Here is a 268,236-nt window from a genome sequence, read left to right on the forward strand (position 1 = left end):
AGGCTAGAAACTTCTTGAGGGCAGGTACTTGGTCTAATCTATGACACGGACCACAGGTGTGTTGCCTTGCTCACAGCTTGTCATTTCACCAACCCTTCCTCAAATCATCCTGGCGAGACTTATTAGCCAGGATTTTTCTGTTTGCGCTGGATCTCTCAGAAATCAGACCCAGAGAGGAGCGATCCCCTCGACAAAGTTGTGAGAAAGAGAGAGACCACGGTTCTTTCCCTCAACCTGGGGCTTGTTACAGACTTAAATGCCAGACCCAGCTCTCCAAAGGAAACCCAGGGAGCTATAACCAGTGATATTAATCATTCAGTCGGTAGTGGAGGTTTTTTTAACTTTAGGTGAAAGCAGTGGGTTATGAGGAACCATTCTTCAGCTGAGTCATAGAAACGAGTTCCTGCCCTCTTGCAGTTACAAAAGCATGAAGCATTTTCAAAAGCCTATTGAGAATGAAGCTTGTTTACATCCTTTCCCTTTCTTTCCTTAAATATTGTCCATATGATTATACCGTTGAGGTTTCCACTCTTAATGAATTGTAATCTGGTGTTTTCAAATGGGAAGCCTGGTCACCACTTAGTGAAACTAAAGAAACATATAATCATTATATGGAAGCCAGCAACAAAACAAAACATAAATGTCAGTGAGTTTTACTGTGCTTTGCTACAGGGTTGGCAGGCTTTGAAACTTGACATGCCAAGGTTGGCTCTCTCCCCAAGGTGGATAACTAAAACTGCTAACTTGAGGCTGGAAACATTTGTCAGCTACTGCGTTTTACTGTCCCATGTTGTTCCCTCAATCGGGAACAACATGTGGTTGTAGGGGTGGGGTGACATTTGATCCCTGACAATGAAAACTGGTTGGTGTCTCCTAATTGGCCCAAGTACCACAGATTGCCAGTGTCTGCATTGGTACCTCATAACTGGATTTCAAATATTAATTTTTGCAGCCATGGTTCTCTGAGATGCCATTGCTTTTGCTATTAGAAACAGAAAAAGACATCGGAATATTTCCCTTAGCTGAATATTGGAAGGAAGTCCAGGACCTTGGAGAACTTACTATTTCAGGACTGATGACGTCACATAATGTGCTGCCCTCTTGTAGTTAAAAATGCATGAAGCATTTCAAAAGGCTCTTGAGACACAGCACTAGATCTCCCTCCCCCAAGTTGCCCAGCTCCTTGACCCTGACCTCATAGAGCCTAACCTGTGGAGATGCTAACCTTGCCCGAGTCCCCCACACCCATGGAGAAGTTTAGTAAATCTATCTCTCTTTTTTTAATTTTTAAAATTGATTTCAGAGAGGAAGGGAGAGAGATAGAAAGATAAAAGCATCAATGATGAGAATCATTGATTGGGTGCCTCCTGCATTTCCCCCATTCAGGGGATGGAGCCTACAACTCAGGCATGGGTCCCTGGCCAGAATCGAATCCAGGACCCCCTCTAGTTCGCAGGCCAATGCTCTAGCCACTGAGCCAAACCGGGCCAGGGCTCTCTGGTCTCTTTTTGTGTGCAGTACTGACTCCTCCCTTCACAGCAGGCTCAGAAATGGTAAAAGGCAAATGTCAGGAATCTCCAGAAAATCTAGAATTGTCACTGAAATAATAGGAATAACAATGATGATGATGATGATGATGATGATGATGATGATGATGATACCATCTTTCTTCTCAGAAAGACAAGGATGCTTCTTTCCCAGAAGCCCTCAGAAACCATTTCAACTTTCATTAAACCAAGTCAATATAGACCTACCCTAGGGACAATAACTATGAGTAGGAGGTGGGACTGTGCTGATTTCTATAGGCCCCAGTCAGGTCTTACACCTCTGATTCAGAGGGATATTGAGCCAAGAGTGTGTAGAGCTTCACCCAAAGTATAAAGGCCTTGTAGGGTTGGGTATGCAAAACTAGACTAGAATGACATATTTCCAATAAGAGGATGAACGATGGCAAGATATTTGCAATGTCCACAGCAACTAACACTATTTATTTAGCACTCATTTTATCTTTTCACAGTTTTAAGAACTTTTTCACTTAATCCTCACACACACACATATACACACACACACACACACACACACACACACACAATGTAGAAAGAGGTTCCAGTTTTATGCGCCTTTTCAGTTAAGAAAATTTAAACTCAGAGAAGCTAAGTAACTTGGTACAGTCACACAGCCAGGAAGTGGCAGAGCTGATATTCAGATCTGCGTGGTCTGACTCCAAAGCTCAAACTTATCCATTCTGCACATCAGGAAGCGCTTCCAAGTTTAGGCAGAGCACCCCGAGGGAGGCAGGAGCCGTTCCAGGCCTAGGAGACCAACAAAGCTGTAGAGCCAGAGCCAGTTAATTAGCACAACTTCCTCTCCACCTGTGGTTCTGGCAATAGTCACCTCCCCAGGCATCCATCTACACCCTCCGCTGGCCCCTCTGCTTTGCTTTACACCTCCCCTGAGAGCAGAGGAAGGCCTTACTGGGGTGGTATAACTTCCTGTGAACAACATCCCTGTAGGGTGGGCCTAGCCTGCAGGGACTAGAGCAAATGAAAGAGAGGGTTAGAATGGATGCCCTGCCCTAGCAGTACGTTCCCCTCAGATGTGATAAGACAAGCTCTTGTGGCTACACCGAAATAGCTCTTGTTACCTCACAAATGATGAACTCTAATTTAAAAATGGGTAAAAGGATAATTTCTAGGAATTTTCCTATTAAAATAATGAATTAAAAGCATTTAAGATAGTCCTTTCTTATGACAGCTAATAAACAGCATTTGTAAGGTTAGCCCAAATGATAATAGGAGGCTCTGGAGGTGCTGACTAGGCCGGGCAAAATACCCCATTCACAACCGTTAGTAATATCTATTCTGTCAGTTTTGAGGGCTTAGTTCTCTGGATAGCTAGTCTTGGGTTTCTGTTTCTTCCCTGAAGAAGTGGGTGTTGGGACTCGGTAGCAGGACAATTGACATGTACCCAGTGAATACAGCTCCTCCTGACAGTGAGATCCTCTCGATTCATCTGGCCTAGCTCATGACATTTTATTTGGCAGGTTTAAAGGAATGAGATACAGAGAGCTGTCTGGGTGTAGCAGAAAAGTCTTGCCTCTTTATTGTTCCTGTGTTCTCAGGTGGTGTCATGATTCACAGTTCATTCTGAACTGAACAGTTGTGGCCCTTATCAAACGAACCATGTTCATTCCAGACAGTTGGATCAAAAGGATGAAAGGAAAAGATGGGAAGGAAATTTATTTGGAGGTATAAACCCATAAATGGTTAAAGAGAACTTCAGGAAATTATATATGCCAGTTAAAAGGCATCCGTATTGTTTTCTGGACTAAACCATTTTTATAAGTATTACAGTCATATGTTTTAATTGAGCTACATTTTTCAGGTTTGAATTAAAATTAAAAAATTAAATAAGCAATAAGATAAGCTGTTACCAGTATTTTTGAGAACCTTTGAGGCAAATTTAAGATGGTTATAAATAAGAAAGCTTTTGAGATTTCATTATTTATTTTAAACACTATCTACACATATTTGTTAATTTTCTCCTATTTGTCAAGTGCTATGTTAGTATTGGAAAAGCAGTGATGAATGTGGGTGTAGATGGTTGCCTTAGCACTTAATAAGAAAGAAGAAAAATCAGCATAATAAATAATTTCAAATTTGTAAAGTTCTATGAGGGTTGATAATAGAGTGCCAAGATATAGAATCACAATGTGGAAAGGAGGGACCAACTTATGCAGAGTAATTATGGAAGGCTTCTCTGAGGAGACACCAAAGTATGAGAAGAAACTAACCAGGCAGATAGAGAAGAAAACAGTATTCTAGGACGAGGAAACAGGATGTCAAGAGGCCATGCAGAGGGAAGACACCTTATCTGAGTTAGGGAGCCCGCATAGGGGGGATCCTGGAAACCAGTGTTTGAAGTATCTGTGAAACACTGAGATTTCAAGTAGGCAACTGAATAAGAAACCTGGAATAGTGATTTTCAACCTTTTCATTTCATGGCAACACATAAAGTAATTACTAAAACTCTGTGGCACACCAAAAAATAATTTTTTTGCTGATCTAACCAAAAAAAAATAGGTATAATTTGAATTAATTCATAACAGATGACTATTGTGTTGGTGCCATATATTTATTTTTATCTGACACTCTCAGGCAGTGGTTCTCAACCTTTCTAATGCCGCAACCCTTTAATACAGTTCCTCATGTTGTGATGACCCCCAACCATAAAATTATTTTCGTTGCTACTTCATAACTGTAATTTTGCTACTGTTAATGAATCGTAATGTAAATATCTGTGTTTTCCGATGTTCTTAGGTGACTCTGATAGTGGTTTTCAACCTGTGGGTCATGACCCACAGGTTGAGAACTGCTGCTGTAGAGCCTAAGACCAAGGATATTTTTCCATTGATTTTTATAGAGAGTGGAAGAGAGAAGGAAAGACAGAGAGGAATATTGATGTGAGAGAAACATATCGATTGGTTGCCTCCTGCACAAGTCCCAACCAGGGCCCAGACCAAGGAGGAGCCTGCAATCAAAGTTCATACCCATGAGTGGAATTAAAAATAGGACCCTTCACTCTGAAGGCCAATCAGAGCAATAGATTTTAATGTGTCAGAGTGTGAAGATGTCAGATTCCACACAGCAATCACCTTGTAATAAACTATTATTTGTCCTTTTTTGGTGAAATATTTTAAAAAATATTCACAATAGGAATTATTAGCTCTTCAGTGAACAATATTTACAAAATCACAATAATGTAAGCACTTTGTTGATTTTCAGTATTTAGAATCAGCTTATTGGCCTAATTATTGTTAGAGAACAGATGGTACAATAAATAGTATCAACCTTGTCGATTCAATAGAGCAAGTACAGAAGCCAGAAAGTGAGACGAACAACTGGGAAAAAGAGATAAAGAATAGGGCAGGAGCACTAGTCCCCTCTCTTACAAAAAGACCAAGATGTTGCATATAGTTGATGGAATAAGAATTTTATAGTGTTGGAATTTTATTAACTGCTGTAAGGAAACAACAACTAACAAAGCAAGTTAATTCTATTGAGAGAATGGGGAAATGAGGAGAGAAAGGAATAGAAATTATGCAATGAAACTAATCCTCATTTATTATCACAGAAGCAAAGAGATAACGTAAAAAAATCAAGAAATTTAAAAATATTACTTAGAAATATAGAACTAACTATCAGAAGAAGCAGCCTATAAAAATTAGGAAGTATTGCTCTGGCCGATGTGGCTCACTTAATTGATTGTCAGCCCACGCACAGAAGGGTCGCTGGTTTAATTCCCAGTCAGGGCACATACCTAAGTTGCAAGTTCAGTCTTCAACAGGGGTGTGTGCAGGAGGCAGCTGATCTATGTTTCTCTCTCACTTGTCTTTGTTCTTGTCAAAGACACCATTGTTCTTCACGTGCCAAATGCAATAGACATGCCTATAACCTCACCTAGTCACCCTCTCACTGGCACTGGACACTGTTGGTCTACCTTCACCCTCCTCCTTCTTTAAAAAATATTAAATCTAACATATGATTAAAAATGTTTCTCCCTCTTTAAAAATCAATAAAAACATATTTTAAAAAATTAGAAAGTATTGCTTCTGGGGAGCAGGACAAGGTATGGGACATGGTGGAATGGGTTAGACAAAATATAACCAGTTACATTTGAATTTCAGATTTAAAAAAAAAAAAGAATATCCTTTTAGTGTAAGGATGCACATATAATGCTTAAGACATACTAAGAAGTAATTGTTGTTTACCTAAAATTCAAATTTGACTTGGTGTCCTATAATTTTATTTGTTACATCTGATAACTTTCCGGATGGTGCTTTTGTTTTGTCTTGTTTTGTTCTAATGGCCCTTTTATAGGTTTACATTTTTAATCATATGTTAGATTTAATATTTTTTAAAGAAGGAGGAGGGTGAAGGTAGACCAACAGTGTCCAGTGCCAGTGAGAGAGTGACTAGGTGAGGTTATAGGCATGTCTATTGCATTTGGCACGTGAAGAACAATGGTGTCTTTGACAAGAACAATCTCAGTGCAGGGGCTGTACCGAGACTGTTTGGATTAAAAAGTGAATAAAAAGTCAGGAAGGGGTGGGGTGTTAATTATAAAATCAGAAAAGAGGAAAGTAAGGCACAGGCATGAGATTTGAAGAAAATCCTTGGATGACAAAGTAATGATACATTTTTCTTTCTATGTATCCCTCACATATTTTAATCTTTTTTTTTTTGAGCTCTCATATCAAATCTATGCAACATTATGAAAGACATGAAATTCTAAGAATAATTTGTGATATGTAAGGGTCTGACCTTCTGGTGGAGGATATTTGGAACAAAATGAACATTCTTTATAGAAAGGAGGAAGTAAGTAAAAATATAATAGGGTGATTTGCCAAATATTTCAGTCAGATATGGATCTGGGTGGGAATTTACAACCCCATTCTCATTGATAAAAGTCACCAAAGCAACCTAACTTCTCTCATGAGAACTTGGAAGTCTAACTCCCATGAAATTTAAATCTACCCAGTGCTTGTACTGAGCACATGATACATGCAAGGTCTTAGGGGCATACAAATATGCCGAAGACATGGAGCTTGCTTCTCAGGAAAAGAAGCTTTCAATACAGTGGCTGGACTAGTCCTCTGACTACAGATTGACTTGCTGGCTTGGTGCCAGATGGAAGACTACTCTTACTGAGCTCTGTCCCATACACTCTTACCCCCAACCAGTCACTGTGCTTCACTTCCCCCAAAGCTCCTCTCAGACCTGGATTTGACCTGGCTTTTTTACCAAAAGTTATAAAACCAACCTGACTCTCTTCAGCAGATTTTATTTAAAAAAAAAAAAAAAAAAAAAAAGTCTGAACACATTTTTTCTCTAGTTGAAACAATATGCAAGCCACCCTGACATCGTTTAAGCTTTCCAAGTACACTTTGTTCCCCATTCACTGTGTTGTGATTTTAAAAAGCCAGCTCATTTGTATTGCTGGAGTCACATATGTGTATGATGAGCCATGGATAGCTTTGAAATGAGAACTTATTAAAAACCCTTCAGTTGTGTTTCTCTAAGCAACACAGGAAGAGCAAAAAAAGAAATCCCTATCTTTTCATCTTTCCTGGCCAATGACTCATCATTTCCTCTCCTCCTTGGAGGTTACCCTCCTTGTGACCTCACCTCACTTCTCTATCACTTCTATGACCTTGAGACTCTGCCATCTTGAAAGCGGCAGAAAGAGGAGACAATAGCAGCAGGAGGTGATGACTTTCCTTTGTGTTGGAGCTGCTTCTTCCCGGAGTAATCAGGTTGTTGCTGAGGCCCTTGGGCCATGCTTCTTTCTCTCTGAGCACAGTGTTAGCACCCTTTCCCCTACCAAACCTGTAAGATGTGCAATGTATATGTTTGCTAATACTTTTGAGAGGAGGAGGAAATTATGTTGCTCATCATGTAGGGAAAGCTTCCTTTATGTCCTCACTGATCATCTCAGCCATCCCCTAAAATGTCTCCCTACAGCAGCATCCACTCTCCCAGCCTCATCTCCCGCTTAACTGCTCTCTTCTCAGCCCCTCCAGCAACCAGGCTCTCTCTGGTCTCTCCCTTAGGACCCAGAAAACCCCATTCAGATCGCGTAAACTACACACAAGGCAAACACTGGTTTAACAACAGCCCAAAAGAGAAGTAGGCTTTAGTAAGCAAACCATGGTCACCTTGTATCTTTCAAGCCTTCCAGCCAGTGGCTTCCTCTCAGCCACAGAGGTTATCAAGAGCAGTGTGGGTTCTAAGGATGGTTCTTTGACAGGATACAATTTTCAGTTCATGTGAAGCTTTTAGAAAAGTAGGTCATTAAATGGTAACATATATGGATGTGATCCTTATATCATGAAGGAGAATTCCTTTTCTCCTAAATTCATCTTTTATAAAAAAAAAAATAATGAATGGTTGAAAGTCTTTTGCAAGCCTACTTGCTTTGGAAAATATTATTAAAATTTGGAACATCTCTTCATTTATGAATTTATAATATAATTGAAATCCATGGGAAAGCTTGAAAATGTTCAAATAGCTATAAAATGGACCAACCTCAACCTTAAATTTTTGTCCTTTATAATAAAAAACGTAATATTGAAATACTGTATCGTCAGTAATACATAAGGCTTCCATACCTCATTCAGCTAGATGGTCTTCTGGTCAGAAATTGAATGACCTTTGGGATACCACTTCTGTTTCACACTGTTGGATAGAAATATCAGGTTACTACACTCTGGGGCTTTCAAAAATATTTTTAAGGAATTAAAAATAAAAAGTTAATATTATGTGACACATTGAGGCATTTTTTAATGGTTTTACTGATGTCATGTCATCCTAAGAGAAAGCTCTTCAGATTTGGTCAATATGGTGACACTACATCATTCTGAATTTTATATGAAAGACCACAGGATTATTTTCATTATAATGATCCTGCTATGATGATTCCATCAACCACTAACGTTTGCAGTTAAAATAGGTGCAGACTTTGTTCACTCTTATTTGTATATTCTCATAAAATATGTATGAAAACAATCAGAGAAAATGTCAAAATATCACCCTTTTTGAAACTTAGCAGGACTGACTCATGATGTTCAAAATGGAGTAACATATTGAATGGCTGAAAAAACAACAACAGTCAGTCTTAGAATAAAACATTTAAGCCTTTTTGAATGGACAATGAAATCTTTGTATAATGCCAACTAGTTGAAAGTGAAAGGTGTGATGTGACAGCTTACATTCTGTCATTATGTTATTAAATGTGTAAAACTATTTATAGGTAGTTGATTAATTGATCCCATTTATCGTTATGAAGTGATGTTCTTTATTTTAAGTAATATTCTAAGAAATCTCTCTTGATATTAATATAGCCATTCCAGATTTCTTTTTATTAGTGTGATATCATTTTCTATTCTTTTACTTTTAACCTGATTATGTGTTTGTTTTAAAGATTTGGTCTTCTTTTTTTATACAATCTAATAATCTCTAACTTTAATTGGTATATTATGTCATTTACATTTAATGTTAATATTGATATCTTTGGGTTTGTTCCTTATTTCTATTTGACCTATCTGTTCTGTACTCCTTTTCTTCTGTCATATCATGGATTAACTTAATATATATATTCCTCACTTGAAGATATGTTTTTATTTTATTAATATATTTTATTGATTTTTGACAGAGAGGAAGGGAGAGGGATAGAAAGCTAGAAACATCGATGAGAGAGAAACATCTATCAGCTGCCTCCTGCACACTCCCTACTGGGGATGTGCCTACAACCAAGATACATACCCTTGACTGGAATCGAACCTGGGACCCTTCAGTCCACAGGCCAATGGTCTATCTACTTAGCCAAACTGGTTAGGGCTGTTTTTATTAATTTTAGAGAAAAGAAGAAAGAGGAGGAGAAGGAGGAGGAAGGAGGGAGGGAGGGAGGGAGGGAGGGGGGGGAGAGAAGGAGGGAGAGAGAGAGAGAGAGAGAGAGAGAGAGAGAGAGGAAACTATCCATGTGAAAGAGAAATATTGACCAGTTGCCTCCTATAATATATATGCCCCAACTGGGGATGGAACACGCAACCTAGGTATCTCCTCTGACCAGAAATCGAAACCCTCCACCTTTTGGTATATGGGATGACATTCCAACCAACTGAGCCAGGGCTAATTGAATATATTTGTGGTTTAATTTTATCTTGTTTTTTTTTACTTATTAGATATAACTTTGTTGTTATTTTAATGGTTCTTTTAGGATTTATAGTATACATCTTTATTTTATCACAGTGTAACTTTAAATAGTATAGAATAAAAATCTTACAATAGGTTTTTCCCATTTTCCCCCTCCTGGCATTTATGCTATTATTGGCATACAACTTGTGCATATATTATAAACTCCACATTACATTTTTTTTTTTTGTTTCAAACAGCTGATTATTTTTAAAAGAGATTTAAATAATAAGAAAAATTTCAACCCACATAGTTTCCATTTCCAGGACTTTTCATTCCTTTGTATATAGATCCAGATTTCTATATGGTATCATTCTTCTGCCTTAGCATATTCTTTAACACTTCTTGTACTGCATATCTGCTGTTGATGGGTTCTTTCAGGATTTCTAAGTCTAAAAAGTATTTGGCCAAAACTGGTTTGGCTCAGTGGATAGAGCATCAGTCTGCAGACTGAAGGGTCCCAGGTTCAATTCCGGTCAAGGGCATGTACATTGGTTGTGGGCACATCCCCGGTGGGGGTTGTGCAGGAGGCAGCTGGTCGATGTCTCTCTCTCATCGATATTTCTAGCTCTCTGTCTCTCTCCCTTCCTCTCTGTGAAAAATCAATAATATATATATATTTTTAAAAAGTATTGGTTTCACCTTCTTTTTGTTCTCCCAATAATTCTTTACATTAATAGACCAACCATGCTTAGAACTGTTTAAAGTTACAGAAAATAAATAAGAAAATTCTCATTTATCTCCCCACAGAGTTTCCTCTATTATTGACATCTTACTTTAAAATGGCACATTTGTTGCAATTAGTGAAACAATATTATTACGTCATTATTAACTAAAATCCATAGTTTATTCAGATTTCCATATCTTTTATTGAATGTCCTCACTCAATCCCAGATACTACATAACGTCTAGATCTCAAGTTTCCTTAGAATCCTCTTAGCTATAATAGTTTCTCAGACTGACCTTGTTTTTGATGACCTAGACAGTTTTGAAGGATATTCATCAGGTATATTATAGGATGCTCCTCTATTGGATATTGGCAGAAACTTTTCTCATGATTAGACTAGGGTTATGAATTTTGGGGGTAAAAGAGCACAGAGGAAAAGTGCCATTTTTATTACATTATATTAAGGATATATACAGGGCATTCACCCAAAAATGTATAAATACTTTGAGTAGTTATTAATTTCAATAGTTTAAATCTAAAAAAGAAAGAAACATTAATTGAGTTATCAGCTGTTAAAGTGTGTATGCACTTTTTGGGACAATGTGTACAATAGATGAGTAGGATTGATCACTAGTGATGTCCTCCTGGACCGCCTGGCTGAGGTAGTGTTTGTTAGGTTTCTCCACTCTAACATTACTCTTTCCCTGCCACTTCCCATGCTGTTCTCTTTAGAAGGAAGTCATAATGCACGGAGCACACCTAAGGAATGAGGGCTTATGCTCTGTGGTCTTTAAGGTCGAGTATCAATATCCTTTATCATATGAGAGATTCTTCTGTTCTCCCTCATTTATTTATTTAACTCAGTATGAGCTCATGAATACCTACTTTATATTTTCTATTATAATCTAATATTATCTTCTTCCTTCCTCCCTCCCTCTCTTTCTTTCTTCCTTCCTTCTTTCCTTCCTCCCATCCTCCCTCTCTCCTTCCCTCCGTCCCTCCCTCCATCTCTCCCTCTGTCCCTCCCTCCCTCCCTCCCTTCCTTTCTTCCTTCTGTAGTTACTCTCTTGCACCCTCTATTGGCAAGGGAGAAACACTTATAGGAGCCAGCTCCAATATCCCTAGGGGACAATGAAGGGTAAATTTAGAGCTGGATTTAACTAATACAGATACAAATGATAAAATTCGGTGCTGCTAGCATATTAATGGAACACCAAAAATACCAAAATAGATTTAAATGCATTCTGGCACTTGGCATATGAAAAATTAGGCATTTCAAATAAGTACAGGGAAATGGGTTATTTAAAAATTGGTGTTGAAAATAGCAGAAGGGCTGTTTGCAAAAATAAATTGAGCTAGATCCTTATTTTGCTTACTAATTTAAGAGAGAAACATTGATTTATGGTTTCACTTATTTATGCATTCATTGATTGATTCTTGTATGTGCCCTGACCAGGAATCAAACCCACAACTTTGGCATTTCAGAAAAAAGCTCTAACCAACCTTATTTTACTTCTTATACAAAAATTCTAGGTAGATCACAATTTAAATATTCAAAAAAATTAAAAGATAAAAACACATGGGAATGATGCATATATAAAATATCAGAGTAAAAAAGTCTTTTTAAGTATAATAGAAAACTTTGAAGTCATTAACAAAAAAAAATGTCTACACTAAAAACATATATAGGGTAAAATATTTTGAAAAGTCAAAAGAGAAATGACAACCCTAGCAGTTTGGTTCAGTGAATAGAGTGTTGGCCTGTGCACTGAAGGGTCACAGATTCAATTATGTTCAAGGGCACATACCTTGGTTTTAGATTTTAGGCTTGATTCCCAGCCTAGTCAGTCGTGTGTGCAGGAGGCAACCAATCAATGTGTCTCACATTGATGTTTCTCTCTCTCTCTCTCTCTCTCTCTCTCTCTCTCTCTCTCTCTCTCCCTCCCTCCCTCCCTCCCTCCCTCCCTCTCTCTCTCTCTCTCTCCTCTCTCTCTCCCCTCCTCCTTCCCTTTCAGTCTCCCTAAAAGTCAATGGAAAAATATCCTCTGGTGAGGATTAACCAAAAGAAACAAAATGAGCGGGGGGGGGGGGGGGGGGGGGGGGGGGGCGCGGGGGGGTGATAACTGAGAAAAATGCTTGTAACTTATCACAGATCAGATGAGGACACGGATCTGTGTGGGCTCAAGAATGAACAGGGAGGGCAGACTTCATATGGGAAGAAGGCTCCTTGCCAAATTATGTTCCTTTAAATCCAACTAACAATGGAATCCAGTCATTGCAGCAGGAGCATAACCAGTAAGCTGTAATCTTTGAACATTTTTTAAAAATACTTACTTTTATATAGGCAATACATGTCTTATAGACAAAATTCAAAAAGTTATCTACTACTAAATATAGACACAGTTCAAGTATGCCTTACCCTTCACTCCTAACAATTCAATGCAAACCTCATTAGAGAAATCACAGACAAATCAGTAAGAGATAAACAAATTATTTGCAAAATTACATGAATAAATATTTCATAGAAAAAATGATATAAATGATCTGTGATATATAAAAATGTTCACTATAAAGGAAATATACATTTCACTCATAATAAGAAAATATAAATTAAAATCACAATGAAATATAAGTTCTTACCTCTTAATCTGAAGCACTGAGCAAAAAGTAGTGATAGTAGGGGTGTGGGAAAATAACTCATATATTGGGTTGCAGTATGACACTTACTTTCATCATAGGCAGTTTTGCAAAATTATTAAAATTACATGGAAACATATTGTTTCACTCAACACTTGTACTTCTACAAACTTTACTGCAGATATACTAGCACTCCTTGCACTATTGTTAGTGATAGCAAAAGATTGAAAACTACCTCAGTGTCTACTATGGTCTGTTTGTGTGTCACCCCCCGCGCCCCCATATGTTGAAATCCTAACCCCCAAAGAAGATGGTATTAGTAGGCAGGGTCTTTAGGAGGTGCTTAGGACTTGAGGGTGGAACCTTCACTAAGGGCACTAATGGGGTTATTTTATTCTTATAAAAGAGACCCCCCAGAGAAACCCTCACTCCGTGTACCACGAGAGGACACAACAAGAAGGTGCCAGCAATGAACAAGGAAGAGGGCCCTCACTCGATCATGCTGGCATGCTGGCCTTGGACTTCCAGCCTCCAGAACTATGAGAAATACATTTCTGTTGTTTCTAAACTGCCCAGTCTGAGCTCTTGTATTATAGCAGTCAATCCGAATGGACCAAGACAAGGTCCATGAAGGGGATTAGTTAAGTGCTTATGAGATCTCCACTCAGAGAATACAATGTGGCTCATTTTTAAAAATGAGGTGGCTTACTCCCATTTGGAATGTGGAATAATGCCCAACAAATATTTTTAAGTAAAGAAAATCAAAATGCAGAAAATATGCATAGCATTATACTACTGCCAGGAATATATATATATATATATATATATATATATATATATATATATATATATATATATATATATTTGCATGGGGGCCCTGGAAGGAGACACAAGAAATTGATAATGGTGGTTTTCTCAAAGGAGGTGAACATTGAATTGTTGGGAGTGGGGGTAAGTTATACTTGTACTGTGTCTACATAAATTTTGAATTTTGTACCATATTACATGTATCACCTATATTAAAAATAAGTATTTTTTTTAATGTTTGAAGATTACAATTTACTGGTTATGTTCCTGCTGCAATGACTAGATTCCATTGTTAGTTGGATTGAAAGGAACACAGTTTGGCAAGGCGCCTCCTCCCCATGCGAAGCTTGCCCTCCCTGTCCATTGGTGAGGCCTCGTGAGCCCACATAGATCCGTGTCCTCATCTGATCTGCAGGCTTCTTTGCGTCTCACTGAGTGTTGGCAGCACTCTGGGCTGTTAGCGTCTGTGGAGAGCATTCATCTTAGAAGGTGCTGCTTGAATTTCTGAGCTATGGAGTGACGCAGTGGTTATAATTTTGTAGTTATAATTTTAATTTAAGAGGCTATGTTTCATCATACATTTCATAAATAATGTTTTCTTCTTCATATGGCTGTCGTCTCTGCTTCTGCACAGTGTTTGATATGCAAGAGAGAGGCAAGCTTTTATTCACCCCACAGAATCACCAAATGCCTTAATTTTATAGGCAGTTGATGCAGTAAGGGATCCTCTTATGTCCTCCCAATCAGAAGGAACATGGAACACTTTTGCTCAGTACCTTTTTCTTTATTTGCTTCGGAAATATAAAGGATGCCTCTCACAATATATCAATTCCAGAGAAAAGGAATTGGTCTTCAAAATCCATTTTTTCACTTAGATTTGCTCTGATTCCAAAGACTATTTTCTGAGCTGATTTTGTTTTCTAGATTTTTTTTTTTCTTCTTTTTAAAACGGAACCCCATCCTGGTGTCCTGAAAATATTTTTGAGTTCAAGAGGATGAATACACATTGAAAGAAGGAGCAGCTTTTCCACCAGGTACCACGAGGCTATAAGGAAAGTCCTGCAGGCCCCAAGGCGTTCAACTAGAGAACACGTCCGTTAAGGTGCCAAGCTAAACATCATCTCCTCTGCGAAGCATCTACCCACTCACCCGAGCAGAGTTAACTCTCTCCTTCCTTTGAAATTTTAAAATATGCACATACCTAATAAAAACAGGCATCACATGTATTATAAGCATTTTTATACACATTTCTTCCCTCCCAGTTGGACCCTTCCCTCTAGCTAAACCAGCAACTAAGTATGTTGTTGAACATGATGCTTGGCCCGTTATCATCCTTCTTTAATTAATACATAAATGAGTGAGTGGATAAGTGAAATGGTACTGAGCCCCCTGAGAAGGAAGCATTTAAACAGGCGGACCCCTGGGTGAGTCAGGGAGCGGCCACTAAAAATGGGCTGCCTCATTTCTCTGGATCCAGCCAGCCAGCCAGCCTAGAGGATGTGCAGAACAAATACAGGAGAGATCTTCCACCTCCCCACAGGGTGGACAGGGCAGGAGGGAATACCTGCCCTCCCACAGGGTAATTGGTGCTCAAATCAAACCTGGAAATCCTATATTCACCCTCCCTTTCAGTGGGAAACACTGCCTGTCTAGCTAGAATTTCAACAGACATATTCCCAACTGCCTTTAATATCATGACCTAAATATAAATATCATGGCAGGAGCCCATGAGGTGGGAGCACGATTTATTCTAACTGGAAATAGAGGTGGAAAACATCAGCCTTAGTATCCTCGGTACTAGAGTGGGGTTGCCATAGCAACCAGCTGAGTCACTAATGAAAAACGAACAGTTGTGCTATGACTAGGCTGACATTCTGTGACATTCTCTTATTTTACTGTAGCTCTAATGATGTCTTCAGTAGGAACGAAAGAGAGAAAGTGTCTGACCTCTCTATTAAACCTGCAACTGCCAGCCTTGACACGCTCCGCCTTTAGCCTAATGCATGTGAATCTCTGTGTGCAAATTCTGCCTTGGAGAAAAGCACTTTAGGAACCTGTATGATTCATATATTAAACTTGTTGATACCATTGTTCCTTTAATGAGGTCCCTTCTCTTCCAAATTAAGATGGCAGTGCTGCCGATGAGCCTCAGAGCAACATGGGAAGGGAACAGGATCTTGAAAAGATGCAACAGGGGCATGCTAATCCATCACCGATGACATGAAACTGAGAAAAACAACCCAAAGCAGTGTCTGCCCCTTCTCCAAACAGGATGAGCCACAAGCAATTATGCAAGACATCTAGGATACTCTGCAAAGACAGAGGGCCTTGCTGGCTATGGTTAGAGAGCTTCCTGACCCACGCACTCACTGGTCGCACAGTCAGAGCCCTGAGCTAGGCACTATGGGTGTGCAAAGAACTGGTATCCTCAAGTCATTTGAAGTCTAAAGCCGAAGGAGCGGGTGAAGAGGATTAGTGACTTAAAGTGCAACCTACACGTGACCCCTACCACTGCCAGGAAACGTGTGCAGGAACCCACACATGTATAATGCTCAGTTTTCAACATCGAAGTTGATAAAAATAGAAAACGGCCACAACTTTGAGTATACCAGTGAAGTTTTAAAAATAAAACTCATCAAGACACTTTCGCTGAGATTGTAAAACAGTGAGAATGCTTTATTTATGCCCCCCCCCCATTGTACTTGTTTGCAAACATATGGATTTGTTTTAAGTCCAACATTGGGTTGCTTTCATCTGCACAAGAAGGGCAACAGGAGCTGGTGTCACATTGGCTGCATACCATGTGGGTGTGTCTGAATGTGTGTGTAGGCGCACTCACCCCTTCATGGGCAGGAAAGGAGAGAGCTCCTTCATTATTAAACAGCCTTCCAGCTACCCGCTCTCCCATCGGCATAGCAACGCCTGACAAATGTTCTTCATCTATGGCTTGAATCATGTGATTCTTCTCCTCAAGGTCTTACTTACCCTTTGTCATGCCACTCTCCCGGTTCAGAACAGATGGTGGTTCCCCTGCAAAACAGATCACGCCCAGTTCTGCTGCCTGATTTGGAATGCCCTCCACGGTTCTGCCCCAGCATATCCATCCACACATAGAGCTAGTCTTCCCCAGCACAATCTTCCTTCCTGCCATGCTGTCTGCTGCCGGACCACAAAACGGCATTGCCAATCCTCACCCCACAGCGTCCTCTCCGCCGATGCCGTGCTCACGTGTCCGGTGGGAAACAGCAAAGGCCGCTTCTGAGTTCTCGGAATGGCTGCTGCTTTTGTAAACAGGCCTTCGCTCTCCTGACAGCTCAGCGTTTTCCTAACATCTTCTCATTTTTTCTGTTGACTAAATTGTTTGCCCCTGGAGAGAAGGCCTCCCATCCTATCTTTCTTTTCATCTACATATTCTCCTAGTTCATATACAGTCAGTCACACCAGGATGCATTCATTCAATAAATGTCTACGAACATTAGGCCAGGGTAGCTCAGAAGACCTGTGGGCATCTTCAGGTGGGATAGTTAGACTTCCCAGCGTCTGGAATGTAGAGAAGGGATGATGCTGGAGGGGTACTTTGGGACTAGACAATGGAGAGGATTGGAGACACCTAAAGGTTTTGTTATTTAATCCGTCCTGCTTTGCTGGAGCATCAGGGTCTCATCCAGGGGAAGGGACAGCAAGAAGAGGTGACGTGCTTTTTTTCTTGATTTAACCAGAGCAGTTTTGCTTACATCTGTGGGTGTAGATGTCTTGTACTTGGAGCTAAATTTTCTTTTGCAGTAAGGGCCCTTTTTAACTAAACATTTGGAACCCTCTTTTCTGGGTACTGGAGAGCCGTTAGTGTTTGTGAGTGGGGAGGGAAGAGGTTTCGGCTCTGAGTCGAGACGGGATCCACAACAGAATTTAGTGCATCGCTGAGCCCTCTGGGGGCTTTCGTACCAGCAGCATCATGTATCTCTGACAGATGTTCTTTCGCTGTTTGTTTGCTGGTAAGACACAGAAGGTAAAGGTGGTTGAATTATCCCTTAAATCCTGAGAGGCTTTGGGAAAAAGTATTCTGTCGTTATATTTTGTCTTCGTTTGCCCAGAAATAAGGTGCTTCCTTCTCTAGTCTTTCCGTGCCTATTGCTTTTGTTTTCATAGGCGATGTTTACTTCCTTGGCTTGTCACACAAGGGAGTATTTTAAAGGACTGGTAGAGGACAAGTAAAACCGATCTCTATCAAAATGTGTAAGAACTAAATCTATATGTAGGTAGAATATAGTTAACAAAAGCCAAGCATACTAGCAAGGGACAGTGGAAGTGGCGTGGAAAGGGAATAATATATATGTGAGAAATCAGCACAGAATCAGCCTTTGCTATTGATATTGAGTCAGAGCCCAAAATAGAAGTGGCTGGTGCAACACGGCAGCCACCCTGCACAGGCCAGGCCTCTGATGCCGCACTCCAGCAACAAGCCTAAGGCTGCCACCTCCTCAGCTGCTGCTGTTACATGTTTTAGGCTAATGAGTGGAAGAAACTCCCTGAGGGTTTCTAGGTGCCAAACAATAGAAACACCCTTCATTTTATAGAACGTCTCTCTGCTGAAATAGACATTAAAAAAAAAAAAAATCCTAACACTTCAGCTCCTGAAAGAAAAGGCACAACGAGAGAGACCTCTCACTCACAGCTCTGTTTCTGTGACAAGAATGTGATATGTGTGGCAATCAAGAAAAAGCATCCCCTAACCGGTTTGGCAAAGTGAATAGAGTATCGGCCTGTGGACTAAAAGGTTCCAGGTTCGATTCTGGTCAAGGGCATGTACCTTGGTTGAGGGCACATCCCCAGCAGGAGGCAGCTGATTGATGTTTCTCTCTCATTGATGTTTCTAACTCTTTATCCCTCTCCTTCTCTGTGGAAAAAAAAAATCAATAAAATATATTTAAAAAAAAGAAAAAGAAAAAGAAAAAAGGAAGAAAGAAAATAAAAAGCATCATGTCAGAGTCAGAAGCATTCAGGCCTGGCAGTCAGACAGTGCTATGTTCAAATTCTGGCTTGGCCACTTGAAGACAGAAGAACAAAAATTAGGAATATTTGGGGCTTGCACACAGAAAGGAAAGTCCACAGAGAAACCCACTGAACACCGCGTCTGAGTCCTAGAGGCCACTCCCATCTTGCTGCCCTTGTAAGCCGCATCGCTCGGCACCTGTCACCCTGCTCCAAACATACCAGGCTCTGCATGTCTCCCTCCCCGAGCTCCCATAGCACACGGCTCATTACTGCATCAATCTTCAATTTCCTTTATTGTGATTCTTAACTTCTTGTTTCACTGCTAACTTAGGAATGATAGAATTTGGAGACTAAAAGTCTCAAAACAGCAATAAGCAAGTCATGAATATTGACAATACAATCACAGCTCCAGTCTGATATGCCGTGGTGCCTGTAAAAACACCCATGGAGATTGCATGCTTCATTTGGACACCCCTCAGCACTGTTTCACTGTTTGATCAGAACTGTTTGCTGCCTGCCTACCCTCTCCCATGTACCCAGAGAAAATTGCTCTTATGAGTCAGTAGACTGGACAATCTGATTAAGGCCCTGGCTTGACATTCTGCCTCACCTATTTCATTTGATGAACACGCATGGCACCTGGTTCTCAATCACATTTCTCCGTCTGAGACCTTCTCAGTCTAATTCCATCTGAATGACATCACAGGGACAGGTTGCATCCCCAGCTAGAACCAAAATAAATGTATATATAGCCGGACCTAAAATCGGTGGCTCACTTGGGAATCTTGAACAGCACTGTGGTTGAAAACCACAAGTTTATGAATTTGACTGCCTCACAAGACTGTGAAATCCTTCAGGGCCTTGAGAAAAGTGATTACGTCTTGTTCTGCACTGAATGTCATGTGCTGAGCAGATGTCCTGGTCTTCTCTTCCCTTTCCCCCTCCAACTGTAGCTGACCTGGGCATCAAAATAAGGTTTGCACGGATCCCTCGGCTGAAAATACAGCCTGCTTGCTGCTAGTCTCTGCACTTTGGACAGGCTTACTATTTCCTCCAGCGTGTGCCAGCCAGGAGAACAGCTGTGAGCCTGTCGGAGCTGAGAGGAGCTCTGTATTTGTCCACCAAGTGTCATACTCCTGGGGGGTATGGCTCATGGCACCATGCACAGCCTGGTGGGAGTTGGTGAGACAACAGGAAGAAAGGTTAAATGAGTAGAAGAGTTGGTGAGAGAACAGGAAGAAAGGTTAAATGAAACGCAAGTGTGTTCAGGACAAAATAGAAATAAACTGGGCAGGGAGTTGAGTGGTGACAGGAACAACTTACCTGATGACTAATTGGGAAGGAAAAAAAGCTGTGAAACTGAAGGACAAGTAGGAGCAATACTTGGTGTAGGTAACTGCTTTGGTTTCTGAATCTATCCACCAGGTAATTTTATTTTATTATGTTTTATGGTGTATGCCCTTGGATTGTGCACTGAGTGTGATGACTCAGATGGTTAAGAGCCAGATGGTCTTCTACCATATCTCCATGGGAGTCCCCAGAAGGGCAGACATTTGAATTTCAAGGCATTTTGTTACCATAAAACTTACTTTTTCTTGTTTTTTTATTTTGTCTATTTGTGCTTTTTACAAAATGACAAGCACAGATTGTAAATATAAATGTACGGGCTGATGAATGTTGACAACTGTGCCAACCCACGCATCCTGCACTGCAAACAAGATAGAAAACACTGACATCAACTTAGACAGTCCCCTTGTGCTCCTTCCCAGACAGTCCCACCCACTACTCCCTCGGGCAACCACTCTTCTGATCTTCATCATGGTAGGTTAGTTTAGCCTATACTAGTACGTCATAGAAATGTGATCATATAGCACATGTTCTTTGTTTCTGGCCTCTTTTGATCAGCATAATGCTTTGGGGATTTTTTTTCATGATTTATGTATTAGTTTTTCATAAAATACACATAATACATCTTTATTGCTGAGTAGTATTCTACTGCAAATATACAAAACTTGTTATCCAAACCCTCATGTATTTGCTCATTTTCTAATTGAATTGATTGGTTTGGTCCTCTTGGATTTTGACGGTTCTTTATGTAGCAATTATATATTGACTATGTGGCCCGTAGATGTGTTCTCCCATCATGTAGCTTAGCTTTTCAATAAGGGCTTTCACATAGCAATAGTTTTATTTTTATGAGGTCCAGTGTATCAGTGTCTCCTGTTATGGATTGAGCATTCTATGTCAAGTCTAAATACTCTTCGCCTCCCCCTAGATTCCTAAAATTTTATCCTGTTGGTGTTTGTTTTTTCTAAAAGTTTTATAATTTTACACTTTTCATTTATGTCCCTGCTCCATTTTATGGTTAATTTTTAATGAGGTATAAAGTTTATCTTTTTTGCCTATGAATGTTCAATTACTCCAGCACCTTTTGTTGAAAAAGCTATAATTTATATATTAAATTATTTTTGCCCCTTTGTCAAAAACTAGGTCAGCATATTTGTGTGGGTCTATTGCTGAGCTCTCTATTATGTTCTGTTGATAAATGTGTCTATTTCTCTCCCTTTGCCTTTTCAAATAAATTGTAGAAAAAGTTTGTCTATTAAGTAAATACATGTATATATACAAAATAAATAACCAGCCTTACTGGAATTTTGACAGAAATTGTATTAAACCTTTAGATCACTATTAGGAGACTTGGAGTTTTTATTGAGTCTTCCAAACCAGAAACACAGTAAATCCCTCCATTTACAGAGGTCTTTTTAAATGTTTTTCATCAGCATTTTGTAATTTTTAGCATGTAGATCCAGTACCTATTTTGTTAGGTGTATTCTCTAGCAGTTTATTCTCTGACATAATTATAATGGTATTGTATTTTTAATTGCAATTTCACATGATAGTCATATAAAAATGATTTTTATTTTTGTGTGTTGTTCTAATTGAACTCAGTTCTAGGAGGGTTGTCTGTTTTTGTGTATTTTGGGGGATTTTATACATAAACATTAAGACATCTACAAGCAGAAAAAAGTTTCATATATTCCTTTTCAATTTGTATGTTTTTATTTCTTTTTAAAAACTTATTGCAGTATTATGTTGAATAAGAGTAGTGAGTGAACATCCTAACCTTGTTCCTGATTTTTGCTGATGGTGTTTGGCTAGTTTCAGAGGGATTCCCCTTCAATCTGGGGGAGGAATGAGCCTACCTGGGCTACCTCCATTGCTAGCTTGGGAGCCAGGAAATACTAAGTCTGGGTTACCTTCTTCAGTTATGTCCATAAGGCCTGCATGATACCCTGCCATTGTGCTGTTTCTCTTGTCTGGACTCCCAAACCAATGTGCCTTCTTACCAGTTTTCAGAGTTTCCTTTGGTTATCTTCTGAGTTATTCCCAGGGTTTGTAGTTGTACTTTGTAGGGATGAGCAGGGAAAAACAGGTCTACATTATCTTCTTCACATTGGAAGTAAAATGTACCTTTAAAAGAGGAATTATTGATAAATTGATTCCATTCCGTTAAAAAAAAAAAGAGAGAGAGGAATTATTTTTGGTTCTCAACTGTGTTTAGTAATTCTAGGGCCAGAGCCATTGTTGCAGTATTCATTTCCAGACATTGCTGATTTGAGATTTAACACAACCCCCAACTTTCTTCTGGGACTGGATGCCTGGATCTAGTCCAGAAGCAGATGGTGAGGATGAGGGGTCAGCAGGTGGATATTTTGAAAAAAAGAAATGAACTCAACCATCACATGCATAAATACCTTCAGTTAAATATTGTATATTATTATCTTGCCCTCTTTCTCCTTCCCCTGAAGGCTTATTGTAATATTCATCTTAATTGGATTTAATATGTTCATAAGACAAAAGAAAGGGTAGAGGGAATTATCAAGAGCCTGACCATACCTCTTTAGTCAAAGTTCTAGATATATTTTCCCCAAAACTGAGTAATGAGAATCTCTATATAAAATCAAGATTCAATATTTAAAGAGCATATCATAAATAAAAATTATGGGTTGAAATGAATACAATGAAATTTATTGGGAATAAGGATAAAATCTTTTATTTAGGTACAAAGTGTTTATTAATAAATACATAAATAGGGAAATGGTTTAGCAATAGTTCATTTGAAAGCAGGATAAAGAACTTAGTTACTGTGGCTTAAAAACTATGGTAATCCTAATATAATAAAAGGCTAATATGCAAATCAACTGAACAGTGGAACTACTGGTCGCCATGGTGCGTACTAACCACCAGGGGGCAGACACTCAATGCGCTCACTGTGCTCCCACAGGGGGAATGCCTCTCAGCCAGAAGCTGGGCTCATGGCTGGTGAGCGCAGCAGCGGTGGCGGGAGCCTCTCCTGCCTCCGTGGCAGGGCTAGGGATGTCCAACTGACAGCTTAGGCCCGCTTCCCATGGGGAGTGGGGCTAAGCCATCAGTCAAACATCCCCGGAGAGCTCCAGGACTTCGAGAGGGCACAGGCCAGGTTGAGGAATCCCCCTGAGTGCATGAATTTCATGCACCAGGCCTCTACTCTTAATATAAATATCAGAGCCAGGGGCAAGAATTAAAGACCCTTCATGCTCTGTTAAAGTCTTTCTCAAGTCTTAGTATGCAGGCAGATTACCTGGGTACCTTGTAAAACTGAAGCTTTTGATTTAGAAGACCTAGAGTAGGGCTTGAGAGACTGCAGTCTAACAACTTTCAGGTGATGCTGGTCCTAGTCAGTGGACCACACTCTGAGGCCCTACTGTGCAGGTCACTTTTAGGAGATACTCACTTATGGGCCAGCAGCACATCTTATGAGAATCATTGAGAAGCAAACTTGTAAGGCAGAGTAGACGTTAAAACATAGTTCCATGAGTAACAGTAGAAAAGTCAACCCTTAATCCACTAAGAGCTCTTTCAAATTGGTAATATAAACCATCCAAAGACAACAGGTAAGCAATTGAAAAACAACAAATCACATAAAACCCAAATACAGATAACCAATTAACATTCAAAAAGATGTTTGACTTTAGTAGTGGTCATGGCATGCCAATTAAAACAACAATGTGATATCATTTTGCTCTGAAATAGGCAAAGTTTAAAAGCTTGGTAAAATCCACCCTACCTGGTGTGGCTCAGTGACTAGAGTATCGACCTGTGGATTGAAGGGTCTCAGGTTCAATTCCAGTCAAGGTCACATGCCCCAGTTGTGGGCTCAATCTGGGTTGTGGGCTTGATCCTTAGTAGGGGCCATGCAGGAGGCAGCTAATCAATGATTCTTATCATTGATGTTTCTGTCTCTATCTCTCTCTCTCCCTTCCTCTCTAAAATCAATAACAATATATTATTAAAAACAAAAAACTTGATAAAATCCAATGGGAAAAGAGGTATTGTCATACCCTATTGTCATGTTGGTGAAGCATGAAGTACCACAGTCTTTTTAAAAAGTAATCCAGCATTAGGTATTAAAATAAAAAGGGTGCACATATACTTTGACTCCATAATTCCACGTGGAGGAGTCTTTGCTGATGAAATAAACCTAGAATTATGGAAATACTCACAAAGCTGCTGATTGCCACATCATTGAGAAAAAACTCTGAATGTTCACCCACTAGTGATGGATTCTGTGCCCTGTGCAGTGTTAGAGAGAACTTGCTATAAATTTCTGCTCCCAAGGGTGGAATTATAAGATAGGAGGCTTCTTATAGATCAAACACCACCCAGAATGCTCAGTCAGAGGCCATTAGAAATGCTATTTAGAAAATCCTGTGGAGGCAAGGCATTGGTCTGCATGAGTTCCAAGTTTCCTTCTGACTGTAAAATGCTCTGATTCTATCCATGGGGCACAGTGATCCTTAATGAAAGAAAGAAGAGGAAGAGAGGTGCCTTGTCTGCCCCATTTTTGTCTGCTTCCCTCGTTGTATAATTGGGACTTTGGGAGAAGGTTTCAGAGCTGGAATATTTTCATTGGCATGTACAGAGGCCACAGACCAAAGCTGTTTCGTTTAGAGACATAATAAATGAAGAAGAAAACTGGGCATTGGTTTGTCTGTCCCTAATTGTTGAAATGAGATCCCTGTTTCAGGAATGCCTCCTTGATATTCACAGTCACTAACGGAAAGTGACTAATTGGTGACTGTGCAGAGACAGAGCGTCAAACACCCTGAGCATATGGGTAAGTGACTCTCTGTGTGTCTAAGATCAATGAAGCCTGACGCCTGCTGCTTTGCCTGCGCGTGGGCCAGCATAAATGCTCTCCGGAAAGGCAGCCGGCCTCCCATTTCACCCGGGGATGGGGTGACGCCTGCATTTCCCTCCTCACTGGTGTGCACAGTATGATACTTCCTCAGATGTGCTTCTGGGCCCAGCAAGTGTTTGTTTAAAATAAGTTTTAATTATTATTTTTTTAAACAATTTAAATAGTTATTTTTAAAACTGTAAATAAAAACTAACCAGCCAACACATTCAAATGTGATGGAAATATGCCAAATTTTAACATTTGATTGTCTGTTTAGAAAGTAAATATCAATGTCAATGCTTAAGATAAGTTCATGTAAAAAGTACTGTTTTGCTTGATCTATGGTACAATATAATATTTTGCTTGAAAAATAGAAAATTGCACTGCTATAATGTTTTATAATCACTGTCCCAAATGACAAGTTAGGGAAGATGGAAAAGTAAAAGTGGAATGAGTTAAGCCTGGAAATTACTATTAGAATAAATAATTCATACATATCTTGAATCTTTAAATAGTCCTCACCTCCTTCAGAACACCCCACCTGAACACAAAAAGCTCTTTTTTTTTTCACTTTAGGACACTCAAACCTATTTTGTTTCTTTTCAGAATCTGAGATAATGTTCTTCTTCCCTCATTCTTATGTTTTACGTCATTTTGAAGGAGTGGGAATTGGACTGGGAGTTGGAGCTGAATTGAATGTTGGTGATAAGGGTTAATGTGATGATTTGCATGACTGTTTCTATTCAAAGGAAGGGAGTTACTCTCAAAACATCCAATTCTTTTTCTATTGCAAACATATTTTGAAGATTAAATGAACCAGGAAACTTTCCAGAGCAGGTTCTGGAGTTGGAGCACCTAGGTTCAAATTCTAGGTTCCCCATCAGTAACATCCTTAGATGTGAAATAAAGAACTATCTGGAAGGTTTTATTAACCAAACTTTTATAATCTATTGTAATACTTTGATAATAATTAAATGTCTTTTCAAAAATAAAAACGGTAGCTAACATGGAAAACTTCTGTGTCAAGCACTACTTTAGGTACTTTACATACACTGTCTCATTTATGTCTCACTAGCTCCCTATAAAGTACATGCTTTTACTATTCCATTTTACAGATGAGGAAATTGAGGCTCTGTGAAGTTAATTATCTTCCCCAAGGTTACACAGCTTAAAGGTACCAACTAGCTCTTTGAGAACTAATAAGAAGACAGGTCAATAACTTCTTGAGAATTACCTTTCCATTTCCTCCGTGTCTAGAAATAACTTTTTAATATCTGGTTTTGATCATTTTAGATTATCAAGAAGGATTATAATATAATTTTAGATTATCAAGAAGGATTATAATTATCATTTAGTATAATGTAAATGAGTCAAAATTTGTTTTGCTTTAACAGAAATGTTATATCCATAGGTGGATGAGGAAGCCACATCTCCTAGCCTAGAAGTTGAATGTCATACGAAGCAAATCAGAGACAAAATCTTGCTGCAGCCACAGTGTGGTGATCAACAGCTCTTCTGGGTAAATTATTAATCCAGTAATCAACATGGCAGAAGGCTACAATTCATGAAAGCAACCATTTCCTGAAGACTCCCACTTCCATGATAGCTCTGACCCTGCAATCAGGATCAAAGTGAGGAAGGAAAAGCTGCTGATCTACACAGCACAGGCACATCTCCTGTGATTATACTTGGCTTTATTGCATTTCGTGTTTCTTTTTTTTTTTTTTAATTTATTTTATTTTATTTTTTAACAAATAGAAGGCAACACCCTTCACCAGCAAGAAAGATTACTGCTTGCTTTGTTGCGATACTGGCTTTATGATGGTGGTCTGGAACTGGAACCACAGTATCTCCACAAAGTATGCCTGTAAGTAGTTCCAGTATAAATTACTACAAGTTAACCAGGGGTAAATGCAGAAAAGATAGAGAAGAGGAATAAAAATCGCTCCTATTCATTGGGTATCTACGATGTGTTAGCCAGGCAGGCAGCATGTTGAGCCCTCTCTATAGGTTATCCCATAAAAACTCCAAGTGAACACCCTCAGGTATTTTTATCTCCATATTACAGATAAGGAAATAGAAGGTAAATTAGACTGCATAGCATGTTCAAGATCACTGAGGTAGGAAAACTGCCTTCAAACCGAGGTTTATTATGTTTTTGTGTGTGTTTTTTTTAATATATTTTATTGATTTTTCACAGAGAGGAAGGGAGATAGAGAGCTAGAAACATCGATGAGAGAGAGATATCGACCAGCTTCCTCCTGCACACCCCCTGCCGGGGATGTGCCCGCAACCAAGGTACATGCCCCTAACCGGAATCGAACCCAGGACCCCTCAGTCCTCAGGCCGACGCTCTATCTACTGAGCCAAACCGGTTTTGGCCAGGTTTATTAGGTTTAAAGACTATAGTCTTTCTACTGCTTCAGGCTGCCTCAGCTATTATTGGATGCTATTTGTTTCTATAATTGTTATGGTTATTTAAGCAATAGAGTTTTGTTTGCAGAAAATAAGACCCTCAATCTCAATTCACCACTTCTGCTAGGAAGGTTCTGTAAAGTAGCTCTTAGCTCTGAAAAACAAAATTGACCCATTAACAGCAACCTGTTACAGCTGCGGGAGCCATGGCCTCTAAAGCTCAGAAGGTCTATAGCAGGTGCCTGCAATCCTACACCGCAAGGCAATAATGCATTCAGTCATTCCAAGGGTGAAGAGCCAGGATTGAGAGGGGCTCACTGGGAGAATGGATGGAGACTTTACCATGGGGGGGGGGGGGGGGGAAGGGTAGTTATGTTGGTAAGAATAGGACAGGAAGGAACAATAAGAAATAGTATTTCTTGAATGGTTGCTACTCATTAAGTTGGTAAATATTTTGAGTGTCATCTGTGCGAGAAGTGAATTGTTAGGGCACAGAAGGAAAATGATGGTTTCTTTGTTTTTAAAAAGGCATGTGACTTAAGCAGAAAGAGGGGTAGAAAGAACATTCGACAAATTAATCATGATAAATAATACATTTACTGACAACTTCAGTGCCTCGAAGATGTTCCAAGGGCTTTTACTTGATGTCAGTTGTATTCAAGTCCAGTGGAAACGGCTGATTGGGAAATGTTCACGATCGTTAAATTCCCAAGACTGCCAAGGTAAGAGTATTCTTTATTTTGTTCTAATTGTGTGTGGTATTTAAATAGGGAACATTATGGAAGTTGTTTCAGAAGAGCTTTTATTTTTATGAAAAGTAGTCTTTCTTACGGGGAATAATTTTTATGAGAGCACATATGCAAAGTGCCTAGCACAGTGCTTACCCCGTGTAGCTCAGCTCTCTTTTCCTGATTGGAACTCGCTGTTCAGACTCATTTCAGGACCCTGCACCACCTGGGCTGGAATCACTTCGAAGAAAATAGCTTCTAGACCAGTGGTTCTCAACCTTCTTAATGCTGCGACCCTTTAATACAGTTCCTCATGTTGTGGTAACCCCCAACCATAAAATTATTTTTGTGGCTGCTTTCAAAACTGTCATTTTGCTACTGTTAATGAATCGTAATGTAAATATCTGTGTTTTCCCATGGTCTTAGGCTCTACAGCAGCGGTTCTCAACCTGTGGGTCGTTTCTTTCATTTACAAAAGCTTTACAATTAAATATTACAGCCCATGCTAACTTCACATTTTCTTCATAAAAATAAGGTATCAGTTCACCAGGTCTTGTCATTGAATAACCATAGTGGTCTAAGTCTAATTCTGTTGATGTAGATAAGGGGGGCGGGGGGGAAGGTTTTTTTACCCCACTGGATGAAATTACAGTGAGGTAGCTTGAAAAATGGTTTATGTTCAGATCCCAAGAGAGTAATCAATTTACACTCTGAAGCATGAAATCCGATTGCCCTTTTCTCTAATGTAAAACACCATGTACTACAATTTATTGACCATAAAACTACTCATCCATAGTCAAAGCGTTTCTTTTATAATTTCTCTATGCAATCTCAGGAGAAAGGATTGATGTAGGATTCATCAACTATTTTACTTCACCTGGAGAAAGCCCACCCACCCTTTTTTAGCTCTCCATAGAAGGGAGGGTCCAAAATTGGTAATGGAATTCTGCAGTTCAAATTCATAATTTATTTCATTCAAATGCATACTAAATTTTTAGGCCTCCAGAATAATTAGTTTTCCCACATAAATATTTTTTAATTACCTGAGTTAAAGTTTGACATTTTTCTTTTTCTGCTTTTTAAGGTTATTGCTACAACTCCCCTGCCTTCCAAAGACATTTTCATTCAGAAAACAATTATTTCACTTACATTACTTTAGTGAGAGTAGACTTCTAAATAATGTCAAATTCTTCCTATTAATAAATGTATACTTAAATATCTCAAATGATGCTTATATTACAAGGATTGATAGATTAAATTGCCAAATGATTAACAAACTTTTCAGAGAGATTGAAGGAAGATGTTTGGATTTTATATCAGTAAATATTTTCATAATTTTTTTCAAATTTTTTTATAGTTTGAATTTGAATAGGAACATAATTTATTTTAAATCTCATAGCATATCAATGCTTTCTCTTCAAAAACTGGTATGTATAAAATTAGAACATTTACATTTGTTATTTTCAAAATGCTAGAATTTTTGGAATTCCTTTCCTCTTTCAAAGAAATTATAATGCCGCTGAGCTTATCTTAAATGCCACTTTCCACTTTATCTAAAAGTCATTTTTACATTTGCCTTTAAATTTATTTCCATTTGGAAATGAAACATACCATTTATAGTCTCCAAATCTGCATTCATTGACAGCTGGACAGAAACAGTAACAGTTTCTAGAGCAAAAAATCTTAGTCACAATCTGAGGAAAAAAGGATATTTTAAGTTCAAGTGATTCTTTTAATAGTTTCTCTACATCAAAAGTTCAGAATAATATAATAATTTTAACATAATTATGCATTTCTTTGAGTACGTTCAACCTAGCAAAAACATCTTGATAAATAATCAGCTCTCACCTTTGTTTTGCAAAGGTCTTTCTTTGATTACAAACAAAAACAAAAACAAATTCAATAGTTTTCTGCATTCCAGACAAGTGTTCCTTATAAGAACTGTTCATAATAATGACTTTAAAATAGGTTTTAGAGTGTCACCAAGAACAACTTGAACCTTCTAACATATTGGATGTGCAAAACTGAACCAAGGCAGTTTTAGTCAAATACAAAGGTTGGACTTCACCTGCAATTCAAAAGAGGCTGTCTTACACTGTTTCTGGTTTGATATTCCGGTAACTAATATTAGAAGTCAGGACATTTTATGAGTTCTATAGGTTTTCTAAGTTATATTAATTTTTCTTTAATTTTGCAATGTTCCAGAGAAAGTTGTATTAATGAATCATCCAGCTCCTTGTTAACACCAAGTATGGTCCATGAACCACACTGGTGTCGCCTGGGAGCTTGTTATAAATGCCGGCTCTCAGACCTACTGAATCAGAATATGCGTTTTTTAATGAGATCCCAATGCACTGCATGAGCATATTAACATTTGAGAGGCACTGAGCTAGTTAACATTGAAACTTGGGAGGACTAAAGACTGTTACAGAGCTTCCTGCCTTACGTGCTGAGGCAAGATGCTGGGCTGCAAATGGGTTGCAGGTGCACTCAAGGAATGGCTCCCTCAGCCCTCAGCAGATGGGTAGGAACTGACACAGTCAGAACCTCCTACAGTTGCAAGTGTCCTTGCCCATTAGCCACTGCGTGCCATACAGATATTACCATTTTCTATGTGTGCTGCTGCATGAAAAAAGACAGTAGACCACTGCTCTGATGAATTCGATTTAAAGGGTAAATGTTTTGATGGAGAATAGTTTGATGTTTGGGGCCCAGACAGATCTAAAGTGAGGAAGCCAGGATGAGAATGGAAATTTGCTTCAATTCTCTGGCTCCTTGCATAATAAGTAGAACTTATGCAACAGCTAAACGATGTTGGAAGAACAGTTCCTGGCTCATAGATTTTATTTCCCCCCCTAGCTCTTGCTTTAAGATAAACCAGCATATTCAAAACCATGCTTAAAATTCTTCAGCAGTAAATCCTTGGTAATGGCAACAGGAGGATCACAGAATAATAGTAGGATATAGACCAAATTTTAAAACTAATATTTCTTTTAGTCATATTTGTTAAAGCATTTGTCCAGGGCTTTGAGGAGAGTGGCTTAGAAATTATATAAGAATCTAACTCTATACCAATTGTGGTTGCTATAAAAGACATTGTGTTTTAGTTCATATTTTCGCTTTCATTCCTCAATATGAATCTGCCTTTCTCAATGATTTTTTTAAAGGGACAAAATTAAAGAATCCCACAGTCTGAGCTTCTCTCTTATAGCACAGCATTGGCTTCAAATGGGTTTCTCTTGCTACACTTACCTCCTTCAAGCCCATCATTCACATAAAAAAAAAAATAAAAAAAAAAAAAGGCCCTTTGTAAATACAAATCATTTTATGTCACTTTTCTGCTTGTACTATCCAGTCACATTGCATACCTCTCTGGATCATTTAATCCCCCCATTTGGCACTCACATGCCTTTAAGACTCCTTAAAAGGATGGCACCATCTTTTACTTTTAGGGTCCAGGGCTGGTATTTACCATGGCTATGAGGGCCACATCAGGAACCATGATGAAAAATACTTCCAGAACACCGTTTCATTTCCAGGCTTAATTCGAATTCTAAATATCACAGTCGGACCAGGAATTTGCCCATTTGCCCTAAGAAAGAGAAGACAAGGTTAGATATGTCACCATTTCCCCAAGCACCTATTTGAAATGCTGTGTACAGAAAGTACAATAGAGAAAACACTGTCTTTTTGTAGAAGCCGTGCAGCTGGGGCCTGCTACCAGGAGATATTGATACAAACTGAAGTGCTCTCCAGCAGGCCACGTAGGTTACCATCCGGGCTCCATAAAGTGCCCTGGGAGCTCCTCTAATTAGTACGGACCCAGACTTAGTCTTGTGTCTCTTTCACGTAATGTCAGCAGCAGCCATGACAGCCTGCGCTTTCCAACATCACACTCCTTCATTAGTGTGCTCTGACTCACCCTCCTCATATCCGACCCAATAAACCTTTCACTGGGTGATTTATTTTTCCGTGTACTGAGTAGCACTGAAGCCACTGCCTTCTTTTTCCTTTTTTTTCTTTTTTTTTTTTTTCTTTGCAGCTGTCTTGTAACTCCTTCCCACAGATCTAACACACAGTTCTGTGAATAAAGGAAGCAACATATTTATTCTGAGTCATTTCCATATTTTTAAACTTTAAGTTGCAGTTGACATACATTTATTATATTAGTTTCAGGGGCATGTAGGCTATTTTATTTAGGCCTCACGGTAACCCTGTTGAGTAGACATCACCCTCTATAAATGGGAAAAGTGAGTATCAAAGCAGTTGTGTGGTTAGGCAACAGTCCTGAGTTATCCTGATGGGCATCCAGAGGGATGGGGAGTAGGGGGAGAGCGGGAAGGAAGAGGGAGAGACGGGTGGAGCGAAAAGGAGAGGGGCCAGCAATGTGCAGTACAGTTAGCTGAGCCCCGTCTCTGCCTTCCCTCCCGATCAACACAACTCCTCACATTCCCAGAGTTCTGTGCCCAGAGACTAATTTTATGGGAATTCATTGTAATAGAAACTTGAATAACCTACTTGATGAGAATTGTTTGGACTTTCTGTCCAGACAGAGCAAAACTGTAGTGCAATTTTATAAATAAGCAGGGACTCCCGTGCCTAATGAGAGCATACAGTCAGCCTGAGGGAAAACATACTCTATCTTTGCTGTCGATTTCTTTTTGCCCCAAATGCATTAGAAGTGACTTTTTTTTCCCCTCTGCCTTTTACTTTTCTCTATTCAAGTTGGGGTAGGGCCCCAAATCTGCCCAGAGCCCAGCCAGTTTCCCTGTTCCCAACCTACGCCCTGGGCAGGACCAAGAAGGACTGTCATGCCCCACCCACCCAAGCACCAGCTGAAACAAGCTCCTCCCCACCTGCCCTTTCTCTAGGGCAGCAGCCTTGATTTCTTCAGGAGAATAGGTAAGCAAAGGCCTGACTCTAACCTCTTCCTGCCTCTCTGTGGCTTCTAAGCTGGGCCACTGGGGCTGGTGCCACAGGACAAACCAATGAGAACAGCTCTGCTTCTGTTTTTCTATGAAAAAGGTGAGATCACTGTTGTGGACTTGAATGCTTGGGTCCTCCCAAAACTCATAGGTTGGAACCTTACGGTGTGATGGTATTAGGAAGTGATAGCATTAGGAGGTGGGACTTTTGAGAGGTAATTAGGATTAGATGAGGTCATGAGGATGGAATCCCCATTATGGGATTAATGCACTTCCTGGAGTCACCAGAGAGCTTGCTTCCCCTCTCTGCCATCTGCCACTTGAGGAGATAAGTCCACTGTCATAACCCAGAGGAGGGCCCTCACCAGAACCGCATGCTGGCACCTGACCTTGAATTTCTGGCTTTTGGTACCGTGGGAAACAAATTTTTGCTAATACCTACCTGTCTATGACATTTGTGTTACAACAGCCTGAGATGCTTAAGACTATCACTGAGCCACAACTTTGTGAGACTTTTAGCATTATGGTTATGTTTACAGAAAAATTTCAAAGTTGTCAGACAAATGCACCATGTAAACACCATTGCCTGATAATTTAGGGGATTGAAGAGAAGGAGGGCCTGGTGGCTGGTGGTGTCCCAATCTCCCCTCGGGCTGCTTGAATTCACTGTTGTCCCCAGTGCTCACATCAGTGCAGGTGGCATGGTCCCCTGTCTCTAATTATTTGGGGGATTCAAGAAATACCCAGTTCTATAAGTAAGGTGAGGTACAAGTTCAGGTGTACATTTAACCAAGTTATAAGGAAATTCATCAGAGGAAATATTGAGACTGGCTGCCTATTCAGTCTGATAAGAACCTGAAAATCTTACAGGGTATCCAGAAAACACTTCAGACCATCTGCCTTTCTGGGGTCTTTATTCCTTAATCCTGGACACCACTGACTAAGCTCACAGAGGTCCCTCAAAGTCTGGTAACTTAGGTCACACAGGAGGTACAGAAAGGTTTGCAAAGAGGTGGGTGCAAGGATACTCACTGCCCACAGACCTCTCTCCCTTTCTTGCCACAGGGAAATATTTTTGCTTTCTCTTCTCCCTCATAGAGCTTATTTAATTCCTCTATTTCTCATTCCCCTCTACACAAAACAGTTCTGCATTATTGCTTCATTGGGCTTGTTAAAAAAAAAAAAAAAAAAACCCTCAAAAGTTATTAACTTTCAATGGCAGGTTTTAAGTGTTTCATATCAGTTCTTCAGGATGTCGTGACTAACCTTGGCTTTGGGTTGGTGAGGGTACATGCAGTGCTTTAACTAGGCTGCAGGGGACTTTGGAAGCCATGTGCCGAAGAGGAAAAAAGGCAGATATGCCTGGTGTTTGAAAATGAAGCTATCCTAGATTAAAGCATCTCAAACTTCCTAACCCACTCTCCCTGCTCCTCCTCTTTCTCTGCGTTTCTTCCTGTTTGTCTTCTCTCTGTGCACCTACTTCCCATCCCTCCCCCCCCCCCCCACTACCATTTATCTGTGATAGGACTCCCTTCTTCTCCCCCTGCCTCCTCCCTTTCCTTTCTCTCTCTCTGGTCTCTTCCTTCTGTGTGAATGCCTCTCCCCCACTCTTTTTCGGTATCTCTCAGTCTCTTACTCTTCCTTTCATTCTCTTTTCCCTCTCTAGTTGCCTCTCCATCCACCTTCCTCCTATTACTTTCCCTCTTTAAAGATTACAAAATGGAAAGGAAATGTATTTATTAGTGCTTGTCATGTTTTGTGTTCTATTTTTTACTTAATCGCAGGTGAACATCTATGAAAGGAAATACCTAAACAAGCTACTCTTGCAAGTGTCCCTCAGCTGATTGTAGTCTTCAGTATTCTGTGGCTTTGAGAGAAAATAAAGGTTCTCCAAGTCTAGGCTCTGCTTAGAAGGTTACCAGGGAAACAATAGATTCTCTGATCAGTTTGTGTTGGGAAGAATTTTTAAAAATCTCCCTGCTGTTTAAATAAAAGAGAAAAGAAAGAGAAAAAACACAATCCGTTATTTACTAAATTAGATTGTCAATCCAAAAGGGACAGAGCTGTTATTGCAGTGAAAACAGTGATTTTAGCTTCATTATATAGAACTTATCTTTCTTGGTGGTACCCTGGAGCTGACATCAATCGTTCCACTAGGTTAGTTTTGTAATGCTCCCATGTTGCACATTTACTTTATGAATCTGAAAGTAAAGTTTCAGAATACATCTTACTCTTCGTAGACCAAGTCCAAAGCCTGTATCATAATTTTTATTATCCTGTCAAATGACTACAATCCCTTTTGGCCTTTAATGTCAACTGAGAAAGTTACCCAGCGTTTGGTACGCATTCTAATGCTAATTACTCCCTTTTGTAGCCAAGAGCATAGTCTCCTGCCACCTAGTGTCTTAATAAAAAATTGCAGTAAATGATCCATTCAGTCAAAGTCTCCTGGGCTCCCTCTGAACTCATTGGACTCCTAGGGTTTATGTTCAGATTCCTCTCTCTGTGAGAGGCTACTAGACCTGACTTCACTCTGAGCAGCAGAATCCCATGTCACAGTTGGGTGAAGTCCCTCTGGTCTATATGTGAGAATCCCTAAAGGAGTGCTCTTTCTCTGAACTTTATGGGAGAGCAAAGGATGGTTGAAAATAGCTGAAACATACCCAAAGTGTGACACTAAAAATACATAAAGTACATACACTGAATGTTATATTGTTATCTCAACAATAATTACATGTAGTGATTGCACTGACATTTTAATTTAACATTTCACAAATGTTTAAGTGTAATATGCCCTGGGCATCATGCCAGGAACTACGAATGAGGCAGTGAGTGTTGGATGAGGGTCCTGCCCTCACAAAACGTATGTTCTTTGGAGGAAGATGGATGACAAACAAAGCAAGATAAATCCATATTGTGATATTATTATAAAGGAAATAAATGGGACCATGAAATAAACTTATTGGAGAAGATGACTTGTTTAAGGTGGTCAGGGAAAGCATTTCCGAGCAAGTGGCATTGAGTGGGACTCAATAAGAAGATGCCATTTTAAAAGTGGCTGGGGAAAGTTGCAGAGGGGCCAGCAAGTGCAAAGGCCTGGAAGAAGAAAGGGGCATGATGTGTGCCAGGGCCAGTAGAAAGGGCACAATCATTCAAGTGTGATGAGTGGGGGGTAGAATGGTGTCTGTTCATAGACATTGCTGATTTAGGATGTGAAAACAATAAAGTTGTCCCCTGAGATTTAAATTTTGAAATCAATGCATAATGGACTATGTATTTATTGCGACACTTTAAACCAAACCAAATTAAGAGGAAACAACGTCATGTTGCAGGAGAAGGAAAAGAATTTATTGGTTTATGTACCCAGAAAGGATATTAAATATTGAGTGTTGAATTCAATCATTCCAGCAGGAGAATCATGGATTCTGGTAGCTCTGGGCTTACATATCCTAATCTAAAGCTTCTTTCCTCCCGACTCGGGGAAGAACTCTGGTTGCCCTGACTCTGTGCTCAATCCTTGGGTCCAGGGAAGTGAGGAACTATGCCTCCCATCCTGCACCACGTGCCCATCCCTGGAGCCAGGTCAGTTATTACAAATGGAAGGGAAGTGTGTGGTGACACAGATATGGCCCCTGGGATGCTGAGCTATTTTTGTTTTACACGAGATGAGAAGAAAGATATGCTAAATCGTATTAAGACTAGAATGCCAATAATATGAATATTTTTTTTGTTGTTTCTTTTTTAATCCTCACCATACGATATTTTTTCCATTGATTGTTTAGAGATTAGACACATCAATTGGTTTCCTCCTGCACATGCCCTGACTGGGACAGGGATGGAATCTGCAACCCAAGTATGTGCCCTTGACTGAGAATTGAACTTGTGACCCTTAGGTGCACAGGCAGATATCTAACCACTGAGAAAACTGGCCAGGGCAGTAATATGTTTCTTTAGGTTATAAATAAAAGGGGAAAACAAGGGTTTAGATGATGTTAATATTATCAAAACAGGAAGAAAAAAACTGTGTCCTTCTGAAGGAGTCTTGGTCAGCCATTAAAATACAGATAAGAGGAAAGCCATGAGATGAACTTTGGTGAGTCTCACCTAAATGCAGTCTTGGGGAGAAGAGGTTTTGGGCAGAGGCCCTTATGGTAAGGTGTATTGTTGAGCTAGCCAATCTCTCTGAGCCAGCCCCTTTGTGGGCTATTTCATTTTAACTCTACACGATCAGTACGTTTCTGATGTTAGTTTGAAGTACGTCCTCATTGAAGAACTTAAGAATCTTTACCATAGTCAGGATTGTCTTAATTATTTTCTTCTTGCATGATTCAGACTGTTGATATGCTTCTACGTCCCCATATCAGTTCAGATAAGATTTTGCTTTCTTATAATATTGTTAACAGGAAAATCTAAGGCTCTGCATCATCTATTGCTGTTAGCTCACAAAATTTGGCATCGTTTTTGCTAAGGACACTTTACTTCTCTCTAAAGGGCTCTACAAAATGCCCTCCTGCTAGTTACTTGCTGTAGGAAAATAGCTTCTCACTCAATTTTTACGGTCCTGCTGCTCAGCTGTGTGTGTGTGTGTGTGTGTGTGTGTGTGTGTGTGTGGTGTGTGTGTGTGTGTGTGTGTGTGTGTGTGTGTTTCCCTCTGGCTCTTAGCTGCCTTGTTAACAGTGTGATCAGCATTCCACCTTTGGAGAAGGTCTTATGTGGCATTACTTTGACATAAAAAGTAACATTTAACTCTTCTGAAAATAGATGTAATGCTGGACAAAATTATGAATGATAGTAAAGATCAAAACAAACAAACTCATAATTGAGTCACACAGATACCCATAAAGCAGTGACTCTCAATCCTGACAGCACATTTGAATCACCTGAAGAACTTTCCAAAATACTACAGCCCAGGGCCCCACCCTGAGATCCCAGTTTATAGACCTGGGTGGGGCCCAGGCACCACTGTGATGCTAATAGAAAGCCAACATGGACAACCAAGGACTCAAAGGGAGCAGGTCAGAGAAAGGAGAAGAGCTTTGGAGGCAGATAAACCTGAATGTGAGCTCTACTTTCCTACTTACTGGCTTTGTCACTTTTGGAAAATTAACTCTTCTGGGTCTCTGTTTTTCATCTGTACAATCAGAATAATACCTACTTCATGGGGTTATCCTAAGGTTTTGGCATAGGCTGTGCCAATGTAATAACTGTGGATGGAGTGGCTGAGAGCCATGAGGGCAAGGACAGAGGAAGGAACCAGAGGAGGATGAGAAGGCAGAGCAGAGAGGCAGACAAGGGAATCAACCAAGCTAACAAACCTGCCTCACCCTTATAACGATTCAGTTCCTGACGCATATTTTCTTGAAATCTCGGATACAGAAAGAGGTTAGGTCAGAAAGAACGAGGACTTTTACCCTGAGGAAGCCCTGCAGTGTGGAAAACCGATGCTCCCAGTCACCCTTCTCATGCTCTCTGACGTGGGAGGGTGTGACCCACCTGTGCACACCGCAGCACCCAGCTCCTGGGGTTTGACACTTGCTCTAGAACAGTGTTTCCCAAACTTTTGACAAATGTCTACCCCTTCTATAATTTTTGTAACGCTGAGTACCCCTCATACTCATGAGAATGTAGAATTAGGTGCAGCTAAGCACAGTGCAGTGCATATCCCCACCAAACTCTTCCTGTAACCCTGGGGGTACGCGTACCACACTTTGGGAAACACTGCTCTAGAACATCACACTCCCCTCGTGGTCCCAGACCAGCAGCAGCATGTGAAAATTTATTAGAAATGCTAAATTTTTAAGCCCCTTCTTAGATCACCGATTCTGAGATTGTATTAAAGTATTATAGCAGATGCCCTCAGCAATAACAATGGTTAGCAATAAGTAAACACCAGAGCACTTTTCATTTCATTCACTATCTCTATATATAAAAGCCTGAAGGACTGGAATGACCGGTTGCTTTGACATGCACTGTGGCCCTGATCAACCCCCTCCCCAACCCCAACTGGGGGCAGGGTTGGCTGGCCAGCTTCTTACGTCCCTCCCTTTGGCCAGCTGCCCTGATTGACCCCAATCAGGGCAGGCCGGCTGGACCCCACCTGTGCACAAATTCATGCACCAGGCCTCTAGCTGCTAAATAAACTCCTAATTTTTGCCTCCTTGGCTCAATACATTTAATAAATGAGGAGATATCCAAATCATTAAATTCTCTCTCAGAAAGAAATAGGCAATCATTCTTTAGACTTCACTTACTAAAACTGCCAGACAATACTTTTTTACATATTAACACCGGTATATTTACCTTTGTATGAATGTGTGTCCTTTCCTATGTTTAAAATATGTTTATTCATTTGTCCATCTTTGCAAGGATTTCTGTTCACTATCACGTTTCTAGATGTTTCAGGTTACTCTGCTGCTCTTTCTAATTGTCCAGGAAAGCAGGCTGTCTGCCCTGGTGAGCCTGCTATACGTCTAGGATGCTCTTCACAGCGCAGAGAGCCGCTGCCACCACAGGACGCATAGGCTTAGACTCTGCAGTCAGGGGGCATAGGTTTAATCCTGTCACCAGGTATAACCTACACAATGCCAGCTTATATTTTGGGATAAATTACTTAATCTCTCACAGTCTGTTTTCTTATCTATGGAAATGGAGTTAATGATATTACCCATGCCTACCTCATAGGGTTTTGGAGGGACATGTTAAATACTCAATAAAAAAGTACTTTTTGGTACTATGACTTTCAGAAGTCTCCTTTCTTGTAATGATGATATGAAATACTTGTAGATTTTTGAAATAGGAAGACATGATTGGAATCCTAGGGTGTTTGTAGAATTTGAGATGAAGTGTTCAGAGCAGTGCTTTTCGAACCTTAGCATGTGTGCGGACCACTGGAGGGTCCTGTGGCAATGCAGCTGTGGGTCCAGCATGTCTGAGGAGGGGGGGGGGGAGGTCTGACACTCTGCGTTTCCAGCAAGCTGGCAGGGGCACGGTGCTGCTTGTCCTGGCAGAAGGCACTGCACGTGTGCCCTCGCACGTGGCCAGCACTCAGTAAGCATTAGTTCGCGGTATTGTGACTTCCAGAAGCCTCTCTGCTTAGAATAACAATTTGAAATACTTGCAGAGTTTTGAAGTACATGGGCATTAAGTGGAATCTATATCTTCCCAAACCAGGAGATGTTTATAAGAGCTAGCTATAATTGCTTGGTTTAGGGAAAAGTGGGGAAGGGACTACTTTTTCCTCTTTTTAATAATAAGCTGCTCCTGCACACACCCCAGCAAGAGGGCTTTTCTACAAGTGCTTCCATCTCCCTCTATCTGAAATGCCCTCCCCCCTTCTCTTCCTTACCCTCTCAAATATTCTCCTGATCTCAAGGTCTGACTCTTGAGAAATCTAGCTCTCAGCAGGCTCTACTATACAACATTTCATCATGTGACTCTACAGGGATAACACTACCAACACATTTGAAGTAAAAAACCGCCCGCACCAACGTACTTGACGATGGATCTTGTTGTTCTCAGGACCATTTTAAGAGACTGGGTTCATGATGCTGCTGCCATTGCTTATAACAGCTTTGGGACTTGTGTGGGGGCAATTGCCTCTGTGTTAGAATGTGCTAGGCTGAGTTGCATGACAAAACAGGGCCCCAAATGTCATTAGCTTGATGCTGTAAAAGCTTATTTCTCTCTCATCGTATTCCATTGCAGCTCAGGGGGCTTTGGTGAAGGCTCTGCTCCAAATAGCGATTCAGGAAGCAAGGCTCCTCCCATGGTGTGATTCTGCCCTCTGTCTTAGGAAGCCTGGCTGCGGGCTGAGGAGGAAGAACTGGGCAGTTGCTCAGGAGGTCTGGGATCAGATTGAAAGGCGTTCCCACATTCCAAAACCCGGTCAGGTGATTCCAAGGTTGCTGCTAGCAGGATCCAGCCAATCCGTGTGCCTCCGCAGGGGAAACGGTACTGGAGAGTGGGCCAGGTTCTGCACACACTGAGGCGTTGTGCAGGTTTTGCAGGAAGGTGAGCTGCTCTGTGTTCCAGAGCTTTCCACCCAGGGTCTGAGGCCCGAGGTGCGCAGAGATGCTGCCTCCCTCCGCTCTCAGGGGGCTGGGCAGAGGGTTATGGCAGCGTGGAGGGGCCCAGCGCAGCCACCACGGTCATCAACAGCCTCATACAAGTATCATCTTGGCATGGAAAACAAAAGGAATCATTGTTATGTGGTCATGCGGAGTCATTGACCAAAAGTCATATTAACTAGTTTAACTCTTCTCCAAAATCAAACTCAGCTCCCAGATGTCTTTCTTATTCTAGAAACTCAAGCTAGAGTGCTATCTGCTCTAAACATTATTCCAAAGGGGGCTCCAAAATTATTTTATTTAGTTACTAATGATATCTCCGGGGTAAATGTTACAAATCGTGAGGGGCTACTTTGAAAGGGATCATCTGCATATCTACATGTGAAAGGGTGTGCTTGCTAAAATAGCAGTGTCGTTGCATCGCACAAGTAGGCTCCATCCTGCCTGGGATAATTATCTTTCTCTTCCTCCTCCTTCTCTTTCTCCTTCTTTCTTATTTCAAATATGCTAGCAGCCAGGTAGTCTGCTCCTGTATTCCCCTCACAGGAAGTAGCTTGCTGCCTGATAGGTGCCCAGAAAATAAATGATCCTGGTTGATTAATTTGCTCTGTAGACATGTTGATAGAAGAAAATAGATTTAACCTAAAGTATGTTTTAAATTTTCCTCCCTGATATAAATATTTAATACCAGAATTATTTATTTGGCAGGATATCAATCCTCTTTAATAATCACAAATGCATTTTAATATGTGCCATTCATTTTCTGTACATTATCTTTCTCTCTAAACTGTTGCAAGCATATAAAAGTTCCAGACAACGTTATAAAAAATGTATCTAAGCACTAACCTTAAATTATTAAACATAGCAGATCTTACCGAAACTCTGTATCCTTACTGGAATGCTATCATCTCTTCCTTTACACAAGTAGCTACTAACCTAAATTTAGTATTTATTATTCATATGCCTAAATGGTATTATATTGTTCATATATCTTCGACAATTGCCTTTTTTTGTTGTTGCATAACATGAGCTTCTGAGGTACGTGTTATGTGCAGCTCTAATTTGCTTGTTTGCTATATGGCATTTAGTTCCAAGAGAAAATATATTCACCCATTCAGCTGTGTGAATATACTTCTAAATTATTTCCAATTTGGGGCTTTTGCAAGAGCTTCAATAAAATCCTTGTGAATGCTTCCTTGGTGCCATACTAACACATTTCCAGGATAAATGCATAGAAGTGGGGTTGGTGGCTTTGTAAGTGTGTGTTTTTAATGTTATAAGGTCATGCCAAAGTGTCCTCCAGGGATGCTTGGTTGGTGTTCACTCCCCACCAACATTCCTGGAGAGTTCCTCCTGCTTCTTCACTTGGTATCATCAGACTCAAGCTGATGGTTATAAATTGCTATCTAATTTTTCTTTTCTTTTAAAAATAATTTTATTGAGATATAATTGACAATATTAGTTTTAGGCATACAACATTATATATATATATATATATATATATATATATATATACACACACACACACACACACACACATACACACACACACAAATAAAAGAGAGTAACATGCAAAATGACTGTACCTTCATGATACCCACCAGCCAATCAGGAGTGAGTATGCAAATTAGCCCAGCAATGATGGTGGGTTAATTTACATATGCAGGTACCAAGTGGCCTGGGGTGTTCCATGCTGCCCCGGCTGCTCAGGGCCTCTGGGCAGTGTGGGAAGGAGGAAAGGCAGCTCCAGCCAGAGCGAAGGTGGTGCCAGTAGTTAGGGAAAGGAAGGCCCATTCTTGCACAAATCTTTATGCATCAGGCCTCTCGACAGAGAGAGAGAGAGAGAGAGAGCGAGCGCTGATCACCACAATAAGTCTAGTTAACATCTGTCACAGTACATGGTCACAAACATATTTTTCTTCTGTGTTGAAGAATTTCAAGATCTACCCTCTTGGTAACTTTCAAATATGCAATAAGTATTATTAACTATAGTTACCAATCTGTTTATTATATTCCCATGACTTATCCTATATAATAAAACCCTAATATGCAAATCAACCGAATGGCAGAACCACTGAATGTAGGAGCTGCCCCCTGGTGGTCAGTGCACTCCCACGGGGGGGGTGCCACTCAGCCAGAAGCCAGTCTCATGGCTGGTGAGCACAGCAGTGGTGAGAGCAGCACTAAGGACCTCTAGGGGGATATCAGCCTGCTGGATTAGGCCCACTCCCCATGGGCATCAGCCGGCACGCAGGCATCCCCCGAGGGTCCCAGACTGTGAGAGGGCACATGCTGGGCTGAGGGACTCCCCTTCCCGCCCCCAGTGCATGAATGACATGCACCAGGCCTCTAGTTTATTTTATAACTGCAAGTTTGTACCTTTTGACCCCCTTCACACATTTCACTCATCCCCCATCCCCTGCCTCTGGCAACCACAAATCTGTTTTCTGTGTCTATGAATTTGGCTTGTTTTGGGATTTGGTTTTAAGGTGTGTTTTTTAGATTCCACATGTAAGTAAGATTAGATTGTATCTGTCTGACTTCAACTGGCAAGATTCCATTCTTTTTATGGCTAAATAATATTGTTTTATGTATCAATATATATTGGATTGTTTCTATATCTTGGCTATTATAAATACTGCTGCAATGAACACAGTGCATATCGCTTTTCAAGTTAGTGTTTTCATTTTCTTCAGACAAATATGCAGAAGTAGAACTGCTGAATCATATGGTAGTTCTACTTTTTGATATTTTATGCTACATTATTTTTCGGTTTGCATTTTTCTCTGTTAAGTGCTGAGACTGAGCCCTTTGTCTAACATACATTGATAAATATTCTTTTGTGAAGGGCACATTCACATTTTTTCTACATTTTCCCACTGAGTTATTGTTCTCTGTTTTTATTTATGTACTCTGATACAAATCCTTTGTCAAGGATGTATTGCAATATCTTCTCCCATTTGGTTTCTAGTCTTTTCATTTAATTTATGGTGTCTTTCCATGCACGAATTCTGCTTTTCAAAGTGTTCCTTAATTTAGGCACTCACAAATAGCTTTCAAAGTAATATTTACTTTTTTGCATAATTGCCCATCTTTTGTTAGATTTTATATTAGGCATCTTATGTTTTTTATTATTACTGCTCATGTTACCTACATTTCCTGTTTAAATCTTCACAAACCCATGAGTTAGATATTTTATAACTAAGGAAACTTGATTTAGAAGTATTAAGTAATCCACCAATGTCACAGGTAGGAAATGGCCAGGTAATACTAATTCCTCTGGTCCAAAGGACTCATTGGGAACCACTGCTCTGTAAATCTCTGTGATGACCTTTAATTAACAATGACTAAAGGCGAGCACTCCACCAGGTGGCAGCAGGAGCTCATCGTGTCATCTCGGTGCGTTTCCACTTCCCTCTGGGTGAGACCCCCATGGTTAGGCTATTTCCAGAAAATGAATCGGGTTCCCTTCACTCCTGCTGCTCCGTGACCTCCCATCTACTGCAGCTTATCAGTATTGACAGGGGACTTTCATCAAGAGCAGCCAGCTGGGTCAGGGTGTCGTGCCCACAGCTTCTTCCATAAAGCTTATTTCAAGAGGCTTGTAAAGGAGGATGAAAAATTGTTTTCCATCACTTGCTTTTTCATCACAATGAGTTCAATTTAGGCACTTAACCAAGAATGGCAGGCATTATTTGAAATGTTTGGCAGGATATGAAAGGAGGAAATGATTCATTCCCTGTGGGGGAAGGAAAAACGGTTCAGGCAAATAACCCCAAACAGAGTCCAAAGATCCAGGGGAAACCCAAGCCACAAGCCCGAGGACCATTAGCTTCACTCCAGATCCCAGGTTCAGCTTGTTCGGAGAGGCCTCTCCCCTTACTCAGTCCTTTGATTTCCTCTCAGAACCAGAAAATAATTTATTTTTTAACATGAAAAAGAGTCCATTATCTCCCAATGCCCCCTCTCCCCTCCCCAGCTTGGTAAAGTAGGAACCCTACGGCCTCATTAAGGAGGAAACTGACTATTGATTTTTAGTTGTTCAATAGCATGAGCTTGTGCCCTGCGGAGGCCCCTCCCCTGCATCCGCCTTCAGCACACTTCAGGACTCTGAGGTGTTTGGTGCCACTCAGTAGTCCTGGGGAGATCCCGCCTCCTCAGCTCTCCTCATCCTGTGGTGACCATTGATGCGGTCAGCACTCATCTTGCAGAGACTCCCACGGGTTTCAGATGACTTCATCCGTGGGGCTAGTGGGCACCTTGGAGAATTAAACAAATTGAAGGGGGGAGTGTGAGGCTGTTCTGGCTGGCACTAGCACTGATGGGACCCCTAACACGCTCCAGCCCTGGGGCCCCAGGGAGGCAGGGAGCCTGAGGGGGCAGCTGGGGTAGAGGACCAGATTGTCAGGGGCCCTACCTGCTTCAACACTGTCTTGAGGGGCGGGAAGGAGGACAGGGCTCTGCCATGGAGGCCCAGAAATGAAAGCGTAGAGAGGTGTGGCCACTTCTCTAGTCAGGTGGACTGCACAGAGTGGAGTTGAGCTGAGCTCCAGGCTCTGCTGAGTGGGCTCCAATACTCAGCAGAGGTCTGGTGAACTTATTTGTGAGAGAAGTTGCACTTCGTAACAAACAAACAAAAAAATACAGAAGAAAACACCAGACATAAAAAGCCAGTCATCTAGAGATGGTTAGTGGCAGAGAATAGGAAGGTTCTTGGCAATTGGCTGTGGACCGTGGACCCCATGGCTCTTTCCTCTGGGTCTCAGGATTCCAGTCTCACACGGGGCGTGGTGCTGTCAGCCACACTTCCCCACCACTTCCCTCACCACACCTTCCTTAAGGCTCTCGGATTTCTGCCTTTGATGCATTGAGGCTATAGCCTGAATCACAGGCTAATCCACTGGCATAAGTTGCTGCTGTGAATCATTTCATAAAACAAAGACACCTTTTGTAAAAAAATGTTTAAGTTGAGACATAAAATCCTATTGGTGTCATTTAGTAAGGAAGGAGCAAAAATAGGAAGGGATGAAATTGGAAGTTACTTTAAATTTGTACCTTTTTAGGCAGGCGTAAATAATAGTGCTCTTAAAACCCCATAAAAAGTATTCTAATGGGAACACTTGGAAGGTATTATAACTGTTTTAAGTGGCCACATTGGGTGGAGAGCAGGGAGAAGGATGTGGAGAACATTTCTGCCCTGTGGGACAAGGCCCCGGGCTCCGCTGCACGCAGGGCAAGGCTCTGCTCCGCGGCAGAACAGGGCTCTCCTGGGTGTGAGCCGCTGGGTGTGTGGAGCTGGGAGTCCCAGCTTCGATGGTAAGAGAGCACAGAGGACACTTTACTTCCATCACACAGTCCTGCTAGCTCTACCCCAGGGCCCTCCTCTAGAGATGGGAGCAGGTTTCCAGCCCAAAGGTGAATGTTGAACCATCTTAGGATGTTCTGAGGACATCTGTCTGAGCTCTGCACCTGTAGGAGTTTAAAGCTAAGATACACTGAGCATGATGCTCTCTAGGCCCCTCCATGCTGTCTCGGAGGGTAAGAGGTCCCTCTTTTTCATGGCCGCATGGTATCCCACTGTGTAAATGCATCACAGATTTTTTATCCACTCATCTGCTGATGGGCACGTGGGCTGTTTCCAGATCTTAGCGATAAAATTAATAAAGAAAAATAAAGATAAAATAGCACAGCTTTGTGGTCAGACAGCTAGACTGGCCAGGCACCCTGATTTTCCTGGTTCTCTGCTGGTAGTTCTGCATCTCAGAAAACCTCTCAGTTCTGGGCAAAAAGGCACAGTTGGTCACCGTACTTGAACCCTAGGAAGTGACCTTGGGCCAGATGCTTAATCTCTCTGAGCCTCCGTTTGCACTTCTGTAAAATAAGGCTCACCTCCTGTGTTCCAGGGGCTTGGATTAAAGACTAGATTAGGGACAGTGCAGGCCAATGCCCAGTGTCTGGTAGGCAGTCTTTTACTGTTGTTCTTTGTTGTTATTGTCCTCCTTGTCTTTGCCTGGAAGGCCAGGCTTTTGGGATTCCTTGGGGCTGCAAAAATACTTGCAGTTCCCTCATCCCTGTCCCCTGGGCCTCTGAGGCAGGTCATGAGGCCCCAAATCCAGGAAGGTTAGTAGAACAGGCCCAAGATGGGAATGTGATAGAGGCAAAGCATCTTTAACTCTCACTTTCCAAATCTTTCTGCCCACCCAGTTCCTCCTCAGACTCCCCACCTTGAGCTCCCTGTCTTCCACTTCCCCGTCTGCCTCAGGAAAGGAGCTGCACTTTAGGTTTAAAAGAACCTCTCGAAAAAAAAAAAAAAAAAAAAAAAGAACCTCTCGAGAGTGATAGCATGTTAAATCTCTTGTCTTAAAAATAAAAGTCTAATGTCTCCTTTTAAAGGAGATTCACAGGAGGATTTGACCCTTTGACAGCAGTGTCAGTTAGGCTAGGCTCAGCTACCAATTCCGAACGCATGAAATTACAGTAGCTTAAGCAAGACGGGAGTTGATGTCTCTCTGTAAAGGTCGGGAATGGCAGTTTTGCAGACATTCATGGACAAGGCATCTTCCATCTTCCTCCCCCTCCACCTCAGTGCTAGTTTCTAACTTAAAGGTCACTTCCTGCTCCCAGGAAGCTGCTGGAGCTCCAGTCCTTACAGGTCATTAAGGGCAAAGGAAAGAAAAAAAGCTAAAAGGGCAGAAAGGATACCTGCTGAGTCAGTCCCTTTAAGCAGCCTTCTTACCAAAAGTCCCACCTCCTTGGCCGGGGCTTAATCACGTAGGCACCACTAGTTGCAAAATATATTGGGAAATATGCAAAGGAAGAAAGGGAGAATGCACCTAAAAATGCGCCTCCTCCCCCCCCCCCCACCCCCTTTGGGGAGCTGCACTGGTGAAAGGTTTGGCCATTTCCCTGGTAGTGGTTTATCAGATTCACCATAGTGGTGATTAGTGGAAATTAGACACTTCTCAGTGACCAATAAGAGAAAGAACGAAGGGAATTACACTAATATTGGAGGGACTTGAGTTCAATGGCTGGTCACTAGGTCAGATTTTCAGGGAATGTTCTATCTCGGGATTTTAAAAAACTGTTTTAAAAATCTTTATCACATATGTGGAGGTTTAAGGGATTGTTCTATTCTCTTATGATCCTATTTATAGATTTATAGTTGTTTATCAACTATGTAATGAAATTAGCTTATAAAAGCAGTCAGGCCCTGGCCAGGTGGCTCCGTTTGTTGGAATGTCATCCGACACACCAAAAGGCTGCCAGTTAGATTCCCAGTCAGGGCACATACGTGGGTTGTGGGTTCGATCGCTGTGGCATGTGAGGGAGGCAACCGATCACTGTTTCTCTTTCACTTCAATGTTTCTCTCTCTCTCTCTCTCTCTCTCTCTCTCTCTCTCTCTCTCTCTCTCTCTTTCTCTCTCCCTCTCTCTTCCTCTTCCTACCCCTCTCTCTAAAATCAATAAAAACATATCCTCCAGTAAGGATTAAAAAATAATAAATAAAATCACTCAGAAACTCTTAAAAACAAAGACTATTTCTTTCCCAACATTTATTGACCATGACTCACATAGTATGGGATGACCAATGAACCTTCAGCCTGTGAGCTAAAATTGCTAATGTAGCATTGGTAATATAGTGGGGGCTGATTTCTGAGGAAAAACTTAATCCTGTGGGACAATTTCTAGCCTATCCAAGAAGGAGTAAATCATGTCAGCTTAGTTGCTATGTGCAAGCAGGAGCTGGGATTTCTCTCTAACATTACAAATGAATGACATCAGACGGATGCAATGCACATAGTGCTGAGCCTAATGCCAAAAACATTCTCCTGACTCTTTTTCTCTGGATACATGATTCTTTTAACATTCACATTTAAATCTCAGAAGTATGGGCAATAAACTAAATCACCCTTCCAGCTACAAAGCAATGAGTAATGAAATAGCCTAGGGTTGGCTGCACAGACAAGACAGCTATGATCCATGAGGAAAGCACCCCTCAATATGTAAGTCTGGTTGACCATAAAAAGAGTAGGAAACATTAAATGCCCTAAAGAGCATTAACTATTTAGGGAAAACATTGAACACAAAGTCAATCAGGAGGTATATTCATTTTAAACTGAAAAATAAGAAGCAACAGTCCTTTTCTTAAGGGAGAAACACAAGATTTGAAATGGACAGTCAATTGCATTTGTTGACCCTTTCTGTGTGGAATCTCTTGCAGCAGCGGCCTGAGCACATTGGTCCTGATGGAGAAAGAGTTCTTGGCCCTGTTTTCTGTATTCAAAGCGTTCATGTCCAATTTATCTTAGTGAAATGCCTCATTCCATGAGGAATATAAATCAATTTTCCTTCACAGATAGATTGTACCCCTGGCATTTCATAAATTACATCATATCCAGTGTGCTTCAATAATTGTTGTACCCCGTGCTCTTAACTGCCCTCTTCCGTGATTGTCTTAGTGACAGGTCACAGAATCTAACGTGCATTAATAGCATCTGTTTTCATCCGCTCCAAAACGGCAAGTGGAGTGACTATTACTATGAACGGACACTGCAAATTCATAGGATAGCACCTGGGCCTGAGATGGAATCCTTGGGTTAATTCTTTCAAAAATCAGTAATATTAATAACAGCAGCTGTCAAGAGGAGCACCCACTTTGAGCCAGGCAACTCTAAACATAGCTTTACATTCATGGTCTCATTTAATTCTCCTGACAACCTTCTGAGAAAGTATTTACATCTCCATTTTTTAAAAAGAGGAAAGTAAGGCTCAAGGTCTTATTGATATCAAATGGCAGAGTCGTCATTGAAATCATTGAAATCCAGGTCTGCCTGAACCCAAATCCATGCTATTTTCTACATTTAGCTGCCTCATGAAGGTTCAGATTTCCTTCTCCTCTGATTAATTTAGCATACCTTCTTGAAATAAAGGAGAGGAAAGTTAGGGCTTTTTTTTTTTTTTTTAGATTACTATAATTTTGTTAATGACACTCATGCCATATTATTTTAACTAGATCTAAGTCATACCCACAGCTTTCTGTACATTTTCCTAGATTAAAACTGGGCCTGTCTTTTACCATGTGCTCTGCTGGGGATTTCCACAAATGTTTGTGGGTATAGCGAGGAAATAACCACAACTAATTCAAGGGAACAGTGTTCTGATACCCATCCCATTGTGTGTGAGGGTATGTGTGTGTTCCTTGGAAGAAATTCTAGGCATAACTTTTCTTTGAGAAACAAACAGCTATTCTTAGCCAGACAATGAAGCACTGACTAAGCATATGACACTGAACAAGTTTAAAAGAGTCTGGGAAAATAGAATAGATAATGTGATTCCAATCTTGTAAACACACATGTCTAGTTCATTGTTTAATATATGGATATAATTATCTGGAAAGAATTATACCAGCATCATAACAACAGCTACTACTGAATGGTAGCATTAGTGATTTTTCTTTTTTCTTTTAGGTGTTTTATAACTGTCCTAAAACAAATGGGTATTACTAATATAATGCCCTCCTGAAGTAATATTTTTAATGGGCATAAAAATTCCCAAAACATCGAGTGAGTTGTGGGAGGCAGAGTCATGTTTCATTAGGTGTGTTAGTATGGCATTCATCTCTTTATTTATGGATGTAATCATTAATTATACGATCTTTGCTATTTCTTTGTCGCTTTTCCATTAACTGAAAAGAGAAACTTGTCTCAAAAAAAAAATGGCAAACTCAAAGCATCTACCATAGGTTTAATCTCTGTGAACCAGCATAATTTAAATAAGCAAATATTCTCATCCATTTATATATCTTTGTACTTGTGTTCCTTTTATATGAGAATTGTTTCTAAAGATAAGAAATCACTGCATCATTCTGGGTTATCTATTTCCATGGCAACACATGGATTCAGGGAAGAGTTCTTACTGTCTTGGCTATTTGTTATGTGCAATTTTTATAGACACTTGGTCCTTCTAAGTTAGTAAGGTTAATGCTGTGCAAGACTGCCTCAGTTGTCATTTTTCATGACAATTTCTCTTAAAAGCTCACAAAACAAAAATCTTTTTAGGATTACTAATTAGTATAGAGTATAATGATGATGGTGCTTCTAATTAAGGTTCTACTTTCTCTCAAATGCATACACACACACTCTTATAAATCAGAATATGACTTTTTCTTAATCTTTCATAAAAAAGAATAGAAAAAAATGTAGTCCAATATTCTCTCATTGAAATGTTTTTGGTGAATGCTTCAAGATAGTGATAAAATTGCAAAAGTTAGGAGGCAGAATTCTGATCATTTACCATAATCTTTGTAATCTTAGGCAATTTTTCTAACCTCTTTGTGCTTTCAATTTCTCAGTAAAGTAATATCTATATGTAAAAAAATCAGCGACCTTAACGACCAGAATGACCCATAGACCAGTTGCTATGAAGTGCACTGACCACCAGGGGGCAGACACTCAATGCAGGAGCTGACCCCTGGTGGTCAGTGTGCTCCCAAAGCAGGAGCACTGGTCCTGACCAACCAGCTCAGGGGGCCCCCAGCCTGGTGGCAGCCACTCACTCCCTCAGTAGTCCTGCAGGTTCAATCTCCTGAGGACGGGCCAGGCACCAATGGACCAGTGCCACTGGCACGTTCCCAATAGCACTGCTGGCCTCCTGGAACTCAGCCTCAGCACTGTGGCCGCTTCACCTCCCTACATGCTCCACAAGAAGGAAAAAATACCACCAGCAGTGCCAAGGGCGACCAGTGGTGACTGCTCTCCCGTGCTTCCTCCAGGTCACTCGAGCCGACTCCTCCCACCCTGCTCCAGATGAAGTGTGATCGCTGCACATGGAAGGAATGTAGTAAAAACAAAAACAAACAAACAAAAAAAACAACCATAAACCAATGACCAAGAGAATGCTGCAGTCCACGTCCAGAGTCCACCTCGGGAGAATGGAGAGAAGGGAGAATTCTGTAAGTTGGCCAATGCCAAGGTATTTCTGAGTGACTGCCTGGTGTGACAGTTGTGTGACCGCAGTGGAAGGAGTCCAAGTTTCTCAGCAGAATGCCAAGGACTTCTTCCGTGTTCTGAACCTTAATAAGAAATGTGATACCTCACAGCACAAGGTGCTGGCAGTGTCCGTGTGTCCTCAGTCCCTGCCTTATTTTGCTGCTAGATTCAGCCTCAGTGTCACCGATGCATCCAGAGGATCTGAGGCTTCTGGTGCATATAAGACTTGGTGTGCACTGTCTTTGACATGAATATAGCCGCAGACGTTAGCATCCTGGAGAGTCAGGAGGAATTTGTGTGTTGGTACTGCCAGCACTGGGAGGAAGAGCCCCGGCTACCATGCTGACCTCTGCCTACCCCGGCTGGGTCTAATATGCAGAGCACATGCTGGGTCACCCCATCACCCCCCACCTCTGCATGGCCAAGTCTCCCCAGCAGATCATGGACTCTCTGGTGAAGGATTACTTTGCCAGACAGCAGAACCTGTCCCCAGACAAGATTTTCAGTGTCATTGTGGCCCCCAGGTTATGACAAGAAGCTAGAGGCCCTTCAAGAAGATGTTCCCACAGCTTTGCATAGTTCCCAGGATGCTGTGTGTTAATTTCAGGTAAAATTGTCCAGATAATGGAGCAAAATGACCTTGCCTCGAATGACACCGCCCTGGACACTCTGTTTGGAGACATGAAGGAGAAGGAGGTGAGGCTCCACGATGGTGCCAGCTCCGACGGGTACCTGTCACACATCTTCAGGCACATGGCCAAGGAGCAGTTCAATGAGAATGTTGGAGTGCTCACCTACCGCACCGTAAGGAACAAAGACTGGCAGGAGGTCACTCTTGAAAGGGATGGAGAGGTTCTGCTATGCTTTGAGGCTGCTGTGGCTTTCGGAACATCCAGAAGTGGTCCTGAAGCTGTAGAGGGGCAAGTTCTCCTGCCACTTCGTGGAGGTCCTGGCCTGGGCTGGGGATGCCTAAGCGGCAGGGGCCAGGCCCAGGTGAGGATGGGTGTGCAGAAAGGGCACTGCTTTGGCAGATGGAAGGCATCTATGCTGCCATCCCGGTATGGCCGCCGGAGACCAGTGCCCATGTGCAGGAGCTGTACCAGGAGTGGCTGGGGCGGAGGGGAGGTGATTCCCCAGGGCCCAGGTGGCCCTGCACACTGCCTAGCAGGGCCCAGGGCAGCCTGCCAGGACATCAATGGTAAAGGTCCAGCAGATGCCCAGCCTGCAGGCCACCTGAGGAGGGGCATATGATGTGTGAAGGAAAGGCTTAGCATCTCTGTCATCGCTTTGGTTTTCAGAATTCCCTGCTCCCCTTCTGTCGGCTCCCTCCCTCTGAGGGGCCTTGTCATCATCATATGGGTGTATTTGGAATATTGTATCTCAAGAGGATTGCCTTAATGTATGTATCCTTTTATGCGAGAATGAAAAAATCCCAAAAAACAAGAATGGAGACAGACTACTGTCCTTTAGGCTTAAAAGAAAAAAAAAAAAGAAGAAAATAAAAAGAAAAAAGTGTCCTGCAAAGAGTGTCCTGCAAAGAGCTGAGACTTGGTTCTGTCCACACACCTCAGAGAGATTGAATGAAGAAATGGCCGGTTTGGCCCTGACTTTACCCACTTGTGTTACTCTTTAAGGTGTCTTTGCCACAATGTGAATAAACTGCCACCTTTTGGAACAGGGGCTCATAGGAAAGTCTGCATTCCCAACTTTTCTTGAAACAGATCTTTGTTCTGCATCTGTGGCCACTGTCCTGAAACCAAGTCCTGTAGCTGGGAATCAGGGGGCGCTGGAGTGGAGACCCACCCCCGTGCTCTTTCATATTCAGAATTGAGCTGAACTCACTTTGGGGGAGGCCTGGCAAGGGTGACAGGTGGCACAGATGCAAGAATGGAGGATGGAGAGGCAGACACCCTGCTCTGTTCCTCCTGGGTGGGTCAGGTAGATGCAGGCTGGCCGGCCCGCCCCACAGTTGGATGAGATAGTGTCCTCTGTGTCTACCTCTCACCCCGTGGGCCTGGCCTCTCCCCTCAGCTCCGGGCAGCCCCCCCACCCCCCCAAGCATGCTCTGCCCTCACATGCTGCTTGCCCTAAGTGAGAAGGAAGAGAGCAGCTGGCTCACAGACAACTACACAGACAGATACGCAGCCACCACAGAGCCCAGCACCCCATGCATGTTAGGGCTGTCCTGTGACGTGAGGCCTGGTGTTGGTTTCTAGAGCACTTAGATTTTGTTACCATGTGGGTGACATTCTTGAACCCCTCAGCCTGTTAGATTTCCCTCATTCCTGTGTTATTGTAACTGTGCACCTATCTGGGTCGATAACTGGGACATTGTGTGAAATTACCTATTTTCTGCTTTCAATCTATTTACAATGGGGTTTCATTCTCTATGGTAACATAGATACATTTCTGATTATGAAATAAACAGTTAAAGTGTCAAAAAATAAATAAATAAAGCAGTTGCCAGGTCGCTCCTGACAACTGGCGGGAATATCTGTGGGACGGATGCAGGTTCCAGGCCCACAAGGGAGTCACACTGCCTGCCCGGAGGGCCGATGGGGTCCTGGCTCCTCCCCACCCCCTTTGGAGCCCTACTCATGAGTGAATTCATGCACCAGGCCTCTAGTAAGCTAAAAAAGAGCTTTAAAAAGGAAAATAAACAAGGAGGATTTCCACTCCACATAATTTCTGTTCTTGTTTTCTCCATAAGTGCAGGGTTCACAGAAGGAAAGAAAGAATATAAGAGGACTCCCTGCTGCTGTCCAAGCGCACATAAACCTCCCAGGAAGTTTCAGTTTGTCATTTACTCCAGGCTCAAGCAATGTACTCCTGGCCCCAAAATTCATGCTGTTGGGGGTTTATCTAATAGCTCATTACCTAATGGCCCATTAAATCTGTACCTACCAAGACTAACTAGCAGTCAGGGATTTTCTTTCAGATTTTCGGGAGCCCTCCGTCTTCTTCTTTTACTCTTCTTAGTACTTTTTTTTTTTTTTTTTTTTTAAGGAATTTATTAAAGGATACTAGAGGGCTCATAGACTTTCCAACAGGGCCAGTCTCGGAGAACATATTTAAACCCAGCATAAGTGTTTCTCTGGGGACTGAAAAGCCAGAGAGAAATAATAGTCACAAGTCAGATTCTGCCGGCTGAGCAGACTGGTGGGTGGCTGTCACCTGGGGAATCCAGGAAGACACAGTGGCCTTGGGACGATCACTGTAACCCACAGGTGAGCCAAGAGAAGAGAATCGAACTAAACAAACTTTATCCAGCCCCTGGACCCCGTATTAAAACCCCAGGCCCTTGGGGCAAGCCGATAGCAATCTTTTTTTCTAGAGCTTTCAGGTATTACTAAAGTGTGCCGAGTTTTCCTAGCTGGTGAGTGGCTGGGCCAGGATTCCAGCCCCGGGTCTAGGTCCCTGATGCTCCACGTGTGGTGTGTGGGTGCACAGTGTCAGCACCACCAGAGCTCATCATGCCGCATCCCGTAGCCCACACTCCCTGACGGGTGACACGAGAGTGATTCCTGTTCACCTGCTGTAGAGGTTGGAGGGTTTTTGATGGAGTTTTTACTGCTTTTCAGAAGAATGAGAAAAGTCAGGATAATATAGTGAATGTTCCAAAAAGTCCATTGCGGGCAATTTGAAGGGCATTTTATATTAACTGACCGCCTTGCTCCTTTGCTATGACCGTTGCCTTTCTTTCATGAGTGATGGACATTGTATGTGACAACCTTTTTCTCTCAAAGATTGTTATTTGGGACAAAATACAAAGTTGGACACTCTCTGTTGCTATTCATTTTTTATTTTATTTTACTAGTCTGTGAAACCCAAAAATCTGCGATCCACCACATGAAAATGCTTAGAAAGTTGCAAAAATGTTTAAAAAATAAACATGAGGTGTTGCTATTTTCTTAATTAAGCACAGATTTCTTCCTGAGAAAGAAGTTTATACTCAGGGCACACAAATGTCAGTGTTTTACTGTCTCCTGGAAGGTGCAGCTGGTTCATGGAAAGAAAGGAAAGAAAGAGAAGGGCCTTCTGGGGTGACTTGCAGTGTGTGCCCTTAGCATACCACTAGAAGCTGTTGGGGACCCTCTTCAAGTCCATGCCTCAGGCACCCTGAGTTTGCATGTCCTAAGTAAACCCTGAAGATGAAATTTACCTACGTGCCAAACTTTCATTTTCATTTCACTGGGCACCTGCTTTATCCCACAGAGTGAAGAGGAAAAACTGGTTGTTTGCTTGGTTGCTATCAGTGACTTTATTGTAGGAGCAGAAAACGCCTATATTAAAAGTGTACATAAATATTACCCTTTACTGTACAAATATTTAGACAGGAAATACATTCTTTTCTTCATTGTTGATTTTTTTTAAGCATTCGTTTAAAGGGACCACTTCAGTGCACAATAACTTTTCTCCACTTATTTGTCTATTTCGCCTTCATCACACACAGGCCCCATATGGGCTGGTATGCCCCAAACAGTTTTGGCAGTTTACCTGGACTTGTTCAAATTGCTCTATAAAAAAAGACAGTTAATAAATAAATTACTCTCACCCAGTAGTTCTCAACTTTTCTAATGCCGTGACCTTTAATATAGATCCTAATGTTGTGGTGACCCCCAACCATAAAATTATTTTTGCTGCTACTTCATAACTATAATTTTGCTACTGTTATGAATTGTAATGTAAATATCTGTGTTTTGTGATGGCTCTACAGCAGCGGTTCTTAACCCATGGGTCGCAGGTTGAGAACTGCTAGCAGAGTCAGCTAAGATCATCGGAAAACACAGGTATTTACATTACGATTCATAACAGTAGCAAAATTACAGTTATGAAGTAGCAATGAACATAATTTTATGGTTGGGGGTCACCACAACATGAGGAACTGTATGAAAGGATCACGACATTAGAAAGGATGAGAACCACTTACCTAGCAGATCAGACACTCCCCATGGTTAACATGTTGGGAACTAAAAGGGTGTCACCTAACCTCTTGTTGCTCAGAAGAGACTTCCCCCAAAATGACAAGAATCAGTTTTGACCCTTCTATAAACATACGTTACAACTGTGGGTACAAACTGAGTAAGGTTTCTATTTCTATGTGATAAGTATTCCCTAATCATACATAGAGCATTAAAATATAAGGAAATTTAGAAACCATCCAGCCAACCTCCTTTAAGAATCCAGAAAGCTGAGTGAGACAGCTGAGATCATGCAGCCTTAGAGCCAGGCAGACAGATCTGCCCTGAGCCTGGCTCTGCTGCCAGCCAGCTGCAAAGATTTAGGATGTCATTCATCGCTCCTTATCTGTGAATTGAGGATGATAATATTCCAAGATCATCTACGTCACAGAGACCTGGGCAGGGACCTGGCTTTCTCAAAGTGACCCAATTAGTTTAACCTTCAGAACCCAAGTTAGAAAGTTGTTTGGGTGCTGTTTTCCCTGCATAACCAAAACATAGCCAGTGAACACAGAACTTACTCCTGAAGGGAGCTGTCACGTGATTACACAGCTTTATAGCACTTGACGGAGGGAAAAAAAAGTTTGCAAACACAGAACTTAACCACAGCCAAACCTTAGACCAGCTAAGCCTGGGATGTTGTGGACCAGGCTGGACAGAATCAGCTTCAGAACAAGGCAATGCCAGGTGCTCTGGGCTGGTAATCTAAGGAGGCTTGTCCTACCATCCCAGCTCTCTGCCTTCACAGCTAGTCATTCATTCAACTAAATTTTTATGGGTCACTGTCCTAGGCAGTGGGTATGTCACTGAAGAAAACAATCGTGTTCCCTGTCCTCAGAGTTAGATACAAAAATCCAACAAACAAATAAACAAGCAGAACTGCCTGAGTAGGATGCACTATGAGAATGCAGTGACGGAAGATAAAGGTGGACAGTGGGAATCTACCAGGTGGCAGGAACAGGGAAGGCCTCTCTAGAGAAAGACTTAAGTTGGGCCTGAAAGAGACACAGCATGAGCCCTGGAGAGCCGGGGGGGGGGGGGGGTGCATTGCAGGCAGAGAGATGACCCCCCCAAGCATTCTTTATTTATTGATCAACTAAGTTACTTCCAAGTTGAGGACCAAAATGAAAAAAGGAAGAAATCCATCTTTTAATCACACACAAAATTAGTGCTGTATTGACTTATTTTAAAAGTCTGTTTTTTGTGTTTTAGCCTATAACTGATTTTTTAAAAAATACATATTTTTATTGTTTTGTGTTTTCTTTTTTGTGTGGTTTTGTTTTTTAAAAAATATATATTTTATTGATTTTTTTACAGATAGAGAGTTAGAAACACCGATGAGAGAGAATCATTGATCAGCTATCTCCTGCACACCCCTTACTGGGGATGTGCCCGCAACCAAAGTACATGTCCTTGACCGGAATCGAACCCGGGACCCCTCAGTCTGAAGGCTGATGCTCTCTCTACTGAGCCAAACCGGTTTCGGCTGTTTGTTTGTTTTTTGAGAGAGAGGAAGGTAGAGGGAGAGAGAAATAGAAACATCAATGAGGAGAGAGAATCATTGATTGGCTGCCTCCTGCATGCCCCCAATTGGGGATTGAGCCCGCAGCCATGTGCCCTTGACTGGAATCGAACCCGGGACCCTTCAGTCTGTAGGCTGACACTCTACCAACTGAGCCAAACCAGCCAGGGAGGGAGTTCTGCTTTTATTGAGTCAAGTATAGAGGCCCAGTGTTTCCTGGGCTCACTATTGGGGAATCTAAAACATAAGAGTGGCTAATCAACATGCTTGTGTCTATGAGTTTTTTTGTTTGTTTTTTGCTTAATCCCTTAACCTTTTTCATCCAGCTCTGCAACCCCTCTCCCCACTGATAGCTATCAGCCTGGGTTCTCTCTATCTATGAGTCTATCTCTATGTTGTTTATTAGTTCATTTTGTTTGTGAGATTCCACATATGAGTAAAACCATATGGTATTTGTCTTTCTCTAACTGGCTTATTTAACTTAGCATATTGCTCCTCAGGTCCAGCCATGATGTCGTAGTATTCCATAAATGGGGGAAAAACCCACATAAGAACAGGAGTATAAAGCATGGAGAAGAGAAAACAATAAATGTACAGATAGTTACTGAAATCAACTTAGATCTTTAAAACAAACAGCCTGATATTGGAGGTGGCGGGGATCTTTACTCTTGTGGCTAGAAATGTGTTTATTCTGATATTGTTTTTGTTTGTTTATTTGTTTAAGTGGATGCCCCTCTGGATATCTCAGCAATCAAAGCTTAAGTCAGTCACTTGCATTACAAAAAATAAAAATAAAAATGTCAGGATTTATGCTACATGTATACACTGAGTTGCCAGATTATTAGTACCACCTGAGGTTTGTAGGCGAATTAGCCATATACTGCATTGTATGGGATATGGAAGCCAAAGGCCTGTTCAAACACCTTTGCTGTCTGCAGTTACAAACATAAAACGTCTCCAATTCGCACGGGAACACAAGGATTGGACAGTCGAGCATTGGAAAAAAGTCATGTGGTCCGATGAATCAGGTTTCCAGTTGCATCATGCAGATGGCAGAGTGAGAATTTCACGGAAACAGCAAGAAAGAATGCACCCCACATTGCATGAGTACAACCCTTCAAGCTGGTGGGGCAGTGTTATGGTTTGGGGCGTGTTTTCCTGGCATGATTTGGGCCCTTTGATTCATGTGGAACAACGTCTGAATAGCACAACCTACTAAGTATCGTTGCTGATCAAGTTCATCCTATCATGTTGATGGTGTATCCCAATGGAGATGGTTCCTTCCAACAAGGCAATGCGCCATGCCACGGTGCTCATATGGTGCAGGAGTGATTTCAAGAACATGAGGGAGACTTTACCTTGCTTAGGTGGCCCCACAATCTCCAGATCTCAATCCAATTGCGCATTTGTGGGACGAAGTTAAAAGAGCCATCAGGCAGCTGGTTCCGCAACCATCAAATCTTACAAAACTGGACAGTGCCATTCATCATGCATGGTGTCAGGTTCCTCACATCACCTTTCAACATCCCGTGGAGTCAATGCCAAGAAGAATTGCTGCAATATTAAAGGCAAGAGGTGGCCCAACGAAGTACTGATGGGGTGGTCAGAATAATCTGGCCACTCAGTGCATATTTTTAAAGTTTTTAAATAGTTGCTTGCAGAGTCCTGAACTGAATAACATATTGCTTCATGGCTCTATGCTTTTGTACCTTTGGTATTCTCTGCCTAGAATTTATTTCTCCACTGTCCACTCATAGGACCTTTCTTTGCTTATTCACAACTCACTTTAAGCATTTTTTAAAATATCATTTAAAAATTGAGATATACTTCATATGACATAAAATTTATCATTTTTAAATGTGTAATTTAGTGGTTTTTAGTGTATTAACTATGTGCTGCAATTGTTGCAGTCAATACTACTATCTAATTCCAGAACATTTTCATCACCCCAAAAAGAACTTGGTTAATTCTAGTGCTGCAACAGGGAATACATAAATAGGCCTGAAGCATCTTACAAGGCCAGAAAGAATGTTCAGAGATAAAATGATGGGGTATGTCAAAGGGAACAGAGCTGACCCAAAAGAGCTCCCAATGGCTCACGCTGGAACATCTCAGCAACACAATAAACAATGTAGCATAAACTATAACCCAAAGTATAAAATACATGTCCATGAGTCCGCACTGATATAAATAAATCAGTAGGGGAGAAGAGACAAATACTCCATACAGAACTGCAACATATACTTCCTCCTCAAGAAAGTAGAGCTTAACTTTCCACCTCTTGAATGTGGGCTGTCTAGTGGCTTGCTTCCTAAGAGTATAGACAAGTGTAAAAAGTAAATTTACAGTCAAAGAACCTGACAAACACTACAACAGCCAAGTGACCCAGATTAATATGGTCAGTGGAAAATCATGTTGAAAATATGTACCACTGATACAGTCTTATAACAAAGGGTTATGTTAGAATGACCCTATGTTTCCATGGTCCTGAAAGTCTGAGAAGCCTTTACAGCACAGGGAGCCTAATGAGACATGAGGAATGACTGTAATGTGTCCCAGATGGGGTTCTGGGACAGAAAAAGGACATCAGGGAAAAACTAAGGAAATTAGAATAAAGTCTGGTTTAGTTAACGGTAATGTACCGATGTTGGTTCATTGGGTGTGACAAATGTACCATGGTAATGTGCAATGTTAACAAAGGGGAAACTCTCTATACTATCTTTGCAACTTTTTTTTTTTTGTAAATCCGAAACTATTCTAAAATTTAAAAATTATTTTTTAAAAATTAGTAATATATTTTCATACAAATATATACTTGAATCAGAATTTCTATAGAGTAATAAATAACAGAGACAAACACCAAGGTGAGCATCAAAAGTCCCATTTGTTGGAGGCCATCATATTTTTACATAATAGGTAAGCCTTGTGGGGAAGCAGACAGCATAGTGGGGAAGCAGACAGCATAGTGGGAAAGCAGACAGCATAGTGGGTGAAGCATGTGACCTTTAGATCCACCCAGCTGTGTTCAAACCCCAGCTCGGCCACTTACTGACTGGCTAACCTTGAGCAAGTTACTTAATCACTTTGAACCTCAGTCCCTTTATCTGTTACCTGTGGATAATTAAGTTGGAATACCTACTTTCTAGGGTTATTCTGTATACTAGATGAGGCAATGTATTAAAGCACTTAGTACAGTGCCTCATGTATGATCATTGTGTACTACTGCTGGTTGCAATTATTGCATTACATTTATTATTGTAATAATAAATTGAAAAAATTTAAATTCCTGTAGCATCCCCACCCTGAGTTAATGGCATGCTCATATGGGCCTTCAGACCTGTGGCAACACTGAAAACTGAGTCACACAATGAAGTACTCTGGCTGGCAAGTGTATCTCTCACATTATGTTCTTGAAATCTGGCTATTTTCTTCCAACTTCCATTCCTCTCACAAACACCATTTTATTGAGTGAATTTCCTATACAAAAATGTTAGCAGCCCAATTCTCTCAAAGGGAAACAGCTTACTGCAGTGCTTAGCAAAACACAGTTTTCATTTGAATTATCTTATCCTTTCCATATATCCTAATCTACCCCTCCCACTCAAAGTATAGTCACCTCACTTGTCCTTCCTTGCCCTCATTTCTTCTTTCTGTATGCCTTTTACCCATTAATAAATATTTCTTGCAGTGTATCTAGAAGGTCTTTAACCTGGGCTGATATGCTGAGCAAACCATATTTCCTCACTATAGAGAAAAAGAAACCACAATTGGTCATCAACGTGACTCACCCAGGCTCTACCACCACACCCAAACCACATGTTACTGCAAATGCTTTGGTTAGATTTAACCAAGAAAAAAGTGCCATTAGCAGAGTAAGATTTTGTATATCAACATATGCCTAATGTCACATCTCTTTGGCGTTGATAATAATATTAATCTTTCTTATTTCCAATCACTTCACATTACATAAGTAATGGTGTTGGATTTATTTTTATTTCCCCCCTATATTTCTGTTGTTTCAAGCTCAGAGGACAATGTGCCCCTTCCAAGAGTCTCCTCAGTGGATTACACACCCATCCTATGTCCAGATTTATTTTTATTGAGAAAAAGTATCTCTTCAATTATATACTTCAATTATATACTCAAGGTCATTTTGGGCACTTGCATAATCTTGATTTTTACCTTATTTTATTGCAACACATCATTAGAGAGTTCCTAATTTTTTGAGAGAAAGGAGTTGAGAGCATGCACAGGACCATTTGGAGTATCCTCCCAGCATGTTTCAGTTCCTCCTCCTTTGGACTAGTTTCCTAGAGCTCATTATGGCCTCATCACAACACCCCCTTCCTCCCAACCCATACTTGATGGGACCCAGGGTATACCTGACTTGAAATGACCCAAACAAGGTTGCTTTCCTCATTGGAAGGTGGGCCTGGATAGAAAAATAAAGAAGACTGAGAAAAACGTTCTAAATGACAACAACTATAAGAAGGGTGTAGAACTGGTATTCGCTATGGGAAGTGACAACCCAGAAAGCCAGCCTGCAGAGAAAGAACAGAGTAGGTCCCTGAGGGAAGCAGAGAGATGGATGGAGGTAGAGAAGAATGAGCTTCCTTGTAGCCTTCCTGCCATGAGTTCCAATCTGAAGTGAGGCCGGTTGCATTTCAGCTCTTTCGTGTTGGCAAGTCCCTTATTTCCTGGAACTAATCTGCCCTCTTTTTTGTTTGAACTTATACAGTTGGCTTTTTCTGTTACTGAATAACAAAAGAGTTTCAATAAATACAGAATTAGAAAATCGCTCATCTCACTACTAAAAACTTCACATCCATGATTCTCTTTATGGGGAAAGACTGTGGGCTACACTCAAACCCATTCCTCCCTGTTTGGTTCTCAGAGAGGATAAATAATAGTTGCCCTGAACCCTTCCTTCTCCCAGCCCTACTCAGGGAGCCAACTGTCTCCCACTTCTCTGCAGTTTTTCACGTTGCACTGCCTGGAGAGTCTTATTCCTGATTATTTAAATCCTGCTTACGCTTCTGGGTCCAGCATGAGGCCTGGCTGATCACTTACCCCACAGTTCTCTCTGCTCTTTCTGATCGCTTCATAGACTTCTAATACATATTTATTGACACCAAAAAAAAAAAAAAAAATTCAATATCCTATTTTAGGTAAATAATGCAGTTACAAATATCTTTATCTACATCTCTGTTTGTAACAGAGATGTAGATAAAGATAAAATTATACATCAATAACTTAACTGTGTATTGGGGGTAATTTTATTTCAATTTTATTTTTCCTGTTTAGGTTTTATTAATAATAATTTCTTCAATAAACATAATAAAAGGAAAAGTCTAAGCTCCTTGACCTGGTTTTTAAGGACTTCCATAGTTTGCATTCTTCCAAAATTTTAATTCAATTTTATTTTTCCTGTTTAGATTGTATTAATAATAATTTCTACAATAAACATAATTAGAGGAAAAGTCTAAGCTCCTTGACCTGGTTTTTAAGGATTTCCATAGTTTGCATTCTTCCAAAATTTAGCACAAACCTATATTGTCTTCAATTGTTCTCATTTATTCAGGTTAGCTCCCACTTCCAAATATATTATAATATACTTAATATCTTTATTGATTTCAGAGATGGAGGGAGAGAGAGAGAGAAACATCAATGATGAGAGAGAAACATCGATTGGCTACCTCTTACATGCAACCATACTAGGGATCAAGCCACAATCTTGGGCATGTGACCTGATAGGGAATCAAACCAGCCATCTCCTGGTTCATAGGTTGATGGTCAACCACTGAGCGGCACTGGCCAGGGCTACTGTCCATTTTCTGCTTCCATAATTTTGATGTAACAATGAATTATTAATTTATATATTCTTGAAACTATGAGAAGTCACGCAGAAGCTCAAACTATGTGTAAACGTGTGAGCTCCTTCTGAAAGATGCAGTAGTCAGCCTTTCATTGTTGGCGTCCCTGTGACCACCATTTCTGTCACCAGCCTTTCTGTTTCTGGGAGACTTCAGGTCTTACATTTTGCATTGCATCATTTCAATATAGGCAAGATCATCCCATGTCCAAATAATACATGTTAAGTGTGAGTCTTACTAAGTAAATGGCACACACTCATTCCTTGAGCGGGCTTGGCCAAATGCTGCTCGTCAGGAGGTTCTCTGACACAGGGCGTTCAGTGGACGCTTCACAGAGGAATCACCTAAACACATATTTTCCACCTTGCAGGTGTGTCATGAGCTGATTGTGTCTACAGTTAAACTTATAATTAGGTGCTGTGGGTTACTCACCTCACTTTTCTGCTTCATATCTCTCCCTCTGGGTTTTAAGCACCACTTAATGCTTTAGCTAAAATGATATTAAATCAATTATCTTTGCTTAAAAATATCCTTGTGACAACATTTGCTTTGATTATCCAACATAATAAAGGCAAACAGAGTTGGAAGGAAACCTTAGGGTTGTCTTGAACTTGCATGACCTGTATCACGTGTCCTTCTAGGACCACCCCTGACAGTGGCCGCCTCGCCTCTGCCTAGGTGACTCCTGCAGGTAGGGTGTGTGCTGGTGAAAGGCTTGGGCTTTGGGCCCAGTTAAATATAGGTCTGAATCACAGCTCTAGTACTTAGCTGGGAGCTTTTAGGCAATTTACTAAACTTCTCTGAGACTCAGTATCTGCATCTGTAAAATGAGCCTACTAATCCACACTTTGCCAACAAAATCTTTGCATCAATTTATATTTCAACCAACAATGTGGAATACTAGCTTCTTCTTTACATTATTACCAGTGTTGTGTGCTGTTAATCCTTTTTGTGTTTTCTAATCTAATAGGATAAAAATGGTATCTGGTTGTGCTTTTATGTGTTTTTGCCTTATTTTGAATTAGATTGGAGAGAATTTTCACTGGCTAATAATCCATGTAATGCCCTTTTTCTGTGAAATTTTTACTTGAGTCTTTTACAATGTGATGTTTCTATTGAATTGTTGGTTCTATTATTGGTGAATAGTTATTTTTGTGTTATCTTTTTTATATACTTATTTTCTGTGAGAAAATTTTAATGTAATCAAATTTATTAATCTTTTCCTTTAGGGTTTCTAAGTTTTATGTTACATTATAGAGAGGGCTTTCCAATATAAGATTATGAAAAATATTCTCCCATTTTGTCCTCTGGACTAGTAAAGTTTGAGATACTTTTACTGTGTTTCCTCATTCATTCACATCTTAAAATTAAAAAATCATAATTTTAAAAGAATTATACATACTCGCATTTCATCTCTGGGAAAGTAAGAGTCACATCACACTGTCTTATAATTTAGAACATATTTCTTACCAAAGCACTAGAATCTAAAAAATTTAAAGTTTAGTATTAGATATTAAAGAAAAAGAGAATCCCAGGCAATTGTAATAAATTTTGAAATAATTTTTGAAATAATTGGTGAAATTCAAATAAGTCTGGAGTTTGGTTAATAGTACTATTCCAATGTTGGTTTCCTGGTTTTGACAAATGCATTTGAAAAATATGAAAGATAGTCATATTCAGGGAATCTGAAACTGGGAACCCTCTGTAAAAACGCAACTTTTCTGTAAACCTAAAATTATTATTTTTTAATTTATTAGAAAAAGCTTTATGTTTAACAAGAATTTTCAAAAAATAAACACCCCTAAAATATTTGAACTAAATTTTTATTTGTAATAACCATTTTTAAAGATTTAAAGATAATTTCCCAGCAATACATTTATTGCTTGAAGTAGCTGACCAACATGCAGTGTGAATCCTCCCAGCAGGAAAACTAGCCCTGCTGTGAGCATCTCTCTGAAATCCTTGGAGGAGCTGCACATGTAAATGGGTGAACAGAAGATTAGGTGATGGCCTTGTCCTGTAGATGGATCTTAAAGTGTTCTTGTGAAATTTGTTATCATGTTGAAGACAGGTTTGTAAGGAAGTATTTTTTTAATAACAACTTTATTTTACATACTATACATTTCACCCATTTAAAGTGTACAATTTGATGTGTTTAGTATATTTCTTCAATTTTATTTAGACACATAAATTGCCAGTTTTAGAACATTTTCATCACCTGAAAAACAAACAGCCCAGCCAGTGTGGTTCAATGGTTGAGCTTTGACCTATGAACTAGTAGGTCATGGTTTGATTCCTGGTTGGGTCACAAGCCCAAGTTGCAGGCTCAATCCCCAGTAGGGGGCATGCAGAAGGCAGCCAATCAATGCTTCTCTCTTATCAATGATGTTTCTATGTCTCCTCCTTTCCTCTCTGAAATCAATAAAAATATATTTAAACGAACAAACAAAACCCAATTCCCCAAGCCCTTTTCTTATCACATCCTCTGGTTGGTTTTGGAGAGTATAGAAGTTTCAGAGCATGAGGGAGTTAAAGGAAATAAGGTAAAAAGAGAAAGGATTAAAATGTTCGGCTGGGTATTCAGACTGTGTGCCCACTCAGGCATGTTCAATTGCAGTAAAAATTAAAATGCTTGCCCTGGTGGGTTTGGCTCAGTGGATAGAGCCTTGGCCTGTGGACTGAAGGATCTCGAGTTACATTCCAATCAAGGGCACATGCCCAGGTTTTGGGCTCGATCCCCAGTGACCTTCCCTCCATGCAGGAGGCAGCCAATCGATGAGTCTCTCTCATCACTGATGTTTCTCTCTCCCTCTCTGAAATCAATAAAAACATATATTGGGAACACATTAAAATGCTTTTAATTACCTTTGCAACGCTGGACCACTGTTGCTTTAAATATAATCTGCATTTAGGATTGAGCCATGCAGATTCTGGATCTTATTTGGGGTATAGACAGTTACAATATAATGAATGCCACGGAAAGTTGGAGAGAGCTTTGGGGATGGAAAGAGAGGAATATTTTAGGGGATGGGAAATGAACAAAGCCAAAGCATGCTCCAGGATCTGAAAGAGGAGAGCAAGGTGGATAAAGGCATGTGGTGGCTCCAGGTCAGATCTGGCAGCACCTGGGAGACCATATTAAGGGGTCTAACCTTCATCCAGAGAGAGGTATCTAGGAGCCATCAAGGGCTGTAAACATTGAAGAAGACGATTCTGCAGGGCTAGTTATTTGCTGGCTGCAGATTGTACTAATACCAAGAACTGTGCTCTTTTCCTAAACCTGGATCCCCAAGGATGGAAAGCTGCAAACCTGAGAGGGATTAGCAATGGAAACAGAAGACAGATGAAGGCTCTTAAAACTTCATGGCAAGCCGGGAGTGTCATACCTACCTCCTTGCTGCTGCCAAACCTATAAAGCAATCTTTTTTGTTTTAATGTTACAAGATAAAACAGAAAAACATGAAATTTTATTTCCCCTTTATTTCTAACCATTCTTAGTAATCACCACTGTAAAAACGTTGTTTCTCTGTATCCAGATAGTCATATTAACAGCTTGGCTGCTCTGTGAAACAAATTGCTCTTCAGTGACCCCTCTTAAAGGCAAATGTCATTATAAAAGGGGGAGAAATTTAATTGAATGGGTAACATTTTTAAACCTAATGTTCTGTTAAATAGCAATTTGACAACATGCTTTTGCAATATTTATTCCCTCCTCCATTCTATCTGCAAAATGGTATGATGTTATATAACACTGAAGAGTGTAATGGGTGTGATGAGCTACCTGAGTCCCCTTCGGAAATAAAAGAGCCCTTATCTGAGCCTCTGGGAGTGCCACCAACAGAGAGCCCTCATCTTCCAGTCCCCTTTGGGGGTTGCCCCAACTCAAGGCAGCTACCTTCCTCCCCTAAAGCCAGGTTCCCGCCCCCTCAGTCCTATCCAGGGACTGGTTGATTCCAGCTTCAAAGGCCCTTTCTTGCCAACACCAGCCATCTCTAAGGCATCTCTAAGGCATCCCATTTCATCCTTCTCTGCAGGTTATCTAAGGCTTCTCCTAGACCAGTATCCCAGCTCAACTTCTGCTTTGGCCCATCCTTGCCTCCCTTCCGCAAACATTTAATCCCAAGAGACTCGCTAATAAATCCCTGGTGGGGCAAAGGGGCGGGGGAGGGAGGATGTAATCTCAGTCCTCTCTGTCCACATAGACAAGAAGCAGGAAATTTTGTCATGCTGAAGAATAGGCCTGAAGGTATTTTTAGGTGTTTTACTATCTGGAGGGACATAAAGGATGAGACAGAAAACCTGAAGTTCTATTGGAAATGGAAAGAGAGGAATATTTTAGGGGATGTGACTGGAGTTCTTTTTTTTTTTAATTTCTTTATTGATTAAGGTATCACCTATTTGTCCTCACCCTCCCCATTCCAATCCCCCACTCCTTCCCACTAAGACTGGACTTCTTGTGTGGTAGTTCTTGTCTGATAGTGAAAATTTAAAGCTACTTCCTCTGCTGTTTATTTTTTTTCTCTTCTGCCTCTGTCTCTCCATCCTTCTATCTCCTCTCTTCCCCCTCCCACTTCTGCCATCCATGCACAAACCCATGTGATCTGAGAAGCACAGTGTCTTAGTCCATTTGGGATGCTATAAAAAACAAACAAACTGTGGACTAGGGAGCTTAGAGGGAACAGAAATGCATTTCTCACCGTTCTGGAGGCTGGACGTCCCACATCAGGGTGCAGCCGGTTTGAGTGAGGGCCCTCTTCTGAGGTGAGACTTCTTGTTTCTTCATATGGCAGAAGGGCCATGGGAACTCTCTTGGGCATTATTTTCAAGGGCATAAAACTCTGCCCTTATGACCTAATTGCCTCCCAGAAGCACCCCCACCTACTAATGCCATAGAGATGGGCATTGAAATTTTGACCTGAGAATTTGAAGGGCACACAAACATTCAGACCATAGTACATAGCAAGGCTCCGGTGGTCTATACATATTCTCCAACTGACTAGCACCTTCCTCTCCTTTGTTTTCATAAACCCATACCCCTAAGGATGGAAAGAACTTTACCACTGAGGCTGCATTCTACAGTCAGATGCATGCAGCTCCTACCCAGATCCTTGATGGTATAAGGTAGTGGTTGGCAAATTCATTAGTCAACAGAGCCAAATATCAACAGTACAACAATCGAAATTTCTTTTTTTTTAAATATATATTTTATTGATTTTTGTACAGAGTGGAAGGGAGAGAGATAGAGAGTTCGAAACATCAATGAGAGAGAGCCATTGATCAGCTGCCTCTTGCGCACCCCCTACTGGGGATATGCCCGCAACCAAGGTACATGCCCTTGACCGGAATTGAACCCGGGGCCCTTCAGTCCCCAAGCCGACGCTCTATCCATTGATCCAAACCGGTCCCGGCAACAATTGAAATTTCTTTTGAGAGCTAAATTATTTAAACTTCTAAAGCCACTTCTTCAAAATAGACTCACCCAGGGCGTGGTGTTTTGTGGAAGAGCCACTCCCGAGGCCAAAGAGCCTCATGTGGCTTATGAGCCACAGTTTGCCGACCATGGGTATAAGGGAAAGGAGGCTGAGAACCTTTGCATATTTGCTAATTAGTCTTTGTGTTTACAAGGATTCTTTTTTTTTTTTCTTTTCTTTCTGGTTTACTCAAGAAAATACTATGGAGTAGAGCAAAGTTGACCTAGAGTCTGGAGATGGCAGATAGGACAAGTATGTTTCAGTGGCATTGGAGGACACTGGGTGTCAGCCAGAAGCTCCAGGGTAACATCCCTTCCTCTGGGGTGCTTGGTGGTGTAGGAAAAAACACCACCCAATGTGAAGGGGACTGTCCAAACTGGGTACCTCAGAGAAACACAGTCTCCTCCTCAGTTTACCCACTGACTGTTACCAAAAACCTCTCAGCTGTCAGATCAAAAGGACACTCTTCAAACATTGTCCCACCCAACCTTTGAGTGACATTTTTTATTGTGGACCAGCCCTTCCTTTTAGAAGGCCCCTCCCCTGGCCTTTAGCCCCACGTCTCTGTTAGCTTCCTTCGCCCCCACAAATGCTCTTTCTTGGGCTCTATTGCCTTCTTCTCTGGATTCCACCCTGTCTTTTTCTCATTTTATATGCTTCCTGGTGAGAAGTGAGAAGTTCCTGAACAATTATAGGGATGAAGGAGAAGAGATAAAATGTGGAGCTTTCTTGGAGGGGATTACAACTCACTCAAGTCAAACCTGGGAGTTGGGAAAGAAGCTGCCTTTGAGCTCACCTACCCCTAGGTCAGCACGAAAAGCCCCTCCTAGGATCCTACAGCGCTCTTGAAATACAGCTTCTGGCCACTGTCCTCACCTGCGGTCACTTGTTTGTGGATTTATTTGTTTGTCTTTCCTTCTGGACTGTGATGTCCTTGAGTGTAGGAGGTCCCTGGTCCCTCCACAGAGCCTGACACACAGCAGGTATCCTGTTACTGAGTAAATACAAAAATAAAGTTCTTATAATATATACAAATAAAAATGTAGCAAAAGTTGCCATATACAGTATATTTAAAAGGAGCTTCCCCAAGATACTCAACCGCTGGTTCTGATATTAAAGTTTCAAATTCTATCAACCTCTTCTTCAACTTTTTTGAAATTTTTCTTTACTCACAGTCATCAAATCAATGCACTGGCTAGCCTGCAAATGTTCTGCTTATATGAATTCCACCTATCTCCTCCAGATTTTGGTATCAGCTATCTCATGAGCACAGTGTAGCTGCCTACTAAGTAAGTTGATAAATGGATGGATGGATTACTCCTGAACTTGGATTAGCAACATCAGCCAGGTGGATGGGCACTTTCTATTTCCTGAACTGCCTCAACCCTTTGTTTTTCAGTCCACATCCCGCCACCCAGCCCACTCAAGCCTCCTTTCTCTTCCTATAATCACTAAAATCCACAGAACTCCCAACTCCCATAACACATTTGTACTATTCGCACATTGTATGTCTCTCAGTGACACCCAAGCGATCACATTATAAATGCCACATGGCTTCAGCTAAAGTGCAAATCTCTAGAGGGCAGAAAATGTGTATTTAAATATTTATTATCTTTTTTTGTTGTTGTTGTTAATCCTCACCTAAGGATATTTTTTCCAGAGTACCTGCCCTTGACTGGAATGGAACCCACAACCCTTCAGTCCATTGCTCTAACCACTGAGCAAACCAGTGAGGGCTAAATCTTTATATCAGTCCCTCTACAATTCCCTTCACAGTGATATACATGGGAGCCTTTCGGGAAATATAAACCTAATTGGTTTAAATTCTATTTCAAATATTCCCTTAAAAACATCTCAAACCTGAATGAGAAACATTCTTCTTCCAGATCAATGTTCTCTGGGATCCAACACCAAATCTAGGGCCTCTGGGCTCCTGAGTTAGGAAATGGTTCCAGTTCCTAGGCCCGAGGTGGGCTGCCTTTCACCTCACCCCTATAGTTTTACCGCTCACTTAAATCACTGCCTTCGTTTGGTCACAATCAGAAAAGCAGTTTTTTCAGGCTTATGACACTTGCCCCAACTATGCATGTAACTGATGCCATCAATCACTTTTTCTTGAAATGACAATCATAGACCCCCATATCCAAGTTGTTTCTTTTTTTTATGTACAAATTCCTTTTATGTATAAATTCCAACAGACTGCAGCTTGCCTGTTGAAAATGCTACATACCTAGACAGTAAGGAGAACACCTTAAGAGGAAATGCATTTAAATCATCCCTCCTTCCTCCCCCCATTAAGAATGAGGCTAGCCAGTCTCTTGAGTAAAGGGAAATCAGAATCCCTAAAAGTGAGAAAAAGCAAGAAGCCCATGCTGCCAAAATCCCTATAGCATGACAAATCTTTCCGTACAATTTGGTCCCTCTCTCTCTTCAACCCATCTCAAACACAGCGCTGTGGAGAGTGGTGGCCCCGAGGCGGAGTGTCAATGCCATGAAAGGGCAACAGGTTTTGTTGTCGGATCTGATCACTAGCAGGCAGCCACCGCAGGCTGACATCTCTGCAGATGAGCGTTTTGTAGCCGGGCTGGTAACATTTCACTTCCACAAAAACCAGGAAGTGCTGTGCAAGATGAGCCAAAGACAAAAGCAATCAGCCTCCGAAAGAAAGCGCGCCGGGCTCCGGAAAGCCTTATAAAGGGTTTCAACTTGGGACTGCTGTTCTATTGGGATCGGGACTTGGCAGCTTCTCTTCCCCCCCCCCCCCCCAAATACATTATTACATTCTTTAAATTGCAACACCACTCCCCTCCTGAAAAAAAAAAAAAAAAAAAGTAAAATGACAGAAAACATACGCAGTCGCTGGCGCACGCACATTCTCAAACACACAGACCAGTTTGTGTTTTGTGATCCGCTTTCCCATCCCGGACCAGATTTGGGTCGGTAAATTCTTCCAGGGCAAGACTGCCAAAAAGGTGTCTCTTTCTCCAGATTCTAAGGGAGAAGCGTCCAGAAGTGCACGGCCACGCCCGGATCCCCGCTCTCCCGTTGCACAAAGTCTGGCCAAGCCTCAGAGGGAACCTCGGACCTCCCGCCCGCCTCGCTGTGACCCGCAGGGAGCCGGGCGGGCCCGGGGGCGCGGGGGCGAGGTCCCCGGTGGAGACGGGACCGAGAGCGTTAAGTCTCAGGCCGGGGCGGCTGCGGCCCGCAGCGGGCAGGAAGGGGAGGGCCCAGCGGGCCGGGGCAGCCCCCAGCACGGGCGCGGGGCAGGATCGGAAAAGCCGCCTCACGGGCGCGCCCGCCCGCCGGCCCCTCCCCGCCCCGGGCAGCAGCCTCCCTTCCAGTCTCCGCTGCGCCCTCCCGGAGGCAGCGCCCGCGGCCGCCTCGCCATGTCCCAGTCGGGCCCGAAGCCCGCCGCCTCCCCGCGGCCCCGGCGCTCGGCGGCGGCCCGCCGCGCCCAGGAGGTGAGTGGCGCGCCCCCCGGGGGCCGGGCACCGGGAGGACCCCAGCCCACCCAGCCGCAGGCCGCCGCCTCCTCTGGGCGTAGCCTGCCTGGCTTCCCACCCCCTGCGCCACCACCTCCGTCCTGGGAGGACTGTGTGCCCGCCGCGGGCAGGGCAGGGCAGGGCAGGGCAGGGCAGGGCAGGGCAGGTGGCGGGCGGCGGCGGGAGGCGGCCAGGGGTGCCCGGGCCTGGGCTAGGTGCGCTGGGCGTGGTGCGAGCCGCATCGGGGTCGGCCGGCGCCGGGAAAAGTTGGGTGGTGAGACGTGAGGGCAAAGGTGTGAGGATGAAAGGAACCAGCGTTCCTTCGGGGACCCCCTCCTGCGCCCCAGGGTGGGTGGGTGGGGCCGTTGCACTGCGCCGCTGGCTCGGATCTTCCGCGTAAAGTCGGGGCTGCAGGGCGTGGCCGCGGGAGCAATAACACCTCGCGCCTCCCAGCCCGGAGCCAGAGGGGGCGGGGCCAGCCCGTGGGGGCGGGGCTTGTGCCAGGCCCCGCCCAGGTGCCCGCCCCCCCCCCCCCCCCCCGGCCGCTGTGGGCTTCGCTGAGTTTGAGTGCCAGCCCGGCCCGGGGCAGGTGGAGTGGAGCCCAGCGCCTTGAGCACCGCACCCCGAGTTCTCGCTGGGTCCCGCGTCGAGTTGCTCAGAGCAAACCGGTTGTCACCATGGCATTCGCAAGCTGGTGGTACAAGACGGTAAATAGAAGCGAGCGTCCCTGGGCAGGACCGGGAAGGGAAGAGAAGGGAAGGGAATGTGTTCGTTTTGCCTTTCTGGGCGTGCAGAGGAGGTCTGGTCCGGGTTTTGGCGGGGAAGGGGTGGAGGCTCGGTGCGACCTCCTCTGTATCTGCAGGCTAGGCTCCCGGAAAGGCTGGGACTCACCCTGCCGTGGTATGTGGGAGCGCGCCCGGACGTGCAAGTCTGTGTGAGCAAATGCACCGGGCTCAGCCCGTGCTCAGAAGTTCAATGAAACAGGATTTTTTTTTTTTTTGCTGGAGGAATTTCGCCCCAGGACGGGGATTCCTGGATGAACTCGGACTCAGCTCTTGAGAACTAATATCTAGGGCTTGTTTTTAACCCATGAACAGAGCTTAAAACGGAGGCATTCTCCAATGCGAAGGAGAGGCAGCTGGGATGGAGGCATGGGGAGAAAACGCCAAAGGCCAAGGAGCAGAAGCAGCTGAGTGTGGTTAAGACCCTTGTGGGGAAAGAGGGAGGCAGCGCTGCTCTGTACTTTATTACTTTGGATGAGGAACAAAGATGTTCCATTTGTTTAGTGTTTTGAATGCCAGGCCAACCCACTAGGTGTGATAGCCAGTCAAGCTGGCATTTGTAATGTGTAGGAACTAGGAGGCAAGATTTAACATTAGATTACATTAGTTATGTATGCCAGTCTCTGCCAGCATGCGGTATTGTAAAAGAAATAAAAGGCAAGGATGTTGTCATCAGACCCTGTTTAGAAAGCAGTCTTGTGTTGGAATTAGTAACCCGTCTCTTACTAGCCAGTGACCATGTACTGAACATCTATGTGCCAGGCAAAGTGCTAGCCTCCAGGTACACAGTGGAAAACAGGACAGGGTTCTTGTTCTCAATGGGCAATGAATCTACTTTTTTGAATCTGTTTCCATATCTATAAAATGGGGGTGATAATAGGCACCACGTAAGGGACTCGTTAGATTCATGAATCAAAGTCCCATGGGTCTATACTTTTAGTACTGCGAATTCCAGTTTCCCTTGAGATATTTCTTCATGACTGTTTCCCATTATGTATTGTGGGCTTTTAAAAGTTTGCTTTGAGTCATTATTGTCCTAAGGTTATGAAAATGAAGTCTGCAAATATGGATGTCAGTGTTTCAGAGCTGGTATCAGAATCCTTCCAAACTGGTGATTCTCTAGAGCAGTGGTTCTCAACCTTTCTAATGCCTCGACCCTTTAAGACAGTTCCTCCTGTTGTGGTGACCCCCAACCATAACATTATTTTCATTGCTACTTCGGAACTGTAATTTTGCTACTGTTAATGAATCGTAATGTAAATATCTGTGTTTTCCGATATTAGACTTTACAGCAGCGGTTCTCAACAGGTTGAGAACCACTAGCAGGGTCGCCTAAGACCATCGGAAAACACAGATGGTCTGTGGACAGTACAGTTTAGGTTCTTAAACAGTTTTGTATGGTGATTGTGAGGGGGTGGGTGATCAGAGACCATTTGAGAATTAAATGCAAGTTAAGGGCCATTTTTCCACAAAAGGATATACACATACATGACCAAAAGCCCACCAATAAATCCCCTAAAGGTCCATGGAGCCAATTTATAACATATACACATATATGATATGTATGCATGCAGGTATATATCATATAACATATTGATATATAATAGCATGGCTTTTGGTAAATCTTATAACAAATATCTTTAGTGGGATCCTTTAAATACTGGAAAAAAAATTGTGACTGACCTAACTTTAAAAATTTAGGCAGAATATAATTAATTAATTAAAAGACATATCTGTGATGTGTTTGTTTAAATATATTTTATTGATTTTGTACAAAGAGGAAGGGAGAGAGATAGAGAGCTAGAAACATTGATGAGAGAGAGTCATCGATCAGCTGCCTCCTACATACCCCCCACTGGGGATATGCCCGCAACCAAGGTACATGCCCTTGACCGGAATCGAACCCGGGTCCCTTCAGTCCCCAAGCCGACGCTCTATCCATTGAGCCAAACCAGTCTCGGCGTGTGATGTGTTTGTTTAAAGGAATGCCACGTTCCCTTAAACATTGCAATGTATATTTCCACATTGAATAACATCAATATCATTGATCTTCTGAAGAATTATGTATAGAGTTGAAGAATATCTGATGAGCATCATCATGATGAAGAGTACAATTGGTTTACACCAGTCATTACATTCCTGAGTCCTAAGTTGACTTGATTAGTCCATATTAATTAAAGGTGTTCCTTAGCCTAATTAGGCCCGTGGGCCCAGTGGCAACATGATCAAGGAGCCAGTCATTTGGGAGGCCCATCCTCGCAGCCAGCCTGGGAAGAGTGTCTGTCACAAGCCTTCCATGGCTGGACAGACCACTTGGCCTCAGTGATGCTTAGGAGTAGGAATGCAAATTATAGTGTCTGCAAAAAGGGCACAGGCTTTAGGTGAAGAGAGAATGGAGGTCAGACACTTTAGTCTTTAGGTTGGCAATTTATGAGTGACTTTGCTTCCCATTGCAGATAAAGACTTTTAAACTGAGAGTGATATCTCATGATGGTGTTCTTTAATCAGTGTTGACACTTCCCAAAAAGTTAATTATATTCCACAAGTGCTTTTTAAAGAATGACAGAGCTTGCTGGGGGTGTAAAAGTGGGGTGTCATTTGAGATTCTTAGGTGACTGAGTAGATAATTAGTTCCGAGTAGGTTGTTTCCCTGGAATACAAGACTTCTCTAAGCAGCCCATTTCTATTCTATCTTTTCCTTGAGGTTTTTTGTTTTTGTTTTGTTCTTAATTGTGGTAAAATACACATACCATAGAATTTACAACTTTAGCCATTTTTAAGTGTAAAGTTCAGTGAAATGAAGTATATTCATAGTCTTATGAAGCTATCACCATCATCTATCTCCAGAACTCTTCTTATCTTGAAGATATTGAGACTCTATACCCATTAAACTACACATCCCAATTTGTTTTATAAACATGAATTCAAATATATAGCATTGTATTTAAGTATCTGTGTTCTTTGCCATTTTCCTTTTTTATTTTATTGTAAGGACATTTAAGATGATATTGATAGATAGATATATATGTGACATTTTGTTTATTCATTGATCTGAGAATGAACACGTAGGTTGCTTCCATTTTAGCCACTTTTAAAGGAACCACCTTACTGTTTTTCCAAAGTGGTTGTACCATTTACATTCCTACCATTAGTACCAGAGGGTCCAACTTCTTCACATGCTACCAATACTTGGCCCACTGCCTTCTGACTTCTAAGATTTGTGATCTTCTTGAATATGCCTTGCATGTGACAGTCAATTTTTCTTTCTGCTTTCAATATTCTGCCTTTGTCTTTCAACAGTTTGATTGTAATGTGGATTTATTTGAGTTCATCCTACTTGAAGTTTGTTGAGTTTCTTGTTTATATTCATATCTTTCATCAAATATGGGAAGTTTTAGGCCATTATTCTTTAAATAATCTACTGCCTCATTTTCTCTGCTTCTCCTTCTGAGACTCCCACCAAAGATCTGTTCACTTTTCTTTAATCATTTTTCTTTCTCTACCTCAGATTCAATAATTTCAATTGTCCTATCTGTAGGTTATTATTATTTTAAAAAAATATATTTTATTGATTTTTTACAGAGAGGAAGGGAGAGAGAGAGAGAGCTAGAAATGTCGATGAGAGAGAAATATCGACCAGCTGCCTCTTGCACATCCCCTTGGGGATGTGCCTGCAACCAAGGTACATGCCCCTGACCGGAATCGAACCTGGGACCTTTCAGTTCGCAGACCGACGCTCTACCACTGAGCCAAACTGGTTTTGGCTGTAGGTTATTATTATATTCTGCCTCCTCAAATCTTCCTTTGAAAATCCCTCTAGTGAATTTTTCATTTTAGTTATTGTATTTCTTTGCCCTAGAATTCCTTTTTACTTTCTTTTTATCTGTCTTTTTACTGATGTTGCTTTTTTTTTTTTTTTTTTTTTTTTTTACTTTCTCTACTCACTGATTTTTAAAAAATAAATATACCTCTCACATTAGCATTCTCAATGAATTTTTTTTTTAATGAAAGTAAAATGGGTGAGTAGGGAAATATATAGTATTGAGATAAGAGGACTCCAAATTTTTTTTTAATTTTATCACAGAAGAAGAGAGAATAACATAATGAATTCCTCATGTACCATCACCTGACTTCAATAATTATCAACATTGTAGCATTATGCCAATCTTGCTTTATTTATCAAACTTCCAGCCTCACCAACACACACACGCACACACACACACACACACACACACACACACCCTTCCAAAGTATTTTAAAGTGTGGGAATCAGTATGGGTTGTTTGGAAAATGAATTCTCTTTACCTGTCTACTTCATTTTCTTAGGTATAATATGGATCTGTGAGATTAATACACAGTCATGAGATAGACAAAGTCGTAAACATAAATTTATCAGATGAACCTAGTTCCTTTGTTCTTATAAAAAATAAAAATAAAATCTGTTCTAATATTTACAGCCTAAACTTTTGCTTGCATCTCATATTCATTTTACTGTCTCATAATTCCCTATAATCAGATTAGTGCCAGAGAAAAAGAAGGGAGTGGAATAGCTTTTATTGTAGTATTCTTAAAATGAGCCAGGCAATGGGCCAGGTTTCTCATTAACTCAACCAATTTCATAAATATCCCATAAATATCCCTGGGGGTAGGTACCATTGGCTCCATTTTACAAAGGAAAACACACACACACACGCACACACACACACACACACACAGGAAGGTTAAATTATTTGATCAAGGTCACATAGCCTTTCACTTCCATTCTCTTTCTGTCCTATTATTATTTGTCAGGAAATGGAATGCAGGGAATTGGTTACCCAGGTTATAGAAGAGTCTGGGAAGCCAACTGGGATGGGTGAGGCAACCCAGAGATTAGAAATTCCAGGAAGCTGCTACAGTTCCTAGGCTGGAAAGACAAAGGGAAGAGCTGGATTACCCTGCAGAACCTGGAACCACCTTTGGCTTGTCCTTCAGGAGACCCAGAGGCAGAGAGGAGGGGAAATACTGCCCACCACCACCTCCGGTCACTTGCTGGTGCCTCCCACTGGCCAAACCGAGCCTGAGGCCATCATCTTGGGAGCCAGCAAACATCCCTGCTACACCAACTGGCAGGCTCAGGGCGGCCCAGAACTGCACTAGGGAGACTGTTAAAGCAAAAGCAGTGTTACATCTTGGTCCTCCTTGTTTGCTGAACAATCCTGTTTTAGCAAGTGAAATACATAGAAGAATAGATTTGAAGGGATTTGGCAGGAAATATCAAATTTGCACAGTGTCAATATATATACAAGTTTTTTTTTGTTTTTTTGTTTTTTGTCTAGTTTTTGGACCTGAAAAGAGCAAAAGTGCTTCACAGGGAACATGTAGAGGTTTGTGGGAAGGTTCATTCAACCAAGATTTAGTTGTCATACCCCCATCATGGGAAAAAAAGGAATAGAATTTACCGTGCGGTTAGGAAGGCAAAATATACATTTATGAAGTAATCAGTGAGCAAGAGAGTCTACAATAAAGTGCTAATTAGTTTGCTTTACTAAGAAAATAGAGGCTTACATGCAGACATGAAGATATGATGTGCCATGAAGATGAATGATATGGACAAGGCTCAGAGACAGGAAACGCTGGTGTGAACACAAGGCCCTGAGCCATCAGCGCTCACCCGGGGGGCCCAGAGCTGCCCGGCCTGCCTGTCCAGGACAAGCCCCCCACAGAGGCTGACTCAGTCGGTGATTTGAGGAGCAGAAACCTCCACTTCCAGTCATGGTGCCACAAATCTCCCTGCAAAACCAGTGGTTCCCAATCCTAGGTGCATATTAGGAATTTTAGAAACCATATTCATGTCCAGGCCCCACCCTGAGCAAACCAGCTCCAAGTCCCTGGCTCCACTGTGAGTGTTTCCAAACGTGCCCCAGGTCCTTGTGGCCCCTCTGCGGGTGGAACCCCCTCCTGACCGAAGGCTTTCTGATCCTGAGGAGGCCCCGAGACAAGCCTTCCTCAGGAGGTGCAGTGGTGGTGCAGTGAGAGCTGAGCTTTGTGCACTGGGGAAGTCCAGAGGGCACCAAGATAACATTTTATTGCTTCATGGTTTTGGTACAGCAGGCCCTGGACATGCAAATACTGATCTCTGTGGCCTTGTCTCCAAGTTGAAGAAGGAAAGTTTTCAAATAACTTTTATAGTTTTTTAACACAACTTTAAAAAAATATAATTCACAAACTATAAATTCACCCATTAAAACATACAATTTAATATTTTTATGTACTCATAGGGTGGTATAACCATTGCCTCAATTTAATTTTTTACAGAGAGGAAGGGAAAGAGAGTTAGAAACATCGATGAGAGAGAAATATCGATCAGCTGCTCCTGCACACCTCCCACTGGGGATGTGCCCACAACACAGGTCCATGCCCTTGATCGGAATCGAACCCAGGACCTTTCAGTCTGCAGGCTGATGCTCTATTCACTGAGCCAAAAACGGTCAGGGCTCAATTTAACTTTAGAATGTTTTTGTCATCCCCTAAAAGAAACTATCTTTATTTTTTAATAAAGCGAAGGCATTTCAGTGTTGGCCTTTCACAGCTGGCCTTGGACTTGGAAAAGCTCATTAGTTTCTGCCTTCTCTCCTCGTTCACATGTGTAGAAGTTTGTTGATTGTCTCATTCTGTGCAAGGTATGCCCTTGTCTGTGTCTGGGTCATGGTGCATCTGGGTAACAATAGGGCAGGTGCCCAAATGCTGGAAGGTCCTCAGCTGGTGGGACCAAGGGCTCCAGTCTTACTGCGCCTGGCTCTCGTTATTTCCTGACAGGTTCAGGGTTTGGTTTGCTAGGGTAGAAGATTTTAGCATATAACTGCTATCAGTTGAATGAGGACAAAGACAGCTGTACTTCCCAAACCCGTGGTGATGTCAGGGGCTGGCCATCGTTTGGAAAATTTTTCCTTTTTGAGGGATGAAAGGAAAGCCCTCTATTTGATTTGTTTCCCTGCTTCTGAACTCCTGTCTTCGGTGTCTGGTCTTCCCAGTAAAATTTCCCTTGCTTTAGGGCTGGCCTCCTGCTCTTCCTTGTCTCTGGCCTCATCTCCAGCCGCTTCTACAGGATGAAATGTACAAGTACTGTGTGTCTGATGATTTTATAAAGCAAACCAGCCTTAGAAAAGAAGGATTTTGTTTTCTTTTTCTTTTTCCTTTTCTTTTTTTCTTTCTTTTGGGGGGGAGATCTTCATTTCAGAGCATTGGATTAAGACTTTTTTTTTTTGTTAATCCTCACCTGAGGATATTTTCTCACTGAATTTTAGAGAGAGTGGAAGGTGAAAGGTTTGGGGTTGGACCAGGGTCTCACAGAATGGACTCAAACTTCAGTGTAATCAAAATGATATTTATTCATGGCACCTGGGTGCAGGTGGACTGATTTTGAGAAAGAAACCAGTGGCAAATGGGGAGGGAGCAGGCTTTTTATGTGCTCAGGGAGAGCTGCAGACATATCAGGACCGTGCCTCTACCTCCACCTCCCCCCCCCCCCGCTCCCCACCCTGGTCGTAGTTTTACAGTCTTGCCCTATTATCCTTCTGCTGGTGGCAGAAGTCCTTCCTCCGGGGGTAGGGAGGGCTTGCAAGAATAGGGTCTTCAGGAACTTCTGTAAAATAACCACTCAAGGGGAGCATGTTTGTGCAAGGCTTAGGCTGCAGAATGAGCTTTCTTTTGTTAGCCCCTGCTGAGTTAGCTCTGTTTCTTGATTAACCCTTTCAGAAGGAAGGAGAAGCAACAGAGAGAAACATCGAGGTGAGAGAGACCCTTCGATTGGTTGCCTCCTGCATGCACCCCAACCGGCAACTGAGGTACATGCTCTTGACCTGAATTGAACCCGTGATCCTATGGTCTGGAGGACCTATGCTCTAACCACTGGGAAACACAGCTAGGGCTGCATTGAGATTTTTTGGATGTGAATCTCAAGATCTCAGCTAGCTTTTTACTACATGCAGCATAACCCAGCCTCTGACCATAGACTGTAATCCTGACATGTGGTGTGACCAGGGAAGACCTCACCTTTCAGATCCTCTACTTTCCCCCCATTTTATTTATTTTAATGCTTTATTGTTGGAAGTTTTACATATGTCTCCTTTTTCTCTCATTGACCTCTCCCTGCCTGCTTCAACCTCCCAGCACATGCCCCCAGCCCCCTATTGTCTGTGCCCATTAGTTATGCTCATATGCATGGATATAAATCCTTTGGTTGATCTCTTACCACCCCACACCTTTCCTTACCTTCCTTCTGAGGTTTGACAGTCTATTTGATGCTTCTATGTCTCTGGATCTATTTTTGTCCATCCGTTTATGTTGTTCGTTATATTCCACAAATGAGTGAGATCATGTGATATTTATCTTTCTCTGACTGGCTATTTTGCTTAGCATAATGCTCTCCAGTTCCATCATGCTGTTGCAAGTGGTAAGACTTCTTTCTTTTTACAGCAGCATAGTATTCCATTGTGTAGATGTACCACAGTTTTTTAATCCACTCATTTGCTGTTGGGCACTTAGGCTGTTTCCAAATCTTAGCTATGGTAAATTGTGCTGCTATAAACACAGGGGTGCATATATCCTTTCTGATTGGTGTTTCTGATTTCTTGGGATATAGTCTTAGAAGTGGGATCACTGTGTCAAATGGGAGTCCAGTTTTTAATTTTTTGAGGAAACACCATACTGTTTCCACAGTGGCTGCACCAGTCAGCATTCCCACCAGCAGTGCACGAGGGTTCCTTTTTCTCTGCAACATTGCCAGCACTTGTTGTTTATTGATTTGTTGATGATAGCCATTCTGACAGGTGTGAGATGGTACCTCATTGTCGTTTTGGTTTGCATCTCTTGGATAATTAGTGACTTTGAGCATGTTTTCATATTTCTCCTGGCCTTCTTTATTTCTACTTTCAAAAAAAAAATGTATATTTAGGGCATTTGCCCATTGTTTGATTGAATTGTTTATCTTTATTTTAAGTTGTATGAGTTCCCTATAAATTTTGGAAATTAAACTCTTACCGGAGATAACATTGGCAAATACGTTCTCCCATGCAGTTGATGGGTTTTTTTGTTTTGTTTTGTTTTGTTTTTTTTCTGTGAAGAAGCTTTTTATTTTAATGTAGTTGCATTTGTTTATTTTCTCCTTAGTTTACATTGCCCTAAAATCTGTATTAGTAAAGATATTACTACGACATATATCTGATATTTTGCTGCCTATGGACTCTTCAGAGATTTTTATGATTTCCCATCTTACATTTAAGTCTTGTATTCATTTGAGCTTATTATTTTGCATGTATCTGATCAAATTTACCAGCACCATTTATTAAAGAGACTGCTTTGCCTCCATCTGTCAAATATTAATTGAGTATAAAGGCTTGGGTTGATTTCTGTGTTCTCTGTTCCCTTTTATTGGTCTATATTTCTGTTCTTGTGCCAGTACCAGGCAGTTTTGAGGACAGTGGCTTTGTAATATAATATAGCTTAATGTCTGGTATTATAACCCTTTCAACTTTGTTCTTCTTTCTCAGAATTGCTATGGCTATTCCGGGTCTTTATTTATTCCATATAAATTTTTGATATAAAATACCAAAGGCATATTTCTAGCTCTGTGAAATATGCCCTTGGTATTTTAATGGGATTTCATTGAATCTATAGATTGCTTTGGGTAGTATATACATTTTAATGATGTTGATTCTACCAAATCCATGAGTATGATATATTCTTCTACTTGTTTATAGCTTCCTCTATCTCTTTTTTCAATGTTCTGTAGTTTTCTGCCTATGGGTCTTTTACCTCCTTAACATTAAAAAGATCACACACTCTGACCAAGTGGGATTTCTTACAGGGATACAAGGATGGTACAATATCTGCAAATCAGTAAATGTGATACTTCACATAAACAAATTTAGAGACAAAAATCACATAATCATATCATTCGATGCAGAAAAAGCATTTGACAAAATCCAACACCCTTTTTTGATAAAAACTCTTAGCAAAGTGAGAATAAAGGAACCATACCTTAACACAGGGGTCGTCAAACTTTTTAAAGTGGGGGCCAGATCACGGTCCCTCAGAGAGCTGGAGGGCCGGACTATATGAACTACTAATTCCTACTGTAACACCTCGGCTGCACTCACTGCCCAAAAAACCTGGCGGGCCGGATCAGACTCCTCTGCGGGCCGCATGTGGCCCGCGGGCCGTAGTTTGAAGACCCCTGCCTTAACATAATAAAAGCCTTTAAGACAAACCTATAGCCTACTACTCAATAGGCAAATGCAAAAACCATTTCCCCTAAGAACAGGAAAAAGACAGGCATGCCTACTTTCACTGTTCCTGTTCAACATAGTATTGGAAGTGCTAGCCATAGCAATCAGACAAGAAGAAATAAAATTTGAAAAGAAGAAAAAAAAACCTGTTATTATTTGTAGATGACGTGATATTATACATAGAAAACCCTAACGAGTCCATAAAAAGATTACTGGACTTAATAAAAAATTTGGCAATGTAGCATGATACAAAATTAACACTCAGAAATGTTTAGCATTTTTTTACACCAATAATGAGCTCACAGAAAGAGAAACTTAAAAAAAAAATCCCATTTACCATTGCGGCAAAAAAATTAAGATACCGAGGAATAAACAGATACTTTGTTCTTTTTAGTAGATGCTTAGCACGTGTTAATTTATTTTTTCTAATGGAAAACTGCTTGGATTTATTGGGATTGTGGTTTGATTCTCTTCCCTGATCTCTCTCCTTCCCTTCTCATGCTTATCACCTCTCCCCATCTCACAGCCTCACATAGTAGCAGACAAAGTTTTCTCTCTTTGTTCTTAGAAAGTCTTCCTGCAGATTTCTAAACTGGATAAAATTCGACATATTTCCCAAATATTTCATTTCATCCTCTCAACAATGTCAAAGTGCTCAATTATTCCTTGAGTTAAAACATTAGGCACTTTGACACTCAGTAAAATGATTTTATGTCATTAATTGAATTCTGAGTGTTGAATGAGCCCCATAAAAGGGTCAGGGCAATGGTTCATTCAGAAAGTTGCTATGTACTGGAAATTGAATGGCATTAATAATACTTGTTAATTCTCTTAAAGTGATGATGGTGGAATTATATGGGAAAAGTCCTCAATTTTAAGGAGATACATGGTGAAATATTTAGGGGTAAAGTTTCAGGATATTTCCAATTTACTTTCAAATATAGGTACATATACAAACATAGATAAATAGATTTATGTATCTGTCTATAATGACAGATTCATAGATTTGTATTAATAGTTGTTGGATCTAAGAGGTGGGAATATTGGCATTTAGTGTATTCTTACAACCTTTTGTATGTTACCAAAATCTATATATATAAAAGGCTAATATGCTAAGTCCTTCCAACCATCCAGCCGGTCACTATAACACGCACTGACCACCAGTGGGCATATGTTCAACACAGGAGCTGATGTGATGCACACTGGCCATTTACAAAGAAACGTCACTACAGACCTGGCGCCAACAAAGTAACATTCAGCTTTCCCCTAGTGGGACACAGGCCCCCACCATCCCAGAGCAACACCCCACCAAATCGCAGTCAATGCTGCTGAGACTCCATGGCGCAAAATGGGGCCCACAGCCCAGCCCATCTTGGAAATGGTTGCCTTCAGCACTGAAAAATGACATCACGTAGCAATGGCTGGCTTCCTCTCCCTAGCGACTAACCTCCTTGGAGTTTCTTCAGCCCAGGAATACGACTTGCTTTACAGCCAAGTGCAAAAATTTTACAGTTAAACCGAATGTCTGTTAAGCATTTTCCTGTGCCTCATCTCATTTGATCTTCACTGAAGTCCTGGAGTAGGTAGCTAGGAGACTCGGTAGAATCCGATTTTCTTTTCATTAGCTAGAAAATGGAGATTTAGAAAGTTTAGAAACTTGACCCAAATGAAAAGAAGTAAGAAATGATGGACCTTGAAAATGACTTCCGGTTTTCTCACTGTGCAGAATATAGTCAAACACTGCTGCAGTTAAATATTTCATCCTTTGTTCTCCCTGCATGATCTACAATAATAATTTGTTTTGTGTTGGTATTTATTGCTGTGTTGCTGACAATTACCTGAAAGAGAAGCTGGGGTGCTTCACTGGGCTGGAAAAAATCTAACTAAATCAGAAAGCAGATCTAATTAAGCAAGTTTATTCTCTATATATACAAGGCTAAGTTGACTCATGCACGCGCAATAAATGTAAAGCTCTCGCTGGTGTCAGTTGCATGTGTGTGTTTCGATCTGTCATTGTCAATGGTGAATTTGGTTGATACTTCTATTATAGAGAAAGGGCAAATAGTGATATAAAAATATTTCTTCTAATTAATTTCCTTTCAATGTGCATGAATCCATGCACTGGGCCTCTAGTTTTATAACAAAAAGCCATGTTAAAAAAGTAGAAAATGGAAAAATACAATACATACAGTTCCTAAAAATTTTGTCACTTTTGTCATCATGTGACTTTTGTCATTATGCTTTTGAATATTATAAAAAAGCTTCTTATTTGAGAGCAGATATTTCTTTTGAAATGACAAAATACCAATTCTTAAAATCCATGTTTTATAAGTTGTCATTATAACTTAAATATTTTAAAATATTATATATATATATATATATATATATATATATATATATTCCAAACTATTATTTAGAACCAACATTATTTTGAATAATTTTGAGCATTTCAATGAAAACATGTAACTGATATTGTTGCTTAATCTGGAGAATTACTTGAAATACTATCAGGAAACAACTTTTAAAAAAATTCTGAAGAAAAATATCTGAATACCAATAGAAAGAAAAAGCTGTACATTTACTATGGGGTAATAAGTCATAACCTATATTTGCTACATGAGTAGAAAGCAGATTGAGACCTTGTGGAGAACATGGAACTTTGCACTGACTAGAGCAAACTTCCTCTTTATTTGTAAAATGGAATAATAATACTCCTGGCAAGTAAATGAGACATCCTAGACAGAGTGTTCAGTAAAACAGAGGATACTGTTGTGTTATTACCTATCTAATCTGACAAAGATATGGAATTGGAGATCATAAATGACTGGTATAGTGGCTCTAAATGACCGGTTCTGGGAGGAGACAGACTGAGTAAACCTCTGTCACTGCAGATCTGTCCCTTTCAAATTCTGTCTCCAAATGCCGAAAATTCTTCCCCCTAGCCTGGCCTTTAGGAATTGTTTGTTCACCAAAAATTATAAAACTTACCAAGTCCCACCTTGCTCTGGTGTATATGGGTTATTTATTTATTTATTTATTTATTTATTTATTTTTACTTTTTAGGCAAATTAGCGTATATGGGTTTTTAAATGGCGTTTCCCACCCCCCACCCCCAAGATTTATAAACTGCTCAGTACTGATTGCTCTCAACTGTGGGCAAACAGACCCCGGGCTAGGCCATGTGGGTAAAACGAGCCCTGGGCAGAGGGCTTCACGCACAGGCCAGTGCAGCAGCCGCCTGCTTTTCCTCGGATTCCACTCACCAGTTCCTGAGAGCTTGTCATACGGGGAAGAACTTTTCACTCATGAAAGTGATTTCTTCATAGTCTTTCATACAAAAATGCCCATGTGCTGGGCATTCCTTGGCCTTTTCTTTTTAATTTTACTAAAACATCTGTTGATATGATTAAAGGGAGTAGAATTCTATCTTGTTGTATAATGACAAACAACATATTTTAAGTCAGGAGACTTGCTTTGTAAATTTTTCCCATTTGTTGGGTGCCTGTCCTTGTGAAAAACACAGCCATTGGCTCCCATTCTTAGTATTTAATCCACAAAAGCATAGGAGCCACTTTTGTTTTCAAATAAGAATGTATCTGAAAGTGCCTTGTAAATAATAAAGGATGATAAAATTATTATTATTTCAACTCTTCTTAATCTGGCTAATTTCAATTACCTGCATACCATGTTATGATTCTGCTGTAGGGAATGTAATGGAATTTTATATTTTGGTTGAACTGAAGATAATTGTGATTGAACCCAATGATGGGTTTAAAAAAAAAAATTATTTAGGCTTCCTTTTCCCACTTTTTTGAACATCCCACAATGTGCAAAAAATGAAATAATTCTTTATACTCTCTTGTCAGAAATATGCAATTTCTAGTTTTTAAACAAATCAATAAACTTTATAGCTTATTTTACCGTAGCATCAAAACCAATGAGCCGGTAAGCTACTCGAAGCTTTTATGTACCACATACAAATACTTGCATTCATCCCCAGTGTTCTAGTGCGAAAAATAATTCTGTTTCTGGATATTACGAACTTTTAAAGCAATAGTGAGTGGAAGTTGCAGGGGTGGTCTTGCCACTTCAGGGTTTATCTCTCTGAACTGGTGAATACGTAGACGAGCGTAGGGAATTCCAAGAGCCATCAGAGTGATGGCTGACTGGGAAGATCTGGTCCTCCCTCTTGTCCCTTGTCCTCACTGATGGAGGCTCTATCCTCAGCATGACCCCCAGATGTCTCATCTCCCTCAGGAACCAGACGTCTTCCACACTGGCAATTTGGCATTTGGTAGGAGATGAGATGCCACCTTAGCATCCCCATCAGATCTGTGTCTGGTTAATTACAGACTGACTTTCTACGCCCCAAATGCATGACTGTAGTTTCCCTTGAGTTTTGAAAGCCACTCAGATCAGTGGGGATAGAATTATCAGCATTCCCAGGAGGAAGATTAAAGGGTCCTTGTTCTTGACAGTCTATATATTTAGCCCTTTGGGATGAAAGTCACTATTATATTGTATCACCTCCCTCTATTAAACATTATCTTTTTTCTTTTCTTTTTCTTTACAGCATGTCTATGGAAAAGACAGTGGATCGCCTTCCAGGTCAGGAGAAAAGAAAGGAGCAGATGAGGTAATTTCCACAACACTGGGTTTTCATTTTCTCTTGCTTTTAAATTGTGAATTCTTCCTTGAAACAAATAATGGGGTAGCAAAGAATTCCTACTGGTATATTGGCAAATTTAGCTTTAACTAAATTTAATTCAAGAATATAAATGGAAAGCATTAAAAAATAAAATGCTTGCCCTGGCTTGTGTTGCTCATTGAGTGTTGGCCCACACACCGAAAGGTCACGGATTTGATTCCCAGTCAAGGGCACATACCTGAGTTATGGGTTCGCTCCTTGCTCTTGATTGTGGTGCAGACGGGAGGCTACCAGTGGATGTGACTCCCTCACATCGATGTTTCTCTCTCTCTCTCTCTTTCTCTCCCTCCCTCTCTCTCTTCACTCTTTCTGAAAAGCAGTGGGGGGAAAAATATCCTCATGTGAGAATTAACAATAAAGTAAAATGCTCCTGGAAAATGAACCTTTAGAAAAAGAACTAAATTATTTAGGGTATTTTTCCCATAGGAATTGGTGAATCTTAAATGTTCTGTTGTGAACATGGCATATTGAGAAGGGGAATCCAAATGCTGCAGTGGAAACAGAAATTTTTTTATTTTGTTTTATTTTTCAGTTATAGTTTATATTCAATATTATTTTGCTTCAGTTTCAGGTGTATAGCATAGTGGTTAGATAATAATATATATTTTACAAAGTGATCCCCCAGATATTTCAAGTGCCCACCTGGCACCATACATAATCAATACAATATTATTGACTATATTCCCTATGCTGTGCTTCACACATCCCAGTGACTGTTTTGTAACTGCCAATCTGTGCTTCTCCGTCCTTCCACTTTTTCATGCAGCCCCAACTCCTTTCCCCTCTGCAACCATCAGTCTGTTTTCTGTATCTGAGTCTGTTTCCATTTTGTTTGTTTATATTGTTCTTTAAATTCCACATGAGGAAATCTTTTCAAAATAGGAGTGCACTGTGAAAGGAGGACAGTGATGGCCTGGATTAACCAGTCATTCAAGTTCCTAAACAAAAGGAGGGGAGAAAGAACTATTTCTATTTGGAGTGATTCTGTGGAAATGCTAGTAGAACCAAACCTCCTCACTTTGAAGCGGGTTTTCTGAGAGCCGTGAGTCTCTCCTTTCAGGGAGCGATGCACCATTGTGTGCACCGGAGCACTGGCCCGCTTCTCCTGGGGAAGGTCCTGTGAAAGTGCTGTCCTTCAAAGGGGCATTGAGCTGGCCTCCCTTTTCCGGCTTTTTACCTTTTAAATCTCAATAGGTAGAGTCATCTTCATTCAATAGAAATTGTTTCATTCCAACTTGCTAAACAGCTCCTGAAAAGGATGTGCAAAGTTAGAAAAGCATGAAGTGATCGTTTTATTTTTCTCTATTTTATCAACATGTTTATAGAAAGTTCGCTCCTCTTTCTGTTTATTTTCTGCACTTTTGAAATACTCAGTATATTCCCTATGTCAGGAGGTCATAACAGCTAGAACCAGCCGGGAATTATATGCACTAAGGTTTACTCCTTTGCTTTCTACTACCCATGAGAATGTAATTTAGATTATTTCTTATTAAGAAAATTTGCAGTACATTTTTGTAACCAGGGAAGGCAAATATTTTTTGAAAGAGAAAAAGTAAAATTTTATTAAGCCTTTTACCTGCTTCTTGGTTAAATTATTAAAAACTAAAAGTTCATATGAAAACCACATTTTTCCTCTTCACAAGCATGAAAATCTATATAATATTCAGTTCCCTTATTAATCTTACTATTGAAATATATTCCTAGATAAGTTTTCTATCAAATAATGTTCTTTAAAAAAAAATGATTTTAGAAAGGGAGAAAGAGTGAGAGGAAGGAAAAGAGAAAGAAAGAGAGAGTGGAACTTGCATGTGAGAGAGAAATATCAACTGGTTGCCTCCCGTGTGTACCCCGACCAGGGATCAAACCCATAACCTAGGTATAGGCCCTGATCGGGAATCAAACTGGCAACCTTCTGGTGCAATGGGACAGTGCTCCAACCAACTGAGCCGCACTGGCCAGGACTATCAAATAATTTTCTGTTTGAAAACTGTAGTTTTGCTTTATTCTCCAAATAAAGATATAATATTTTTTATGTTATTCTCTAGTAATATTACTCAAGATTAAACTATTTGTACAAAAAAGAAAATCATTTTGAATATAGTCAAGTGGTTAGTAGTCTAGTTCTTATAGGCTATTTCTCCCCAATTATGTTATCATTATGTGGAAGCTTATGTATTACACCTGGAATATCCATGCATTGTTGGGTGTGCATGACTGATAACATAGTGTTGGGATTTATTTTTTATAATATCTGGACTATTAAGTGCCTTATTTCCATTTTTATAAAGGGCTTGGCAAAAGTGATAAGGAGCCCTGTTACAGATGCAGCCAGGGGAGAATTCGATATTTCTGTCAGAGGAGGCAAGCTAAATGAACCTCTACCCCAAGAAAAAGGAGGAAGAAATGTTTCTTCTCTTCATCAGCCAATTCACATAATTCCAACATTGTTTCATAACACATGAGAAACTCAGATTTGCAGCTCCTGCACTGTGTCAGAGCGTGCACTGTGGGTCTGTTCTGCTCTGTCCTGGTCAATAGAAGCGAGGGAAGGGGGCGGGGGGGGGGGGGGACACACTGTAGAGATGCATATAGTCTCAGGTGGAGGATTGTTTATTACCTCACCAGATTCTGCCCCGGTCCACTTACCGGGGCGGACAGACCTGTGGGGGGATGATTTGGTGGGCAGGGAGCCTCTCCTTCTGTATGTTATGGGAAAATAAGTCACTGAGGAGATGCTGTGGCCCTGGAGACAGTTGAAGGAAGTCATCCTGCCTTAGTCAGTATCGGAGCCTTTGTATTCACAAGTATGAAACCGAGTCCAATCTGGAGTTGTTGTCTACCCTGCCTCCCACTGTGGATGCTTCTCAAGATTGCCAGAGAAGGATTTCCCGAAACTGATTCTTTCTCCCAAATATTTTTCTCACTACTGCTCTGCTGAACAAGAGGTGAGATTAGGAAGCATATTTTGGGTTTTGGTAATCCATTTTCAAACTAGCATGCATTCCAAAGGTTAAACATCACATTGTCCTCAGTATATGTAAACATGTTGGTTGGCCTTCCAAGGACAGACCTAGGCCTTGGAAATAGAGTCAGTTTGAAAATTTGCGTTCTATGCTCAGGGTACTTCTTGATGGTCTTTCTTCTGCCTTTATTATTCTGCTGCATTTCATTTGGAGGCGCAAGAAAAAAAGGGTACAGAGGAGGACTTTGGGAAGTTACAACCAGGAGAAAACAACGGTTTTATAATTCCTCTATCTCTGAGAAGGACCTAACAAATTCATAATGATTGTATAAACAGATAAATACATTCTCATAGGCATTAACTCTAATCCAATCTCAAGTGTTTGCATTGCAAAACTGCCTTACAGTTTTCTCTCTTGGACCTTTACCTTTGCGTTCTGGGAGAGTTTCTGAAGTTTATCCCATATTTTTATTTCTATCATCTTTTTTTGTGGGGGAGAGGGTGTTTACTTGCAGCCCCCTCTTCCGTCTACTTAGTACCTTTCTGTCTCACTCTGTTACCTCTCTATCTCAATCAGTTCTGACTGCAACTCTCAGGTTTCGTAGAGGTAAGATCATCTTGTTTCCTATTAAGGATGCAAACCTTTTTCTAAAACTTTCTTCTTGTAGCATATTATTTTGTGAGATCTATTCTCTTTTTTGGTCTTCAGGAAAATGATGCTCTCTCTCTTCCTCTGCAGTCTTTGAGATTTCTTTATTTCTGTGTGACCATTTTGAAGTAGAACTCTGTACATCTGGTTTGTCCATACATATGAGCCTGTCCTCCACAGCCCCACTCTGGCCATGTTCAGGCCGGTTCAGTCTCCTCAGATGGACATCTCTTTGGCAGGTGGATATGTACACTACCGGCAAAATCCCCGCTATTAACAGGCTTTCGTTCAGCACAGAAGTCTGTCATATGTACAAAATGACATGCATAGAAAAACGTCACTCCTTAGCCCATTTACTGCTAAAGGGGCTCTTCTTACCCGTGTCACCAAGGAGACCACTTCACTTAGGACCACTGCTCTCCCAGGCCGCAGGTACCACCTCCACACCCCGCCCACAGCCCCGCCCTCCCACGTCTTGCCCCACCCCAGAGCCCACTCCGGATGCTACTTAGTTGGTCCTCAGATTTTGAAACCTTGGCTTAGTTCAGAAAGAAGAGACGCTCGCATAGAAAGAGGCACCGATGGGGAATAAAGGTGGACTGCCTCATGCCTAAGCTTTCTAGGTAGTTGCATTTCAAAACTAGGAGCCCACGCCCTAGCCAGTTTGGCTCAGTGGATAGAGCTTAGGCCTTTGGACTGAAGGGTCCCAGGTTTGATTCCGGTCAAGGGCATGTTCCTTGGTTGCGGGCACATCCCCTACTGGGGGTGTGCAGGAGGTAGTTGATTGATGTTTCTCTCTCATCCATGTTTCTAACTCTCTATCCCTCTCCCTTCCTCTCTGTAAAAATCAATAAAATATATTTAAAAACAAAACAAACAAAAAACAACAACAACAAAAAACGAGGAGCCTGAGTGTTCCGGGAAAAGGAAAGGGTGCTCAGAGACGCCCAGGCTTGCTCTGTTTCACCACTCATGACACAGGTGGTTCACCCATTGTGAACATACAGTGCTAGCTGCTGTTCTTGTTGCTGTTATTATTATCATTTCTTTATTATTATTATTAATTTTTAGGGCTAGAAAGAGAACTCCCATGGCGATAAAGGCGAGCCCTGTGTTGATTTCTAACCATGGGATGGGACAGGACTCAAATTCCTTTCTTGATTACGCATTGCAGAGCCCTACCCATGAATAAAGGAAGAAAGTTTTGTAGTTTATTATAGCTTAGTCTTCTGTTTTAAAACCAACCGAGGGCAACAACTAGGAACATATGCCAAAACCTATGTTTAAAATAGAGACCTTTTACCTAATCATTCAGTAAATAGTTTTATGAGAAGGTTTTAAGCTAATAATATTTCTAGTTGGAGATCTTGTAGGTCCCTGTGGAGGTGTTTCTGCTATGCTGGTGAGGGAGTAGGTGGGGATTCTGCCTGGATGCCTCTCTCTCAGCGTCAGCATGGATTTATGTGCTGAACATCAGATAAAGAAAAGAAAAAAAAAAAGTTGAAATCGGTGTTTATACAAAGACAGATGAGTGTGCCAAGATGCACAACAAGTTACAGATTTCTTGAATTATTTCCCAGTTGTTTATAGGTAGATGGATTCAATAATCGAACAGTAGCAAATAGGGACATTATTTGGAAAGGACTCACGACTGACTTCTGAACTTATGTTCATCTCCATTCCTAGGGCTCTAGACTTCGTCGTTGCTTACTCACATTGAGACCGGCACCCCTGGGCTTTCCCTTTTGCAGATCATGGCTCTGATTCCCAGGTCGTCTAAGTTGAGCTTAAGGAGCAGAGTTTTGGGACGTTAGTATAGCCCAGAAATAGATCATGCTGAGTCTGCAAATACAGTGTTGAAGAAAAATACTCCTCTTTATAGGAAATTGAGAGCTAAAATGATATCCTATTCCCATTTCAGTTTTGGTTTCACTCAGCACCTGGATAAAAAATTGCTTCTCTGAATATAATTTTGTTACTCATTTTTTTTCTGCTTCCTTTCTTTAAACACTGAGTTACACTCAGTAAAATCTGAAACTCTACATCTCTTTCACTGAATAGTGGAAGCTGAACAAGAAGCTGAATCCTTAATGAACTTTAAAAATAACACGTTTAAAAGATAATGAAGGTTCTTACCACCAGCTACACAGAGGAGAGGTTGCTGAAATACTACTTAGATATGATACTGTGCTATCTAGCTGCCCTAATGCTAAAGGTATAGTTCAGGGGACACCCAGTGTCAAAGGGAGGAAATTCCTTGCTGTTGTGCAGTGTTAACAAACAGATGGAATAAAACATTTCTAGCCTCAGCGGTGGGAACACACTGCTGTTGATTTTGTCTTTCTGAATTAGCAAATGTTAGGGTGTGTGTTTTAAAGAAATAGGCTTGCTTTTGACTTCTTGTGTAAAATTTCTTCAAATATTTGAAAATTTACAAATTATAAGTTTGAAATGTTAGAATATGATTAAACTTAAAAAAAACAAAAACAAACAAACAAAAAAAACCTTCATTGCTGCGAAACCGGTTTGGCTCAGTGAATAGAGCGTTGGCCTGCGGACTGAAAGGTCCCGGGTTTGATTCCGGTCAAGGGCATGTGCCTTGGTTGTGGGCACATCCCCAGTGGGGGGTGTGCAAGAGGCAGCTGATCTATGATTCCCTTTCATGGATGTTTCTAACTCTCTATCCCTCTCTCTTCCTCTCTGTAAAAAATCAATGAAATATATTTTAAAAAAACTTTATTGCTGATAGTATTACAGATGTCCCCCTTTTCTCCCCCATTGCCCCCCTCCACCCAGTTCCTGCCCCATCCCAGGCCTTCACCACCCTGTTCTCTGTGTCCATAGCTAATGCATATATGCATATAAGATCTTTGGTTACTCTCTTCCCATCCCACCCCCATTTCCTCTGAGATTCATCATGCCTCTGGTTCTATTTTATTCATCAGTTTATTTAATTCATTAGATTCCTTGTTAATTTACTTTGATTTTTCCTTTAATAAAAATATAAATTACATTTAGAAATGTGAAATAAGTGACTGAGATTAAAGCACAAAACAATATTTAAACCTTTTTGACCCAGAAGTTCTCATTGTAGGAATTTGTTCTTGATGGCTATGCACAAATATATTTACCCTAGATTTACTTTATCATTGTTGCAAACTAGGGGAGAAACAGTTGTACAGCAGTAATGAATTAGTGAAGTTATGGCACAGATGTAGTGACTGAGGCATCTTTAACACCATGCTTTGAAAACTTTAATGAGAGAGGAAAATGTTTGTTAGGTTAAAAAAAGAGAGACAACTCCATTTATATAACATTTAAAACACATATTACTTATTTTTATATTTGCATAAAAATAGAAAACTGAAAGTATTTGTCTTGTATGGCAAGATTTTGAGTGATTTGCATTTTCTTCTATTTTTCTCTTTATTTTAAAACAACATTAGGCATTACACACACACATTAGTGCACTCAGAGTGGGGTGGGTCCCTCAGCGCGGCCTGCACTCTCTCGCAGTCCAGGAGCCTTCGGGGGATGTCCAACTGACAACTTAGGTCGGCTCCCCGCTAAGCCAGCAGGCGAACATCCTTAGTGCTGCCATAGAGGTGGGAGAGGTTCCTGCACTGCCACTGTGCTTGCCAGCCTGTGAGCCCTGCTTCTGGCTGAATGGTGCTCCCCCTGTGGGAGCGCACTGACCACCAGGGGGCAGCTCCTGCATTGAGTGTCTGTCCCCTTGTCAGTGAGCATTATAGCGACCGGTCATTCTGCCATTCAGTCAATTTGCATATTATCCTGTTATTATATAGGATGTATGTTTTTTAATCAGAAGAGAAAGAACAATGCACAGAATAGAGATAATAAAATAATAATGGAAGAGAGTGTTTTAACAATGACCAGAACTACATCTCTGCCTTTGTCTGCTTAGGCCTTGAAAGAGAAAAGTGTTTTATATGTGAGCCCTTTTCCTTGGGAACCCATAAGACTTAATTCCAGAGCAAGGCTGCTGCTGCTGCTGCTGCTGCTGTTGCTGCTGCTGCTGCTGCTGCTGCTGCTGCTGCTGCTGCTGTGTGTGTGTGTGTGTGTGTGTGTGTGTGTGTTTGCGCGCTCTGGAGAGAGGAGATGGGGGCGGGGTGAGGCGGGGGAGAGAGTGCACGTTTGAATACAAGTGCATCTCTTACACATGGATAAAGAATAAGAATTTAAGCAGCTTAGAGGGCAAAGACTCTTAAATATTTTTAGTGCATGGTCCCTTTGGCATCTGGTGAAAGCTGTTATATTTTCCTCTGAAAAGTACACATATACGTGAATACCAAAAAAATCCCCTAAACATGACCACAATTTAAAGAGGCTTAAAGGTACATTCCCACGCTAAAGGGGCAATTTTATCAAGTAGGGATATGTAGGAGGCACCATGTAATCATGCTTTCCCAGGTGGCTTATTGTTCATGCCTGAAATTCCACCATTACCAGCTTCCTTAACCTTTGAGTTGAAGCATTACCTTCCCCTGGGTCTTCTTTTTAAACTGTTAGTATCCCTAGGAGGGATATTACTATATTAATTATTAACATTTTAGTGAGAACTAGTTTACAAAAGGGGAGGAGAATTACATAAACACTATTTTCTATAGATTTGATAAAGGCAGTTGAGAACTGGAATCATTTGTTGAGAACTAGAGATTAAGAACAGCTAACACATATATAGGCATTACACACACACACACCCACACACACCCTTACAACTACAGTCTTCTGAAGAGGAAATGGAGGCACAGCTTAAGTAACCTGTCTGAGGTTACAGTTATTTAGTAGTGGAGCTCAGAATTAACTTCTCACAGAGTCTGTGCTTTTAACTAGTAATGACACTAGCTATAAAATGACCTATTTTAAGAATTTTACCTAAGGCAATGCCATTTATTTTTTTATTTTTTACTACCGTTGCCCATTTTTGCAACTTCCTTCTCTAACTTTTCCCTTTTTTCTTCCTTGTGCTGTTCCCTGTTTTCACTCAAAAGATCATCAAGTAAAATAGTCATTCCAATCCCCAGTGAAAGGAAGTGTAGGGACAGATATTCCCTCTTTTTTAGGTGGAAAATGTGGCTTGGAGGGAAGCCGAGTCTCAGCAGAGGCAGAGGCGGGAGAAGGATGGCATTCCCCTGCCTCCAAGTCAATGCAGCCATCTCGAAATTAGAGACTTGAGCTGATGACTGGGCGCTGAGTCATCAGGAAGAAACCCCACCTCACAGAAGTGTGGTCTAGTAGTGTGTGTCATTAAGGCTGTTATATATGGTATATCTCACTTAATTCGCTTCTGTGTAATCCTCTGAGTTAATGGATAACTTACTCATTGCGACTGACTTACCAGTGTTTCCCAAGGCCATCATATCCTACTTGCTGCATTGCCTTTGTGGTAGCACACGTTTAGACTTCGTTTGGTAATGAAAGCAATTTGTACTTCTTTGCAGAGAATTACAACCAGGATATGAAGGAGCATTTCTAAATAAGAGTCACAGATTTATAATTGCTAGTGTGGGGAAATCTGCTTACCCTTTTGAAAAACAATCTAGTTCTAGAGACTATTTTTCCAATAAAGCATGTGTTTTCATGTGGAAATACAATACTTGTCATTTCAGGGGGTGACTATTAAGTAGTGGAACTGATTTGTTAACAGATACGTCAAAACATATATTTTAATGAGAGTTCTTGTCCTGAAAATGCTACATTTCATCAAGCTTAAGATGCCACTGATTAAAAAAACACAACTGATTAGAAAATGCTAAAATCAATTAATTTCTGACCACAGTTTTCTTATACTGGTTTTAAGAAGCATCAAATGTGAAAGAGGAAAGAAAAGTGACATTAAGTCAATGAAATAAAATTCAGTAGTAACCTGAAAATTTATGTAGTTAAGGTGTTCTCTGTTGTTCAATTGATTTTGAAACTAATGCTACTTTTACATTCAGAACACACAAAAAGTTTTCTCTTCCCCTCAATATTTTTTTCACTAAAATCAATATTGTCCAGTTTAATAGTCTTCCCATATTTACCAGATATGAATCTGATTAACTTTTGATAGTTTAAAACAATGTGATTGCCATTCGGAGGATAAATATTTGTTTTGCCTTTAGGAATAATCAAGTGATAGGTGGCAGTTTCTGAAGACAGTTAAACAAACAGGGTTTCAAAAATAACTTATGCAATTATTTGAGCATGCCGGCTGCCAACTTGAACCTTTGAGGCTTTCCATGCTCATTTAATGCAGAAGTGTTTGTGTATTTGTGTGCTCAAAACTTTTGCCACATGTAACATTCTGTTACTCATAGACCATTGTCAGCTACAGAACCCCCTGGCCTGCTCTCCCTTGAGAGCCCCCTATGGAATATTCGCTAGGACTTTGAAAAGTGGTCTAGCCCCTTTTCCCTGGACTTTGGGTGGAGAAGACACTCAGTGGATTGCAGGCTTATCTAATCCTCTGACCAGCTGCATGGCAGGGAAAGGCTCCGAGGCTTAGCTGGGACAGGAGGAGGAGCTCTCTCCCCACAGATGGCTATTTCCTCCTCACAGGAAGTCTTTGAGGGTGTCCATCTAAAACCCAACTTGCCCCTTTCTTCTCTCTTACTTGGGATTTGCTGAGCTTGAGTGGCTTATACTTTTCATCAGATGTTTTAGCCACTTTTCCCTCAAGTACTTGGTTTTGTTTCCTCCTCTCTCTCCTCTCTGGAGGCTGGGGTTGCACATGTATTAGCTGCTGGAAGTTGCCCCATGCTCACTGATGCTCAGTTGCCTATGTCCGGTCCTTTACTCTCTCTTTCATTCTGGGTAATTTTTACTGCCTCACCTCCAAGTTCACTGATTTTTTCTTTTTCACTATCTCATTGTTTGTTTTTTGTTGTTTTGTTTTTGTTTTTTGTTTTTTAAATATATATGTACTTTTTTTTTTTTTAATTGACTTCAGAGAGGAAGGGAGAAGACGCAGAGATATAGAAACATCAATGATAAGAGAGAATCATTGTTTGGTTGCCTTCTCCATGCCCCCTACTGGGGATCGAGCAGACCTGGGCATGTGCCCTGACTGGGAATCAAACTGTGACCTTCTTGGTCTTGGGAAGACCATCAGCCACTGAGCCACCTCGGCCAGGCTCTCACTGGTTTCTTTCTCCCAATGTAGTTTTCATCTGAGACCTGGTATTTATCTAATCCTTAAAAGTTTGATTTGGGTGTGTGTGTTTTTAAGTATCTTCTATGTGTTGTGTAAGGTTTTAAGTATCTTCTATGTCTCTCTTAAATATACTTTTGAAAAGCTTATTTTGAAATAATTATAGATTTCCATGACTTTGCAAAGATAGCATGGAGAGACCCCATGTACCCATGGGCTGAATCTAATGTAGATATAGCACAGTACCACAGCTAGGAAATTGGCATTGGTACAAAATGTGTATATAAGTTCTAAGCCAATTTATCACATGTGTGATTCGTGGGGGCAGTAATCACACATGTGATTAGGGAACTGCAATCAGGGAACTATACTTTTGAACATTGTATTTCCCTGCATATGGGAAATACGTTGTATTTTCCTGCTTCTATGCATGCCTTGTAGTTTTTTTATTAGATGCCAAACAGAAGTACATTTTGTCTTGTTGGGTGCGTGTTTGTTGTTGCCTTAAGTTTACTTGAGCTTTGTTCCAGGACACAGTGAGGTTGTCTGAAAGCAGTTTGATCCTATGGGGTTTGCTCTGTAGTTTTGTTTGGCTGGACCTGCGCAGCTTGTGGAGGGGGACTACTTTCATCTGCACGTCCCACCCAGTGAGTGACTCACTGCTGGGAACACGCCCTGCCTGGCCGGTGCGAGAGCCCAGTGCTTATGCCTCTGCCCCAGACTGCGGCTTTCCTCCGTATCTGGCGCTCTCTCTGCAGCTCTCCTCTCTGGAGCTTTCCCTGGAGCCCTTGGGGCCTTAGCCTGGGGAACTGCCAGCTCCTCCCCCTCACACCGGGGAGACCAGTAGCTTCTGCCAGGCCCCTCCTCCAGGCTGTTCCGGGAGCCTGGGAACTCCCCTCCCTTCTCCTCTCCCTCTCAGGGCCACTGTCCTGGGCGCCTGCTGTCCACTGTCTGAAAACCACTATTTCAGGTCATTGTCTGGGGGGGTTTTAGTTTGAGGTAGGGACACTTCTCACTTTTGAATCTAAATATCCTTACCTAATGACGCCATGAACACAAAAGAGAACTAAACCCGTACTCTTAAAAGAGTTTGAAAATAGTTCCGGAGTTGGGTTATTGAGTTTTTCTCAGCCATAAGCCTTATCGCTGACTTACTTTTCTGTCCCTATCCTAATGAGTTTAGTGCTTTCCAGGTATTCTGCCGAGGCCTAACTGTGTAATAAAAACCTTGGAACTCGCCTCAGCAGTATCCTGCCCTGACACCTTTTGTAGTACCTCCAATGGGCCCTTGCAACTCTCAGGAAACACACTGAGGTCATGTCCATGCCTGTAGGTTATAATGACTCTGAGTCACCCCTCCTCCTCCCCCACTCCCAGACCCATGTGACAGTGTTGGCACCTGGGGGCCCCATCCCAGCAAGGCCAGAGGGGCAGTCACCTTTGACATCAAATGCAGGACAGCTGGGACCCGCTGCCAGCTCTGGCAGCCCCCTCAGTGGGCAGGCCTTTGAGCGTGAATGCTGTGAGTGGTCCCGGGCTCCCCATAGCTGGGGTGTCCTGAATGATTGATTGCACGTCTGTCTGTCTGTGGGCTAGGTGCATCATATTTATACTTCATGTAATCCCCAGAGCTCACACAGGGCCAGGACAGGACATGTTCCCACTAGTCAGAATCACTGAGTAGAGTCCTCAGAAGGGTGTCATCTCTGCACTGAAAAAAATTTACTCCTAAGCTCAAAGCTGCTCTCACTCAACAAAGCTTAAGAGCCAACCTCAAAAGAATCAAATTGTTTCCAAGTAATTTAACTGTGTCCCTTATTAGAATCATAGTTAGTCCTAAGGAAAAATCACTTTTTTTGGTATGTAGTGAAAAAAATAATTTTTTTTTTTTATGATGTAAATAATAAAATCTCTTGGAAGATTCTTCGGACTCCACATCCTCCACATCCGTTAAAACGGCCCACAGGTGTTCCCCTGGGGAGATCAGGGTGTTTGATTGATATCAAGAACTTTGGGCCGGTCTCTTTAGAGGAGGGGTTTCCAACCTGTGCAACAGGCCTGAGGCCATACCTCATCTCATTCATCCTCACACTCTCCCTCAGAAGTTTGGGTAGGGCCATTCCATTTTTCAGATGAGAAAATTAACTTGTCCAAGTCATAGCTGATGTTTGGTAGTGCCAGAATTGTTGCCACATCTATCAAAAGATAGAGCTGTATTCTAGAGAATGTGGTATCTTTTACAGAGCTACCAAACCTCAGACTGACATGAAGCTCCACTCCAAGGGCCTTTCTTGAGATTTTTTAGGAGATAGTCATTGAGCAATTCTCTACCTGTCTCTTGGTGCTTCATTGCTACTTTGAAAACAGGTTTTAAAACTTGAGTTCTGATTCATTCAATAAAAATGTTTATTATGTACTACAACAAATACAAAAAAAGTTATATGATTCTTTTCATGCCTTTCTGCAACTGCAGATAGTTGATCTAATCTGGGCATTCTTTATTGAACTTCCCTGCTCCAGCATGAGGTGCCTCTTTGTGTGTCTGTTGGCTGTCAGACTCTCCACCCTTGGGGACGGGAAGGCCACTTAAAGGAGCAGGTGTGGTTTCACAGTGCATAGATGGAGTCAGGGCCTGTGCATGCTCAGGAGCCTGTGCCTGAGCAGGAGAGATTACTCATGCTCTCTGTAACTGGACCAGACTTGGTGTCCTGCAGTTTGAGTCCAGTAGAGGCAAAAAGGGCGTGGAGGGTTCCCCCTCTGTCCCTGTCAATCGGGAGGACTGAGGCCCTGTGACCTGGTGAGCTGCTAGGAGGGCATGACTCAGCCAGGCCTGCGACTTGACATGCAGGGGTGAGGGGCAGGCTGCTCCTGATCATTTCCTTTCTATAAATCTTAAAGCAGAGCTCACAGATCAGAAGGAGAACGATTGGTTGGCAAGGAAAAAGCTGCTCCATGGCCTTTCGTCTGTAGGTTTATGGAAAAGGAATTTAATTCAAAATTTGAATTATCATAGTATTGACATCCTCATTTAACATCGTAATCCTTTAAAGACCAGAGTTCATTTGTATGTTAGGACAAACGCAGAGTCATAGATAAATGAGCTTATTTTGAGCCTCTGTGAGCAGATGAATTAGTTCTGTTTTATCGGAGGGTAAATCCAGCCCTAGTACGAGTTAGTGGATATGCACACCCACCTAAGGAGAGGTGTGTCCAGGCCTGAGTGGGCTGTGTGAGGACCAATGATGATGGTGAGGAGCTGGGGGAGTGAGGGTGAGGAAGACACCTGTCAACTAAGCAGGAGGTGACCGGAAGCCAGAGGACTTTGAGAACGTTTCACTTGGAGGCCAGGGAGGACTCACGGGGGCTAGATGGCACCCAGAAAAGATCAGTGCTGGGAGAAACTGGTGATCAAACACACCTGACGGTGGGGCCATCCTAAACCTCTTACTTCAGTCCAAATATCCTGATCCAGCATCCTGTTTCATCTCATACACATGCATGTGCGCACCGTGCTGCACCCACACTAGCTTCCTTCTGTTCCTCAGACTTGCCAAGCTCATTCCCACATCAGGGCCTGTGTACACGCTACTCTGCTCACCTAAAATGCCTCCCCTCCCTCCGTCCCATATGTGCATGATTGGTTTGTTTGCAGTCAGGTCTCAGTCAAACATCACTTTTGTCCATCCTGTCGGAAGCAGCCCTCAACCAGTCATCCTGCTTTAGTGTCATTACCCTGTTTTCGTGACTTTATTCACTCAACCCAAATTATTTTGTTTTTTTTATTGGCTTATTTAGAGCCCTCTGACTGTAATGTAAGCACTGTAAGAATAGGACTTTTTTTCTGTTTAAATGATCATTACGTCCCTACTGCCTAGAATAGGACCAGGCTTATAGCCAGGGTTCAATAAATGTCTGTCCGATGAGCAAATGAATGAAGGGATGAATGCGTAAAGTCAGACACAATCGGAGAAAGAGAACCAAGTCTTATTAATCAGCCAACAATCTATAGTTAAATATATTTTATTCATTCATTCATTCATTCATTCAAATTCTGCCCTTGTTTCAGCTGAATTAAATGGGTCCTTTGTAGACCAGGTAGTCCAGGTGGCTCAGAGGAAAGGCAAGCTTCAAGTGACAGGCCATTCCCATAGGAAGCTGAGAGGCCCTCAACTTTTGAGTCATCTTTTGAGTTAGAAGACATGGAACTTATTAGTAAATCGATATTTTGAAAGTACACTTTGATTTGATATACAGGTAAAATAAAAATCAGCATGTGTTTAAGTAGTTATTGCTTTTAACTTAGTAGTTCTATAACTCAGACAAAGGCAAGTCTTTGAATTCTTGTGTGTGGCAGTGGAATTCGTTTACAGATGAGCCAGGGTGCGGAATGTGGGCTTGGACGTGAGGAATGGGAGCTCTCGTTAGTACAGCGCAGGAATGTGACCTTCCTCGGTTGTAGCTGAGACCAAATGCTGATAGCTGGAGTGAGGGGCAGCCGGGGCGCACGGGACAATGGCGTGACCTCTCTGGACTAAAGTCTCCCTGCAAAATGAGGAGGTGGGAAGGGTAATGAGGTTAAGATGAACAGCCCCATTGCTGTTTTCTTGTCTTTATTTCTTATGCTTTGTTCCTTACACTGGATCCAAGTATACACGGAGGTTATCAGAGCTGTTTGTTAGTGCATTTTATATTTTTAAAAGAGCCTTGTTTTATGGATAAAATTTAGGTCATCCCTTCTTTCACCGTGCCCCGTATCACACCTGCATTGTTAGCTTTTCAGCAGCCTCTTTATTTTGACCAATTTACCTAGGATTTTCCTTCCCTTGGTTAATGGTGGTGCACGTGTGCTTTGGAAAGACTGTTCAGCCTCCAGGTGATGCCTGGGCACCTGGCACTCCTGCAAATGCCTCTGAGGCCCTTTCGATGCCCATTTTATAAACCGTGTCCACCTTGCTTGTTTCGGTGACCGATCTCCCTGGAGTGCTCTGAGAAGGGTCATCCCCTGGGCACCTAGCGATTATACTTTGAGGACAGGAAGCTCAGGTTTGGCTTTGCTTCTTGCGAAGACAGCGTTTACCGTGAAGGAAAAAGAGGCTTCTACTTGAGCTTCCATGGCAGGCATTTTCAAAAATATGAAGCAAAGCAAATTTTGCTAACTAGTCTTACTAAATGTTAAACAATTAAACCAAAATTTTCTCAATTCTATATTTTTTAATTTTTTGCTGTATAGACATTCAACTTTTTCATGTGTATGTGTCAGCTAATTAGTGCATCACCATCTCTCCTGTATTCCGTGTATAGAGTCCATTGTTCAGATTTTATGGATGGAGACTAATCTCACCATTTTATATGATAAAACTTTATATGTTTGCTTCTTTAAAATATAGATGTTAATGAAAAATATAAGCTATCAAAGCCTTGTTCAGAAAGTAATTGTGTATTTCACATTTCTCCTCCTCCCTCCATTCATTGTTCTTTTATCAGGTGAATAGTTAACAGTTATATAAGATAATACAAAAAAGCACAATGGAGAGTATTTTTAAAAATCACTCTTAACCATATCATTAGAAAATAACCTATTTTATAATCTGAATTTCTTTACATAAAATATGAATATTTTCATTTAATGAAAGGTTCTTCTCAATGTAAGTTTTAATAATGGCATATTTCATCCTGTTGCTGTCCATAGCATATCCCCTGATTGCAGGAGGCAGGATAGGAGATAAGAAAATGGTCTGAAGCAGACATTCTCCTTTTTACTAGCTGTGACCATGGCCACGTTTTCTGCCCATTCCATTCCTCCGTCCCCTCTTCCATAAAATGGGGATAACAATAGTACCAGCATTCTATCCAGTAATGTAAGAATGAAATAAGTTACTATATTCTTAGAGCACTTACAGTAATACTCTCAGGTATTCTATTATTAGAGCATTATTATTCTATTACTACCTATAATTCCATTATTCTAATAGAATAATTACCCAGCGCATGGAAAGTACATAATAAAACATTCATTCTTACGTTACCTTCAAATTTTTGATGTTATACTACATGATGAGTATCTTGAAGAAAAAAGGCTTTTGCTCTTTTCATCTTATTTCCCTAAGGTAAATTTTTAGAATTTCATCTTTGCTGCTTCCTGCCAGGCCACCCCACACAGAGGGTGTATGTACCGCATTCTCTCCATAGCACTGTAGGGAGGAGGCAACTGCTCCTCAGTTTCCGGAAGCGCACTGTGGTGGGAAACAGCAATGGCCTATGTGAGGATTCTTCCTCTTCTCCAAAACTACTGACTATTGACCAGCTGGGATTTATTCCACTTACTCTTCCTCTTCAATATTGATGTTGTCTTCAGGCAAAAGTATAAAAAATTAAAAGACATAATTTTTTTGGTGCTTAGTATGTGATAGTCTGATTCTTACTTGAGAGGATATTTGTATTGGTATGAAAATCTGCACTTTACATGGTTAAGATGTTTTCTCCCGTTGAAACAAATATTTTCTATTTTCAAGAAAAAAGCCACAAGCCATGAGAGCAGTCAGCCCTCCAGAACCCATGCTGGTGGAAGAGTCCCGGCCTCCAAGGTCAGTCATTTCCTAATAATATTATTGATAAAATCACGAGAGGACCCTACACTAGGGTCCACCATTAGAGGGTGGGGCTTACAGTGTCCATGTATCACGGAAAGATTTTCAACAGAGTATCATTTGTGCATTGGAGGGGCAGGGTGTGTGTGTGTGTGTGTGTGTGTGTGTGTGTGTGCAATTTCTTAATTATTTGATTTAAAACCTAGTAAAACCATTTATGTTATAATTTTTACTGGCATAGTTTAATGTATACAATGAATATTATTTTAATAAATATCCTATATAGTAAAAGCCTAATATGCTAAGTGTCCGGTCGTCCAATTTATGTTTCTCTTTCTTTTTCTCTCTGTCTCTCTGTCTGTCTCTCTCTCTTTCTCAAGTAAAAAATCAATAAATATCTTTGGGTAAGGATTAAACTTAAAAAATAAAACTGAAGCTGTAAAATCTTTTTTTTTTTTTTAATACTTTTATTGATTTCAAAGAGGAAAGGAGAGGAAGATAAAGATAGAAACATCAATGATGAGAGAGAACGATTGATTGGCTGCCTCCTGCACGCCCCCTACTGGGGATTGAGCCCACAACCCAGGCATGTGCCCTTGATGGGAATTGAACCCAGAACCCTTTAGTTCTTAGGCTTACACTCTATCCACTAATCCAAACCAGCTGGCACTGAAGCTGTAAAATCTTAAAATCCTTCCCATAATACTTAGACCAAATCCAAATTTTTAACCAAATCTTTACAAGACTCCATAATCTGACACTTGCTCTCCATTAATCTTTTACTTTCTTAGTTCATTACACTGGCCCTCTCTTCCTTTAACACTTAATTTTTAAATTCTTATGGGTAAGAACTTCTACATTTATTGTTGTCTATACCCGGAAAGCTCTTCTACAGATCTTCCCAAGGACTCCCCTTTTTCAACATTCAGGTTTCCTTTCAAATATTATCTCCCCAGAGATTGCCTCTTTGCCTGCTCCATGTAAAATATTAACCCCATCCACCCATACATTAATCTAACTCAATTTTTGTAGTACTTATTACCAAAATCATATTAGTTATCTACATGCTTATTCTGTCTTCCTCCATATAAATCTATGCTAATAAAAGAGTAATATGCTAATTAGATCAGGAGACCTTCCTGACATCCTTCTGGACAGAGCCATGGTGGAGGGGCCGAGGCAGAGGTGGTTAGGAGCAATCAGGCTGGCAGGGGGAGGGGGCAGTTGGGGGAGAGCAGGCCAGCAGGAAGGGCAGTTGGGGTGAGCAAGTGGCAGGGGGGCAGTTGGGGGCAAGCAGGCTGGTAAGGCAGCAGGTGGGGGCGAGAAGGCCAGCAGGAAGGGCAGTTGGAGTGAGCAGGTGGCAGGGGGAGCAGTTGGTGGCAATCAGGCCGGCAGACAGAATGGTTAGGGGCAATTAGGAGGTAGGCAGGTGAGTGGTTAGGAGCCAGCAGTCCCAGATTGCAAGAGGGATGTCCTACTGCTGGTTTAGGCCCAATCCCACAGGATCTCCCAAAGGGTCTCATATTGGAGAGGGTGCAGGCCAGGCTACACAAATTTCATGCACCGGGCCACTAGTATATAATAAAAGTCTAATATGTAAATTGACCGAATGGCAGAATGACCAGTAGAACAACTGATCTGCACTGACCACTGGGGGGCAGACACTCAGGAGCTCCCCCCAGCTAGTAGGCCCCGGGCCAGCCAAGATGGGTGCTGATGGGGACCCTCGGATTGCCCTGCCAGTCGCCTCACAGATCAGCCCTGATTGCCAGCCAGGACTAAGGACTCTACCCATGCATGACTTTCATGCACTGGGCCTCTAGTCTCTAATAATATTGGACTTTGCACATACAATGAGTAGAAATCTAGTCCTCCCACTTCTTTAGGAATTATTTTAAATTGTCTTACTGAGCATTAACCACACAAGGCACTCTGCTAAGTAAGTGTGCTATATAATTATCTTACATAATACCCCCATAACCTTGTAATTATTATTCGTTTGTACCTGAGACCAGGGCTCAGAGAGGTTTAGACACATTGATAAGGTCACAGAGCCAGTAAGATGGAGTTAGAGTCTGAAGCCAGGTTTCCCATTCACACAGGTCCTGGATGTGCTGGGCCTCATAAATCTGATTGAGTATTCTTTGGTAATGTAACACTTCAAAGCTTTGCAATTTATAAAAATCCCTGAAATGTCACCTTTCAAGACAAGAAACTGCAATTTTAGCTAGTAGTTAATAATATGTAAAATAGTTACATTCAGCCCATTTCAACTTGTGTTCTTCCAATATGCTTCAAGGTTATCAAAAACCTTAACCTATTTCACCACCTGTCTAAACAATTTTTAAAATGAGCATTTTTCCTTTAAAACTCGTGGCTCTCCTAAGGAGGTCTGTGGATTTTCTCACGTAGGCTACTGCTTGGTGAAGTTAATTTTTATTGCCTTCCAGGACCCTAGCTGCTTTCCAAGCCTCTAAAAGGTGCCAAAACCAAAACTCAGCTGAGAAATGGGAAGAGGTTGGGCACAGAGTAGAACACCATATTAACTAAAAACTTTTTTTCTAGACATGTTGTCTTTTCTAGTATTAGACCTTTATTTAACTTTATTTAAGTTATGCCTCTAAAAATGAGAAGCCTAATTGGCACAACGGCAAGCCAGTGAGATTTAGCAAATCGTTTGTAAGTGGTTCCAGAATTGTTAGTGCCTAAACTCTTGGAAGGTCTGTATCTTATGGAAAACCACACTCAGTTTTTCTTGAACTTTGCCGTAAGAAGCAGTACCTTCCCCATCTTTTATTTCCACACGAGAATTATTTAATCATTCTGCAGTGGGATGGTTAGGGAGAACTGGATGTCTCCCCCAAGGCCTGCTCTGCCTCAGGAAGCGGGGGGAGGGCCGTAGCTGGGAGGTGGAGATCTTTACACCACATGTTTTTTCATTTAATGGCAATCTTGACATTCTTTCCTTGGCTTCTAAAGCACTGTCCTTCCCGACTCCATCCTTCTCTGTCCTGGTAACTGTCTCATCAGGTTTCCTGGCTCACTTTGCTTCACCAGTTTCCCCAATATTAGTTCTCCCTGGGTTTAATTCTTCACTCCTTCCTTCCTCCTTAACGCTTACACAGGTTGGAAGAAAAGTAAATAAGTATATTATAAAATATACTTTCTTCTTTCTTCTTTTGACCCAGATTGAAAGGGCTTTAACTCAGTATCATTATCACTTTTTTTTTTTTTTAAATCATTCCTATGACTAATTAGCTGGGGTTAATAATAGCACTTGTGGTCATTTGAAGCTTTTATTACACAGAGACAAAAATAATATTTCCTCAACACATTTTAAAAAGGCATGACAAAGTAATAGATGTAATTGGCGGTGAGAATTAATCCTGTTTTGTTTGTTTTTTTAAATTTTGGACACATTCTACTTGAAAGTTAAAATAAATGATACATTTACAATTATTAAGAAAACCAAGTCTGTCTTTAATATTTAATACTTAATTTTGAAGTTTATGGGTAAGCAATATATTGTAGACTAGTCACCATGTATTTCAGAACTACCTAACAAGAATTCTTACAAAATGAGTAATTACATGCATGAATAATATCACTTATGCCGTGAAGTGCGGGTCTTGGAAAATCCAAAGTGTTTAAGTGGCATTAGCAATTTCTAACTCAAAATAATTATTGTAAGATGTTTAGGGCTTGAAATTCATTTTTTTTGGTAAAATTAATAATGAAGACTAATGAAATTATATAGGCTCTTATTAAAGCCCATTGAAGGTAGTTGTGATTCATCATGTCATACAATTTTATGGCTGAAATAGTTGTCAGGCAACTTGTGTCATAACTACCTCCCTGTTCAGGTGAGGAAACCCAGGTTGACCCTGCATTAGGAATCTCTGTAGAAGACCACAGCTGTGAAGGAGCTGAATTGGTTAAGGTTATTAATTCCAATTGGAACCCACTCTGACTAGTCCAAGCCAAAAAAAGAATTTCTTAAAGATAGCAGGTAGCCCCTAGAAATCAGAAAGCTCCTGCAGGAGGATCCTAAAGTCTCACAGCCAGAAGCACCACCCATCTACACCGCAGGAGCCTCTCCTGCTGCAGCTGCCACTCAGGTCACATGTAGGACCAGATGCCAGAAACTCTGCCGCTGCCAGTCTTAAAGACTGACCAGCCTTATCATAGATTTCCTGGTGGACAGGGCCATCCTCACACTGCTTACTTCCAGGCTCATTCTTCGCTGGCACTTCTGATTGGCCAACACAAGTCACATGCCTCCACCTTGCTGCAGGGGAATCTGGGGTTGTATTCTGGATTCTACTTTGGGAAGGTGAAGATTGAGTAGGTGGGAGATTGTCAGTATAGTATGTATGAGGGTTTGTAAATGTGTGTGGTCAGCTGCCAACAGACACTCACCGTGGAAGGGAAAACAAGGGAATTACCTAATTGAGCTGAAGGGAATCACTGATGATAGGCTGTTTAGTGACATGAGGGCTTTTAAACAGAAGGTACAAACAGCTTTTCTCTAGCTTGGGGGGAGGGGGAGGGAATCTAGTAAGCACGGTCAGAGAAATGCTCTGTGATTTTGGTCCCGGTTCTGCCATAAATAGCTGTGTTAACGGTGCCCACACAGCTCTCCTCTCCAGGCACTTGCTTGTCTCCTCTATTATCTGAGTGAGGGGCTGGCTACACTCTCAGTGATTGTGTGAGGAATTCCGGCCTTCAGTGTCAGTCTCGCCCACTTAGGCTACCTGTAGTTAGTGAGATGGCTCTGTGTGTTCACAGGCAAGCGTTTTTATTTTAATAATGGTGCATATATTTTAATATGCTATAAAGAAGTAAACTAGAACTTCAAACTCATGATCCCATGACTACTTTTGCTTAAGACAAGGCTGAAGGAAAAGTTAAAAAGTAAATCTATTTTTAAAAATATATATTTTATTGATTTTTTTTTTTCAGAGAGGAAGGGAGAGAGATAGAGAGCTAGAAAAGTCGATGAGAGAGAAACATCGATCAGCTGCCTCCTCCACACCCCTTACCAGGGATGTGCCCACAACCAAGGTACATGCCCCTGACCGGAATCGAACCCAGACCCTCCAGTCCACAGGCCGACACTCTATCCACTGAGCCAAACCGGTTTCGGCAGTAAATCTATTTTTTAAAATATTAAGTAAATAAAGTATACTAACTACAGATTAAAAATATGTATTATAGATAATATACAAATAACACGAGTTTAAGAAACAATATCCAGAGCAGTAATTCTCATATTTTAATGTGCATATTAAGTCGGGGGGAGAGGTTATTAAAATTATTCTGATTCAGAAAGTCTAGGGTGAAGCCAAGCTTCAGCTTTTCAAACAAGCTTCTGGTTGATGCTGAGGTTTCTGGTCTGGCAGCCACACTTTGAAGAGCAAGGATGCTGAATTGTGCTGCAAGTGGGTGGTTTGGAGTGCCTGCACCCTAGATTGCTTCAACATTGATTGGAGAATTGGGTTAAAACACAGATTCTCAAGTCCCAGCCATGAAATTCTGATTTACCCGGGAGTTTACATAGGCAATAGGTACTCTCAGGGGTTTCAGATGCAGATGCTATGAGGACCACACTGGGAGAAAGGATGAGCCTCAGCGACTGGATAGCCACAGAACATCATGGTGCACTAAGGTCCTTTTTCATCTCTTAGGAAAGGAGCCACTTTCTTCCGGTCTTGCAAGATATGAGTTTTTGGAAATTTATTACATAAAGTGTAATTGCTCATCTGTACTCTTCGGGAGCACATAAATACTAGCCTTTATTATTGGAGATATGCTGCCTCGCACTGGGGACTATGGAACCCAGAGTTCATTGAACCCTACTGAGGTGTGGCCCAAATAAGTCACCCTGTGCTGGTTTGTCACAAGAGAAATGAATATCAGTAAAACCTAGATGAGCTGAGGTTTAGTTTAAAAGAAAGAAAGGAAGGAGGAGGAGGAGGAGGAGGAGGAGGAGGAGGAGGAGGAGGAAGAGGAGGAGAACAGGAGAAAGAAAATACATTAAATAAAACAGGAATTTTTAATCTATATTTTGATTTTAAAAATTACAAGGATAGGGTCTTCTGCTCAAGGAATTATAGAATATTAGAGTTGGAAGGGCTCTTACTTCAGCTTTATTTAGCAGAAGTTAAGTGAAAAATGAAAATAAATAGGTGGCTGTGAGGGACACCTCGTCAGACTTCTGGATGGGTGGATGCGGGTACAGAACTGTGCAGATGGCTCTCCAGCTGTGAATGCCAGGTCACCTCTGCCTTGGCTGGATGCCCACCTGTCACTAGGTGGGTCTGAGGTGTCTGCTCCTCCACCCCTGACCACCACCACCTCCTCCGCTCACACCCCACGCTGAGGGCCCACAGTCTTCATTGTCATTGGCGTATGGGGTTGGGAAAAGTTGGCTTTCCGTATTTTTTTTTTTTTTTTTAGAATTTCATAGCTCTTTTCTCTAACCCCATCATTCATTCTTTATTTATTCATTCGCATTCTTCTCTCAGAAAAAGCATTTCCTTTCACCCTACCTACTATTCATTCACTCATTTTTCTTTTCAACAGATTAAAATCCATTCTTTTTATTGTGAAAAATTTAGCCACAATTTTTAGCAAAATCCTGACTGTTAAACTGCTCTTAAAAAAATCCATTATACCATTAGAAATGTGATTTCTAATCCATGGTGGTGGCGATCATGATTACTTTGCTATCTAGGTTAAAAAGAGAGATGGGGGTGGGGCATGCATTTGCATAGAGCACCCACCAAGAACACCCACCGCTGCTCCCTTATGTGGGTAGAATCCAAGGATGACCGCCTGGGAGCGGCAGACTGTCACCAGCCTGAATCACAGGCCGAACCTCAGTGAGCCAGCCTCCCCGCCTCCGGGAAGCCACCCCGTGACCAGTCACTGCTGGCGGAGGGCGGGGCGCAGCCTGCGTCCTTTCCCAGGCCCGCCCCTTAGCTCTCTGCAGGCTCCGAGCTCTAACTGCAACCGCGGGGAGAGCCCCACCAAGAATGCAAACACCCTGACACCCCAGCTGACTTCTCTGGGCCCGGGAGCCGCACCGGAGTGAGTACCGATGTCTGCCGCTTCCCTCCCGGGCTGCGGGCTGCATCTGCTCCCGGGCAGCCCCGCTGGCCGCCACCTCCCCGGGGCAGGCCGTGCTCCCAGCCTCAGACCCAGCCACCGGCTCCCCCAGGCTGGGACATGCGCTCTTCCCTCCCGTCTCTTGACCCTAAAGAGACTTCCCTTTCCAAATGGGTTCTAAGTTAAAGTGTGTTGTTACTTGTCGGCCCCTGTGGACAAACTGGTAGCACTGTTGCTGGCTGCGGACCAGACTCGGCAGGGTCATAAACCCAGAGATGTGAGTGACCCAGGATTAATGCTGAAAGAATTAGGGCAGCAGCTTATGCCTGTTTGGTTTGGCACTTTGATCTCTGGGGGGGGGTTTGTCCCTCGCCTTCTCCCCGGCGGCCCTGCCCCCTCCGCTGAGTGACCTCAGTGTTAGAGAATGAGTCCACTCCCTGTAACCTCTCCGTGTACCTGATCCATGCTGGGTGTGGCTGGCCAGTGTTGCAACATGTTTCTGTTTCCTTGATCAAAACCTGAGACCCGGATCGGATACCATCCCTGAGGGGTAGTTGGTTATCTATCTTTCAAGAATGCGAAGTTTTTTATTAGAGGTTTAACCATCTCTTCTGTACGGGTAGGGTCCCAGTGTTCCTCAGGTACAAAGGCACAGGAGGCCAGCTCTTTATAGCTTGAGAAAAAGAAGCAGGGAGTTTAGGACGCTCCCCTCAGGGGCGGGACTGGGAACCCACCTATGCATCAGCGGAACTGTATTGCTTGGTCAGCAGCCCTGGAGCATTTGCTATAGGAGACACTTCCCGGAGAGAAAACCTCTGCATTGCAGGGAACATCAATAAGGAGTGGCGCCCTGACCGGTTTGGCTCAGTGGATAGAGTGTTGGCCTGTGGACTGAAGGGTCCCGGGTTCGATTCCAGTCAGCTGCAAATACCTTGGTTGCGGGCACATCCCCAGTGGAGGGTGTGCAAGAGGCAGCTGATCAATGTTTCTGTCTATCTCTCTCCCTTCCTCTCTGTAAAAAAAATCAATTAAATATATATATATATATATATATATATATTATTTATTTAATTTATTTATTTTTTTAATAAGGAGTGGCATCTGCAGTGACAGGGGGAAAGTTTGTTTTCTGATGAACAACTGCCGAGTGCCTCTTCCCGAGGTTTTGTTTGTGGGCACTACATTCAACTTTTGCACACTGGTTTCTCAGTGTCTAAGAGAGTATTTATTGCTGGGAATGTCGTGGGGCAGGAATGCTGTCTGGGCTCTAGGAGACAGGCCAGTGACATTTGCCCTGGCTGGGGTGGCTCAGCTGGTTAGGAGTCCCCCTGTGTAAAGGTCAGGGGTCCAGTCAGTGCACCTGCCAGGGCTGCAGCTCCATCCCAGGTAGTGCAGGAGGCAGTGGATGGATGCTTCACTGGCACATTAATGCTTCTATCTCCCTCCCCCTTCCTCTCTCTCTAAAAGTCAAGAAAACTTTTTTTTTTTTTTATATAGTGGCACTTAACATAATCATAGAAAAGGCCACATCTGCTGACTAATGGAGAGGGGGTAGGTGGCCAATCTCAATGAGGATGTAGCAGCAGTCTGTGTGTGAGCAGCATGGACTTTTAATGCCTGTTATAAACCGCTGAGCTTTGCAGACTGCACAGCAGTGTTTAGGAAGCAGCACATTGAAATGTAAATACTGGCTTTGGTTCAGTTCACGTGTGTTGAGAGAAGTTCCCCAATGCACTAGAGCAGTGGTAGGCAAACTGGCATGTGGCTCTTCAGCCGCGGTTTGCCACTCTGCTGACTAATGAGTTTGACCACCGCTGCACTAGAGGAATTGGTTACATAGTGCTAATGGTGAGTTCAGTTCCTTGATTGTTCTCTGAATTGGCTGTATACAATTCCCCTCCAACAATGAAAATTTAAAAGGTGTCACATATAATAACAGTTTGAAAGAATGAAACTGAGAGCAAGGGAGATAGGAAAGGAGGTAGGGAGGAGGAGGGAGAGAGAGAAGCAAGAGAAAGCCATTAGGGAAACATGAAGAATTAATTTGAACTAATTTCTTAAAATCAGCCAACTATTTGTGATCCTATTCATTGTTTATAATAAATTACCTCGTTTACCTCTACACAAATCTTTATAGCTGTTCTATCACTAATCGCCACAGCCAAGTGACCACCAACTAATACAACTGGATAAAAATCCAGGGCACATCCATATAATGGAATACTACCCTGGAATAAAAAGAAGCTACTAATACATGCAAAACATGTACAAAATTTAAAAATCAGATAGTAAAGACTAAAAACTGTAAGACTCCATTCACTGGTACTTGAATTTCTGGGGAAGATAAAAACTATTGAGACAGAAATCAGATCAGTGACATTAGAGATTGAGGGTGAGGGTAGGAGACTGAGAGTTATAACTTTGGAGGGGTTATGGTAGTAGTTACACCATTAGATGCATTTGTCAAAAGGATATCTTTTAACAAAATCTACATTTTCTGATTATTTCTAGCACCTAGAAATATAGTTAACTTTTGTATATTTATCTTAGATCCAGCACACTTTCTGAACTATGAGTGTTAATGATTCCTATGTAGACAATTATATAATTTGTGAATTATAAGAATGATATTACTTCCTTTTAAATTCTGCTATTTTAATTTGTTCATATTTGATTACTAAAGGCCTGGTGCACAAAATTTGTGCAAGGGGCTCGGCCCTCGCAACCTCTGCTTTGTCTGGAATGTCGTCCGGATGGTCATTCTGCTGTTTGGTCTACTTAGCATATTAGCTCTTTATTATGTAGGATGGTGGCTAATCTCTTTAATAAAATGCTATCCCTGAACTAGATAAGAATGTTTCTAAGATTTTTTTTACCATTAATTGTGATATTTGCTCTAATTTTTTAGACTATACTGTCAAATTCATAATGTTTTCTTATATTCATAGTTTGCTCTGAATTTATAAGTGGCTATTGAATTTTTTTAGTTTTATTTTTCAGTTACACTTTACATTCAGTATTATTTTGTATTAGTTTCAGGTATATAGCACAGTGGTTAGACAATCATATACTTTACAAAGTGGTCCCCCCAACCCTGATATTTTAGGTACCCACCTGGCACCATACATAGTTACTACAGTATTATTGACTATATTTCTCATGCTACACTTTACATCCCCATAACTATTTTTGTGACTATCAATTTGTAGTTCTTAATCTCTTCACCTTTTTCACCCAACCCCACAATCCCCTCCCCTCTGATAGCCATCACTGTTCTCTGTATCTTTGAGTCTGTTTCTATTTTGTTTGTTTATTTTGCTCTTTAGATGAAATCATATGGTATTTGTCTTTCTCTGACTTATTTCACTTGGCATACTGCCCCAAGGTCCATCAATGCATCACAAATTGTAAGATTTCGGGTTTGTTTTTGTTTTTGTTTTTTATCACCAAGTTATATTCCGTTATGTATATGTATCACCACATTTTTAAACACTTGTCTACTGATGGGCACGTGGATTGCTTTAATTTTTTTGGTTATTGTAAATAATGCTGTAATGAACATAGATAGGGGTACATATATACTTCCAAATTTGTGTTTTGAGTTTCATGGGATATATACCCAGAAACGAAATTGCTGGGTCATGAGACAGTTCTCTCTCTAAGTTTTGGAGGACCCTCCATACTGCTTTCCACAGTGGCTGCACCAATTCGCTTTCGCACCAACAGTGTAAGAGAGATCCCTTTTCTTCACATCCTAGCTAACACTTGTTTGTTGATTTATTGGTGTGTTAACCATCTGACAGGCGTGAGATGGTATCTCCTCATGGGTTCATTTGTATTTCTCATATGACTAGTGACTTTGAGCATCTTTTCCTGTGTCTATTGGCTATTTGTATGCCCTCATTGAAGAAGTGACTATTCAGGTTCTTTGTCCACTTTTTAATTGGAATATTGGGTGTGTGTGTTTTTTTAAATGTTGAGTTGTAGAGTTGGACTATACAGAGCTTATCTGTAAGTAGTCTTCACCTGGCCTTGGCAGTTCACTGAAATCTTGGTGAGAATTCTAGCTAGCTATTTACAAAGTCTTAGGATTCTGAATCATACTGAGGTTGTCCCATGAATTGAATTGATTGATATCCATGTCCCACATTTGGAGCTTAAGCAAGGATCTGACCACTCCCATTTCACTCAAAGTTTCCATAAGAGATTGAGGCCAGGCTAGTATGTGAGCATGCTCTCTGGACTCTGAACTGGACTGAGGTCCCCTTAACAAGTGACTTAAATATAAAGACTTAGACCAGACTTTGGAGCCTCTAGAGTTGCCCATAATACAGTTGTTAGGGGAGGGATGCGAAAGCCTTGTTAGAAACCAGGGACTCAATCTCCTGTGTTGTTTCTTTATTGGCTATTCTAAGAGGGCGGCCAGAGAAATATGCAAAGAATAGAATTATTTGTATGTTTTCAGTTACATGTAGTTTTTTGAATTTCCTATTATGAACATAGGAAATTGAGTTTATGTCCAAAAGGGCAAAAAAATCCTTTCATAAAATTTCATTACTATGTCTTGCCATCATCATGCTAACAATTTATCTAAAACAATCCCTCACTGGCTTTCAGACATGCATCTTTTCATGATATTTTATTTACAGAGGTGTATCAGGGTCCAAGGGCTTGGTCTACAGCAGAAAATTGAAACTGGTAGCCAGAATATTTTATCATCTAGGATTCTTCACCTCTCTTATATTTACTATCCCTTAGATTATCTATTTATTTATTTAAATGTTTGTTAAATTTTATATAGTATTTCTATGTGTCTGGAACAGAAGAGGATTCTTCCATTAGCATTCATACTAATTTCATTAGGCCTCCATAATGTATTAAAATGTTTAACCCTGGCCAGTAGCTCAGTTAGTCAGAGTGTCATCATTATAAGCCAAGGTTTAGGGTTCAATCTCCGGTCAGAACACATGCGAGAATCAACCAATGAAACCATAGAGAAATGAAACAAAAAAAAATTGATGTTTCTCTCTCACCCTTCCCCTTTCTCCCAAATTAGTTTTTGTTGTTGTTGTTGGTTTTTTTTTTTGTTTGTTTGTTTTTTTTTAATGTTTGAAAGCCTTAAGGTGAGGAATATATGCTCAGCTCTGTTACAAAGCCCACTATCCCCTATCCATACTGGTCTGATATACTCCTTCACATCACCAAACACATAGTTTCATTTGTGTTTTAGACCCCTGACCTACAAAAATAAACAAAGGTTACTTTCTGAAAATTCAATCACTATGTCATTTGAAAATTGCACTGTTAAAAAAAATCCTTGCAGATGAGCTGTATACTTGATGTGTATACTATTAGGTGTTTCTGTAATGGAATAGGATATCTACCTATAAAATGACAACAGTATTGGGATTGGTGATGTGTACAGCATACAATTCCGTAGAGTATAAGAAAGGGTGTGAGCTACCGGCATAATCACAAGAATCAAGAGCCGCTGGGCTGTAGGGCCAGAAGACTGGAGAGGACAGATATTCTTGAGGCACCACAGGAATATCTCTTCAGGGAACACGGGCTGGCAATCTTAGCCCTGGCTGGAAAGTACTTTAGAAAAGTAATTTTTAAAATGTTTTCTAATATCTCCTGTGGTCTGGTTCCTTTCTTTTGACCAAATGAAAGCATGGAGAGACTGAGCTTGTCACTCGGAGGAAAGTGCCAATGGATAACGATAGATGGTAGGAAACAATAGTCATTTCCCTGGTCCACTCTAAAGCCATCTCTAAACGACCTAACATGGTGATTCTTAATGTATGTCGGGGAGTTTCAGAATCACCTAAGGGGCTTATAGCTTATTGGGCTACCACCCTTCCTCTTCCTCCCGCCCCTTCCTCTTTGTAAGTTTCTAAGTCTCCATGTCCTCCACCCTCCCTCCCACACACTGCCTGTGACTGCTCTGTTCCCAGGCCAAGAACCATTGTGCTAAGGTGTTAATGCTTGGCCAGTCACATTGCCCAGTGACTTGACATAGCATTCATTGCCAAATCATTATGTACATTTTATGATAAAATGTTTAAATAATTATCTATTTCTTCACATTTTGCTTCTCGTTTCCATGATTAGAACTAATGATCATTTTTCCCTAGCAGTGTTATAAAACTAAACTATCTTCGATGTGGTATCTTGCTCTAACCTTGATGTTTAAGTCAATTTATTAATCCTTAATTGTTTGGAATTTTGCCACATTGCTAAGAAACAATATATTCCCTTACTGAATGTTCAGAGATCAAAAAGAAAAGGTTAATCTCTTCTGGCTATTGAGTTTGAGCCTTCCCCTGGTTGTAAAATTTTTTGCGGTAATGGGTTCTCAGTTATTCTCTGGGTGTTTTGTTTTGTTTTGTTTGTTTTGTTTTGGTAAACCAGGATTCCTAACCCAGCAAATTAAAATTATTTTCTTCTCCAGTCCTTTTGACAATCATAGTCTTATACCTCTTCACATGTTCCCAAAGATTGGATATGATGAACACTGATCTATATGTTTGCAATTAAAATCTTGGCAAAATACACCAATTAATTTCCAGTTCAATCACTGGTAAACCATACCTTCTCAGTGTATGTAAAACTTGCACACATTCTTCCCATAGATCAGTGAACTGAAGATTTGGTTACTATTCAAAATGGAAGACAACAAATAAAACATAACAAAGGACATTCTACCTAGTTCTGATACTCTGAAAATAGTTCTGGAATGCTCTGAGAGGGGGGTTAGGTCCAGCTGCATCTATGTAGTTTGGATAAGCTCTCCAATATCCAGGGATTTGAAAATACATGGGAAGAAGAAAAAGAAACCAACCATTTATTACTTTATTGAACAACTGCTGTGCTAAGTAATATACATAGGACTTCATTTAATCCTCTTAAGAGTTGAATATTTTGCAACTAGGTAAATAGGTGATAGAGCAATTTTATAGATGAGAGGACCAAGACCCTGAGAGATTAAATAACCTACCCTGGCTCTATCAGCAAGGTTCTGTTTAATTCTGAGGCTCTTTTCAGTAGATTAGTCTTATAAAATCCTCCGCTTAGTAGTTTCTGTCTTGGCAGTTTAAATAGCTAAGAGAGGAATTTGTATCTAAATTCAAAAGAGCCTAGAAGTCAATATTGTGCTCTCTATTGTTATGCTCAATATCTTCATGCTGTTGAAATTCTCTGACGGATGAGGTTTCCTGCTTGTGTGAAGGGGAGAGTATTGTACCCTGATTGGAATTAGCAGATAATAGTTTCGTTGACAGAGTTTCTTTTGGACATTTTAATAGGAGGCTGAGAAGGGATAAATTAGCCATCTTTGAACATGGTGGAACTTTTAAATGGCAGGATTAAAGAATACATAACTAAAAACCATTGTGTAGGAATACAGAATTTTTGCTCAGGTTGAAGGATAAGCAAATGTTTAACGCTTTGCACTCCACTGTCCCCTCTCAGGGGACATCGGAATTCTAGCATATCACTCGGATGTACCCTCTCAGGGGACATTGCAGTTTATTAGTGATTACGGGGAATTGAGTTATTTCAACGCACGTTTCCGCTGCAAAGTAGCGTCGAGTAGCTGGTAGCCAATGTCCAGAATGGTTCGGAGTGCAAAGGGTTAAATTTTACATCCATTTCAAATGAAGCCTACTTTAAAATCATTTTTTCTATTCCCCTAAATTTTTATTCTTGAGGAAAGTGGAATGAAATACAGTAGAAGGTGCTACTATTATTTTCATTTTATAGATGAGGAAACTGAGGCACAAAGCAGTTAAGGAATTTGCTCAAGGTCACACAATGGGCAGCAGAACTGGAATCAAACTCCAGTGGTCTGGCTTCACAGCCACTCATTCTCCTAATGACTACAGAACACTACCCCTTTCGTATTTGCTAAGAGATTAAACTTGCTGTTAGTATACATTTGTGAATTTATTATTTTTATAAGGTTTCCAGAATGAGATTTTAGTTCATGCCACATTTTTGTTTTGATTGTTTAAAGCTCAGCGTGGACAAGGGAGCCTTGTTATAATTCCTGTCATGTCAGCCTTATTAGAGCATGCTTCTCCTAGAAGGTGGCTGCAAGAATGCGCATGTGAGAGGCCCCTATCTCAACTGCCACATGATTGGCTCTATGTCATCATTACCCTATAAATTACCACTTGCTTTCCGTTAGAGACATTTGAGTCAATCATCTCTGTAGATATTAGGCTGGCAATTGGTTTGATAACACAAGGACTGTAAAAGTCGGCATGTCCTCTCACTCTCCATTCGGTTTGTAGCTAAGAAATGAATTTAAATGTGCTGTGGAAGCCAAGCTGGAAGGCTCTGAGACAGTTGTTCAGGAGAGCTCAGAACTTTTTACTCTTATCCTATATAATAAAAGCCCAATATGCAAATCAACTGAATTGCAGAATGACGGTTGTCATGATGCATACTGAACACCAGGGGGAAGATGCTCAAGGCAGGAGCTGCCCCCCAACCCGCAGGCCTCAGGCCAGCCAAGGCGAGTGCCAGTGGGCCTTCCCTCCATGACCCCGCTGGTCACCCCACAGATTGGCGCTGACCACTGGCCAGGCCTAGGGACCCTACCCATGCATGAATTTTGTGCACTGGGCCTCTAGTGCAGTAATAATATTAGTAGCCACATGTGCTTTAAGTGAGCTCATACTCTTTTAGGATTTGTACAAAGCTTTGCTGGCACCAATATTCCTTTCTCTGTATTGACTGGAACCTAGACCCAAGCAAGCCATGCATTTGAATCTTGAGAAAATGCTGTAAATGCAAAATAATGTTGCCCTTTTTTCTTTAAGGAAGATAAACAACGTTAGTGTGTAACTTCTCAGAGCAATGGTCGCTGCAGAACTGCACTTCCATTCAGAGACTGAGGACATTTTCTGAGGCTGCTGCTATTCATAAAACAAAAATCACTGCAGTTTATGCACTTATCATGCGCCAGGCACTGAGCCAAACACTTCATAAACACGCCCTCATTTAAGCCTCACGACCAGCTTCTGACGTGGTTTCATTTTTATACCCATTCAACCCAGATAAGAACTCTGATTTGGAAGAGCGAAGCAGCTTCCCTGAAGTTACAGCTAAAATTAGACCCAGGTCGGTGGCACTCCAGAGGCCAAGCTCTAGTCTTTCCTATTTGACCATGTATCATTGGCTACATTATTTAATTGGCTTCACATAATTACAATATATAACATCAGCAGTGCAGCACTTCAGAATTTTTAAGCCTGACAATTTTCAGGTGAGGAAACTGTTCCAGAGAGGTTAAGGTCAAAGGTCACATACCTTGCAAGGGCCTCCTCCTTCGTTGTTCATTATGGAGCATCTATTAGGCTGCCATCGCTTGACTCACAGGCTTAATTAATTCTTAGCTGGACAAACTTTTTCTCAGGGAAAAATCAGAAGAGGAGGGAGTGTTGTCTTTTCTCTATTTTGCTTTATGTTGGGCAGGCAACGTCAGACATAGTTGGAATTATTTCATGCATTGAGAAAAGCAATGGGGTAGGGTGGAGGGAAGGGAGGCCTGGGTGGAGGTGGCAAAAGGGGAGGGGGAAATGAGGACTTCTGTATTAGTGTCAACAATAAAAATAAAGTGGAAAAGAAAGAAAGAAAAAGGAAATCATTAAGGATTCTTAGAGGCAGGAACATAATTTCAGGGGAAAAAGTGACTTTTCTACTCTTTCATAACTAATCCAGGCTCTTGCCCTTTAACTTGCCCCCAAAATAATTATCATTCCAGAACAAAACCAAAAACAAAACACACCCCACTGGAATACTGGAGTTTGCAAAGCAATGAAAATGAATCCATTTCCTTGTAGTACTGGAAGTTCAACTTCATGCCATCTGTGGATTTTTTTTCTAAGCACTTAGAGTGGTCCAGTCTCAGAGCACATAATCAGACACTCAGAGCGCGTGGCCAAAAGTCCTGCAGCCTCTCTGGCTTGGGTTGAGATCCAGATCAGCTGTGGCTATTGTCCTGGTTTCCAGGCAACATTAGGATGTTATTTGAACTCTGCCCACATGTTGCAACCAGAGGCCAAAGCTTCTGTGCTTTTCACTTTCCAGAGCAAGCAGAGGGTAGACACTCTATTTTTATCCTGCCTGTTGTTCCTTTTAATGGTACGTTTCGTGAATGCACAGCATACTTGGCTGCAATGGAATCAACCATCTTCTGTCCTCCCCCCCCCCCCTCCCCGCCCCCATGATCCTCAGAGCGCCTCGTTGTGCAGTGCTCCGTTTCATCTAGCTGGCCACACTCTGGATTGAGTATCTCTGACACTTTCCCCCCTCTAGGCTTAGCTCATCTGGAATGACAAGCACATCTCAGCCTTCTCTTCATTTTTAAAAAGTTCAAATATTTTATTTTAGTTTTTGAAAGTAGGAGAGTCAACTTGTAGTAGCAAAAAATTCATGAGCATCATTGTCATCTATTCAAATCCAACCTCCACCGCTTCTTAACTGTGAAGTCTTGGATAAGTTACCTAACTTCTGAGCCTCAGTTTTCTCATTTCTAAGATGCAGATAATAATGGTTACCTCCTAGGATTCTATACCGATCTATTGGAATCAGACAGGTAAAGCACCTGTCACATGGAAGATTTGATAGCCCCCGCCCTTCTGTTGGCACACAATTAATATAAATACTAAGTAGTTCCCACCTCCTCTGTGAAGTCTTTTCTAACTATCTCCCAAACCAGCATCTCAGAAATCGTCTTCCTCTTCTAATCTCTTACAGCATCATATCGCACTTAAGGTCCTATTGTACCGGTTAATAATGGCAGATTTTGTAGTCAAAGAAAACATGATAATTTCAAGAGAAACATCAAAAGTGCTTTACTCAAAGTAATGCCCATCACCAGCTACACATTTCCCCCATCTTTTGAGTAATTTGTGGATACCGTCCCAATAGAACTTTTCTTGTTTTGAGGCAAACCATTCAGAGACCCAATTTTCCATTTCTTCATATGTTTTGGAGTGCTGCTCAGAAAGTGTGTGTGCCATCGATTGGAACAAGTGGTAATCTGAAGGAGCCATGTCTGGTGAATACAGTGGGTGGGTTAATACTTTCCAGTCAAGATCTTTTAACGTATCTTGAACTGGTTTTGAAGTATGTGATGGTGTAATATCATGAAGCAAAATTACTTTGCCATGTCTTCTGGCCCATTCTGGTCATTTTGCGAACAAAGCATGGTTCAAATTGATTATTTGTTGTTGGTAGTGATCAGTATTAATGGTTTCCTTTGGTTTTAGAAGCTCATTATACACAACACCTTCTTGATCCCACCAAATGTAGAGCATTGTCTTCTTTCCAAAGCAATTTGGCCTTGCATCAATGTTGATGGTTGACCTGGGTCAACCCATGATTTTGTATATTTGGGATTCTCAAAATAAATCCACTTGTCATCGCCAGTCACAATTCGATATAAAAAAGACTTTCTTTCATGCTATTGAAGCAACATTTTACTGATGACTTTTTGGTTTTCCATTCATCTTTTATTCAGTAGATGTGGCACCCATTTTCCTTCCTTTAAAATCTTTTCTATTGCTTGTAAATGATCTGAAATTGTTTGCTGAGCAACATTTAATCTTTCTGCAAGTTGTCTTTGAGTTTGACATGCAACTTTATCCAATAATGTTTGTAATTGTTGGTCTTCAAACTTTTTCAGTTGACCTGGATGTTCTTTGTTTTTCACATCGAAATAATCACTTTTAAAGCGTTTAAACCAGTGTACACAAGTATCTTGAGATGAAGCATTGTCACAATAAACTTCCCAAAGTACATGATAACTTTTTCTTTAAAATAAAGTAATGAATTAAAACTTCACACAAATGCTCTTTTCTTTTTTTGGTGCAAATCTTGACATTCTTAAGCATAAAAATATCTTTGATGTTAACACCTTCAGCAAATTTGACATATGAAGTTTTGAAGCTTGTTGTCAATACAACAAAATAGCATACATATCAAATTGCATATATATCCACATATATGTATCTCCATCTATTGGAAAAAATCCAAATTATTAACTGGTACAACTAGTATATTATGTATGTGCTGAGATATGTGTATGCTGGTGCCCTAAATAGATCTGCTGGCACAAAGGGATGGCTCAGCTTCACTTGTAGATGATCCATTATCTTTCATCAGAATCATGGTCTTGTTGTGAGAAATAATATACTTTGCTAGGTGACTGCATTGCAGCTCTTTTTAAAAGCATCATTATTATGCTATGTTAATAATTTAAGGCATTGCAAGAATGTATGCCATGGTGTGACAGCATGGCTAACAATAGACAAACCGGAACATCTGACTATTCTTTTGCTGACGTGAATGAGCCGTCACTGCAGACACCTGTAGTCACTGGGTCCCCAGGTGCTGTTTGTGAGGCTCAGAGGAGCTCTCCTTAGAAAGCGGCTCCCTCCACCACCAGTTGCTTGCTCCGGAGTCTAACAGGAGGCAGCCCCGGGATTTTTGTGTATGTGTGTGTTTTACGTTGTACAACTGCCAGGTTGATGTCAATAAGCTTTTAAGTTTTTAAATTACATAGGTTATCCTCACCAGTTTTCTGACGTGTTTTGAGCAGAATTTCTGATAATTGTAAAACTCATAATGTTGCTTTTGATCCATCAGATAATACTTTTGTGCTATTCATGCACAAATGCATACACTTATTTAATAAATATTTGTTCTGGAACTACTGTGTGCCAGGCTCTGGGGATGTGCAGCAGCTGAAACAGGCATGGCTCCTGTCCTCGTAGCGTTCAAGCTCAGGACTGCCTTCTAGCTCCTGTGAGGAAAGAACTTAAAAAATAGCCGGTTCCCTTTTTCATTATTTGAGGTGTGTTATTAAATAAGAATCGTATTATGGTTCAGAAACATGTTATTTGTTTTTCTCTTGCGCATCCAGCAGAGATAGTTTTAAAAGTTAGAAATCATTATTGATTTGTCCCAGGTTTTAAATTGGGAACGTTTTTAATACTTATTTCATGGTTTTGCCCCTCTTGCCTCAGTATGTTGTATCTGACTTGACTCTCTTAGCCCTGTGGGGTGCATGCTATTCCCACTGGGGGAAACGGGATGCTTAGTGGACTCTTGGTCACTAAGAAGCCATCATACTGAAACGTAAGCATTCTAATTTATTAATTATATTCTTGAGTCTAGCATTTTTTTTTTAAAAAAAAGAGGAGGTATTAAAACTATACCTCATTCATTTTTAAGTGAAATTTTAATTGATTAGAAAATGGAAACAAAGGTTTGAATCAAGAGTGATTTTTGAGTTCCTCTCTGTAACAGTACACTCAGTGTGATGGTGCATAGGGAGTGGGGAGGGAGGGGGGTGCAGAAATGACCCCTGTTTCTTGAGCATTTTAGAGCTTCCTTGACAAGCCATGGCATACATTTAGAAAAGATCCCCATAACTCTCCAACGCAGCATGTATGAGTAAGTGTTCATGTGGGAAGTATAAAGATGAGTTGAGAAGATAATCTGAGCTAAAACAGATACAGGTGGTGTATCGTGAGCTAAATCCTCAAGGGGAGGGGTAAGTGGGACCTGAACAGGGGAAAGGCTTTGTAGGGGATGGGAATAGCAAGATGAAAGGCTCATAGGTGGAATGTGGGGTGATGGTGGTGATAACTCTAGCTGTTGCCCAGCACGTTTCATTTGCCAAGCACTTTTACTGTTTCATGTACATTAACTTATTCTTAAAACAACCTTATGAAGTAAGAATTGTTACTATTCCCATTTTACAGATGTGAACACTGAGGCACAGAGAGGTTAAGTAACTTGCTTGAGGTTTCACATGAATTCAGTGTCAGCTGGAATTCCACCCGGACGGTCTTGAGTCCAGACTCCTCTCACACTCTTAACCAGTGAGCTATGCTGCCTGATGAGGGGCCCACGAGACAGGAAGGACACCCTGGCTGAAGGGAAGCTGTGGGCAATATTGAGAGAAGTAGTGGAATAGATTAGTAATGCTGTGGTCAGCAAACTGCGACTCGGCAAGCCACATACGGCACTTTGGCCCCTTGAGTGTGGCTTTTCCATAAAATACCAGGGCGAGTCTATTTTGAAGAAATGGCGTTAGAAGAAGTTTGAGTTTAAAAAATTTGGCTCTCAAAAGAAATTTCAATCATTGTACTATTGATATTTGGCTCTGTTAACTAATGAGTTTGCCGGCCACTGGATTAGGTCAGAGTCCAGTAATGGAGAGTCTAAAGTTCATGGAGAAGATTTTTGGGCCTTATCTAGGACACAGTGGGAAACCATAGAGAGTTCAGTATTTCAACAGAGTGGGAACATGTTACACGTTTATTTCCAATAAATTGGCAGCCAAAGAGAAAGGATTGTGAGCTAGAGATGAGGGTTGGGATGGGGGTGGGGAAAGAACCAGACCTGGAAACTATTAGAAGGGCCTTGATGTAATCCAGGTGTGGGAGGTACGTGATTGGATCAGGCAAAAGAAATGAAAGGGTGGCATGGTGGGTGAAGACTAGCATTGTGCCAACGCCAATGGTTCCGGGCCAGAGGAGTTCCCCACATTCCATCATTTGACCTTTCCATCCGCTCCAGTGGGAGGTGGTGTTAACTCCCAGTTTAGAGTGAAGGCAGTGGAATCTCCAGGAGGTTAATTGATGTGGATTAGCAAGTATGGAGCAGGGATTGGAGCCTGCATTTTTCTTGGCTTCCTCACTTTAAGGAAAAATAATGTATCTGGTGATAAAGTAGGGCTGTTAATAAGTTAGGGAGAATTGTTCACATAATCATAGTAAATGGCAGTTAAGGTCTTAGGGAGAAATCCACTTCCTGAGAGAGCAATATTACAAGAGAGAAGAAGGGGGTTTGTGACTGAATATTAGAGAACACAGAGCAGGATGGGGCAGGTGGGAGAGCTTCGGGAAGGAAACAGTTCAGATGGGGGCCTTGGGGAAGAGGGCCTGTAGCTCTAGGGCCAACTGTGGCTGTGGGCGAGGGCGGTATGTGATGCAGAGTGAAACTGCCGATGGATGGATCATCCGGTAGGAAAGGAGAGTACCTCCGTGCGGCTGGCGTTCCTAGCAACCCTCCACAACACAAGCTACCTGGCCAGGTGTGTGAGGGTGGCTAGTGTTGCAGGTGGGAGGACACAGGAATGCTGCCGGCGAGGGGCGGGGAGAGGAAGCAAGCTCCGGGCTGAGGTGCAGCCACTCTGACTCACTCTGGTGCGCTTTCTGAACCACGTCAGCCAGTGACAGCGGGACGTCCAGGTGAGGCCCTGTGGGTGTGGACGGGAGGGAGTGTGGAGTCCCATAAACCTGACAGAACTAACCGGAAAGACTCTGAAAGTCTTCTGGGAGACCAGGCAAGCGAGAGGATGCTATGACATGGAAGTCAGAGAGGTAAAGAGCTGAGGGGATGACTTTGTCGGCCAGATTGGATGGCAGCAGATGGATGAGTAAGCCCTCGAGGTCCACCCCTTCTAAGGGAGCCTTTGGCTCTCCCGGTGTGTCCCTTCACCAGGCCCCATGCGGAGCTCACAGCTTCTCCACGCACGGGCAGCATGGAGGAGGGTAGAGCATGGTCCTAGGGCTTATATATCTTCTTGTGAAGCTTCACTAGAAACCCCATGTAAATTAGAAAAAGCCCCACATAGAGACCTGCTGTCAGAGTGGGGGCAGCTGATGCGTGTACCCAACAGACAGCTCTTTTATTAAAGGGACCCTGTGCACCGGAGGGGCCATTCAGGATGCGATTGTGTGATGGCCTGCCTGTGAGTAAGGGAGCCGTCTAGAGAGGAGTGCCCATTAAGGCGGGAGCTGGTGAGATGCACACCTGAAAGGAAGGGCAAGTAGGATGTGGATATTTGGGGAAGAGAAACATCTCAACCAGTGGCACTTGTGTGAAAACCGTATGAAGGAGAGACAAACGAGGCAAGCTCTGAGGCAGGATGGGCGGCTGCCTGGAGCAGCTGTTCTGAACTGGGAAATGGGGTGGGATTGGGATCTTAAAGAGCAAGAGAAAAGAGTTTCATATGATACGGCGGGCAGCAGTGGGCAGCAGGAGTCAGTGCTGGTTCTGCTTCCCAATGTGCCTGAGAATGACCAGAGAGGGTTAGAGAGCTGGAAGCGGGACCTTTCCAAATATTTGTGAAAAAAGAGAGCAGTTTCCAGGGTCTTAAAATCATACCGTCTTTCCCTCATATATCTAATCCTTTACTGTAGTAAATTTCCCAAATTCTTACTGTGGCAAGTAAACACACTTAAAGAGACTTTGTGGAATAATGCCAGAGGACAAGACGCTACATTTGATAAGAACAGGATTAAATATTAATTTTCCCTAAGCTCAGTCACTCTCTTTCATCGACATTGGTTTACCTTTTATGGAACTTGACAGTACAGCCAGATTATTTGAGGTGGGCCTGAAATGACTGAGCACTCACACATTCGCGTTGTCACCCAGGATTCTCTTCTCGCCTCTGTTAGTCCTCAGGTTGTAACGGAAGCCTGCATGCCGTCCAGGCCACCTCGGGGGGCTGCAGACTCTTCCGGGGCTCCCATGTGTCTTATTCATTGTGCATCCTCAGGGCCTGGCTCGTTGCCTTTTAAATAGCAATTGTGAGTGGGTGGGTGAGTGGAGAATGATTATAGGAGGTAGTTTTTCCCGACTTTGTTACTCTGGTTTATGCCTTCATTCAAGCCTGTAAATGACAAACAAAGACATGGGTGGGTCATTTGGGAAGGAACGTATTGTTATGGCTGCAGTTCAGTCTGATTGACAGCGGCCAATCCTAACAGAGCTATTTTCTTACATCTGAGTGCTGATGGTTGTGTTTTAAAATTGGCTGCTGCTGAATGTTGACAGGACCTGCAAGGATAGGGCCTGCAGCTGAGCCACTGGTTCAGAATTCAGGCAGCCTAGGTCCCAGCCTCGCCCATGCCGCTCAGAGGGTCCTCTCCAGCCTTTGCCTGGGTGGTGCCTCCTTACCTTCTGTTGCTACATTAACTGTCACTTCCTCAGCATCACCTGTCCTGACTGTCTCCTGAACTAACTCTGGTTGCCTCGTCTGTGTTCTTGTGGGACCCTTGATAACACTTACAAGTAATGACTGAAACAATTATTCTGTTAATGTTATCTCTGATGAGGCAATAGCTTTCGCAAGGATAGGAACCCTGTGTATCGGTTTCACCGCTGTGTTCTCATCACCAAACATAGTGCCTGGCACTAACTACCGGTACACTTGAATTAGTTCTTCAAAATTTTTTAAATTGTAAGTTATTTATACCCATAATTAGAAATTCAAACAGTACAGATTTAAAATGAAAGTACAATATATTCAATCCCTCATTAGAGATAACAAGTTTGGAGGTTCCTTGTCTTCACAAACAGAAGAAACATTGCACAAAACTTGAGCTGGCTGGCGTTGAGTGAATTTGCAGTGGGAGGGGATTGCTTTCCCTCTTCCAGGCCCTGGGAAGCAGCCTGCCTATTTCCGTTCCCAAGGTTTCATGCCTCAGTGATGGGAAAAGACTCCCATGGAGGAATCTGTGCTGAGAACCTATGGGACCAAGACCCTGAGCTAACTACCCATGATAACCTGCTCTGTGCTAATTATAGCTATTATGTGTAGAAATTACTTTCTTGATGGGCCTCTGAAAATGATTTTTTCTAGAAATAGAGTATTACATCCAGCTATTGCTTAATAAAGTAGTAAGGCAGGTTGGAAACTCCAGTGATTTGGGGGATGTTTTAATAAAATTGGGTGTTTAGGAAATAAATGAATGTTCACTTGAAGATTTGCAGCTTAAAAATCATTTCATGTAGCATGCTTGGTCTTCGGTGGTTTTATATGGTGAAGGAATTCATTAAAGGAGTGGGATATATCCAAGCAACCTTCTTGAGTTTGAATGGAAATATTTACAAACACTTATAAACCTGGAGAGACAGAATTATATGTATAAGGGAATGTTAAACCCCATAAAGTAAAAAAAAAAAAATCCTCAAGGAAAAATATACATATTTTGTCCATTAATTCAGTGTGGAGGGAGGATTTATCTTAGTTCATCTTCCAATTCTTTATCCCAAAGATGATGTGAGAGACCACTCCATGCCCTGCAACAGGACCAGGTGTGAGTGTGTGTGTGTGTGTGTGTGTGTGGGAGTGGAGGGATGCTCAGTTGGTGCTGAAGTGTACTCATAAATAGTTAAGTCCAAAGCTTTTATATATTGATCATATAATTTATCTGCAAATTGTAATTTTATATAAGTATATACATTTCATAATTTATAAACCTATAATCAAGATGCTCTACATTAAGTCAGGTCTGAAGGGAAGGTGATGTTTTTATGTTGTTCATGGGCATGGGCTGTAGTGGGCTCATACAGGCACCGAGAGAGATATTGTGGAGGTGAGTGAGGCAGGGGCCTCGCAGGAATAGGCTCGGGTCGGGTCTCAGCCTCTGAAGTGGCTCAGGGCCCGGCATCAGAGACGAGGTCTGGGGACTGTTGGCAGGGCAGCAGCTGTTCACTGACAGCCAGTTACTTAAGGATGCAGCAGGTGCCAGATGGAATGCCTGGGCTCTAACACCTGACAACTCAAATGTTAAGGAGGTTTAATGAGCCTGGGTTGGAACTCCCAAAGATAGTAATTGTCCGTTTAATATTAACCAGTGTATTGCAAGCTAAGTACTAGAGCAGTATTCAACCCCATGCAAGTATCACATGCATGTTCTACTGTTCGGGTGATAAGTATCAGGGGCTGATCTCCCCTCCCACTGGCATCCCTAGGAAAGGTGTTTCAGGTACCATTCATCCCCTTCTGCCTTCCAGGTAGGAGCCAAGATGAGATAGATAATAGAGCAATATTTCCTCCATAACCCTGTTCGCACCTTCTCTTCCTTACGTGACACTGGAAGGACAATTCTAATCTCCCTGAGTCTGTTTCCTAGAGCTATGTCCTGTTCCTTCTATTTTGTATAATATATTATAAATAATGCATGGGCAATTTAATGAGCACCTACAATGTGCTAAACACTTTATACACATGATCTCAAAAAAACAAAAAAAACAAAAAAAACACCCCTGTAAATAGAAATTATAGACCCAAAACTGAGACTCAAAGTCACAGAGCTAGTAATGGGCAGAGCTAGCATTTGAACAACATTGTTTCAAGCTTCAAAGTCCATGCTTTTTCTAAAAAGAACACACGCAACAATTACAATATTTCCTGTGCTCTTATGTACTAGTCAGTAGTAAACTTATAAGGTAGTTATCTATTGAAGAAAAACTGAGGAAGGGGGAAAATGGAGATGAAAAAATTTAAGGAACTTGCCTAAAATTATTTGGTAAGTGGCACATTCAAACTTGTGTGAGTGGCACTCTAGACGAGTAAGAAGAGGTAAGAGCAAGTTTGGTGGAGAGGATCTGAAGGATGAAGTAGGCTGTGGGTTCACTAGAATCATACTTTGTTCCTTTCCTTCCTAGGTGTCTACTTCCTCTGCATCAGCCGGCAAGTCTTCCATCATGAACACCACCGAAAACAAGGTATGCAGAGTCTTACAGGGTCAGGTTGGGTGGGTGCCTTTAAGATGATTAATGTAAAGCAAAACAAATGTGGATTGATAGTTGGCAAATGAGTTGTGTGTCCTAGGGGGCTTATGTTATAGAAGTAAACCTTTTCTTCCTAATTATGGGGCTTGTTGGTTACTCAAATTTCAATATTCACCTCAAACCTCATCTATACCAGTGGTTCTCAACCTTTCTAATGCCGCGACCTTTTAATCCAGTTCCTCATGTTGTGGTGACCCCTAGTCATAAAATTATTTTCGTTGCTACTTCATAACTGTAATGTTATGAATCATAATGTAAATATCTGTGTTCTCCGATGGTCTTAGGCTCTACAGCAGTGGTTCTCAACTGCGAGCAGGGTCGCCTAAGACCATCGGAAGGGAGTAGGGAGAGGAGAGTAGGTGAGCTAAAAGAGGGAAGGACAGAAATAAGATGCACCCGGTGAAATATCACCAGTGGCTGACTCGGGACCACCATGGCCTTAATTCTGTGTCCTTGGTAGATTTCAGTCACTGTTCTCTGGTGTGCTTCTGATGTTGGCTCATAAACATTTTTACTAACCTCCTCTGAGAGGTTTTTGTGAACTTGATGAGCGTATTCCTCTAAATATTTTGAGTTAGTTCCTAGAGAAAAGATTTTAATTCAAGTTAATACCTAAACCAAATTCTTGCCATGTTCTACACCTTTCAGATGAAAGTTAGTCTGGCTCTGAAGGAGAGTAATATGTCTAGACTTAAGTTCTCTCTTGCCCCTGGCACCCAAGAATTGGTAGTGTCTGAGGTGGAATTAGATTATTTTTAATAAAATCATCAGGTTGAGATACTTAAGAGGATATGTAATGTGGACACTGGAGCCAGATAGCCTTTCTTAGAATCCTACTTCCACACCAGCTGGGATGTTGGAGATATAATTTTTGCTTTGGCTTTCTTATGTGAACAGTTTGGAGGAGAATGATAATAATACCTATCTCACAAGACTGTGAAAGGAAAGAATGATAATAATACCTATCTCACAAGACTGTGAAAGGAAATGAACATATAAAAACTACTAGAGGCCCGGTGCATGAATTTGTGCATGGGTGGGGGCCCTTGGCCTGGTCAGTGATTGGGGCTGATCGAGGCTGTCTCACCCAGTCCCAATTGGGGCTATCTGGCCAGGGAGAGGGACCACAGGAGGTTGGCTGTGGGAGTGCACTGACTACCAGGGGGCAGCTCCTACATTGAGCATCTGCTCTCTGGTGGTTAGTACATGTCATAGCAACCAATCGATTGGTTATAACAGTCGCTTAGGCTTTTATACATATAGATTGGACAGTGCCCATTCTAGGAACCTCAGGTTAGAACATCTTTACATCTCCTGGTGCCCAGTAGGAGCTGGCAGGTACTCCAGAGACAATATGCTGATTGAGAACACCAGGGTTGTGCCTCAATTTCTCATCCATGAAATAGGGATGATGATGATGATGACAATGATGACAATGATGATAACAACACCTATCTCACAGGACCATTATTGGGACTGAGTTGGCCCGTGTAAAGTTTAAGACATTCCCTGGTACAAAGAGGTGATTAATAAGCATTAGTTATTATTGTCACAATTATTTTGCTCAGCACTACAACCATGTAAAATAAATTTAGGTAGTGTATTAAGTGATTACTAATTAAAATGCACATCCTATATAATAAAAACCCAAAATCGACCAAACAGTGGAATGACTGGTGCTATGATGTGCACTGACCACCAGGGGGCAGGCACTCAATGTTGGAGCTGCTCTCAGTCTGTAGGCCCCAGGCCAGCCAAGGTGGGTGCCAGCAGGAGCCCCTAATTGCCCCACCAGTTGCCCCAGATCGGCTCTGATCACCAGCCAGGCCTAGGGACCCTACCCATGCACAAATTTTGTGCACTGAGCCTCTAGTTTTATTATAAGCCGTTTGCATCTGTGAGTGTACATTCTTAATTGTATTGTAGAGTTCTTCCATGCAAAATCTTAATAGCCAAATTAGAAGCTATGAATAGATTCAAACCATTACAATACCAGCTGGCTTATTTTCTTTGTTAATCACTTAAAAAGTTACATTTGCATAAACTCAGAAAAGCATAGTAGTACACATAGAAACTCATTAGCAAAGATCCAGTTTGAAAGGGTCCAAAATGTAAATGTTCTTTAAAATATTTCTTTGATCATAAACTGTGTTTCCATAAGTGTGTCAGCAGAACACATGGGTCTATCATGTGAGGACATATGGACCTTCATTACTGTGGCACAAGACATTATAAATTAAGAAGACATTTGGTGTTACCCTTTTCAGATACTGGAATAAAAATAAAACTTTGTGTTAATATTGCCAAACAGATAAAAGGGAAAGAAATGACAGGAAGCATCGGGCCTAATTATTAATCTCTTACTTTGAAAAGTTCCTAAAATGTTTTATCTCCGTTTCTGTATGTGCTTAAGGAATTGCTTCTTTCGACACAGGTTACCTTTGGTTGGGTACAACTCTGTAGGATACTCCACTAAAGATCCTAAATCACAGCCTGCTCTTTACGATTATTCCGAAAACTTTAGATTAGATCTCTAGATTTTTATTGTGCAATACCAATCCGTGTACTATTTGCAAAATTGTTTTAAGATTATGTTGCCAAAATTTCAGAAAACTTCTGACAACATCTGTAACTACTCCTTTGATAATAACCAAACATTAGAAATATAGGTGGAAAAAATATTGTGTAAGCAGCCTTTGCACAGGTAAGGAGGGGGAAGGAAAGAGATTCAAAATTAATTTTATTGATTGAAAATTTACAGATTTCCTATGAACCAAAAAGAAAAAAAAAGTAATTTTAAACTGAAATCTTTGCTTGAGACTTTAGAAATTAAGAGCCTGCAGTTCTTGGAGTTGTATCCATATGCATAGAGTAAATGCAATGAATGAGTAGAATGGATTTTGATATGAACATTTTAGCCCTATTTGTACATGGTACTTATTTTACTGTCAGACAAATAAAAACTACACTTGGGGCTGTGCTCTTACGTTAGGCCATTCCAGTCAGCAAACAGATGGAAGGAACACCTCCTCCTCACAGGAAAAGACACAAAAAACAGGTGATGTGGCTTGTTGTCCTCGCTCACTTCAGCTGCTTGGCACGTGCTTATTGCAGTTCACAATCTCCTGTAACCCATCACAGACTTTCTGGCTTAATCACCCATCGCCCACATTCTGGCACTAAAAATAAATTCACTGCTCTCTGTACTCTTGGTTCTGTCACCATCCCATTGTTTCACACTGTCAGATGAAACCTAGAATGACTATTTTCCTCATACAGAGATTGATCTGTTACAATTTCAAGCAAAGTGTAATAATCTTAACTCATAACATTTACATTTATAAATACATCAAAGTCATCTCTTTAGCATTTATCTGTGATAAATTTTGTAAATAATGTCCATTTTTCCTTCCTCCTTTCTTTCTTTCTTTCTTTTACTGAATTTAGGCTGTAAAATCAGAACCTGAAAAGAAGTCACAATCAACTGAGGTAAGTGTTGTAAGTTAGCAATGAGTTATTTGGATTCTTTGCAATAATAATGAATAACGAAGTTCCTTATTTGCTGTACTGAATGTCAGCTAATTTAATTAATTAGAACATGATTTTATAGAGTATATGTAAAATAACTATAACATTAAGTTTATACATTATGAAAATTAATGTATACTAATCTATACTAATAAAATGGTAATATGCTAATTAGACCAGACATCTTCTGGATGTCATTCTGAACAAAGCCACAGTGGCGGCAGAGGCAGTTAGGGGAGATCAGGCCAGCAGGGGAGGGCAATTAGGGGTGATCAGGCTGGCAAGTGAGCAGTTAGGGGGCGATTAGGGGGCAGAGATGGTTATGGGCAATCAGGTTGGCAGGGGAGGGCAGTTAGAGTAAATCATTTTGACAGGGGAGCAGTTAGGGGGTGATCAGTCTGGCAGGCAGAGGTGATTAGGGGCAATCGGGCAGGCAAGCGGTTAGGTGCCAGTGGATTGCAAGAGGGATGGTCAACTGCCAGTTTAGCCTAAACTGGCAGTCAGACATCCCCTAAGGGGTCCTGATTGGAGAGGGTTCAGGCTGGATTGAGGGACACCCCCCCCCCCCATTCACAAATTTCATGTACCGGGCCTCTAGTTTATAATAATAAAAGCATAATATGCTAATTAGACCGGAGGTCCTTCTGGATGATCTTTCAGATGAAGCCGGGGTTGCAAGGGAAGCCAGGGTTCGGGTGCCAGAGGGAACCCTTTGCTGGCAGCTGGGGGAATGAAAACCTACTCTTGCATAAATTTTGTGCATCGGGTCTCTAGTTTATAAATAAAAATAATATGCTTCAGAAGGAATTTTGTTCAAATCTATATATTCTTTTATATTGTTTAAAAATAAGCAACAGGAGCAAAGGACAGAGTTTGAAGGTAATGTGTGTCCAATTACTTTAGCAATGAGCTATCCAGAATAACTGTGACTGTTGGACCTATCACCCAGATAGCTAAAGCTGAGTCTGGCTTCCTCCTGGCAGTCTTGTCTTGGTTAGTAGAACTAGTTACTTAGGAGACAGCTCTGACTTCCCCTAGGGAGCAGCTTCCCTGGCTTTCTTGACTCTAGGCTGTCCAGACTGAAGGCCAATCTGTGTCCACATGGAGAGTGATCCCGGGGTGTCTGCAGCCACGGCAAATGTTCTCATCAATCGGGTGCTGCTCTTTCTTTCTTTCAAGCACACTTAAGCAAACGCTCAGAAAAAACCACAAGGTTTCCTGTGGGAAAGCACAGAGGTGGCTCTGGCTAACATCCTGTAAGTGCAGGCAAGGGTAAGGTCATCAGGGTGAAAACGGAGGCTTGTCTGATTTGGTGTGAGGCATCTTGGCTTCCCCCAAGGATGGTAATTCCATAGTCCGCTCTAGAGGAAGAAGTCAGCAGCCAGGTGGGGGTTGTCTTCTATTTTATATTTAAATGCTTTTGGTTATCTACCCAATATCAAGAGAATTGTAACATAAGAGAGACTATGTAAATCATTCAGTGTAAGAAAATGCAGGTTTTAAAAAATCTCATTTGAAAGGAGATTTTAAAAAAAAAATAATTTCTAGCCCAGTCGGCATGGCTCAGTGGTTGAGCATCGACCTATGAACCAGGAGGTCATAGTTCAATTTCTAGTCAGGGCACATGCCCAGGTTGTAGGCTCAATCCCCGATGTGGGGCATGCAGGAGGCAGCCAATCAATGATTCTCTCTCATCATTAATGTTCCTCTCTCTCTTCCTCTCTCTTCCTCTCTGAAATCAATAAAAAAATATATTAAAAAATTAATCTCTAGAGTAGAATCCCCTCTTTTTTACCAAACTCAGAGGTCACAATGACCACTTGTCTCTGTGGATAAACCTGAAGTTACTGAAAGAGCTGCATGAATTATGAAAAACAGCCCATAATTTAGAGATACACAACTCTTTGAAAAGTTGCTCTAGGTGAAAAACTAATTTTTTCATCATTATTCTGTAATTATAATTATCAGACTGTGGGTAGGATTGCTGTTGACCAGACAGCACATGTCTGCTTCTCTCGTTGGGTCATTCTCAAGAGAGTCAGAACGTTCTAACTGGGAATTTTGTTCTTGAGCCTGTTTGGAATTATGAAAACAGTGAACTCCAATGTAATTGATGTTTTATCTTTTGAAATTGACAGCTGCCTCTGCTTATTGATGAGAAAAAAATTGAAAAAAAGCCAAAGGAACAACACGAGGTAAATGATCAGCATTAGTGCTTGATATCATTAAGGGGAAGCCTTTTGTTTTTGTGAGGGATGAAATACTAAATTCTCATCCTTCGAGATTTACGTCCCCAGAAGGATCATTCTGTAAATTATATGATCGTTCAACCACTATGCTGTATAGCTGAAACCAATATAAAATAATATTGAATGCCAACTGTAATTGAAAAGCTTTTAAAATGTAAATTGCTATAGAAACAAATCTTGTGAAGTTGGCTGGTATTTGCTTTTAGCTAAAATAGCACCACCATGCGGCAATAAAAGGATTTGCAATTTACTCATGATTCTTGCTGAATTTGGGGGTGGAGGATTTGCGTTATTTCAAATTTTGTAACTAAGGTGAAATTTCATTACATTGATATCACACTTATTTAAACTTGCACAGTTCAAAAACCACATAAAACACAACTGTTTTGAACACTTCCTACTCTATTGAGAAAAGTACCTGTATTTGCCATCTTGTTAACAATGTGGTGTGTGTGTGTGTTTTCAGCCAGAAAGCCTATCCAAAGGCACGTCGCATTCAGCAAGCAAGCATGGTCATAAAGAAAAGGCAGCTTCCAGGTCAAGTGAGCAGCCAACGTCAGAGAAACCAACAAAACCAAAGGTAAATAAATCAGATTAATAGCGAGGATAACACTAACGTCACCTAGAGAGTGAGATACAGGTCCTCTCTCTCCATGCACATGTGAAAGTGAATCTGTTGAGCTATGCCAAATATATCTTCGATTACAATGATTTGGTGTGATCATGTTGATGGTTTTGCAAATTGCCTTGTGGAAACATGGGCCTATGAAAGGCCTGAGAAGAGCACCAGATGGGTCCAGAGGATGTCCCACCCAGTCCTCTCCTACGGCCCATCAGGGTCCAGTCATGACGGCGGGGCAGCAGGCTCTGGTGCCTCACACAGGAAGCTGCCTGGACCTTATGGGCTGTGGGAACCCAGATGCCCTGCATGATCACAGGTTGAGAACCACTGCTGTAGAGCCTAAGACCATCAGAAAACACAGATATTTACATTACAATTCATTAACAGTAGCGAAATTATAGTTATGAAGTAGCAACGAAAATAATTTTATGTTTGGGGTCACCACAACAGAACTGTATTAAAGGGTTGCAGCATTAAAAAGATTGAGAACCACTGTTCTAGAACCACTAGAAATATCAACTATTAGAAGAATAAACAAATATGAGAGGAACTTTCCCACTAATAGCTCTTGCAAGACAAGAACTAGTCCTGCTTAACAGTGTGTTTCCAATTAGAGATTGTAATCTCTGGCCCACCTGTTAAAGGCAGCTCATGTGTGTTTTGTTCAAATGTATTTCATTTGGCTTACAATATTATTTACATTAGCTACCAACATTTAAATTCAGAATATTTCACATAAAATCAAAATGTCTAGCTTCTCTAGAAAAATCAGGACACTTGGCCACAGTGGGCTCACATGGCAAGAACTGACTAGAGCTTGACACCTGGTATATGTGCTCTAACTTACCACAGTCCCTCCCTGGCCCACTTCACTGTGTGTGTTACCTGCGTGGACTCTGTAAGCTCTGAGTCCAGCCTCACGTGGTTGGTGCTCAGTGTAGCATCGTGTTCAGTGGAAGCTAGTGACCTTTCCTATACAAGTTGTCCACAAGGGCACACTAGCTCAGCGGTGACATTTGAAATGCATAATCTCAAAAACAGTCACTCAAAGAGACTGAGTTCTGTTCATCTTTCATCTCCTCCTTAGACTAAATCTCAGGACACAGGTGCAGAGAGTGCTGCTGCTGCTGGTGCGGTTGTGGCCTCTGGCAAGTCAGGCGACAAGGTGAGCACACAGAAGCAGGGGGGTGTGTGTGGGCCCGATGCTTATCAGTCTCTCGTGATAAACGTGTGCTCAGGGGAGTCCCATTCTACCTGGGCTTTACCTCCAGCTCTTATTAACCATTTAAGATTCTGGTGCTGCCACACTCAACACTGAACATTGTTCACATATAAAAATTTGTGAAGAGGATCATGTAGCTAAAGGATATAGGGTGAGCAGAATACTGAAATTGATTTTAAAATCCATATATTCAATAAATATTTATTGGTCACCTGCCATGTATAAGGCCTGGTATCAGGATTGAGGAAATTGACATGTGGGCTGACTCAGAGCCTGCCTTCAAGATGTACAGGTTTGAAATAAAGCAAGTAAAATGACTGGGAGCATTTGAATAGCATTACTCTCAATTGTCAACAAGTTTGTTCCCTAGTCAACCAGGAATAGTCACAACATCTACATGAATTGATATGGGAGTTTTCAAAGGGGACAGCATAACCCCCTCAGAAGAGAGTATATGTATCCTTTTGGCTAGTGATGGGGCAAATTTTCCTTGGGTCCTTGATGAGCCAATTAAGATTCTAGCCTGGAAATGTAAGATGTGTTTCTACTCATGCAATACAGAGTGTTGCCCATGTGGAGCCAGCTCCCTTAGAAATACTAGTACTATTTCTCTGGAAACACAAGTAATCGAAGCAATAATGAGAAGATGAAAATAGAAAGAAGGAGTATGTACATACCTATTTTCCTGCTTCTCACAATGGAAAAGATATTCTCCTGAAGGCTCAATGGTAAGGAAAGTCGTAGGATAAATTATGGCACACCTGCCCGAAATATCCAATTTGTCTCAGATTTGGGGAGAAAATGCACATTGTTTTTGTTCAAAGTAATGCAAATGTCTTAGAGTGTAAGAAAAACTTTTAAATGAAAATACCCAACTTTAGTTTAAAAATATTTTCTTGCAGTAGACCACTTGAGACCCCTACCCCCAACCCATCCAAAGTTGCTCTCTCATGTCGATGAAATGTTTCGAAAAAAAGGGTAGATTTAAGACAGAGGATTAGATCTGATAGAATAGATTTTAAAATTAATTTTTACATTTTACTTTAAATATAAATTAGAGTTTCAGTAAAATCTGAAAAATAAAATTAAGAGAGGCTTACATGGAATTCTAGTTTGCACTGATTTGAGCTGGAAATTGTGGCAAATCACTTCACTTTTCTTTGCCTCTGATTTGTCTCCCATAACATAGGGTTGATCAGATCTGCATGTTTAAAAATTATTTGTTTTAGTGCATACCAGGCTGAAAGCACTGTGTCTGACACCCTAGCTGCAGGCTGGCCCTCTAGGGGTGGGAAGAAGACACTCTGCCTCAGCTGCAAATCAAGGAAGGTTAAAACAGGGAGCTAGCTGTTTGGTCCGAAAAGGACCTGATCGCGGGAATCCACAGGGATCTTGAATAGATCCAGTCTGAGGGAGGCATGGAAACATAGTCTGGATTGCAGACTTGCAAAGGCATCAATATGGAAAAGGATAAGATGTGTTCTGGGAGCAGCATGCATTCCAGTGTTGGGTGAAGCGCAGGGGAGCAGTGGGACTGTAAGACCAGACGGACAGGTTGAGGCGTTGCTATGGAGACTGCTGAGGTGAGTTAGTGATTCAACAGGCAGAGGCTAAACAGTGTGAAAGAGAATAGAGAACAGATGCCGTGGTGCCATTAAAAGCTGCAAAAGGCTTAGGAAAGTGACCACAGGGGGATTACAGATAGGAAGGTGGGAGGTTGGCCAGGGGCTGTTCCAGTAGTCCTGGTGAATTCTAATTTAGTGTAAATTCCGGCTGAGATAGAATAAACTGGTGGGGAGAAAAGGAGGAGGCTTTACAGAGGCAAATCCTTCAGGTTCTGGGAGATGATTGGGCAAAGGTAAAGGCAAGCTCGGGCTAACCTGGGGCTTGAGTCTGAAGGAGCTAGTAGGTCGGTCACCCTAAGGGGAGGGCTCCTGGCAGTGCAGGGAGAGTGGGTGCCTCCTGACACTGTGAGCCAGCCCCTGGTTGCCACTGGGAGGCGGACACAGTTCCCCAGAGGAATTGGTTGAAGAGGAAACGTGGTGTCTGATTTCGGAAAAGCTGAATGTGTTTGAGGTGTCCCAGGAAAGATGTATAATAAAGCAATTAGAACACTGTTTTGGAGTAGCAAAGAAGGGGGAGAGAGAGAATTGGGGATGGCCCACACGGTATTTAAAAAAATCTTCACCCAAGGATATGTTTATTGACGAGAGAGAGAGAGAGAGAGAGAGAGAGAGAGAGAGGGAGGGAGGGAGGGAGGGAGGGAGGGAGGGAGGGAGGGAGGGAGGGAGGGAGGGAGGGAGGGAGGGAGAAAGGAAGGGAGGGAAGGAGGGAGAGAGGGAGGGAGGGAGGGAGGGAGAAAGCCAAACAATGTGAGCGCAGTGACCTCCCATCTATGCCAGATGGGGATCAAACCACACCTTTTTGGTATACAGGAGGGCGCTCTAACAAACTGAGCCACCAGTCCAGGTCAGTCCCCCCACTCCCCAGTGTTTTTAATGTGACAATCACACAGTCATTATTTAGCACTTTCTTAAATTACGCACTTACAAAGGGCTCAGTATGTGCAGACTCTGGCTTTCACACTTTCATAGATTCATTTACCTAATCCTCACAATCCCGGAGGTAGGCGCAGACACTCTCTGTCTGAGATAGAATAAACAGGAGGACGCTGAGGTGCAGCCAGTGCTTGTGGGGCTGCAGACCCAGGCAGCTGGAGTCTGTGCTCTCCGCCTCCGGACTCTGCTGCCCAGAATTCAGGGGCTGGCAAACGGGACATAGTTTCCTATTGTCTTCTCCTGGCTACGTCACCCCTTTCATTGGTGCCAGGCCCTGAAAGCATTTGGCCCCTGGCCCTAGAGAATGAATGCTCTTGGACTGGTCCGTCAGCACAGCACAGAAATGTGTAGGCTGTGTGCAGCTGGGGGTAAAGCGGAAGAGATGCCAGAGGCGGCAGAGAACGGGGGCACAAACGCCTGAGATAAACCAGGATGGTGCTCGGTCATGGCTGCCGTGGGAGGTGAGAGTCATAGAGGGGTCCTTGGCAGGGGCTGGGGGAAGGCATGAAATCATAGATTGGAAAGTTATTGGTGATTATTGATAGAGCAGCGGAAGCATTGGTTGGAAAGAAATTCATTTTAGGGAAATATTTAGGGAAGAGTAGGTGATGAGATACCAAACCAAGGGGTGTGGAGGTCTTGTGTGGGGAGCAGAGACTGAAACAGCAACAGCGAGAGGAAGTGGACACTTAGAGGAAGAATTTATGGGACCCACAGAGACTGAGCCCCAGGAGAGGCAACCAAGATTGGTGAAGAAAGAGATGGGCAGTTCTAGATTCAGATCTTGGTTCTGTCTTTTTACTGTGTGACCTGGGAAAAGTTACTTAATCTCTCTGAGCCTTGATTTCCACACCACTAATTTACATTATGGTTTATTAATATGATTTATGCTGTCCTGAAAAAGGGTTTAACACATACACCGTAGTGTCTAGCACTGAGCAGATTCTGGATACTGTATGATCAGTGCTATTGTATTAAATTCATTTTAATATATGTAATATTACTAAATTTTATAAATGTGTGTGAAAACGTTTTTATTTCTTTCTAAACCTCCGCCAGAAAAAAGAAAATAAATCATTAATGTCGGCTGTACCAGTTGAGTCCAAACCGGGTAAACCATCTGGAAAGGTATGAAGATAGCAGTGCATTTCTGCCTAAGATATTTATTCGCAGCCTCTCTATCATGATCTCATTTCTTGAGGGCAGACAATATGAGGTGGGGGTAACTGAAAGGACCTTTTTAATGAACTGTTTCAAGATAATATAACTGAGCTAAAAGTGTGGTTTTCCCACATATGTTTGTAACATTTTATAGTAGAACCTTCTGTTCTGAAAACTCCAGTTACTTCCCATAAAGTTTTCATTCCACTTTCTCTCCTGCAAATATGTCTGCTTTAACCAGAGTTATCACTAAAGGACTTCTTCAGTCTGAAATTCCCAGTTTAATTAGTCTAAAGCTAACAGGCCCCAAATTCTAATACATTATCAGGAGAGTTTCTAAAATTGTAGTGTTAATATAGTAGTTATTTTTACTAATTAATTTGAGTTAAACAGTGAAAGGTCTTTCCTGATATTGTTGTTTTCCCTTTAAATTCAGGTTATCCTTCACAATGAGTCATTCTTAACCTTAAAACTAGAATGGAGTCATTTTTTTCATTATCTATAATATAAAAGCCTAAGCCACTGGCTGACGAGCTGGTAGCTACGACGTGCACTGACCCAGGGAGCAGATGCTCAACGCAGGAGCTGCCGAGCAACAGCAACTTCACAGAGTGCCCTCGCACTCCGGGACCCCTTGGGGGATGTCAGGCTGCCTGTTTCGGCCCAATCCCCACCTGTGCATGCACCAGGCCTCTAGTACTGATATAAGCCCATATTGGTAGAGTAAACTGTCACTTCTTGTAAGTTTAACATCCCTTTCAGGTAATTTCTGTTTGTGAACACCTGTGCACAAGTACGTAAACAAACAAACAAACACACACACACAAAACTCCACAGATGGATGAAAGAACACAGGGCAATACATTTTGACATAGATTTTATTTGGAGAAGGTGCTATGGAGAGAGATTTTGTTGAGGTTGTTTGTAAACATAACTACAGAAATCTATTGATCAGCAATAAATACCAAGAATTTCTCCTACTGCATATAGCAACATGGTCATGATTCTTTGTACTTTGCTTTGTCCTTCTCTCTTTCTCTCTCTCTTTTTTTTTTAACAGTCAGTTCATTGGTCTGGAAGCTTTAATGAACAATACATTTGTTCATGTAGTTAATACCTTTAAACTTAAAAAAATTGCAATTCTTACCTGAATATGGCTTTTTATCTCCAAACTAGAATCTGTACTTTGAGACTAAATAATAAGGTTTAACTGAGATCAGATTTTCTTCAGGTAATTATAGACAGCATTTTCTGCTTGTTAGTGGAGGACAATAATAACAGGAAAGGTAGAAAATAGGAAGTTTCAGTTCAAATTATGTGCACATTCACAGCATGAGATAGTAAAGCTGCTCACGTCTTTTTTCAATTTAACTTGAATAAGTCATACATGTAGCATAGTTATTTTCTAAAAGGAAACTCCCCAACTCATTAGAATTTCTTATTTTACATAGCACTGAAAGGACTTTAAGAATAATTGTGTGTAGGATTTACCAACCAAATACAGACCTTTTCATTTTAAAGAGGTGTGTAAATATAAGGTAATTAAAAAAAAAAACACCAAAAACTAATTTCAGAGAAAAAAGGGAAGAGGGATAGAAACATCAGTGATGAGAGAGAATCATTAATTGGCTGCCTCCTACGCTCCCCACACTGGGAATTGGGCCCACAACCCAGGCATGTGTCCTGACTTCGGAATCAAACCTTACTTCCTGGTTCCTAGTTTGATGCTCAACCACTGAGCCATGCCGGCTGGGCAAAATAAATTTTTTTAAAGTTATTTTTACTAAATAATAAAGTGTACTTTTTCCTTTAAGCTTTACATTTTTAGCCTTTAAACTAAATTTTTCTATAGATTACTTATAAGTCATTATATAGTCTCAAATAGGCCGTTATCTTGTCATATTTTTAGAGTGTTTCTGCCTTTTTTCTCTGAGGACTTCTTTCTCTTCAATACATGTAAATATTTTTTGCTTCCATTTTAATTTTTTTTTTAATTGTTGACCCTATTACAGATAATAGGGTCTTCCATTCTCCTCCCCTCACCTTTGGTCACTTCCATTCACCCCACCCTCTCCCCCAGCCTTCACCGCACTGTTGTCTGTATCCATGCGCTATACGTATATGTTCTTTAGCTAATCTCTTCACTCTTTTATATCCACCATCCCCCTTCTTCTTCCCTTCCCCCTGAAATCCTGAGGCCAGATTTTAGCTATTTTGATATTTGAAGAACTTTTGGTGTTTGGTATTTTTCTACACAGATTAGTGTTTCGTGGTTTTAAAAAATCAAAAGTGAAGTATGTGTAACAAATAACGTTTAAATATCTGCTCTCTCTTCTTTCCAGTCAGACCTGGATACTGCCCTGGATGACTTAGTAGGCACTTTAGGAGAACCTGAAGAAACTGGACAAGAAGATAACACGCCATATACTGGACCTGAAGTTTCGGTACGTGACCTTAATATCTGTAAAGATTCACCCTTACTGGGTAAGAGAGCAACATGAGGTTATGATGCACAAAAGCCCACTCAGTGTTCTGTTACTTGGAGAGAGACAGGACCGTGTCAGTATCAGTAACAGCAACTGAATTAGTGTTGGGATGGAATGGCTGCTGACGCAGGAAACATTCATTAATTGTCTGTGCTGAGATTATCACTGGCATAGAGTCCATTGGGCCACAAATACTTTTCTGTCCTGGAGACTGAAGTTCTGTGGACTTGGATTTATTTTGATTTCTAGATATTTACCATCCTCAGTTCATCCTTATCCCTGATTTCTTAAAAGCAAGAAAATTATATGATGTTTTATTTAAAGGAAAAGACACACCGTAGACTGAAAGGGAATATTTGCAACAGACACCACAAAGGATTTATGCCAGAATTTAGGAAGAATTTTAAAAAGTGAGAAAAAGACAGTCCAATAGGAAATTAGGAGAAAACTTGCTGGGCTAATAAATAATGCGAGTTTCCCTAGTAATTAGGAAAGTGATACTACAACACGGATAGGTGTCACTTCACACGTATTAGATCTCCATGGATGCTGAAGATGTGCAAACCCTGCAGCCAGCAATTCCGTGTCTAGACAGATTCCTCAGAGGGAGCCTTCCACGCCTGTGCAAGGAGTTATAAGAACAGCTGCAACATTCGGGAATGGTTCTGTTCAACAGGAGACAATATAATAAAATGGGATACTTTTGTAGTGATTAAAATGAATTATTCATTTATCTACATGGACACATTATAAACACATGATTTTGAATATGATATCAATTGTATAACATTTGAAAATACGCAAAGTAATGCTGCGAATTGTTTGTGGATACCTACATGTAGAATAACCGTTTTAAAATATGCTCCACTTTCAGTGGGTGGATATGACACACTTAAGTTCACCTTAGTAACTATCTCTGGTTAACAAGGAAGGGGAATGGCATTGGAAAGGGCCAAACAGGAGACATCATTTTCTCTACTTGTTTTGTTGGAATTACATAAGAAATGACTAGATCTGATAGAGTTGGGTGTTGGGTTATATAGAAATTTGTTGTTTTTAACTGTATTTTTGTATGAATTGGAAACATCAGACAATTAAAAACATTTCAAATCCAATGTATTTTAATAGATGAATCAAATTTAACATAGTGATTTGAATATTTTCTAGCATTACATATGGGTTAAGCTACTTAAATAAGGGAAAGTATGTAAACAAATTTCAGAGTTGTGTAAAGTATTGGCTTCTTAATTTATATTTTATTTCAATAGCTTTATAAATTAAGAATGGAATAGTACTTTGGTTTCAGAATATGCATATAACATTCTCAGATAATTAATTATATAATGTGCCTAAATGTGTGATTTTATTACAGGATCCCATGAAGTCTCGCTACATAGAGGAATTGGGTAAAAGAGAAGGCTCAATTCCTCCAGAATACAGGGAACTTTTGAATGTAAGTCAAATAACCATTTACTTTTACTTTACTTTTTTTTTTTTGGAATATATCCGTTATCACATCAATATAGTTATAATTTTTTAAATTTAGAAAATAAAATGGGCAGATGAAAAAAGTTCATGAGTATGACATTCACTGTATTAGTTTGCCATGGCTGCCATAAAAAGAATCACTGCCTGGATGGCTTAAATAACAGAAATACATTGTCTTCCCATTCTGGAAGCTGGAAGACTGGAATCAAGGTGTGGGCAGAGTTAGTTCCTTCTAAAAGTCTGGTGGAGACCTCTCTCCTTGGCTTGTAGAGAGCTGTCTTCTCCCTGTATCCCTTCCCGGGGTCTTCCCTCTGTATCCCCGGTACATATTTCCCCATTTTATAAGAACGCCAGTTGTATTGGATTAGCCCCATCCTAATGTCCTCATGTAACCTCAGTTATCTCTCTTTTTTAAAATGTATACTTTTATTGATTTCAGAGAGGAAGGGAGAGGAAGAGAGAGAGAAAAAAATAATATCAATGATAAGAGAGAATCACTGATCAGTTGCCTGCCGCACACCCACCACTGGGGATCGAGCCCGCAACCTGGGCATGACCACCTGGTTCATGGGTCGACAATCAACCACACTGGCCAGTCTGCTAGCTCTTTAAAGGCTCTATTCCAAACACAGTCATAGTCTGAGATACTTAGGATTAGGGCTTCAGTAATGTGCTTTTGGGGAGGACATAATTCAACTCATAACGGTCACTGAGGAACACATTTTGCTGATTATAAGGATTACTTTTGCCTTCTCAACGTTATCAATGTGTGTTTGTTTCAGAAAAAAGAAGGCATCACAAAGCCTCCTCCAGACTCTTCGGTGAGTTTACATGAATGTCTTCTGAGATCCAAGTGTACATTTTTGTATCTTTGGTTGCTGGCTCGGGCTATCAATACTGAATTATGGTTAACGTAACAGTTTTCATCTGCTCAGAGAAAGGGAGTGTATGTGGGGGTTGTGTCAGTGCTCATTGGTTTCATATGGATTTTTGTTTGTTTTTATTTTTTGAGAAGAAGAGAAATGGGGCCCAGAAAGTTTTAGGATAAGATAAGTGTTAATAAAAATAGAATGGGAATATCTTAACATGTAATACATTTAAAAGAGGAAGCAGAAGAGTAATAGTGCAAAACCCATTTCTTACCAGACATAGGCTTTCATCTGCAATATTTTACTAACACATCTCGTTTGGTGGTAAAGGAATTGCCGGAGTGCTGTCTTCCTTTCCTGGTGTATAATCTGATCTTTCGCCTGAATGACTCCCCGTGATACCCATCCTGGTATCTGTTTGTCTAGAAACCCCTGGGGCCCGATGACGCCATCGATGCCTTGTCCTCGGACTTCACCTGCAGTTCTCGCACCGCTGGTGGGAAGAAAGCAGAGAAAGAGGTAGTGTATTGAATGCTAGAGGGGAATTTGTTAGAAGCCCTCCCGAACTTTAGAACAACTACTTTCTAGTTTTGGTTATTACATTTCCCTCCTCTGCACATTTAATCTTTTGTATTTTGTTTTTCAGAAATCTACGGGAGAAGTTTTAAAAGCTCAGTCAGCCGGAGTAATCAGAAGTGCTGCTCCACCCCAGGAGAAAAAAAGAAAGGTGGAGAAGGTATAAACAATTACTTTTTGGAAAATAACCATGTTTCGAGGGGCAGCAGCTGCCTTCCTGAGGCTGATGTAGCTGATGTCAGACAGCCCCAAAAGTGCATTTCGCATCCTGGGGCAGACTGGGAGGGCGAGGCAGGGCATCTTTCTCCTGGAAGGTTGGTGGAGCAGGGAGATCAATCAGGATGATACTCATCACCTCCAGGCAGGTCTTCCTTGTTTCTGCAGAAGTTTGTGGGAGGTTTCAGCACAATCTTCTTGGTTGTGAATTAAGACCATCTTACTATTCCAATGCACAGAGGGCAGGGTGCCAGAGAAATGACACTCTTGGAACATAAAATAATCAATGTGGCTTTCTCTAGGAATTGGAGCCCTGGGAAGCCACTAGAGGGGTCTTGTAGCCGCTTCTGTCCACCTCTTGTAACCACAGTCAACGCTGGCTAAATCTCACAAGCCCTGAGACGTGGTCCTCAGCTCTGGGCTGCAGGAGAAAGCATGGCCCATGTGCAGACAGGCCAGATAATGCGAGGAGCAGTTGCTGTGTAGCGCTCTGCCTCTCCCCTCCTGAGGGGACGGTTTATTTTTATCTGGCCGGCGGAGGAGCAGTCAGAGCACCACACCCCGAGAGTGGGTGTTCCCACAGGGAGCAGCCTTTGTGCCTCAGAGGAGAAGGCAGCGGGGGCCACCCCAGGTGCCCCTGCTTTCTGGGCTTAGCTGCTGTGCTCAGGGACAGGGTCGCCTGGAGTCATTTTTAGAAAAAGAAAAGCAGCATAGTGAAAGTTCGCTTCTTGCAGCTTTTATTTTGGCATGGGTGCTTTATAATGGTATAGTTATGATTAGAGGGATACTTCTAGCTTGCTAAGTAAGAGGTGCAGTGTGCCCCTGGGAAGAATCTTGGCCCCCATTGTCACTCCCTGGTAAGTTCTTTATCCTTTCTTTCTTTTGCTAGGTTTCAGGTAAACTTGCCTTCCTAATGTCCTTCCCCAACCCACGATTCATCTCTTAGATTTAAAATGTGTATCTCACAAAGAAGTGGATGGGTTGTTCAGGCTGAGGAGATCCTCTCTTTTTTATTTTTACTTTTTTAAATTTTAATTCCTTTATTGATTAATGTGTTACATATGTGTCCTTATTCCCTCATTACCCCCCTATCCCCCCACTCATGCCCTCACCCCCTGTTGTCGTGTCCATTGGTTATGCTTATATGCATGCATACAAGTCCTTTGGTAGATCTCTCCCTCTTACCCCCACCCTCACCTTCCTTCCCTCTGAGGTTTAGTGGTCTGATCAATGTTTCTCTGTCTCTGGATCTCTTTTTTTAATGGGCAGACTCTTTCCTTTGTCACAGGACGTGATGAGTGACCAGGCACTGGACGCGCTTTCGGATTCGCTGGGCCGCCGGAAGTCAGAACCCGAGCTTGACCTCAGCTCCATTAAGGAAGTTGATGAGGTACTGACCTTCGAGTTCATGTACAGAGCATGTTAGTCTGCAGGTTACAAAACTGAATGTGCTATGTGTGTCTCGAATGATTTTGTTTCATTGGAGAGCTAAAATGGACTATTCTTCATCCTGCCTTCCTTTCAGGATCTCTGGTTAATTTAGAGACTTCTGGCAGGGGAGTGAGCAGCCAAGAAGTATATTTGAGTGTTTGTCTTGAAAACCGTCTAGAATTTTAATATTTAAAATGAACACTAATCTCCTCTGCCAATGCCTGAATGATACCTGACTAAACAAGATAAAATGGAAGCAGTGGGCTGTTGAGAAATAAGTTTGTCTACTCTTATGGAAGTTGGAAATTTGTATTTTCAGAAGGGTGTGGGGTGGCTCTTTATAAGGAGAGAAGCAGGTGACTGTAGGTGGGTAGGGAGTTTATACACACACACACACACATACACACACACACCCCGTGGGGAAAGATGTTGAAATTTGTCTCAAATTAGAATAAAATCCAGCAACAGTGACTCTGTAACTGAAGCTGCCGTGTGCTTTGAGCGTGATGCTGGGCAGTTTTTATCCCTCCTCACTTAACAAGATCTTAACAAAGCCAAAGCAAGCTTGAACTGAGTGGAGTTTTAATATTAAATTACAATTCTTAAAGAATTTCCAACTGTGTCCTGTGGAGGAAAAGAGGACAGAAGAAAATTGCCCTGGGACATTCCCAGCAAGGCAGTGTGTGTCTGGGGAGTGGGGTGAGGGGCATGGACGTGCAGTCTGGGCCCTTAGGAGCAGCACCCTGTCAGCTGGGGGCAGAGGGGGGCGGAGCTGGCAGGTGCTGCTGTCACAATGCCACTGCCTCTGCTGTCACTTCCTGTTCTGACTCACTGGGGAAGGTGAGCCTCAGACTCCCAGCCACTCTCCCTGAGTCTGGGACCCCCCCGGTCCAGAATGGGCCAGTTTCTATCTTCGACTTTCCTCGAGGGCTCCCCAGATGCAGTGTGGCACAGCACGCTTGGTGAAGGCGAACACAAGGGAGCCGGGGAGACGGCCCTCGTCTTCCAGGACGAAGTAATGTATGGGGAAGAAAGGGAGCCATTACAACACCACATTGTAATGCGGGACACACGTTACTGTGTAAAGAGTGGTCCAGGCAGAATCCAGGAGGCAGGCGTGTCAGCCCACGTTGAACTGGGGTTCCACCACCAGAGGGCTCCATGGCCATGAGCCTCGGGCTTCTTACAGAAAATTAGAGTGATTTAATGTGACAGTCATTAGGGGAGGGGAGGTATCAACATAAATCCCAGGACTAAAAAGAGTCTTAGAGGGACTAAAAATTAGGTAAATAGATGGATGTAACAATAAGTGAAATAGCATAACGGAGTAAGCTGACGATTTACTATCTGATGGTGAATTCGTTACTTCCTGGGTTTGATAAGTCTGGTAAAGATCATGTCTTCCAGGAGTTCACCACCACACTGCACATTCCACCAGGGAGCTCTCTGAGCAAAAATTACATAGTGCTTTAGAGAAGGGGCCCAGGCCTCCTGGTCATTTTTATAAGGTATCGTAGCACAAAGTAATATTTACAATGATACCTCATTAGTCACCTCCCCTTTTCTGTGTGTAGTGACTCTGTAACTGAAGCTGCCGTGTGCTTTGAGCGTGATGCTGGGCAGTTTTTATCCCTCCTCACTTAACAAGATCTTAACAAAGCCAAAGCAAGCTTGAACTGAGTGGAGTTTTAATATTAAATTACAATTCTTAAAGAATTTCCAACTGTGTCCTGTGGAGGAAAAGAGGACAGAAGAAAATTGCCCTGGGACATTCCCAGCAAGGCAGTGTGTGTCTGGGGAGTGGGATGGGGGGCATGGACGTGCAGTTTCAATTGAGTAGATATATACTTCCCACGCCTACAGTGCAGGCATTTAAAGAATATGAAGACCAAAGGAGTAGAAGGGACCTAGCTGGGCAGGTACCTCTCCTTGTGAGCAGGTCTGAGTGGAAGGTAGGGGGTGGAGGTCGGGGAAGGGGGGGCAGTCCTGCCAAACAGGTGACCGTGCCTTTCATGAAGACTGGTTTGTAGGCAGAGACCCCACAAATCTCTGAATTGAGGAGAACCACTAATCATAGCGCTTCTTCCATATCTGCAGTAGAGTATAACTGGAAATGTTAAAAAAAAAAAAATTTTTTTTTTTTAAATCTTTCATCCCTTATTGAGAGCTGTTATGCTATAAAACATATAAAACTATAGAGCATCTATAGAACAATAAAAGTGTATTCCAAAGCCTAGAAGAGTGCCTGGTTCATTAAAGTGCTCAGTAAATCTTTTTAAATGAATCCGCTAACTAATCATTCAATGGAGAGGTACAATCTTAGGCCGAGATATAAGTGGGAACAGTGGTTTGAGCTGGAATTTGCTGAGTGACACCTGCCCGCCTTTGTGCCCAGGAGCTCGTTGGTTTGAATCTTTGCCTCGCTGTAGGCACACATTGTGACATATCACGGAACTTCACCTTACTCGCCAGTTGCTTAAGATGCAGATGTTATATCCTGGAAGCCAGCGATCTAGTAGAGAACTACTGTACACTTTTATGTCGGATGGAGTTGGTAGCTTATGGTTCACTAATCCAGTGAAGTCCTGGTGATATGGAAGGGAGTCCTTGTAAAAGAGGCAAAGCTAGTTGTCCATGGATCAGCCCAGATTTGTGATGGGCTGTTTCTCCCGTTTCCGACTGTGGCTAGCACTCAGGATGCTTGGGTTTCTCCCCTGCACAGAACCGCCTCATTGACTAAGAAAGATGAAGGCTGTTGAAATAATTGCAACTAACTTCTGCACTGTGCCTGACTGTATCAAAGGATATTTTGTTCGCCTTTCTCCGGCCATCCTTACAAGTCAGTAGCTAGGCAAGGATTATTAGTAGGCCCATTTTATAGCTGAAGAAACTGAGCCAAAGAAAGACTAAGTGGCTCCCCAAGGTCATGCAGTGCCTGAGAGCAGGGCTGGGTCACCTCCCGGGATTCCTGGCTGTTTTTCTCATTCACCCCACTTGCTGCCTTCCTCAAAGCCACTCACCCTGGTCTTTGCCTTGTAGTTTGCAAAGCCCTTACAGACACTTTTGTCTGAATTGGTCTTCTCTACAACACCTTTATGAAGTACATCAAGTGATGCTATCTTGTTTTACATATGTTATCCAAATGTTTAGTTATTCTGCTGTCTCCATTTTCATCAGGCAAAATCCAAAGAAGAGAAGCGAGAAAAGTGTGGTGAAGATGAAGAAACCGTCCCAGAGGAGTACAGATTGAAACCAGTCACGGTACGTTGTTAGCCACATGCACACAGCAGCGCACGCCTCTGCTTTCCGTGGTGTTTTGGGTGAATGTCCCAGGGTGCAGAAGGACTCGTCTGTCCTGGTTTCTGTACTAACTCTGAAAGCCCTGGACCCTTTCATGTCTGCTTTCTAGAGTTGGACCCCATAAGGAATGGTTTCCTAAGTAGTGACCACGTGGTAATTAAAATTCCCACAAATTCAAGCTTTTCTACTATTTACAATACTTGACATAGATCCTTTACCTTAAAGCAGAAGGGGCAATTTGGGAATACTTTTTTCCTCTAGCTGCTATCTGGATAAAAGCACCATTGATCTCAGTGGTGGATAGAAACGTAGGCTATTTCTAATTGTTCTCGGTTAAGGTTTTATTTTGAGGTCAGAATGGTGAACGAATGCCTGTAATTATAGCTGTAATATATCTTTGAAGTAATCAAGTAAACATGTTAGAAAATAGTTGTGATTTTTATCTATTTTCATAGATGAAAAGTTTTTCACTTTTAGAAATACTCTAAATTGTGAAACCTCATATCCAAAAAATTGAAAACAGTATTTTAGGAATAATATCTACCTCTTCTTCCTGGGTTGGAAAATTGACACTTAAAAAAAAAAAGGAATGTTTTATTAATGTAGTTGCACCTTTCTTGTCAAAGATATTTAAATTCAATTTTCCTATTGAATAGGCAAAATTTTTAAGAAAAGTAAATGTGCATTAGATTTGATATTTGGTTGGTCCCTTGATTTTTACATCTCAACTCTTAACACTGATACTTTATAAAAGATAAATCTGAAATAGAAATTCACTCAAATATGAGGAGAAAAAAAGCTCTCTTCTCATATTCCTGCAATTTTCCAAGACAAACATAATGGAATATGAAAGCAAATTTTTCTATTTAGTTTTCAATAAATTTTTAATTTCATTTGCAGGATAAAGATGGAAAACCACTATTGCCAGAACCTGAAGAAAAATCCAAGGTTGGGAAATAAGTTTTTTCTGGATACTTACAGCACAATAGAACTGTAAAGTATAAACTGAGATAATTGTGACAGAAGGATGAGGAGAGGGAAACTGCTGATAGCAACACTTGGCTCCGATCTGTGACTCCTTTTCACATATTTATATTGTTTTCCTCATGGGTTAGCACTAGACTATTATCAATTGCGAGGTGACATCTACTGCACCTTAGGAGCCAACGTCAAGAGGGCCTTAAATTAGATTGTTAGCACTTTGCTTGAGCTTGATTCTAATCACAGCAGCAAGCACTCTAATGGTTTTGCACTGTCGTTACTGAAGTTGGTTTGGTATCAACCAGCAGCATTTATTAATCACTTACTATGTGCCTGGTTTTGTAGGCTATCTTTTTGAGTCCTCACTAAATGAGAAAGGTGCTATTATTATTCCCATTTTACAGGTGAGGAAACAGATTATGTAAATAGCCTATAGTCATACAGTTAGAAAATAGCAAGGCCAGGAATCCAAATTTAGGCTGCCCAACTCGGGGCCTAGATTTTGAATTCTGTCATAGGTCACTCTTATTAGGAAAAGTCACCAATGCCCTAAACAGATAATCCACCTCACCTGCAGGAACTAAGGATAACAGAACTTCCTGCCAAAACCCCACGTAGTCATAGGAGAGGCGTACATAATCTATTCTTCCTCTGACTTACTCAGAAAGGAAGTCAGTGGGAAGGAGAAAAAACAGTTGCAAAAGAAAAACAACACACATCTTCATTGGGAAGAACAAACAATTTTATTTGAGCAAAATTACTCTGTAATTGAAGTATCAAGAAAACTTTAAACCATTAACATTTTTTTTGGCACTGAGGTGTCTAATATTCCTTATTTGTTGCATAACATCTTACACTGATAAATGAAATATCTATAAATTAGCTTTGATGTTTCTCTCTCTCCTACTCCCTTCCTCTCTCTCAAAAAAAATTTTTTTTAAATAAATTAGCTTTTGTTTTTAGATCTCATATGTCCTAATTTTTGTTAACCAGAAAAAAAATTCTTCATGAAAACTTTTTTTTAACTACTAAGTGGAAAATACTGACTTCATAATATACAATGTCTCTTTTTTACAGCCCCGCAGTGAATCAGAACTCATTGACGAGCTTTCAGAAGATTTTGACCAGGCTAAATGTAAAGAAAAACAATCTAAGCCAACTGAAAAAACACAAGTATGTCTCTAAAACTAAGTCTCTAGCTTTGTTTTTTTTTTAATGATTTTCTAAAAATCTTAAAAGTATGATGCCAAAGTGTTTTAACATGAAGTGGTTAATAAGAAAGCCCATTATGCTGTCTTTTTTGTACATGCAGCTTTGTTTTGCCTTTTTCTAAAGGTGCTTTCTTTCCCCAAGCTGACCTTGACTTTCTCGCAATTTGAGACCTGTAATTATTCCTTCAGGAAACTGTTCACGCCCATGCTTTCCTTTCTATTCCTGCCTCTGACCTACCTTGCTAAAGTTGTCACACCACTCTCCTCAAAATGGCAATGGCCTCTGCCTTCAGTCTCCTTCCAGTCCATCCTGTATGTCCACCAGAATTCTTGAGCATGCTTGTAGCCACGACATACCCTGCTCCAGCCCTCAGGAGCTACCCATTTCCTACAGAAGAATTTCTGCTAATGTGTTCTGGCCCCAGCTGCCTTTTCTCCCCAGGTGCCTCCCCACATCACTAAACCATGGCACTGAATGTGTATCTCCATGGCTTTGCTCACGTGGTTCCTTCCATCTCAAAAAACTCCCCTCTTAATTCTACATCAACCCCTAGAATTTCTGATTTAGTGTGTTGGCGTGGGGGCCCGAGAGTTTACATCCCTTGAAGGCTGTGCTAAAATATGGCCTCTGTCTCCTACTTTTCCCTCCCCAAACCTGACCACACTTCCAACTCTAAGCAGGATAGAACATGCCAGAGAGTCTGTAGTTCTTTCTTTATATATGTCCCTGATAAGGCATTTGTTGCAAACAAGTTATTAGCTCTTGGTACTTCTTTATATTTATACAAAGTTTCAAGTAGTCGTTTGTTAAACACCGTGCACATAGGATAGATTTTCATAAATGCCCGGATTATAAATAGTTTATTTGAATTTTTACCTTGTGATAAAATAAAGCTCTCAAACTTGAGCATACATCAGGATCGCCTGAGGGTTTGCAAAAACAGATTGCTGTGCCCTACTCCTAGAATTTCTGATTTAGTGTGTTGGCGTAGGGGCCCGAGAATTTACATTTCTAATAAGTTTTCTGGAAATGCTGAGGCTGCTGGTCCATGGACCACACCTGAGAACTCCTGGGATAGTATTACTACTTGTATTTGTATATAGCTATTTACAATGTGCAGGGAGCTCTTAGATACATAAAAGTGATGTATTTATGTAAAGTCTTACATTGTATTATATGATTGATATATGATCAGAAATAAGTAATTCATAAAAATAAGAAATAACAGTTGCTAAAATTTATTGCATTTACTGTTTCCAGGTAGTAGGCAAAACACTTCACGTTTTATCTCCTTAAAGCCCCTTGCTAACACTTGATTTGTAGTACTACTATCGTTTTCACTTTTCAGATGTGGAAACTGAGTCTTCCAGAGGTTAGGTAACCTACCGAAGGAGAGAGGTAAAACTAAGTTGAAATAGCGGTAGCCGAAGAGCTTTAACGTGCCTGGACTTATTTACTGTTCAACAACCCTAGGTGTCCAGGAGAATCACGCTCACAGTGTAGTCTATGGCAGAGTGTATTGTTGATCCATCATTGTTCAGTGTTACTAGCCCGATAGCTCTCAGAATTTGTCATCGTGCCTGCTTCTTCCCACAGGGAACGCAGGCCGCTGCCCCGGCTCCGGTGGGAGAGGATGTGCCTCGGGCCTCCCTGTGCAGTGTGCAGTCAGCACCACCCCAGCCCGCGGCCCTGGTGAGTGGTCCTCTGGGCCCTGAGAAATGTCTCGGGGAAGTAATATTCCTCCCACACACTGTCTGCTCTGCGCACCAACACATTCCTCCCACACACTGTCTGCTCTGTGCACCAACAGATTCCTCCCACACACTGTCTGCTCTGTGCACCAACACATTCCTCCCACACACTGTCTGCTCTGTGCACCAACACATTCCTCCCACACACTGTCTGCTCTGTGCACCAACACATTCCTCCCACACACTGTCTGCTCTGTGCACCAACACATTCCTCCCACACACTGTCTGCTCTGCGCACCAACACATTCCTCCCACACACTGTCTGCTCTGTGCACCAACAGATTCCTCCCACACACTGTCTGCTCTGTGCACCAACATATTCCTCCCACACACTGTCTGCTCTGTGCACCAACAGATTCCTCCCACACACTGTCTGCTCTGTGCACCAACAGATTCCTCCCACACACTGTCTGCTCTGTGCACCAACACATTCCTCCCACACACTGTCTGCTCTGTGCACCAACATATTCCTCCCACACACTGTCTGCTCTGTGCACCAACAGATTCCTCCCACACACTGTCTGCTCTGTGCACCAACAGATTCCTCCCACACACTGTCTGCTCTGCGCACCAACAGATTCCTCCCACACACTGTCTGCTCTGTGCACCAACAGATTCCTCCCACACACTGTCTGCTGTGTGCACCAACACATTCCTCCCACACACTGTCTGCTCTGTGCACCAACAGATTCCTCCCACACACTGTCTGCTCTGTGCACCAACATATTCCTCCCACACACTGTCTGCTCTGTGCACCAACACATTCCTCCCACACACTGTCTGCTCTGTGCACCAACACATTCCTCCCACACACTGTCTGCTCTGTGCACCAACAGATTCCTCCCACACACTGTCTGCTCTGTGCACCAACATATTCCTCCCACACACTGTCTGCTCTGTGCACCAACACATTCCTCCCACACACTGTCTGCTCTGTGCACCAACACATTCCTCCCACACACTGTCTGCTCTGGGCACCAACACATTCCTCCCACACACTGTCTGCTGTGTGCACCAACATATTCCTCCCACACACTGTGCTCTGTGCACCAACATATTCCTCCCACACACTGTCTGCTCTGTGCACCAACAGATTCCTCCCACACACTGTCTGCTCTGTGCACCAACACATTCCTCCCACACACTGTCTGCTCTGTGCACCAACAGATTCCTCCCACACACTGTGCTCTGCGCACCAACAGATTCCTCCCACACACTGTCTGCTCTGTGCACCAACAGATTCCTCCCACACACTGTCTGCTGTGTGCACCAACATATTCCTCCCACACACTGTCTGCTCTGTGCACCAACACATTCCTCCCACACACTGTCTGCTCTGTGCACCAACACATTCCTCCCACACACTGTCTGCTCTGTGCACCAACACATTCCTCCCACACACTGTCTGCTCTGTGCACCAACATATTCCTCCCACACACTGTCTGCTCTGTGCACCAACAGATTCCTCCCACACACTGTCTGCTCTGTGCACCAACAGATTCCTCCCACACACTGCCTGCTCTGTGCACCAACAGATTCCTCCCACACACTGTCTGCTCTGTGCACCAACATATTCCTCCCACACACTGTCTGCTCTGTGCACCAACATATTCCTCCCACACACTGTGCTCTGTGCACCAACATATTATTTTACTCTGACACAACAAGAAAGTCTTCTCTAGCTGTAGTCACTACTATTCTGGACTTCAGCAGGTGCTAGAAAGTCAGGCTATATTTACATTTTAAATTAGATTCCTAAACGCTGTGTTTTTTCTTGCACCTTCTGAAATTCTTCCTAGTTCCTCCGTGATTGTGAATAATCATGCTTTTTCACTTTCCTGCGTTTTTTTCAAGCCTATTTGGAGTTCCACAAATAGCCCAATCTCCCTTTTCTGATTCTGGATGTGTGTGTGTGTGTGTGTGTGTGTGTGTGTGTGTGTGTGTGAGATAATCTGCACCAGTATCATCAGGACCCCCACTCCCACCTGAAGGGGGAGAGATTGACTCAGCTCCTTCATCTCTTGCCTCTCTCTCTCTCACTTTCCATCTTTTGGATGAATTCTGATACTTACCTAGTTGAATCTTTGTTTCCTTTTGAATTCACTAGCTCATAGAGCCTGGCTTAGAGACTAACACCAGTGGACTATGTTTCAGTACTACGGACTTGGTGGCTCTGTACTCTGAACAGCTCACCTGTTCTAGATGCTTTATAATATCTTCTTAAACTTCCACAGGGACAGGATACAGACTGATCATCTCTCATAGATGAGGGAAATGAACCTAAAACTTGACCTTGAACAAGCAACTTAACCTTTCAGAGCCGTAGCTGAAATGAAACTATGGCTCCAGCCCTAAGCTACCTTCTAGTCTAGTGTGGAGATGGGTCAGATCTCAGGCTGACGGCAGGACCTGGTCAATCGTGTGGAAAAGGGCAGAGGGAGTGTGGGTGCCTCAGCCTCCAGGGAGAAGGAGGACAGGCTTGCCAGTGATGGCAGTGTCACACTGAGATGGTGGGAGCAGCGCTGTACGTGGGGAGACCAGTGAGCCGAGGACAGGCTGAGCACCGGGGTGTGCGGCACTTGGTGTACTTGGGATGTGTGCATGTAGGTGTTCGAGGTGCAGGGCAAGTGTCCTGGGTGTCCTGAAGTGGCTCTTCCCACCAGGGGAGTCCTGGGTGCCAACTGCATATCCCCTCAAAGCCCAGCGTCTACCTCCTGCCATAAGCAAGATTTGAGCGCCCCCCTCACCTTTTTTTTTTTTTTTGAGGTTTCAGGGTACTCTCTAGAATAGGGGTGTCGAACTCAATCAGAGAAGGGGCCAAAATCTAAAATCCAGCCTAAATCGCGGGCCGAATGGTTTACTGAACAGTCATAAACTGACAATGTCATAAACTGACAGCGGAGTGCAGTGATGACAGCGCGGTGCGGGCCACATTGCAAGGCCTGGCGGGCTGGATTTGGCCCGCGGGCCTTGTGTTTGACACATGTGCTCTAGAAGTTCAACATTGTGGGAGCCAGGCATAGGTCATGGTAGCAAAGACCAAGAGAGAGGAGAGAACCTGTGAACAGACTGGAGAAGGAATAGAGACAGAGGCAGTGATGGAAATCAGGACGATAACAGCCAACATTCCAGGGCAGAACCCTTGTGACCTAAGCATGTGTCGCCTACTCCTCATGCCAAGTCTGATTGCCAGGCCCTCAAAGGGCTCAGTTACTTCCTTCCCAACGTCACCCTGACTGTAGAGCCAAGCTTTGGGCGTACAGTGAACAGAAAATAAACAGAGCTCTTGTTTTTCCATTCTCTGACCCCCTTTCCCGGCCTCTGCCCCAGCAGATCTGGTTACCACGGTTGCCAGGATTACTGTCACCGAGGTTTGTGGGCATTTCTGGGATTGTGACACCCTTGGGAGCCAGAGAGAATAGCTACAGTGTGTGCTAAAGGTCAGAGGACTCGGGAGAGGCTTGAGGATTAGTGAGCAAAAGGTAACAAAGACCAGAGGCCGGAAGTGAACATGTGCCCCGTGTGGTTCTTGTTTGTATAAAAAGAACATTTATTGAGGAAACCCAGAGACCCGAGTTCTAGTTCTGAATCTGACAACATGAAATGCCATAGAAATAGAAGTTTTATTCCTTAGTCCTATTTCCAGATTCCTTAGTTCTTAAGACTGCTGCTGCTTCTCAAAGCTTTTCTGTTGCACTTTTCCCCCCATGAAATGTATTGGGTGACGGTTAATAAAATTATATAGATTTCAAGTTTTATAATCCTACGACTTACCATTTGTATGTGTAACCCAAAGTCAAATTTTCTTTTGTCACTATATATTTGACCCCTTTACCCTACCTTACCCACACTCCTGCTTCCCTCTGGTAACCACCTTACTGTTGTCTGTGTCTGAATTTTTGTTTGTTTTTCTTGTCTGTTCATTTGTTGCTTTCAGTTTTATATCCCACACATGAATGAAATCATATGGTTCTTGACTTTCTGTCTGATTTGTTTCTCTTAGCATAATATCCACCCATTTTGTCACAAGAGGCAGTATTTCCTTTTCTTAAGTATTTCCTTTTCTTAAGGCTGGAAATCACTTATTTCTTAAGTCAAAGGACAGAGGCTCAAGAAACTGGTTTCAAAAGATTCTATAGCAGAGAGGAGAAAGTAGGCATGGAGTGTGAGCAGGTGTCTGGGATCAGATAGCAACTCGAGTTGCTTGGATAAGATTTGGGATGGCTGCAACTCTTGCAATTTAGATATCCCAAACAATTAGATACAGCAGAGGTTGTTGTTGCTCTTGGAATAAAATCTATGCAGCGTCCAACCACTAGATGGTGATGCATCACTTTCCTCTTAGGCTCCCGTTCCTGGGTGGTGGTACTTCCTTAGGCAGTGCCCTTTAGCAGAGAACCAACTTGCTTCACTTGGAATGACGGCCGAGCTATACAAGAGAAAGAGACTTTTACTCTGACATCCCAATATATGCTCAATATGAGGTCATAGGCTTTTCTGGTAAGAATATAATTCAGGGAAGAAAAAAAAAAAAGCCTATAATTCAGGGGCTTTCATATTTTTGATCAAGACCAATAGTCTGAAATGTATTGATATCACAACCGAGGACCTACACAATAGAAACAGCAGTTTGATAAGTAGTACTTATCCTTGTTCTTCAAGATGTCTTCTGTTCTACTCTTTCAATAAAAAATAAAAACAACAACAACAAAAAAAACATCCTGGTCATGAACTCTGAATTGATTTTACGAGCCATTAACATGTGGCTCCTGGCCTGTGGTTTGGAAGAAGCCAGATATAGTTCTTTCTTTTATCCCAAACCTAGTTTCTTCTTTGTTTTCCCTTTATTCCATTTATGCTCTATGTCCATCCACTTTCTCCCTGTGTCACGTGAGGAGCACATTTCATTGGAACAGCCAGACCACAATGTCATTGTGCCCTCGGGTCAGTCAGCCACAGGCGTTCACCCGGATCAGCGTGAACCCCTTTGGCCAGGGGAGGCCGGCGGGCCCACGCAGGCTTCTGTGCCTCAACAGGAGCCCGCCTCTCGGGACGGCCAGGCTGGCTCACAGAACATCGAGAAGAATGTCCTCTCCTGGGCTTCTCTGGAAATCTTTCCTTTGCGGCCTCAAAAACAGTCACAGGAAGTCACTCCTTTCTTCTTTCCTGGCTATCACTTGTCTGTGGTACACCTATCCCACTGCCTGCCTTATGTCCAACCAAAACCGCTGGGTTAGAGCTTATGGTCCTCAGTGCCAGTACACCAGTTGCTCACACTTTATGCTTCATATATGAAACTTTCTCTGATTTCTAACGTTTTAGATTCTAATTCAGTTGAAATTCAAATTATTAAAAGATAACATGCGCTGCTTATGTAGGTCTGAAAGAAAGATATGCCCTTTGAATTATTTGATGTAGTCTCTTTAAAAGGAGGCATTAACCATCTATTTCGTACATCCACTTTTCAAAGGGCATGGTGCCAGACGATGCTGTGGAAGCCTTGGCTGGCAGCCTGGGGAAGCGGGAGGCAGACCCAGAAGATGGAAAGCCAGTGGAGGATAAAGTCAAGGTAATGGCAGCTCAGATACTCCTAGAAAGTAGCTACCATTGATCACCCTCAGTCCCCAAGTAAGTTCGTCATTTTTTAGACGGTTTCCCACAACACGTAACCAGCTGGCTTTCTCTGTTGCCGCACATACCCTGCTTTGTAAGCTCAGCCTGCGTGAGCATCAGGTGTAAGCACAGCGGTGGGTGGACAGCATGCTCGTGTCGGAGCCCGGGGTCCCACCCAGCCACCTGCACTCCTGTTGCCCAGGGCTCGGGAGAGAAGTGGTGGCTGCCTGCTTCCTCGGGACTTCTTGTAGCCCAGCGGGCCCCGGGGTGGGTCTGTGCCTGCCAAACTGGTGCACTGTGAAAGTCTAAGGTGCCATCGGAACTCTGCACGTAGGGTCATCTGTGAGTTGTAGCCTAGCGATGGCTATATTGACCTCACCTGGAGTCATGCAGGCATCCGCTCTGTGGAGGAAAGATGTACTGACAATGGAAATGGTATGATTTCTATTCAGGAGAAAGCCAAAGAAGAGGATCGTGAGAAGCTTGGTGAAAAAGAAGAAACGATTCCTCCTGACTATAGACTAGAAGAGGCCAAGGTAAATAGGCTGGGGTATTTTTTCTTCTTTATTTTAATTCATCCTGAATTCCACATTTGTAAAAAAGGGACATGGAAGCAGACCTGGAATGTTAAGATCTTGTTTCTTAATACTTCTAACACCAAATAGTATTGATAGTGCACCAGACGTGAAGCTAAATATTCCCAACGGGCATGTTTAGTCCTCCTTGAAGTGAAAGTAATCTAAGGTCTAAGCTACCTAATTTTTTTTCATCTAATCCAAGGTTTGTTACAATACCAAAAATAAGAAAACTTAGAAACCTTTATATAGATTAAAAAAAGGGGGGGGGGGGGAGGCAGTTATTTCCTATGAGGGAAAATTTGCAACTTTCAGGAAAAAATAAGAGCACTGTTTATTTTGAATGTACAGATTGTTCAGAACAAGTGACAGGGAGACCCCAGTATTAACCTTGTAGTTGTAGTTCGGCCACTTGAACAGGAGCAGATGCATGGGCAGTAGAACAAAAGCCAGTCATCTCCATTATGAGCCATTACTAATGAGGATATCCAACTAAACATGAACAGCTCAGCAAAGCCATCCTCGTCCATGTGCATCAGTCACTTGTCTGGCAAAGACAGGAGCTCTATTGAGCTCTCCCAGGTTAAGAGTTCATTATTCTGCTTGCTTATGCATTTCTTTTTGTTTCTTTTTTTATTCTCACCCAACGGTATTTTTCCATTGATTTTTAGAGAGAGTGGAAGAGAGAAGAAAAGAGAGAAATATCAAAGTGAGAGAAACACATTGATTGGTTGCCTCCTACAAAGCCCCAACCTGAGCCTGGGCCAGGGAGGAGCCTGCAACTGGAATTAAACCCGGGACCCTTCAGTTCACAGGCCAGTGCTCTATCCACTGAAGAAAACTGGCTAGGGCTGCTTCTGCATTTCACAGTTCAGTTGAAACCTTGGCACTTCTATTAGTAGTACACGCTTGTGTGTTTGCTGTTGCAAGGCTTTTAGAGAATCTCTTAAGGGTCATGTGTTCTGTCCCTACTCACCTGCTTCCCAAATTGTAGAGGCAGGTAACTCTCTTCCTCATGGAATGTTGGTTGCTTTTTCTTCACTCCCTTTGCTGAATTTTAGTAGCAGTTGATTGGCTTTCCCTGACCACTTTGTTTGGTGGAAGTTTTGTGTTGCCTCTATGGTTACCCAGCTTTTTCTAAGCAACTTCTGCAAAGCCCTACGACCCCTAAGCTCCCCGTGTCTTGCAGGTGCCCTGTCACAGGGCCATGCACCGCTACACAAACTGTCCACGTGTTTTGTTTTGGTTTTTTTGGTGCTTGTTTGTGGGCTTCTGAGGTCACAGGCTGCCCCATCTGCATTGTAGCCCCGTGCCCAGGGAGTGCCCGGTATATGTGAGCCGTTCGTGGCCATGAACTAATTATGGCATATTCTCTGGTGAGAGACTCTGTTTCCCGAAATGATGATCTAATAATGCACAGCAACATCAGGCATAATCTGACAATGTCTACAAGGGTTCATACTTAAGATGAATATGAAATGACTCAGTACCATGTTTTTCTCCCCTGGATAGGACAAAGACGGAAAACCACTTCTGCCAAAAGAGTCCAAGGAATCGCTTCCAGTAAGCAAGCCCGTTTTCTCTGAGCATGTCTTTCTCATGTGGCCCTGACTGCAATTCAGGAAGGGCATAGCTTTCTTTTCAATGATTGACCAGCTTATGAATAGTAACATCGTTTTTGAAGAGGAGACAAATGAGGTATCTGATACATTTCCTGGTTCTTGCAGCCCTTGAGTGAAGACTTCCTTCTTGATGCCTTGTCAAAGGACTTTGGTGGACTCTCAGACACTTCACCACTTGTAAGTCTAAAACTCATGGTTTTATTTCCTCACGTGCCAAGTGGCAGAAATAAATGGAAACCTGTGACTTAGAATCTGACTTGGGAGCTGAGGAAACAGTCACAGAATTAATGGTCCTTAACCCCCAGTAGCCACAAAAATGTGTTGCATCCTGAAATAGTAAATACTGTTCCAGCGTAGTTAATATTTTCAACAGCGTCACTAAGTAAACCAGTGCGCATGTACTCTATCAAGTATACCTTTGAAAAGAGAATTTTAAATTGAGTTTATCTAAAATTGCTTCTTAGACAACTTTACCAGCTGCTATTCTACAATTTGGTCATTTTCCAAATTACCTCTAAGGAAACTTAGCTTCCTGTGGAATAGATAGGCCTTTAAAGGGAATCCTGTTACTAGAAAGTTTGGAAAATGTTGGGTAACCGTAAGCAGGTTTCTCCACTGCAGGATTTTCAGGACTTTTTTGAATGTGAACATATTGTAAGTCTTTTGGAGTTCCCAAACGCATGTAACTGCAGAACCTTTCCTGTGGAGTCTGGGTTATTTAATCCTATGTGGACAATGGCATAGAAAATATGTATCAGTTGAGAAACAGAATAGGTGATAAGCAGAAAAAAATTAGGATTCCTTGGAATTGTCAGAAGTTTTTGCTCTCACCTTTGTATATAACATTATGTATGCTATGTATATTAGTAACAGATTAGAAAATATAATTATCCAACAAGGTATAGACACATATAAAGAAAATTGTAATAGAAGACATAAATTTTAAAAAAAGAATATGAAGAAATTAAAACCCATACATCTAAGGCAGTTTGATAAATGTCTTAAAAGGGTGACAACAATTATTTCCAGTCACTTTTAAGTTAATATTTTATTAAGATAGTAATAAGTTACTTTAATATAACTCAAAGTTATTCTGAAATATATTTGAAAGTGAATGCATAAAAATGTGAAAAAAAATATACTGAAAAGTACTTTTCACTCTTTTTAGGGAAGATTAACCTAACTAAATGCTAGGCTTTATAAATGGTTAAAAAAAATACAGTTCTGATTCAGAAAGCAAAGTCACAGGGCAATGGAAAAAGAAATCAAATCGAGAAATGAACATAAATGACAGGTTTAGTATATTTTAAAAATGAGAGAAGAGGTCATTTCATAAAGATTCTGGAATAATAATAAAACTGAAACTTCATACAATGTAACAGGTAACAGTATCATACCTAATATATTCTCAGAATTTGAAATATGTGATAAACACCTCATTTGGGTGAGCCAGGCTTGCTTATTCATTGCTTTTAACAGTATAAGTTCCTAGTAACTTCTAAGAGGGCAATTTGGCAGAATTTAGTTAACACCAAAAAAAAAAAAAAAAAAAAAAAAGTCACTGCTAGAACTTTGATTCAGGGCAACTAATTACACAGAAGAAAGCTGAAAAACTGCAAAAATATAACAAGAAATGTGTAAACCAACCATGAAGCTCTAAGTCATTAGATTACCGAACACTACCTAGAATCATAAATAGGACTAGAAGGTGTGCAAAATAATACCATGGAGTAAGAAATAGAATAAAAATTGCTCTTAAGCTTCTATGTTACTAGGCTTTCCATTTGGATCAAGAGAATTAACCGTAAAGCTATATTAAGAGTTGTATTTAAGTGATGGCATTGTGGGCATACTTTTATATGTAACATACTAACGATCGAAGTCTTCCTTTTTTAACAGAATCCATTTGACAATACTAAACTCACAGCTGCCGTCTCCGAACTGGTTTCCCAAACCCCAGCTGCAACCACGCACTCTGCAGGCCCACCCTCGAGCACTCTGGTAAGCAACATATTTTATAAATACTTCTTCCACAGCAGCAACAGCAAGAGGAAAGAGAGTAGAACTCCTGCTTAGAGTAAGTGGAAATAGACAAAAATTGTTAGAAAGGTTGGGCACCTTCAGAAGACTGGCGACTTAAGGAGATGACAGAATATTGAAAATGATCAAAGGAAACAATATGTGTGAAAATATTTTATACATAGTTGAGGAGTTTAAATTGTTGCTTTATTAGAAAATGCAGTGTGTACATATTTGATTTTTAAACATTTTTTCAGCTTTCCTGATCGATTTTTCTCATTTTTTTCTTAACACATAATGTAAATACTACCTGTTATTTAACTTCAAGTTTACTTTATGGAATTTTTCAGTATTTGAGCTTCTCCCCCCCAAAAAACTAACAAATAGTATCATGGACTTGCATTGTTTTCCTCCCATTCACACTAGTTAAAAATGTGTCATTGTCATGCTAGCAATAGAAAAACCTCAGCATCAATACTGTTTTAATTACTTACATGTTCTGAGGGATCAAAGTTCTCCCAGACTTCCTTGATTAATTTTCTGTGCAGTACCAAATGTGAAATTACATCAAAAGATGGAGATTGCCCTAAACCAGACCCCCATCTCCTCTAGTTGAGAAGTGCCGGGCTGGCTAGATGGAGATGAAGTGGCTTTAGTGAAGTCAGCTCTGCTTCCTCTCCTTTTGATGTAGCATCAAAGCTCACTTAGTGCTGTAGTCAGAGGCTCTGAATGAATTTTCAGCCTGTTGGGTCAGCCTCGGGAGCATCTGAAAATATCCAGAGGCACAAATGACAAAGGCCAGACCCTGCGGCGGGCAGCTCCAGCACCAGCAGCTATAACCCTGGGCTCTCATGGAGCACATAAAGTAGTAAAATGCTGTGTGTGTGACACCCACGTGATGAAGTTCCTGTGCCACAGAAAGGAAGAATCATTGATAACCCAGGCTGCCTTGACACTTCAGTTCTTAATACTCAGGTGAGAGGCTCTGCCCTGAGGCTATTAGTAGACATCCACTACCAAAGGCCTTTTCCTTTTTGAGCCAAATGGTTTCTGATTTTATTTCCTTTCAATTAGCTTACTTTTCCAACTATAGTTTACATCTAATATTATTTTGTACTAGAGGCTCGACCAGTGGGGTCCCTTAGCCTGGCCTGCGGCAACTGGGCCGAAACTGGCTCTCCAACATCCCCTGAGGAGTCCTGGATTGTGTGAGGGTGCAGGCCAGGGGACCCACCAGTGCATGAATCTGTGCACCGAGCCTCTAGTATGCATGTAAGATCTTTAGTTAATCTCTTTTCCCCACCCCCTTTCCCTTCCCTCTGAGATTCATCAATCTGTTCCATGTTTCCATGCCTGTGGTTTCCACTCCTGTGTTGTGCATCTCCCCCCTGGTGGTCGTGCACGTCACAGCTACCAGTCAGCTGGTTGAACACTTGGCTGGTTGCTAGGGGACAGGCCAGGCTAAGGGACCCCACTGGTCGAGCCTCTAGTACAAGGTTGCTTAGGCCTTTATATACAATATATAGTTTCAGATGTACAGCATAGTGGTTAGGAAATCATATACTTTACAAAATGTTCCCCCCATATTTCCAATACTCACTTGGCACCATATATAGTTATTAAATATTAACTATATTCCCTATGCTGTACTTTATCCCATGACTATTTTGTCATTTCTTAATTTCCTCACCTTTTTCACCCAGTCCCCCAATGCTCCTCTGCCCTGGAAACCATCAGTCTACTTACTCTCTGCATCTAGAGTCTATTTCCGTTTTATTCTTTAGATTCTACATATAAGTAAAATCTTGTCTTTCTCTGACTCATTTCACTTAGAATAATACCCACTAGATCCATCCATGCTATCACAAATGGTAGGATTTTGCTCTTTTGATGGACACTTGGGCTGCTTCCAAATCTTGGCTATTGTATATAATGCTGACAGTGAACATAAGGGTGCATATATCCTTTCAAATTAGTGTTTTGTGGAATTTTGGAGTCATAAGGCAGTTCCATTTAATTTTTTTATTTTTATTTTTATGAAACTTCATACTGTTTTCCATAGTGGTTGCACCTATCTGCATTCCCACCAGCAGTGCACAAGAGTATGCTTTTCTCCGCATCCTCACCAACACTTGTTGATTTATTGATAGCTCTTTTGACAGGAGTGAAGTGATATCACGTGGTTTAATTTGCATTTCTCTGGTGATTAATGACAGTGAGCATCCTTTCATATGTCTATGGGCCATCTGTGTGTCCTGTTTGGAGAAGTGTCTATTCGGGTCCTCTGCCCATTTTTAAATGGGATTATTTGTTGTATGAGTTCTTTATAAATTTTGGATATTAGCCTCTAATCATTGGTGAATACATTCTCCCATGTAGTAGATTGTCTTTTCGTTTTGTTGATCATTTCCTTTGCTGTGCAAAAACTTTTTAGTTTGATGTAGTCCCATTTGTTTATTTTTTCTTTTCCCTTGCCAAAGAAGATATGTCAGAAAAAATATTGCTAAGAGAAATGTCAGATTTTACTGCCTATGTTTTCTCTCAGGAGTTTTATGAAGGTGGTCTAGTTTCATTTTTTTGCATGCATTTGCCTTTCACAAGTATGTTTTAGAATACCTTTTTATTAAAATCAGTTTTTCCATCACAGGGTCTAGTTTTAGTTAATATTTTATTTGGAGCCATCACCAAAATTAGGTATAATCTTTATTTAAATGAATATACTCAGGAATCAAAGACTAGACTATAATAATTCATTATTGGGGACATTACATTAGATTGTCACCAGTAGTGTTACATACACGGAAAGCATTTCAAGACATATTTCCAAGCAAATCAGGCCAGGAAACCCCATCATTTTAGGAAAGACTTCTTCTTAGACGATGCAAGACTTTGGGGGTGGGGCAGGGGTAGAAGGCACCAAGAGGTCACTGAGAGCCAGAGAGCAGAGAGAAAGCACTGACCACGGGCTGGCAGTCCATTGCCTTCCACCTGCCCCGCCCATCTCCCTCGTGAAAATCCTCGTGGAAGTATTAGTGGCGATGTTGGGGCCACTCTCCTATGGGTGACCTGATTTGGCCAACCAGTGACTAATTCAGATTTTTTTTTTAGCAGAGGGACAAAGAACTCGACGATGCCCTGGATCAACTTTCGGACAGTCTAGGGCAAAGACAGCCTGATCCAGATGAGGGCAAGCCATTAAAGGATAAAGTCAAGGTAAAAGAACATTTCAGGCTTTTTTTCATGGCATAGAATACTCTACCCTCTACACTAGGGGTGTCGAACTCAATCAGAGAAGGGGCCAAAATCTAAAATCCAGCCTAAATCGTGGGCCGAATGGTTTACTGAACAGTCATAAACTGACAATGTCATAAACTGACAGCGGAGTGCAGTGATGACAGCGCGGTGCGGGCCACATTGCAAGGCCTGGCGGGCTGGATTTGGCCCGCGGGCCTTGTGTTTGACACATGTGCTCTACACACACACACACACAAATAACTTCCAGCTTTGTCTGGAGTTAGTGAATAGTTGGATAACTGTTTCATTTCCCCCCATCTCTGTGGTCTAGGTTGTATCTCTTCCTTGGTGAGGATGATGCTGTGTCACAGATTCAGGCAAATGTCCTGTTTGTGAAGCCAAACCTTGTTATGATGGAAAAGCACACTGACATCCATCAGTGTGCATTTCTTAGGTGGACACAGTCTGTACAAGTAGTGGCAGAGATTTCCCTAAAAGCCTTCTCTGCTGGCATAACTAACTGCCTGCAGATTCCAAAGGAAGAGGGCGTGGGACCAGGAGTTCAACACTGTGCAGAGGTGTGTCTACCAGGCATGATATGTTTTCCCTCCATATCTTACACAACATGTATTTATACATAACATACAGTATTCAACAATCCATTTAGTTTGGAGCCAGGAAGTATCTGACCATCCAAATTTGTGTCCCAAAAACAAAGACAATTCAAAGAATCATTACATCTTGATTCTGCCATTGTCACAGGAATACTGAAAATGTGAACTTAATCGATGCAGAAAAAATCCAAAGCACTCCCTGGGTGGGGGGGGGGGGGAGAGAGTTAGTGTCACTGGGTTGGGGGGGAGAAAGGCCAGCCACATCCCACTGCGATGCTAGGCTCCAGGTGCTGCTTGCTTAACAGCAGGTATTTTCTCACCTGCAACACAAGCAGTCAGCACATCCATTGAGGGTTGCTAAAAAATAAGAGGTTACCTATCTAAAGCCAAAGTACAGTGACTTGATTCTTTTGAAAAAAGGTATTTTATGCCCTTGAATTTTATCTCTTTACATGGCTTCTGGAATAGTTATTTAATAATTTATTTCAGTTTAAAATACAGGTGGAAAATTCAGAGATGTAAACCGACATAGAAGCACATGGGTTTACTTTTTTTTCATCAAATAATAGTATGTTCAAGCCATGCATCTTGTTCTCTTTGCTTAAGAAATTAAAAAGATCATACTTTTTGCCTCAGAAAATAACATACAATGAATGTTGCATTTCAGAATGTATTCTGTAAGCAAAGGAGGAAAGGAATATTAATCATATCAATTCGATGATTATAGGAAAGAGCGAAAGCTGAACATAGAGACAAGCTGGGAGAAAGAGATGATACTATCCCACCTGAATACAGACATCTCTTGGATAACGATGATAAGGTAAACAAAGGCAAATGTCTAGATTGGATCTATACAACAAAGCCTTTTAAATTCAACGCTTAGTTGATATGACTAGGAGGGTACACTTTAAAAGTAGCATAAAATGTAATATGACTTTTTAATTTGTCCATGATTAGCAGGCTTTCTAGGATTCTGTTTTTTAATATTTATTGACACCAATATTTTGATGTTCAGTTATATGGACACTTTGGTATAAAAGAGTTGAATAATGTGCAGTCACTCACTGATGCTCAACAGAGATTCCAAAGCATGTACACAGATGAATTCTTTACAAGAAAAGGTATCAAAAAGAATATTTGTAATCCTAACTGAAGCAGAGTCTGTCTGTCTAAGGAGCTAGAATTGGAATAATAGTGCAAACAAGGCACCCACAAACCTGGGCTCTCCTTTTCCTTCTCCTACACCCACAAAACCATATCCTCAATCACAAGTCCCATTTCTAGATCTAAAGAAACCTGGCCTTTGCCTCTCACAGGTCAGCCTGGCCTGTATCTCTCCCCATTCTGTTTGGCTCCTAGTTTCAAGTCAATTAGATGACACAAACCCTCTCCAGGCCTGTTCCTCAAATACAAACAGGAGAGTGCAACTGACATCCGTCTTTGTCCTGCACTTGGTTTAAAGGAGGCTACCTACCAGCTTGAGTGTCTCTCTTACAGTAATCAATTCTCCTTGCTTTCATCCTCATGATAGCAATTCCGCACCCAGCTAGAATCCACCCTGCTTTGGTATGCCCACCTTATCCTGCTTGAATCTTTGGGAAATGGATTAATGTCCTTGCCTTTGTAGATGGGAAAAATCCCTGTGCTCATAAACATCTCATGTCTCTGCAGACTGCTCCTCAAGTCCTTCTGACCTATATAATAAGCTGTAGTAACTAAGACATAAAATCACAAGTTGCTTTTGTAATATTTTAAGTAGAATTCTAATACAATGATGGCAGAAAGGTCCTAAATAATTCGTGTTTCTTTCACTTCCAGGACCAGACTCTCCCATTCTTCTCCCAGGATACTGAAATAGTTACAGGGTGGCAATTAAGCAAAGCTGGTGGAGAAGAGTGGGGACCCAGGCTAATCAGTTGTTTCAAATAGTACATACTCTGCAAGTCAAGTCATTGGATAATATTGATTATATAAATGCTGATTACACCTAAGTAAACCTTTATAAAAATTTATGCCTAACCAATAGTCTGCTTTGCTTTTAAGGACAAACCAGTGAAGCCACCCCCAAAGGAACCAAAGGTAAATACCATAGGTGCATATTTGTATAAAAAGATTTTTTTTTTAATTCTAGCTGCAATTTAGAAATATTTATTGAATGCCCACTCTGTCCTTGGTGTGATGCCACGACTACTTGAGTATTATTTTCTTTCATTCAGTCTCCCCAAGAACCTTTCAAAATAGGCAGTTTCATTTTCCATATTAGAAAATCAGGGCTCTGAGAATACTAAGCAACTTGCTGTCAATATCTCCTTGCTAATACACTACTTCATTAGACAAAGAATGTCATCAAATTTTTTTTAATAAGGGATGTGGGAAGAGGTACTACCCAGCATTTGTTCCTTGCTTTCTTCACTGGTGGTTATTCTAACTATTAATGTTTCAGAAACCTGCAGATGATCAAGACCCCATTGATTCCCTCTCAGGGGATTTTGACAAATGTCCAAGTACAGAAACCTCAGAGGATACAGGAAAGGTACTGTACTTTGTCATATTGACTTTCTTGGAATGTGTATTTACACATATATATAATTTTAGACTATAAAATAAATTGATGCCATAGAGGAAAACAATATAATTCAATGTAATTCTACTACTTAGTACATTTGTCTTTTTCCATCTATATATATTTTATATAGTCGTATTTAGAATCCATAAAATACATTGCATAATATTTCATGAATGTTTTCCATGTTGCCATCATTTTTTACTGCCACACTATATTGCTGTACAACAATGCTTCCTCCACATCCCTCTGGGCCCAGTTCAACCATCAGCTCCTTACCACTTCTCCCTTCCCTGCCATCTGGGTTACCTATGACCACATGTGTACTATCCTACTCAGCTGTGTACTTGACTTAGTACTGATATGCCTTTTACCTCCATGCTCAGCATTAACAAAACGCCTGGTAGATGTCAAAATGTGTTTATTAGTGAATGAAAAAAATGTGTGTGGCATTTTACCTTTATATTATACTCTTCCATAAATCAGGAGAAAAAGTGAAATTGACCATAGATCTTAGTTTGCTATTATGTATATCTTCCAATCACTGAATTTCCAGTCCTCTTCAGAAACTGATTTCTCATTCCTAGAAACTCATAAATAATGTGTTTTTGGTGAGTGGGCTTTATTTTTATACGTGACTTCACCAGCTATCTGTGGTTGTCTCCATTTCTCTTTGTAACACTGAAAACAACGTCCACTGAAAACAACGTCCTATTCTTACTCTTCATGAGAAAAACAAGTTCTGGGGAATCATGCATCATGGAAATTGTCAGAGCATCAGTGTGACCCACATTTCCCTCATTTTTATACTTTTTCCTCCAACCTTCATCACTGGTGTGTACATTCACCATTGTTCAAAAACTCCTGACTAAAACGCCCAAAGTTTTCCATTATTTAATTAAATTGGAGATCTTCATGCTACTAAAAAGAATAGTCTGAATTTATAGATGGATTAATGATATAGATGGATTAATGATGGCAATAGCCTCATCACCTTTTCTTTGCTTTAGGACAAAGACAAGAAGACTACTTCCAGCTCCAAAGCACCCAAGAATGGGGGGAAAGCAAAGAATTCTGCAAAGGTAAACAAAGCAGTTAAATATATTACAAATTAATTTAGGAGTTATCCTTTTAGTCATTTAATTTCTGATTGGAATCTATTTAGAATAAAAATTTAAGCATTAAACACTACCTATCCTGTGTCTTGCTAAAGAAATTGAAGTTTTAAAGAGTTTTCTAAAAAAAAACTGGTACTTTAGAAATTTAAATGAGCATTCTTATCACAATCGTTAAAACACTACTAGAGTTGCCCTAGCTGGTTTGGCTCAGTGGATAGAGTATTGGCCTGTAAACTGAAGGGTCTTGGGTTCGAATCCGGTCAAGGGCACATGCCTGGTTTGTGGGCTCGATCCCCAGTAAGGGTTGTGCAGGAGACAGCCAATCAATAATTCTCTCTCGTCACTGATGTTTCTCTCTCTCTCCCTTCCTTCCCCTTCCGTTCTGAAATAAAAAAAAAACACTACTAGAGTCCTATTCTCACCTAGAGAATATCACACAAACCACTGATAGTGTCCAAATGTCAGGTTTTCGCACTCCCTTCCCAGCCACACCCCACCACCACCCCATCTGTAGATGGCATTGTGTTCTACTTCAAAAAGAAAAATTGAGGTCACTGCAGAAAATCCTAAAGTCCTCTTCCCACTTACCCATTGACAAACACTCTCTCCCAGCAGTCAATAATCTACTCCCTCCAAAATCTTCATCTCAATTTCCCCCTTTATAGTAAATATGTTTAAGTTCTTTCATCACTCTAAAAGCAATATTCAAGCTTAGTAGCCCTCTGTCTGAGATCAGCAATGCCATGCTGTTAACTATATCATTAATCTCTTTTAGATTTGATGCTGTCATGTGATTGAGAGTTTAGGGAATATTGGGATGGGTGAATGCATTTTGCACACTCACCTCTTCTAAAGACCCAGGCCACCACTTCCAACTGAACATTTCCACTTGGATATCCAACACACTGACAGTACAGGTTCATATACTGCATCTCATAAATTGAAATTACCATCAATAAAATAAACCATTACTTTGTGTATCATTAAGGAAAAAGTCAATTTGATTATGAAATGCTATTCATTGTAAGAACCATTGCAAATTGATATATTTTAAAAGGCAGGGGAAACACTACGAGAATATATAGAATTAGGGAAGATCTTAGAGTTTCAATACTGTGGTATATAATTTTTCATGTTGCTTTCAAAAGTAGCACTAAGGCTGAGTGGAAGCTTTAGGTTCTAGTTTCAAGATTCTCCTATTATTTAAATTATTCAAACTGTTATCAGTAAAGGAATGGAAATTGAATTAGACAACTGGATCCCTTCCAATTCTTAAACATATGATTCAGGTTATTATTACTCTGATCCCCTAATTCTCATGAGAAATTAAAGGTACAGGTTTAAAACCAGTAGTCCAGCTACATCAACACTCTTTACAAGATACCTCCAATTCAAGATAGTAACACAGGAAGAGCTTGAACGCGCCTCCTTCCATGCACACAGAATCTACAGCTATAAGTGAAACGATTTGCTCTGGGGGAAAATATCCAGAAACTAGCTAAGTGACTCTTACTCATTGGACAAGTGAGGAAAAAAACACACCACATCAAAGCAGGTAGGAGAGGCTGAGATATAGTCTTGGCATAAACCTTACCCCTAGTGTGGCAACCCAGAACTTCTCCCTGAAGAGCTTAGTTTGAAACCCACTTTTGGCGTCTGATTTTTACTGCACCTGAAAGACAAGGCCCCAAAACATCTAGCTATGAAAGTCAAAAGGCTTGTAGCCACAAAACTCTAGCGAGCTGATAAAACAGTCCTTAAAGGGCTTTTGCACGCTTGGACTCAAGAGCCCAGCACAGAGGCAGCCAATTGACTTGTTAGCCTGAAGGTCAGGCATCCAGCACAGACCTAGATAATTACTTACCAGGGACAGAGGCTGATGGTGCCACCGTTGCTCTTTTGCTCCAGCCAGCAGGTGTCATCTTGGTACTGCTTCACTGCAGCTTGCCAGCAGCTCTAGAAAGGAGCTCGCACTCTGCTCTGGTGCCTCAATATTTGCAGCTCCTCCCAGGGGACCCCTCTAGATCACCTCGTTCTGATGGCCAGTGCGACTGAACCCTTGGGGTCCCACATAACTATACAGTATATCTGTGTACTTTAAAAGCCGCTGCCTGAGGGTCTGGCTCCCAGTCAGCCTGAGCATATGTCCTGACTGAGATCCTCCCCACTTTGGAACTCTGACAGATCTCAGCACCCCCTCAGCTACTGGGGGCCGCTTCAATTACATAGGCTGCTTCGACAATCACAAAGGTTTGAGAGACAACTAGTAGCTAGAACAAGGTTCATTGATAAGCTTCACCTCCTCCAGGAGGCCACTCCCTTTTATCTAAAGCACAGAAACCAACACTCAGTATCATGAAATGAAGAGAATTGTGTTCCAAACAAAACAAGAGAAAGCCACAGAAAATGTCCTTAACCAAATGGGGATAAGGAGTTCAAAACAATGGTCCTAAAGATGCTCACCAAACTCCGTGAGACCCACAGAGGCTCACCAAACTCCGTGAGACCCACAGAGGAGGAAACTGGGTGAACACAGAACTTTAACAAAGAGTCAGAAAACATAAGTACCAAATAGAGGTTACAGAGCTGAAGAATACGATAATTGAACTTAAGTATACACTAGAAGACTAAATGAAGAATCAGAGTAGCAAAACAAAAAAAGATGGAAAAGAAAATGCAGATAGCTTGAGGATTGTGTGGGATAACATTTACCCAGGAGAATAGGCAGAAAACTTCCCTGACTTGGGGAAGGAAACAAACATCCAATCTAATGTTGTAAATGTGGTAGATTAGTAACTTAAAACTAGTATGAAGGTTAAAAGGCAAAAGGTAAAAAATAACTAACTACAAAAATTAAAGGGTATATTCAACATAAGAGGATGTAAAATACAACATCAAAAATATATAAAATGGGCTGGGGGTGTAGAGCTCTGGAATGGATTCACATTTAAGTTATCAACCTAAAAATAGACTATTATAAATATAGGTTGCCTCATGGTAACCACAAGGCTGAATGATACAATAGATACACAAAAAATAATGAGAAAGGAATCTAGGCATACCACTACAGGAAGTCATAGAATCGTAAATGAAGAGAGCAAGAAAAGGAACTGCAAAAGAGCCAGAAAACAGTTAACGAAATGGTCATAAGTACAAACCCATCAATAATTCCTTTAAATGTAATTCTCCTATCAAAAGAGATTAAGGAAACAAGATAAGACCCATCTATGTGCTGCCTCTAAGCGATTCACTTCAGATCTAAGGATATACACAGACTGAAAAGTGAAGGGATGGAAAAAGATATTCCTTGCAAATAGAAACCAAAAGAAATTGGGGGTAGCTATATTTAGACAAAAACAGCTTTAAAACGGACTGACAGATGTCAGCATCGTGGCCATGTAAGTTGTTCCTTTTTCTTTTCCCCTTCGATTTACAACTCTTTAGACTTTCATAACAGAGCACAGGTGACTGCACAGTACACCAGGATACCTGAGGGGTCCTTCTGTCTGTGCATCTGTGCATCTGAAAAGGGGTGGATTGAACTGCAGAGGAGGTGCAGAGCCAGGAGAATGGTGGCATAGAGGCCACCTCGCTGGCAGAGGAGGTGGAGGGTGAAGGAAGTGGGTGGGGATCTTCCCAGCCATGCAGGCTGCAGCAAGGGGGACCCACTGCTCTCTGAGGAGATGCCTTGGGGAAATGGGGGATCACAGCAAAAAAAAAAAAAGTCTTCCACCAGACTTCCAGGACTCCCCCCCTTACCAGGCCATGGGCACACCCAAAGCCCCATGTGCTAAGCATTTATCTCTCCCCACACTGACTTTAAATTTTTTTAAAAAGCCAGCTTATTTTCACAGGCACGCTTCCAACTTTAGCAGCAAATCAGCTCTCGTAAGAGAAACCAAAAACGTGTGCTATACAGCCAGTGTCTGGAAAAGTAAAAGTATTCTAATTGCCGGTTAAACAGAATCAAAAGTAAACAAAGCATCACCTAAAGAAGAAAGGCGTTTGTTAATTCAAATGCGATGGCAGAGGCACATTTCATCAAACACTATGAAAGATCATAGTAATACAGTGTCACAAAAAGAAAACCACAATTTTGCAACAACCAGAGACATACGGAATATTATTACCTGATAATTCACAATAGTTGCTATAAAGATACTCAACAACCTATAAGAAAGCTCAAGCCATTCAATGAACTAATGGAATAAAATTAGTGAACAGAGGAGTACTTTATCAAAGACATAAAAATTGTAAAAAAAAAAAAAAAAAAAAAGAACCAACCAGAAATTCTGGAGCCAAAGAATTCAATAAATGAGATGCAGAATACATTAGAAGAGCATTGGAAATGGGGCAGATAAGACTGAAGAAAGAGTAAGCAGTCTGGAGGATAGGAATCTAGAAATGATTCAGACGGAAGAGGAGAGGGCACTAAGACTTTTTAAAAGGGAAGAAACCCCATGAGAGCTATTAGACTCCATTCTAAAAGCCAATGTAAGAATAATGGGTCTACCAGAAAAAGAGGGCAGAGAGTTTACTTAAAGAAATAATAGCTGAGACTTCCCAAACCTGGGGAAGGAACTAAACATAAAAATCCATGAAGCTAATAGAATGCTTTATCTCAATGTAAAAGACTTTCTCAAGGCATATTATAATGAAACTGTCAAAACTCAATGATAAAGAATTAAAGACAGGGATAAAAAGAAAATAATCCCCATTAAGATATCTGCAGATTTCTCAGCAGAAACTCTATAGGCCAGGAAAGAATGGAATGACATATTCAAAGCATTGAAAAATGAAAATTGCCAGCCAAGAATATTCATTTTGACCAAGTTATCCTTCAGATGTGGAGAAATAAAGGCTTTTTCAAACAGACAAAAGCTGAGGGAGTTTTGGTGTTTAGGTGCTGGAAAAATATAACTGCCTTTCAAGAAATGCTATGAGGATTTCACTCTGAAAAGCAAAAAGAACAGTACTCAAAATGTTGATTACGGTGATATTCAAAATTAAAAAATGCTAATTCTTAGAAAGGTGTGTTAAACAATTACAGCATAAAGGTTAAAGGAAAGAAGCATTAAAAATAAATGCATTAAAAATAAATACAGCTACTACAATTTATAACATATTCACAGCATAAGATAATATGTCATGTTAAAAATATAAAAGGGGAGGAGTAAAAGAATGTAACCTTTACAGGTAAATGAAGATAAGCTGCTATTAGCAGAAAAAGGACTATTTTTTCTATTTTTAAATAATTTTATAATTTCCCAATAGATTTTGTCTATGAATAAAAAAGAAAAAAATGAACAAAGTGTTTACAATAATTATCAAGGCAAAGTTAATTATAACACACACTTCTTTGTAGTGTCATTAACATGTTACTTCAAATGCGATGGCAGAGGCACATTTCATCAAACACTATGAAAGATCATAGTAATACAGTATCACAAAAAGTAATCATGTTACTTCTGTCAGTAACATGATTCTGGCCACTACACACATATGAAGGCAGTGGGTTTTTTGTTTGCTTGTTTGTAAACCGCATGGAACCACAAAAAATATCTAGAGCAGAGACACAAAACAAAAAATGGTTGGTAGGGGTGGGGCGAATGAACAAATCACTATGAACAGCTATCAGGTCAAGAAGGTAGACAGATCAGAAGGAAAAAGACACAACAGAATTATAAAATAACCAGAAGGCTAAATATAAAATGACATCAGTAAGTCCTTATATATCAATAACTACCTAGATTAAGCTCACAATCAAAAGCCACAGAGCAGGTAGACAAATTTGTTTTTTAAAGACCCAACTACACGCTGCCTACTGGAGACTCATTTCAGCTCTAAAGACACACAGAGGTTCAAAATGAAGGGATGGAAGATAATATTCTAAGTAAACAGAAACCTAAAGAAAGAAGGTGTAGCTATATCAGACGAAATAGACTTCACGCCAAAAATTGTTACAAGAGACAAAGAAGGTCATTATATAATGATAAAGCAGTCAATACATCAAGAGGATATAACAACTGTAAGGATCTATCCTTCCAATACCCAAGCACCAAAATATGCAAATACTAACAAATATTAGGGAACTTCAATATTACATCAGAAATGGATAGATTAATCAGAAAGTCAACAAGGAAATGTGAGAATTGAGCCATACTTGAGAACAAATTGACTTAACAGACATACAAAGAACATTTCATCCAACAGCAGCAGAATACACATTCTTCTGCATTTGGAACATTCTCCAGCATAGATCATGACAAAACACAAAACAAATTAGCAAGTTTAAGAAGACTGAAATCATACAAAATATCTTCTTTTACTGCAATGGTATGGAACTACCGGTAGAAATGAAAAAAAAAGAGAGATCTACAAATTTGTGGAAACTAAACAACACTCTGAACAACCAATGGGTCAAAGGAGAAATTAAAAGGGAAATAAGAATTATCTCAAAACCAGTTGAAATGGAAATACAACATATCAAATCTTGTGGAATGCAGCAAAAACAGACCTGAAAGTTTATAGCAACAAGTACATATATTAAGAACTTAGAAAAATCTCAAAAAAAAAACCAAACAAACCAACAACCTATCTAAATTTAGTACACCTTGAGGAACTAGATGAACAACAAATTAAACTCAACTTGAAAGGAAATAAAAATCAGAGTGGAAATAAAATAGAGACCAGAAAAACAATAGAAATGATCAAAACTAAAAGCTGGAGCTTAAAAAAAAAAAAAAGATCTTTTTTACTTATTAAGAAAACAGAAGACTCAAATTATATTAGAAATAAAGAGGAGACATTACAACTGGTACTACAACTATTCATAAGAACATAAGAAATTACTATCAACAATTATGTGGCAACAAATTACATAATTTAGAAGAAATGGTAAAATTTCTTACCTACCAAGACTGAATCAGGATGAAACAGAACATCTGAACAGACCAGAAAAGAGATTGGATCAGTAATCAAAAAATTCTCAAAACACACAGATACACACACACACACACCAGGACAAGCTGGCTTCACTGGTGCCTTCTAACAAACATTTGGAGAAGTAACACCAAGCTTCTTCAAATGCTTCCAAACTAGCAGGAAGGAGGGAAGGCTTCCAAAGTCATTCTACAAAGCCATCACTACCCTGATACCAAAACCAAGTAAGGATGAATATAGATGCAAAAATTCTCAAAATATTAGCAAACTGAATTCAGGAACACATTAAAAGAATTATATACCAAGACCGATTGGCATTTATCCCTGGATGCTAGGCGAGTTCAACATATGTAAATCAATAAATGTAATATATCACATAAATAAAATTAAAGATAAAAATCACATGATCATCTCAATAAATGCAGAAAAAGCATATGTTAAAATACAGCATCCTTTCATGATAAAAACCCTTAAACTATAGGATATAGAAGGAACTTACTTCAACATAATAAATGCCATTTGCAACAAACCCAAAACAAACATTATACTCAATGTAAAAATCAAAAACCTGAAGCTTTTCCTGTAGGATTAGGAACAAGAAAAGGATACCTACTCTATTTAATACTTCAATATAGGAGGAACTAGCTAGACTATTTAGGCAAGACAAAGAAATAAAAGATGTTCAAATTGGAAAGGAAAAAGTATGGTTTTGTATATAGAAAATCCCAAAAAGTCAACAAAAAAAGTGTTGGAACTAATTAGTAAATTTTCAGGATTAAAAAAAAATCGACATACAAAAATCACTGGTAATCCTTTACACTAATGATGAAACATATGAAAAAGAAAATATCCCATGCACAATAGCATCGAAAACAATTAAACAGGAATAAATTTAACCAAGAAAATGAAAGATTTGCAGACTAGAAACTGTATGACTGCTGAAAGATATCTAAGACAACATAAACCAATGGTGAGATATCCCATGTTCATGAATCAGAAGAATTAACATTACTAAGATGTACTTACCACCCAAAGCCTATCAATGCAATTCCTATCACAATTCCAATGGCATTTTTCACAGCAATCTTAACTTCTATGTATTTCTCCAAAGAAAATGAAAACACTGACTCAAAAAGATATGTGCACCCCCATATTCACTGAAGCACTATTTATCAGAGCCAAAATATGAAAACCTAAGTATCCATCTAGGGATGAATAGATTTTTAAAACTGTGATGTATATATGCACAATAGGTTATTTGTCCATAAAAAAAGAATTAAATCTTGCCATTTGTGACAACCTGGGTGGACCCTGAAGGCATTAGGTTAAGTGAAGTAAGTCAGAAAGACAAATGACATATGATCTCACCTACGTGTGAAACCTCAAAGTGGCTCATGCCATTATCTCAAAGAGATTAATTTGCTTATTATTTAACTTCAGTTATAGAAAGCATATGACCAACCCTTTCACAAAAAATAGAAAGCATAATAATCCTATATGCTGAATGGGTTAGCTGGCCAGCAATTCCCCCCATTGCAGAGAGAGGAATCACTGCAGAATGAAGGAACAATTCCATCTAAAAACACATATTCTTTTCCTCAATTACCTTGGTCTTTTAAAAAAAAAAAAAAAAGGCTGAAACCGGTTTGGCTCAATGGATAGAGTGTCGGCTTGCGGACTGAAGGCTCCCAGGTTCAATCCTGGTCAAGGGCATGTACCGTGGTTGTGGGCACATCTCCAGTGGAGGGTATGCAGGAGGCAGCTGATCCATGATTCTATCTCATCGATGTTTCTAATTCTTTATCCCTCTCTCTTCCTCTCTGTAAAAAATCAATAAAATATATTTTTTTAAAAAAAGGAAGTCTAGAGTAAAACATTTAGAATCACTTAAGGTTATTTTTAACTTATAAACTTGAAGGGGAAGAATTCATAGTGCTTTGGCTAAATAAAAAAATTAGAAAGAACCATCTCATTTTCCCTAATTGATTACCAGGTTTTGCCCCTTTAATTTTTAGAAGTCCATCTCCTCAGAAGGATCTTCTGGTTGATCAGTTTTATGATACTTAATCTGGAAAAGGAAGAGCTTTTGATGGTTTTGCTTTCCCTTTTAGGCAAAGGAGGAAACTTCCAAGCCAAAAGCTGATGAAAAACAAACAAGTTAAAGTTCACACTATTTGGTAAGTTGAATGTTTGTTGCAAATGAGGGCAAGGGTACCTTCTACCAACCTGTGTGTTACAGGCGAGAGAAACTAAGTCTGCTTCTTGAGTATTTCATGTTCTCAAATATTGGCATGAAATGCACATTGCAAAATCTATAGAGTAATTCTCTGAAAAGCACTAAATGGGATGATTGTGCTATTGGGATGTTCAAAAACAATCTTATAGTAAGAGCTCTCTAAAGTATTAGGCTAGGCTCTTGAAGAAAATGACCATCTAAGTCTAGGGGACACTTTGAAACCCAATTGCTCATATTTATGCAGATTACTGTGGCAAAGCAAAATTAGCATGTTGTAATACCTCTTACAGCCAAATGCCCCTATGTTATTGATACCAAGACATGATGGGTGTGGAAAAGTACCCTTTAAGGTCTGGTGGAAAGTACAGGGTTTTTGGAACCAAGGGCAAAGGAAAAGATTGGCTACTTTTGGCAGAATACTATGTTTGATTATATGTTATGTTGACTCACGAGCTTGTATTGATGAGAGAATCTCTGAGAGATCTATCTTGAGAGCTGGACCCTTAACATGAGAAAGAAGAGATGTTATTATAAAGTATAAAAGCTTATAATTGCTTACCAAACAAAGCCTAAAGGAAATAAAAATATAGATTTCTCTCACCATGTTCCACTTTTAGTTCCATAATGAGGGAGGTATGCTGATGAGAAGTACTCTAAAAGAATCCCTCCAAAATTTAAAAAAATTCTATGAATAATTCACTTTCATATTTACCTATAGGAAATTCCTTCTTGTCTATATATATATATATATATATATATATATATATATACACACACACACACACACATATATATATATGCTTTTGCTAAATGTTATACTTATTATGCCTTGTAACAACAAAAATTACATACCAAAGTGGTTCACTGGATTTTTGTCTGAATTTTTCAAGGTATCTACATATAAAATCTTCAGCTGGTGGTTGGTGACTTCTGGAGAACAAAAGGCTTTGACAACAAATTTTTCTGGGTGGCTTCTACACAGTGATCTTTGCTGAGTGTTTTGACATCCTAAACATTGGTTTGTTACTCTTTTCCCAGAAAAAAAATTGAATTTGTCTGGTTTACCTGTGCTATTGTACTGAGTATTGATAAACTTTGAGTTTTTAAAAATTGCCTTCAGTTGGGAGAGAAGAGAACTTTATATTTCTAAGATATATTTGATAGTTTCTTAAAGCAGCACACACACACACACACACACACACACACACACACACACAAAAAGGGGGGGGGGGGGAAACCTTTGCAAAATTTTGCACATCCTACACGCAGTGCCTGTAAATCTCATTAGTATTTTTGGTTTGCACTTAATTTGTTGTTATTGTTAGCATTTGGAAAACAATGCTGTAAACATTCGCCAGTGTTCTGATTTCTCATTACCCCTTTCCTCTTGGGCTTTTGAACTGTATTTGATGTTTCTCTGGGTTAATGTCTATAAGCCCATTAAATATTGTACATCGGGCACATATCTCCTCTTGGGCTGCTAATAATAAATTGGTAGGTAACCTGGACAGACCAGGAAGCACTGCACCTCTTTTCAGGTTAAACTATTTGCCAGAGGTTAGGAGTTACGCACCTTATTACCGCGCAAAGCATACTGAGACTTGAATCAAGCCAGAAGAGCAAGATACAGACTATATTTCACCGCATAGCAAGTCCCAAGAATAAAATGTACTCAGAATATTCATATGGCTTGAACTCTGTTGGTTTACTATGTTAAGCTGTGCTTCCACTCACTCTATATAAAACCTGAGCAGCAGCAGTTTGCTTAGTCTGTTGCACTGTATAGCACCTGGCTTCATGGGAAGTTAGGTTTACCATTGATGAGATTTTGATAAATATTTAATTTCATCTTTACTTCCCGGTAGTGAATGCAGGAAAAGATATCAGGTACATACCATACACTGATTTGGAATTTCTTAGTTCAGAGAGCACAGCCTTCTTTAGCCTATGTGTGAAGGTTTAATTTATTAGGACTTAGCTGACTTCACTAAATATATAATCACCAATACTGTCTAATAAGGGGAGAGAGACACAAAAACAATAACACTGCTTATAATGGGCGTCAAATTTTAAGACCCTCTGTAAATTCAAAAATCATGCAGTACCTATGGGATTTCAAGCGTCACCCACTTTAAATGCTATGTCTGTCCCATCAGAGAGACAGAACATTTTTCTATTATTCTAAGTCTGGGAAATATAAGCCAGTGTTATGGTGACTGAACAGACCTCTTCAAGGCACTGACAAGAAAATAAAACACACGTTTCCTGAGGGATTTTCACTATATATCTAATTCTTCCATTTGGGTAGTACAAAGTAGGGGTTTTTTTGTTTGTTCAAAAAGGTAAAACCTTGGACATTGACAGATGTGTTTGCAAGGATATGGCTGCAGTGTTATTAACCTGATGCATATATAGTATTTTTAAACAGCATACCAAAATCCAGAGAGTTAAGAAATGCCTGTAAAAGTAAACATTTAAGGTACTCTGACTACGATTTTTTGTTTATTAGAAATGTCTTCAAGTGTTGGGTGTTTGTTAGTAATTAACGATGGCTTGAGTCAGCTTCAGCATCCAAAGTGGTCCTTTTAACCCATCTAATTAGGAGGAAATAATGGCAAATATCTGCTTACAGGTAAATTATAGCCTTTTATTACCGAACAGGTTTTGCACGTTGCTGTGGCAATATTGTGTCCGTTTAGGAAATGGACTTCTCCCAACGCAACGGAAAGTAGGTTCCTCAGGTGACCAAACTGAAGACCACTATTTCCACGTTTCATATTTCTTTAATCAAGATGTAAAATACAATTAAAAATATTTTACATTCAAATCTTGGCTTTGTATGTTTTTGGACAGAAAATACCTGGGGTAGCAATTACCAGTGATTTCTGTTTCTATTTCTCAAACCATTAAACCATGCAATGTTTAAAAATGGAATTGTAAATACATTTAGGCCCAGAAAGAGTCACTATTCCTGGTGTACGAGAACACATTTTGGCATTTTCCCTATCACATTCCTTTATCTTGAAAATTCTGCATTAAAAACCTCATAAAAGATTTCTCACTTAGAGGAATATAAAATAGTTTCAGTTTCACTATACATTGTCATTTACAGGAGACTGCAATGACTTATTGGCAATAACTGGCAATACTGAGTAATTCAGGAATTGTAAACTAGGCCAAATAACAAGCACCTACCTAAGGATCAAGAGCTCTCAGGTTCAACTTCAAGCCACAGGTTCCTTCTCTAGACCTGAATGTACTCTGCCGTTTCAGAAGGGACACTATTCAGTCAGGATCCCTGAGGAGTAGATGACACTCAAATTAGGATTACTTGAGGAGGGTGTCATACAAGGTGGTGTTTTGTTTTTAAACAATGGCAGGACAGGGGTGTATGGAAACCACAGGTACAGCCAAGACTGGTAAAAGCCAGGCTGCCACTTCTCTCCTCACCCTTTGGGGACTAGAAGGAAGCAGTTGCTAGAACGCAGAGATGGAGAAGGCTCAGTGGGTAAAGGGGCTGCCTCCATAGCAGTGGAGGCCAGCCTGAGGCAGCCTGAAGGGACCTCGGGGAGGACACCCACCTCCTCTCTCCCACCGCAATCCGCCCTCCTGGGAGACTGACCACAAGCCGGAGGCCAGGAAGCCCGAGGAGGTGAGGTGGCCCCACATTCGCCCCTGGGCACGGGCAAAGAAGAGAAGGTAGAAGCAGATCAGACACCCTGGCTTTGAGTGTGTCTATTTCATGTGTATTCCCTAAATACACATAGATGCAAACTTAATCTTTTTAAAACACAGTATCTAAAAGGCGGATCCAAATGGTCACTCAGTAGTTCCCACCATTCACAGCATTCCAAGGAGACTAACAAAAAAGTTTCTGAATGACAAACGTGGGAGGGAAGGGTTTGGAGACTGGGGGGCTTAAGTATAAAATAAAAAATAAGAATAAAGCACTTTACTCCTCAATAGTGAGGAACCCGCCTCTTGGGTTTACATTGTAAGCAACACCTGTAAATGAAACACACAAAAGAAATAACCCATTGATGGGAAAATTAAGGCCCGGTCAAATGAGGAAGAAGCTAAAGGAAAAGGAGGTGTCTTCAGGGGGCAGCCCAAACAGCCATCTCCAGGTAGAAGGTATTCACATCCAACAACATGTAGGTGACTACAGATCACAGGAACCAACAAGGAAACAGACTGTTAGAGCAGTTCAAGATTTTGGTTTTGGAGCCACACTCTGATTTTATCAAAATTCTTATCCATCCAACGTATGTTTTCCTCGATGGTTTCAATTGTTTGTTGGACGCAACGGAGCTGAGAACCATTTTCTTTCAAAGAGCTGAAGAATCCTTTTACCTTGCGAAGAGAGGGGAAAAAATGAGTTTTCAAAATTTTGCTTTATTACATTATACAAGTTCAGGCTCATTAAAAGAAAACTGGAGCCGAAATTTCAGCATTTGTCAAAATTCTATACGGAAGGCAGTGCCAGGTGTCTGGATACGATTATGTACACAAACTTAAGCTGTATGAAATGAGCTCATGCCTCATGATGTCAAGTTTTGTGTGTTTTTTTCCTCTGTAGTTTTTTTTTTAGTTTGTTCACAGTTGCCAGATTCTAAAAGACTTCACTGTTTACCACTTCATAATTAAGGTTTAATTGAGTGTGTCTGTTTAATGTGTACTCTGTTATAGACACACAGATGCTAACTGAGTTTCTTAAAACATGGTATCTGAACAGCAGAATGTGCAGTGTCTTCTTTGCCAAGCAAAACAGTTTCAACCACATAAGTGTAGTCTTTCTCCATGGGCCTGGCCTCGTGTGTTATTACAGAAACACTGTGGGGAATGGGGCTCTTAGCAAGTTATGGTGGTAATACCCCTAACTTTGCCAAGTTTTTATTATCTTAATCCACAATTCAGGTATTGTTCCCCTAAGATAAAATCCATGCAAAGTTCCCCATGGTGTTAATGTGATAAGAAACTCTTGGCTATCTCCATGAAAATATATTTTTGTTGTTTCATCGCTGGGTATGTGAACCCCTTTCAGCTCACGGGAGAAATAGGCCGGCTTTGCCACACCGTTGATCACCGTGCTATTCTGTCTCACCTTACAGGGTTCTAAACCTTTCCCCATAAATTTTCACAGCGTTAATCCATCAATTTTTGATTTTGCAGACAAAAAGCAAGTCTAGGCCAAGATGTATTGTTTATTCAGCATGGATTCCAGACAGTTAATTTTTGAAGAAGAAGAAGAAGAAAAAAAAATCCCACCATGCCATAATATCATGAGTTTGAAAATAAGAGGGAGGTCAGAATAGGTGTTTAAAAGACCAAATTCCAATTCTAAATGATGTGAGGTTGTTTTAAAATTATCCCAGTGTAACTTTTCAATGAGCTTAGAGGCATGCCCTCCTGCTGCAGCAGCCTAGAAAACACTGCTTCTCTGTCCTAAGTTGCAACTCAACCTTCTTTCCCACTGAATTCAAGATTAGTTGATATTCAGCTAAAAAAATCACTCTGAGCACTCCTCAACAGTCACACCTCATCGACAGTCTTACCCTTTGGCCAAACTGCCTAAACCTGATAATACCACTAAAGAACACCTACAAGATTGGCAACAAAACTGGTTTTAACACTTGCTCTTACATTTTTTTTCGGATGCCCCAAGTCTCTCTCCTATCTGATCTGATTTGGGAAACGCAGCATGTCATCTGAGTATTTGATTCAAACCTGCCTCCTTGAGAACATTTTCTGTGCAACAAGCAGCATGATACCGGGATAGAAAAACAGGTTTATCCTACCTTGTTGGACCTTGAGCAAATAATTTCTCTTCTCTGGGACTGTCTCATTTGTTAAATGAGGGTCATATCTGCATTGCAGGGGATGTGGTTATGGAATGTGGTAAGGTGCAGAACCTCAAACCCAGACTATACTTTTCAGAAAGAATTTTAGGCAATTTATAAGGTCCAGATATAAAATAAATGTTAAAGAACAAAAAGCTGCATAACAGAAAGAGGTAACTGTCTGAAGAATTTATGCAGAGGATAATTTACCTCTTCGAACCGTGCTCTTATGGAGAACTGAGTTGTTGTTCTGAGTCTTTATGTGGTTTCCACACTAGGCTGCATTTAGATAAGATCTGAGTGCCAAATATTAATTTTTTAAGGAATAGTTTCATATGTAGTCTGGTTAAACCACGATCCAGCTGAATATAGGAAGAATATGCAAAAGAAATGTCACGTCCCGAGCCTCACCTGGGCTTGTAAAATTAACTTGCACATAACATCTCAAGCTTGACCTCCACTGAGGACTACAGTGGAGGTCATCTGTGTGATGACCTAAGAGTTGTCCACAGGCTGGAACTAGCTAGAAGGCTGTTCATAGACCAGATCTGTGGCAACAAAATATTCTGTTCACTCACTTGTTCATTTGTTTTCTCATGAATTCATTCAAGACGTCCTACTCTTACCATAACCACATCCTCTGCAATGAAGGTAGTAGGATGTTCTCTATTATGACAGTATCTCAGGCTTCTTCATTTCCATGGCCTATCTCAGTTTGTGCACCTGATGTTTTCTATGGACACAACCTCTCCCCTCCTAGATACCTGCATTTCTTTTAATGTCCACTGAAACATCTCCGAATCATCCTATAAAACACAGCCGCACTCCCCACCTCAGGCATTCTCTATCCTTTCCTTCCTATCCTGACAAAGCTCTGCACTTTCTTCTCTGCCTGGCTTGCTCTTTCCCCAACTCCTCACTGGAAAGACTCATTTTATCCTTTAGAGCACATGTGTCAAACACAAGGCCCGCGGGCCAAATCCAGCCCTCCAGGCCTTGCAATGTGGCCTGCACCGCGCTGTCATCACTGCACTCCGCTGTCAGTTTATGACATTGTCAGTTTATGACTGTTCAGTAAACCATTTGGCCCGCGATTTAGGCTGGATTTTAGATTTTTGCCCCTTCTCTGATTGAGTTCGACACCCCTACTTTAGAGATTCCAGCTCAAGGGTCACCTTTACAGACCACTCTGTGTAGCAGGCCAACCCCTCCACAGTTACTGTCATAGCCCTAGTTTATTTCACAGTTTATAGCCATCAGAGTCTACTGTCTGTCTTCCAAGAAACCTGTGAGCTCCCTGAGCTTAGGGTGCTTGCTTGATTCACGGCCACATCCTCAGTTCTAGCACAGAAAAGGCAAGGGATGAATAAGAACCAATGCAAATAGGCATGACTAAATGGATGAGGCTGAAGCCCTGACACAGCTGGGTTTGAGGTTCTGCACCTTACCACATTCCATAACCACATCCTCTGCAATGCAGATATGACCCTCATTTAACAAATGAGACAGTCCCAGAGAAGTGAAATTATTTGCTCAAGGTCCAACAAGGTAGGATAAACCTGTTTTTCTATCCCGGTATCATGCTGCTTGTTGCACAGAAAATGTTCTCAAGGAGGCAGGTTTGAATCAAATACTCAGATGACATGCTGCATTTCCCAAATCAGATCAGATAGGAGAGAGACTTGTGGCGTCTGAAAAAAAAAACATATAAGATGCATATGCCACAGACAGGGCGGACAGGACTCGGGGATGGATTAGATGTGAGGAAAAGAAGGGCTCAGAAGGACTCCTGTGTATTCTAAGAAAAGCATTATCATAGAAGGGACACCAGAAACAACCCATTGATCCAATTCCTCAGAGTTAAAGACTCAGAAAAAAAGTACACTTTTGTAGTTCCCTCTTACTGGACAATGGGATAACTCATACTGCTTTGTCATCTTTCCTTGACTGCTAGGAAGCTGTGATAAAGTTAGGGTTTGAGAGCAATAAATTATCCTCTGCATAAATTCTTCAGACAGTTACCTCTCTCTGTCCATTATGCAGCTTTTTGTTCTTTAACATTTATTTTATACCTGGACCTTATAAGTTACTTTTCAGAAATTCTTTCTGAAAAGTAAATGGCATATAAATAAGTAGCAGGAAATCATGAACCTGGAAATGGAACCTGGATTTCAGACTCGCCTCTTTCATAACTGCTGGATGATCCCTTCAGTCATTCATATTTCCCATGATCACTTTTATCATCCCAAACAGGGATTCCGTATTCGAAGTAGCCTTTAAGCTCTAACCTTCATAATGGCCAAGATTAGGACTTCTTCATGTGTTTGGGAAGAGGCACAGTTTTTACTAATTCATTCATAGCTGATTTTTGCTTATGTTAACAACACTACAGCACCCAAAAGGAACATCTACTAAGCGACAAGATTCGTTGCTAACTCGTCACATCCTTAAATATTTTGTCTACCCCATACTTATTAGCTAGTTGTCACTTAAGCTTATATATATGTATGTATGTATGTATATATGTATGTATGTATGTGTGTGTGTGTATGTGTGTGTGTGTGTGTGTGTGTGTGTGTGTGTGTGTATATATATATATATATATATATATATATATATATATTTTTTTTTTTTTTTTTTTTTTTTTTTTTTACCTCTTCAAGCCGTGCTCTTGTGGAGAACTGATTTGTTGTTCCCATCACCATGTAGGCTATGGAAGGAGACCCAAGGTCAAACCTAGAAATGGAAACTGTCATGTTACATTGTGAAATATTCATTCTCTCAACATATTTTTCTACGTGCCCCTTTTATTATAGCACTTAAGTAAAAACTGGTTAGGCATGGAAAACATGGACATGATCCCTGCCCTCCAATGTAAGATCTAGTTGCAAAATCTAGGTGAATAAAAGATGAAGTACCCAGAAGAAAATGATAGAGGTAATGATGCTACACAAGTTAGACAAGGACAGATGCAAATCAGCAAAGGTGCTGAGCAGGAGACTTCTAATAGGTCAGTGGGTGCGGGGAGGGATTATTCCAGGTGGAACAGAAAACCTAGTCAGGTTTTCCAGATTCATGGGCTAGCAATGAAGTAAGAGTTTTATATTGTCTAAGGAAATTATAAGGACCTCTACTTTCTAGCTTCAGTCAAAACCCCCCTTGGATGATCACTGTTTGTTTTACAAACAAATGTTTTTAAGAAAAAATAGCCATGTTGAGGAACTTTCCCCAGGCACAGCACAATCTTTGGCACTACTTACTTTTGTATAAGTTTATTCCAGTTGTCCTTCAGAAACTGCCAGGCCAGCGGATATCCCACTGGGTTTCTGCCAACAGAGCGAAGAATAGCTGGAAACTCTTGAGTTTTTATTACATCTCCCTTAAAACTTTGGTCAAGTAACCTAGAATGATTAAGAGGAAAAAATGCTAGCAATGAATATCCCCTGGAAAATTTATGAGAAAGTTATTCCATAAAATGATTTAAAGCCAGCCTGTCAATAACAAAGAGCGAAAAGATGGTTAACCAGAGCCCTGGTAAACTTGCTATAGCTATTCTATCTAATGAAAGAGTAAAATGCAAATTAACCATCACTCCACTAAACCCACCAGCCACGCCCACAAGCCAATCAGTGATAATATGCAAATTAACCCAAACGAAGATGGCTGCAACCACAGAGAGTAGGAGGGAGGGTTGGGTTTCCCTGGCAATGGAGGAAGCCAAGCTTTCTGCACACCCTGGCCAGCCAAGGCTTCCACTCCAGGCTACAAAGTTTCAATTGTAGAAGATAAATTCCAGATATCAGGGATTCCGCTTGGGTCGCCGGGGGCATGGCTGGCCTTTTCCACAACAGGCCCCTCGCCCAGGCCACTCCACACCCCAAAGGGCCCCAAACCTGAGCTGGGACACCCTTCAGGGCAAACCAGCTGGCCCCCACCTGTGTACCAGGCCTCTATCCTATCTAATAAAATAATAATATGCTGATTGACCATCACTCCAACACACAAGATGGCTGCCCCCATGTGAACACAAGATGGCCAGCAAGGGAGGCCAGTTGGGAGGGACCAGGCCTGCAAGGGAGGGAAGTTGTGGGTGATCAGGCAAGCAGGGGAGGGCAGTTGGGAGGAATCAGGCCTGCAAGGGAAGGAAGTTGAGTGGGACCAGACCTGCAAGGAAGGGCAGTTGGGGTGAAAAACCATGAAGGGGAGGGCAGTTAGGGGTGACCAGGCCAGTAGAGGAGTTAAGTTAGGGGTAAATAGGCTGGCAGGGGAGCAGTTAGACATCAATCAAGCTGCCAGGGGAGTGGTTAGTGGGTGATCAGACTGGCAGGCAGAAGTGGTTAGGGGCAATCAGGAAGGCAGGCAGACGAGCAATTGGGAGCCAGCAGTCCTGGATTGTGAGAGGGATTTCTGACTGCCCATTTAGGCCCAATCCCACATTGGAGAGGGTGCAGGCTGGGCTGAGGGACATCCCCCCATGCACAAATTTCGTGCACCAGGCCTCTAGTATAACAATAAAACTAACACACAGTATTCACAATACACATTCTCACATATGCTCTCATTGTCTCATAAAAGAATCTAAGAAAGTATATGTTTCTAAATTTGTTATTTTAAAGATACACAAATATATGCTTCTTTAAATATTTTTCATGACACCTGCTTCTCCCTAATTATTTATCACTAGAGGCCCAGTGCATGAATTTGTGCATGGGCTGGGTCCCTAGGCCTGGCCCTCTATAAGGGCCAATCAGGGCCTGCTGGCTGGGGAGGAGGGACAAGGAGAGGGAGCATGGGCCAATCGGGGCCTGCCAGCCAGGGGTGAAGAACAGGGCACAGGAGGTTGGCCAGTGCAGGAGGTTCACTGCCAGCCCCACGTAGGGAGCTAGCTCTCAGCTCCACTGGGAAAGGGGCCTTGACTAAAGCCACATCCCCCCTCCCCCAGTTCCTCATCCTAGCCCGGGCCCCAAAAGCCTCAGTGGGGTTGGAAAAGGAGGTGATGGTCACCGGGCCAGGTGCAGAAGAAACGGATGCCAGTGACCTACTACTGCGTGGTTTCCAACCTCCCCCACTCCTCCTTCCCTCACTGCTGCACCACCACTGTTGGTGGGTGGGCGGCAGGCCAATTGGGGCCTACCAGCTGGGGGGTGGGGCAAAGGGTGGGTGGAGAGGACATGAGAGGTTGACTGACAGCCCTTGGCCCTCCTGAGAAAGGGGCTGTATCCACCACCACCCATCCCCATTTTCCCGTCCCAGCCCAGGGCCTAAGGCCCTGACACAGTCAGGAGAGGAGGCGACAGTCACTGAGCTGGGCATAAAAAGAACGAATGCCAGACACTGACGCTGCCAGCCGGCTGTGGGAGGTTGGCTGTGGAAGTGCACTGACCATCGGGGGGGGGGGGGGGGGGGGGGGGGCAGCTCCTGCATTAAGCGTCTGCCCCCTGGTGGTCAGTGCACGTCATTGCAACTGGTCAACCAGTTGTCCCATTCAGTTGGTCCTAACAGTCACTTAGGCTTTTATATATATATATATATATATATATATATATATATATATATATATATATATATATATATATGAGATACTCGTTAGCTGTCTCCCCACTAATATAAATGTTTCCAGCAGAACAGGCAATTCCTGCTCAAAAGAACAAAAATAGATGCGAGAAGGATCTGATCTAAATTCCTTTGTTCATACATGAACATGAATGAATTACTCACCACTGGAGCTTTTCCTTGTTTTGGCTAATACAGAGGGCAAATTCAATTTGGTTTTTCTCGGTACTGGACAGAGAAGACTGATATTTACGATAGAGAAAATCCCATCCTTCAGTGGTCTGGGCCCCCACAGCAAACACTGCCATTGTCACATCATTGGGCAGCCTGTGGGAAAGAGCACGTGGGTGAGAGTCAGAGTTGTAGGAACTGTGTGGGGAAGCAAAATGGTGACCAGTTTTGAACTGATAAATGACCTCATGATCAGAAATGCAAGCCTAGAAATCTAAACAAAAATAACCTTTCCTTCAATTAAATTTTTTGAAAGAGGCAAAGAGAAAATATCTAAAACTCAGTTGTAAGACTTCTCGAAAATGTGAACATGAAATGCCACTTTTACAAACACCTATGTGTCTAGCACACTTTAATGACACTGGGTGACTCCCAATAGGTGGTCACTCTTCAAGCCAAAAGCAAGTGTTTCAAATTAGACTCATGATGTAATCCATGAACAAACATTAGGAATCCAATGGGACCACCACTTAGAAGCATGTCTTTCAATGGAAGCATGTTTACTATGGGCTTAATGTTTCCCAGATGGGATTTAAGACCCAGATATACCTAAGTATAGTGAGAATTAATTTTCAAAATAGAGGAAGAACTGTACTTAGGCAGCATCAGCAACTACTATGCACCTCCTGTCAGGGACTTTGGAAACACAAAGAAACTACTGCGAGAGGCATCGCCTCTGTTCCTGGCAGTGCGGCTGTCTCGATTCTGGTAGATTTTGTACCTTTGGCCGCATAAAGTGGGAACTATTCTAATCCCCTTCTAACTCTCCGTATATTTGACTTTTGTGCATAGAAGTTCCCTCCTAGCATTACTGCAAGTTGAGAGATACACAGATAAATCTTAAAAAGTAATTTATTTTCCTAAAAAGGGAGGCCAGGGAGACTTTTTGTAGTTGGTTTTGCTCCCAACATGTAGCAGCAATGATGGAAAATAGAAAAGGCACCCCTTTTCATGAACAAACTAGCTGTTTGCTAAGGACAGACCTCAAATCTCCATCAGATTCCTTCCATGCTCTGAAGTAGCCTTCTGCCCTCTGCACGCAGGGCTGATACTTGCGCACACAGGCGAGGAGGAGGAGCTGGCTCCGCAGCATTCGCTCTGAGACAGAGCCCTCGTCAGTCCAGGTCTGCTTGTCAATGAGGCCCCTCAGCAGCCTGATGAGAAAGCCCTGAGGGAAAGCCACAGTGTCAGCAGTACAGTCCCAGGTTCCCGCATGTTTTATGTAATCCAGTACACTCAGGTGAGGGGGATATTTTACAAAGTGTAATAACAACTCTTATTTCTAAAACCATGCAGTTCTGTTTATATAATAAAAGGTTAATATGCAAATTGTCCCCTCAACTGGGAGTTCAACAAGGGGGCGGGGCCAGATGGCCAACGGCCGTGTCTCCTCCCAGTCTGGTCAGACCCCACCCATGCAAGAATTCATGCACCAGTTTCATTATAAAAGTTGTCAGACACAAGAAATAATGAACTATTATCTTTCATAAATATGTTTATGTACTTAAAATCAAAATAAACTGCCACTTTAAAAAAATAAACTAAGAGAGTTTATATGACTACATTTTGAAGGCAAATTTTACAATGGAACTTCATGACCTTTTGCCAAAAAGTAACTTTGTACTTCTTCAAGTACCTGAGTCCCAGAAAATCTTAATAGCAACCATCATAATACAGAAGTAAAATAAATTAAAGGATTTGCAAAAGAAAGGAATAAGAAATCCATGAAAATTAAGTACAGAGTCTCATAGTCCCATGTCTACTTTCAATGCTAAAATAAAACCAAATATCTTTGCTAGTCAATCCAAATACTAAGTTAATTTTTATTTACTTTTCTTTTATATATATTGATATATATATATATATATAAATATATGTACATATATATTTACACACACACACACACACACGACAGTAAGAATTCTTGCACAACCATATAAAAGCAAATCACTTAAGTAACCACTCAGTTTATTTGAGGCTTTTACCTTGAATTGAATTTCCACTTCATTCATATCTCTTTTCTCCATTAACTTATACATAGGTATCAGCTCATTCAAACCTTGGAACACAGGCATAATTTCTGTTTCATGTTTCAAATATAGGGTTAAATCCAAGGCTTTTTCGATTGGTAGCTTTCCAATGCTGGTCAGGAGATACCATGGTGAGAGGTTTAAAAGAAAACTTAGGAAATCAACTTTTTGTTTCAAAAAATATTTTAACAATCTACCAGCAAAAAATTCAACCAGTTATTAATGCCCCTCATAAATAAGGATCTTTCTGTTAGTATCTTTTCTATCATAAATAAGACAACATTAGCATGTTTGCACAGTGAAGGGAGTTGCTCAAACACAATAGAGCTAGGGTTAACGAGTTAGGACACAAAGCAGGGCAGGGTCTGCTCCTCTACGAAATGTTGGACTGTGGCTGATCTTTGGTCGGGATTTTGATCACAGATCCTTCAGGAAGCCTAATCTGAGAGACTGCCACTCAGCTGACATTGTAAGTCTCTGGGGTCAGCACATCCTCTTCTCCATTCCAACAGAACTGAATATGGATAAAAACCCTTCGTTATAGAGGGTTGGTGCTAAAAGCCTCAGAGGTAAGGTATATGCTCATAAACACAGCATCCTCTAAGACTTAAGATTTAAGCAGCAGTATGCTACAGAGGGGAATATTTGTAGGCATGAGGAGACAGCCGGCTAACATCTCCTATATTTATCCCCCTTTGCTACTTTTCACCTCAAGAGGCCCCAATGAGGACGAACTTGACATTTAGAGCAGAGGACATGGGGTGTGAGGAAAATTATAAATCATTCCTTTCTACCTGAGGACTTCTGTACAGCCTAAATACTGAGGAAGTATAAGTTTTTGTCTTGCAGACTATTTCCTTAATAACCATTGTCATGGAGCAAAAACTCTTAAGAAAACACTCAACAGCTCAAAGTTCATTCGTTTGGGCAACATTTTATGAGCTGTATTCCATTAAGAGGCTGTGAAGTTCAGGAATCCGAGTGTGGGCAGGGGTGGGTGGAAACCCCTTTAACCTAGCGGGGGGAGGAACCAGATCTATAGAGCAGAGCCAGGGCCAGAGAAAGCCACAGGTCAACTCTTTAGAAACCAGCCAAGGAGCTTCTCCGGGGAGTATCTCCTAATTTTCTACACTTTTGCCTCTATGTGATCATAGTTGTTAATGAAAAAGGTTAAAATACAGATGTTTCCTTTACCTGACTCAGCAGACACAGACAGGAGGTTAACCATACGGCTACAAGCAACCTTGGATTGTTAGAAGAACTTAGGGAAAAAACACCCTTCAACTTCCTATTAGCAATCAATCATTTCCATCTTTAGAAATCAAGAATTTGAGTGATAACAGCTGCTTTCAGAAATAAACCAAGACTCTGAGGAGCATGTATTACCTGACAAGCTGAAATGCATTGTTAATGAGACTGGCCCGATCATTACTGCTGATTGCTGTGTGGGTTCCTTGTAAAAGGCCGGTCAAAGAATCCCATCCATCATCCTCATAATGCACAATGTAATAGCCATTCATTCCCACGTTAAATTTGATCCATTCCACCTCTTCTGGGAGGATGAGCACATCTAGAGCAAATAAAATAAATTATAGCTCTATGTTCTCTCTTGACGGATGAAAGCTTTTCTGATCAGAGACTAGACCACGAAACTACAGGCAAGTTTAGTACTGAAAATGAGTTTCATATTGAACAAGTTTCTTTTAGAAACCAAAAACAGCATCCCCATCGACAAAAGCCAACACTAGTTTTAGGCATCAATTTTGTGAGATTTATAGATCTATGAGAAGAATGCAGCCACGTTTCAGGCCATACATACGATATAACCCAGCAATGTTAACAAAGTAATGGGGATTTTTCATTCATAATCCCTTCTCTTTATCATTACATAAATCAACTGTTTTAATCTCTATCTGGCAAGATACTGGCTTTTTTTTTTTTCCCCCCAACCAGATAGGATTTTCAACCTTTAGTCTTCACTAGAAAATGAAAGCCAGAGAGCTGCTGAAGATAAAGGTGGACCTGGTCCTTTTCGTTTTAACCAAGATAAATAGCCAAAGAAAGGCGGTATCTAAATCCTGCACATTTCTATAGTTCCTTCTTGCGTTAACCTAGTTACTCCCCCAACAAATTACCCGTTTTTGTCTTCAGCAAAAATTTCTGGGCCGATTCTGATTTGCTGGTGATGAATGTCAATGGAACATGCCACAGGTACCTAAAAGAAAGGAGGATGAATTGCTCATTTGTTGATTCAACTTAACAAGTAGTTGTTAAATCACCTATCACGTGCCAGGCACTGGCTAGTTTAAGAAAGAATGGCACCAAAGCTGCTACATACAAGAGATCAAAATACCCCTCTTTCCTGTTTTCCAGGCACTATTCATCCTTCTCAGGCTCCTTAAGTAAAGTTAGGAATTTGGGCTCAAGTGAGCCCTGACAGCCTTTACAGTGATTGGCTGGGAGCTCAAGAGCCGAACTTAAGAACCATGACCACTAGTAATGGCACAAATTGACATCATGTGCCTCCTAAATCATACACTAAGAAGAACACATCGCTTCTATGGAATTCCTACTAATGATGCATAAGCTGAATGTGATCATGAAGAAACAGCAGAAAATCAAGCTGGAGGACATTCCATAACATAACTGGCCTGTACTCTTAAAGAATAGCAAGGTCAAAAAAGACAAAGACTGAGGAGCAATTTCAGAGAAAAAGGACTAAAGAAATGTGAACAATTAACATAATGTGACCCTAATAGTGATCCTGCCTGAATCAGAATATTTTTTCTTTTGCTACAAAGACATTATTAGGGCAGTTGGAAAAACTTAAGGTTTACATTAGATAATAGCTTTTCATCAAATTTATTTCATAATTTTGATAACTGTATTATAGTTATATACATAAATGTTCTTATCTTTTAAAAAATACCACACTAAAGGATTTTGAGGTAAAGAATTATCATGTCTCCAAATTCTCTCAAACAGGGGAAAGCCATATATATAAAATCACACATATATATGGCATATATGAAGAGAGAGATAGATATAGAGAAAGCATATCTTTACTTAGAGAAATGTGGTAAAAAGTTAACATATATCAGGGTTAAAAATATATGAGAATTCTTTGCACTTTTCTTACAACTTCTCTATTAAGTGTAAAATTACTTTGAAACAAAACATTTTTAAAATAGTGTCCATCTAGAGCCAGTCAAGCTGCGATGTGTCATTTCCAGTGATGTCCTTCTGTCCTGTCAATCTGGCAAACAAGTTCCAGGATCCAACTCAGACTTCCCAAAGAAAAGAATTGAGTCTCTCCCTAATTCCCAGAAATTGTAATTTCCAGGCACTGTTGTAATTTAGTGACAGTTACTTAGATCAGAGCTTATTACAAGCCAATTACTGGACATCCGCATCCCGTCAAAGTACAAAACATGATAATTATACATCATCAGCTTCACCGAGATGAACCAAGGTTTAGAGCAATCTCCATTCTCCTGGGGAGATGGTGGTGTATAAGTCAACTTCATAGGACGTGCAGATTTGATTGAAACATTTTAGCAATAAAGGTAAGGGCACTATTTCAAAAATAAGGTTTTATCCTGCAAGGCAGATGTTACCGAAGCAACCAAATGAGTTTTCCTCCGGGCCCCTTACCCAGATTCCGGGCTGCCCTCAGAGCCTTTCATGTAGTGCTCCTGCTTCAGGTGGACGTTCCTCCCCTTCATGGTGACGGTGATCAGGGGAAAGCCCTTCTGCAGCGTCCAGGTGTTCATCATGGTTTTCACATCAAGGCCTTCCTGTTGCCAGTGCTGGTTTATACAGAAACACACAGATGCGTGACCCACATAGACCCAACTAAGAAAAGGCAGAGCCGAGCTTTTGCTCACAGACGGAGCTGCTGTCAGGGGCCACCTCCCCTGTGAAGCTCCTTCTCATCCCTCCTTTGCTCCCAGCCCCTGCCCTGCTCCTGTCCCTGCTGTCTCCAACCACAGCACGTGGTCCATGAAAGCACTGACAGTTACTTCTCGTTCTCTTTCTGTAAGCATGTGTGTCTTGAGAACCGGTACCATATCTGGTTCTACTGGGCATACCTTGGGCGTGGCACTGGGCACACAGTAGGCAAGTGCATGCATGAATGAATGGAAGTAGAGAAGGGAAAGTGGCCAAAGCCCAAAGCGGTAACACCCAGATGGCCCACACTCCACAGCAGTCATGAGCTCACAAGAGGATATTTTCTTTGATACTAAGAAAAGCTTTTAAGAAATATTTAAAAGTTAGTAAAAGGATAAAACAGGCTTTAGAACTAATCTTCAAACTTCTGGAGAAAGCTGCCTCTAAAAACAAACAAGCCAAGAACATAAACATATGATGGATGGAATTCTGTTAAAAAATCTCCAGACTAACCCATAGCTGCCTAGGAAAATAGTCCATAAGTCCAGATAAGCAGAGATGTAGACTGTTCTGTGATTCAGATTTCTTTTTTCTTTTCTTTTTTAATTCTTTATAGCTTATTGGTTAAAAACACAAGTTGGAACTAAATTCACATCCCAGCTCTGTAGTTTACTAACCACATGCCTTTGGATGTCATATTCACATCTGTAAAAATAGGGATAATGGTGCACCACTCACGGGCTGACTCTGAAGAGGAAAGGCGATAATGCACATAAGTGCGTAGCACGTGCCTGCTGCGGAGTGAGTGCTCAGGAATGCTCACTGCCATCGTCTGTTTCCTTCCAGGTGAGGAGCTCTGGAAATGATCGACACGGCCTGACTGATAAAGCCCCAACTCTCACAGAATCCTGTCAGAAATCCACTGCCTCACCGAGAGCGAAGCTGAAGAAATTAGTATCGGTGAGACGCGTTACCAAAGGAGGCTGTGCGACTCCCTGGTGCAGATAACGTTTTAAAAATGGTAAAAGGCTGTCAGTCTGGTATGGTTTAAACGCAGTCTTATCAAGAGCGAGGGTGATAGGATCTAGGGCCTCAGAGCGTCTGGCACAGAGCCGACCTTCAAAGGCTGTGGTGGGAAAGAATGCGAGGAGGGGCACCGTGAACAGATGTAAAAACTTACTGAGGATGAAGATGAAGGTTGACCCCGAGAGCAAAAGCCTTCCATCCTTTGTGAGCTGTCTGTAGGGCAAATCTAAAAACCGAAAATATACACGTCACTCTCAGGCAGGCCTGTAGAAAACCTTCATGATTCTTCTCAGAGGGATTAATATGATTACAAAACAAAACCATAACAACAACAAAAACACCCAAAATGATAATAAACCTGCCAATCCCAAACACAGAGATACACAGAAACATACTCACGCTTGCCATACTGTTCCACAGGTCCTCGTTTTTTGTGTTTTTATAACTATACGTCTGGAGATAATGTACAATACCACGTTTAAATGTATCGGCACTAATATAATCTCTAAGCATATTCAGAATACAAGATCCCTGAAAAAAACACACACAAAAAAACACAGTATAAATAAATGTTAACTATACTTCCTCAATCTAATCCACCATCACACTTTATTTTGGAATAATTTTTTTAAAAGTCTCCCTTTTTGGAAGAATTTCCTAGGTCCCTTTAAGGTAGAGGTAGTCTCCCTTTCCCTTTGGCTCTAGGAAAAGTTGGAGGTCACAAAATTGGCAAAGCCTGGATCCCTGAATATCTACATGAAATGTATATCCCTGCCTACAGGACTGGCACTTATTTTCTTGATATACTATAGGCCCAGTGCATGAAATTCGTGCACAGGTAGGGTCCCTGGGCCTGGCTGGCAATCAGGGCTGGTTGGGGCCTTTCTTCCCCAAGCTGCCAGCTGTCGGATACTGCTGGGACCTTCCTTCATTCTGTGCCACCCCCTGGTGGTCAGCGCACATCATAGCAAACAGTCAAACTCCTAGTCAGTTGAACTCCCAAGGGGACAATTTGCATATTAGGCTTTTATTATTTGTATATATATAAAAGCCTAAGCAATTATTAAGACTGTTCGGCTGGTCACTACGATGTGCACAGACCACCAGGGAACACTCAATGCAGAAACTGCCCCCTGGTGGTCAGTGCACTCCCACAGCCAACCTCCTGCAGCCAGCCAACGTCCTGAGGTCCCTCCCCCTGGCTGGCTGGCCCTGATCAGACCCGACTGGGTCTGGGAAAGACAGCCCTGATCAGCCCCAATCACCGGCCAGGCTGAGGGACCCCACCTGTGTACAAATTCATAAACCACGCCTCTAGTATAGGATGTGTGTGTGTGTGTGTGTGTGTGTGTGTGCGCGCGCGCGCGTGCGCTACCCACCCTTTATCCACTCATCCATCAATGGACATTTAGGTTGTTTCCTTATCTTGCAGTGAACATGACAGTGCATATATCTTTAGGTTAGTGTTTTCATTTTCTTTGGATAAATACACAGAAGTAAAATTACTGGATCATATGGTAGTTCTATTTTAATTTTCTGAGGAACCTCTACACTGTTTCCCATACTGGCTGTACCAATGTACATTCCCAACAGTATACAAGGGTTCCCTTTCCTCCAAATCCTTGCCAACATTTGTTATTTATCTTTTTCATGGTAGCCATTCTAACAGGTATGCAGTGATATTTCATTGTGGTTTTGATTTGTATTTCCCTGATGATTAGTGAAGTTCGGAACCTTTTCATGTTACCTGTTGGCCATCTGTATGTCTTCTTTGTAAAATTTCTATTCAGTTCCTCTGCTCATTAAAAAAAAATTGTATTGTTGTAAGTATTACAAATGTCCCATTTTTCCCCCCATTGACCCTTTCTAGCCTTTACCCACTTTGCCACCCCCGGCCTTCACCACACTATTATCCGCCCTTTTTAAAATCAGATTGGTTTTGTTCCTGAGTTGTATAAGTCCTTTATATATTTTGTATTCTAACCCCTTATTAGATATGTGATTTTCAAATATTTTTCCCATTCTATATGTGGCCTTTTCATTTTGTTTCTTCTGCTGTGCAGAAGCTTTTTAGTTTATTGTAGTCCCACTTATTTGTTTTTGCTTTTGTTGCTTGTACTTTTGGTGTTGAGTACAAAAAGAACATTGCCATGACCCATGTCAAGGAGCTCTCCCCTATGTTTTCTTTCAAGATTTTTACATCTAAAGTCTTACATTTAAGTCTTTAATCCATTCTGTGTTAATTTTTGTGAATGATATAAGATATGGATCCAGTTTTCCCAACACCATTTATTAAAGAGACTGTCCTTTTCCAAAGGTATATTCTTGGCTCCTTTACCATAAATTGACCACTTATGTGTACTTTATTTCTGGACTTTCTATTCAGTTCTATTGATCTATGTGTTTATTTATACCTGTTTTTGTGTTGTTTTTATCTCCCCTGCACTATTACAAAAACATCCAAGCAAGAAATACTTTTCTGTTTGCAACAAACAAAACACCAGCCAAGCACAATGATAAATGACACATTTTCCACCTCAGTGAGAAGACAAAAGAAATGGTGACACTGGAAAGGAAAATGGAAAAGCAGAAACCTGACCTCATAAAGGAGCCATCACTTAGCTGCAGCCTATGTTGCCAAGGGAAAAAAATACAGGCCCCATGTGACCAGAAGCCTCCCCTGCTCCCCCAAGAGAAGCCATAAATCTGGAGTTTTATGTAAAATCTCCCAATTATTGAATGTTGGAAACTATTTCCAATTCTGTTATTAAACATGTTGTGTAGGACAATACTTTGCAGTTCAACAATGTACACCATTCCTAAAGGCATCAAATATTAGGCTACACAAGGGTAAGAATTTTTGCCTGGAACAAAGACAATGCTCAATTGAGACCTATTTGTTAAATCCATATATATATATACAATATATATGCCTAAGCGACTATTTGACCATTCAACTGATAGCTATGACATGCTCTGACCACCAGGGGGCAGAAGCTCCGACCAATAGGTTAGCTTACTGCTGGGGTCCGGCCAACGGGGACTGGACAAGATGAGCTGGACACACCCTGGAACCCTCCTGCAGACCCTCCCCACCCCTGATCATGCACCAATGGGGTCCCTTGGCCTGACCTGTACCCTCACACAATCTGGGACCCCTTGGGGGATGTCAGAGAGCTGGTTTCAGCTTGATCCCCACAAGCCAGGCCAAGGGAACCCACCAGTACACGAAGCCATGCACTGGGCCTCTAGCAATAAATAAAAGGAAGAGTTTTGGTAAGCCATGAATTTTCAACTTACAACAGAGTAAATAAAGTATTTACCAAAAAGTAACCTTTAGGATTATGAGACAAATTGCAAGTTAGACTTAAACGGGTGAACTCTAGCCAGCTCAGTTCAGAACAGAAGGCAGTCAATCCGGATTGCTCCTTATGAAGGGACAGTCACCCCACAACCCTAGCTATAACCTCTCCACCCCAGTATTTATAAATTTTAGTATCCAAACTGCCTAAGTCCATTATAGTCCATTTTTACCTTATCATAAGAAACCTCATCAAACATCTCCCGAATCTGAGCGGGATTCTCCACGGGTGTGGACACAGGGTGGGAGGAATTCAATGCGTCTACCTCCATCGCATCAAAACACTTGCCAAGAAAATAATCTTCCTATTGAGACAGAATACAGACACATCAGTTATGATTTACATGTAGATGAAAAGTATAAAGGGAGGATAGCTTGATCTGGGGCAACAGATTTATACTTCAAATTTTTGGTCCAATATAATCTGTATTTCTAGAATTTACAAAATAAAATAGAACTACTATCTTCTAAAGAGCATCTAAGAAACAATGGTTTTAGGTAAACATTTTACATTTCCCTCATCTTAAATATTTACTTATCACTTTAGAATAAAGAAAAGTTCATATTAACTTAAAAACAAACCATAATGCCTTTAATTAAAAAATAAAATAAAATAAAACAAAACAAGAAACTAAAACTTATAATAATTTCAAAATTTCCAATCAGCCTATATTATTTTAAAGCAAAGAAATTTAGCTTTAAACGCATGTAGCAAAAGAAAAATGGAAGAGGACAAATTCCAACTATAACCTTATTATTAAGGCCTATTAACCAATAGAATAATATGCCTACCTAGTCATTTTTAAAGATTATGTGGAAACACAAACATTTATGATCTATTATAGTGTAATAATTGTAACTATGTATATAGGGAGATGAATATGAACCATTGAAATCATTATAGAAGAATAAATAATTTTTTTACATAAAGTTTACATAGTTTTTTAAAAATTTTACTGCATGTGATTTTCTCAAGTTAAACAAATGTCTTTTAAAATAACATATAGAGGTTCCAAAGCAGTTACCTTAAGCATAATTTATTTGATTTGGCAAGTAGAATTCTACTGAAATAGCAATCTGTAGCTAATACTTCAGTGAGAAAACTGATGGTTGGAGAAATTATACAGAACTGATAGGCTTTCATTATTTCTAGTTCTCTGATATTAGAGGAGGACAAAATTTAGTATAATTTTTACAACCATCCTAGGTTCATAATTTATTTGGAAATAAGCATTTGTGATATATATCTTCAAAGTTCACAAGCATTTTGGGAACATGAATCTATATAAACTCCCAAAGAAGCTATTAACCTATGAATTCTGTCATCAAAGCTCAGTAAATATTTTCCGGAAACACTGAACAAAACAACAGATTAACCTAAAATGTAAAAAAAAATAATAAGTAAATGCTTCTTACAACTTTCAGTTCTGGATGAGTCACACTGACAGACACAAACTCCATAAACTTGGCAAATCCCTCATTGAGCCATAGATCATTCCACCATTCCATAGTGACCAGGTTCCCAAACCACTGGAAGGAAAACATTCCCCAGATTATTCACACATTTCTATGGAGACTGGTTTATCTACACAGCCATAAACATAAAGCCTTTAGAAGGAAATATATTTTACATGTGTAATGTCCGTTAGATGGATGTTAACGTAGTCAAAGAACTCATATTTTATCAAAAGAAAAACATCTTAATGTGCATTATAAAACATGGTATCTAATGCTTTTAAAGAAATCACTTTTCTTACAGGAAAAAAAAAAGGCAAAGTAGACATTGTCCCTACACGATACGAACAGCCTCATATGTCCCGTGAAGCAATTTAGACAGTTTCCACTGTGTGAGAAGTGTGAGTGGGCTTCCGTACCTGGTGGGCGAGCTCATGGGACACGGTCATTGTGATGCCAAGCTTGCTTGATGCAGAAGCCTTTTCCACATCAAACAAGAGAGCAGACTCCCGATATGTGGTCAGTCCCCAGTTTTCCATAGCACCAGACTGAAAGTCAGGAATAGCAGCAAGATCTTGGGGTGGAAGCAATAAAAATATACTTAAAAGCTACACATTTTCCAAACACCCTACCTTTCAGAATGGGCGGATGTAGTAATCAAAAGGAAGGCTAAGCTGCCCGTGTGGACTCATGGAGTTCTAGATTGGAAGCAGCTTTCACAGTGGAGGAAAGGCGCCTGGTGACTCATTCAGAGTCACTGAGCTACCCTGTGACAAAGTCAGACTCGCGTCTCAGGCCTCCTCACTCCATTTCTAACTTTCTGACAAAGAGTTTAGGATTGAATAATGTTAACAACTGACTCAATAATCCACTCTACTTTGAATTCTCAAGACCTCCATACACCTAAAAACCTCAAACACAAAATAATTTTAAGGGGTCTTATAAGAAAATGCAAATTTTCTTCCACTGTGTAAATTCATTCATTCATTCAAAAATTATTTATTTTAGCATCTTATGCAAGTATGTGCGAATAATGGGAAAAGTGTGGCATTTGCATTTTGCTGTCTGCCCACAGACAATGTTGGGTTTCTCTTTGAAGTCCCAAGGCAAAATTATTTCCATGCCACGTGCCTCAGGGACTGTATCAAGACCTGCTTTTACTATCACTAGTTTACTGAACAGATCAGGGGTGAGGAGGATCAACCCAATGGTTGACACCTGCCAGGGTTTTAAAGACTTGAGGGACGGGTGCGATAACCACGGGGATGCTAATTAGGGGGATATAATCGATGGCTGGGTTCAATAAATGCCACAATGTGTAATATCTGTGCCAAATCTCTACCTTGTTTGGGTAAGGGATACGGAATGCTAAAATAATCCTCATAAAATTCCAGAAGAGTCACCGCAGCATCCAGTGCATAGTCTGCCTGATTGATCTTGTCTGGCACGGCGTACACGGACACCTGAAGAGAAAGGCATACGGACTTTACTCAAACGCCATCATGGCTGCTCTCCACAACTGCCTGTTTACCAGCTTCATATTGAGAACAGGGTTGCCAATATCAAAGAAGGCAACTGGAAGTTCTATTTCTTGTATTGATGCTGACTGTTCCTGATCAACTCCCCTTTTGAAAGCAGCTACAAATGCCGGATAACATACACAAGAAGGTCTCTTTAAGTGTTTTCATGCGACAGTGATAAAGACAACTTAGAGGCCAGAAGTGAAGTGACAGGAAGAGCCTCAGAAGTCAGAACAATGCTGCCAGCTTTTGCCCTATACACTAGCCCAATACAGAGCTTTTGTTTTCACGGTATTGAAAGACTCAGGGGACAAAGTTCAAAGCCTGTTTAAGATTGTCAGTATAACAGGAAACGCACCTGAACAAAAAGACATGCCCTTACTGTAAGCCAGTGTTTCCCAAAGTGTGGTAAGCGTACCCCCAGGGGTACGGGAAGAGTTTGGTGGGGGTACGCGTTGCACCGGAGTTTGGTGGGGATATGCACTGCACCGTGCTTAGCTGTGCCTAATTCTACGTTCTCATGAGTACGAGGGGTACTCAGCGTTACGAAAATTATAGAAGGGGTACACATATGTCAAAAGTTTGGGAAACACTGCTGTAAGCAAACCAGAAATAACCACCCTCTTCCTCAAATGAGTGCACTGAAAAAAGATGGTTTTCAATCTTTGCTACTATATGGAGAATCTGAACCAAAAGCTAACCTTCATGCTGTTTAACAGTTAGATTCACAATAAGCAGATGGTCCAAAAACCCAAAGCCAGTAATTCAATTTAAAGTGCCGTCCAAAGTGCTTCCAGTCACCCGACAAGAGCAAACCCAAATTCTCTCTGGAAGAATCCACCTCTGACACAGGTCATACAAGCTCACAAACATAATCCACAATATATACAAGGAACAAGACACCATGAGCAAGAGACAGCAAAAACCATAAACCACAGAACCGGATACACAAAGACTCTACCCATGACAATTACTACACAGAGTATAAAATATGTGTTTAATGCGTTTAAAGAAATACAAGGACTAAAAGTATTAGTATGGAAAAGGGATTCTGGGACCCAGTTCCATTGTGGAGGGGTGTGGGGAGTTGCAGTAGGGTTTACGGGGAGTTTCCCCCACATTACCAAGCAATTCTCCAACACCAGCTGGGTGTCCTACAATGTAACTCAATTCTAACACTAGAGATAGCGTCCGATTCCATGGAGATTCCACCTCCATGACTGCCCCCCACTCCCACCTCAGATGCCAGTCCAAAGTCCAGGTTGTGAGCTGCGCCTCTGACTAGCGGATATGAATTGGAGGTTTCAACATCCGCTCCTTGGGCTTGCTTAATTTGCTAGAGCGGTTCACAAACCAGAAGTTGACTTACTAGATTCCTGGCTCACTGTAGAAGGATATAACTCAGGAACAGTCACATAGACAAGGTGGGTAAGGCCAAGGTACAGGAGAAGGGTACTGAGTTCAGTGCCCCCTCCTAGCACGCTGCCCTCCCAGCACATCCAACCTGGAAGCTCTCTGACCTCGTTGGGTGGTTTTGGGTGGAGGCTCAGACTCAGGCAGGGCTGATTAAATCATCCTCTGTTGGAGCTGGAACTCAATCTCCAGCAAGGTCAGGGGAGGGGATTGCAGTTCCAACCCTCCAATCACCTGGTGGATTCCTGGCAGCCAGCCCCCAACCTAGGGGCTTTCCAAAGGTCACCTCATTAGCAAAACAAGAAACACCTTTATCACTCCCTTAGCTTAGGAAACACAAGGGTTTTCGCAGTTCATTGCCAGAATCAGGAGGAAGATGAATTTCTTAGTATAAACCACAGTATCACAGTAGGGAAGAGACCTTATAAAAAGATTCACAAATAATTCACAAAAGAGGGCAAGTCAACGAGTGGGTGTTTTTGTTGATAGATTCCCTGCTGAACTGAATTGCTCCCTACATCCAAGTCTCAGCATCACCTGCAAGTTCCTGGGGTAAGTGGCGGTTTTTCCACAAGGAGAAGCCCTTACCGGAACAAAAGGCAATTTAATTAACAGAGAAAACCTAACTACCCAGGCCTCAGTGAAAACCAGTGCAAATAAGTGAGCTATGGTATCTCGAAATCGTGTCCTGCACTCAGTGTCACAGAAAAGTTGTATGGATTGTTCACTTCCCAATGGTACTCCAGACAAGGAGCGAGTGCTCCTTGAAATGAGAACTTTTTTCTTCAGTATTCTAATATTCCTTAGCCCAGTGGGTCGGCAAACTCATTAGTCAACAGAGCCAAATATCAACAGTACAACGACTGAAAGTTCTTTTGAGAGACAAATTTTTTAAACTTAAACTTCTTCTAACACCACTTCTTCAAAATAGACTCTCTCAGGCTGTGGTATTTTATGGAAGAGCCACACTCAAGGGGCCAAAGAGCCGCATGTGGCTCGTAAGCCGCAGTTTGATGACCAGGGCCCTAGCCCAAGGGCCCTCCCCAGAGCCATTAAAGACTCCAAGCCTACTGCTCTATCTTTCTTCCTTCCAGAAATCACCTGCTCAGATAGCCAGTGGCGTTCATTTCCAAACTGCAGAAAGTTATAGCCAGAAGCCACCTTAGAAACCACTGCAGGGTAATGTCCAACTAACACACTTTAAAGACATATAAACCAGTCCCAAAGGGAGGGAGGCAGGCCGAGGTTAGAGAGCCAGGTAGTGGTGGAGCCGGAACCAAGACACTCGCCAGGCCAGGCTTCTCTACATGTTTTTGTGATTAGAACCTCACTGTAAATATGAGCATCTGTGACAGGAGGACACCAACCCTGGTTTGCCCCTGACTGAGGGGTTCCCAGGATGTGGGTTTCCAGATTTAAAACCAGGACAGTCCCAGGCAGACCCAGACCAGCTGGTCACCCCATGTGATGATCACAGGTTCACCTTGACTCCGCTCTTGGTCATTTTGCTGACAGACTTAAAGTCCGAAATAATGAAGGCCACGAGGTAGGTGCTCATCTTGACAGTGACATCAAAATGGTCTTCTATGAGTCCTTCAGCAATGGTCTCCGACTTAACCTAAAACGAAAATAACTTACATCAGCAAATAATCCAATTTTGTAATTTCCTACCAGACATACCACAGAAAGTATATGGCATGGCATTTGTATAATTAATGTCTCTTTCCAATATTCTATTCTAGTTTAGATATCGATGAAACCAAAATGTGGGGTTTTTTAGTCCAAGTTCATGGTCTCGTGAAATTGAAAAATGAAGTCATGGGCAAAAATGGTTATTGGAACTGAAGTTGATTGAGAACAGCCAGTCCAGGAAAAGGTGCAGCTGGGGTTCCAGGAGCAGACCAGCATCCAGAGCTTCCCTTCCATGCTGCAGTCCAGAGTAGTTCAGCATCCAAGAGAATTAAAGTCTATTAGTCCACATGTGGAGGCCCACATGGCTCATGGCTGTAAGCCACATAGGCAACAGGATGTGTGCTCCCCTCCCAAACCACTCTCCCATCCCATCACTTTCCCCCACCCCCTGCCACAGGAACGAACATCAGGAACCCATTGCCTGCTGGGTAAAAGGAAGAGGGTGAGAGGAAACTCATGCTTTTCAATTTAGGGAGTGGGTACAGCCTCACTAGCTCCTGATTATTGGGGGGGGGGGGGGGGGGTTTGTTTTTTGTTTTTGTTTTTTTGTTTTTTTTTCAAAGAATTCTGCCTTAATAACATTGTTGGGGTTGGTTATATGCCTCAGTCTTAGGATTGGTTATCTGTAAGCTGCCTGTCTTAGCAACAGCCATACATTTCATGCCTCTCATTGGCCCTTCCTTCCCCGCCCAGTTGGGGTACCTTCCTAACTCCACCTAGATGGGTTCCCCTCTCTACCTAGCTTCCTTTTGTCTCCTCATTAAGGCCAAATCATTCTATTCAATTTCTTCTTTATTGAGGTATCATTTATATACCATAACATTCACAATTTTAAAGTATAAAATTCAGTGGGTTTTCAAAATTATATCCAGCATAGAGCAACGATCACCACATAATTTCTTAAAAATAACCCAGTTGACCACAAACTGACTCATATTTGGTGCATGAGAATTGATGATATGGATGGGACAAAGCAAAACTGAGATTGCTGGGTTTGCCAAGGCACAGTCCACTTGTCCTTAAATACCCGGTATGAGACTTATCTAGAAGTGTAATGCTTAATTTATTTTCTACACTGGGCAAGTATGTAATGATTACACAGCCTATAATACAAAGAGCTTCTAAGTAACACATGCCTGGGCCTGCCCTGCAAACCTCCTCCAAACTGATTTGCTTCATTGGAATCAGCCTTTCAGTGCACTCAGGAGGCAGTCTAGCAGAGCGGGGTGCAGCGAGGAAGGTACAGCCTAAGATGTCTGCCCCCCCCCCCCCCCCAAAAGGAAGGCTAGTACCTCAGCCAACAGAAAGCACTGGGCCAGGATTTGGAGAAAGGACCCTCCAAACTAGCCTGGAGCAAACCATCGTTAACATACGCATTTTTCCTTTAATTTCATTTCCACCCAATTTCTGGGCTCAGGTCCTTCTTAATATCCACCAGCTGGTCACCCTCTGGTCATTCAAACACTGATGCTCATAGCCAACCTAGGTTTACACTTGAAGGACCCAAAATTACCTTTTCTTTTTAAAATGCCTTTACCAACTCCTCACCAAAATTTCCGTTCCTGATGTGCTAATTATTAGAAAAGTAAGCTAAATAAACTAATAAACGTGGTTAACTATTTGATTTTCTAGCCTCCAAAAAAGATCCTTTGAGTTTCCATTGTCTTTCCCCTCAACTCAGGTCTGCAGCCTGATTCAGGCCACTCCTACTTGGCTTTTCTGTCCAAAGGGCAATATTACATTAGAGAGTCTCCTATCCTCAACAAGTGGGTCCTGGATGTTCTTAGATTTAGACTCTAGCATCTTCGCAAAGCCCTGGGGTGCTCCTGGCCTTCCCCCTGCAAGCCTACGAATTTCTCCACCAACCTGTGTAATCAGTCTCTCCTGGTTCCTTTATCCTCTCAAATCTGTAATTCTCTAATTAGTGAACTCACTCCCATCCCTGGGAGCAATACCATCATACTGGGGGAGGGAATTATGAAAAAGCATGGTCTCTATCTCAAACTTATATTAGAAAAATGACAAATTTTTTCTTATCTTTTCATATATAAATGTGGGGAAGGGGAGACGGAAGTTCTTGGCTGCCAGGGATTTTTCAGAAAATGTTTTTCAGAGGGGCAGCCCTCTCTGGGGGCCTGTCAGAACCTTGTTTGAGGAAGGGATCCTTCAAGGTATTCAGAGGGGACCCAGAGTTTTAAAGGTTGAGAAGTACTGTCCCAGAGGTTGGTCTGTGGCACTCTGCGTCCCTTCATGCGAAGAAGTTGCACAGGGATAAGGAGGGTCACCCTTCAGGGCTCCAGACAAGGGGTCCACCCCGAGTCTCATCCACAGTGAGCCTCTCGGGACGAATGTGTGCTTCAGGAGTTAGCATGCATCTGTTGTAGAATGACAGCTCAGCGATGTTTTTTTCTAAGCTACCAGAATCATAGGACAGGGGCCCTTGCGTCCTATTCATTTGGTACAGTCATTTCTTCTGGCCACTTAGAAAAATCAGAGGAAACTCTTGCATGTGTTTGAAATTTGAAGGATAATGGTTTTTTTAAAGCAGTGTTTCCCAAACTTCTCTCATGATGAGAATCACCTGGTGAAGTTGTTAAACTACAGATTCCTGAATCCCAGCTAAGAAGTGCTAAACTAGAATTTTTTGGGACATATAGGTAAAATTGTATACTTAACTTAGTGCTCTGTCTTATTGTATACTTACTAGTTACAAGTGCTAAACTAGAATTTTTTGGAACATATAGGTAAAATTGTATACTTAACTTAGTGCTCTGTCTTATTGTATACTTACTAGTTAAGTATGCAATTTTACCTACATGTTCCCCAAACTTCTAGTTTAGCACTTCTTAGCTGGGATTCAGGAATCTGCATTTTAACAACTCCACCAGGTGATTCCCATCATGAGAGAAGTTTGGGAAACACTGCTTTAAAGGAAACTGAGCTACCTATCATTACTAACCTTTAGTGCTGTAATATTCTGAAAAAAAATTACTTTTTCCTTTTTTCTATCGGCCCAATTTTGTGCATATGTTACCAACTACATAGTTAATGTTAATATATAGAAATTATAGAAAAGAACTACAGACTAGAAATATGGCCCTATTTGGCGAAGCATGCTCTTTAAAATGCCTTTAAAAGGTCACATGAGAAAACGAAGTGAAAGTGCTTTGTGAAGGACCTGAGTTCGTCAGACTGAATCTCTCCTGAAAGCACTGACGACCTAGAATGTCACTCTTCCTGAAACTTCGCATGTTTTTAGAGTCAGTTTCTTCTCTGACTACAAAGAAATGGTTGCTTGAAGCAAAAGCATAGGTTAGAAATAAACAAGAAAAGTCAGCCATCTGTCAGGCAATAAAACAAACGAAACGGGAGCTGAATAATAACGATTGTTGGGGTAACGCGAGTCACAGTGAAGCAGTGGGCTTTCCTGTGAGAAGGCGCAGAGGAGCTGAGGCTCACCAGGGGCATATTGGAGATGGCGAGGTGCCTCGGCTCCCTTCTGATCCTGATGGAAAAACTCGCTTTGAAGGCAGGTTCGTCGAAGCAGGGAAAGGCCATTCTGGCTGCAGTAGGTTCAAACTGTGTTGATGCGAGAATCCTAAAATGACAACAAACAAAATAAAAATTCAGCATGAAGCACCAGGGACTCTAAAATAGGTGTGTGTGAAGGGTGAGCCTTCACCCAATGTGACTGATGTCCTTATAAGAAGTGGAGATTAGGACATAGTCATGTACAGAGGGAAGAGCATGTGAAGACACAGGAGAAGATAGCCATCTGCAAGCCAAGGAGAGAGACTTCAGAAAAACGAAACAAAACTAAACAAAAAAAACCACCCTGTTGACACCTTGATCTCAGACCTCGGGCCTACAAAACTGTAGAAAAATAAATTTCCTTTGTTTAAGACAAATAAAATAAAACCTCTCTATATAAAAGCTAAGTGACAGGTCTATCAATAGCTATGATGCACACTGACCCCCAGGGAGCAGATGCTCAATGCAGGAGCTGTCCCCTGATGGTCAGTGCACTCCCACAGCGGAGCACTGCTCAGCTGACCAATGGGCGTCAGATGCCTGGCTCATGGCTGGTGAGTGCAGCTGGGGTGGAGGGAGCCTCCCCCATCTGGACTGGACTGTGGCATCGGTAGGTGCAGCAGGGTTCGGATAAGCTAGAACAGTGTGGCATCTGGCCTGGGCTCAGGCTTGGGCTCCTCCCTGTCTGCCTACTGCTTTGTGCATTACTATATCCCTCGTGGGATGTCAGAGAGCCAGTTTCTGCCCATCCCCACAGCCCAGGCCAAGGGACCCTACCAGTGCCTGAATCCATGCACCAGGCCACTAGTAATAAAAAAAAAGTAAATAATAAAATAAAATAATAAATAAATAAAATAATAAATAAGATAAAATAGGTGTGTGTTTTAATTTCTAATGTTACCATGAGATAGATGGATTTTATACTACTACTAAAAAATATTTTACAGTATATGACAAAAGCTATCATTAACAAAGGGAAAAGACAAATAAAACCCAGGAAAACTGAAACATATTTGACAAAGGGTTAAGAGTCTTAACAGATAATGAGCTCTTAAAATGAGTAATAGTACACTGAGCAACCAAGTGGAACAGCAGACACAGGTCATAAATAGGCAATTGACAAAAGAAGAACCTACAAATAGTAACTATCAATATATCAAGAGCTGCCCAAATTCCTCAATTACCAATGTAATTTAAATTAAAAGGAGATATCTGTTGGCTTCTGGCTCTAAGAAGACTGCAAATACACAAAATTGATTATAGGTGAGGAATATAGCAAGAAAATCAAACATTTGTCGATGCTTTGACTTAACAATTTCAGTTCTAGGTATTTATTCCAAAGAAATAATTTATGAAGATGTTCACCGAAGTGTTGCTGATGTTATAAATTTGGAAACAACCTAATCTCCATCAGTGGGGATTAGTTAATAAATCAGTGCTCAAACATACATTTTAATACTCACTAAAATGATTCACAGTGATAGCCATACATATTAAACATCTTCTCAACATATTTTTAAGAAGCCCTTCTAAAACAGAAAACAAAATGTATCTCCCATTTACATAAAGTAACATATATACATATTCAGAGAGAAGTCTATAGGATGTTCCCCTAAAACAGAAGTAGTGGTTATCTCTAGTGTCACAGAAAAGTAGTATAATTTACTGACAAATAAAACTTAATTTTAAAATGTAGCATAAAATCTCCCAAAATAAATTACCTCCTTAAAAACAGAAATAAAACAAGGCAGATGAAGATCCCTAAAAACTTTTAACTGAGAAGGAAGTATTTCATCTAATAGACTGGTTTGAATTATGTCTTCCAAAAGGATATATTGACATCTTACTCCCTAATATCTGTGAATGTGATCAAGTTAATATAAGGCTATCAGGTTGGGCCCTAATTCAATATCGCTGGGGCCCTTATAAGAAGAGGGAAATCTGGAGAATGGCCCCATAATAACAGAGGCAGAGACTGGACTGGTGTAGCTACAATCCAAAGAATGGCAAGGACCAATGGTCACCACAAGTGATGAAGAGACAATGAAGAATTCTACTCAGACTCAAAGGACAGGCCTGCTGACACCTTGATTTTGAACTTCTAGCCTCCAGAACTGTGAGAGAATAAATTCTGTTGTTTTAAGACACCTAGTTTATGGTATTCCATTATAGCAGCCCTAGAAAACTAATACATAGGCCAAGAGAATTAAAGATGCTTATTACATCCCAGAAATCTAAACAAAATATGTATTCATTCTGATAAAGCTGAAAGCAAGAAAATTGGTTAAAACAGAATGAAAAATGAGATCTAAAAAATAAACAAACACAAAGAAAACAAACTATTGCCATTTTTATCTCTACAAAGAAGTAAAAACCAAACACCAAAGAAAGAATTCAACATTTAAGGGAATTTTAAAAGGTAATCCATTTGAAATAATGTACTGTGGGCAGCACTTGAAGCTTTAAAAAATAATAGAAAAAAAAAAAATACCTCACTTCCCCTTCCTTGGTTCTGTAGGTGCTTTTATAAAATCCGTGGAAGCTCTCAGAAAGATTGCCAGCATAATCAAGGACAACTGTGTACGGGAGCCCAACCTCCAGAGGTGTGGGAGCCAGAAGTGCGATTTGCTCACGAGGTGGGTATTCCAGGACTCGCAGAGGTTCTTCAGAGGGCATCTCTCCAGCTCCCTTCCTGAGGGTGGCTTTTAGAATCTGCAGGTGCTGACTATGCAGGATGATGGCACTGGTGGGCTGGCTGGCTGTGATGCTGATTGCCGAGGTCCCCTCGAAGGTCAGCGTGGTGAGATTGGCATGGATCAGGAGATCATAGTGAACTGGGACGATGTGCTCAGGAAGTCTCATCTTATCCCAAGGAAACAGGGTCCCATCACTCGTTTTTGGAGGCATAGTGCCACTACTCTGACACCAGGAAGGAGTTGACACAATTAAGAGGATCAGCAGTGAGGAAGGTAGAAATGACATGGTTCTAAGTGACCATTTGCTGGACAGAGATACCATCTTCTTTGTTCAATCTGCCCTTAAAACAAACAACAACAACAACAAAAGTCACTAAAATATTATCAAGACAGCATGATTTCAGAATGTATCCACCTAGCATGGGCAAATGCAGATATAAACTTTCAACAGAAGTATTCAGTCTTTTTCCTAAAAGTAAAATTACCTTCCCGATGTTATTGCTTTATAGAAGTAAAAAGCTTATGGTTAACAACAATCATTAACACCCACTCAAAGGCATCAACTGGTTTTCAAAGTTTAAATTATTTTTATCAGTAGGGTTCTTGGTTGAAAGCGACAGAGCAAGCTCTGGCTGAGGGTCCTGAATAGCTCACTAAATAGGTTGCAGAGTTGCCAGGACTTTTGGGAAACCAGACCCTCATGATGAGCAAAGATGAATCACCAGGACTTCATCAGAGAAGCATCAGATCAGAGAACCATTCTCCCCTCCCCCCCTCTCCACTCCCCCCCCCCCCCCAACACACACACACACATTGGGGCTTAGAGGAAGCCAGCCGCCTTACTGCCCTGGAGATCAGATGCCTGGCACAACTACAGGCACCACTACAGAGAGGTCTCCACTGCTCCTGCAACTGTGCTTTGTTTCAGCTTCAAGGTCCCTACCTTCAACTACGACTGTCTGTCGGAGCAGAGGTGAGGTATCCACACTACCAGGCAGGGAGGTAGAGAAAGCAGAATCAGGACTTTGCAGCGTCTGCAGTGGAGACTGGCCTTACTTCCCACAAAGCTTACAATGCAGAGACTTTTTAAAGCTAGAGAGCACAGGAAGCAGATGTAGATTCTGAATAGCAAGGGGGCACAAGGCAAGTATCCATAACAGGATCCTTCAGTAATACTGGTATCTTGTCAAATGATTGTGCCAAAAGTTAATTTAATATATATTTAGCCAAGAATTACTGAAACAGTTTATGGTGATTTTCACCATAATGTGTGACAAACCCACCAGTCACCCGGATTCTCTCTTACAATCAACCCAACACATACGTGTTGAATGCCTGCTACATAGAAGGCCATGTGCTGAACACTGTGTGGAATATAATAACACAAAGGACACAAATCCCACAGTCAAGGACTTTAGAACCTGCGAGGGCAGGAAACATTCACACACAAATAATGAAACACAGCGGAAATTGTGGAGTGCTGTGAGAGCAATAAAAGAGGGCGCCCAGAAGAATGGAATGATGTTTCTAAAGAAAGAGAGTGACTTAGCTACAGTGACTCTGGGATGCCCCCCATGTAAGACCAACCTGTGAGTGTGGTCTGAAAGGTTCGGTCGGATGTGGAAATGAAGGGAGGACATTGAAAGCATTCATTGCAGATGGAGCAAGCCAGGGCAGGAGCTAAAGCACAAGGGGAAAGAGAGCTGTTCAGATAATTGATGTGGACCAAGCGAGCCTCAGAAGAATGTAATGGAGAAGGATTTTTCATAAGCTAAGAGGAGATTGACTCTGGGATTATGCTCAAAGCATCCTGGGAGTCATACCATCTTTTGCCCTTTATTTTAAGGCTGCAGACCATATTTTTCACTTTATGTTAAGGCCACAGGACACAAAAAGAATGAATCTTAAGGGAGAACCCAGCATATTTCTGTCTTTGATAAAGACATATCTCTAATGGGTGTTTGCCAGGAGGGGTCTCTGTCAGGTGAGCCCAGGAAATTCCCTCAAACTCCTCTGTCTCCTAGACATTTGGATCAGATGAGAAGAGTAATGCTGCAATATGGATCCCTGGAAATGATGGTGGTGCATGGGATTCTCCCACTACATGTCAGTGGTTTTCAACTCTGGCTGTGTATTAACATCACCCTGGAGACATTTAAAGTAACTGTTGACTAGGCCCCTATCTAAAACAATTAAACTGGAAGCTTTGGTGATGAGGATGAGGCATCAGAATTTTTTTCAAGACTCCCCAGAAATTCTATTGAAGAGACAGGTTGAAAAGCTCCTAGATAATTCTTGCCAAACTCTGGTCATATCCCTTGAATCCTACATGGGGAGGATAATAGTTTAAGTTAACCACTTATGTGCTCTCTCCCACCCCACTTTCCATCCTGTTCCTTTCCCAAACACACAGCTAAGGGCACCTACCTCCTCTTCCCCATGGAGCAGATCTTCAGGCTAAACAGAAAGGATATCAACACAGTAGAGACAGCCAACCACGGAGACTTTTCAAAAGGCATCAGCCAGAAAAGACATGCAAACATGTGGGAAAAACAAGCTTTTTTTTTTTTTCTCAGAACCAACTGAAAGATGCCTCCTGCTCCAGAGGATCAGAGCGATTTGGTAAACAACAAAGATTAAATATCAAAATGGTAAAGAGGTCTTCCCCTTACCTCCTCAGGCAGAACCCCAGGGCAGGAGGAGAATAATGGACTTCCCTTCAAGTGAGGACCAGAAGTAAAGGGAGTTATGTGATGCTTCCATTTGAAATTTCTGATGGCAGTAGCTTAGTGGGCGTGGCCAGTAACACAAGGTGGTAGAAGAGGGCAAGGAAGGTCCCTGAGTGTTCTCCAACAGCCAAGAGGAAACTTAAAAATCCCAACTGGTTCTGCACTGACAACAAGGCCCAGGGGCTGCTAAAGAGCCTGGCAAGGAGAATTCACTCAGAGCATGTGGGGGCCAAAGCAAAGGATCCTTCAGTAACATTGGTATCTTTGTCAAATGAGGATGTGTCCCAAGGAGGATGCATTGCCAGGAAACCAAAATGGAACATGAAATACAGACAACTTAAAGTCAGACTATATGCCTATATAGACATACAGATATAATTACCATATTTTCTGGCATATAAGACGACCCCTAATTTTACAGTTAAAACATAGGTTTAGGCCTATATTGGCTGTATAAGACTACCCCCCACTTCTGAGGCAACACCAGTTCTTTTTTTAATAGACCGCCTCTCTGACTCTGGCCAATCTGAGCAGGCTTTTTACTAAAACACAGAGTAGCTTCGGGTACAGGACATAATTTGCATGCATAAAAAGCCTGCTTGGATTGGCTGAGTTAGAGAGATGGTCCGAGCAGCCTTGCAGTGATTGGTGCGGGATAAAGTTGGAAAATTCGTTTAGCCGCATATCCAGACGATTTTTGGGATCAAGTTGGAAAATTCGGTTAAAAGTCGTCTTATACACCAGAAAATACGGTATAACTATATTAATCATATGTATACCAGGCTTACAGTCAGAAAAATCCTGGCTTTGAGGCCTTGCTCTGCCACATATTGGATGAACTTGGGCAGGCGATTTAATGACAGTTCCGTTTTCTTTATGTGTAATATGAGAATAACAGCTCTCTGAGATAATGGTGAATATTAAATGACTTAAAATATTTTCAACCACTCGTTCCACAAATATTATTGAGGGCCTATTTTGTGTCAGGGGTTTTGCTGACCACTAGCAGTGCAAGATTGCACAGGTCTCTGACCTCAAAGAGTTTACAGTGTGTGGGGGAGGCGGCGAAGGCACAGGTGGGTGGGGGCCAACAAGTTGACACAAATACACACACACACACACACACACACACACACACACACATATAGTTACCAGCAATGAATACCTATAAAGGAAAAGCACACACATACTGAAAGAATAAAGAATAAACTGGCAGACCAGTTTACATTGGGGCTCTCGTATATTTTTAGCTGAGATTTAAAGGACAAATTCATGTGAGCTGAATCAGTAACAGTATCTAATTGGGAAGTCAGAAAGAGTCCAAGATACCTCAGGAATTTTATTTAGGCTGCCTTTTCCCACTCACATAGTAAGTCGGGGGCAACTGGTTCTGTTCTCTCAGCCTTCCCTTGATCGGACGCTATGGAATGTGAAATCGATCACCAAGAGGCAACTGACTTTCTTCCCAAGTCTTCTGCACAAAAACATCACAAGCACTGATAAACTTGTCATCGCGGGTAAATAATTTTAAAATGTTGAATTAATTCTACATTTTTCTTACCAAGCTAAAATATTTTTCTATTTTTCAGGCCCACCAGAAAATTAGGTATCACTTAGGTGACCAGATCGTCCGGCTTTGGGCGGGACAGTCCCAAATTAATTGGGACTGTTTTAAAACGCCGCGGGACGCGGGACAAATTGTTAAAAATCGGGAACAACTTCAAAGCTTTAAGGAACTTCAACTCCTTCGGGAAACAGGCAACACTGGCCAATTGAAGTATTTAAAAAAAAAAAAAAAAAAAAAAATCCTCGACCACGCTGAGTTGAGCCGAGGGCGCACCCGCTGGGTAGAAGGCGTTTCTCCTGCACCTGCCCGCGGGACCTGCGGAGCACGAGGCATGGCCGCGGGGCGCCCAGATCGGAACCCCGTAGCCCCCACCGGGAGCTTTATCCCAGCTCAGCCCCCAGGCGGTCATTGCATTAGGAGACGCCTCCAAGAAGGAAGGAGATAGAGTTCCGGAGACGGCTGGAGGGGAGCGGAGGGAGGGCAGCCAGGTTCGATTCCGGTCTAGGGCATGTACCTTGGTTGCGGGCACATCCCCAGAGGGGAGTGTGCGGGAGGCAGCTGATCGGTGTTTCTCTCTCATCATGTTTCTAACTCTCTATCCCTCTCCCTTCCTCTCGGTAAAAAAAAAAATCAATAAAATATAGGGGGGAGGGGAGGAAAGACGCTGACAAACGCCAATCCCAACCCCAATCCCAAACCGGCAATCACACGAAGCCATGTTCGCTTCTTGGGCAGCTACCTACCCGCAAGGTGCCCCGTCCTCCTACCCCCTCTCCCACCCACCCCTCCATCTGGCCCTGCCTGGAGCCCGGGGCCGAGGCCTGGCAGACGCCCCGCGAGGCGGGGCACCCGGAGGCTCCTGGGCGCGGAGGCGGCACGGTGCGGAGGCGGCACAGCCCGGAGCACGCGGAGCAAAGCGGGCGCGCCGCCGGCCCTGCGCCCCCGCCTCCCGGGGACCGGGACCCAGCAGGCCCCCGGCCGCCGCCCCAGCAGCCCGCCCCTCAGACTGGGCCGGTTTCCAGCCCCTGGGCCCTCCTGCCCGTCCAGGGCCCTCCTGCCCCTATCCCGGCCCCGGGCCCTCCGGCCTTCCCGGGGCGCAGGCAGGCTATCTCATAGATACACGGACCGCGCCCTCCTCCAGCCCCGCAGCCCCCTCCCCGCGGGGCGCCCCGGACGGTCCCCTGTACCTGGGGCCCGGGTCCCAGCCGCTCCGCCGCCCGCCGCCTGCTGCACTGGCCCGAGAGCGAAAGTGAAAGTGGAGCCCGGGAGCCGCACGCGGCGCGAGGGGCCCGTGACCCCGAGGCCGGCGGGGGAGCCCGGGCCGCGGCGGGAGCTGGGGAAGGGGCGACCCGGAGCGGGGCTGCGGGAGGAGACGGCCGGTCCCTCGGCGGGAACGCGCGAGTCATGTCTGGAAACAGTGGGGTTGCCATGGGGGGAGGAGCACCCTTTCTGACTGTAATCGTTCTCTCCGTGTCTCCGGAGGAGTTTGTTTCATTGGGAACACCTGGCGCAGCGGGGTTGGGGCGTAAAGAGCCGGCAGGTGCCCTGGACCAGGGAGCGGACCCCTCCGTCCAGCCTGGACGGGCTCCCGCCCCTCATTGGGCTCAGCGGGTGTCCATTATCTCTCTCTCTCTGCAAATGGGCTGAGAGCTGTTGGCCCGCCTCCGAAGGAATCAGGAACCCAGAACAACCTTCGGCTGCAAAACGCTAAGCCCCCAGGTGGTCAGGAAACGCCTCTAAGGAGGAAGGAGGTAGAGATTGTTCCCGAAACCTCCCCACTGCTCCCCAGGGGACATGGACCCCAAAGATTTGCTGCTCCCTACATTCAAACGTTCATCTTGCTTTAACAAATCAAGTAATCATTCCTTAGGCTCCCTTTAAAACATAAGCACTGAATGAAATGCACACCCCACCCCCAGGCCTATCTCTGAACATCTGATGGTAAAGAAGTCACAAATGTTCATCCTCAGCCAATGCTACGAGTGGGGGAGGGTACTGTACCGCTGTGCCTCTGGGCCCCTTTTCTTCCTATACTCGGGCTTTCTCCTCTCACTTCCCTTTTAGCCTTCTTCCTTTTCAGAATTGGTATTTTAAATCACTGAAACAGTAAATGTTAACTCTCTTTCTCCAGTCTTATGCATCCTTTTGAAAAAACACACTTTGTTCTGCATATTCTCTCCAGTTAAGGACATTTTGTAATATAAAATTAGCACCCTGTCCCCAGATCCAACCAGGGTGTGATCAAGGGAAATTTTTCACTAAAATTCAACAAGAAGCAGGGCTTTGGGATCAGGTAATTTCCCAAGTGTGGCAGGGGCGTCAGTGCATAGCCGTGGCCTCCAAGGCCTTCAGGGGTCAGTGTGTGATCCCAATTTGCACGGATGAGAGGTTCTTGTCCAGGAAACTAATGCCTTCCTTTCCTTTTATATTTATGCTTTGGGATGTAATGGTTCCACTTTAGTTCTGAATACAGTTTCTTTTAAATATATATCTTGAAGATCAGGATGGAAGGGCACCAAGCAGACTGAAGGCTGCTATAAATGGCGACTGAAGTGGGGGAGGGGGGGGAGGAGGGGAGAGGAGAGCGCTTTGTAGGGATGTGGGAAGAAGAGAGCTGAAATATCAGCAAGGAAAGTGCTGCCACGGGTCTCTAGACTGTTCTCTCACAAGCTCCTCCTTGCTCAGACTTTAGACTCAGTTACCCTGGCCATGATTTCATCTTCAGAATCCAAGTGCACGACAACTGATAAAGCAATAAAATAGAGGGTTTGGCTGCCGTTCCTTCTAATATCAAAGTTCTAGCAGCGATATGAGGGATGCCGACCCTGGAGTGAGGGACTTGAAGGAGTCCCAGTTGAAGAATCTGTGAAATCAAATCTTAGCAACTACCAAATGTAAAGATAGTATTATAGGAAAGCGGACTGAAAGAAAGGACACCTGAATTTGATTTCTTAACATTAGATACTGGGCAAAGAGCTAGCCATATACATATGCATATGTAATTTACTCTTTCCCAGCAATCATGTAAAGTTATTGTGCTTTATAGGTAGGAAAAGTGAGAGAGGTTGACAACTTGGTCAAAGACAGAAAGAAAATAAAAAGTGAAACCTAAATTTGAACCCTAGGTAAGTACATTTGACTCCAAAGACCATGCTTTTTCCACTAAATCACACCACTTCCTCAATTAGCTGTTTTCCACTTGCTCCTCCTCCTCTTCACTTCACCCCCAATTCACTGGGCACTCTCAAATTTGCTCTTTCCCATCCATTTTTCTATGAATTTCACATCCTGGGAAATCTTCCTGGAACCTCCAGGTTTCTTCTCAGTGAATATTAATTTATGCTGCTGTAATGGAGCAATCCTAAATTGGCAGTTGGTTAAGAAAACAAAGCTTGCTTGCTCACTCAGGGTACACAGCCCTTGAAGACAGTCAGGGTCCTTTGCCCTGTGTGGCCACTGGATACTCAGGGTGACAGAGACTTGCCATCTTATAGGTGCATTCATCTGAAACTTGGCAGGAAAGAGAAAGTCCAGAGAATTATACATCAGCATTTCCTCACCTAAGTGCTGAAAAACACACATCACCTCCACTCACCTGTCATTGGACAGAACTATGAACACCATAAACACTAATAAGATTGTCTACCACACAGTGTAAAAGGATCAGTTGAGCTCATCCATTTCTAAGGCTTCTCAGAGGCCTTAGTCCCAGATTCGGGCAAAGATGTGGGCTTAAGCCATTTAAGCATGAATGACTTTAGGCTACTACTGATCAGTTTTTTCTATTGGATTACAGGTTTTGATCAAATGGGGTTTAATTTTGCTCCAATTGATTGAATCAGTTCTGTCTTCATTGGCTTTTAGTTGATTACTACCAGCATTTGGCTAATTTCTTCTCTTCTGCTGCCAAAGCTGCTGCCATTTTGATCATATTACTACACTCCTTTTTGATGTAAAATCTTACCTAGAATCGTGATGTAGAAAACACACAAAAGCAAGGCTACTCTGATTAAGTGGAATAGCTTTACCCATTCAGTCTTTGCCAGCTGCCTGCCAGCACTTCCTGCCTCGCCTCCACCCCCATACACACTGTGGTCCCTGAGACACCTCTACAGGCTCTAAAGACCCAGAGCTCAATTTCTAAAGTGTCAACTTATAAAGGAATAGCAATGTCCCTCATTCTTTATATTCTTGGTAGAGAGGATGATACTTTTTTTTCCTGTGTGCCAAATTGCAGGAGAGTCCTGCTCGATAAAATCAATTCCATTTTATTAACAATCAGAAACAGGGAGGAAAGTATAGATGCCAAGTTAAAAGAATGACTGTCTCAAAGCAGACCTCTGAGCTAATAACAACTAACAAATTCCTCTGAAACATTGTGGTTTGAAAGCATTTACATATTCTCTATCTCATTGGATCCTTGTGTAGGTGGCTTATAGTTCCATTTTTCTAGAATGAGGAAACTGGGAATGGGAGGTGGTAAGTGACCTACCAGGGGACACCACATGGGGAAGGCTGCTCTAAACTTAAGCCAATTCACAGGAAAGCAGAGGTGACCAACACAGAGAATAACCCCACTGAGGCTCTCATATCCATTGTCTTGAGCAAGCCCTGCCCTTGGACTTTCCAATCAAGAGAACAATGATTTCCTTTCTTAATTGAGCCAGTTTGTGCCAGGCTTTAGAAAGAGTCTTGAGTCACCATTATGACAAGCACTAGAGGGGGAGAGCAATGGGTCCCAGCTTCTGGAGGAACAACTGAACTTCTTACCAAGTGACCAAAACTGCTGTCCAACCACTAGGACCCACAGGTCCTGAAAAACATTCTGGGTGCCTTGAGGCCTGATTACATTTCCCCTTTTCCCTCCCTCCTCGAACATCTGAAGTATCTGGTTCTTGCAGTCTCACGGAGTCCAGGGGACCCGCCAGGATTTGTCCTCCTCAGTAAGCTAGAGGGCCCATCCATTGCTCTCTAGCCAGCATGCTGTATTCCTATTGCTCTACAGGCCCTAAAGACCCAGATGTGATTTCCCTTTGCTCACATCATGAAGGAGGTAAATTGCCATAACACATTTTTTTTTAACTTACATTTCTGTCATTACTGATAAGACAGAACACAGATACTGAACATAAGTTGATGAGATGTCTTATTTCCTCTTTTGAGGATTATATGTTGATGCTTATTGATGCTTATTATTTAAATTTCCATTTTAGCTACTGGAAATTCATTACTTCATTATATATAAATTATGACAACTAAGAAAAACCCACAAATTCTATTAAAATTTAAATATCACAATCAGTAAGGCTCTATTGTTTCAAAGCAATCCACAAATCCATTTAGATGAATCATGGCAATTTTCTAAAATTCAGACCTAAGCCTGATATATTATTTATGCTGGAGTTTACCTGATATTGTCAATCTGAACAATTCACCTGCTTTTTACATGCAACAAATAATGCCAACCTCACCTCATGTTTTGTATCCATGTAATTACAAAGACAGAAGGAAAAACAAAAAAGGCCAGTGACATTTACAAAAACTAATTTCTATGTTGGATCAGTGAGGATTCAACCCCAGAGAACAGAATTTATTCAAGTCATTTAATCAGGAAAGGATTTATTGCAGGCTATTAAGTGACTTACGTAATCATTGGATAGGCTTAAATAACACGTGCTAGCTCAGTCCCTCAAGGTGAAATCAGAAAATTTGTACAACAAAGAAGTCTCTCATGCTTGGCCCCATTTCTTTCCCTCTGTGGTGTTGGTTCCACTTTTGGGACGGGAGCTCCAGGAACAAGTCCCAAAGCCACTTTGTAGAACTTGGCTACCAGTGAAGCTATTCTCTTGCCACAACTCAGTAGCCATCTGCTAAATTGGGCTGCTGCTATCAATCACAGCTGCAGACTCCAGGTCTAGTCATGGATGCTCCAATCTGTCTGAACAAAATGAATATTTCAAGCCCTGCCTCTTTCTCCACTTAACTCAGTTGCAAATTCAGTTCTCCCACCAGTGCTTCTGTTTGGCAGAGCCTAACTCCCACCCAAAACCCAGAAGCCAGGAAGTCTGGGAAGTGAAGTATTTGTTTTCCAGGACTGCAATGGAGTGAAGAATTTCAAAAGGAGGTTGGGAGAAGCACTCAGTGAGCCATTCACAGTATCCACCACAAGTGTTAACTGTATCATTCACAGTATCCACCACAAGTGTTAACTGTATCAGAGAATCATTGATTGGCTGAAAAAACAAACAAAAAAAAAACCAATTGTGAGGAGGTCTCAAGTAATTCTGAATGTTTTTATGGAAAAGAAATAACTGGGAAATTGATAGTAGATTTAGATTATGAGAGGCAATAGAGCACTTAGGCGTATGAGGAATATTCAACTTTGTGACATAAGCTTATTGCTAAGCATCAGTTAAGACTTGGAATCGTCAAAATGTTTCTAGGGCTCTTTTTTCCTTTGTCTATTCAGCACCCTTTCCTTCCGGCTCCTGGTAGACACATAGTCACATGACCCAACCTTAGTTTGAGATCATAGCACCCCCTTTCTCTGGCTACAGTGATCCGGCCCAGGATTGGCAAAGCCAGGGCCTAGGCCTTGCCCAGGAGTATTCTGGCTGAAGCTGACAAAGAAGCCTCTTCTTAAATTTTTTTCTCTCTCTTTGTGTTCCCTATATTATAAGAATGTGGCCTTAGGCAAGTTTCCACTTGGAGGCAATGCCCAGGTCATGAAACCAACACGGAAGAGGGACAAGAAAGGGGGCTGAGCTGGAGAGACTCTGTTGTGCACATTTTCTAATTTTACCTTCAGGGGCTGGGGCTGCTTCCTTTCTGCAGTTATTTCTTCAGTTTGTGAGTATCTGGCATCTTTCCCATAAATACTCCCTTTGGGTTAAAATCGTAGATTGAGTTGAGTATTAGTCACATTTTGCAATTTGGAGAGTCCATGGCAAGTCACCGCCTCAATTTTATAACCTACTAGCTCCACTCGTCACTCAGAGGAAGGTGGTGTCCTCTGTGTCCCATGGGAGAATAGAGTTTTGTGTTTTTTGCTTCCCATACATTGTTTGTTGTTGACCTAAATGTCAAAGACGCCTAAACCAGAACTACAGTTCTATTCAACCAGCTTGATTTCAGTAATCTTGATAGTGACACCCAATTGCAGAGGAGCAGCCTCTCAGAATAATTCCATTTTTTTAAAAAAACTCACTGACCACAATAGTGTCTGCACCTTATAGCCACCCACTGTGTTGTCTGGAGAGCCCCAGAAATGTCACTGTTAGGGGGAAGAGCCAAAGGAAAACTACTGTGAGACCCGGAAGGGAAGAGAATCTATGGTTCCATAGGGCAGGCTTTGTGAGTGTGTGTGTGTGTGCGTGTGTGTGACAGAAAAGCAGAAAGAAGAATCAAAAACTTTTCCTACCAATAACACTCAGGTGTGTTGTTTTCCACTTGCTTTTTTGTGTGTTTTTTAAAAAATATATTTTTATTGATTTCAGAGAGGAAGGGAGAGGGAGAGAGAGAGAGAGAGAGAGAGAGAAACATCAATGATGAGAGAGAATCATTGATTGGCTGCCTCCTGCAGGCCCCCTACTGGGGATCAAGCCTACAACTTGGGCCTGTGCCCTTGACCTGAATTGAACCTGAGACCCTTCAGTCCACAGGCCAATGCTCTATCCACTGAGCCAAACCAGCTAGATCTCCACTTGCTTTTAAACTTCCTTAAAGCTCAGTTTTACTGTAAGTTTGAAATGAGTAAAACCTGCCCCAGATTTGTCTTTTCAAACACTACAGGATCAAATCAGACGGGCATTAGAAATATGGCATACACAATAATCACCCTCAAGTGGGGTTTAATTAGGGGTGAGTCCTTGTGGATGTTCACTTTTCTGAGCACTGTATTCATTCAGCACAGTCTTCTAATATTGTGTGGGCGATATTGTCACCTTCTTGGACATCACAAAGAATTGAGCATATACTAGACTTCAATCAGTCATGGATTTAATATTCACAGTTTTTATCATTTGAGTAGTTTGTAATTTTGCTGAGGCATGACTTAGAGTTGCATGAACTGAAGCAACAAAAGCAGCCACTTGAGCCTTGAGTGGACCTGGCCAGCCATTCAGAATCCATACCCCCATCCAACTCATCATCACAGGCACAACTTCTGAAGTGATAAAATCTAAAAAAGTAATAAAAAAAAAAATTGAGGCTACATTTCTAGAATTTTATTAAGAATCTTGAGGGGTCACTTAAAGTTTTAACATTCATTTGACTGCATTTTATGGGAGAAAATATGTACTCAAGTGGTATTTGAAATTGGAGTCTTGGAAAATTCTTGCAGAAGTCTGCTTTAATTTAAACATCATTAGTTTTTCTTAAGCTGTTGAGGATAGTATAATTCATGAGTAAGACCACAAAAGTTTTTATAGTGAGTACTATAAAACTGCTACTAATTCTGAAAATGAGATTTTCTTTTATTTGTCTTTAAAAAAAAAAGATAAGAAAAGAGAAAGGAGTCATGTCCTTTGCAAAACTGCAAACAACAAATGCTGATTGATTAGTTGCCAAAATGGTCTTTTCTCATTCATTATGCTGTTGGTTTTTGTATTTGACGTAGTTTATAACCTCTTCTTTCTTGAAATCTCTCCTGTCCCTTGGCTTTAGAGATACCACTCTCATTGGTAAACCCAAATTCACTTACAGTTGTCCTTTGTATCTTTGGGATGCCCTGTGGATACCGAAATCCATGGATTCTCAAGTCCCTTAAATAAAATGGTAATTGCCTTTAACCTATATTTGCATAGAGGCTACATCAAGAGTTGCCTACACTTCATTTTATTCACTTCGTGTGTATTCAGCACAATGCTTGGCTCACAGAAAATTCATGTTTTACTTCTTGGAACTTTCTGGGATTTAAAAAAAAAATATTTTGATCTGTGTTTGGTTGAATCTGCAGATATGAAACCCACCCAGAGGGCCGACTGTACTTAGATTTCTCTTTTGAATTCTAGATCTGTATAAACACTATTTAACTCTGGAACGTTCTCTTGGATTTTCTATAAACGGACTCCAAAAGAGACTGCCCTTGCTCCTCACAAACTCATAACCTCCTTCTGTCTCCCCTTTTTGATTCTTTTCTCTGGTAGCAGACCTAGAAGTCAGGCAGGCCTGGGCACTCAGTCCCATGGATCCAGGGGAAGTACAACATGGAGAAAAGGGCCAGGAGCAGAGGGGTTCCTTATCTATTACCAGGGACTGGCTGTCATGGCCTATAACTAGGAGAGTGCCAAAGTCAAAGCAAGTAAAACTAGGAGGAACTACTTACCCATGTCCCCCACTCCCACCCCCGCCCCCAGGGCAGTTTCAGTTACCCACAGTTTAAAAATATTAAATGAAAAATTCCGGAAATGAACAATTCATAACTTTTAAGTGGCGTGCCATTCTGAGTAGTGTGAAGAAAGCTTGTACAGCCCTGCTCCAGCCCACCAGGTGTAGAGGGCCACCTGGGAAGACACATGGACATTCTTTAGATTGTTGCTGACTGGCCGGGTATATTGGGGGAGTCATGTCAGTTGCACTCCCGCCCTGGGAGTGCCATGTGTTCTTATTTCCTGGCTTGTGTTTGTCCCGGAGGAAGGCGTGGGTGGAACCTGGGCCCTCCCAGGCTCCTTGTTTTCCTGTGAAACCCCCTTGTTGGATTGGAGAATAAATAGATGTGCTGCCTGGCTTAGGAGGTGGTCTTCTGTCTCTCCAGCAGAGCAGGTCGGTGGCCCTCCCATCTCTGTGTCTTCGCTCTTTATTTCTATTATTTCTCAATCCCTGGCCACCTCCACTTAGAACCGGTTCGTTCATCTCTCTTTCCGTGCGGCTGTATCTGCTTCCACTCCCCACTGGTTAGTCACTTAGAGGGAGGAAGACCCATTCATATAACTTTTATTACAGAATACTCTTATAAGTATTCTATTTTATTAATAGTTATTATTTTTAATCACTTATTGTGCCAATTTATAAATTATACTTTATCATAGGTATGTATGTATGTATGTATGTATGTATGTATAGGAAAAAAATAGTGTATACAAGGTTTGCTACTATACATGGTTTCAGGCATCCACTGAGAGTCTTGGTATGTACCCCCCTTGGATAAGGGAGGACTACTGCAGTTAAAAAAGGAGATCTCAAAGCAGCAGGAGATCTGAGACTGATTAAAACATGTGTGGACCAGAGGGGCACATCTTAATAATAAGAACTGGTATGTTTCAAGCATTTTTGTGTACCAACTGCCATGCCACACACTTTATATGAAGAGGCCCCCATTTAATGCTCACAACACTATGTTATGCTACATTATCGTTTTCATGGAGAACACTGAGGCTCTGCAAGGTTAAGTAACTTGAGGGACATTTTGCTAGGAATTGGTAGAGCTGGGTTAGTGGTGAATTCTTAAGATTAAGAATTTCAAATCTCTCCCGGTGCAGGTTTGCTTGTGTGCCATCTTAGTTTAAAAGGGATTGGTGAGAGATACACTATTCCAAGTGTTATTATGATCTTGCCTTCAACCTAGTTACCCAAGCTATCCATTAACATGACACTATCATCTAACTCCTTCATTCCTTCACCACTCAACCTCACCAGGTCCTGTCATATTACTTCCACAGAAAGTATGTCCTGAATCTTTGACCCAGAACCTTGCTAAAGCTATCAAATACTTTGACCATACTTCAATTCCTGAGGGCTCTTTTAAGTGTAGTCTACAATGAAATATTCATCTTTCTCATGATTCTTTGGCACTGCACTTGGTTGTCTTTGATTTCCCATAATTCTTTGGCACTTCCTTGACTGGCTGTCATGAATTTGTTTTACCTCTGACTCTGTGCAATACCATGTCTAATTTTTGTGTGGCTCTGATATCATGTCCAAGTTACTTTCATATCATGTGTTCCAATAGTAGATTAAAAGACATTTTTGGCAGATTTGAGGGACCCTTTCATAGGCAGCCAGCTCTTTGGGACCCTATAAAAAGGGTCCTTCCACCCTGGAGTCCAAAATGCAGTTCAGAAATAGTGTTGTTGAAGTAAGTCTCTTCTTCCCGAAGAAACAGGGCGATGGCAGGAGTTACTAAAATGGACACATCTGGGCTGGTTACTTTGCTTGTGTTGGTGCCACCCACTTCCTTCTCTTTCCCTACTGGACCACTTTAGCAGTTGAAGGGGACATTCGGGGTCGAGCTTAAAGTAGAGTGTGGTGCCAAATTTTGCTCCTGCCCAGCCCTAAGCAAGAAAGTTCTATGGGTCAGTGTCCTCTGTACCAATGCAGGTCATGGCTATGTAACTGCCCAGGCAGCCTTGCCAGCTGGACTGAATTTAAGAATTAACATGCTGCCGAAACCGGTTTGGCTCAATGGGTAGAGCTTTGGCCTGCGGACTCCAGGGTCCCGGGTTCGATTCTGATCAAGGGCATGTGCTTGAGTTGCGGGCACGTCCCCAGTAGGGGGTGTGGAAGAGGCAACTGATCAATGTTACTTTCTCATCCATGTTTCTAGCTTTCTATCCCTCTCCCTTCCTCTCTGTAAAAAATCAATAAAATATATTAAAAAAAAAAAAAAAAGAATTAACATGCTATATTCACACCTAGAGCCCAATGTTCAAATGTTCAGCCAGACCCACTTTAGAACATGAACTACCTCAGAAATTTGGTTCCTCAAATGTCCCACTGGCAGTCTGGTTTGGGGGCTCAGGTGGCTTCCTCTGCTGTAGTTCTTAGGCCTGAACCAGCACCCAAATGGCTCTTCTGCTTGCCCTGGAGTTCTGTCTCCACATACAAATCAGATCCTGTTTTCTGAATTAAAAACTCCAATGGGCCGAGACTGGTTTGGCTCAGTGGATAGAGCATCGGCCTATGGATTGAAAAGTCCCAGGTTCGATTCCGGTCAAGGGCATGTACCGTGGTTGTGGGCACATTCCCAGTGGAGGGTGTGCAAGGGGCAGCTGATTAATGATTCTCTCATCGATGTTTCTAACTCTCTGTCCCTCTCTCTTCCTCTCTGTAAAAAATCAATAAAATATATTTAAAAAAAATAAAATAAAATAAATCTCCAATGGCTTGTCTTGACACTTCCCAAAGTCTTTAGGACCCTGTATAATCTAACCCTGTATGCCCTTACAAATAATCTCACATCCCTCTTCATAGGTTTTACCAGACTGACCTTTTTTCATTTCCACAAACAGGCTAAGCTGTTTCCTGCCCCAGACATGCTATTCTCTTAGCCTGAAAAATACTCCTCCCCACAACTCCCACCCCCACCTTTCCCAACAATTGGATTTCAACTTGACTGCCCCTTTTCTGACCACCTTTTAGTGGTCACATACCTTTTATTATTTAACACAGCTATAACCACAATTTTTAATTCTTTTAAAAATTTTCTATTTCCTTGGACTTAGTCAGTTTTCTCAGCTATTTTGTAAGTTCCATGAAGCCCACCTGTGTCTATTTTTTTTCTAAGCAGTACTTTTACTGCATCCTACAAATTTTGATAGGTTGTATTTTTATTTTGTTCAATACTTTTGATTTCTCTTGAGACATCTTCTTTGACTTATGTGTTATATAAGTCAAAGACTCAATGTCTTCAAATACATTGAGATTTTTCAGTTATCTTTTTGTCATTGATTTCTAGCTTAATTCCATGCTGGTCTGAGAGCATACTTTATATGATATTTATTCTTTTAAATTTGGAAAGTTATACTTTATGGTCCAAAATGTGGTCTATCTTGGCAAATGTTTCATGTGAGCTGGGAAGAATGTAGATTCTACTGCTGCTGGGTGAAGTATTCTATAAATGTCAATTAGATCCAGTTGATGGATAATCATCTCTCTTTTCACCATTAAATGCCCAGGGTTTAACAGAGAACTTGGCCTGTAGAATGTCCTCCATAAATGTTTATTGAATAAGAAGAGAGAGAACTAGCAAGAGAAGAACAGATACAGTGACCTCACATGTTATTCCCCTGACTATAATTTTCAATATTTAACTATTACCTATACAATACATTTTAACTATTATTCTTCCTATTCTGTAGTAATATCATTTACCCTATTTCTTCTGTTGTAACAGATGCAATTATTTTATGTACTACTGTAGAAAGGGGGGAGAAAAAGAAGCACTGCCAATAAAATTGTGAAATGCCAATCAATTTCAAAGATGTTACAATATGAGAAAAGCAAGTCACAGGGTTGATGAAATGTTGTAGCTAGCTACAAGTCTGCCCTGTGTGCTTATTTAGCTTTGTATCCCCAGCACCAAGCTCACTGCATAGAATAAATGCTCATTAACATTAGTTTAGTTATTTGATGTGTCACTCACTCCCCACCGCCAGCCCCCTGGCCAGCCTTCATCCCCCAGTCCTGACATTTCCTGTGTTCCCATGCTGTCAGTGTTCCTAACTGGTCAGAGATTTTAATTTCTTTTGAAATATATTTGCTGCATGAAATTCTGATGCTTTTTCTCATTTCTCAAGACCTGGCTGTGGGCAGTCAGCTACACTACAGCTACATATCTGCCAAGCTCCCGTTTGCTCTTCAAGCTACTGTGATAGACTGGCGTCCTCTCTGCTCTCCTGGCTCTCTCAGCACAACTGCATCGGGCAAACCAGTGATGAAGAGAAACTGGATAGAGAGAAGGGGTAGAGGGGACCAATGGGGGAAAAGGGAGGACATCTGTAATACTTTCAACAATAAAGGTTTTCTGTTTTTGTTTTTTTTTTGTTTTGTTTTTTTGGTTAAAAAAAAAAAGAGGGAATTGGGGCATGGAGAATTTTGGGAATTTTCAAATAAGTTGCCGGTAACTTCTTATCCATTCACTGGCCTGACCTTCCCCTAAGCTTTATTTATTTTTAACATTTATTTAGGAAGAGCAAAAAGAAGTAAAAGTCAGGGATCTTCAACTCCAGTCAAATAAACCCTATTCCTTTTAATCCCTTTTCTATAGGACTTTTTAAAAATAAGGATCCCACATGGGTATCATGGTGGAGTGAATGTAGCCACTCCGTTCAGCCAGCGTGGTGTGTTTTGAACCGTGAATTGGCTGTGCATTCTCCAGTTGGCCAGCACGTCACTTCTAACCATTTTATTGCAGTGGATTTATATATTCCTATTACCCCCTGGACCCTTGAACATATCTGAATGTTTGACCCCTGCCTTGACTGTGCGGTTTTCTTCCCCGGGAGGCCCTCTGGCTCACCGTGTCCCTTTGGTTTTCTTATCCTCATTTTGAGATTTATCGGCCATTAGAGATGGGTCAGTTTCTCTAATTGTAGAGAAAACTATACCCTGAAGTTGAAATAGACTATTTATAGAAATGTTTGTTAGATATATTTATTGGTGCAGGATGTAGCTATAAAAATAATCCCTGCCTCTATTCCCACAAGGCCCAAATGCCTTGTGGTCATTATGAAGCAGTATTGGAAGGAGGAGGGTGGTGGACAGAATTTTAAAAATTGTCATAATGTTAATTAACATTTAAAATTGCATGAAGAATTTGGGGATCTAAGACCTCCCTCTAGCCCAAGCTCTAATCACAACTTTCAACAGATCTTCTCTGGACTTTTGCTTGGAATTTACTAAATAAAGCACAGGTAGGGGAAGATAGTGTTGGATGAAGCTGCGAAGAGTTGGAGTAGTCTCATAGTGTGTCCTGTAAGGCATGGCCAGGAGGAATAGATGTTCTTTTGTCTCCTTTATGCAGTCAATTGGGCATAGAAGACAAGTGATTAAGTTAAAAATAAACCTGAAGTGCTTCTCTCTGTTTCAGGAATAAAAATATAAATTTTTTTTTTCTGGAATTGGTTGCTTTTAATCTTTTAATAGTAGTTTCCATTTCACTTCTCCCCTCCACCTCACCTTTCCCCTTTCCCTCTAACCCCCTGCAAGGTATTCATTCCCTTGCATAAAACTGAAGTTCCCCAATTCTTATCTGAAAAATGCTGAGACCCCTGCACTGGTTGAAACCCCGGGAGGGTAATAGAAGGGTATTGCATTCCAAAACACTGATCATTAATTTTTCTACAGGGCTGATTTAAAGTCAGACTTATTAGGTTTCATAATTATTTTCCAAATAAGACTTTTTAATTTACAGACTTACCTACTTAAAGTTACTGTGATAAATGAAGCCTAAATGAAACACACTCATCTTGTAAATTATTTTAAATTTGAGCCTGGAATGTATAAAGAAATAAAAATTTTCCACTAAGCACACAAAGAATAGAACCACTAAAAACATGGACATCATCTCTGCTGCCTTTTGTGATGTCTATCCCCAAGTTCCTTCTGTTTTTTATCTATTACAGGGTCAAGTCTTTAATTTATAGGTCTTGTTTTATTGAGAGGTAATTGGCATATAACACTGTATAAGTTTAAGGTGTATAGCATGGTGATTTGATATAATTATATATTGTATATTGCCACTGTAGTGTTAGCTAACATCTCCATCATGCCACATTATAATTTCATTTTTGTTATGAGAACACTTAAGATCTTACAACTTTTCAAGTATACAATAGTATTGTTAGCTATAATCACAATGCTGATCCCTACAATTTCTTTATCTTCTGATTGAAAGTTTATACCCTTTACCAACATCTCCTTATTCCTCCATCCATCCCACCCCCGTTCTATTCTCTGTTGCTATGACTTGGCTTTTTAGATTCCACATATAAATGAGATCATATAGTATTTGTCTTTCTCTCTATGATTTATTCCACTTAGCATAATACCACAAGGTCCATCCGTGTTGTTGCAAATGTTGAAACTCAAAATCCTATATATGGCTTCACAGAAAGGAACAACTAAATTGTTAGTACCACTGGATTTTTGTTTCTTCAGTAACTCAATTACATCTATAATTAAAGTGGGATTTCATTAAAGAGAAATGTTTTTGATTACCTTACTCTGGCACAAGAATCTCCTCCAATCCATTATGCTAGGATTGACTAGCAGACCCTGAGTAATGGATGAATGGATCCCTCTGACATGTTTCTGTAAAAGAGAGGACTAAGGGACTGTTTGGCTATAGGAACCAAGCAGCCCCATTTGCCCACCTTCTTAGGCTTTTATTGTAACAACAGTTTGAACTAAAATTAACTATTAGATACTATCAGCAGGATAAGCATCTTTGAGAAAACACATGCATCTTTAAGCGAGGATGCATCTAAGTAAACACCCAGGGGCTCAGACTTACTTGGAAAAGTCAAGGCAGGGTCTGCTGCCTTTGGCGAAATTCCCCTAGAGGCCCCGAACTTTTAAGAATTCCTTCTTTCAGACTTTCCAACCAATTCCCGTGCTCCCCCACAACATTAGTTTTCTTTTTGCCAAGAAATGTGTGTCCTTACCTACTATGTGGGCTTTAACAGATTGGATTTCTATTCTAGCTCTGTCTCTTTCTATCTGTGAGAATCCATTAAGCTTTCTAGCCTGGGTCCTCTAAATTATTAAATATAAATAATAACCTCAGCCATAAAGAGTGTTGTGCATAGTGGATATGTCACTAATGTTGATTCCTTCTTTCATTTCAACATGGTTACAAGACCATGTTTAATATGAGGAATTTAAAATTCTTTGCTAAATTGTGGAATAATAAGTGAACTACTAGGCTTGATATATATCAACATACACTAAGACATAACTTTCCAAATGGCCTTGTTCACAGTAAAATGAACTACTAGGAGAAGAATAGAGAAAGACGGAACAATCAAAATATAATTGATCCCATACAGCGGTAGCTACAGTTTGCTGATCTTGTTCAGTGAAGAACATAGAAAATAGGTCTCGAATGTGACCATTAGAAGTATTTGATGCTATATGAAGGAATAATTTTTCTATTTCATTGTTATTACAAAATCATCGCTGCCTTATGTTTAACCCAGACTGTATAAATTATCTAATGAGGATTAATTTCTTTTGTTGTTGTTGTTATGAGATACAAATGTTGACACCAAGGAATATGAAGTAATAATCTAGTAATAAGCAGTTTTACAGACCCATTGAATCAAAATCTGATTAGGGGACTAAAAAGGTGTATTTTAAAGAAGCACCACAGATGATTCTTATGCACACAGGTAGGTTAGTACCACTAGCATGAAGGCTTTTAGTAATTGCTGTATGTCGAACCCTTCTAGGTCTTAAGGAATAATATGGGGCTGTTAGGAGTATTCTGGTGGTTGAAAAGTTTACTTTGATATCAGTGGAAAAGAAACATTACATCATTATTTGTGGCTTGAAGTTAAATCGTGACCTTGCCTATTGAGAAAGTCAAAAGTTTTCTCCTGACTGTTCTGGAAGGCTCAGAGAAAACTAGAGTATCCAAGTAGGTTATGACAAAAGCTTCTTTGGTTCTTTAGTAGTTTAACTACATGTGTAATTAAAGTGGGATTTCATTATGAAAGAAGGTGAGTTGGAGGGGAGAAGTGAAATGGAAACTTCGATTAAAAGATTAAAAGCAACCAATTTTTATATTTTTATTCTGGAAACAGAGGGAAGCACTTCAGTTTTTAACTTAATCATTTGTCTTCCATGCCCAATTGACTACATAAAGGAGACAAAAGAACACCTATTTTGTGGACACACCTTAAAGGACACATGAGACTACTCCAAGTCTTCGCAGCTTCATCCGACACTTTTTCCCCCTACCAGCGCTTCCTTCCCCCAACTGCTTCAGGGCTTGTTGAGTGATTCTTGCCATGTGATGGGGTCCACAAGAACCTGTCAAGTTCCTAATAACTGAGAATTGACACTGCCCCATTAAATGGCATGAATTGCTACAGAGATCCTGAAAAATATCAACAAAAGCCAAAGAGAGGCCCAAATGCTGGTCTTGTGGGCAGCATTTCCTATTGTATATCTTTGAACAATAATAACAATAAAATAGACCATCCTGTTGTTGGGTACAAGCTCCTCAGTGAGGGACATGACCCTCCTGCACGAGGAAATCACAAGAACATGCGTGTACAAGATTTGCCTAAATGGGACATGCTTTATTCCACATAAAAGCAGCCATTGCAGGCTGCTCAGCGACAGCTTATATACATGCTCAACCAAGTTCAAACAAAATAAGTACTTTGCCATCAGTATTTTGTGACAGAAAGGCATGTGTGCACAGTGTAAAGCTTGTGGCGACCTTGCACCTGCTTAATAGTATCTTAGCCTTGAGCATCCTAATTAGGCTCAGGCTCACAGTGGCCTTGAATATATGGTGTATTCCAGACAGGGCCCCACACTCCACCCCTTACACTAGACAGTTTCTATGGAATACTCTTGCCCATATTCCAGCACCACAACAGCAATACCAACCTATTATGAGCAGTACTACAACTCCAATACCACCAAATGCCCACTGCCATGCTCCTGTCAGTATATACCACTGACCTTGGAGGGGTTGATAAGACAGGGCTTGTCTGGCCTGTATGTCCCTGTCTATCTCTTCTAGGGCACTGGTTATAGTCCATTGATTGTCAGGTATATATGTACAGCATTCTGTAGCAGTTAAAAAATCTAATGCCATTCTCTTCTGCAGTACCACCTTTTGCATCGGTGTCATTTCATCCATCATTAAAGTAAGGGCTTGCTGGGTCCGATTCAAGGCTTTAGCTGTATGCTCAGCTAAAGCTGTTACTTCCAACTCCACCTTAATTGTTCCTGCTGCAGGGAGGAATACAGCTAAGGGGTAAAACCACCAAGGAGTCCGTTTAACACGGTGCCACCGGTGGTAAACTGAGTCCCAGTTATGGGGAATTTCTTCTAAAGTCTTGAGAATTCGCCCGAGGATGTAGGGCCTTCCCCAGGTACATCGACCGGACCAATTCGCTGGGAGGTAGGGCCAGCCATACCTTCCACACACCCATAAGAATCCTGGCATCATCATACCTGCAGGGTTCATGCCGGTATGACGCTTTCCATTCCAGCACTTCCGGGCCTCAACATTAATGGTTACGTTACGACACAAGTGTGAAGGCAGCCAGCCAACACTGTGATTCTTACTGCCTCGCTGCTCCTCCACATACCTGGCTGTAGGCTCTCTTAGTTCTTCTTGCTCTCCTAACAGCCACCCCCAACCGTTCCACACTGGATAACCAATAAAGGGGTGGGCATTGCCGTGGTCCTGCCCGATTAAAGTCTCTATGGCTTGACACACAGGGTCCCAGGAGGCGTTGCCGAAGTCTTGGTCAGCTAGCCATGTCCGATTGGCAGTGGTGGCCGGATGGATGCACCATGGAAATCCACCGGCCTGTCCTGGAGGAATCTCTGTGCACATCCAACAACGGGGGACATTGTGTACTTGAGCATAGGTGTGTGCCCACGACACCACACTCTTAGCCAAGCTCACCCTGGTCGAAGAGACAAAAGAGAAACTGAGACTATCATAGAGAGATCATGGCCTTCCGGCATGATGCCAGCAATACTGTCTCTCCAGCTCTGTGGCTGGAATCGGAGGATGACGTGGCCCGTGATACCAAATGGGATCTTCCCTTTCATGGGGACTAACATCACAGAGGAAGCACTGGGAAATCTGGCATAAGCCCCCTTTAACAATGTTCCCTTCCCGTGCTTACCAGTTTTGACTTGCCCGGTTACAGGCCAGGGCTGGATTAAGGGGTGCAGCTGTAACTTGTAGTCATGCCTGCTTCCCCAAGGGGATAGGAGGGCTACCCTGCTTCCCCAGTAACAGTCCATGGCCAGGTCCCCACTGCCTCCTCCCACTCTGCCAAGGGGGCAGGTGTAGGCAGCGGCAAAGTTCCAGATGGGTGTACCTTGGGGTATAACAGTTCATTTGGTTGTTTTCACCTGTACATACAAAATCTGAGGATACGTATGCATCATTAATTCTAAGGGGGAGGCACCCATCTTCCTGGAACTCTCATTCAGCAATTTGATGGTCATATCCAATCATCTAGCCCAGTGGTCAGAAAACTCATTGGTCAACAGAGCCAAATATCAACAGTACAACGATTGAAATTTCTTTTGAGAGCCAAATGTTTTAAACTTAAACTTCTTCTACTTCTTCAAAATAGACTCGCCCAGGCCGTGGCATTTTGTGGAAGAGCCAAAGAGCCACATGTGGCTCGCAAGCCGCAGTTTGCCAACCACTGATAGCCTAACCTTTTAAGCTAGGTGGGTCCACCTCTAGATGGAGCTTGTCCTTTAACAGGCCTTTGTGCCATTCAATCATCCCAGCAGCTTGGGGATGGCATGGAACGTGAAACTGCCAAGCTATGTTCTGGGCCTTGGTCCAGCTCTTTCCCTGTGAAATGGGTTCCATTATCACCTGGTATACTAAGGTGGCCCATAGGTGGCCTCCAAGTGTCCCAAGCCTTGGACAACTGTCCATTGGGTGGCCACCCTTGCAGGGTAGACGAAGAGGAGGCCAGTGGCAGTGTCCACAGTTGTCAGGGGAAACTTAAAAGCCTGGTCTGGAGGAAGAGGCCCAATGAAATCCACCTGCCAATGTTCACGGGGGCCCCTTCTCTGAGGACATGGCCCTCCTTCCCTGGAGGCCACATTGACAGGGGTATGCCTGAGCACAGCGGGGAAGAGCCTCGTACTGCAGCCAGGGCTTTACCTGTGGGTAGGACCAGGCCCCACCCCTTAGCTACCTGCACCATTGTCCGTGGCCCCACATGCCCCAATGTCTAATGGAGCCACCAAGGCCCATCTTCAGGGGAAGGTACTACCTCCCAAATCCTTGCCAAGGCATCTGCTCCACCATTCCCAGGGGCTAGTAATGGTCCATGGCCACTCAAATGGTATATTGTTGCTTCTTTGGAAGTCCCTACTTCCCATGTGTCCTTCCACATTTCCTGTCCCTACTCAGGACTATCTCCTACCAGCCACTGCTGCTTGTGCCAATTTGGCAACCATAAGGTAAAGCATTTAAAGTCAGCCCAGCTGGATGTCCCAATTGCCCAAGGGCCAGGCTCCTTTGTCAAAACCATCCAGACTGCTCTTAGGTCAGTCCGTTGACTACTTTGCCCAGTACCAGAATCAAACCACCGTTTGTCTGTATCCAAACGGACAGCCACTGCCATCCATGTAGCAGGGTTCCCCCTACTTGACCTGTCCGTGTATCAGATGGTCTCCAGGAGGGGTGGCATGCCCTCCCACAACCGACTGGGGAGTAACTATTCCATAGGAGTTTTATCCCTTGATAGGATCTCATATGTCATAGGCCCCAACAGGGTCTGCAATTCCTGTGACAGAGGACTCATTCTCACTACTGACCTCTATTCCAAATAGGACCCTCACTTTGCTAAAATTGGGGTTTGTGCCACCCCTGACTTGAGCATGGTCACCCAGGATCTAAGCCAACTGTTGGCTATAAAATGGCAGTCTTCATGAGCACCTTACTTTGTGCGGTGATTGCCTTACAGGCCTGCAAGGCTGCATAAGTGGCTGCCAACTGCTTCTCAGCGAGGGAGTACCAACTCTCGGCTTCCTTCTATGGCTGAGAACAGAACCCAATGGGCACCCTTCTTTGCCCATGCTATCACCAATGGTTGTGTTGGGTCTACAGCCTGTAAGGTCTGGGTTTGGGCCATCATCCTCTTGGCAGTGAGAAAGGCCTCCTCAACCTGGAGTCCAGGTCCATGTCTCTCCCTCTGGGACAACTGGGCCAAGGGCTGCAAAGTTGCGCCAGGTGGGGAATGAATACTCTCCAATACCCCCAAAGACCGGTAGGTCTATAACTGTTTCACTGTAGTGGGATGGGGAAAAGCTTGCACTTTGTCAATGACTGCTTTGGGTATCATCTTGGTCTTACCCGATCAGACAACTCCCCAGAATTTGACAGACAAGCCAGGTCCCTGAACCTCGCAGTCGTTCACTGCCCATCCCCATGAGTCGGCTATTGGCAGCTGTGTTCAAATCTGCAAGAGAATCGGAGGTTAGCATGATATTAGCAATATAATGAAACATGGTCACTGTGGGAAGCCTGCCCCAGGTGGCTAAATCTTGGGCCACCAGACCATGACAGGTGGTAGAGCTGTGCACATATCCTTGAGGGAGAACAACAAAAGTCCACTGTCCGCCTCCCCTCCCAAAGGCAAACTGCCCCTGGCTCTCCGGGAGAAGAAAGCATTAACCAAATCCTCCACATAGTGATATTGCCCAGAGACAAAGTCAAACGGTCCATCAGATCTATTACAGCCATCCTGTGGAGTGTAATGGGGGCCTCACTTTATTCAGTTCTCTGTAATCCAGTCACCCCCCAGGTGCCACCAGGATTTTCCACAGGCCTATTAGAGCTTTGTGGGGGCTACGTGTGGGCCTACAGTAATCTTTGTCTTTGCCTTTGCCAGCTGCAAAATTGTCCAATTTCCTCATGCCCTCCTGGGAGGCGGTACTGCCACACTAGCACCACCAAGGATGGGGGTAGGGGGGTGGGAGGGGTAGAGGTGGGGTTGGGGGTGGGGATAGTCAGAGTCACAGCTGCATGATGCAGGTGCCCTCTTGTGGTAGGTTTTATCACAGGCACCCACTGGTGGATTTCACCCTGGGTCATTGCAGCAGTTAACCCTTGAAGTACATCTATTCCCAAGATGTATTCAGATATGCGGGAGATTTACACACTGCAGGCCTTCGGGGTAGGCAGCCCAGTGTTAAGGTTGCCTGCCATACATGGACAGACCTGCCTCTGTACCCGTCTATATGGGACCTGGCCGTATATCTGTCCTGGTTGCCATACAATCAGCTGCAGTCCACACACGTATCCACCAGTGCCAGCACACGTTGCACATTGTGGGTGGGTGGGTGAGGGGGGGGATGGAGAGAAGAACAATCAATAAATAGTAAGTTCAACATGCGGCCTCCGGTCCTCTGCCTGCCCCTCCCTACCCCCCAACTGGGTCCCTTGACCTTGTCCTTAGTCTGTAAGATTATATTCCTCCTTCCTGGGGCAGTTTAAGTAATCTTGGAGGCACACCGATCGCAGGGAACTGCCTTTCATGGGCAGCTTCTGGAAATGCTAACCTACTGATAATTGTTTCCACAGAGCCAGTAACACAGCATTAGGCTGTTGATCTATCTTCTCTTTCTGAACTCCTGCAGCCACAACCTGGTTGGGGGCCACATGTCCACCCACCAGGGAAGGACTGACCCCAGAATCCTGCCTTCAACTAGCCAATTGTCGGGTGTGAGCTCCTCAGCCAGGAACGTGACCTTCCTCCATGAGGAAATCGAAAGAACATGTGTGTACAAGCAGGCAAATGGGACATGTTTTACTCTACATAATGGCAGCCATAGCAGGCTGGTCAGTGACAGCTTATATACGTGCTCAAACAAGAGGCACTTTGCCATCAGTATTTTGCTATGGAGAGGCATGTCTACACAGTGTAAAGCTTATGGTGACCTTGCACCTGTATTATATAATAGTATCTTAGCTTTGAGCACCCCAATTAGGCTCATGCTTAGAGTGGCCTTGAACATTCAGTGTATTACAGACAGTATCATTTATTTGCCTGAAATTCTGTAAAGGAACACCAGATGCTTTTCTTTTTTCTTTTCTTTCTTTCTTTTTTTTTTTATGTATTGCTGGTTATTTTATTTAGTATTTCTATGATAATTTTAAAGTCTAAGTTTATAGTGTGCCGTTTTCCTATATAACCATATTTTAAATGGTACTATACCTGACTCACCAGACCCCATGAGTGAAACCTTAAAAAAGCCAGCAGTAGTAAGGCTAACAAATAAGGAAGGCCCATCCTATTTGTTTGCTATCAGAAACCTTATTAGCTAGGTCAGGATCTTCAAGAGGAGTAATCAGACCTCTGGAAACTCAAAAACATTCCAAGGACAGCCAGGCAGACAGTTGGTTCTCAGGGAATCAGTTCCAGAACCCAATTTTTATATGTACCCTTTCTAAACATGATCTGAGGACACTCATGTGGTTTAAAGGTCATACATGATCTCCTTTCCACCTTTGCTTTCACTTTGCAAAGACGAGCCACCCTCTGTTCATGGCTAATCTTCCTCTGATGCAATTCCAGGCTTGAGAAAACCTCCATGAGGCAAATCAAGAGTAATGTGAAATACTGTTGCTGGTATTAAGAAAGTCAATACCGCTAATGACTGGGTAACTAATTTTCATTTCAAAATTATTTCCAAATGGTTGTTTTCAACAAAATTAAAGGAAGACCTAACTAATAAATAATTAAAAATACTTCTTATTGGTATGTTGCAATGTGATTTGGGGTATAAATAAATGGCAAGGAGTTCAAACAACTGAGTAACATTTCTAGAACAAAACTCATTACATTCCCAATATGTGAACAAAGTTTCTCATCCTTCAAAAAAAATAAAAATAAATCAAACTAGAAATAATTGAAGCTGAATCCTGACTCGTTTAAGCAATAAAGAGTATGCATACACATATCAATTAAAAACAAGGCTCATTTGTTTCCTTAAGAGACACATAATGTTAAATAATTTGTCAAAATTTGCAATATATTTATGTTGTTTTGATCAATTGTGCATCAATAATGATTGTAATAACAATATAAACCATATGATTAAAAAATATAAGCCTTATGATCACTGGAAGTTAAATTTTCATTTTCACTTCCAATTACATCCATATTTTTGTTTCAGAAAATTATGATAAGGTAAAGACATTAAACCATATTAGATGAATATTCTAGGAGGAAGTGCAGTGGGGAAGAAGAAAAAAGTCCAAACTATTAGACAAAGAACATGTTCATCTTTTTTAGTGTAGATGTGATAGATAACAAATCCTTATGACATTCACATTCCATTGGACATATTTTAAACTGTAATATAAGAGCTTTAAGTGTCAATATGCCAGAATGGTATCATTTGTCACTATTAATAGTATCTAAGTATTTTGGATATTTAAACTTTAGGTGTAGATTAAAAATTTTTAGATGTTGAGAAGGTACATAGTTTCTCAAATTTATTTGATAGGACACTGCAGCAAAAACACTTCAAGACCACTGGCAGGCCAGCAGGAATCTGCAAATGTCTGGATTGCTAAATGGGTTGTCACAATGAGTAGAAATGGAGGTTCCAGCTGACAGCTTGGAGGTGGACCATCTTCCTGAGATAGACCAGGCAGCCCTTAGGGGCATTTGGGTGCCAGTGGTCCAAGCGCTATAACTTGAGAAGTACCCATTAAACTAGGCTTTCTTTCCCCGGTTTTGGGAAACTTGATGGTTTAGAGGTGTTAGCCATATAATAGTACTTGCCTTGCAATTTGAATTTTTAAATTTGTAGGATAAAGTTCCCCAGTTTCATTATTTCCTTTCTGCTGTCCATATATTATATTTCCTTCCCAGATCCATCCATGAAAACAGTTTGAAGCCATGTAATTGTAAATATAGTGTTTTCCTGAGTTCTGTGAATCATAAAAACTGCTGAAGTTCAGTGAGTAGGGATTTACCTCTATTGTCTTCCAGCTGAACATTCATTCATTTATTCATTACTCACTCATGTCCTGGGGCTGAAGAAGAATCAAACAAATGCCCTACTCTTAAGTAGCTCCCAGTCAAATGAGTGATCCAGCTACTTGAACCAATAATTTTAATACATCAACTAAACTTCAAAACAAAACAAAGAACAAAAGGCCTTAGGAACACAAGTAATGAGATACGAACTCTGCCATGAAGTTGGAAAGGTTTAATAGATGAAGCAACGAAGCTAAGTTTGAGCCCCAATCAGCAACATGGGAGAATTGAGTAAATTACTGACCATAACACACACACACACACACACACACACACACACTACAATACAATTTTAAATACAATTCTTACAATTTCAAATAGAAATCTGGAGTTAATGTAGACTTCACAGTTAAGGGTATAGCCTCCAAAAACAACTGCTCTCACTTCAGATATCAGTCATAAGTTTGGGGAGTCCCTGCCACCCACACTCTGACCAACTGGCCACACATTCAGGCATTCCCAAGACTTCCTCGGGTTTGATAATTTCCTAGAATGACTCACAGAATCAGGAAAGCACAACACTTACAATTATAACTTTATTATAAAGAATACAAATCAGGACCAGCCTAATGAAGAGAGACAGGTGTCACCTAAGGGATGGTTGTTTGGGTGGGTAACTCCATGTCCAGAGGGCAGGCTTACCTTCTGCTTCAGTGTTGACCAGGTGCGTGTTGACAAAGGATTTACTTCACAGCTGTCAGGTGTATCCCCACCACTGACCATGAGCACTGACAGGAAAGATGAATTTGAAAGAGAGTAAAAAAGAGAGAACAAGTCTACCAGCCCTCCTTGGGCTCCAGAATGTTACTAGATGGGGCCTAGGGCCCACCAGTAGTGTGTGGGTTCTTGACTTTGTGTAAGAAATATTTCACAACACAAGTCCAAGTGGTTGTCGAGAGTATGATTATTAAAGTTGGGGGCAGTGAAACAAAGGGAGGGCTTAAGTAGGAGAAGCAACAAGAGAGGAAAAGTCAGAGAAAAGGGGGCCTTAGAGACAGGTTTAGGGTGTTAGCCCGGCTTGAGCTGCTGCTGCCCACTGCTCCCCGGGTTGCAAGTCTCATGGGGTCTCTTGGAGTTGAAGAGAAAAACAGCAAAGTCACAAGATGTGGGTGGTGTGCTCTTGAAAAGGCTCACCATGACTCCTTTGTCTTGAAGCTTTTTATCTCCCTTCGGCCTGCCGGAATCCTAGAAAGGTCTCAGAGAGGGTCTTAACAGACTATTTATTAGCTTTTCAGGTGTGTCTTTCAAAATGTTGATACATCACAATGTGCGTAAGGAGGGGGGTCAGAGGTTGTTTTCTGGTTAATTTTATTTTTAAAGAATGTCACATTATGTCCTAGGATGGTCTGAAATGTGTAAACCATTTGCTCCTTAATGTCATGGGTTAGGAAAGATAAAACCTTGCGATTCAGGAGCTGGCTGTAAATTGCTCAGATGGTTTGGTCTTGTTTAATTCTATTGTCTCAGTTACCTTTATTCTATTGTTAAGGAATCTCCCTAGCTTCTTATTATCCTGCCTCAATATCTCCCAATTTTCTAATTGCTTAACCCTGGTTAAATTACAAATATATATTATAAAAAGTGATAGTGACTGTATAGAAAACTCTTGGGTAGCTGCCCGGTGTATATAATCCCTTTCTTTTAGGTCACCATGGATGTACACATTCAGGGTGTGCTATATCTGTATTTTATAATCCTGTCTTCCTGGCCATACATAACTAACACAGAAGTGGACACTTTGACTGCATCAGTCCAATGATCTCTCTTTAGAATTTGAAGTTTGGAAGAAAGTTAATGTTGCATGGTAGAGTGCTGGGGATGCTTTTGTAGCATTTGCTAATGCCCTTGGTATAAGTACATCATGGCCAATTTCAACTGATCAATGTCATATCATTTGGTTTGCAAAACTCCTGAAAAAATTAACTGACTCTCCCAAGCCCTGGTGATCCATCTCTAACAAACCTGTGGACACAAGTCACGTTAATATCAGGCCCTCAGCAGGATTTAAGCACACTTCTACCCCGTTTCCTACATTTCCCAAGGCTAGGGAATGCAACTCCTTCTTAAATCCTTCTTAAATGAATGGGAGACATCCCTCCTATTCATTTTCTTTCCTTTTTCTGCTTAAGATAGTCACAACCCATTTTTTATATGTGTGATATATAGAGTCTAATATCATATGGTTACTCATTAATGGAGTAACATTTTAGTTTGAGTAAATTTATGAGATGCGTAAGTCCCTGTGAGAAGTAGGAAAACACTTTAGAGGGCAGGCCAGGTGGATGAGTCCAGTGGGGAAGCGCTCAGCATCAGATGGTAGCTCAAAGGCATGGTGTGCTTTTGAGAGGTGGTGAAAGAAGGTCACAGGCAGGCTGGAGGACAATGGAGTGCTAAACACAAACCTTATTTTCGGAATTCTGCTCAGCATGGGTTCTGGCACTCTACCTTTTGTGGAGAGAATTGCTCAAACATTTTAAAAGGGCTATTGACCTATCCACCATGGGAGCTTCCTTTGTTTATTCACAAGTACTCATCTTCTATCTTGTGAGAGAACTGAGATACTGCTGCTTAGAGGAGTAGGTAAGAGAAGCAGAGGAATCAGGGATAACCAATGGGGCAAAGACAATAATGTCTGAGTCTCCTCCCAGATAAGCCTGGGCATTGAGGCATTCTAACCCTCAAAATTCACAAGCCTGTTAGAGCAGTGTGTCTACTTAATATTTCAAATTGTGCATGTTGTTGGGGGGGAAAAAACTAAGCCCTAATGCTGATTATATATAACTAGAGGCCTGGTGTACAAAATGCATGCATGGGGGAAAGGGGTGTCTAGTCCCTCAGCCCGGCCTGCACCCTCTCCAATTTGTGACCTCTCAGGGGATGTCCAACTGCCTCTCACAATCCGGGATCACTGGCTCCCAAGCGCTTGCCTACCTGCCTGCCAGATCGCCCCTAACCCCTCTGCCTGCCTGTCTGCCTGATCACCCCTAATCACCTTGAATGCCTGCTTGATCACCCTTAATTACTCCCCTGCTGGCCTGATTGCCCCTAACCACCTCTGCCTTGCCCTGCACCCGGGACCCAGAATTCCCTCCTCTGGCTGGTCGCAGGCACCCAGGATCTGGGCTGCCTTCGCCCAGGCCAGCTGCAGTCAGAGGTGCAGCTGCTGGCACCCAGGACTGTGGGGTGGGCAGCTTGTCCCTCTCCTGGGCCACAGCCTTGCTGGTCCCCATTCCTCTCTGGAGAACTCATTCGTGCCTGGCTGGTCCTCATTCCTCTCTCCCCTGTGTTGAGTGTCTGAGCCTTTATGGTGTGATGGTGTGAGGGTGTGACAACCATTTGCATATTAGCTCTTAATTACGTAAGATATTTAAACGGAATGGAAAATCTGATTTAAAAAAATAAGGATCTCAGTTTAAAGTAATACTAATTATAGTCATTTATCCAAACTCCTTGCCATTTGGGCTTAATTTTATGCTGCAATTAATTATATGCACATTAGTAAATATTACCTATAAGCTTCTATTGTATTTGATTAATTTATGTGAGTAATACATAACTCCCAAAGTTTAGGCTGATGTAGCAGGTTTGCCTACTCAAAAACTTTTAAAAATTAGCAGGGCTATTGCTCATATTCTGCCATTCTCTGTGTGATCTTGGGTGCTCACTCACACCTTCTGGTCTTCCTTGTCCTCAACTGAAAATGACAGATGAGATTATCCATAAGAGCCACTTTCACTCTATCAGTTTATAAATCTAAATGTATTTGCACATGTAAATTTTTATGTATGTTCTGAGACCAAAGGGAAAGAAATTATATGAATACATGATTTAAAATGTCTGGATTTTTTTCTTTGAAGATTACATATAAAATAATGTTCTTGGTAGTATTAGTCTAGCAAACAGACCATAATTTAATCCCTGGAAAAATCAGTGCTTGACATACATTAGAACAGGAAGGAAATAGGTCATACTAATGCTTATATCAGGATTCTAAATCAGTCATAAATAAATAGAACACAAGGGAGATCTCTGGGAACATCAGAGGCCCTTATAGCTGCCCAGTGATTACACATCCTTTACTGCCCCAGGGGTTCTGAAACACTGGTGTTTGTCAGAATCAACTGTGAATCATGATGCAGACAAATGCTCGGGGTCTGACCTTGTTAGCAGCCTGGTCCTCTGTGTTGCTTTATTGTTTTATTTGGTGGTGACACATACCAAATGTTGAGAACAATTGCCCTTGGCTATTTACTCTTCCATTCTCCTTGACCAGAGGTTTACAAAGTTTTCTGCACGATAGAATGAGCTGGGAGCTGTTAAAAACCCTAATACCCAGGCCAGACTTCAGACCAATTGAATCAAAATCTTCCCCAGGGGAAACCAGGCATCAGTACTTTTATCAAGGTGACTACAATATGCTGCCCAGTCTGAGAACTGGTGTCTTTTACCTGTTCTTCTTAAACTTCAATGGGCATATGGATTTTCTGGGAATCTTGTTAATGTGCAGATTCTGATTCAGTTGACTGAGATGGGGCAAGAGGTTCTGCATTACTAACAAGCGCCCAGGAGCTGCCATTGCTGCTGGCCTTGGATCCTACATTGAGTAGTAACCTTGTGGAGGACAATTTGTATTTTGTTCTCTTTCCAAAATCCCCAGCTTGTCTTCTCCCATCCAGCTAACTAGAAAGGGAGTCAAAACTAGGAACTCAGAAATAGAGAAGCTACGGCAAAAGTGGTTGATTTGGAGAGTGCTGCTGGTAGTATAAAGACATTGAAAACTGGAACAAATGGTGCACTTGAGGTCCTATTTGGATGCTATAACCAGATGGTCATTGGAACGGCATAATTTGTGTCCAGAAAAATGCCATTTAAAAGTTAAATTTAAATAACAGAATTTTTTTTTTTTAATGTGCTGGGTAAAGATAACCTGAGGGCCAGTATTAGTAAATAAGAAGAGGTGAGAGAAATAAATGGATGCTTATGAGAAACTTTTTCCTGATGAAACCTTCTTATAGTAATAAAGACTCAAAATTTAGGAGCTGTTTCCTTGAGACTCTTTAAGCCTAACTTTCTGGTTACTATATTTTGTAACATGGAAATACAAATTCCCTTAATCTATTTAAATAAACCCTTACTTGCTTGAACAATAAGAATCTAAGAAAGATTGATTTGCATTAAATCTTGCTGATTTTAAAAACAACCATCTAATTTTCTGCTAAATGTACACATCAATCTTGCATATTTATCTAGCAACTTACCAGCAAGACGGAACATGGATTAAATGGATTCTGATGAAGCTGTACCAAGTGCAATTGCTTCAGTACTGCTCTTTATGCCCTGTGTTGCTCTGTTATCAATTTTTAACTGTCCCTTTAGTGTAAAAACCACATTTCAATGTTTCACGATAATTAATTTTATGATTTATATAGTGTAGACTTCCAAGAATGTGTTCCATAGAATACCAACACAACAAGATCTTCTACCACTCTGTCTAAATAAGCCTGGGAAATGTTACATGCATTTCTTTGTCTTGGGGATTTATACTACATACTAGTGGCCCTGGATTCCCTCAGCCCAGCCTACTCCCTCTCCAATCAGGGTCCCCTTGAGGATGTCCGACTGCTGGTTTAGGTCTGATGCATGTGGGACTTCTGGCTCCTAACCATTCACCTGCCTGCCTGATCACCCCTAACTATCTCTGCCTGCTTGCCTGATCGCCTTTAACCTCTCTGCCTGCCTGCTTGATCACCCCTAACTGCCCTCCCTTGCCGACCTGATATCACCTCCAACTACCCTCCCCTGCTAGTCTGGTCGCCCCTAATGGCCTCTGCCTCGGCCCTCACCACCATGGCTTCGTCCAGAAAGAAGTCAGATGTCTAGAAGATGGCTGGTGGACCTGGTTTGATTAGCATATTACCCTTTTAGAACTATAAATAGATTATATAGGATAGGATTGCTTAAATGGGGTGGGGGAAGAAGCCTTTTTCAGCAGGAGGAGATGCTCTTGGCAGACAAAAAGTACATAATCCCTATATCTGGACTGATACCCAGCCATATGCACTATATTGCCAAACTAGTCATTAAAAATTGAACTGCTTTCTTACACCTTACACCTTACAGCTTACACCTTACACCAAACAGTTGTTGCCCTGAAAACCCCTCCTCAGCCCCCACCTTAGGTTCTGCCTTCTCAGTTCATCCAGATTTGGTTCTGATTGGTCAGTTTCTATGCCAGTCAGTGTCTCCAGACCTATCAATAGGCCTGATCAGAGAGGTGGGGCTGATCAGCAGCCCCAGCGGAGGCCCAAGAGAAAGAGAGGTGCAGCTCCTGGCCAGGCCCCGAGAGAAAAAAAAAAAGAGGCAAGTGCTGATCAACAGCTATCATGGAGGCTAATGATTAGACCCTGCTTCTCTGTCCAGGCCTCTGTTAGGGCCTGATCTTCAGCCCCTAGGCAGTCAGTGCTGATTCAGTCAAGCCTTTGGTCCTTTTGGATTTACAGACCCTGGATTTTTATATATTAGCATGGTTGGTATGTGACTTAAAGACTTGCAAAAAATACAACTTCAAAATTAGACTTTTCAACCCTTTCTAGGCCACTGTTTTCCCAACTTATCTCCCACAGAAACCTTCCCCATCCCGTCACACATGAGCATCCCGCATTTGTAAGATGTTACTCTAGAGTCGTAGAACTAATCATAGTTGGAGGGAGTCAGAAAATATTTTTGCTGTGCTCAATTTACTCCACTTTTCTTTCTTCTTCAAAATTATCATTTTAGATTTCTTTCAGTTTTCTTTATACTCCCTCAAAAATATATACTTGAATATATAAATAGCACCTATGAAAATTATTTCTGATTAGGTTATTAAAAGCCCAGCGTAATAAAATTATGGTCAATATTTAATTAATGCTTTATAATAATTAAACTTTTCTTTTAATTGAAGGCATGACTCTGAGAGCTAATTATCTGAAAGTAATTTCCTACACAATAATCCTGTTTCTGTTGAAGCATCAAATTGAGAAATGGGCAAACTTGGTTTTCTTAATCAGACTGTGTTAGGCCTTGTATCCCATGGCTGTTTCACTGGTGAAGAATGAACAGGAACACTAGAATCCATGAATTAATTGCAAACTAAACACCAAGGAAAACAAAAGTCTGCAGACTTCGATCAGTGTTTGCTGATGTCTACTACTGTAGTTAGCCTGGACTGCTTGACTGTTAGATAATGTCCTGTATTTTTCTAATGCTTTCCCCTCCGCCCCCTCCCCCTTTTCCAGGGTCCTATAAGTTTGTGTCTAAACAACCTATATGCATGGCACAGCAGACCTACACTCAGATGCTGATTTTACTTCATGTATTCAATCCAGGATGGTGAGTGGAACCTCTGTTTTCTGGCAGTTCACCTTTTGAATCTTGGAACTGAAGAGACTGCAATGTCAGGCCACTCCAGTGTCAGAGCAGCAGGTGCACAGCCAAGCGCAGCCAAAGATCACCAAGTGTGCCTTGTGCTGGGGCCAGCAGCACATGATCACTTTGGCTGAAAATGGCAGTGACATTTTAACCTTTTCTCGGGAGAGGTGAGGCACATAGGAAAAAGGACAAGAACCAGAGGAAATATAAAAGACAAAAAGAACAGGAAGAGCAAAGGAGACCAATGTCAAGCACAGTACTGATTAGAAATGGTGGCAAGCAGCAAGTCCTCTGACAGCTGAGAAGAGAGCAAGTGATAATAGACTTAGAGTGGTTCTGCCACGTGGAGAGAGGGATCAAAGAAGCTCCACAATAGTGTAGCAATGGAGGCATTAACTCATTCATTCATTCATTCATTCAATCATCATTTGTTCATTAACTCATCCATCAACAAGTACTGACTGGGTTCTCTCTGTAGAAGAAGCCTAAACTTGATTCACTTAAAGAAGCCCCCACTTTTTTTTTCTTTTCTTCTTTTTTTTACAATGGGCCAAGGAGATTAGACTCCCTGATTTGCTCCAAAGGGTAGAGTATTGCTAATCTTTTTCTGGCCATATATACTCAGGAGCATAAAATCTGGCAGAAAAACATAGATGGATAATACTACTTTTATGAGAGGGGAATGTCAGCGAAGATAAATGCTTACTGGGACTAAATCCCTACCCCCAACTTCTCCGATCTGAGTGTAACATAAAGCTGTCCCCACCTCCAGATAGTGAAAAACATGGAATCCCAGAAATCACTAAGAAAAATCTTTCTTTGACGCCTATCACTGGGTGGATTCTGGGTGCAAGATAGAAGTCAGTTACCGAAAGAAAATAAAAGTACAATTTTTGCATATCTAGGTTTGTAACTTAAGTTCTATTCTTAAGGTTTTTTTTAAAGAAATATTGAAAAATATTCATTCCCAAAATTTTTTAGTTAAAATTTTAAGGTAAGATATAATACCCGTATTTAACAACAACAAAATGGTACTGTATTTCCATAAATATAATTTAGTGCTTTGTTACTTTTGAAGAAAAAAACTTATTTTAGATGCAAAGTTTTATATTTAAGTCTGACAATTAAAATAGGCCTTTTCAAAAGCAATATTACAATCCCATTGTTTTTAATTAAGTTTTACAATGTTCGGATGGCAATGTGAAAGATGAATAGATTCATTTTCTCCTGACAGGGAATTATTATTGCCTTAAATTTAATCTTAGTTCTGTAAATGCTGCAGGGATTCAACTGTTTTAAATTACCTTATGATTTATCTACCTTGAAAAATGAATGTATTCTATTCACAATAAGGCAGAATGATATGTAGTAGGCTACAGATGACTTTAAATGTGATTTTCTAGAGATATTTTATTAAAATATTTCTCTTGGGTGAGCTGTTTTAAATTATGCTTCTTGATTCACTTCAGGGGGAGGGTTGGGAGACTGGACTCAGCTGGTAGTATGGTACTTGTTCACTCACTTGACAAGTACAGAGGTAAATAGATAAGGGTTCGAGGCCAGAGGCTCTGCTATAAGAAAAGAGAAAATCAAGTCTAGATGTCCCCAAAGAAAGGAAGGGCTAACTGGGGTGCTCCAAGGACAGGATTGTGGTCACGGATTTCAGGGAAGGTGTTTGCTCTCCACAACCTGTGGGTAGAAGGTAGGGACCTAGAACAGGATCTAGGCTACAGAAGAAATAGATCAGACACCTGATTATATGAGGCCAAAACAGAGAGGCTAAACTTACCAATTAGTCTCATACATATTAAGAATATGTACACTACAGAGTTCAAAAAGTTATTCAAAAGTCAGTTCAATGGCTTGTATACTTAACTCTATTTGGAAGTGTGTACAAAGGGACAAAGGCAAGGACTAGAGATATGACCCCCTATTAGGTCATAGGAACAGCTATGATCAACCTAATTTGGCACAGTAGACACATCTTCCCCCTGGTAAGAGTTTGGATAATATGAGTTGTGTTTATTCAGGTTGTAAACTAGGGAACACACAGGCCACTGGAAGATGTGAATTTGGAACTAACTGTAAAATGTGGCTTTGGAAAGATGGTTTTCTCCATGTAGTATTTTCAAGTTTGTTTTATAAGCAGCGTGCCTAAAATAACAAGAGGCAATGTTATAAGTCTGAAGAGCAGTCAACCTCAAAGTACCTAAGAGTTCTGAGAAAAGATAATCTTAGAAAGGTAAGCAAACTATAAATAGTGATAGCAACTGTATTTGTGCCCAAAGAGGAGGAAGCGTTCACTTATAAAGGACAGTAAAAGGTGGATTTTTGAAGGACAACAATACCTTGGAAGAAATCTATAATTACAGACATTTTCGAGTTCATCCTAAATGAAATCATCCTGCTCTAACCCTTGACTCCAAATCTTGAATACTCACACACATATAGAACTTTACTTTTATACTCTATAAACTAGGAGTAAGAGTACTGGCCTCCTAGGTGTGAGAACAAAAGACATGATGATGCACAAACAGTGTAATGGCCATCTAGCAGGTGGTGAAGGTGACTAGAAGGCTGTAGTCATTGATGCAAATTAATACTATGTTTTATATTCTATTGACACCCCAAATACCTAGCAACAGATGCTGCTGAAATGGTCTGCAGCCCACATTTTACTTGGATTTATAATCAAATCAAATTAAGCAGATTTATACACTTAAATAATTGAAGGCCAATATTGTACTCTGAGCACTCTTAGTTTTTCTTTTCATCTTTATGTTCAAATGATAAATACAGTATTGGCACTTACAATAACCTCATATATATGTTCCTGAAAAACTTTAGATTTTGTAAAAATTGCACATTAAAAATAGCAGAGTCTATGGGAAAAATTAGTATTAAGGGCATAGTATTAAAAATCAGTACAACTTGAATGTCATCTTTCTAATAAAACCAATTAGAATTCTAATAAGACTTTATACTAGCATGGTTACATGTCCATAGACATTTGCCATAGAATCTAAGTCATCCCAACCTGTGGCCTATTACTCTGGAGTCATGCTTCCTTTGTCTTTCAAAATAAAGATCCTTAAAGACAGACACACCCATAATAATCAGTTTAACCAAAGTTTAAAATACAATCCCAGAGCAGCCTTCTTTATCCTTAATTTCTATTTTTAATGTGGGGTAAATATTTTAGGCTTCTTCATCTCTACTTGAAACTCCCTGGAGAGCTTAACATGGTAAAAAAAATGTAGTGGTTTGGAAGATAAGTCACATTTTGCACAAAGAAAAGGAATTTCTATATGATTTTTAGCCTTTATCTTAAAGACTTAATATACTGTGAAGCTTTTTCTCTAATTGTGAGAAAGTTTAGCTCTAATGACTTTAAAACATTGATATGTTGGGCAAAATTGTGTATGAAACCACACAACTCCCACAATACACTGATCTCATTCTCCAATTTACAAGGTACGTATAGCTACCTAGGTTTTTCCAAATAATGCAGCTGCTTAAGCTTTGGCCAATCAAGTAATTTCTTTGTTTTCTTCCACCTCTTCTCTAAAAAACTCTTCCCACTATCTTCTGTTGGTAGAGCACTCCTAACCATTCCCAATGGTTTGATGCTACCCAATTCAAATTGAATATTGCTCAAATGAACTCTTAAAATATTTACTCTGCTTTAGTTTTTCTTTCAACACATGCTCAAATCAGCATTAAAAACATACACTGTAGAAGAACAGACTGTATGTCTGCATCATCATCATTATTATAACAACTAATGGTGATACTCACCACTAAGCCTTTTTCTTTGTGGAAAACTACAAAATAAACTGACAAACAAAAGAGTATCAGAGACATGGAGAAATGGAACAGACTGACAGATCTCAGAGGGGAGGAAGGAGGAGAGGATGGAAAGCGATCAACCAAAAAATATATATGCATATATGCATAGCCTATGGACAGGGACAATAATGTGGTAAATGCCTAAAAGGGGTGGGGGCAGGGTGGAGTAGAGCAAAGGATTGGCGGAGGGGGGGGGGAAAGGCGGGGGGGGGGGGGAGGACCGATGGGGAGCATCTATAATAGAATCAACCATAAAAATATCAATGATGAGGAAAGTTGAATAAATATCCAATGACAGTGACCTGCAGGAATGTAAACAATTCCGTCAAAACTACTTTTACAGGATGCACTGTATCTCTCACTCTTGAAACAATTATTTATCAGGAAGGCTTTGGGGGAAAGGTCAACGCAACTGAGTGGGCAGAGGTGTGAACAGACCAATGCTCCCCATGGGGCTTCCCTTGCGGAGTAACCTCTGATTTTGGGGTAAAGACTGTGTTCCTTCCCATGACTCACAGAAACCAGGCTTTTACTCCAAGAAAATAGGGTGACGACATACCTTAACCCTTGGCCCCCGTCAGAGACGATTGCAGCAGAACTTTGACTCCCCTTGGATTATTTCCACTCTCTGCCACTTACTCAACAGCTTGAGCCACACTTAGATCTGCATTCCCAATCAAGTGAATCTGAGTCCCAACACATCTCCTTCTGGAGCTTTTAGGTATACGGGAACAGGAAGGTGCAGAGGAAGGGAATTTTCAGTTCTCTGGTAATTAGTGCAAATACACAAACTCATGCACACGTGTACAGACACACATATGTGAGTGTGGCATGTTTCATTCTCAAGTATAAACCCAATGTATCATATTGGCATATCTACCTTTCAGCCTCTGTACGTCTCTCACTACCACTGAAACCCAGAGCTGGGTCAGAAACAGGAGAGCTGTGTAGTTTTCCAGGTCACTGAACTTTGATGAGTGTCAAAACCAGGCTGATAGTTAACAGATATGCACAGTATAGTTATTCCAGTTGCTAAAATGTTGAAATATTTCTATATGGTTTTCTTGAGTTCACAAGTATCTAGGCCACCATCTGGTCTTTCTAGTTTCTCCCCGGGTCTTCCAGAAGTCCCCTATCTCACCTCATGCCACTGCTCTGGGCTTCTTCACCGACCAGAAACAAATGGTTTAATGCCTGGCCAGCAGGACATCCAGGCCGTGCCCTGAACTAAGGCAGCCTCCATTCTAATTGGCCTGCGGCATCTGTGCAGCACTAATTATTGAATACTTTTTACAGGACCCCTCGCTGAAACATCACTAGAAATGTCACATAATGAAGACAATTATATTTGCTGCCACTTTCATTGAGGTGACCTTTCTTTAAAACAAGAGTGTAGGCAGAGGCTATTTACTGAAGAGAGCAATCATCATCGTATGGTCACAATCCTGACGTGATTCGTTGGCTAATTTATAAATGTCCTCCCAGAAGCATAGAAATCTATTTCTACGGCCCTCCTAATCATTCTTTGAACTGCCAAATATCATTTAATAAATTCTCACATATAATGCATCCAATTATATCATAGCATAGGAGGTGTGAGAAAGAGCCATGACCGTGGAATCTACGGTGTTAGAACCTGCCACCGCTCCCAGAAGCAGCTGACTTTCGTGGGAGTTTTCTCTGCAAACATGTTGACGTCCCAGAGATAATGACATTTCAGCCCGGCAGTCTGCAACTCACTCTCTGGCAAAACAAAGAGCTCCCTTAGGGAGGATTTCTGAAGAGCAATATCACTACGGGGCCTGATTGCAAATAAGGTAAAAATCTAAGTGGTTTTTAACTGATACATCTGATGCTTATTTAAGGATTTCAAGGAGATAATCTTGAGGTTCATAAGCAGCACCAAAGATACTGAAAGTTATTTCTGAAAGCCTTAATCCAGTTCGGCAATGTTTCCTCTGATGCTACTGCTAAAATCAGTCACCATCAATAACAGGAATGACTAATAGTATTGAGCACTTAGTATGGACCAGGCCTCATCACATTTGATCCCAGCTTTCCAGCCCTTCAAGGTAGGTGCATTCATGATCTCTATTTCACAAATAAGGAAGTTGAGGCAACAGAACTTAACTGAAATAAGTGCACTTAACCTCAAAGTTCATGGGCTCAACACTTGATTAGATCAGTGGGGCAGAGCCAATGCCCTTGTGACAATTCTGCTGGCATTTACCCAGCAGTAATTTTTCCCACTACTTTTTAATAATCAAAATACACTTGCAATTTAAGGCATCCCAATACCTTTCTCATTCTGAAATAACTTGTGTGATTTGTGAACCAATCTATATTGTGATTCTTGGCTTGAACCACAAATTACTCCCAGAAACAGGAAACTAAATCAATCTTTATAAAACTTTTTCACCATTATTAAAATTCTATACTCAACAAGACATTGCCATACAAGTTCTGTGCCTCAAAACACACACACACACACACACACACACACACACACACACACACTAAATCTTGCCTTTTAACTTGGGAAATTGAAGCCACTGACCACGGAAAAGGTGACCTGAGAATCAGGCTAATCCAAGAGGCTATTAGTATCACAGTGTGTGACAGCAGGCATGAGATTTGGAGCTTTTGACAAAAATTATCTGAAATTTGAATGGTTCTGAGCAAGACATTAAAAGAGACTCCATCATTATCTGGTAAATGGTTGACTTTTTAGTAGCTAATGAGTTACAATGTGTCACACAACTGACACTTAATTTATGCTTCTCAGAACCTTAGGATTCACTTAATTGTTTTACATAAATATTTCTTATTTCAAGACCAACCTCCACTTATCTCCTGGAGTCTCTCCTCTCTAAATCCACCATTTTGCCTTAATCTTGGCCTTTCACCTTCACGCTCCCTCAGGAGCCTCTGCTCTTTCATTCCCCAAGTCCTCCCCCACCTCCCACCCCTATCTCATTCTACTCTCCACAGCCCCTCACTGCAGAGCCTCCATGGCCTCCAGGGATTCCTGTCACCAGTCACCTGCACCCACTCCCAGGCTGGCACTCACTGCTTTCCCCTGTGCTGCCAGATACCAGGGTCCTGCTGCCCTCACATCTGGTAGGACCTTCTAGCTGTTGTCTTCATCTTCTTGGGACCTGTCAGAGCAGCTCCAGACCCACATATCTCTGTCTTGACCTCACACTTATAGAGTCTATCCCTGCCCTTCCCCACCCCTACCCTTTCTCATTGGAGTGAGTAATTAAACTCTCTACCTTTGGCACTTTAAAAAAATGTGTGTTTTGTTTTTTTTAAATGAATACATTTAAGTTTTTTAAAGTGGGAGACTATTAACAAATATTAAGCAAATCATAGTTTAGGTAGTCAAAGAATGTGGAAAGACAAATGGGAGGGTCCTTGTATGATTATGAGATACTGAGACTATTTCATTAGCATTTATAAGGACATAATGAGTTTTTATCTGTAGTTTAATTAGAATAAATTAATTTTCATTAGCATTTATAATAACAAACAGTTTTTATCTGTATTTTTCAAAGAAGGAATTGGAGACTCAGAGAGCATTCAGATCATAGACTGTAAATGGCAGAACTAAGGATTGTACCCAAAGCTGTCTGGTGCCAAACTTTACTTGACCAGGTACCACTGTACATCAGCACTTCTATAAACCACTTAGATACAGTACCTAGAGTTTAAGAAACGTGAAGTGGGATTCTTGAACTTCAATTATGATTCCCCCAAACCACTTGGTGCTCTGGAATGCACTGAAGAATACACTGATCACATTTTCAACAGCAAAATTGGGTGTGCATATTAAAGATAAATGTCAAGTCTTGTCCTGCTCAAATCCATCCTCCATTCAGCAGTCAGAGTGGTACTCTGATCAAAATGCAAATGGGATCTAATCACAGCTGCCACTCTCCCCAACTGCAAACCCCTGCTTCAAAGCAGGTCATTCATTTCAAAAATCTCATTTCTTCAAAAAAAAAAAAAAATCTCATCTTACTCACTTATTGTCCCTTTAGTATCACTTTCTCATGTGCCCTCTTCCACTTTTCAAATTCTCATCATTCTTTAAGTTCCAGTCTACATTCCCTCTTCTCAAATCCTTCCTTGACCCCAGGAATAGTATAAATTTTGCACTATAAATTCCTAAGGGCAGAGGCATGGGTTAGACAACGTTGTATTTCTCATTATATTCATCTCCACCGCCCCTCCCCAATTCCCAACACTTAGTAAGCTTTCAGTATTGTGATACCTATGTATGGTGCCGGGTGGGTACTTGAATTTTCCCGGGATCACTGTGTAAATTACATAATTGTCTAACCACTATGCTGTATCCCTGAAACTAATATAAAATAATATTGAATGTTGGAAAAAAGTGTTTCTTGAGCACATAAATGAAAAAAATGAATGAATAATGAATGGAGAAAGGACTGCAAATATTTTGGGAAAAGAAAAGGAAAGGTAAACGTGGCACATTTCTTGGTTTTCTTGGGAATAGTTACATGGTCACAATGTATGTGTTCTTAATGGTTTTCACCCTTTAGAACTGACCTACAAAAAAGGAGAAGATTTAAGTGTGATGATATAACAGACTGTAAATATTATTTATCTTACTGCTGTAAAAGTGCAGGTCTGGTTGACCTAAGGTGGGAGTGGAAGCGGGGAGGAAATGTAGGGGACACTGATACCCTTATGTGGGAGACAGTAGAGCTTTCTGGGTTTGGATTCAGACTTTCTGATCCCTCTGCCACCTTCCTGACCTTTAAACCTTAGGCAAGCCCTCCCCCCCACCCCCCACTCCCCACACACACCTCATCTGTAGATTAGGAATGATAGGACTGCTACAAAGATTAAATAATATCATTCATGTGAATATTAGAACAGTGTCTGGCACACAGCAAATGCCCACTAAAATCTAAGTCATTGTTATCTTATACATGTTCAAGCAGAAAGAAATATTGTCTAAAGTCGATGGAATCCAAAAACAAGGTTTACATATATTGTATAAAGATATAAAGGTAACAGAGGAACTAAAATGAAAGTCATTGAAAACAACTTTTGGAGTAGGAGGGAAAATTGAAGAACATAGAAATTAACTAAATTTTCATATTTTAAACCAGGGAGACAACAGACCCTATTTCAAGGTACAGTTGTCCAAAATATTATCTAGAATTAGGGAAATAACTGTCATAAAGTAAAACAAAAAAGCTTACAAGTGGTTGCTTCTGGGAAACAGGAAGGAGTACGGAGAGGTTTTCTTCCTTTTCATTCTAATTTTTCTACTATTTGATTTTTTACTGTGTGCATATTTCTGGTGATTTTTAAAAGATGGATACATTCACATTTACATGCACGCAAGGTGTTTCAAACAGGGGCAAGAGTTGTTTTATTCCCTGGTAGCACCTAATATAGTACTTTGCTATATATATATTCAGAGGCAACCTGAATGAATAATGTTGCTACTCTCACCTGTATTTAAATAGGGTTTGGTAGTTATATGTTACATCAGAGAGCAATAAGATTGCCTTATTATTAACATAATAGCTGAGATGAATATTATTTAATTGATGCCAAATATGCCAAAGTTGTGTGTCATTATGTTTGCCCTTAAATTGGCAAATGGTTGCTTCTTCTCTCTTTAAAAGTAGCATTCAGAGTTCTCTGAGCACTTCAAGGAAAATGAATGCACATTGAAAATAACATCTTTCTCACTACAAAAAAGATGATAGTGGGAAAATCTCAGATTTATTTTGCTACTGTATGCAACAGTCTGGTACAAAAGTGCACAGAAATATTCAATCAAATGATAAACAAAAATCAAATTTCAGCTGTGGTTGAAGGGTTTAAGGTTATTTTTAATAAGATATAATTATAAAACAAAATATTAAAAATCAAAATATGAAAAATGCATATATAAACCCTCTTTCTTTGAAGGGGATACAATGCTTTGAAAGGGAATTCTGCTTTTTAGTCAACTGTATTGCATCTGATATTCTGGATTTGGGTCTCTTAAAGGTTCAAGTTCAGTAGTCATTTCCTTAGCATATGGGAAAGATTTGACAAGAGTTAAACAAGGGAACAATATGAATTTTTTCAAAGTGACTTCCTTAGATGTTAATTAAGCTGTATTTTCTTATCAGAGATTCAACTTATAGAAATACTAGTGGCCACGTGCACGAATTTGTACACATTGAAAAAAAATTAATTAGAAGAAATATTTTAATATCGCTATTTGACCTTTCTCTATAATAGAAGTGTCAACCAAATTCATGTACAACAATGACAGATCGAAACACATGCATGTGACTGGCATCAGCAAGAGCTTTATATGTATTGCGCAGGTGTGAGTCTACTTAGCCTTTTATAGATATAGAATAAACTTGCTTAATTAGGACTGCTTTCTAATGTAGCTAAACTTTTTCCAGCCCAGTGAAGCACCCCAACTTCTCTTTCAGGTAATTGTCAGAAACACAGCAGTAAATATCAACATGAAGCAGATTATTATTGTAGATTATGCAGGGAGAACAAAGGGTAAAATATTTAACTGCAGCAGTGTTTGACTATATTCTACACAGTGAGAAAACCTGAAGTCATTTTCAAGGTCCACAATTTCTTACTTCTTTTCAGTTGTGTCAAGATTCTAAACTTTCTAAATTTCTGTTTTCTGGCTAATGAAAAGAAATTAGAATTCTACCTAGTCTCCTATTTACCTACTCCAGAACTTCTGTAAGGTTCAAATGAGATCAGGCATGAGAAAACGCTTCTTAGACATTTGGTTACAATGTAAAATGTTTATACCTGGCTATAAAGCAAGTCTTGTTCCTGGGCTGAAAAAACTGCAAGGAGGCTAGTCGCTAGGGAGAGGAAGCTGGGTGTTGCTATGTGACATCATTACCTGGTTCCCACAGCAACCATTTCTGGGCTGGACTGTGGGCTGCATTTTGCACCATGGGGTCTTGGCAGCATTGGCTGTGATTTGGTGGAGTGTTGCTTGGAGTGGTGGCAGGGGAAGCTGAGTGTTGCTTTGTGGGCGCCAGGTGTCTGCAGTGCTGTTGTTCTGTAAATGGTCAGTGTGTATCACTGCAGTTCTGCAGCTCTGCAGCTCCTGAGTTGAGTGTCTGCTCTCTGGTGGTCAGTGTGTGTCATAGCTACCAGGTGGCCAGACACTTAGCATATTAACCTTTTATATATATAGATGTATGCATTAAGTGGGACTCTTATTGGTAAATATATGCAAATCTAAAGTAATTTGAAAAATTTGAAAATTGAGCAGAGAGATATAAACATTAAAAACATATTCTGGATTAGAGTTAATATTTTATTTTAGTTTTTACTTTTTGTGCTATCTCTTTCTGAAATTCTTTCTAGGGTTTTTAGTCAATAATTAATTTCAAA

At 41.4% G+C, this 268,236-nt stretch overlaps 2 protein-coding genes and 1 pseudogene across 13 annotated transcripts; 2 read left to right on the forward strand and 1 right to left on the reverse strand.

Moving 5' to 3' along the window:
- Positions 1–51,813: 51,813 nt before the first annotated feature.
- LOC311621027 (nuclear prelamin A recognition factor-like) lies at positions 51,814–54,027 on the forward strand (annotated as a pseudogene). Its single transcript has 3 exons — positions 51,814–51,979; positions 52,100–53,321; positions 53,918–54,027. The product of its transcript is annotated as a nuclear prelamin A recognition factor-like (transcript).
- A 19,214-nt stretch (positions 54,028–73,241) lies between these two features.
- CAST (calpastatin) lies at positions 73,242–186,713 on the forward strand. Of its 10 annotated transcripts, none has more exons than XM_084881954.1 (32): positions 73,242–73,484; positions 89,129–89,191; positions 106,540–106,611; positions 133,213–133,272; positions 136,331–136,396; positions 136,786–136,827; positions 139,005–139,061; positions 139,582–139,695; positions 140,825–140,902; positions 144,577–144,645; positions 147,021–147,122; positions 148,537–148,617; positions 149,435–149,473; positions 149,948–150,040; positions 150,168–150,257; positions 151,602–151,703; positions 154,922–155,005; positions 155,945–155,992; positions 157,103–157,198; positions 158,834–158,929; positions 164,459–164,557; positions 165,054–165,137; positions 166,689–166,739; positions 166,904–166,975; positions 168,698–168,799; positions 171,926–172,030; positions 173,393–173,485; positions 174,709–174,744; positions 175,109–175,198; positions 176,239–176,310; positions 185,400–185,465; positions 186,415–186,713. In XM_084881954.1, exons 1-31 carry the CDS (start codon positions 73,410–73,412, stop codon positions 185,448–185,450), a joined length of 2,382 nt encoding a protein of 793 aa, XP_084738080.1. In that variant the 5' UTR covers positions 73,242–73,409; the 3' UTR covers positions 185,451–185,465; positions 186,415–186,713. The 10 variants fall into 10 exon arrangements, with proteins under 10 accessions (XP_084738080.1, XP_084738082.1, XP_084738084.1 ...); XM_084881956.1 differs by having other exon boundaries at positions 171,929–172,030; XM_084881957.1 differs by lacking the exon at positions 73,242–73,484 and adding an exon at positions 74,052–74,212.
- A 2,581-nt stretch (positions 186,714–189,294) lies between these two features.
- On the reverse strand, positions 189,295–225,360 carry ERAP1 (endoplasmic reticulum aminopeptidase 1). Of its 2 annotated transcripts, none has more exons than XM_084881949.1 (19): positions 225,247–225,360; positions 219,559–220,099; positions 216,996–217,134; positions 213,328–213,462; positions 210,254–210,374; positions 209,331–209,485; positions 208,873–208,986; positions 207,630–207,761; positions 204,495–204,626; positions 204,250–204,321; positions 202,833–202,987; positions 201,314–201,393; positions 200,565–200,748; positions 199,134–199,290; positions 198,132–198,316; positions 197,083–197,244; positions 194,625–194,765; positions 194,019–194,100; positions 189,295–189,877 (listed from the first exon to the last, which is right to left on the reverse strand). In XM_084881949.1, exons 2-19 carry the CDS (start codon positions 220,083–220,085, stop codon positions 189,722–189,724), a joined length of 2,829 nt encoding a protein of 942 aa, XP_084738075.1. In that variant the 5' UTR covers positions 220,086–220,099; positions 225,247–225,360; the 3' UTR covers positions 189,295–189,721. The 2 variants fall into 2 exon arrangements, with proteins under 2 accessions (XP_084738075.1, XP_084738074.1); XM_084881948.1 differs by having other exon boundaries at positions 219,559–220,104; positions 225,247–225,356.
- Positions 225,361–268,236: the final 42,876 nt, after the last annotated feature.

The sequence above is a fragment of the Pipistrellus hanaki genome (genome assembly GCF_964339955.1).
Source record: "Pipistrellus hanaki genome assembly, chromosome: 4".
NCBI lineage: Eukaryota > Metazoa > Chordata > Mammalia > Chiroptera > Vespertilionidae > Pipistrellus > Pipistrellus hanaki.

What these genes read in the sequence shown, in the direction of transcription:
- CAST (XM_084881954.1), top strand. Translation starts at nt 73,410, where the DNA reads ATGTCCCAGTCGGGCCCGAAGCCCGCCGCCTCCCCGCGGCCCCGGCGC. An exon ending in AATACAGGGAACTTTTGAAT is followed by an intron (nt 148,618 to 149,434) that starts GTAAGTCAAATA and finishes TGTTTGTTTCAG; the next exon opens with AAAAAAGAAGGCATCACAAA. An exon ending in AGTCCAAGGAATCGCTTCCA is followed by an intron (nt 166,740 to 166,903) that starts GTAAGCAAGCCC and finishes TGGTTCTTGCAG; the next exon opens with CCCTTGAGTGAAGACTTCCT.
- ERAP1 (XM_084881949.1), bottom strand. Translation starts at nt 220,085, where the DNA reads ATGGTATCTCTGTCCAGCAAATGGTCACTTAGAACCATGTCATTTCTA. An exon ending in CTCATCCAGAACTGAAAGTT is followed by an intron (nt 207,762 to 208,872) that starts GTAAGAAGCATT and finishes CTGTCTCAATAG; the next exon opens with GAAGATTATTTTCTTGGCAA. An exon ending in AATGCATTTCAGCTTGTCAG is followed by an intron (nt 199,291 to 200,564) that starts GTAATACATGCT and finishes TCTCCTGACCAG; the next exon opens with CATTGGAAAGCTACCAATCG.